The 274696-nt window shown below is 47.6% G+C and overlaps 2 protein-coding genes across 2 annotated transcripts; both read left to right on the plus strand.

The window, feature by feature from the left end:
• Positions 1-45735: 45735 nt before the first annotated feature.
• On the plus strand, positions 45736-185119 carry LOC147701465 (tetraspanin-4-like). Its single transcript, XM_086930142.1, has 8 exons — positions 45736-45876; positions 105210-105288; positions 108684-108875; positions 112869-112931; positions 114572-114673; positions 163077-163205; positions 169612-169695; positions 184364-185119. The coding sequence occupies exons 2-8, from the start codon at positions 105220-105222 to the stop codon at positions 184430-184432; spliced, it is 708 nt and encodes a 235-aa protein (XP_086786268.1). The 5' UTR covers positions 45736-45876; positions 105210-105219; the 3' UTR covers positions 184433-185119.
• A 68092-nt stretch (positions 185120-253211) lies between these two features.
• LOC147701466 (galactoside alpha-(1,2)-fucosyltransferase 2-like) lies at positions 253212-268847 on the plus strand. The gene is made up of 2 exons (XM_086928658.1): positions 253212-253229; positions 267272-268847. The coding sequence occupies exon 2, from the start codon at positions 267281-267283 to the stop codon at positions 268379-268381; it is 1101 nt and encodes a 366-aa protein (XP_086784784.1). The 5' UTR covers positions 253212-253229; positions 267272-267280; the 3' UTR covers positions 268382-268847.
• Positions 268848-274696: the final 5849 nt, after the last annotated feature.

Raw genomic sequence — 274696 nt, forward strand, 5'->3', positions numbered from 1 at the left:
ATGATGGTTGGAAATGTGGGATTGGACAGATTAAATACATTCAGTGAAGATGAATTGTTGTTCATATGCAAAAGTATTACTAGAAATACAAGAGTGTTTCAATAAAAGTTAATGGATATGGCAGCTAATATGGGAATTGACATTGGCAAATCTAAAGTATTACAGAAACCATATCGAGCTGAATTTTCTGACAAATATTTGGAAAATATGAATGTGCCAGGTAGAAAGGTACAGATCAGGGAGCTTATGACATTATTGCAATAATGGGGTGACATAGAAAAATGGAAAACTAGGTGGGCAAAGAAAAAAGAAGAGGCCCGATCAAAACAAACTGCATCCGAATATGTGTTAAAAGAAGCAGACAAGGTGGAAAGATTATGCCCCATGAAAGAGGTACCAGGTGGAGGTTATGTACATGTCCCATTGTCCCGACAAGATATTTTGTCATTTACAAATGACTTCCCTAAACTTCGCGAGAAACCTGTAGAGTGGTACATACAAGTTGAGAGGTTTGTGAAGGTTTCAAAATGTCTTTGGAAAGATTTAGATGGATTATTTGACATTGTTGTTCCTGTGGATTTGTGGACAGAATGTAAAATTGCTATTGATTAGCCTAGTGATGAGTAACCTAGAAATCCAAAGACAGGAGCACCTTTGGATGAAGTTATGAAGAAATACAACCAGGTAATACTCTACCTCAAAGGGAAGGTGCCTGCAAAAGAAACTGATTGAACTAGAATAGATAGAACCACTCAGAATAAAGATGAATCTGTGCAAGCATATTATGAATGCCTGTTACAAGTATTCAAACAGTATAGTGGATTGGATAGTATCGATATGAAAGACATGCCTCATTTCATCTATCTGTTTGTGTCAGGATGAAGGCCTGAAATTTCACAATGGTTTAAAGAGCATAAAATCTGCTGGCAGTCCAAGTCAATTGATGAAATTCTTAAATATGCAAAGTATTGTGAAGACGAACTTGACAATAAACGAAAAGAATGAAAGGAAAAGGTAATGTGGGCACAAGTAAAATTAGCAGAGCAACAGGAACTTCAATTGAGCCAAATGAACAATAACCAGACTCAAGGTGATGGTAATGGGAGTAAGCCAAGGGGAAAATTCAATAAAGAAGAAGCCAAAAAGAAGTTTCCTTGTCACGGGTGCGGCAAATTGGGGCACTGGAAGAACGAGTGTAAGGCTGTGCAAACTAATGATTTGAATCCACAGACGTAGAATGAGATGCCACGGAAACAACAGCAGCAGGTAATAAAAAAACAGTTACCCCTTGCACCTATGCCAAATTTTAGAAGCAAAGCACACAAGAGTGTGGATACCACAAATTGGGAGGGAAGTTAGAGGAGAGACACAGCAACATCACAATTTCTTTTGAGTGATACGTTTTTCAGTGAGGACACCTACTGACGGTGACTGAGAGGGTAGGACGAGGAGTGCGTACTTGGCGCCTCCTTGCCGGTAGATCAGTAAGGTCCATACATTGTAGGAAAAGTTGAAGGAAATAATGTCCCTTTCTATTGGACACTGGTGCTACCCGTTCTACTGTGAGAACAGTAGACGTTCCAAACCTACCACTCTCGGGAGAAGCGATCCAAGTAGTGGGCGTTTCTAATAAACAAATTAGTACCCCAGTTACAGAACCAATGGAAGTTAGAATAGGCAATTTTAAAGAAACGCCAGATTTGTTGTGTGTGATTCAAGTCCAGTGAACTTGTTAGGCAGAGACTTGTTGTGCAAAATGAATTGCACCATCTTTTGCACCCCAAGTGGTGTTGAAATTCAGACCCCAGATGAAGACGGAATCTATAAATTAATGTTAGCAAAACAAGAAATAGAGAATAAAAAGTTAACTGTAGAAGACCTACCAGAAGAATTACAACATACTGTAAATCCTAATGTATGGGATTTCACAGGAAAAGATATAGGAATAATGGCAAATGTCGATCCGATAAAAGTGACAGTAAAAGAAGGTGCAGTTTACCCAAATATTCGACAGTACAAAATGAGCCCAGAAATAAAAGCAGGTGTTGCAGCAGAAATAAAGCGTTTGGTTGAAACAGGCATTTTATAAGAAATAATGAGCAGTCCATGTAATTCGCCCATTATTGGCATAAAGAAACCAAGTGGGAAGCATAGGGTCGTACAGGACCTCCGAAAAATCAATACAATTGTTGTCCCATGCTGTCCAGTTGTGCCAAATCCTACAGTAATTCTGTATCAGATACCGTGGGAAGCTGGATGGTTCACCGTAATAGATTTGTGTCATGCGTTTTTCTCGATTCCATTGCACCCAGATAGCAAATTTCTTTTTTCTTTTGAATTCGACAGTCATGTGTACGTCTGGAACCGCGTTCCTTAGGGGTATACAGAGAGCCCATCGATTTTTAATCAGATTTTGAAAAAGTGCCTTGAGTCTTTGGTGCTGCCCGGACAGTCAGTTCTGGTCCATTATATAGACGACCTATTGGTGGCGTCTAAAACTCAAAATGACTGTGTTGTTGATACCATTGCTTTACTGAATCATTTAGGTAAAGGAGGACATAAAGTGTCACCTGAAAAGTTGCAATTTTGCACAACATCAGTGAAATATCTTGGGCACCAGATAGAAAGAGGTGTCAGAAGGGTTACCTCAGAAAGAATCAGAATAATCAAAAACATTAATCTACTTCAAACTCAGAAAGAAATCAGAATGTTTCTCGGAGTTGTAGGTTACTGCAGGCAATGGATTGTGGGATTTGCAGTCCTAGCAAAACCATTGATACAAATTACATAGAAAAGAGTAAAAGACCCAGTAGAATGGGATGATGAAAGCATGACTGCTTTCTTGAAATTACGTGAATGTCTGTGTACAGCTCCAGCATTAGGGATGCCTGACTATTCAAAAGATTTTGCACTATTCTGCGATACACAAGATAATTGTGCACTTTCAGTTCTGACCCAAACTCACGGTCTGATGAGACGTTCTATGGCATATTTTTCTTCCACATTAGACCCAGTGGCTTCTGCATTGCCAGGATGCCTGAAAGCAGTAGCTGCAATCTGCATGAGCCTTGAGCAAAGTGAGTCCATTATTATGGGACATCCAGTGACAGTGTATGTTCCACACGCAGTTGTGATTTTGTTAACAAGGACCAAGACTCAGTACCTAACTCTTAGTCGGCTTTCTAAGTATGAGCGAATCATTGTAGGTGCAGGAAACGTCACCATTGCCAGGTGTAATATTCTGAACCCAGCAACACTGCTACCTGATTCACACTTTGCAGAAGTGAAGGGAGAAGTTGAACATGATTGTATCGACTTGACTGAATACAGTACAAAACCACGTCCAGACATAAGAAAAGAGTCATTAATTGATTCTGAATATGAACTATTTGTAGATGGTTCATGCATGAGACATGAGGAAGGAGGTTTAAGTGCTTCCTAAGCAGTATGTACTTTGGGGGGTCCTGTTGAAGCATCCTATTTACCTGCAGTCAAGTCTGCACAAGTAGCTGAATTGGTTGCATTAACAAAAGCCTGCAAATTTGAGAAAAATTGGAAAGTAATCATATACACTGATAGCCAATATGGTTACGGGGTTGTGCACGATTTTGACCAGCTCTGGATGCAAAGGGAGTTTCTGACTTCTTCAGGTACTCCTATTAAAAATGGTCATTATGTAAAAGATTTGATTGAAGCAATCCAATTGCCAAAAGAAGTGGCTGTGGTCAAGTGTGCTGCTCACCAATCTGGAAATGACAAAGTGAAAGCTGGTAACCGATATGCTGACCAGTTAGCCCAACATTGCGCAAAATTTAATATGGCTATAAACAAGAAAATCGAAGTGGGTGGAAACAGCTGCCAACTTATGTTGCTTGAAGGTGTGAGAACGTGGGAAGAAGTGAAAGACTTGCAAAATGAAGCAGAACCAAAAGAAAAGGAAGAGTGGAGGAAGATAGGTTGTCAGAGAAGGGTTGAAGATGGTGTCATTGTTTACCCTGATGGTAGGCCTGCGTTACCAGACTGTTTGCTTTCTCCTATGGCTAGGATGTTCCACGGAGATTCCCATTTGGGGCGAGATGCCATGATACGTTTGTTCAGACAGTCATGGTTCAATGCGAAATTCAGGAACATAGCAGAAGCACTTTGCCATAAGTGTTTAATTTGTCAACAAATGAATCCTGGAAAGAAAACTGTAGTGTTACCAGGAAAGATTGGGAAGGCAGAGGGTCCTTTCATACGATTGCAAATTGATTTCATTCAGTTACCCCTTTGTCGAGGAATAAAATACATTCTTGTCATTGTCTGCCTATTTTCAAAATGGGTGGAAGTTTACCCCACATGTAGGAATGATAGCATCACTGTAGCCAAACTCCTACTCAGAGATCTCATGCCTAGGTTTGGTTTTCCAGTAACAATTGAATCAGACCGACACTGTCATTTTAATAATGAAATAATTGGCCTAATCTGTGAAGCATTCAACGTTAAGCAAAAGCTGCACTCTGCATACCGCCCAGAGGCTTCTGGAGTGGTAGAACAACTGAATGGCACAATCAAGTCAAGAATGGGAAAGATGTATGAATCTACCCGATTAGAGTGGCCAGATGCTTTACCTCTTGTTCTGATGGGACTCAGAAGTATTTCAGACCGGAACACAGGCTTGAGTCCTCATGAAATACTAATGGGAAGAGCAATGAGGCAAGCATGGGTGCCAGGACACAAGCTGATAAATATATCTGATGATTTAGTACTGGAGTAATGCAAAGAACTGGCTGACCAAGTGCGTTCTATCTCTCACCAGGTTGGGGAAGACGCTGTCGCCAGACAAGCAACTCCAGCACATGACCTGAACCCAGGTGATTGGGTAGTGTTAAAGAAACACATTCAAAAATCTTGCCTTGCGCCAAGGTGGGGAAAACCACGTCAAGTAATTCTGGTTACACCCACAGCTGTAAAGTGCGAATGAGTTCCACACTGGATCCATGCAAGTCACACAAAAAGAGTGACTGAACCTGATGAAACTGAAGCTGAAGGTTGTACAGCTGAGGGGTCTCAAGATATCGATCCTGAAGTAGCTGAAGAGGAACAACCAAGCACCAGTCAAGATGATTGGATTCCAGTAGTTACGATACCTGCAGAATACGTGAGAACCAGAAGTCAGACTTACCTAGACAGTCAGAGTGATAGTGAGGACGAGATAGGTCTAGAAGAACGTGCTCAGATTACAGAAATCCAAGCCAGTAGTAATTCTGAGGAGGAACAGATAAGGAAAGGTCAGAATACTCAGACAAAGGACACTCCACCAAGAACTCTTGAGCCTGAGGAGGGACAGATAGGTAATAGGGCGAGAGCTCAGGTAGAAGAAAATCAAGGGTTCGAAGAGCTTGAGCAGGGCCAGATAGGAGTAGAAAAATGTGTTCAGGAAGAAGAAGGTGAATTAGATCAAATTCAAATTCAGCAGATACCTGAACAAGGCCAGATTAGTAACCAGGCAGAAAAAACAGAAATAAGACCTGGACCTAGTCAGATAGAGAGGGAAAGAGAAGACAGCATTGAAATATATCTGCAACAACTGAATGAAAATAAGAGAGCACTGGAAGAACGCCAGAGCACAGAGCCAGCTAAAAGGCTCAGAAAAGGAGACAAGTGGCCTAAGTTTGTCAAAAGACTGAGATTTCGACTAAAAACAATAAATGAAGAACCAGAACAAGTACATGAAATAACAAGTCAAACTGAACAATCTTCAGTACAACCAAGAAGGAGAAGTCCACGACTGAAAAGGCTGAATACCAAATTCAGAGGCCCTGAATGGACTTACATTGTCCTTGAAGATTTCAAAAACTTAGAAATAAGTGCTGAAAGTGATGACGAATTGATTGTTGATCAGACTGACGGAGAAATGAGATCCACTTGAAAGATTTCACAGGTTAAAAGACTGTGTAAAAGCTACAAAGAGGGGTTAAGTCTCCTTGGTCAGAAATGGCTGATCATACTGTTAATGGAAGACCAAAAAGAAACTGTTTAAAAACATGCTGTAGAATATGCACGTGTGGTATAGTGATAGTACTCATAGTATGGTTAGGACTGACAATAGCTATTCCTTACATAATGAGTAGGGACATGAAGAATAACACTAGTGAGCCTGAAACTATAGATACACCTAGAAGAATAGATACACAAGAGAAAGCACTTAGCATTAAACAACAGAAGGTAGATTTAGAAGCATCAGATGAGGAAGGACTACATTATACTAGAATTAAGAACAGAACTCACTTAAATGTATTTGCAAACCTATTAGTACACTATGTAGAAGCTATGGAAATAGAAGATTGCTATGTTTGTATGAAGTTTCCTACTTCGGTAGCAGAAGGTGTGACTTGCCACCATTTACCACTAACATATGGTATTTCATGTAGCATTTTAGCTAGTTTATTCTATAAGAAAGGACCTTTGCAGTATTATTATTCTAATTCAGATGTGATATTTTCTGAACTTCCTATACGTAGTAACCTGAATCCTGTACATACTAAGAGTGATGTAACACGTTATATGGAGGAATTTTTTCTGATTGTAGGTACAATAGATATATCTGAAGCACACAAGAATAATTTAACATGCTTATTACAAGAAAAAGAGAAAATATTTTTGAATATCGTTGAGAAAAGGAGAGAGAATTTCCAAAGAAAGGCGAATGATAAGAATCATAAAATTCCTAAATGGGCTGAAAACAAAGGGTTCACCCCAAATGGCAAGACTCATGCTGCTATGCTGCTGGATTTCAAAAAGAAGGGGAAACTTGGTCTCCACAGAGAAAGAACAAGTTATTATAGCAATATTTTCATTGGTTCCAGTGAATGTGAACACTATTATAAGGTAATTGGGGGTTGGGGTTTCAGAGATGGAACTGAACCTGTGTTTCCTGGAATTTATTATTATTATTTTTTTTAATTTTTGGAAAACCTTTATTGCACTGTATCAAAAAACAAGTACGGGCCTACAACCATCCGGCCGGCCTCGACATCTGTTGAAGCACATTAGCAAGCAATATGGCAACTCGGTAGCATCTCAAGTTAGAATACAAGCAGCCTGGGTTACACTGGAAATACGTGGACTACCGAGAAGAAGGAGAATTTAAGGTTTAATTTTGCAGTTTTTGTAAAGCATATCAGAGTATTAAACGGTAGAAAGGATCAAAGTTCACACAATCCGTCCAAAACAGAAGTGGGCGACGTCCAACAAAGAAAGAGCAAGCAATAAAACAGAATCAAAATGGCGGCACAATAATATCATATAAGGATTAATAATCGCATAGCATGTTGCGTGCCAGACACCACCCACCCCACTTCGACTCATTCCATTGACCCAAGGAAAAAAGGAAAAGGAAAGGAATTGGAGAAAAAGAGAGAAAAAAATAAGGCCCATAGAAACTGAAACGGACAAAAAGAAAATCCCCTCCCCCAAGCCCCCACCCTACACGCATGCAGAGGCTACGGCCTACCCCCAACCCCCTCCCCCCCCCCCTAGCAGTGCGCCTGTCGCCCAAAAAAGAGTACCCGAAATAAAGAAAGAAGAGAAAGGAAGAAAAAGGTATACCTGTAAAACCGGAAGAGGGCCAAACTTATGTGTCCGAAAACAACCCAAACTGTATATCCTCGGCCACCCCACCCCCAACCCCGAGTGGAAACATAACCAACGTCTGGCTCCCCGTCTACCCATCACAATCCCAGCAAAGCAGTCCACAAGAAGTAAAAAGGAAAAACATCTTCAACCTTGTCCCTTTCGGTCCAATGTGCCGATGAGGTGCAATAGCAAAACAGCCTTCCAGAGTAGGGTAGACAGTCGCAGGGACCACAACAGGACAAGGCGCTGTCCACCAATATCCGACCAATTCAATGCCATGTGGTCCAAGAGAGTACAAAGAGGGGCAGTGCACCGCAACAAACCTCCAAAGTCAAACCGCCGAAGCGTCAGCAGCATGCCCAGGTCACAATAGCAAGAATCGCCAGCAGATCCCGAAGAAGGTGCAAAACATGGCACCCAGAGGCGAGTCCCCAGCCGTTGTATCAGTCCAGGAGTCTCGCACCTCTCCACAGCTGTAGCAGACAGGGTCGCGGCAGTGACCAGTTCTCGCACCTCAAGCGCCTCCATGTACCTCTGGATAGGCAGCTCTCCATAATCGGGCCCAGGGTGTGGCGAAGCGCTCCGCAGACGGACGCTAGCTCGACCAGTAGAGGATAGCGTGGGCACAATGGCATCTAATCGGCTCCCCAGGTCCCGGGCGTTGTCACTCAAATCAGGTCGCAAGGTAGCCAGGGCGCTGAGAATATCTCTGATTTTTAAGGGCAGCTCAGGAGAGGAGGATGCTGTATCTCCATGCATACGGGGCTCGAAGACGTGTGGCAAACCTCGAGCCCATCCACCGACATCTTCTTCCAGCAGCCCGTCATCCCATCGGCGCCCCGACAAGCACAGCCAGGTCTTGGGGACAGGGGCAGCACACTCCATACTGACGCTACACACGGTTGTAGTGCGGCGTCGACTGTTGTAAGCGCCCTCAGCAGCAGGTCGGGCCGTCAGTTGCAAGCATAAAGCACTCGGCTCAAAATGGCCCCCTGCACAACACCGGAGAATGAAAGCGTGCAGAGTCATCCAGGGGGAAGGATACAAAAGTATCACTGGTAGCCGCGATATCAAGCCAGCGCGGAGATGAAAAGGATTGAATGTCACACTGTTGCGGAGAACTCGGTGCAGCAGCCGCTCTCTGCCGGCCGACTCCGCCCTGCCTTCAGTGGCCGCTGTTATCGTAGCCGGGGCCGGCCGCCCCTGAGAACAAAGACCCGGTCGCCGCCATTAAGCACCAGAAAGGAGACAAGGACGTTTTGCCACTACTGTCGCAGGGAGCACGCCGGGGAGCACACCGTTGGATGCAGCATCGCTTCCCAAGTCCGATACTACGACGAGAGTACAGGATAGGTTGCAGGATAAGTGGCGGTACGGAAGGAAATCAAGCGGACCGGCGGAGCCGAGGGTTTAGGCGGCCATCATGGTTGCAGGCTAGGCTCCTCCTCCCTGGAATTTATTTTTAATGCGGAAACAAAGTTTATTACAAATTGCCTGATCATTGGTAGGGGAGCTGTTATTTTGGAATAGAATTCCCAAAGATATATCATGTAAGCAAAATCACTGGAAACAATGAAGAAACTAATGGATTAATATGTAGCAAAAGAGCTAGTTTTGGATAAATAGTAGGTGATATATTTAGTGCATTGATACGTACAGAGTGAGGGGCTCTGAATACGTAAAGAATTTGCAAATTGTCAACAGTAGTGGATCGGTTATCAACTGATACTGCTGGAGGGTTTTTAATGGTCAATACCGAATTAGTTGCAATCAGATCAATGGTTTTACAAAATCGACTTGCTATTGATACATTATTAGCAAAAGAGGGCGGAGTCTGTAGAATGTTGAAAGCGCAACATTGTTGCACTTACATACCTGACAGAAGTGTTGAAATTAAAAGGTATGTGAGAAATATTACTAATTTGGAAAAATAGTTTAAACCACTGGAGGTTGAAAGTGCATGGAAGAGACTTACCAATTGCCTCTCCTCTATAGGTAGTTGGCTTTCTAATGTAGGAAATAGTTTTGTAGGTAGAATACTGATGCCAATGGTGGGAATAGGCCTACTGATTTTAGGGATAATATTTTGTTGCAAATGTCGTAAGCAAAAAAAGACATATACAGTAAATAAGGGAAAAAGAGAAATATTGATGAACTTGAATTAGAAGAGTTGAATGGAAATATATACAAGAAAATGAAAAACTTCCACACAAATAATGAAAAGAAACAAAATAGAAAGTTGGAAGAGATTGAGTTTGGAGAAATGTGAAAAGTTGGCATCTGTTTCATTAATTGGTGATGATATAAAATATCATCAAAGAGGGGATTGATGGAGCAAGGATTCGCACGTAATACGACTTGCTTCTCTCGACATAACGTTAATATACTAATCAACATGTTTTGTCCTATTAATATTGCATTACATGACATCTAAGTGAAGCTTGCATATGTGCTTTTACTAACGATAATCCGCTTGCATTATTATGGCCCTGCTACGCGGGATTTCTTACTGCGCATGCGTCTGTCACACTCCTGTGACATGACGTACTTTCTGCTTTGGAGGGAATCTTTTGCTTCTGCGCACTAGAACTAAGATGGCTGCCTGTGTCCTAATAAATAGTAGAGGCCCAGCCCCACATGGGCGACACATAAGTTGTTTCTGGCAATAAACTGTTCAATTCATTTTCTCATTTGCATATTCAAATAAACTTTTATATTTCCACAAAATTATTGAAGGAATTTTACATCCAAAATACTTTTCAGTTACATGTAAACAATTCCATATATTACGTACAGTATCACAATGTACACTATAACTTCACATCCAATGCATTTCGAGACCTTAGTCTCTTCTTCAGGAGTATAGCTGCAAAAGAAAATATATCATGAGACCAAATCATTCACAAAAAACTTCATTCAAAAGATTCTGCTCTATTCAAATCAGTTAATCATGCCCAATCACCAACACCTGTGTATCACGCCAAATCAAGCCAAAACTTACTTGAAGTCCTTAATGCTTTCCTACAAGAAACAACTGCAAAATAAACAACAAAATAAACCAAAGTCCAAAAAACGACTTCTAGCTCAACTTAAATTCATGTTAAACCAGATTCTATGTACCTTTGTTTCTCTGAGTGAATTCTAGTCAAGATGGGACGATCGCTGACTTCCTCTGTGTTACTGACGCTGTAATATTATATAAACCCTTGTCAAAATCACACAACCCGGCGAACACAGGAGCAAGATAAATGTTAAACATGCTCTTACCTAGAATGATGCTCGGATAGTTTTTAAGCCAAAGTGACGGTTCTAGGATAGTCTACGAGTAAAGGTAAAAGAACGGTCTGTTATCAACCCGATATCTTGAGGTTCAAAGCATCAGATATTTCAACCTTCTGGGTAGCTTTCTTACCTATAAGTTAGTGTTCAGCTACCGTAATCATCCGTTCCTGACGCTATCGACAGACGCCATTCCGAGCTTCAGGTATTGAAATAATCCTTCTGCATCACATGATCCGGGGTCTTAGGATCATAAAGCTGAAAAGCGGACTGGGTGTAAGTACGGAGCTCAGTATAAAGCACAAAGTGCTTCGATATGTATATTTGATATTTTAAATCGAAGGAATCAAGAAAACGGGTCTAATTCGTGTAATAATATGCATGAAGCAAGATGTAGATATAATTACTATTTTCGCGAGTGTGTGGTAAATATTTGATTTACCGTCTTAATTTCTATGCAGGTAAGTATTTAAACAAAAATAACTCAATCGGAAAGAAAGACGCAGAGTCCGTGGTGTTAGAGTTCTTAGGGGTTTTATTCCTTAAAAAGGAATGGTTCTGGTACCGGATATCGGGTTCCTGACACCACTGGGGTGCAGGAAGGGATAGAGCATACTTTATTGACAAGACATAACTTTTATACTTAAACCATATAATGAATACCAATACAGTAGGCGTAACAGCTGAGAGAAACAAGATAAAAACACACACGTGTTAGCAATACGTAATCAAAAAGGCGTGAACTAGGCGTGAACATAGAGGTGTGTGCAAGAAACGTCACATGTAAGTGTCACAAGTAGGTGGGTACAAAGCAGAATTTTGCAATGTCAGCAGAAACCTGAGGCCTGGATGCGCACGCAGCTGCATGACGTGTGATTGACGTGGAGCTGGAGGGTGCAGGGGACTTGACATTTACACTAACGGAAAGAGACAGAAGTCTGGCATGTCAGATCAACTCGTACCTATATCATATCTAATATCTGATGTTTGGGAACCATATTATCTAGAGGGAAAGGTCTCTTGGGCAGAGGCTATTCTATACTGACTGTGAGTGCGTGTATAAGCGTCTACGTGTCTGCATGAGATGCGAGGGGGCATGGGCCTACCATGGTAACAGAAGCTATGAATTACTTGCACGGAGACAGTGAGGCCGGGCCCTTTGCTCTGCAGCTAGAAGGATGTTTACTTAAACTAGTAGGCAGGAATGTATGTTTGAGGAGCGGAGCAGATAATTCGAAGGTTGAATACAGTCTTGGCAGGCAGCAGGCTAAGCTAAGCGCCGTTAGCCGCGCAGGGAGTAAGGCAGAGGTCACGGGTACAGAGGCAGCCCAGGCTGAGGCGTTCAGAGTCAGAAGGCAGGAAAAGGCTCGATGGCAGAATTCAGAGGCCTACTTCGCCAGAGCTGAAAAACGTGTAAAGTACACCACAAAAAGACGTTGGCATGGCATACCTAGGAACGGAATATTCAATCCGTTCAGGGTGGATCTGAAAGAGGACATGTTAACGTTGGACGCAAATGTATTTGCGTCTTCATAGCTGGCACAGGAGGGAAGTTACATGCACTTTAAGCTCGTACATGGAGACGGTGGGGTACACGTTAGGGAACATTTCTTGACCATAAAATTTATATTTCCTCATTCCCTCCTTGTTCCCTACGGACCCTTCATGATATATCGATCCTCATGAACCGATCAGTCTGTTCTTGTAACATCATTTGCTCTTCTTTCTTCTTTTCGCGTTTTGAGTGAAAACTGGAATGTGGAATACAAGATGTGGCGCACAGACCACAAATCGCTGGCCCACACTGTAGGCACAGGCAGCAACTGAATACTATAACAAGGGCAATGCCTAGGAAGGATAGGATCTTCCATCCCCAAGCGGTCAACGTTGTCCAGAACCAACCGGACCAAGTCCAGGTGCCTGGATTCTGATGTATCAAACTTGCAATTTTATGAAGACGTGTAATAGCTTTATATACCGTTGGCACGTTTTCTGGAATGAAAACACAGCAACTTGACCCGATGACCTTACAAGCTCCACCCCTATCTGCTAGGATGACGTCAATAACAAGACGATTTTGGAGAACAACAACCCGCATGGCAGATTGCTCCTCTGTTAAGTTACCTAGGGCGGAGGTAGTTTCATTCACTACTGCTTCGAGGGTTCTAGTTAATCTTCGTATCAGTTTACTATTAAAAACGGTACCTAAGTAGGGGAAGAAACCTTTATTGAAGTCTGTGTATTGCTCCCATGCCGTTTCAGTATAGTCGACAATCGGGAGATCTCTTCGGAGTCTATTCTTTACTAGATTTGTATTTCTGTGATAATCAGGAGGGGCTAGAAAAACAGGTGGCAGAAGGAATGCAATGTAACAGGTACCATCCCAATCTGGAGGTAAGCGTATGTATGCGGTATGGCCACAAACAAAGTAGGAATGACGAGTAGCTCTAAAGGAAGACTTGCCTTGGTCACTGAATTCGACCACAGTAGTACATTTACTATGACCTAAGTGTACTGAACCCTTCTTTCTGACACATAAGTCGCCTGTGACTGGTAATACTGACATAGCAGGGAGAACTGGTGCAGCTTCGGATTCAACAGTAAGAATCATAAGGTTAATTGTATAATTACCTAATCCATATACTTCATTTTCTAGATCAGTTCCTATTCTAGTGGGAAGTCCCTTTTTGTCGGGATAACAGGCGTTAAGCAGAACTAAGTTCAAGTTTCCCCAAACCCAATTTCCTTCGAAGACAGCAATATCAGAATCTAAGGAATTAATTATTCTAAACCATGCTCCACATGAGCCATTGTGTGTGAACGGATACGGAAAGAGGGGCAGAACTCCCTTGTATTTCTGATAGGGAGGGAGTCGGCCACATATCCAACAGTTTGTAGCATTATTAGTCTGATGGGAGTGATGTAACATACTAATGAATGTGTTGTTGCGCAGCGCAAGTCTGTAAGATAATTCATGAGGGTGTAATTCGCTAAAAGAATGTTCGGCAGTGACATTGTAAGCAGAGTGTTCACGCTTGAAGATAGGGTAGTATATAGGCAGCAGTATACTGGCAACAATAATCAAAAGACTTAGAAAAAACATAACCAATAATGTCACTATACAGTGACTACGGAGTGATTTACAATATGCATGTTTCTTGAATTTTCTCTCTCTCTCTCTATCTCGATCTAGGGGATACATGTCAGAAACTAATTTAACCGATTCACCTAGGGGAGGACTTAAACAATTAAACTGTCTGACTTGCTAGACCGTAGTTTCTTTTTGTACTCCTCTTGGGGAGTGCTCTCTCTCTTGGGAACTTTAAAGTCACTAGTATCGAGGCAGTCCTTTGAGGGGGTGGAAGAGTCAGTCTTTGGCAACAGTTCATTAAACTTCTTAATGTGACTTGTATGGATCCATCCTTTTCGGCCTTCCACTTTAATTGCGGTTCTCGTGGTCAGAAGGACGATCTTCGGCTCCTTCCAGCGGGGCTCCAGCGGGCTTTTCCTGTCGAAGTTACGAATCAACACAGTGTCTCCTGGACGGACATCGTGTGGCTTTACATCAGTGTTGTCAGGAAAGGCTGCGGCAACCTGTGAACGACATGATTGGAGTGCAGACATCAAGGAGGCAAGGTAATCTGTCAGCATATTACAATCAACATCGGTTATTTTCTTAGGCATGGGCGTCCCCCACATATTTGGCGGTCGGCCAAAGACCACTTCATACGGGGATAGTCCTGATCTCGAATGGGGGACCATTCTCATATAGAACAGTGCAACTGGCAGGGCGACTATCCAGTCGACCCCTTTCTCTTTGCATATTTTAGCTAGACGTGTTTTCAGTGTCTGGTTATGCCTTTCTACAAGGCCAGCTGCCTCGGGATGTCTGACGCAATGGAATTTCCACTGGTATCCTAGCAGGAGTGAAACTTGCTTCATGAGCTCGGACGAGAATGGCTGTCCGTTTTCTGAGTACCCGATACGAGGCAAGCCGTACCGTGGGAAGAATTCACGAACCAGCTGCCTGGCAGTGGTCGGGGCAGTGTAATCTGGGACTGGATATGCTTCGGTCCAACGGGAAAGTGCACAAACAACTACGAGGACATACTTGAATCCTCGACAACGGTCCATCTGGATATAATCCATCTGGAGGACTTCAAAAGGGTGATCGGGAGGATGAAATCCACCTTGCTCTACAGGGACGCTTTTACCTGGATTGAACTGACAACAGATCATGCAAGTACGCACTTTCTGTTTTGCTGCTGCTCGTAAATGTTTGTTGTACCAGAGGTTCTGTAAACTGTCTAACATAGCTTTTTCTCCTAGGTGTGCTGGACTATGTGCTGTATTTATTATGACTTGAACCATAGAGTCGGGGAGAAACCATGTAGATTTTCCCTTCGTCATCCATCCCTGATCTGTCTGGATCCCTCCTAGTTCAGTCCATTTCTTGATTTCATCTGGAGTAGCATGTGTCTGAATATCGATTACATCTAGTGTGGGATCCCTAACTGTCATACACTGTGTTGGCACTATTGTCTTTGTCACATCAGTTGTCTGGGTGTGAGTCAATGCTGTATGTTTTGCTGTTTGGTCTGCCAGGTCGTTACCCTGGGAAATGGAGTCTGTAACTTTAGTATGTGCTTTACACTTCATGATGGATATGCCTGAAGGCAGATGTATTGCTTCTAATAGTGCTTGAATGAGGGGACCGTGTTGGATCTTGGCACCGTGAGAGGTCAAGAAACCTCGTTCTTGCCATAACACTCCGAAGTCGTGTACGACTCCGAAAGCATAACGTGAATCTGTGTATATGTTAACATTTCTATTTTTGGCTAGTATACAGGCTCGGGTCAGAGCAATAAGCTCTGCTGCTTGAGCGGACAGTGTGTCTATACGATGTGTTTCTTTAACTTCAGTTTCAGTGGTCACTGCATACGCGGCCACTAATTCTCCTGTGTTTGTTCTCATACATGAACCATCCACGTAAAGTGTCAGGTCTGGATTTGTCAGTGGAACATCTGTTAAGTCTCGTCGGGGCTTTGTTACTACATTAATGATCTCTATACAATCATGCGGGGCTGAATTTGTCATACTCGAAGGTAACAATGTTGCAGGATTCAGAATGCTGCAGCGTCTGATTTCTATGTGTGGCTGGAATAGCGTCAATTCATAGCCTGTCAGTCGTGCTATAGTCAAGTGTTGAGTCTGGGTTCGGTTTAGAAGAACCTCTACAGAATGTGGAACTTGTACTGTTAATGGATGTCCTAAGACAATTGAGTCGCTCTGTCTGATTGCTAGGGCTGTCGCTGCAACTGACTTTAAGCACGCAGGGAGCGCCTGGGCTACTGAATCCAATGTACTTGAAAAATAAGCACAAGGCTTATGTGAACCTGCTTGATCTTGAGTGAGGACAGACAACGCTGTACCATCACGTTCTGTGACAAAAAGTGTAAAAGGTTTGCTGTAACATGGTGTCGCTAAAACTGGTGCTTGACATAAAGCTTTCTTTTTCCATAGCGCTTCTTCTACCTTCACGATGCACTCGGCATCCCATGTTCCTGTAACGGGCCATCTGTGTCTCTCGTCTAGATGTTTAGTATAATCGGCCCATAAATCTAGATACAATATGGCATCTAAGCCATGCTTATGGTACATAAAATTTCCAGGAGTGTCCCTAGGGGGGATAGGAATTTCTTCCTCTAGTATCCCTTTCCTAGTTCCTATCTGTCTTAGTTTATTAAAAAACGGCATCTTGTTGCTTAGTACTGGATACTCGATACTTGTTTCTTACTCTAAACACAGCTAATTACACAAAACACAATAATGTACATCAAACAGTCACTCATACCACGACATTAATCACATGAAAACATTTTGAACATATATCACTACCCTTGATATTAGATGTACTGCTAAACAGCACAGATACACTGTCGAAAACAGTGCAAGAACTTGAATAACTGATATACTGCTAAACAGTACAGATACACTGTCTAAAACAGTGCAGACCGCGTTTGTGTACCCAAACACGTCTTTACCGGATACATAATAATGCACCCGTCTAGATACGTCCCAGCAATGGTACTCACCGGGAAGCACGGAAACAGAAGGCCTCGGAAAACTCGACTGGACTGGACTCGACTCGACTCGACTCGACTCGACACGTGGATACTTCGGAAACTGGTGGGCCTCTTGACACCTCGGACCTTGCTTCTTTCGGCTAGGCTCTGGTCGGGATCCTCCGCACTCCTCACCGCCTCGTCTGGGTGCTGATCGCAGTCTCTGTCACCTCCGTGGGCCAGAGGGAGATACAGGAAATCCTGCGGTTACGTGTAATTGTCCGTCTTGACTTATGGCAGGGGGCAAAGGTTGCAACGCACCAACCGGCGCGTAAGGTGGGGGAGGGGTCCCTGTTCGGGCACCAAAATAATGTGGTAAATATTTGATTTACCGTCTTAATTTCTATGCAGGTAAGTATTTAAACAAAAATAACTCAATCGGAAAGAAAGACGCAGAGTCCGTGGTGTTAGAGTTCTTAGGGGTTTTATTCCTTAAAAAGGAATGGTTCTGGTACCGGATATCGGGTTCCTGACACCACTGGGGTGCAGGAAGGGATAGAGCATACTTTATTGACAAGACATAACTTTTATACTTAAACCATATAATGAATACCAATACAGTAGGCGTAACAGCTGAGAGAAACAAGATAAAAACACACACGTGTTAGCAATACGTAATCAAAAAGGCGTGAACTAGGCGTGAACATAGAGGTGTGTGCAATAAACGTCACATGTAAGTGTCACAAGTAGGTGGGTACAAAGCAGAATTTTGCAATGTCAGCAGAAACCTGAGGCCTGGATGCGCACGCAGCTGCATGACGTGTGATTGACGTGGAGCTGGAGGGTGCAGGGGACTTGACATTTACACTAACGGAAAGAGACAGAAGTCTGGCATGTCAGATCAACTCGTACCTATATCATATCTAATATCTGATGTTTGGGAACCATATTATCTAGAGGGAAAGGTCTCTTGGGCAGAGGCTATTCTATACTGACTGTGAGTGCGTGTATAAGCGTCTACGTGTCTGCATGAGATGCGAGGGGGCATGGGCCTACCATGGTAACAGAAGCTATGAATTACTTGCACGGAGACAGTGAGGCCGGGCCCTTTGCTCTGCAGCTAGAAGGATGTTTACTTAAACTAGTAGGCAGGAATGTATGTTTGAGGAGCGGAGCAGATAATTCGAAGGTTGAATACAGTCTTGGCAGGCAGCAGGCTAAGCTAAGCGCCGTTAGCCGCGCAGGGAGTAAGGCAGAGGTCACGGGTACAGAGGCAGCCCAGGCTGAGGCGTTCAGAGTCAGAAGGCAGGAAAAGGCTCGATGGCAGAATTCAGAGGCCTACTTCGCCAGAGCTGAAAAACGTGTAAAGTACACCACAAAAAGACGTTGGCATGGCATACCTAGGAACGGAATATTCAATCCGTTCAGGGTGGATCTGAAAGAGGACATGTTAACGTTGGACGCAAATGTATTTGCGTCTTCATAGCTGGCACAGGAGGGAAGTTACATGCACTTTAAGCTCGTACATGGAGACGGTGGGGTACACGTTAGGGAACATTTCTTGACCATAAAATGTATATTTCCTCAAGTGAAACATCCGCGAGACAATTTTAACTCGAATCATACTAAGAAAGACATGAAGATATCCTAAGCAAACAGAAGAATATAAAAGAACTCTTAAAGTCCTATTGTAATTGCAAAGGTATTCAAATCTATGAATAAAAATCTACCGAAATAAAAGAAGGGCTCATTTCTATCATCATCTATAATGCTCATTCATAAAAATAATTGAAGGACTAGCTCTAACTCTAGTTCTGATTCTCAATTCACAACTCAAAGATACATAAATACATAATTCCAAATAAAATAAATGCAATATGATTCATGTAAAATACATCAAGAAATATATGTAGCGGGGCGAGCACCCCAAGGGCCACAGGGCCCGACCAACTGACTCCCCCAACTCTCATTGGAAGAGTAACCCCCTGGCAACCGCGCAGCATCGTTCTTGTCGCCTGTAATATGGAAAGTAAACACGAGAGGGTGGGGCTTCAAATAATCTTCAAATTTAAAAAGAAGTTAAAATAACAGATTAAATATATTTAAAGCTGCTAATGTAGTAAAATTGTTGCAGGCATAAAAACCTAAATATAACTAATCACACTTGTACTTTGTTGTTAATATTGTTGACAACTCTGCCCCGACCTGGAGGGCTTCCATTTGAGACCGCGAAGTGCATAATGGCGCACAACCTTGAGGAGCTGGGGCCATGGAGTGGTCACGGACGTGTGGTGCAAGGGGACATGAGTGGCAGGGAGCGTGGATGTGATCAGGGCTACGGCGATTTATTGGTGGCTATCGTCTCCCTTCACCACGAAATGGTTTACTCTGCGCAAACCCTGATCAGCAAGGTTGACGAAATAATGTTTGCACAGGGGTGCTCGAAAATGGCGGACTTGCCGGACCACAGTGCTACTTCTTGCCCCGCGTCTGTCTCGTACAAGATGGCGGCCTCGCGCAATAGTGATGGCTTTGGGACTCCAGGCTTCGAGGCTGTTTTTGCAGCGGACGATGTCTGCCCGGACCGAAGTACGACCCATGGATTGCGATCACGACGGGAGTCTTTTCCCCACGTCTTGCCCCCTGATACCCGGGATCGCTCCAGAAGGGGCTGGACATCAAGACTTTTCCCCTTGGCTCGGATTCGCTTTATGCTACGAGGGTTGTGTATTCCTGGCTCAGCATGGGAACGTTGGACTCCAGTGTTCTTGATCTGGTTGTGTGTTTGAAGCAAAGTGCCCCTTCCGGACTACTGTTCGCGCCTTTTTGGGTTATTTCTGTTAGGGGGGAGAGTGAAGACGGGACAGGGATGAACGCTTCTTATCGCTGTCTGATGGTTTCCTCGTTGCAGACCGACTTGGATGTGGGGCGTGTTGATTTCTTGGATAACGCAATGTGCCGACTCTGTGCCTTTTATATTGTATGCTAGTAATGCTGTTTTTCACCGGACAATACATCCTGAGCTAATATTGAACTATGGGAGGGGGGATGCCGGGGGACTGGTGGCGGGCTCCTCCTCCGCTTCTCTTCATTTATTATAGTTATAGGTTAGAACCCTTTTCTTACTTCCTATATTTCGGGACTCCTTTTTTAGTGGGCGACAGGCACACTGCTAGGGGGGGGTAGGCCGTAGCCAACTGCAGGGGTGCAGGGTGGGGGGTGGGAGGTGGGGGTTTTTGTTTACTTCCTTTTTGTTCTATGGGCCTTCTATTCTTTTTCCTTTTTTCTTCTGGGTTTAAATGTTTTTCTTCAATGGGAAAGTGCTGGTTCTGGTATTTTTAGCGCATTGTATGTATGTCTCTCCTGATCCTTCATGCCGGAACCATTGTGCTGCTTTATGACATCCTGCCACCGTTTATCCTTCAGAACTTATCTTTGAAAATTAGACCTCAGTATCTTTGTACTAGATCCTTCGAGCATTGCCTTATTGCTATGTGATAACTTTGGGAGCCTTCGGGCGTTTGTTTTGGCTATGTGTACGATGCATTATCAGTAAAGGTCTTCCAAAAATATTTTTGAAAAAAAAGAAATATATGTAGCAATGCTTTCAATATACTGTTTTTGACAGGTGATCATCAAGTATAGCAGAAAGTGAGTGTCATGTTGAAGTATGAATGTTTATGCAGTTAGGAAGTGAAAAGAACGTGTTAGAGGACACACGACATCTCTAATTTGTCATTGAGTCCCATAGGATTTAAGGTTTTAAGACGTTTGATCCAGTATACTTCCTGTTGAAGAAGCTTCTTTGAGTAGTCAGATTCAGGTTGTTTCTCCACCTGCTCAATAATTTGGAATTTGAGTTGTGCTATCGTGTGCCTATTGTCTTTCCAGTGAGTGGCCAGTGGAGATGTTAAATTGCCTGTTCTTATTCGACTTTTATGTTCTGAAAGTCTTGTTTTCATTTTCCCTTCGGTCTTTCCGACATACAATAGCCCACAGGGGCATTTGATGATGTATATTATGTTTTCGGAATCGCAAGTACTCTGGTTCTGTAAAGTAATCTTTTCTCTTGACTGTGGGTGTAAAAGTGTGTCTCCCAGTATGGCATTATTACAGTGGATACAGTTCTAGCATTTAAATGTTCCCGTTTTTTGCAATTTCTCTTTTTTCTTTTTTTTCAATAGTTCTTTCAAATTGTTTGACCTGGTGTAGGCGAACAGAGGTTTGCTTTCGAATAATTTGTGGAAATCTTCTTCTGTCTTTAGTATTTCCCAATGTTTGAGTACACTTCTTTTGATATCCCAAGATGCTGTCGAGTATTTTGAAACAAAAACAGTTCTATCTGTGGTAGGTCTTAATGTTTTTTGCAAAAGTTTTTGTCTGGGAATCTTACGTGCCTTCTGAATTTGTTTTTCAATTAAATTCTCAGGATAACCTCTGGTAAGGTAATTGTTTTTTTGGTGCAAACAAGACTATTCACATATTTTGTCATCTGAGGAGATACGACAAATCTGTAAGAATTGTGAGAATGGTAGATTATTCACTAATGTCGGTGGATGAAAACTGCTGTAAAGTAATGCGCTTTTTTTATCTATCGCTTTTCTGAATACACTTGTGTGTAAGATTCCATCTTTCAATTCAATCTGCATATCTAGGAATGGAACTTTGTTCTTATCCATCTGAAAGGTAAACTGAATCCTTGGATCTGCTAGATTCAATGTTTGAATGTTATTTTTTAAATTATCTTCTGTACCCTTCCATATTATGAATATATCGTCGATGAATCGACGAAAACATATTAAACCTTGTGTCCATGATTCATCCTGTAGAATGTAGTCGTTTTCAAACCTTGCCATAAAGGTATTTGCGTATACCGGCGCTCCCGGAAAGCCCATGCTAGTTCCACTTAACTGAATGAAAAATTGTCATCCCACATGAAATAGCTGTTTTGCAGGCAAAATTCGAAAATTTCTAAAATGAAGCTTTTAGGTGCATCTGAATTTTCTTGACTCAATAGGGCCCACTCTACTGCCTCTATTCCGCTTGCATGTGGTATTGAAATGTATAATGACACTACGTCGATGGTACATAAGATCCAATCGTCTGTAACTTCGTCCTTAATGTTTTGTAGACATCTCAAAAAATCAGAAGTATCCTCTATGTATGTTTCCCACTGTTGGACAAATGGCTGTAAATAATAATCAATGTATTTTCCTAGGTTTTAAAATAAAGAACCACATCCTGCCACGATGGGTCTGAATGGTGGATCTGTTCTGTTTTTATGAATTTTAGGTAAAAAATAAATCCTGGGTCGTTTTGGATACATGTTCATCAGATATTTTTTTGTTGTGGTGTTAATCCAGCATAGTTCTTCTGCTTTGTCCAAAATTTTATTCAAGTTCTCCATAATTTCAAAGGTTGGATCAGTATCCAATTTTCCATATGTTGTTATGTCAGTTACATGTTCTAATGCTTTCTTGTTGTAAAAATCTTTATCCATAATTACCAAGCCTCCTCCCTTGTCTGCTTTTTGAATTTGGCTATCCGTTCTGTTTGCCAATTCATTCAATGCACTGTATTCTGCTCGGCTCAATTTTTTTTTTCTCTTGGGGTTTATTTTTTTCAAATCTTGTTTTACAAGTATTTCAAATGTGTCAGGGGATTTATGAGAACTAGGTGCCATAAAGGTACTCTTGGCTTTGAAAACTGGAGTCTCTTTTGTCGAATCCTGCGGGCAAATGTTCACGAAAATGTTTTTTAATCTAAGAGTTCTCATGAATCTGAATATAGCAATATCAGTTTCCAATTCAGAAGAGTTGTACGTGCTCACGAAAGATGTTCCTTTGTTCAAAACTTGGCTTTGGAATTTTGTCAACTTTAGTTGTGATATGTTTATCACTAAATTAATTTCTGAGTTTGACTACGTAATCCTGTTTTGGATTTTTCTTTCTCTTTCTCTTTTTCCTTTTCCTTTGCTTCTCCTTGTTTTCTGTTTACAGATTTGCTTATCTGTGTTGTTGTTTCCTCTGGTGGACGCCCTGTTAGGGTTGCCCCTCTAAAAAAGACACACTAGCTGTTGATTCTGAAGGTCCAGAGGTTGATGCTTTAGTTTGATCAGTAGTTATTGTGGATCGACCTGTGGGTTTTCTTGCATTGTCTATATCTCCATCAGAGACAACACTTTCTTCTGATGACATTTGGGTGGTATGCTTCGTGAATCTGCGTTGGGCATATACTTCTGCCCAAGTATATGCCTCATTCAGTTTATAATCTATTGTATCTCTTTTTAACTTTCGTAGTTTGGTCTCTTGTAATTCTTTCCCATATTTCTCCAGTTTAACGTTAAGTTCCTCAATGAATTTTTCCCATGGTTCTGCTTCCATCCTTTTAGTAAGGTCATTTTTTAAGTTAAATATTTCTTCCTCCAAATCATGTATAGCTCTGGAGAGTTCTTCCACTAATAATAAAATCAAAAGAGCATTTATTTAGGATGCTGTACCATTTGTCCATGAATTGTTGGTTGTTCTGTAGTCTGTATAACAGGTTTAATAGATAATCGTAATCCTCTTGGTATTCTTTTAACTCGATGATACTGGATCAAAGTTGAGGCATGCAGTCGCTGATTTAATTCTCTCTTCATTAAATATTCTAATTGCCATAGTTGTTGAGCAATTGTGCCACTTTGTGCGTCAAATGATTTGGTCTCCTTTATAAGATTGTAAATTTCATCTACCTCTTCAGTTGTGTAAACTTTAATTGATGCTCTATTTTCAGTGATGCCTGAAATGCTATCAAAAGATATTTTTGATGTGGGCGGTGCTGCTCTGGTACGGGTCAGTAGAGAAATTCAAGAAATAGTATTGTACCTAGCGCACTCAGAATCAATTTACTCTAATGTTTCGATAAGTGTGCAACATTGTATTAAATGCCTACTGAGCATAAGTAACAATAAATAGTAGAGGCCCAGCCCCACATGGGCGACTGGGGCTACAACATGCACCAACACATAAGTTGTTTCTGGCAATAAACTGTTCAATTCATTTTCTCATTTGCGTATTCAAATAAACTTTTATTTTTCCACAAAATTATTGAAGGAACTTTACATCCAAAATACTTTTCAGTTACATATAAACAATTCCATATATTACATACAGTATCTCAATGTACATTATAACTTCACACCCAATGCATTTCGAGACCGTAGTCTCTTCTTCAGGGGTATAGCTGCAAAAGAAAATATATCATGAGACCAAATCATTCACAAAAAAGTTCATTCAAAAGATTCTGCTCTATTCGAATCAGTTAATCATGCCCAATCACCAACAGCTGTGTGTCACGCCAAATCAAGCCAAAACTTACTTGAAGTCCTTAATGCTTTCCTACAAGAAACAACTGCAAAATAAACAACAAAATAAACCAAAGTCCAAAAACGACTTCTAGCTCAACTTAAATTCGTGTTAAACCAGATTCTATGTACCTTTGTTTCTCTGAGTGAATTCTAGTCAAAGTGGGACGATCTCTGACTTCCTCTGTGTTACTGACCCTGTAAAATTATATAAACTCTTGTCAAAATCACACAATCCGGCGAATACAGGAGCAAGATAAATGTTAACCATGCTCTTACCTAGAATGATGCTCGGATAGTTTTTAAGCCAAAGTGACGGTTCTAGGATAGTCTACGAGTAAAGGTAAAAGAACGGTCTGTTATCAACCCTATCTCTTGAGGTTCAAAGCATCAGATATTTCAACCTTCTGGGTAGCTTTCTTACCTATAAGTTAGTGTTCAGCTACCGTAATCATCCAATCCTGACGCAATCGACAGATGCCATGAAGCTCTTCCGAGCTTCAGGTATTGAAATAATCCTTCTGAATCACATGATCTGGGATCTTAGGATCATAAAGCTAAAAAGCTGACTGGGTGTAAGTACGGAGCTCCGTATAAAGCACAAAGTGCTTCGATATGTATATTTGATATTTTAAATCGAAGGAATCAAGAAAACGGGTCTAATTCGTGTAATAATATGCATGAAGCAAGATGTAGATATAATTACTATTTTCGCAAGTGAAATATCCGCGAGACAATCTTAACTCGAATCATACTAAGAAAGACATGAAGATATCCTAAGCAAACAGAAGAATACACTGCTGCTTATGCTAAGCTGTTTGTTCTGCCTAATTTCTAATGCAATAGTTAAAATATAGCAATGGGAATAGAGTAGAGATAAGTGGTATACAGTACATTCATTTATTCTGTGTTCTAAAACTGTTTCTTTTCTATTTTTTTTCATGTATTGTAATCTTGGGCCTGGGAGGTGCTATTACTCCATCTTGAAAGCCCATACTGCGCATGTCAAACTCCAGAAGGAGCTTAAGTCATTTGTTATTGAACCAAAGCCAAGCTATCATCACACTAGAAGATGCACCTCGGAACCTGACTTGATGACCCCAAGCGGAAGACAAACTGTTAACATTGTATTACTATAAGAACATCCATTGTTGGGTGGAATAAAAAGGGCATGGGAAAAAAAAGTTATGGGCGGGAACGTTAATTTTAATCTTATCAAGAAAAGTTTAATTTTGGTATGGTGTGATGACCTCTCCTCATCCTTTTGTCAATCGAAATTGGGTATCCTTACACTTGCAACATTGGGGGGTGGTACACTGACCTGGAAAATTGTATAACTAGGGTAGGCTTAGCTCCGACTTGTCCGAATAGCTGACCTGTCACTGACCCAATGGACTCAATAGGTGATCGGGAGCAAAGATGCTGGAGGAGCCCTCTGTCAGAAGGTTGGAAACCCAGATCGGGGTTTGAGAGCTGAAGTGCTAGCAAAGCACTTTGTCGGAGAAATCAATAACTCTTACCGGGTTCTGGTTGTTAGCTGCAGAGAGGGAGTAACACAGGCGTTGCAACTTTAACTGTGGGTGCTGGTCTTAGCCCTTGGTGGTCCTGTCCTGATCCAATTTGGCTTTACCTGTTCTGATTCTGATCTGCACCTGCTTGCCTTTATGGTGCCTGCACTTTTGGGGTTCTGTCCTTTAAACTGACCCGTGGCCAGGGTTCGTTCTTCACACCATTCTAGGTAAATATTCAATGTGGGTATGTCATTGTATTTTTTTCCTTCTCTCTTCCCCCCCTTAATGTCAAATGCGTAAAGACTCTGTAGAGCCCGATAATGGAGGGGACCTGGGAATATAGCTTGAATTGTGGAGGAAAGAAGGCCCAGGATTTTGGCTAGGTATCTCAGGGGAAAGACTTTCATAAGAAGTGTTTTCCTCAGTTCTTTCCTGACTTTCCTCACTTTGTCGCTGGGGAGACGGAGTTCTGTCTTTAGAGTATCTACCAAGAACCCTAGGAATTGGGTCTGTTGAGAAGGAATTATACAAGACTTTTTTAGGTTTATGATAAAACCTAGGTGTTGTAGAAGACGTATCGTGAGATCTGTGTGAGAGGAGACAGTCTTTCTTGACTGCGCCATTATAAGGATATCGTCGAGATAAATGATCATCCTGATTCCCCTTTGTCTCAACCAGGATGCGATGGGTCGGAGTACCTTGGTGAAGCACCAGGGGGAGGACGAGAGGCCGAAAGGTAGGCTGCAAAATTGATATAGGTGGCCTTGCCATGTGAATTGTAGAAACCTTTGATGAGGTTCCCAAATAGGTATCGTTAGGTAGGCGTCTTTTAGGTCGAGTCTCGTCAACCAGTCTCCTTTTCTTAACACGTCTCTTAGGAGGTGAATTCCCTCCATTTTGAAGTGTTGATAAATCACCCACTGATTTAGTTCCTTCAGATTTATCACTGGTCTTTGTTCTTTGTTTTTCTTTTCTACCAGAAATATATTGCTGAGGAATCCTGGGGAAAAGGATTCGACTATTGCGCCTTTTTTTAGGAGTTCTTGGACTTCCTGAGAGACTAGCGTTTTGTCTTTGCCCGAGAATGTTATTTCTCTTGGGGCTTTTCTCTGAAAAGGGGTCGCTATAAAATCTATTTTGTAGCCCTTTACTGTATTGAGTACCCACGGGTCTTTTGTCACCAGTTTCCAGTTTCCAGCAAATTGGAGTAGTCTCCCTCCCACCTTTGGAGGGGTATCTGAAGGGTCTGGTAAGATTCTTACCTGTGGAAAAGGAGCGTTGTCTCCTCTCGCCTCTGAAGTTTCTTCCCTGGGGTCTTTGTCTTTGGGGATAAAATTGTCCAAAGTTGTTGGAGTTGTTAAAGTTGAATCTGCCACCACCACGAGACATGAAGGGTCTTGAGTTTGAGTTTCCTCGGCCGGGAAAACGACCCCGCATTCTCCCGGCCCGAGTAAAAACACGATCTTGGAATACTCTCTTTATATCTTTTTGAGATTTTTGAATGGAGTTAAAGGCTCCTACGTATCTAGCCATATCTCTGATGAATTCCTCCCCAAAGAGGAAACCTTGGGTAGTTTGACCGCCATCGTTCTTAGCTAATTCGATTAATTTAGGGTCGATTTTGAAGAGGACTCCCTTTTTTCTCTCGATAGATAAGGCGGTATTGGCATTTCCAATTAAACATATAGCCCTTTGGACCCATTCCCTCAGTTCTTTAGGGTCGACCTGTCGGTCCTCGAGATAAGCTGTTTCTGCCATCTCAAAATTTTTTGTTATAGGACCAATAGAATCTAGTAGGCGATCCTGGCAAGATCTAAGGCCCTTATCTAGTCCTTTTCTAGGGTCTCGAGAGGTTTTAGAGATAAAAGCCACCACTTTGGGGTCAAGTTCGGGGGTTGTGGTTATCTTATTAGGTAGGGAGGGTCTAGGGCATTCAGATCGAAGTCTTGCCCTGACTTCTTGTGGAATCTCCCTGCGAAGCCAGAAGGTTAAGTAATCAGCGACGTGTTGGGAGGGGGTCCACTCGGGGGACAAGGGGTGTTTAATTAGGAGTGGGTCGAACATAGGATCTCCAAAGGGGTCTAGTAGGGCTATGTTTTTCTCTGGGACCTTAGGTGTCCCTTCTGAGCTCCCTGTTCCTCTTTTTTGGTATTCATCTTCATCGGTGTCGAATTCGGATGAATAGGACAGGTCTATTTCAGGTTCTGAGATATCCTCGATATCCATAGTAGTAGGGGGCTCTGGGCCTTTATTTTGCCCATATGGGGTGCCCGAGGCACCATTTTTGTCACCACCCCGAGGGTGTGAAGGGGCGGAGGTTGCTTTATGCCTCTTTGGGTCTTTGTGGTCTATACCTCCTAATGCCCTTTTTTTGGGAGCCTTACCTTTTGCTCCGGATTGAGTACCACTGGTAGATGGGAGGGGGGAATGTAAGGCCTCAAGCCTTTTATTAATGTTATCGTCGATTGAGTCAAGGACCTTTTCAAAGGCCTTGTTAACCAATTTTTCTAAGTGACTCTCGATATTAGGGATAGGTTCTGACATGTTTAGTCGAGAAAAAGGGGTAGTAATGGTAATTATGGTCGAATAAGGGTTAAATATTAGTAATAGTAATTATGGTCGAATAAGGGTTAATTATTAGGCAGATCGGTAGAGGAATCTCTCATAGTTGAAGCGCTGTGAAAAACCGCTGTTGATTTGTGAAAGGGCACGTTGTGTGTGTTAGTAAACTGTCATTTCGTTGACAGTAAAGTAAACCATCGTTTTAAAATGGAGGTTTAATGTAAAAGAATAGGACTTGCCCAAGGTCCTAAAATGGCCGCCACGCACGTTTTACGCGTGCGTCTGCCGTTTCTAGTTGTAATTCCTCTAATCCGGCCCCTCTCGAGTAACGTTAACGAGGGGGCCGGAGAAGTCCGTGAAAAGGTGCAGAGCGGCTTGCGAGCGGAAGCGGAGAGGTGTCTACGCTTGGAGAGGGAGTTGGGGGAATCACGGAGGTGAGCCCATGTAGTTCAGGATACAATTTATGGGCGGCGCGCGCGTGTGTATTCAAACGACAACAGAGCTTGCGAAGTGATAAAAGGCATGAAACCGGTCCGAAATAGAACCGGAGGGGGACATAGTGAAAGAGTGAAGAAGGTACAAGTTCCCAGATAAAGCGTAATATTAATATGTAAGCATATTAAAAGTTAGTGTTTTACAACGAGATAAAAGCAAAGTATATAAGAGAAACAATAGAAAAAACATGTAGTAAACATCTACAGTGATATTACCAGTAAAGGTACAATTACTAATTAGAATCTAGTTAATAAAATCACCAAGTAAGTGAGAGGGTATAGGAAGAGCTACTTATCTTTCTGAGCAGCAGCAACAAAGAAGGCTGAGAGATGGTTTCTAAGAGACTTTATTCTTACTCAGAATGTTCATTGAAGTTCTATATTCTTCAATTGTTGCTACTGAGCTGTGGTAATAAAGGAGATTTGCATAATATGGCCTCCGTGTCGTGCCATAAAATTGTATAACTAGGGTAGGCTTAGCTCCGACTTGTCCGAATAGCTGACCTGTCACTGACCCAATGGACTCAATAGGTGATCGGGAGCAAAGATGCTGGAGGAGCCCTCTGTCAGAAGGTTGGAAACCCAGATCGGGGTTTGAGAGCTGAAGTGCTAGCAAAGCACTTTGTCGGAGAAATCAATAACTCTTATCGGGTTCTGGTTGTTAGCTGCAGAGAGGGAGTAACACAGGCATTGCAACTTTAACTGTGGGTGCTGGTCTTAGCCCTTGGTGGTCCTGTCCTGATCCAATTTGGCTTTACCTGTTCTGATTCTGATCTGCACCTGCTTGCCTTTATGGTGCCTGCACTTTTGGGGTTCTGTCCTTTAAACTGACCCGTGGCCAGGGTTCGTTCTTCACACCATTCTAGGTAAATATTCAATGTGGGTATGTCATTGTATTTTTTTCCTTCTCTCTTCCCCCCCTTAATGTCAAATGCGTAAAGACTGCTTTATAAAAACTCTGCATGTTTTCATCCTAGTCGTTATTTTCCTAATTGAGAATTTTCTATTGTTCAATGCTTGGATTAAGACATTTTAAAGATTTTAGATAAAGAGTTTAAACCTTTCCCAAGTTGTGCAAATGTTCTTATTCTACCTATTATTCTAACACCTTTGATCCCTTTGGACTTTAGGTACCGATGACGAAGATTGCTAAGACAATGGTATAGGTCCTAAATGAAGTTTATAAATCACTGATTAGAGTAAATGCACGGGTTACCTGATTAAATCTCATCATATGTTGTTTATGGGCCCAGGTGAGTATGGTAATCTGAGTCGGGTGACCTGCGCGCTCTATCAGTATTATACATTGTACATCCAGTTAACTGTTGATATTAGCTCTTCCGATCAAACACCATTACCCCTGATTTTTTTCCCAAGATAAAGCCCATTTGTACTTTCGGATATGAACCTGGATCATTTTATAACAGCCAAGCCTCTATGTTAGCTCGTTTTTTGCCCTTAGGCCTACATAGGCATGCCTACTGGTCGACAGGTGCCCCTGAGGGGTCTGCTATCTCCTGTTGACGTGAGGGTGCCCACTCCAAAAAAGGTCCCCATATGTACCTTGGCCTGGATGCCGATGGCATCAGCTCCCAAAAAGTGGTCAATTGTGTGTGGCTGAATGTTACATCCTGAATCCGTTCTTTCATGGAGGGGGCACCCCTTCTCCCCCAGTGCATAGCCACCCGCCGCTTAGCAAACAGCAAAAACATGGCATGTAACTTTCGGGTCCCAATTGTCGTGTCTTTGACGTATCCTAAAATTCCCAATAAGAGATCCAGGTCGCCAGAAGTGCCAATTATCTTTAATATAGTAGTGAAGATTGTAGACCAAAAAGTGGCTAACCTAGGACAACCCCATGTCATGTGTAGGAATGTAGCTGTGGCGGATCTGCATTTCCAGCAGCCATCATCTGTCTTGATCCCTAATACGGTGAAGCTGAGAAGAGGTCCTGTAGAATCTATGGGGAAATTTTAAATGTATCAGGTGTAGCTTGAAATTGGGGGACAGAGCCGTTAATTGATTGCAGCAAAATGCCCACTGTTCCTCAGTTAGCAGAGTTGGCAATTCAGCACTCCACCCTTGGAAGGTCTTGGACGTCAACAGAGGGGCGGAATTCTGCATAATATTATAGATCCTCGTGATGAGTCTACAACGGGAGTCAGTCTTTAGCACGTACTCAAGGGCAAGCAATGTAGGGGGAGGGTTGGAGAATGTGTTGTGCAGTGCCCTACACGTGGGCCTAATTTTTATGTTAGAAAAATAACTTGGAGAAGGATATAGCACGCTCTTCCACAGGTTTGGGGGGGAGGAGCTCTGAACACCTCCCCCGGGTGGAGGTCTGTATGGGTTCGTATTCCTACCTTCTGTGCCAGTGCTCTGCTTGCACCATACCCCATTGTGTGCAGCATAGGGTTGTGTGTTAGGGGAATGGATGGGGCATATAGAATTTTGAGATGTGCTCTATCCCGTAGTTTATCCCATGCCCTCCTCAATGTTTCCACTGTTTCAATGTCTCTGCGAGGTCGTTTGCAGGTCTGATATAGGGCCACCTGGAGAGGAAATGGCGCAGCGACATCCATCTCCACAGCCGTGTGCAGCTGAACAGGGGTTGGATGTGCCCAAAAATGTAAAAATTGTGCCTGTACACTGAGAGCGTACAGCTGGATGTCCGGGGCACCCATACCACCCTGGGACAAAGGTAAGGTCAAAAGTTGCCATGAGGTCCGTGCCTGACGGCCCGCCCAGACCAAGGAGATTAATAATGATCGAATGGAATTAAAAAAAAGTTTGCGTGAGGGGAATTGGGATATTGACAAATAGATACCGCAGCTTTGGCAGTACCACCATTTTAGCAATGGCTATTTTCCCAGCTAGAGACAGGGGAAGCCCAGCCCATGCAGTGAACTTATCTTCCAGCCACGACACTGTACACCCTTAATTCATGTCCCAAATTTCCTGCATGTTTTTGCTCAGCCAAACTCTGAGATATTTTACCGGGCCAGTGGCCTATTTTAATGGGTAGTCGAGAGGAAAGGGCGAGGTAGAATCAGTCAGGGGGAATAAGGTGGACTTCGTCCAGTTTATAGAGACTCCAGAGAGATCACTAAATGTAATCAATTCATTGAGTATGGGAGCCGTATTCGTCTTCGGATCGCAAATGTATAAGGTGACATCATCTGCATATAATGAAATCAAGAGGCTCTGCGAGCTAAATCCCAAGTCTCTAGCGGTGTGATGTTGCCTGATTCGAGCCGCTAATGGCTCCATTGCGATCGCGAATAGTAAGGGAGACAATGGGAATCCCTGCCTTGTGCCCCGCGAGATAGTGAACGGGTCCGATAGCATTCATTTCACTCTGATCCTAGCATAAGGCCTCGCAGAAAGCAGTCGCACAAGATAAAAAGGGGACTGATCCCCATCCTCTACAGGACCGCATAGAGATATGTCCACTCAAGCGTGTCAAATGCTTTTTGTAGTGTCCAGAAAAACCGTGATGGCCTTCGAGTCCAGATGTAGATAATGCACAACAGAAAAAAAGGTCCGAATGTTGTGAGATGTGGAACCCCCGGGGATAAAACCTGATTGGTCTAGGTGGGCAATCAGCTGGAGAAGAGGCTGCAGTCGATTGGCGACCAGTTTAGCCAGAATTTTAACATCCACATTTATCAGCGAAAGTGGATGGTAAGAGTCGAGTTCGTCTTCGGGTTTCCCCGTCTTAGGCAGGGTGATTATAATGGCCTCGTAAAGCATTATAAGATGTGGGGCCAGTTCCTCTGCATACTCTTTATAAAAAGCTGTGGTCAACCCGTCTGACCCCGGAGCCTTGTCCCAGGGAATAATCCTAATCACGTAGATCACACCCTCCACTGCAAAGGGGACGTCCAAGTACTCCCTATATCCCCGTCCCAGCCAAAGCAGCTCGAGAGAGTCCAAGAATGGCTTGAGATTGTCCTGCACCAAGTCATGGGTTGTTGTGCATAGTGTGGCATAAAACTGTGTAAACTTATTCAATATTTCCTGCGGGCCTCTGGTCACTTGAGGGGGGTCACCCCTGACCTCCGTAATGTAAGCAGTCGTACGTGGGGCACAAAGCAGAGTCGCCAGGGTTCTCCCAGGCTGGTCACCCTCTCCGTACCTCCTGACTTGTGTATATTTGCCAAGAAACCTTACTTTGCGCTGAACCTCCTCTTAAACTCCAACAACTTCTTCTTCAATTTCGCGACAAAAGTGGGATCATCAGTGATGTAAAATTGTGTTTCAGTCTCCTTAATCTGTTTCTCCAAAGATGCCAGAGCACCCCAGCCTGACCAGCTATACATTGACCCCTAATTAGCACCGTAAATGCCTCCCATAGGGAGGCCTGGGTTGAGACCGAGCCAGCATTAAGTGCGAAGTAGTCAACTGTGTCCCCTCTTATCTCCTCCTGAAAGGCCTCGTCAAGTAGTGCATTAGGGGGAAGCTGCCAACTGACCATTTTGGTGGGGGAATATGGCAGCACAAGGCGTAGTAGACTTGGTGCGTGGTCCGACAAGGACCTTCGGAGGTGAAACACTGCACATGTCCATGTCGCGACGTCCCTCGACACCAACCAATAGTCCAGCCTAGACCAGGCCTTTTGGAATTCTGATATGCAGGTACATTCCCTAACTAGGTGGTGGTGATGACGTCATATGTCTACTAGATTACCATCAGATATGATGGCATTTAGTGCAGCACTTCCATTAGGATGTAGGGTTCGGGACTGTCCATTCCTGTCTAATGCATCATCTAGTATCGCATTAACCCCCCCCCCCCCCAAGATGAGGGTGTCGCACTCTGTCGCCAGCACCTTGGCCCATATACCCTGGAAGAAAGCTGGGGTATCCACATTGGGCCCATAGACTGCCACAATAGCCACCTGGATCCCGCCCAAGGTCGCCCAGTAATATGATGTACCTGATCATTTAAACCCCAAATGTTCCAGGTTAGAAAACTTAGACTCATCATGTCAACATCCTTTTGGTCCAATGAAGTTCCATGACATGGGCCTCATAAGCATCAATCCCCCTAGGGGCAGTACGGTGCAATGATATATTGCCCCTGATCGGATGCCAACCCTCTGCATATATTGGGTACTAGAGGAATATAGACCTTGATGCACAAGCAAGGTATTCTAGACTGTGAAGCATTAAGCTGGCCAACAACATAACATTAACCTCCCCCCTCCACCCACCACTTACTCCAACCCCCCAAACAGGTTGTGTGAACCACTTTAACATTTACAAATATAAGTTCCACCCCAATTAGGGCAAACCAACAAATGGGAAATCTCACTCAGGGAGCGGTGTCGCCGGCTTACACCCAGCCGAGAGCAGGGTGGGCAAGAATAAAGCAGAGGGTCAAATCAATGTAACATAGCAAAGCGCACAGTTCTTCTAACAACTCGCCGCAGACATTGCACAAACTAAATGTCCAACCTCAACAGTAAGAACAGTGCTGTATCTGGCTGGACGTTGACAGGAATAAACACCTTTAAAGACTTAGATAGACCCTGCCCAAACTAATAATTGTCACTCAGCCTGTCATCAGATGCCTCCTCGGCACACTGACCTTGCACCTCCTTTTCCTACCCCCAACATGTTTAGCAGATTTTAGTGCGGATTTGACGTCCGTAAAAAACGGTGCTGTGCCCTCATAGGACACCTTGAGCTTGGCTGGATACAGCAGCGAGTAAGGGATATTTGCCTGTAGCAGAATACAGCTTAAACATTTAACAGCAGATTACTGCAGTCTCAAAGCACACTCTGCTCTGTCTCAGAAGTATAGGATGATTGTTTCTTGGGTGGTGTAGTGTTTAAACTGGTTTCACTCACTTGCTAATACAAAACAGGAGCTGGGGTGGATTGCTTAACACACAGGTCTGAGCACAGATTAAAGGAGAAACTAGGAAGTAAAATCAGGTTGTCACGGGCAATTGCAAAACAACAGATTTTGGACTATAAAACCCACAATGTAACCGGTAAAATGAAATAGTCACAGGCAGGTAAAAACTTCAACAATCAAACAATCACAAACAAAATAGGTGAAAATGATGCAGTCACAGTTAGAGATATGGCATCTTTGGTGGTTGACATAGAATGAAAAGTTTCCTACAAATCGTAATGGAACTTTCAATTCTATTAAGGACAAGGAGGCAAGGATTATTCCCACCCAGGTTTCTGTAAACTTCCAACCCGGAATGGTTCACTCATGGAAATATGGTCAAGAAGGTTTGGATTGTGGCTCACTTGGTCGTAAGGTCTATGTATAGGCTTTCCTGTTTTCAGTTTCTATTTTTGGTAAATTCTAGTGAGTTTTTGTCAGTGTTTTCAAGTGATTTCAATACCTTAAAAAAACAGTTGTTATCAGTGGTTACACATTTTCGCGTCACTAAAAACAACAGAAAACGTTTTTTTCTGGTGTTTATGGAACATTTTGCTTTTATTATTGCTTAATTTCTGCACTCATATACCATGATATATAGACAGTGTATGTATAGTGTACATGAGGTCCAATAGATTTTTGCAAATTAAGCTAATTGTAGTACACCGTACAATATTTCTTCAGTGAGTCTTTAGTGATGTGCGCTCGCTCTTTCCTTCCCATGTAAACTTCTGTGAAAAGGCCCTCTCAGCATTGGCAGTTGAAAAGAGCAACGCCAAAACAGCCAGTACACAATTTGTTAACTCTGGCCACTGACAGAGCCTTACTTGCCAATACCGGTGCACTTAAAGATTGCGATTCTCAGGGCAGGTTCTGCAACATATGCATTGAACTGGGCGCTTATGCCCTCTGTGTTCTTGAAGCAGTCAAAAATTAAGCAGCACTTTTGAAACCACAGAGGTAATTGTCCTTCACTGAAGGGATCTAGACCTTTTACAAATTAACATAGTGAGGTTTTGTTAATTTGTTTACTTGAAAGGCCATTGGTGGTGAAGGGACCTTCCTATGCATAATTGCAAGCCATTTCTCATACATTGTAAAATAAACGTTCCTGAATTGCTCTCCAACTTTGCTTTGCTTAACAAGTGGCAAGCACTGTAACATGGAACATGTTGCAGTGCCAAAGTCACTCAAGGTGTTGCCCAGCCTACTCTCAAGGAGATGTTTCACATCTACACCAATTATGCTGAACACTTGGCAGACAAGGATTTTTCCAGACTCTAGTTTTTTTTTATGTCCACTACAGAAGTTATGTTTTCCTGTAAAAATAGTAGAGTGCACTTTTTTCACTTCACCATCTTTATGCGATCAAAGTTCCTCACATTTCTTGCCTTTGGCATCATCACTCAGTACAAATTCTGTAAATGGTTGCCACATGGATAATATAGCATTCATAGCCCCTTGGTTTGAGAACCATCAGCTACGGGACACAATTGGGATGACTCTTTCTTTGATGCCACACAAAACACGAAATTATAAATATTCTCGTTTTAGTTCCTATGCATATGAAAACAGTGTACCAGAATGGACTAAAAAGTCAAGAGGATCCCTCATTAACTCTGAAGATTGTAAAGATGCTTTCAGCAAATCATCTAACAAGTGGCAAGGATCTCCTACAGGGAATCACTTCAGCTCGGGTATCAATTTTGACAGGTCATCACACAACTTTTTCAAATACGTAGCTGAATCACTGCAAATACAAACAATATCACTCCAATCTTTGTTGAACTTGGAAAGAACCTTTTTTGCAGAGCATTCCAAGTGACACTGCATTTCATGTTTTCCAAAAGTCTGGTGTCATATTTTCCCCACTATCCCAAATGCTTAGTGATAGCTCTCTATACATATACTTGCCACTATACCTTGCATTGAATGTTTAAAGCCTCAGGTGTTGGCAATTCACCTACTATCAATTCTGACCCACTAAAAACTGTGGGCTGATGTATTAAGGGTTTTTACCCTTTCTATTTATTTTATTTTATTTAAAGGGTTTTATATAGCGCTGGCTGGACCCAAGAGTATCAGAGCGCTTTACAACATATTGGAAACAACAGAGTTACAAATAGAGTAATAATACAATTAGGTAACGAGGCAGGGCACTTTGGAAAGTTTGGGAAAGAGTACTAAAATAGGTAGACCAGAGAAAAAAATAACAGATTAAGGTAAGGGGAACTGGATGGGAGAAGTGATTGCAGAGTAAGAGCGGAGAGGGGCGAGCGGGAAAGAGATGTAATAAAGAGGTAAGTGGTCAAAACTGGGGAGAGGGGGAAAGGCGGTAGCTGGGAATAGAGAAACAAAGGAAGAGCAAGGGAGTAGATAATGACCATGAGGGAGAAAGAAAAATTACTAAACAGCGGGATGACACGTATAAGGAAATGTTCTTATGAAACCAGCCATTTCACCTATCAGTGAAAGAATCAAACGCAGCCAAAATATCAAATATGATTTTGATATTTCCTGATTGTCTACAGTTTATAAAGTAATTAAGCGAGACCTAAACCATGCTTCTAAACCCTGCATCTTTAGACCAAAAGACCACAAAACTGAAAAAATCAAAAGAAAAATGAAACAATATTTTAGTGACATTCCTAAACCAGAAAGCTCAAGCAGAATAATGTGATATGTGTGATATGGCATTTTTATAGCGCACTACCACTCCAGGGAGCATCTTGGCGCTGAAACTCCTAAATACCAGCAGATAGCCACAGCTGGACTGCCCATGTTGTAAAAGAGGGAATGTTATCCCAGTCTTTCTTACTGCTAGCCTGTATAACAAAGTTACATTGTATTGTCCCCTTCAGGGAAAAAAATTACTCTTTCACTCTCCTTTTCCTTTCTTTGAATGGCATTTAGTTTGTGGTTGTGCAGGTGTTTTTTCAGTGTTTATATGTTTTCACTGGTGAGGGCTATTTCTCTTTCAGTGGGGTTTTATCGGTTATTATAGGTTTAAACCTAAAACCCCACAGCCTATCTATGTACAATTGTTCTTCCTTACCTGAAAGTTCTGTGTGTGTTGCATGCTTTCTTGAAATTGATTGTTCATCGTTTGCATTGCGACTTTCATTTGGTCCTGATGTATGAGGGATGGCTCTTATTTCTTCCCAGGTTCCAAATCAACCAAAGTGGAGTAAAGATTGGTACTGGATAGTTTTGGTCGCACTCAAGAAAGAGGAGGTTGAGTAGGACACAGTCGGTGCCATGGACGTGACTCCGGTTCTGATAGGCTGAACCTCTGCTGCAGATCTCCCCGGGGTTTGATGGGAAAGGTGGTCCCCAAAGTTGACCACTCCTTGAACGAACAATAATCTTCACAGATATTTTCTGCTATGTACCTTTTGTGTTAGTAGCCGATATTTGTAACCTGTTGGTGGTGCAAAGATCTTGTCTAGACAATATTTGTATTCTCTGCTTGTTTTATTGTTTGTATAAGGGTCACCATTTTTTCTGTTGGAGGTTTATGCAGGGGAAGTGTACTTTGTTCTGTTGTGTGAGTGAAATGTACAGGAGCTCGCAGGAAGAATTGTGGTAGGATTGTGGTAGGAAGGTAAGAGGTCTTATAGTCTGGTTGGTTGTGTGGTAGTTTTTAAGCCCATTACAAGAGAATTACATTACACAAAGGGGGTTATTTCTACAATGTATTTAATCATAGGGATGTAACTACTTCGTTCTTCTAGCGCTAGTATGTCACTCGGAGTGTCACACATGAGGCACTGAAATACACCCCCACCCGCCAACTACGATCGTCCAATCAATTCCTCGCCGCAATTCCAAGCATCCTTAGATCCACCATGGGGAAGATCCTTCTCCTACTTAGCGGCCAAAACCTGGAATTCTCTCCCCACCCACCTCCGCCTTACACAGAACCACCTCTCCTTCAGAAAACAACTAAAAACTTGGATATTCGATAAGTAAAGTACCCCCCTCCCTCAAGCGCCTTGAGACCCTCTGGGTGAGTAGTGCGCTGTACAAATGCCAAACTTGAACTATACTAAGCACCCTGAGCATATGGAAATGTTACACATATGCAAAGCAAAAACCTGGCAGCTATGTACACGCCAACATTTTGGAACAAGAATTTGGGAGATTCTTAAAATAAAATCTAGAGAATACATTTTCCCCATCGACTTCTACTGAAGCAGAGGCAATTTTAGGCGGGAGACAGCTAAAATATAGACATTTTTGGCTTCAAAAGTCGAGAGTCTCCTGTCTTCTGAATTGGGTATGTTGACATGTATGCCTATAGGACCTGTGCATTTATTGTATACCACCCTCAGAAGAATGTGTGCATAGGAATGCAGAGCGTGCGCATGCAAAGCATAATACTCCTGTAGCACAGCCTGGGCACGTGCAGGTTAAAGTTCGTGCACAAAGTGTGCAGAGAGCCAACACAACACAATGTACAGGGTTTAGGCATCCGATTCCAGGACAGTTTACAGTAAGAAGCCCCCGCCCGCGCCACCCCCTCCCCGGACATCACACCCCCGCAGTCCTGTCCTAGACTCCAGCCTGTAATGTTGCGACCGCACAGTTGCGGTCTAGTTGATCAGCGCACGTAGACGTGCGCATACGCGGTGGCGCACAGCGCCGCGTACGTTATATAAAATAAAGGTGGGCGTGTCCCCGGGTTAGTCGGGACCACGCGACGAACCAAACAAGGTGTCCGTGTGAGTCCCTCATTGCGCGCCCGCAACCTGCGCGCGCCCCAGGTTCTACAAACCTGACAATGGCGACGAGGGGTGTCTGACCCCACGCTGTGCCCCCTGCACGGCCCGGACTGCGTAAAGGGTCCGGCCCAGGCCCCATGAGCTGCCCCGCCTGGACCGGCGAGGCCCCGGCCGAGACCCGGATGATGGCATAAGACTGCGGCCGCCTCATGGTCGCACTGCCACGCACACACGCGGCGCCTCCTGGTCACAGCGCCTGCATAGGATGGCACGTGGTAGCGTTGCACACTCACGCTAAGCCGCGACACGTGCCCAGCAGCGACTGACCTGCCGGTGGCGCCCATCCCCACGTGGTGGAACCTCGTCTTACGACCCGGAGCGCAGCGCCCCTAGTGGAGCCAACGGTGCCCGCGCCACGATGACGGCCATCCCCCCAATCGAGCCCTTTGTGGTCGACGGCGCACCTGCCTCTTTGGCGCCGAGATGGAAGGACTGGACAGAGCGCCTCAACTTCTACTTTGAAGGTGCGGGGACGGCGAGGGAACGCCGCCGAGCACTCCTCCTGCACCTAGGGGGTAAGGACATCCACCGCATCTACAAGACTCTGACAGAGGCCACGCCACACACGTACATCACGCTCCTGCAAGCGCTTAATGCCTACTTTGAGCCCATGGTCAGCAAAGACTATGAGCGGTTTCTTTTCCGCCAAGCCCGGCAGGAGGCTGATGAGTCTCTAGATGCTTTCCATGGGAGGCTGAGGGAGCTCGCTAGCACTTGTGGATTCAGGGATGAGCAAGAAGAGATACGTGGTCAGATAATTCAGAACTGTTATTCATCCGATCTCAGGGTCAAGATTCTCCAGGAAGATGGGAAGCCCCTCGCTGAGATCCTGAAACTAGGCCGCTCCAAGGAACTATCGAGAGCGAGAGCGTCCCACATGGAGGCAGCGTTGCACAGGCCAGCAAAAGGTGAACAAGTCAACGTCGCAGAACAAGTAAATGTCGTCCGCCCTAAACAACGGTCACTCGGAGGGAAGAAACCACAGGAAAGGCGGAAGGAATGTGGATACTGTGGAGGCACACCTCACAGAGCAAAAGACTGCCCAGCGAATGGCAAGAAATGCAGCGCGTGTGGGCGTTGGAATCACTTCGCCTCGGTATGCAGGTCCTCGAAACAGAAGACGGAGGCAGCGCATGCCATCAGAGACAGCCCAGATAGCGAAGATATGGACGACGATGTCCATGACTACCCCATACACTATGTGTTTGCCATCGATCAGCCGGCCAGAAAAAAAAAGCGCCTCCCGAAGTGTCGCATAAGAGTGAACCAGCAAGAGGTGAGAGCCACTATAGATACAGGGGCCTCTATCGAGTTAATGGCAGCGGACGTATACAACCAACTGCGTGACAAGCCAACCCTAAGCAAAGCGAAGATCCGAGTGTTCGCCTATGGACAGAAAACCCCAATACCACTCATTGGGTGTTTCAAGACTAATATCTGTCATCAGGACAGGACAGTCCCCTCCACCATATATGTGACAAAAGAGGGGAGCGGCATGCGGCTCAGCGGAAAAGCCGCCGAAGAACTCCAACTCATCTTCTATGCCATGGCCGTCCTAGAGGATGAACTCGATGCAATCATCGAAGAATTTGAGGACACGTTCAGGGGCATCGGGTGCCTAAAAGGGAAAGAGGTATCGCTACACATTGATCCATCCATACAACCCGTGGCACTCCGGCACCGGAGAATTGCTTTCCACCTCCGAAAAAAAGTCGAAGAAGAACTCGAGAGTCTCGAGAGACAAGGAATAATCGAGAAAGTGGATGGGCCCACGCCTTGGGTGTCACCGATCGTAGTAGCAAGGAAGCCTAAACAGCCAGGGCAGGTTCGCATATGCGTGGACATGCGCCTGCCCAACGCCGCAGTCAAGCGAGAGCGTCACCTGACGCCCACTGTTGACGACATATTGAGCGAACTCAATGGAGCCAAATGGTTTTCCAAGGTAGATCTTCGCTCAGGCTACCACCAGCTACCACTCCACCCCGACTCCAGGTACATCACTACCTTTTCCACCCATGTGGGCCTACGCCGATATCGCCGCCTCAACTTCGGCATTTCGAGTGCAGCAGAAGTTTTCCAAAATACCATCCGTGAAGTGCTCAGCGGACTCCCAGGCGTACTCAACGTAAGTGACGACCTGCTGATATATGCCCAATCTGTGGAAGAGCATCACCAGCGGCTGAGGGGAGTTCTACAAAGACTCAAGGATTCTGGCCTCACCCTGCATCGCGAAAAATGCCAATTCCTCCGCAACACCATCAGTTTCTTCGGATACACATTCTCAGACAAGGGCATCGCCCCCGATCCAGAGAAGGTCAAGGATGTACAGACGGCTCCCGCCCCGACAAACATCTCTGAGGTGCGGAGCTTTCTAGGAATGGTAAATTTCTGTGGTCGCTTTATCCCGGACCTCTCCAACATCACCCGACCTCTCCGCGAGCTCACGAAGACATCCACCCCCTGGCAGTGGGGCAAGGAGCAGGAGGACGCATTCCAAAACACGAAAGCAGCCCTATCGGCGGAGAAGACACTCTCCTACTTTGACCCCTCCAAAAAGACCAACATCGCCGTCGACGCCAGCCCTTTCGGTCTGGGTGCCGTCCTCACACAACGTCAAGGAGAAGATGACTGGGCACCGATTGCATACGCCAGCAGATCGCTGACAGAGACGGAACAGAGGTACTCTCAGATAGAACGTGAAGCCATAGCTATCCACTGGGCGTGCAGACACTTCCACATGTACGTGTATGGGCACCCGTTCACCGTCTCAACAGACCACAAACCCCTAATTCCACTATTCAGGGGGACGGTATCGAAACCACCGCCCAGGATTGAGAAATGGATTCTGCAGCTGCAAGAATATGACTACCTGCTAGAGTTCAAACCGGGAGCCACCAACCCAGCGGACTTTCTATCACGCCACCCGAGGGCAGCCACCCCGGGAGAGAGGGAGGATGCTGAAGACACTGAGTCATACGTGAATGCAGTGGTTGAAAGGTCCAGACCACTCCCCATGAGCTTGGACATGATCATCGAAGCCACCCAAAATGACGAGATCTGCCAGATTGTCTCGAATGCCATACGCACGAACGAGTGGAAGACGCTCCAAGCGTCATTAGGCCAGAGAACACCGCAAGCGAAAACAGCCCTGGAAGCGTTCTTGAGGGTCAAAGAGGAGCTGTCAGTTGATAGCCAGGGTTGCGTGCTAAGAGGGCCCAGAATCGTGATGCCGGCTACTCTCACACAGCAAGCCATTGCCCTTGCTCACCGAGGACACCAGGGAGTGGTGAAGACAAAAAGCAGACTTCGTGCCAAACTATGGTTTCCAGACATGGACGCACAAGTGGAACGGGCCGTCAAAGAGTGCCAGTGGTGCCAAGCAGCGGGGCTCCCAGAAAACCCGCCACCGGTCATCACAGAAGTTGGCCCGGAAAAACCATGGGAGCACGTCAGCGCCGACTTCGGTCACCTGCCAGACGGAAGACACATGCTTGTCATCATGGATGACTACACGAAATATCCGGAAGTGGAAATTGTTACATCCCTCACTGCAAAAGAGGTGATCGCCAAATTTGAGAAGACTATCGCAACCCATGGCATCTTTGTGAGAGTCAAGACCGACAACGGTCCCCCCTTTCAGAGCCAAGAATTTGCTGAGTATCTAGCGGAGTGGGGGATCCTACACCGGAAAATAACACCCAGATGGCCACAAGCAAACGGAGAAGTAGAAAGGTTTATGCGCACGTTGAACAAAACCATCCGGATTGCCCATGCTGAGGGAACATCGGTGGAGAGAGGAATCTACTCCTTCCTCCGAGAGTACAGGCTTACTCCACACCGCACCACTGAGGCCGCCCCAGGTCCATCCACGATGGGACGCATAATCCGAGACACCCTCCCAAATCACCCCACCTGGAACCCCGCCAGTGCAGAATCATGGAGGACTGTGTCCAACAGGAAAAAGTCTAATGACTATGCAAGTTTCCGGCGAAAGTCCAAAGAGTCATCCATTGCCGAAAATGACCGGGTCTACGTCCGAGACAGGTATCCAGGGAGCAAGTTCAGGCTCCCGTTCGAGCCACAACCATGGACTGTCACTGCCCGGAACGGGACCATGGTCACCGCCCAGCGAGAAGGAGAAACAGTCACCAGGAATGTCTCATTCTTCAAAAAGGCTGCCAGCCCCCGGAATAACCCAACCAGCTCGGAGAGGGATGAGGGATCAACAGCATCGCCAACCCGGCCAGGAAGCAACCAAAGCACTCCCGAAGCCGCCGTCCAGGAGGGGGACGTGGACTCTGCAGATGAACCGCGAGCCTCCAGCACCCCCAGTGCCGTTCTCCCCAGGAGCCCCCAGAGCCCTCTGGGCACAAGCACTCCCTACAGTGAACCACCCCGGAGAGTGCTGTTCCGTGGTGAAGCAACAGGCTATGGACTGAGAAGGAACCCAGCGCCCTCCTCCCGGATGGCCGACTACGCAGTGGGCTGAGAGACCGTGAAGAGACTAGAGACTGGTAACAGGCCGGATGGCCACGTCTTATTACTTGTTTGGACACTCAGAGCAATGCCATTTTGTTGAGGGGGGGGGGTCTTTGTTCATACCAAAGGTGAAAAGGAATGTAATGTTGCGACCGCACAGTTGCGGTCTAGTTGATCAGCGCACGTAGACGTGCGCATACGCGGTGGCGCACAGCGCCGCGTACGTTATATAAAATAAAGGTGGGCGTGTCCCCGGGTTAGTCGGGACCACGCGACGAACCAAACAAGGTGTCCGTGTGAGTCCCTCATTGCGCGCCCGCAACCTGCGCGCGCCCCAGGTTCTACAAACCTGACACAGCCCTCGCATGTACCGCTGTAAAACTCCCCCACACCGCGCCCCTCCCCCGCACAGCCAGCAGAGGGATGCACACATTTTTCACATTATTCCAGCGCCGCCCATTTCCTCCCTCCGAGTCACATGAGCCCCGGACCCCCGAGTGGAACAACTTCAGGAGAACGGAGCAGAGGAGAGGGACGGGCAGCGAGACAGACCATACTGGCTGAGGCACGGGGGCTGAGAGGGACATCCGCGGAGACTCGAGAGCTGCTGAGGCACGCGGTGGAGTGGCGGAGTCTCGTGAGTCGACGGACAGTGATTGAGGGGTGCAAACTCGGGGCAAAAACTCTGTTTTGGAGCGCAGGGCCTGTTGTACAGGAGCACGGTGGGACAGTGGTCATTTCCCAGAAGCCCTTGGGCTCTGAAGAACAGAGACAGCTCATAGAGACCGTGGCACTGGGGCTGATACACAGGGCCATTGATACAGGGCTCACAGGCTGATAACCAGGAGTCCTGAAGTACTCTGTTGATACCCTGGTGCCTTAAAGCAAAGAACGCATAGCGGGGGAGACCTGAAACGAGCACGAGACAGGGGAGCTGAATATCTCTGGCCTCAAAGGTACAGGGGCTTATAGGTACAACTGCCGAGGGTCACTCTGTAGGGAGGAGACTGGAGTCAAATCAGTGACCCTTCAGAGCACCTACACATCACATGCGAAGGAAGTGAAGCCCCCGCAGCTCTGGTCACGGAGGAGAGTGGGAGTGTGAGCTGAAGACGCCTCCCTGGCAGAGCTCAAAACAGGACAGACAACCTGTGACCCCCCATGAGCTCCTCAGGTCTGTAGCACGGACGGGAGGTTCACTGACCACAAACCTGGACCTGGAAACGTGAGACGCCCTGGAGCTGGTCGTGCCAGAAAGGACAGAGGAGTCTGAGAATCTACAGCAGAGCTGAGCAGAGTGCAAAAGGATCTTTGAGACTCTATGTACAGCTGGACTGAGCAGAGGTCAACATCATCTTTGAGACTGCAGCTGGGCGGATCTGGGGTTCTTCAGATCGTCTGAGCAGAGGGGAGGAAAATCTCTGAGAATCTACAGCTGGTCTGCCAGAGAGGACTAGAGAATCCCAGATCACCAGCTGGTCTGAGAAGAAGAAACTCTATTGTATTCTGGACCCTGACGGACTGGAGAACTTAAGGGATTCTGTAAAACTTTATCCCGGCTCAGACCAAAGAGCAGAGTCTGTGAGACTCTACCGCCGGTCAGACCCAAAAGGACAGAGGAGTCTGCGAGACACTAGGTCTGATCTGACCCTGGACTCCAAGAGAATCAGAGATTTCAGCTGATCCGCCAAGAGGGCAGGAGAACCTCAGATTTCGGAACTGAACTGAGGGGAGGCAAGTGGGTGCTTTTTGTGCAGGTTATACCCAAGGCTCATCTGACCAGCAAGAAGGATCCACGCGGAGCCCACTTCAGTGTTCGCGGGACAGCCCAGAAAGGTGAGCTATGTTCCTTTATCTTTCTAGAGTCTTTGGGGTGGGTGACTCCTGTGAGTTTGAAATGGAGACCAGAGCTGGGTGGAGTTGGAAAGGTAGAAGGGGTAATCTTGATTTCTTCAATGGAAATGGAGCTGTAGATTTATTAGACATGCACTTATGCAGGATTCTCAGTTATATTAATCTCTTAAGCCACTGACTTAATATTTCTTTGGGTCAAGCAACCCAGAGGCTTAGAATGCGGCAAAAGCCTGGTTACAGGGTAGAGGGTATTACATTTTCACAGGAAAGCAAATGATAATGCAACAGGAATTTTATTATCTGTGGAACTTCTTTAAAGTTAGGAACTTACCAGGAAATATGAGCATCTTGAAAATAACTGGTCTGAGTTACACCTTTTGCTGACTCTGTGTACTTACTGTGTATGCAGGGGCTCGTATCTTGAAACGGGCTGGTTGTGGTGAAATGGTCTTGGGGTTCTGGTAAGTTAGCTGGAAACGGTAAGGCCTACCAAGAAATCTTTAAGCTTAGTATGGCAGTATCCGCTGGTAGCGGTGGAAAGATGCCTTGAATGGTCAACCTTCTATAAGTATTAAGAAACTGGGACTCGCTAGAGAGTGCCTACAAGTAAGATACACTGACAGACCCCCAGGAATAATGGGCTGGTCTTCCTGGCCTTCCTAACCAGTCTTCAGTGGGATAGATGACAGCCAGGAGTGGCAATGGAACAGGATGAGGGCTTTGCCAGGTACTCACAAAAAGAAGAGAGTCCTCTATGGATGGTGCCAGCCTGCCATGCAGCGTCAGTGATAACTGCAGGCCCACTTGCATGCTTGCCATGGTGTCACCGTTCATTGGAGTCCACCCTGGCTTGTTCCCATTGGCACCCCTGATCTACAGAGCGGCACAAGTAGGTGCCCCTTGAATCTTGATGGCTGCCTGTGCCTCTCTGGGCTTCTTTCTCCACCAGGTGGATATTTGGCAGGTTTCAGGCATCCCCAATCTTGGCCATAGCTGGCAAGTGGGACACCAAAGTTCCATCTCTCAAAGAACATCTCAAACTAGCGCTACAGGTCAAATAGGGGCCCTGTCTATATTCTGCTTTTGGAGCTAGACAACCGAGATTTTTTAAGGCATGGGTAAAGTGGGCTCTGGCCCGGGGCCCCAGCCATTCAGGGGGCCCCCAGATAGAGCCAGCTCTGTTCTACAGAGAGTCTTGCCCCAATGACCTTGAATAATTCTTAGACTTTTATAAATACTGTTTCCCTTTAATTTATTTTTAATGTGGGTGATGTATGTGAGTCTATTACAGGCGTTTTGCAGAGAAATGTTGTGTTTGTTTCTTGCAATACCCATAAAAACGTTACTTTAGATCAAAACAGGATCTGACGTACGAGAACTGGGAGGGGTACATAGAGCTTATTTGCAGTAATGTTAGTGAGCTGCTTCTTTGTTACAATATTGAAAACATATCACTATCCCTGAATATTAGATGTAAACACATTTTGTCCCTGTGCACTGTGAGTGACCTGGACAAAGAGGGCTTGAAAGAGCAGAAATTGGATCATAAATTCAAAATTGTCCGGTCCAGGGCCCCCAAAATCCTTAAGATGTGCAGCTTTAAGTCAGTCACTCGTTACAGAGATCCATGTCCTCCGGATACACAGTACTCACAGGATTGGACAGCTGGCAGTACAGATGTTTGTCAGGACGCACAGCTCTCCGAAGCTCCGGCTTCTGACAGCAGAGTGGCCCTTTAGGCTGTATCTATTGCAGACTCGAGCATCTGGCAGCACAACTGTTTCACAGGATACCCAGATGCTTAGGACAGCACAGCTATATCTCGGATGTCAGAGATTTTATAGGCCCAGTTTCCAGCTGTGCTACTAGTCTCCAGTTTACAGAAGCATTTCAGCCTCGGGGTCCTGGCGACAAAGCAGTGCACAGATGTTTGAGGTTGAAACTCTGGACAGCAGCCGTATCCCTCAGCATGTGGAGAGCTTACAGAACAGGGGCTCAGACAGAAGAACTAAGGTACACAGAGACACCTCTTATCAGCCTGTTCTCAGGGTACACAGATTTTACAGACTGTGGGCTTCTGGCCCCACAGCTTCAGGTTACTGATTTGCAAAAATATCTAGAATCCTGGGAGGTATGTAAACTAAGTGGGAGATAGATATTGTAAGTGGGAGGCATGTATTGTAAGTGGGACATGTATTCTAAGTGGTTGAAAGGTAAATGCAGAGCACCATTCAGGGTGGCAGGCTTTTAGAGGCGTCGAATAATGACAAAGTGCAATTATTACACTACCAAAACTCCCTGAGTAATTATAGATGTAAAACAAGAAGTATTCTGGGTCCAACACATCTCACAAATTTGACATAGTGTGTACGTACGACTGATATTGCGAGTCTATAGCAGTAGAGGCAGCCATAGACACTGTTTTGTTTCTATTTTTAAGCAGACACACAAAGAGCAGAGTCGAGTTGTTTTAGTTACTAAAAAGCTGTAGCCTTGGGCTTCACCCCCATTAGCCCGCGCTTAAAATGTCCTTGCGTCTGACTCGGTCTCCGTTCTTGTTTGGTGAAATATGGAACTGATAGTACACTGCTTTTCATTCGAGTTTGACCTTGGTATGTGAATCTTTTTTTTGTGATGCTTAGAGAAGAAAATACATGACTTCAAAATAAAAGTTTCGTTCTACAGTGCTCTCAGCAAAGCCAGATGGCTGCAGTGCACTCAGTAAAGCTCTTAGAAAAGACACGCTGAGCTAAAAGCAGTGTGCAGCAGTGTGTGGTTCTCTCTGGATTGACAACCGCTATCGGGGATGGGGGGCTGGGGGTGATGTGGGAGCTAGTGGCAGATCCAAAGTCTAGGTAAAGACTCTTGGAAGGGGAGTCACTTTATACTCTGATGCTCCGACTCTAAAACATATCAGGCACATATAAAGGGCAAGTTTACCCAAGTGAGGCGGCCCCTGGCAACATTGACGTGTCATAGACCTTTAATGTTACCCAACTTAATGGTACTCGTTTTATTGATCTTGGAAGGATGAAAGGCCGAGTTGATCCAATGTGATTCAGATTTGTTACTCTGTTTACAAACACAGATCCTTGCACCCAGAAGCTCCCCCGTCAACAGTTAAGGGGGCTGATCGGTTGTCGCTCTGGTTAATATAGAAGGCACTGGTTGAAAGTAAGACTGTGTCTGTATCTTGTCTTTCTGATTTAATTGTCTGGAGCGTTTTGAGACTGCACAGATGTTAAAGTGCTACAAGAATTCAAAATAAGCGTGTAAATCAGAAACACGGAATTTTAACTGTCATACAGTGTGACTCACATTTTAGCAGGAAAAGGTCTGTTGGTTTTGTTGATGATCTCGCTCAGACCGCTTTTTGACTGCCCACTCGAGTCCTCACCCCCGCATTCATTTCAACTCGTAACAGTCCAGGGCTTCTGGTGTCGAACGCAGAATCCTTGAGCTATTTGATATTGGAAAGCGAGATGCTAGATATTGGTGATGTCTGTGTCCTTGTATTTCTTGAGCTCAGTGGCTTTTGACACTGTTGACCGTATGGCCCTTCTGTCCACTTTTGCCACCCTCATGGGCTTGAGTTGGGTCATAGATTGGTTTTCTCTTTTTCTCCTTGGATGTGCCCATGAGTTCTTTCAGTCTTCCAGCATATTGCTTCTGATGGTTGCTTTGACGACCTGTACTAATCTGCTCGCTGAAAGACCTGTAGCCAGGAGGATGTAACTATTGCGGGACTCATTTAGAGTTTGGTGGAAATTGATAGATGTCTCTTTACGCCACTCCCTGCCTCATTTTGAGTGGGAGGGACTGCTAAGTTTCTGGTGAAGTGAAGCCTCAATTGGCTATGCCACCAGAAACTCCTATTTGGCGACCTCCCCTCCAATGGGCCACTGGCTTTTCTGCACCCTCCTTAGTGAGGTATTTCTGCTCCTCAGGAGGGTAGAGCTCTCCAGCAGTGGACACATCAGTAAAGAACAGGAAAAAATACAATGTTGCCCACATGCAGGAAGAAAACGCCCTGTGTGTCAGCGCATTACTGTTTTGTGTTATGGAAACAAAGACTTTCCTCAGGAGGATGTTTCCTCAGGGGGATGTTTCCTCAGGGGGATGTTTCCGTACAACACATACAGTTCCAAGCCTCCCGTCATTATAAATGAGCCCATCAAGCATTCATGTTTCTTCAGAGTGGGAGCACTTTCAGAAAAACATCCCGGGATCTCTAGTATTTTGGACCTGCCTTCGCGGTTTGGCAAAACCACCTGCGGTCCTCTAAAGGACACAAGGGCAGAAGTACTTCTAAGAGAAACGCTTTCTTTGGGACGGCAGAGCCCTCTCAATAAAGGCAGGGAGGACAGACATCAATCTATTCAGATGATTTTGGTTCTCTTCAGGAAGAGAGTGGCCTCTGTAAAAAGAGAGGGTCTTTCTATGAAAAAAAGGTTCATTTAAGGGGGCCAGGCTGTCTTTAGGGTGGGAATGACACACTGGAAGAGGGCAGAACTCTCTTCCACTGGACAGGACTTTGTTTACAAAGACACAGGCCTCTTTAGGAGGGCACAAGTTCTTTAGTAGGACAGAGCTCTTCTTTGAAGGACAGCTGCCTGTGGGAGGGCAGTAATAGTTTTAGGAGGACTGGTGGACAGAGCTATCTTTAAGAGGGGTTGGATTCCTTTAGTAGAACAGAACTCTCCTCAGGAGCGCAGGTCCTGCTTTTTGACGGCATCAATACATTTAGAAGGACAGCTGTCTTTGGAAGAACCATAATCCTTTTAGGAGAACAAAGGCCTCGACAGGAGGCAAGAGCATTCGTTGAGAGTACAGAGTTATGTTTAGCAGGGCATGGACCCTCCTAGGAGCATAAAGCCCTCCTTTGGAAGGCATGGATCCCTTTAGGAAGACTGAGCTCTCTATAGGAAGACACATCTCTCTCTAGGAATGCATACATCCATTTCAGAAGCCCGAGTTCTCCTCAGAGGGCAGAGCTCTCTTTAGGAGTGCACGGGTCGATTAAGGAGGAGAGAGCTCTCGTTAGGAAGGTGTGGATCCATTTATGATGGCAGAGCATGCTTTACACGGGCATGGATCCTTTCAGAGGGCATCGCACTCTTCAGGACAACAGATTTCCTTAGTAGGGCAAGGACCTCCTTCGAAGAGGGTGGATTAATTTTGTAGAACAGAGCTGTCTTCGGGAACAGGGCTCTCTTGGGAAGGACAGGGATCTCTTTAATAGGACAGAACTCCCTTAAGGAGGGTATAGGTATCTTTAGGAGGGCATGGATCCTTTTAGGAGAACTGCACCCTCATTAGGAGGGTATGAACCCTTTTAATTGGACAAAGGGCTCCTCAGCAAGACAGCATTCATTTTAAGAAGTCATGCTAATCTTTAGAAGAACAAAGCTTTCTTCAACAGGAAAGGCATAGCTCCCTTTAGGAGAACAGAGTTTTCTTTAGGATTGCAAGGATCGATTTAGAAGGACTGAGCTCTCTTTAAGAAGCTTAGATTAATTTGGGGCAACAGAGCACACTTTTGGGGGGCATGGATGCCTTTAGGGGGACAGAACTGTCTTTAGGTGGACAGCGTTGCTTAGGACGGCAACAATCTTTAGACGGGCATGGATTCCTTCAGAACAATAGAGCTGTCTTCAGCTGAGCAGGGATCGCTTTAGTAGAACATAGATCTCTTTAGGCGGGTATGGATCCCTTTAGGAGGACTGATCTCTCTTTAGGAGACCGTGGATCCCTTGATGAAGACAGAGCTCTCCACAGGAGAACAAAGATCTCTTTAGGAAGACAGAATTCTCGGTAGGAAAGCGAAGATCGCTTTAGGGGACTGCGGTCTTTGCAGGACGGACTGGATTTTTTAGGAAACACAGGGCTTTCCTGTGAACACCATGGCACTTTTTCGAAAGACAGGGCTCTCTTTAGAAGGCAGAAAGTGAAAATTTCTAGCTGGCAAGAATCTTCTCAAGAGCTCTATGCAATTTACAGGAAAGTAAAACTTTCTTCTAAAGAGCACGCGTCTCTCTATTATAGCGGGGTGTTCTTAAACAGGGCCCGGTTTGCTTCAGGAGACAAAGACGGTCTTCAGGCAGGGCTTTCTCGAGGAAACTGGCATTTTTTAAGCCAGGCAGTGCTCTTCGTAGAAGGCTGTTTTCTGTTTTTGTTTTTTTTTAAAACAGATTTTATTGATAGATCACATAGAAAGTCGCAGATCTCTGTATCCCAGAGGTATCTGCCAGACAGTAGCACACACGTGGATCAATGCAATCCATCATGACTTTTACAGGTAGTACAGTAGGGCCAATGCAAATAACTAGCCCACCCCCATTCCCCCCCAACAGTCCCCAACTCCATCCAACCCGGATCCCTCCCCCCCTGCATGGTGTCTGACAAATCCGACTATTCATGTACACACTTCCTACGGCAGAGCGCGCTCAAACCTCCAGTTCCGGGTCTTGTTCTGCCGGCGGCTCCAGCCAGAGACCCCTGTAATCGGCACATCTCTTCCAAATCTTAAAATGTTTACTGGGGCAACCCCGGGCAAGAAATATGGGCTTCTCCATCCCCATACAGAAATCGAGGCCCCTTTTCTACGCCGTGAGTGACGGGGCCTGTGGGTTCTTCCAAGCCCTCGCAATATCTCGCTTGGCCACCGTGAGTCCTAATAGTAACAGATGTCTCTTGTAGATGTTGCCTCCCACGCCCTCCAACACATGCAACAAACACAGTCGCGGTGTGCGTGGGAGCATCCAGCCCAGAGCGTCATCCATTCCATTCCATTCCAGACTCCATTCCAGACTCCACTCCAGAATCTATCCAGTCGTCCGCAGCTCCACACTGTATGGAAGAATGTGCCCTCCTCACATTCACACCTAGTACACTCTGGGGATGCAATGAGGCCCGCCCTCCACAGCCTCCGCCTTGTGAAATACACCCTGTGGAGGTATTTTAATTGAATCAGCCTAAGGCGGACCGAAATGGCCGCTCCTCTGGGACCTGCCAGCGCCTCATTCCAGTCCTCCTCCTCCAGCGGCCCAACATCAGCTTCCCAGGTCTCCTTAAGTGTGTGTAAATCTGAGGAGCAGTGTATGACCAGGGATTGGTAGATGCGTAAAATCTTTTTGGTATCTATTTCCCCCATAAAAACTCAGGCCTCCAATGGGTTAAACTCGGGAAGTGACGTCAAACCCTCCAACTCCGGGGCCAGGGCATGACGAAGTTGAAGGTAGCGGAAGAATTGCATGCGAGGCATGCTATATTTCGCGCTCAATACTTGGAACGACTTGAGCGTCGTTACCGACATAACATCCCCCAATCTAGAAATACCAATGGCGTCCCATCCCACGAATCCCGGAAGGGCCGCCAAGCCTGGTAAGCGGCCATTACGCCAAAGGGGGGTTTCTTCGGTCAGGGTCCGCCACCATCCCATCCTCCGCAACGCTCGCCTCCATACATCAAAGACCACTTGCGTCACCGACGGCAAGGCCTTTCGCCCCCTCATCGCATAAAGCAGCATGTGTAACGTATGGGGCTCCATCAATAGCCTCTTTAGTGCATAGGCCGGGTCCCTCCTGTCCCCATACCACCATTCAACAGATACTAGGAGATGCGACGCTTGATACTAAGAAAGACCATCTGAAGTCGCCAACCCCCCACAGTACGTTGAACGAAAGTGCGCAACGCCAACCTAACTGGGCCGCCCACCCAAAGGAACTGCCCCAAGACCGAGTCCACCTGCTTGAACCAGGAGGGCTGGATGGGATACTGATAGTTTTGCAACTGATACAACAGGCGAGGCAGGGCCACCATTTTAAATATGGCTGATCGACCATAAATGGTCAGCGGCATGCAAGACCATATTTTAATATCAGCCTGGGTCCGTTCCCAGACCGGCACCACGTTTCGCTCCCATGCGACTGCAGGGATCTCGGCCAGGAACACCCCTAGATACTTGATGCCCCCAATTGCAGTCTGGAGCTCCGATGCCCAATCTCCAATCGCCGGACCACTCCCCAGCACCCATAACGTAGATTTGCGGGGATTCATGTAGAGGCCCGAGGTCTCACCAAAGATCTGCAGGATGCGCAGAAGGCGGGACCTGACCTATTGAGATCCGTTAAGAAAAACAGGACGTCGTCCGCATATAATGCAATTCGGTCCGACAAGTCTCGCGTCCACTCGAATCCCTTCAGCTGTGCGTCAATTCGGACCCAGGCTGCCAGGGGCTCCATGGCCAAGGCGAACAAATAGGGCGAAAGGGGACCTCCCTGTCTGGTGCCCCTTCGGATGGCAAATCTCGAGGACTCCGCCCCCGCCACCCTGACAGAAGCCGTTAGATCAGTATACAGCAACTTCACGTAGGACAAGAACACCGGCCCTAGATTCACTTGTGGCAGGAGCGAGAACAGATATGTCCAACTAAGCGAATCAAACGCCCTGTCCATGTCAGCCAAGAATAGCGCCGCTTGCGCCCCTGATGACCGAATTGCCGCAACTGCGACGTGAGCCCACCTGATATTATGCCGTGCCGCCCACTGGGGCATAAAGCCGGCCTGGTCCGGATGTATAAGTTCAGTGATATAGGGTAATAACCTATTGGCCAGTGCTTTGGCCAAGACCTTGGCCTCTACGTTTAACAGGGAAATCGGACGGTACGAAGCGTACTGCTCGGGGGGCCGACCAGGTTTGTGAAACACCACCACCTCCGCATGTCTCCAGTCCGGGGGCAGACAACCCTGGTCTCTCGCTTCTTCTACCACTGCTCTATAATGAGCTCCCAGTTGTAGGTGGAATTTCTTAAAGAATTCGCTGGGGAAGCCATTAGGACCCGAAGCCTTCCCAGTGTTCAATTCCCCCAGAGCTACACCCAGCTTGTCTTCAGTCAGTGGCCTATCCAGGCGATCGCTGGCTTAATCTGTAACCGCTCGTGGCAGCAAGTCAGTAATAAATTTAGCGACTAGGGCCGCGTCGATGTATTCGTGAGGGAATATAGGTCAGCATAGTAAGCCGCAAAACCCTCCGCAATCACGTTGGGATCAGTCATCAGGGAACCGGAATCATCTACAATCCTCGGGGGGGTCTGAGTTTGGAACTGACCCTGACACAATCTATGAAGCATCGTCCCAGATCTATCCCCTCATTGATACACCCTGCTACGGGTCGCCAGCCACATCTGCCGCGCCTCATCTAGTAACAGAGAAGCATAAGACTGCTGTGCCAGCAGCAACTGCTCTAGCGTCCGACCCTCCCCCTCCTGGCCACTGCGGTGCTCCAACTCCCGTATTTCTGCCTCGGCCCGATCCAGAGCCTCCCTACGCCTCCTCTTAGCCGCCGCACACCATGCAATATCTATGCCCCGCAGTGCGGGCTTCATAGCCTCCCAGAGCGTCGCCTTAGTCGCCACTGTACCGCTATTTTCAGCGAGGTACCGCGCTATAGCTGTCCTCATATGTGCTTGGTAGTCCCCCAATTGCAGGTGCCAGACCGAGAGGTGCCAGCGAAACGGTCGCCGCCGCCGATCCAAACTAATCGTAACCGCCATAGGGGAGTGGTCCGTCAACCCACGCAGCAATATGTCCGCAGCCTCCACTCTATCTTGAGCCGCAAGGGGAACAAATATATAATCCAGTCTGGAGAAGGATTTGTGGACAGCTGAGAGAAAGGTGTATGCTTGCTGCGTGCCATGTATGTGCCTCCAAGTATCCACCCATCCCAAAGTCCTAATCATATCATGCAATTTAGTATGACCAGCTGCCCCCGTCCCCCCTCCAGGCCTGTACCTATCCCGTACTTGATCCACCACATCATTCCAATCCCCACCGATAACTGCCAGTGCATTTGGAATATCAGCCCATACCGTCAACACCTTTTCTACTAGTGACCACTGCAACGGGGGCGGGGCATACACGCAGCCGAATACAACCGATTCCTCTCCCAATGTACCCCGAACGAAGATGTAGCGGCCCTGCGTATCCAACCAGTGGGTGGCGTGTACATATGGGACCCTGCGATGTACCAGAATGGCCACCCCTCTGGAACCCCTGGCAAAACCGGCATGGAAAACCTGAGTGTAACCATATCGCTGAAGGCATAGTGTTTTAGTCCCCAGTAGGTGTGTCTCTTGCAGCATTACGATATCCGCCCCCACCCTTTTGGCCTGTTTCAGGACCGCCCCCGCTTGATCTTGTCCAGTATTCCCCTTACATTCCAATTAAGAACTCAAAGTGAGCCCCCGGGCCCATTGGCCCCATCATCCGGGCTAGACATCAAGGACCCTCCGTATCCAGTGAGCAACACGCTCGCCATTCGTGTGCACCCTTAACCACCACAGCAACATTGCCAGAACCGTGCCTTCCCCCGGCCATTCAACAACCAACACCACCCCGGACCCCCACCCCCTACCCCATACCTCAAGAAACGATGAAGTACCTGTCGCGGTGTAGTAGGGCCTCCACCCCCAACTGGAGGCCGACGAGCCTCCCCACCAATGGATCCCCATAACCCTATTCAACTCCCCCAACACCTACGCCGACCAACCCACAACAAGGGGGACCCCTTCCTGCCCATGTAACCCCCCCATCCCCAGTCACCCCCCCAATCGCTCCCTAGAACCATCATCTATTGCAGTCACTCTCCACTCCCCGCAAGTACAGGGCCTATCTGCGCCCCAGGGCGGGGACCCGAAGCACCAAGGGCTATAACCATATATCAACAATATGTCTCTGAGCGCATTCACGTGCCCTTCTTCTGCTTCTCGGCAGCCCCCATCGCTTTCTCAGAAGCCGTACCCGACACAGACCGCTGCCGTGATCTGGATCTCTAATTGTCTTTGCGTTGTTCACCACGAGAGAACCTCGCCTGTGCCTCATCATGCGAGGGGTCTGAGTCTCACACTGGGGGTATGTGCGCCTTCACTGGCCTGATTTCGTCCGTCCACTGAAACACCTCCTCCGTGGAGTCAAAAAAGTGAGTGCGGGATTGAAACACAACTCGCAGTCGGGCTGGATATAAAAGAGCGCACTGTATTTTCAAATCTCGCAGCCGGGCCTTGGCTGCTGTAAAAGACTGGCGTGATTATAACAGGGGAAACCCAATAAACCCTTGTAGGCTTGGGCGTTAGATCATTAAGGTCAGTGGATGCTACAAGGGAATTGATTTCTAGGAAGATAATTGCTAAGTTGGAAGTTGTATTGTATATATCACACTCCGGTGTACCACCAGGATATCACATGTAAAGAGAGCTCAAGAAAAAACAGAAATCAATCTATTGGAAGGAGAAAGATACACGGAGAGGGCTAAAAATGTATTCAAATTTTTTTTATGTAAGTTCAATAATGTAAATTGCAATTAAATATATGGGGAGACAAATAAAGAGCAAAAAAGTGATGAACAGAGGTAAAGGTAACATCAACACATCAGTTCAAAACTTAAACATCAACTCCAATTAGTTATGGCAAACAATCCGAGAAATTAATTAGCAATGGTTGTATGCTTGTGCCTATGCAGCGAAGATGGAGATGATGAGGATGTCGACGTTTCGGTCTATAGTGCTTCCGTCATGAAGACCAACATCAGGACCAAACCATTTATTGCAGGTAAAAACCCCCTGAAAAAGCACGTTTGGGACTCTCTTTTAGAGTGTGAGAGGTGATGGGCAGTGGATCTCGAATAAGGATCTAGACTGCAGCGTGTGTATGCCGCTGGTGATGAATCACGATGGTATGCAACCAAAGGAAATTTAAATTCCTGAATAAACAGCAGAACGAAACACGCCCAGCGGAGACGGGTAGAGTCTGTGATACATGTGATATCCTGGTGGTACACCGGAGTGTGATATATACAATACAACTCCCAACTTAGCAAGTGAAAGACTGGCGTCGCTGTTGCACCATGCGGGTATAGTCTTTCTGTTTGTTTTTTAAATCTTTTTTATCTTCCAATAGTCAATACATTCGATAAACAATATTACAATCATTGGTCGCATAGAAACCCTGCCATTTTCAATAGAAACCCCTCCCATCCCCATGCTGTATGCTAAGTTTGTTCATTACTATTGCTCATCTCGTATCCGTTACACTCCCCTGTGGACCCAGAAATAAGGACTGACTCTCGTGCTATCTGTTGACTCTGCCCTGACGAAGCTCCCAAGGTGGGGAGTGAAACGCGTTGGCTGTCCTGTGCACTACTTAAAAAAGATCAATAAAAAGAAGAATATTTTTTCAAAATACTCTGCCTCTGCGACTTACTTTATACCTGGTGCTGCCTCTACGTCCTTTGCAGCTGTATTTATGCTCCGCTTATGTACAAATCTTCACCACTAGGGCCTATCTTCATTGTTTACCCTATGTTTCCTTTGTGTATTTTGTTACATGGAATGTTGCATATCATCCCACGGGTTAAGCCCAAAGTGTCGTCTCCACAGACCTCATATTTTGTGAATTTGTTTTGGGCAGCCCCTACTTTGGTATGTGGTGCGTTCAGTGTCCGTATAGAGGTCGATCCCATTTGTCCATTCCCGGACCGCAGGGTTCTCCGCCACTCCCCACCGTCTAGCCACAAGTCTCTCTTAGCCACAACTAATCCTAGTAAGGCGGAGGTCAGTTGTGAAGACTGTGGTTTTGATCACCGGGGCATGTCACGGCGTTCACTGGAAGGGCATCTCTGTTTTCTCATTGGCATGAGTATCTTTAGAAGGCCATGAGTCTTGCAAAGGGCATGGAATACTTCAGGAGAACAGTCTATTTTGAGTTCTTCTTGAGTGAACTATCCGAAGTATTATCTGAGTGCGTGATGCCTCCAGTAGACCGTGTCCATATTCTCATGCCAGCTCCATCTGGTTCCCTGGCCCACGTGCGCCCGGATTCCTCCAGCCCTCATCCTTGACTGTGCATTGTCTCCTGTTGTATCTGTTGATCCCTCCTCCTTCACAGCCTTGTGCTTCACTGCTGCTGATGCTGTCTCTAGCCAGCACATCTGGGATGATGGTTAATGCAGACTAATATTGATTTTCCAGCTGCCGCAGGGTCCTGGACGCCGCTAGCCCCTTGGCCAGTCTCCCTGGAGCCAGAGCTAGCTGGGCTGCATAGGTCTGTGCCAGGGGGCTGCAGTGAATGGAAAACGCGGGGCTCGTCATATATCTTCTGTATCTGCTTTTTGAGTTAAGATGCTGGTAAAAAGTTTCTATTTTTTTGTACTAGTTTCAATCGTCGTAACCCATAATGTGATATGTACATGTGGAAATTGTATTCCAATTTTTTGGGGGAATGTAAGTCTCTCTTTGACCTGCCTCCATTTTCCTTTAGTAACACAAGCTTGACTGATTTTGGATCAATCTACCTCCATTTGTAACATTGGGCTTCATCCAATATTTGTTTCAACAGGGCCCACCAGGAGATCCCACCTCATCCTTCTATGTTATGCTTAAGTTGGGGTGTGTAGAGAGGTGCATACTCCAGTGCACTAGAGCCAGCACACACAGAGGTCACGAGACCAGCATTCCAGCGCAGAACCTTCCCTCCTGGCCCACGCCCACTCTCAGAATTGCGGGTGTGGGGGTCTGCGTTTATGCATCAGGTTTGCTAAATGTGGCCACATGTATTTATTCGGTGTGGTCTCATATTATCGTAACCAAAATATCATCTGACAGAACTATTGTGTCCTTGGTATCATTACGTCATTGCAGATCTAAAAACCAGGCCTCCGCTGTACGCTGAGAACTGAGGGTGTCTGACACGAGAACAGGCACGTGAAGTGCAGAATAGTTCGCTTTTAATTCCCTCAGACGCCCTGTGTGTGATGACGGGCGCTATGCCCTCATTGTGCTGATGAGCAATGACACACAGGACACAGTGGTAGTGGGTTAGATAATGGGCCCTGAGCACGTGCACTCAGTCCCTTTTATTGGCCAGGGTCATCTGACCAATGACGCCTGGTGGTGGGTGGGTGTTTAGTGTGCTTACATCACAGTGAGACACTAGACCGTGTCTACGGTAGTACATCCCTCCCAACCTTAGTTAAGAAAATTAAACTAACTAAAGTCCAACCTGTGGGAAAGAATATACTTCACACAAAACCCGTAACTCAATCACGGCGACTCCCACATAGTCTTCTCCACTGCTGGTCACGTCAAATACTGGAAATGGTGCCTCTTCTTGCCTTGGCAGACTTGCAACTTGTAGGTGGGCTGTACAGTCTGTTTCACATCCTGGGAACGTGTAGAGGTAAGAATAGCAGGTCCCAAGTGTGTTGTTGGTACTGGTTCTGTCGTGTGTGACCTTCGGTCCTCCAGGATTTTCAGCGTGAGCTTCAACAGTCCGTCTCTCGTCGTGGGATCCGCTGCCACCGGTGTCCCTAAGGCCTCTGCCCCTGGATTTCCGCGGCCCTGTGTCTGTTCCATCCCAGAGGTGGTTGTTGTCAACAGACCGGCCTGCTTGATTCTGTCATTCCTGGATGACTGTCGGGTTCGCACGTGGATGCTTACTTCCAGTGATGTTACATGTGTCCCGGTCGTGCGTGTGGACTGTCGTGCACCTCTCACATTCTCCTCTGTGTTTCTCCTTCTGGTGTGTTGTAGTGTCTTGGTCCACACTCCTCTTTGCTCTGCTCCTTTCTCTTGTCTTCCTGTCGTCGTGCTGCTCGGACCTCTTCTGCTTTCTTTTCTTCAGTGGTGGCAAATGTGCCACTCAGACATCTTCTCCTTTTCCTTTGTGGCGTCGTGCCACTCCTTCTCCACCTCCCTTTTCGCAACGCGGTCTGGTCATCTTGCTGTCTTCATCTTCCTGATCAGACTTCTCCAGGCAGCGTGCACTCCACCTCTTTCCCCCTGGTCTTGTCCTGGTTCTCGGACACTGTCTCCTTCTAGTCTGTGACTGGACCGGTCGCTGCGATTTTCTCTCTTGATTCTGACCATTAAACTTGGTTGTCGAAGTTCGTTGGTCCATGTTCGTGGACTGTGTCTTGGTGGTCGAACTTCTTGGACCTCTTGCCAGTCCACTCTGCTGCCAAAGCTGGCAGGCCATCTTCGGTTCTCCTGCTGGAACTCTTGCTATGTCACTGTTTGTTGACCCTTGCTTCGGTCACCTCCTTTCGCGACCTCGGTGGGTCGGCTTTTGGTACGGCCATCTGGCTGGTCGGCTTCTCCCTTCTTCTTTGCGACCAACCTGAGTGGTCGGCTTCACCTTCTGCGTTAGTCCTCACGCTTTGCCGTCTTCCGTTTGCTTTAGCGTTGGCGCGCTTTTGCCCGCGCTCTTCCTGTGTTTCGTTGGGTGCGGAGGGTTATGTCACCACTCCTTCTTGCTTCGTGTTCAGGTCGCTCCCCGTTACTTCACGGGGTGTGCTTGATTTCTTTCTGGAACCCTGAAGCAGTGTCGGCGGTTGTCGCGCTTCCTCACTGTGTCGCACTTGCCTGGTGCCAAGTCCAGAACCACCATGCCTCCTTGTTGTGGTGCTGCTGTTTCTTTTCCCGCGGTGCAACGACAACCTGTGGCCATCAGGTGCCGCTCCACCTTTGGTAGGTCTCCGTATGGCTCAGTGCGTCCGGTGGTCTGTGCCACTGCTCCGTCGTCCTCCTTGTGCGTGGAGTTCCTTCACTCCTTGTGCTTTCATGCGCATTGCAGTGCTGTGCTGTCCTGGTGTGTGTGTGGAGTCCTTGCGCTCCTGGCGCACTCCTGCACTCTCCTCAGACCATTGCCTTCTTGTTGCAGTCTTTGGCGTGTGGTGTCACCTGGTCGCAGGCCTTTGTGCAATCATTCTTGCATGTTTGTCCGTTTTCCTTGTGTGACTGTCAAGTAGGTCCTTTCTTTCTTACGCGTCATGCTGGGGGCGGCAGTCGCAGACTCCTTGCTGTGGTAGTTATCGACTGTCCTGTGCTGCTGCACACGCTCTTCCTGCGCATGACGGTCCCCGTTGTGCTTTTGCTGTGATCCCTTGCTTTGTCCAATGCTTGTTGCAGATTCTGTTGTGGCTTGTCAGTGTAGTTCCGTGATTAGCCACTAGATGGCAGTGTTGTCTTGCTTGGATTTCAATTTCTTCTGGAACCTCGCTGGGTTCCGTAGTGCTCCAGGCCTCGTGGATGCCTCTGGGGTCTCTCCTGACTGCCCGGTAAGTTCCTATAGTTTCCTGTTGGGGCTTGATTGGGGGGGGGAGAACAGTCTCTCCGTGTTCCCTTTGTGGTGGGTGCTTGCTCAGCTTGGTGGCACCTGACTTTAGGCTCCCGCGGCCTGCATGTGCTGTGGGGTAAAAGGTGTTGGCGCTGTCCTCGGTGGCGCTACTTTCCTGCCGCCATGTCCTCACTCTGTCCCCTTCCTAGTTGGGTACCTGCGCGGGTGGGTTCCGCTTGGCGTATTCGTGCCCAGCAGCACTCTGCACTCTGCGGGCGCTTCTTAGTCTCCTTCGCCATGCCGCCGCAGCTTCACAGCTCACACGCTGCGCGGCGGGGGAATCAGTGTGGCTCAGACCGGGTGCAGCGAGGTGGGCTCTCGCTGGCCTGGGAGCCCATTGGGGCTATAGCTTGTTGTCGGCCATAGAGGCGGGGTGGGTTCCCGCTCTCATGTGTGTTCCTAGCGGCGCAGGCTGGCAGCCGCCATAACTTCTCTTCCGGCCACAGCGGGTGGGCTCGGCTTTCAATGCACTCCCGCCCGGCAGCTCTCCACACGCTGCGGGCGCTTCGCTCCAAAGTTCATTCACCCCGCTGCCGCAGCCTCACATCCCACACGCTGCGCGGCGGGGGACAGTGGACGCTGCAGGCAGGCCGCGGGTGAGCTCCGCTGGCCCTGATTCACTACGGGGGAGTATTGGCCAGCTCCAGTGTCAGTGTTGCGCTGGTGGGGCCGCGTTTGTCGCTTGCAGCGGGTGGGCTCTGCTTCTCACTCGGCTTTCCTGTTGCCTGGGGGGGGGGGCGGTCGCTCCAGTCACGCGCTGCCCCTCAGACCTCTCCAGTGCCCAGGCTTACCTCCGGGCGACAGGCCTTCCTGCCTCGTGGGTGAGCACCGCGTCAGTCTCCATGCGGCCGACGCAGGTGGGCTCTGGTCGGTCCGCATTCCCCCTGGGGCACACCTCATGCCCGGCGGGCCTCTTCATCCACGCGGGTGGGATCCGCGTGGATTTCCTCATAAGCCAGCGCTCATTCTATCGCGGCCGACGCGGGTGGGCTCCGGTCGGTCCGCTCTTCGTCCGGCAGGCTTGACAGGTGCGGGGTGGGCTCCGGTCACTCTCTCATTGGCATCCAGGCCCAGGGCACAGCACACGCCCCGCAGCTTTCACCGATCATGGGGGAGAGAGTGGGACGCGACGTCGCCCTGCAGCTCTCTCCCCTTTCCCCACGAATTTGCAGCGGTGGCACGCTGGGCACAGCTCTGACCTCGTCGCCAATGTGATGACGGGCGCTAGGCCCTCATTGTGCTGATGAGCAATGACACACAGGACACGGTGGTAGTGGGTTAGATAATGGGCCCTGAGCACGTGCATCTGACCAATGACGCCTGGTGGTGGGTGGGTGTTTAGTGTGCTTACATCACAGTGAGACACCAGACCTTGTCTACGGTAGTACACTGTGCATTCAGCATGCAGGAAAAGCCTGCAGCAGTCTGACTTGTAGGGTGCACAAGTTGACTCTGAGGCCTCCTGCACCGCTGAGCCTTAGACTGTGCATGAGATGAGTGCTGCTGTGCATTGGGCATGATTGAGTACCATGGGTCTCTGCAGGTGTGTAGGGTCTTACTTGAGCCTAAAGGCCTCTAGTGTGTGCAGCAGGCCTCTCGTATGTGCAGCAGGCCTCTCGTGTGTGCAGCAGGCCTATCGTGTGTGCAACAGGCCTCTCCTGTGTACAGCAGGCCTCTCCTGTGTACAGCCTGCCTCTCCTTTGAACAGCAGACCTCTCCTGTGTACAGCCTGCCTCTCCTGTGAACAGCAGGCCTCACAGAGACCTCTCCTGTGTGCAGCAGGCCTTCCCTGTGTACAGCAGGCCTCTCCTGTGTACAGCAGGCCTCTCCTATGTACAGCAGGCCTCTCCTGTGTACAGCAGGCCTCTCCTATGTACAGCAGGCCTCTCCTGTGTACAGCAAGCCTCTCCTGTGTACAGCAGGCCTCTCTTGTGAACAGCAGGCCTCACAGAGACCTCTCCTGTGTACAGCTGGCCTCTCCTGTGTACAGCTGGCCTCTCATGTGTACAGCAGGCCTCTCATGTGTACAGCAGGCCTCTCCTGTGTACAGCAGGCCTCTCCTGTGTACAGCAGGCCTCTCCTGTGTACAGCAGGCCTCTCCTATGTACAGCAGGCCTCTCCTGTGTACAGCAGGCCTCTCGTGTGTACATAAGGCCTCTCCTGTGTACAGCAGGCCTCTCCTGTGTACAGCAGGCCCCTCCTATGTACAGCAATTCTCTCCTGTGTACAGCAGGCCTCTCATGTGTACAGCAGGCCTCACAGAGACCTCTCCTGTGTGTAGCAGGCCTCACAGAGGCCTCTCCTGTGTACAGCAGGCCTCTCATGTGTACAGCAGGCCTCTCATGTGTACAGCAGGCCTCTCCTGTGTACAGCAGGCCTCTCCTATGTACAGCAGGCCTCTCGTGTGTGCAGCAGGCCTCTCCTATGTACAGCAGGCCTCTCCTGTGTACAGCAGGCCTCTCCTATGTACAGCAGGCCTCTCGTGTGTACATAAGGCCTCTCCTGTGTACAGCAGGCCTCTCCTGTGTACAGCAGGCCCCTCCTATGTACAGCAGGCCTCTCCTGTGTACAGAAGGCCTCTCCTGTGTACAGCAAGCCTCTCATGGGTACAGCAGGCCTCTCCGGTGTGCAGCAGGCCTCTCCGGTGTGCAGCAGGCCTCTCCTGTGTACAACAGGCCTCTCCTGTGTACAGCAAGCCTCACAGAGGACTCTCCTGTGTATAACAGGCCTCTTCTGTGTACAGGAGGCCTCTCCTGTGTGCAGCAAGCCTCTTCTGTGTGCAGCAGGCCTCTCCTGTGTACAGCAGGCCTCTCTTGTGTACAGCAAGCCTCACAGAGGCCTCTCCTATGTATAACAGGCCTCTTCTGTGTACACGAGGCCTCTCCTGTGTGCAGCAGGCCTCTCCTATGTGCAGCAGGCCTCTCCTGTGTACAGCAGCCCTCTCCTGTGTTAAGCAAGCCTCACAGAGGCCTCTCCTGTGTATAACAGGCCTCTCCTGTGTACAGCTGACCTCTCCTGTGTACAGCAGGCCTCTCCTGTGTACAGCAGGCCTCTCCTGTGTGCAGCAGGCCTCTCCTGTGTACAGCAGGCCTCCCCTGTGTACAGCAGGCCCACCTGTGTACAGCAGCCCCCCCCCTGTGTACAGCAGGCCTCTCTTGTGTACCGCAGGCCTCTCCTGTGTACAGCAGCCCCCCCCCCCTGTGTACAGCAGGCCTCTCTTGTGTACCGCAGGCCTCTCCTGTGTACAGCAGGCCTCTTCCACACTGTTGTGCAGTTGGTGTCTCTGATTAGTACAGTAGACACCTCCTCCATTCTGTACACTGAGGGCGTCTGAGTGCAAAGTCCCCAGCTGTAGACTGTACAGTGAGGGTGTCTGAGCTGGGGATGGTCTAGAATGAGGTCTCTCCTGGAGCCTGTGCACTGAGATGAGTATGGAGCCTGTGCACTGAGAGGAGTATGGAGCCTGTGCACTGAGATGAGTATGGCGCCTGTGCACTGAGATGAGTATGGAGCCTGTGCACTGAGATGAGTATGGAGCATGTGCACTGAGATGAGTACGGAGCATGTGCAGTGAGATGAGTACGGAGCCTGTGCACTGAGATGAGTACGGAGCCTGTGCACTGAGATGAGTACGGAGCCTGTGCACTGAGATGAGTACGGTGCCTGTGCACTGAGATGAGTACGGAGCCTGTGCACTGAGATGAGTACGGAGCCTGTGCACTGAGATGAGTACGGTGCCTGTGCACTGAGATGAGTACGGAGCCTGTGCACTGAGATGAGTACGGAGCCTGTGCACTGAGATGAGTATGGAGCCTGTGCACTGAGATGAGTATGGTGCCTGTGCACTGAGATGAGTACGGAGCCTGTGCACTGAGATGAGTATGGTGCCTGTGCACTGAGATGAGTATGGAGCCTGTGCACTGAGATGCCTCTCTAGTCAGACGTGCTAAGACAACTAGATTTATAACACTGACCCTGTGGCTCTCCCCTGCCTCTTCACAGGTTGTCCTGCCACCACTGCTCTTCCGAGACGCCGCTCCTCATTTGTGTTGTAGTAACCAGAGTGTGGAGCAGGTCTTGGGCCTCAGAGGGTGCCTCTCCAGTCTTGCAGAAGAGTGGCCTGAGAGTGGCAGAGCACCGGACAGCACAGTACACCGAAAAACTAAAGCCGCTGGTATGGAAGATTCCACCCAGACTACACCTCTTTCCTGCCACAAGCATCATATATAGGATAAAGTATCCATGCTCCTACACTATAAGGATATTCCAATTCACCTCAAAGGTCTATGACCATATAGAGGATTAGGCGTGGTGGAACTCCGAAGTTACGTGCTATATCATAAGTTCTTATAGGGTTAGAAACTTAAAAGTGACTTGCAATATCCTTTTAACATACAGCAGAGGGTATTTTATTTCTTATAATACATGGTCACCTATTCACCTTTAAAAAAAATTAAATTCAGTGTTTGCTCTTTTATGTGAAAGAGATAGTTTGGTTTTAGACATGAAGAAACAAGTCCAACTTTGTGATGCAAAATTAGACACAGCAAAAAGCAGTTTAATGTAAATCATATTAAAAATGTTATAGCTCAAAATGTGCCGAAATATATAGAGAAAATCTGTCTTTTTCTGTAATGACCTGTAGCTTGCTAAAACCAAGCACGTTGCAATAAATATCTACTTCCTGCTGATCGCTGCTCATTTTAGAAAAAAAACAGATCCGAAGAATAAAATGCTAGTTCTCCTTGTGTTGCTTCCTTTGCAGCAGTATTGATGCTCCGCTTATGTACGTTCTACAGGTAGGAAACATAAAAACACAAGCAGAGTTGTTTTTGTCGTCCTTGAAGTCTCCATGATACAAACACTGGCAGACGTCTTCCTTCCCTCTTCCCAATCCAACTCGCCTTTCCAAGATGTCGGAATCCGAGTGCTGGGGCTTCATTCGCACCACTTGGGACTACTTGGATTGCCCACCTTTGCCAGCTTCTCACTGCTCAGCAGTGCCTGTTGCTCACTCACCATGGCTGGTTTCCACACTGCTCGTCAGTGCCAGCTCACTAACTCTGCCAGCCAGTGCCCACTGGTGCGTGCTCCTCACACTTCCCACCAGTGCCCACTCTTTGGCTCCAAAGATGCCTGCTTTGGGCGGCAGAGCCTGCCCTCAAACTGCGGTACTGGGGTGCATGATTAGAACAGACAGGACTGTAGAACCAGATTGTGCCCTTGCATCCCAGCAGGCCGCGAGCTTGAGGGTTTATTGGCCTGTGTAGTAAAGAGCCTTTGTTCTGCTTTCCTGTCGGCTCCAGGAATCTCTGCAGCCATTTCCCCTAAGGCCAAGGCCTCGGGCTGGAATGTGAAACTTTGTTCGGCTTTACAAGTCTGCGGCACTGCCGTAGATGGCTTTGTGTGCGCGCATGCGTGCTTTACATCTGAGGGCTGCGAGGCCATCTCCACAGAGAGGAGCCTGCTCTAGCGCCTGAACTGGGAGCATGTAGCGCTTTATGATATATTTTTGACGTTTCTGACAGACGTATAGACATGCTAACCCAGCGTTTTTCAAATGGGTAAAGGTTCATTATTTGAGAGTTTATGGTCATTTTAGAAATAGAGCGAATCCCATATAGCAGTTTTTAAGCCACATACAAGTTGGGCTGCCTACAGTATATTACAATAAGCCGGATCCATTTATTGTGAGAGGCCCAAAAACAGAAACTCTAGACTGAGTGCATTTGAATTCAGCCTATTATGATTTATCCAAGCTTGGCTCTCCCTATGGATTTGGTTTGTGCCAATCTTGGTCTGGCTAATCTGAAAGGTTGGGCACCACCTGAGTGTCCTCAGTGTTATTGTGAAAGCAAACCTGCACGGACATTAGCCGCAGACGCAGGACTGCTCTGAGCTCTCCACTGTTGGACAAAAGTGTTGAAAATGGAATCCTGGGGCGGTTCCTGCATCTCCTAGACAGACATTAGGTTAACTCCTATTCAAATATAGGGCAAACCATTTAAAGATTTCACTAAACAATCACCGCCACTCGAGCCCTAGACCTGCAGGAGTCAAGAATAGTGAAAGCTGCAGTACTGTCTATCAACATTAAAATGAAGGCATCCGAACTGTGGAAGGTTCACCGTGAACAAAATAACAACAATAACATTAGTCTATTATGATTTCAGCTTGACTGTGTTCTGTGGAGCTTTTGGGGAGAGGCTGTGCGCAGTGGGGGTAGCTTAACTTAGCTATTTGCATATGTTGTGGCTAGCACCGTCATTTTCAATGTTATTTTTAAATTATTCCAAAGAAATACCTTGTTCCTGGGCTGGTCTCATGCTAAGTTGCATATCCAACAAGCATTTTTAATGCAATAGGTTTCGCATTTGCGAGCGTTTTAGCTATAGGCATTGTAAATGACAATGCTTTTTATGTATGTTTTTTTAAAGCATCAGATATATAAAAGGCATTATAAGTTTTAATGCCAATAGCTCAAACTCTCGCAAATGCGAGACCACTGTAATGGTGGCCACACCCCTTTCTTTAGACGCTGCTCGCCGTATTCAGATTACAGCGAGCAGTGTCTAAAGAAAGGGTTGCAGCCAACATTAAAGTGAAAGCGCGTGTGAGAAGTTGGCCTGGAATATGATGCTCACTAGTTCTAGTGATCACCTTGTACCATGCCAAGCAACCCTTATGATGATTGGTTGTAAGTCAACCTTATAGACCAGCTATCCTAATGGTAGCATGGACAAAGCAGTCTTAGGCTAAACTCTTTTGGCATGTGAAGCCAGCTGTTTTTCCACATATAACCCCTTGAATACCAAGTGAAAGGACACCACACAGAAATATATTGAAAATATATATATATTTATTTATTACAAATCCCCTATACTCTTTATGAGCACAGAAGCAAGTGCGTTAAAACAAAACACAGTTTAAATACACAAAAGTTGCACAATATGGATGAGCCCTAGGTGCCACCTAAACCATATACTAAAATAGTGGTATAAGAACCACCTAGCTGAAAGGAAGTAGGCCTAGGGCCTTGGGAATCGCTGGAGCTGTTCGGGACTAACAGTGAAGAAGTCGTGAAAGGCCCGCGGGACTCTGGTGCAGCGCTTAAAGTGCACGCATACACCAATGCAATGTCAATGGTGCGTAAAAGTTACAAAGTTAGTGTTTAAGGAACCTTCCGACTGACCTAGAAGGACAAAACTTTAGACCTAGGCACTAGAGGTGTATACCAGTCTAGGAACACCGGCGTTGCTGAGTTACCTCACCCACAGGAAGCGGGTGCATAGGTGCGAAGTAGTGTCGGGTTTCGTCACCCAGGTCGATGGTGCCTGGAGATGAAGATGCTGCAGGCGAGTCGTTGAGAAGAGTTCCGGTGGATCCAAGGGTGGATCTGAAGTGGTGAAGACCTGAAAGCAGAGGGGACAATGTTAAAAGTCACCAGCCACTGACTACCGTGGAACCAGGATGGAACCAGGCGATGTCGGGTGCAAACAGGCGATGAGGTGTAGCTTGTGTCCGCAGCTACGTGGACATGAAGAGGTCGAGGACATCCAGGAGTCGATCACGAGCTGTCCCATGAAGGCTCTAGCTGATGGCGGTGTCGGCAACTTGATTGGAGCAAACAGGCCTTGGCTAATGCAAGCCACGCAGGAAGTGAAGAAAGCTTATCACTCGGACCAGCAAGGTCAGAGCGGGTGCTCCTTTTTACAGGAGCGAGGGCAAGTCTGGAGCAACCAGACCCGCAGTTTTGATTTCGTCGCCAAGATGGCCGCTAGCCACGTGGCAAGTGGCCGGGATGGCGCGTCGAGTGGCAAGATGCAAAAGGGCCCCACGCAGATCGTGGAGATGCTGGGGGGCTGATCCTCGGTGCAAATGCTGCTCGGTGGTGGGGCTTCTCAAACCCCAAAGCACAGCGTCAAGGGTGCCTCGGGTGCTGCGCAGTCAGCTTCTCAGGTTCTCGGGGGTCTTTTGAGATGTCCGGTCCCACGTCTCTTGGTGCCTCCACGGGTGTCTTCTTTTCAGGGACTGTGGATCGGGCTCTGAGATGTCTGGGAGTCTGGGTCTCGTTGGGCTCTGGGCTCCGGCTCCGGCAGGAGGCGGCGGCAAAGCAGACGTCGAGTTGCTGGATGGTGCCTGTGTTCACAGGGTGGCCACTCCTAGGCCACAAGGGAGATGCTCTTCAGTCTTCTGTGCAGCAGAATGTCGAAGTCCAGTCTTCTTCTTTGTTTCAAGTTGATTTCAGGATGATCTGAGGTGCTATGGCACTTCTCCCACTCTTATTCCCAATCTGAGGGGTGGATCACCTGCTAGGTCCCTCCTCTGGGTGGGACCAGGAAGGGGGGCGGTTACACCCCCTTTCCTTTGTCCAGCTCCGCGCCAGGACTGGGGCTGGAAAGCCCCAGCACCGGTTTCGACTGGCTTATGCACTCGGACACCTTGTGTGCCCCGGGCATGTCTGATTCTATTCAGCCCTATCCTACCCAATACACAAAATCCTGTCTGGGGTGGTGCTCGCACCTCCCAAGGCAGGAAACCCTTTGTCCAAGCCTCCCTCGCTGGAAGGACTCCCAGAAGCAGGAGGTCAGACTTGTGTCTGTGGTGGCAGCATCCATTTTGTGATGCTGAGGCTCTGGTTAACTTTAACCAGGGTTCAGGTTATGTACATGTCGTGTCCCTCTAGAAGGGTGGAATGTTATCCCCGTTGACAGGACTGTCGAGGGGATAGTATTCCAAATCGTATGACACCTTACTCGACATGTTTTGATAAAGCCAAACCAAAGTTAGCATATAACCGCGAGGATTATAATGCACTTAAGAGTATATGGTATTCCAATATCTCGGAACAGCTAAGGGAATGGTTCCCGACAGCTGCAGACAGGCTCAGCTCATGCTAGAGCACCATCTCACATGAAACCATGCACACTGCCTCCAGGATTGCAGAGGCCTTCCATAGGAGTGGCTTATAGGTTACCATGTGTCCAGTTAGGTTAGATATAGGTATACTATATCTAAGTAAGAGGTGATTACACCAGCTTACCCCAGCTGAGTGATCAGCCAGTTGTGTCAAATATGGAGGCCAGGCCAGGGGTGGCACAATACATGCTGCAGCCCCTGGTAGGCCTTGGATACACCTATGCCCTGGGTACCTGGAGTACACTGTTACAGGGGCCTATAAGGCGAACCAGTTCCAATTCGTAATGCACCTAGAGTGCTTTGGCATTAATTTAGAGAGAGAACAGCAGGCTGTGGGTCTGATTAGCAGGCCCACAGCCACATTAAGTCATAAACTAGTGAAGCAAAAAGCAAAAATTTGAGGTGACCATAGGATAGCAGACCCTACTCTCCTACAGCGCGTATAGTGCACTTTCACCTTAAGCAAACATTTTATAATTAATTTAAAAGGTTCTGTAGCGTGGACACTAAACTGAAAGAGGGCTACACTATTAAATAAATAAATAAACACGACCGCTAAAGTTGAAAGTGGCAAGCGCTGTAAATGAAATAATTAAATAAGCGTGGTGGCTAAACTGAAAGCGGTCCGGACTGTGAATTAAATAATTAAGTGCGGCCTCCATAGTTAAAGTAGACCACGCTATAATTAAAAAAAATAATAATATAAAAGCAGGCGGCTGCGATGTCATGGGTGGAATAGGCGAAAATCATTAAAGAAAATAGTGCTCACTGACTCATAAAGCAGACCGTGTAACAACACTAGTAAGAAGTTTAGTCTTTATGGGAGGTTACAAATGCAGACAAGGCGGTACCAAGAAGGGACTACTAAGCCTATTCACAAATGAAAGGCAACTATTTCGTAAGGACAGAAACAGGAGCCAATTGAAAAGATGGGCGGAAAATTGGCGGAGCTTCTACGCCATCCCTCAATACAGCATGCCTCGCAGAGCAGCGCATGTGCTGCCCAGGCTCGACCTAAAAAGGCATAGGTGCAACATGGCATCCTCTTCTTTAATATTCCCATGCAATGCCATTTTTATCCCTGTACTAAAAACGTCGCATTGCCCTATTCAGTTTTTGTCTTGCTGTGTCCACGGCATTGTGTTTCAAGGCCCCCCAAAACATCCTTCTCTGAACAGACCCAGTCCATTGGATGCATTTTTCCACCAACAGTTAATTCAACATTACCAAGTCCTCTTTAACTTCTCCCATGCTCATGACGAGCCCAGCTCGTCATAAGTCACAGTGGAGCTGTGCTCATGACGAGCTGGTTGGTCTCGTCATAACGGCCGTAGCCCTCCCATGCGCAATTGATTCTCCGCCTGTGCGGGAGAATTATTCAGTGGGCGGGGTTGTGACGAGCCCAGCTCGTCATGAGCACAGCTCCACTGTGACTCATGACGAGCTGGGCCGGTCGTGTGGACATCATCCCCTGCAACCACAATTATGAATAAATCCCTCCCCCCTTAGGGCTTCTCTGCAATGATGCACAAATGGGCTCTGAATTCCTCATTGTATCTATACCGTGCTAAGACCCCAAAATCCAGCTGCGCTTTCCGAATAATGTACATTAACACACTGACGTCCATGGATCAATATTTCCAAGGACTCTGGATGGATAGCCAGCTCCCATTCTTCTTCCTGTGATCGTCTTTCACTTGTTTCTCCAGCCCTTGAAAATCATAACATTTTTACTAGTCCTGCAGGTCTAGTGACTTAAATAATCTTAATAATATGATGTGATCCTGGGCACATATTTTAATTCACGGAGCCGCCATTTTCATTTTATCACATATGAGTGCACCTGAATATATGAAAAGTTCAGCATGTCTGCTGTACAAAAAACTCTTTTGTTTGATTTAATAGACAAAACTTTTTGTTCCATATATAATACAAATCTAGCGACATGTAGGATATGCCTCTTAGTTCATTAACAACATTGTCATCAGAGCAGGGGCAAGCATGTTTCTCAAATCATGTTTAAAACCTATCACTTTTAATAGATACATAACTGAAGCATGAAGTGGTAGCACTCTGTCATTTGCAATCAACAGATTTTACATTGAAATGGCCACAACATTTCCCACTGATATGCATTTTTACTGATAAAACTATATAGTGAACTAAGAATAATATTTGGAATTGGAGTTTTTGTATAGATTTGTCATTAGCACATCACCAAGCAAAGTGTTCAGATTTGTTTTGCTCCTATTTAAATTTTTGTTTGCATCACAGTTCTCAATTACAAAAAATGTGCTTTCGTAAATCCTGATATATTGTACAATATTTGTACTATTCATTTACAAGCTATTTAAATGTAATGTGTTAGAAAAGAACTGACATCTTACAGCTTTTTGTTTCACATTGATTGTCAGACAGCTCACTTAGCAAAAACCTCTAACTGTAGTAAGAGAAAGAAAAAAAATAAACTGTTTTCTATGTAGCAATTAGTAAAAGGACAAACTGACATTTTACCTCTTTCCTTGAACAGACAGGAAATGTGTCAAGATAAAAACAAGATTTAAAGGCATCTTTATTGCTCATCCACTTTCTGGATGAACAGAACACCCGTTTCATTCCAGATAATGATTATTTGCCAGAATGGACCAAAAGGTGCTAAAAATAGCTCTCCTAGTAAAATCTGACTCACCATTGCAAGTAGATTTTCCGGGCAGTGGGCGAGTAGATTTTTCGAGGCCCGATTTCCCAGAGTAATAATTTGTATAATCCACAAATTGTCCCCACCATACCTTCTCCTTCGTATTATTATATAAATGCACTCCTAACGAAATTGTTCTTCCCGTGTTAGGCAACCTATTTTCTTTCACATTCTTCAGTACAGTATCTCCGGTATCCCCTTTCTTTTCTACCTTCCTATTGTGCTCCCTAAACCAACCTCACCTTTAAACCTCATCAGTGACTTTTTCAGTCTTATCTCCCGATACTGCATTTGAAACCATTGACTTCTCCTGGCTCCCTCAATTGTTTATCTTTTCCACTTTCCTGGTTTTGATAATACCAACATTAACTCCAACCAATTTTAATTTCACACCGTCTCTACCTTGACACCCCAACATCCCATACCGACCACAATTTCCCCCTACCTTGCTTCAAAGGTATTTTCACGATTGATCCTGTAAGCCAAATTCTAAACGTATTTGATCCTGTGCTGTTGATTGAGAGAGAGTGAAAGTGTGTACATTATATGAGAGATACCAAGCGTTTACATATCCCTGAGGACAAAGAAGTCGTAGTAAAATGGTCCCTCTTGTGATTCATAGTGATGTTTTGAGCCACCTTGTGTTACCAAGCATCTTTATGGTGGCTCTCTGATCTGGTACAATCTCTAAGTTATACCTGACAGATTGTCTTTCTTGTGATAACAAATCTTTAATTAAAAGGTGATGACACTTATCAGTTATGGCCATTGCAGTTCTGTAAATGATGACTGGCAGTAATTTCCTATTTCCAGAGAAGGTAATTGGTAGGAGGATAGAGCCTCCCTTAGATGATGCAATTGCACTAAATACATTCTTTGCCATCTCGGCCTGTCGCTTAGTCGCTTTGATAGAGCCTCAACACTTTATGTAACGTTCTGAGCTCTAGCAACAACTTTCAGATTTCCTTTAAAGTCTTGGTTTCCCATTTCGATTATTGACTAGATATTGTGTGGTCTCAATTTTACTGACTTCAGTTGTGTAATAACAGACAGAATTCTGTAACATTGAGCCACCGATTTTACCTCCAGTGTGAGATCTTTCCTTCAGATCATGGCAAAATCAGTAATTTCTCACCAGTCTTCGTATGAGGAACAGTCAAAATGAGATTGCCCTAGCATTTTTTCGCGTTGAGATAGGACCTCAAATATTATTGAATGGTGTCACCATCAAATACTACCGACTGTTTGAACTAAAGTCTTTACATGTCCCAAAACCAATCCTACAGGACTTCTCAGTAAGAAACTGGAAAGTGCATTGGGTACAACAAACATCCTCGATGGAATTTTGTCCCGGCTTTTATTGCTGGGAGAGTCTGCTCAGTGACACGAGAAGACAGGACCAAACTATGCTCAGTGATTCAAGTGTCCTGTTGTGGCTTTCAGCTGTGTTTATTAGCAGCCCATCTCCAGCAAAAGCAACACAGGGATAACAATACAGGGCCTGTTTGGTGCAGTGTGCCTGGACACCCATAGATAGGCTTCTTAGACAGGAGCACAGGGGAAAAGACTGATAAGCTTCTACAAATCATCGGTTTCTGCACATCACTGTCAGCTACTTTATATAGCTATGGGGCTGTATAATGAACGGAGTGAAAATAACACTTATGGTATTGTGCAAAAAAATGAGGAGTTGCCAAATGGCCTTATTCAGAATTATTGACATATTTTTAGTCAATAGAAAATGTAAAGTGTTTTTGTGAGCTAGGAGATTTGATGTGAAAAGAGATCCACCATACCTTTGTTTTTTTTCTGAAAGGCAAAGTTGCCCTCCATTATATTGCGAGCTTCCGTCTAAAATATTACGATACCAGTTTCATGTAGATTTTTCCCCTGGCAGGGGAAAAATGATGCGCATTGTTTATCATGTTTACCTGGGGGCGTAGAATGTGTAGCAGAGAGTGAGTTGGATGAGCAGTCTTTAGTTGTACAGGTACATCTGAGAGTTGAAGACTGTTTCTGAGCTTGATTGGTTTTCACCTATCAAAAAGGAAAGTTTATTGAACAATGTATTCAACTCCTTGTAAACATTAACGAAGAGTAGTCGATTGAAATTAACATAGCCTTGCCTAAATTACAAGTTTGTGTTGCCAGTGACTTTGAGAGGTAAAATTGTTGATCTTGATCACAAGGTGCTGGGTAGTAGCAGTGTATTGGTGGTCCCCAAATGGCCAAAGTATTTCAGGAATGTGTTAAAAATGTGTGAGTTGTTGAACTAGGGATATAGATGTATGACTGTGGCACCTTTACAACCGCTTGAGTAACCAGAAAATAAATGGAATAAAAAAGCACTTGATTTCTTAGTTCCTTTTAGTGTATTGCCTTATCATCAAATACATGCATGGGTCTTAGCATATTATCTCACCAAATGGTGCTGGATCATGTTTGTGTCAAAGCCTAATTGTGTGCATGTGTTTTTGCTGATGTATTTAGATACCTGTTTACTGTTTTTATCCTGAGCAATACAAGGTTTCGTGGAAGAATGTAGCGTTTGACATCGATGCTTGGCATTGTACCACTTTCAAACTAATGGGTGAATGGAGAAGTTGAACAGCATTCTGGTTTATTAAGTGTGGATGGCAAGAAGACTGGTTTGGTGTTTTAGGAACATATTCAAAGTTTGTAATAAGCCCATAGAATAACTCTGACCCACTCAAACCGCTAAAAGGGATGCAGAATTGTTTCACTATGAATGAATGAATGAATGAATGAAGGGAGATTTATGTCTGCACAACTTAGCCCAATGGGCGTCAAGGCGCCTAACTCAATATCTAGCTGAAAACACCAGGTGGCAGGAGCTTACTGATAGGCTTTAATGAAACACCAGGTTTTGAGAGCTTTCCTAAAGAGATCCAATGAGGGCTGTGATTTGATCTCCATGGGAAGTGTGTTCCATAATTGGGTGCCAAGATGGAGAAAGCCTTACTCCCCCATCTAACCTTCCTAGAGCGCGGGACTACCAGTTGGTTTAGCTCTAGAGAGCGTAGACATCTGCTCGGGACATACCGAGTGAGCAGAGATCCAAGAGCGTCGGCAGGGCCAGCCATAAGGGCACTATAAGTAAGGCAGAGGAGTTTAAAAGACACTCTGGAGGTAATAGGGAGCCAGTGGAGACTCTTCCTTGCCATGGTAGCGGAAGACAGCCATGGCAGGGCCAACACAAATTGCGCCGCCGCATTCTGCACAACCTGTAAACGCTGCAGAAGGCCCTTGTTGGCCCCGGCATAAAGTGAGTTACAGTAATCAAGCCTTGAGCCAACAAGATCGATCACAGTCTGCTTACGTGCCTGTGGGGAAAGATAGTGAAGGATTCTTTTAAGGGTCCGGATGACACCCCAACAGGTGGCCACAGTCCTGTTAACCTGAAGCTCCATAGAGAGCAAGGTGTCGAAGATGACGCCTAGATTCCTGGCAGATTGTGTGGGAGTGGGGCAGATGCCTAAAGATGGAGGCCGCCACTCACCTGACCACATGTCCTGGTCTTTGCCAAAGACCAGGACCTCTGTTTTGTCACCGTTCAACTTTAGGGAGTTAAGAATCATCCACTCTGCAACAAGTTGCATGCAGGACCTAAAGTTGAACGCGGTAGTACTCACAGAGTGGGTCAGGGACACCATAATCTGCGTGTCGTCGGCGTACGACACTACCTCCATCCCCTGAGATCTTACTAGTCTCGCAAGGGGGGCCACGTAGATATTAAACAGGGTCGGACTCAATGCCGACCCCTGTGGCACCCCACATTGCATAGACTTAGCAGGGGAGAGGAAATCTCCAAGCATCACACGCTGCTCTCTCTGCTGTAGAAAAGAGTTCAGGAGACTAAGAGCCGACCCTGTTACCCCTGCCTCCCTTAACCTAGATGTTAAAGTAGAGGGAGACAGGGTGTCAAATGCCGCTGTGAGGTCCAACAGTACTAGCACGGTGGTTTGGCCCAGATCTACTTTCCGGCGAATGTTATCTGCAACCTTAGTCAAAGCAGACTCCGTGCTGTGGAGCTTTCTAAAGCCGTGTTGAGACCCATCCAGGAACCCCGAGGAATCCAGGAAGTTGGATAGATGACAGTTCAAGTGAGCTTCCAACATCTTAGCGGGGGCCGGCAGAAGAGATATTGGTCTGAAGTTCTTCAGGAGACCAGGATCCAGGGTAGGCTTTTTAAGAAGAGGTTTCACAATAGCCTTCTTCCATGCCATAGGGAAGGTACCCTGTTCCATAGCTCCATTCATTATTTCCAACATAGGAGGAAGAATGATGTCCCTACAGTCCTTTAGTACTTTCAAAGGAACAGGGTCCAGGGGAGAGGCTGATTTCGTTCTGTCTAAAAGAAGATTAAGTCCGTCCACAGAGAGCGCGGGGAAGTGGGTAAGGATATGGGGAGAATCACCAGTCCAAGATTCAAAATGCTTGACTCGAGAGGAATCCTCATCACTCAGGGAATTCCTCTGAGATTGTAGAGCCAGATAGATATCATCTATTTTTTTATAGAAGAAATCCGAGATGTTATTACATAGCTCCTGTGAGGTTACCACGGAGTCAGGTGCCTGAAGAGAGCAGAGGGAGTCCACGATCTTAAAGAGCTCTTTAGATGAAGTAAGAAAACTGGTCAGGTTGGTGAAATAATCCTGTTTCTCCTTGATAACTCTGCTTTTATATTCTCGCAACAGGCACCTGTAAACTTCCCGATCCATCGGATCCCAAGATTTGCGCCAGCCTCTTTCCTTCCTTCTACATTTTTGTCTGAGGAGCCTCAGTGTTTCTGTAAACCAAGGGGCTGTCGGTTTTTGTCGCGCCACATATCTGAGTGAAGTAGGGGCCAACTCATCCACTGCTTTAGTGATAGAGTCGGAAAGTTCCTGTGCCGCCTCATCCACCGACCACTGAGATGAGATGCTAATGTTTTGAATAAAAGGGGCCAGAGCCTCAATGGTGAAATTTCTGAAGCTTCTTTTGAGACATTTATTGGTAGTAACCAAGTTACCCTCAGTAGGGGGAGTGTTTAAGAACAGCGGTACTGCTAAATGATCTGACCATACTATCGGCAAAGGCGCGCCGACTGTTAGCCTAGGATCATTGGAGAACACTCCATCAAGGGTATGGCCAGCCCTATGAGTCGGGCAGAGCACCCTTTGGACAAAGTCACAGGCCTCCAAAGCATTAACCAGGGAGGATGTATCTTTAGCTGCCAGATCATCTAATCAGAGGTCTTCAAACTTTTCCAGGTTGAGCCCCCCCAGCTGAATTCCCCCAGATGTTGGGCCCCCCCACCACCCGACAGAAACCTCGGGAATCCGGCACACCACATGATCGACTGCCACGCGCACACCACGGGTCATATCCGGCAAACAATGCTCAACACAACAAGAGTGCCTAGCAAACTGCAGGCCTGTGAGTGGGTGTGACGAAACGACAGGCGTACCAGACAGCTCAAAACACAATCCTCCAAGACAAAATGTGCGCAAATTCTCCCCACTAGGATGCCCTGCCTTACACAGGACACAGATCAACAACAACACCACCAACATGAATGTGACGGGTGTGCCGGTGCCCAGCCACACCTAGACTCTCAATCTGTGGGTGAATCCCTGCCACCGCCATCCTCAGGCTGTGCTCCACATCCAGTTCTAAACGGTACTTAGTCTTCAACACCGCAAGTGCTGAGAACCCAATCTCACAAACTCCCCAACAAATAAACAAATGCATTGTAGGATGTAAAGCACCATGCACAAGTGAACCAAAGGGAGGACCGCAGTGATGAACCCACTATAGGGAACACACCATGGGTGCTTCACCAAACGGAACCCAAAACATGGAACCCGACCTTGCCCATGGGGGCCCCGCATTCAAGTAGCAGCTGGACGTCACGCAAAATGTCACACGCATGATGCATAGATCCCACACTTGAGCACACATAGAATACAGAACAGTAACACATAGGCAAGGGAGCAGCCAAACAATTCAAATACCTTCCACTCTGAACCACAGCTCTCATGGCACCAAGAAAGCAAAGGAAGTCATCACAACCCTCCCGATCCATCATGTACACCTTGTCATCCACCAACTCCCCCACCATTCATTCCGTCCCTCCATCTGAGCCCCATCCACATCCAAACCCCTTCAACCACTTGCAAACCCATCCACTTTCCATCCCTCCATCCATCATCTCACCTCTTCATCCCTCCATCCACCCCATCACCCATCCATCCATCATCCATCCATCCCTTCACCCAATCTATCCCCTCACCAATCCATCCACTCTTCCACCCATCCATCCACCCACTCATCCATCCAACCATTCACCCAAGCTATCCTCCCACTCATCCATCCACTCTTCCACCCATCCATCCACTCCTCCACCCATCCATCCATCCACTCCTCCACCCATCCATCCATCCACTCATCCAACCACCCACCCTCTCACCCATCCAGCCATCCCCCCACCCACTCATCCATCCACCCAGTCACTCATCCGTCCACCCACTCAACCCCCACTCATCCATCCACCCATCCATCCCGCTCTCCACCCTCCCCCCCACTCATGCATGCACTCTCTGACCCATCCATCTCCATGCTCCTCTCCTCACCCATCCATGCACACACCTGCCCATCCACTCTGCCAATTATTCATCCATGTCATCACTCATCCATCCATCCTCCCCCTCTCTCTCCATTCCCCCCTCACCCAGCCACCCATCCCTCCATCCACCCTTCACCCATCCACCCACTCATCCATCCATTCATCCACTCATGAATCCATCCATTGACCACTCATCCACCCCTTCACTCCTCCATCCATCCCCCGTCCATCCACCCTCCTCAATCACCCATCCATACCCACATCCACCTCTTCACTCATCTATCCATCCATTCATTCATCCCTTCACCCATCAATACATCAATCCATCCATCACCTCTCTCATCCATCCACCCACCGACTCGTCCACCATCCACCCCCCATCGATCCATCCACCATTTCACTGATCCATCCACCCCTCCACCCATCCATCTGCCCTTCCAACCATACACACATCATCCACTCCCATCCATTCCTCCACTCATGCATCCATCCTCTCCCACCATCCATTCACCCCTTCACTCACCATCCATCCCCTCACTCATCCATCCACCCCCCACCCATACATCCACCACTCCACCCTCACACCTTTTATGATTTAAATTCGAATCTGCAGACCAACATCCCTGAACACCGGGTGCCCACACAAAGATCCTCATGAGTTGAGGACCGCAGACCAGAGCCCACTGTCCCGATTCATGGCCAAACCCGGATTGCAACCTCTCCCTCCCTTCCCAAAATAACTGAAGGACTCCGGCCCCCCCCCTCCAACTCCCCCTCACTCCCACCCCCCTTGAAAGGCTGGGGCCCTGGACCAGAGCCCACCCTGCCCGTGCCTCAAAACCTCTGCGAAACCTTCTCTCCCTTCTGGGAAGAGCTAACTCTCCCAGGAGGGGGTTAATTCACAGAGCTGACAGCTTCAGCTGCAGTGGGAGGCAAGGGGTCTCCTCTGCTAAAACTGAAAGCTTGTCTGTTTGTTTGCTTTCGTTTTTAGCAGAGGAGACCCCTGCCTCGCACGCAGCCGAAGGTGTCGACTCCGGGAATTGGCCCCCTCCTGGGAAAATCACCCAGACAAAGAAACGGGCACAAAGGGAAGATCGAAGTGGAGCCCGCGCCCCCCCTGGGATGGCGCCGAGCCCCTCCAGGGGGGCGCGCCCCACAGATTGAAGAACCCTGATTTAAACTAATGAGAAAGTCCAGATATCCCTTTTTAGGTCTCAGCCTGCGGAAGACTGCGCACCTGCGTAGTCGAGCTGGCGAGATTTAATGATTTTCAGTAAGTTTCACTAGCAAGGTTAAGCCCCACCGCGTCCCTCTTTTCCATTGGCTGGCGTCATCGTTCATGCTAAACGGTGGCCAGCCATTGGAGAAGAGATCCTAGTGACGTTCTTCTTTCTCTTTAAGCCACGTCCTTTTCAGACAGGCTTACTTGACTTACTGCAAGTGTAAAAGGTTTCTTATCTTCTTTATGGGTCCAGGAGACCCCCATAAAGAAGATAAGGAACCTTTTACTCCAGCAGGAAGTCGGGCTCTTAAAGAGAAAGCAGCATGTCGTGGCGAGCTAGTTTGGCTATAATCGCCGCACCTGCGCTTTTACATTTAATGTTACAAGTAAAGCGCGGGTGCCACTATTATACCAAAAGTAAAGAAATAGATATTTTTTCTATTTCATTACTTTTCGTATAATCGCGGCACCTGCGCTTTACTTTTAACATTAAAAGTAAAAACACAGGTGCCGCGATTATACCAAAAGTAAAGAAATAGAAAAAACATCTATTTCTTTACTTTTCGTATAACGCGGCACCCACGCTATACTTGTAACATTTTAAAAGTAAAGCGCGGGTGCCGTGGCTGCCTGGCGAGAGCTTGTTCAGATGTGTATTGATATAACAAATCTCACAAATAGCAGTTACTGCAGTTAAACTATATGTCCCTATTGAAGATGGCCTCCTAGAAAAGGTTTATTCCCGATAGTCTTTCTTTCTTTTCTTCACCTGTGAGTGCGCTACCCTTTTTTTTCCTTCTCTTTACCAAATGGCATGCGTGCGCTCTCTCCCTCTCCACCCCAACGCCCCCCCTCCCTGCCCGGGTTTCTCGCCCGTGCCCACTCCCCATTTTCAGAGAAGGCGGAGGCATACCATTTTTGGCACGCTGGGTCAGTCACGTGATGGCGAGTGATGTCACCGAATGTTGTTGCCGCTACGGGGTGCGGTGGAGGGTACAGTGGGAGTTGTAGGGATGGAGGAGGAGCGGATGCGGCCCAGGAGGAAGCGGCGCTGAGAGCAGGGAGGCACGGCCAGGAGAACGGCCCCCGGAGAAGGTAAACAAGCATTGGAAATGCAATAGGTCTCGCATTAGAAAAGTTGTAGCTATTGGTCTTGTAAATGACAAATATTTTATTTATTTGTTGGTTTTTAAAATAGCTAAATTGATAGCTTTGTCATTTACAACGCCAATAGTTATAACTTTCGCGAATGTGACACCTATAGCATTTGGAATGCAACATGTTTTGTATTTACGTGACATAGATGGCAGCTCTGGTCGTTAGGCCACATCTCTAGAGAGCAGGAGAGTGCAGCAGGGGAGAGAAGCACAGCAATGCAATAGGTCTCGCATTAGGAAAGTTTGAGCTATTGGTATTGTAAAGGACACATTTTTCATTTATGTGCTTGTTTTGAAAATTGCGAAATTAATAGCTTTGTTATTTACAATGCCAATAGTTTTATCTTTCGCAAATGTGACACCTATTGCAACACAATATGTGTTGTAGCACTGAGTGGTGTGAGGGTGAGTGGGTGTGTGAGGGTGTGAGGGTGAGTGAGGGTGAGGGTGAGGGTGTGTGAGGTGAGTGAGTGTGTTTGAGGGTGTGTGAGGGTGAGTGAGGGTGAGTGAGGTGGTGAGGGTGAGGGTGATGGTTAGGGGGTGTGCGGGTGAGAGGGTGACTGAGTGTGTGTGAGGGTGAGGGGATGAGGGTAAGGGTGTGTGAGGGAGAGGGGGTGATGGTGAGAGGGTGCGAGGGTGGGTGAGGGTGTGTGAGGGTGTGTGAGGGTGGGGGGGTGTGAGGCTGAGTGAGGGTGATAGGGTTGTGAGGGGGTGTGAGGGTGAGTGAGGGTGTGTGAGGATGAGGGGGTGAGGATGAGTGAGGGTGTGTGAGTGTGGGTGAGGGTGGGTGGGATTGAGGGGGATGAGGGTGAGGAGGTGTGAGGGTGAGGAGGTGTGAGGGTGATGGGGTGAGGGTGTGAGAGGGTGTGAGGGTGAGTGAGGGTGAGATGGTGTGAGGGTGAGGGTGTGTGTGAGGGTGAGGGGCTGTAGAAGCAAACATGCAATAATCAACTATGGCTAGAAAGATATAAGGCCTCCTTGCATGGCATATTTTATTTTTCCCCTTTACATAAGTTGGTTTGACACAAGGTAACAAATTTGTTTAAATGTAGCTCATGTTCCATCTTCAGGACGGTATACTGATGGGGATTTTCTCTCTCTCCCTTTTGGTAAACATATATAGTGCCCTCTAGCACTTTATGATACTAGAATAGTGTGCCCCCTTTTTGACTTGCAACTGTTTTTTATTTATATAGTGTGAGAGTACCTCTAAAAGTTAAGTCTCCTGTGATCATACCGTGGAATGGTCATTAGCATATTGTGTTTAGCTGTAAGAGGCAAGGGTTAGGTACAGACAAACACTCAGGATGGCTCCCCGAACCCATGGGTCCCTTACCTGCTCTGGACACGGCGCTTTGGGTGACTGCTCTGATCATCAATGGCAGTTGCTACATATAACAGCTCCGTCCAAGCCTTCTGCTTCTGCTTTCGGGTGACTGCTGTGCCCTTTGATGGAGAGGGCAGAGGAGAGCAGCTCCGCCCGAGCCTCCCACTTCTATTGCTGCTTTCAGGTCCAAAGCATCATCACCGAAAGGAGCACATTAACAGCGTGCAGAAGCTATGGGCTACGCTGGGCCCCTGATATATGTCGCGCTGCAGCACCGGGCCTGAGTAAAACGGGTGTTGTGGTTATATCAAACAAATGTATGTTGACAAAAGCAGGGTCAAGCCTTCTGCTTATGCTGCTGCTTTCGGGTGACTGTTGTGCCCGTTGATGGTAGTAGCCGAGGAGAGCAGCTCTGCCCGAGCCTCATGCTTCCGTTGCTACATTCAGGGCCAAAGCACCATCGCAGAACGGAGCAGATGAACGGCGAGTAGCAGCTATTTGGGCTACACTGGGCCCCTGATGCATGTCACACTGCGTGACCTACCAGGCGGCAATGGGTGCCATGGCTGTAAATTCTTTTTAAATGATGAACGCAGGGGGCGCACTAAAATGGTGCCCCTGTATGTTTCACTTATGTGCATGGCGGCCGTGAAGCGGGCGGCCATGGTAAACAAGACGGAGGGGGAAGGCAGAGAAGGGGAAGGGGGAGGAGAAATGCGGCACGGCGGGCAGGGGAGGGGGCGGAGCGGGGAGAGGAGTGCTACAGAGAGGGAAGTACTGGCTTTCGTACACTAGTGATCGAGACCCATTGCAGGGAGAATAGAGGTAGATTGAGCCCTTGCTGTGGGATTGTGTCATTGGAAGTCCCCCAGACTGGTCCGACGATGTGCTTTGTTGACAGCTGCCTTAGGCCAACACATTTATTCTCTACCAGATGGTCCCTCACTCCGCCAGATATGCGCCGCACTCCCGGGTTGCCTCGCTTTTGTACAGCACAATTAAAATTAACCGCACTACAGAAAATTGAAACATAGAGACCGTGTAGTGAGTGTGAAAGTGAAAAACTGAATTTAATAACAAGTTTAAACGAGACCCAGAGGAGGCTATCTTAAAACAAGGTTGTGCTGGGAGAGAGAGAGTGGGGAGGAGAGTAGGAGGAGGAGGGGGAGGAGAGTAGAAGGAGGAGGGGGGAGGAGAGTAGGGGAGGCACGGCCTAGCGGCCGTGCAACCAAGAAGTGAGGAGACAAGACGGAGGGAAGGCAGAGAAGGGGAGGGGGGAGGAGAAATGCGACACGGCGGGCAGGGGAGGGGGCGGAGCGGGGGTGTGGGAGGAGTGCTCCTGAGGGAATGCAAGGCAGGCGGCTGGGGGCATGTGCACGCGCTTTCAAGCTCGATGCGCATGCGCATTGAGCTTGAATTTCACGGGCACTGCAAGGAATCGCCACGATTCCTTGCAAGTTGGTTAAAGAGTGTTTAAGCCCCCATAGTCTCGCAAGCTCGATGCGCATGCGCATCGACAGGCGAGACCTAAAAAGGGATGACAACCCGCCTTGGGAGGATGTGGGAAGGTTAGGGCAGAGTACAGAAAGAATCTAAAGATTGGAAGGTGCAAAGGAACAGGGTTTATATGGGGAAGGACAATGGTTCTCCTCTGGGGTAGAGGAGGAAGGTAGTGGGAATGGCTGTAGGAGGAGAGGGGCTGGTCGGAGTGGCTGGGAGAGGACAGGTAGTGGGGAGGAAAGCTGAAGTAGAAGTGAGGGCTGTCAGGACATAGGCATGGACCAGGTGGGACGATGGAGATCTGGTGTCAGGGTGTGTGTACAGCTTTAGAGGTGGGGATAGGAAGCTTATGAGGAGAGTGGTAATGGACCAATGATACCCTGAGTCGGGCAGAGAGTGGTGGGATTACTTATGACAGTGAATATGAAGAGGATAGTGTGAGGAGGAGTGCGAGAGTTACTTGGGAAGGGCAGAGAGCAATATGTGTGCAAGAGGAGTGCAAGAGTTACTTGGAAAGGGCAGAGAGCAATATGGGTGCAAGTCGAGTGTCTGACAAACAATAAGGCAGGTATATGGGAAAGAGGCAGTGACTGATAAGGACCGTGACTTGGACCAGAGAGAAAGCAACAAGGTAACAGTGATGATAGGAACAGACTGGGGCAAGACCTAGAAGGATGGCGTCTGAATAGAGTGACGGGACAAATGACGAGAGAGGGCCAAACGTGTTGCGGGGGCTGTGAATGGTGAGGAAAGTATTGAAGGCCAGAGGGTGAACGAGGAACCATGTTACGTGAGATGGGCAAATGATGGGACATAATACTTACGAAGGAGCATAGCACTTACGAAGGGACATGCAAGACATTGATCGGGAGAGTCAGGTCAGCCAGAGACTGAGGAAAGAATGGGAAAGTGACGGACAATAGAAATGACAGGTAGGAACCACGGAGGAGAACCTAGATGAGAGGAGTGGCTCAGTAATTGTCAGGCCATGGAAGGATCAGCGGAGTTAGGGGGATGGAGAGTAACCAATATAATAACATTGCAAATAAATAGCCTACACCACAAATAGAATTGTCTCTAGGTACCTAAATGATACATGTAAATGGACAGTGGAGTGCAAGGAAGGAAATACTAGCGTGGCATGCAATGAAAAGAGAGTTAAAGGTGCCACTCGGAGACTGATCAGTGCAAGAGCATGAAGTAGAACAAGGCGTTGGTGCTTGCTTTGTCGGGAATTGCAGAGACCTGGGGGGCAAATTACCAAGGGCAAGTATCGCCGCTTTTTCGGCGAATTGTGCCGAGAAAGTGGCGATACTGCTAGAGCCCTATTAACAAGGGCATTTTAAAGCCTGGCCCAAGCCCACTTTGCATGTCAGCGATAAACATCGCTAATGACATGCAAAGTGGGCGTTCCCATGTCCAACCACATGAAAAATGTGGTTGGAGGTGGGAACACCCTATTACCAAGGCAGGCATTGGGAGGAAAAGACCTGCGATAAACTCGTTTATCGCAGGTGTCCCAACGCCTGCTCTGACCAGGCGTAAGGCATTGATAACATGAGGGTGTGGATCATAAAGCTGAATCCACCCCCCATATTATCAAGGCCCACATTAGCGCGTGAAAACAACGTTTGTTTTCACGCGCTAATGTGCCATATTGCCGACTATCGGCGGTTTTCAATTTGCCTACCTGATGCGCATTGATAATTGCGTGCTAAAACAGCGATGAAATCCGGCGATAGCCGACGATACGGGAATGTGCGTTGTGGGTTTTCCAACGCACTCCTAGGCAATATGCCCCATGATGAGGACAAATAAATGTAGGACTACTGCTGAGTTTATGTTCGACAGACGCATCTCTCCTAAATATTTTCATCAATAGCTAATCACTGTATCATTTTACTTAATCACTGAAACACATCTTCTTTGTAAAGAATTATTATGTCTTTTACTTTATTGACCTATCAATACGCCTTTAGTTTTAAAGCATATGCAGTTTCAAAATAAATATATTTTATTTCGTTTTACACAGCTTTATCAGAGGAGCATGTACTACAAATAAACATGTTGCCTCATTTTAGGTTTTGCCTAGCAAATGCGTACGAAGTACGAAGTACGAAGTACGCATGCGCTAGGAAAACCTTATGTTTTCTCTGTGGGGTCGGGTATCCGCCCCGTCCTCCCATTGGCTAGCTCCATAAATGGAGGCTAGCCATTGGGAGAGGGCTCTGTCCTTCAATGCCGGACCAGATTCGGGGGCGTTCCCGAGAATTTTTCTCTTTTGGCGACGTCACGCTACGTCAGCCAAACGCCCTCGGGAACGCCCCCCGAATCTGGTCCGGCATTGACGGCACCCGGAAGAAGTCCAGGTGAGTGCTTGTTTTTTTTTTTGCTTGCTTTTTTTTTTTGCCCGTTCCCACCCCCTCTCCCGCTCTCCGTGTCTCCGGAGCCCGTTCCCGCCCCCCTACCGCTGCCTCGCTCTCCGTGTCTCTGGCCCCGTTCCCGCCCCCCTACCGCTGCCTCGCTCTCCGTGTCTCTGGCCCCGTTCCCGCCCCCCTCCCGCTAGTGCCCGTGCGGTTTTTTATGCATGTTCGGCTCGTCTTCCGGCCCCGTTCCCGTTCCCGGGGGCATTAATGCAATAGAAATGCAACTTGTTTGTTTAGCCTTGTAAACTTCCTCTGACCCAATTAAACTAACATACCTAGGGCAAGGATTGTAGGTGAAACGCTCACTAGAGGAAACCGTGTCCATAACGACAAGGAGTAATGTGATTACCCTCTTGGCGCAAAGCAAAGGGACAGGCCACAAGCACATGTGCAAAGAGCGTCCATATTTTCAGGTTAAGTGAAGAGGTGAAAAAGGCGGCAGGAAGAGAAGGCGAATTGAGAGGCGGCGAAAGGAGGGCAAAGGCATGACATAGATGGACAAGAAGTAAAAAGAGATGATCTCTCATTCGGTCAATGGCCCTGTGAACAGGGTTTCTGCAGCGGAAGCGCCATGCCTTACAAAGCTATGTGATCCGATTATGAACTGGTTCTGTGAAATCTCAAGGCCCTGCCTCCCCAGCCGTGCGGCCTTCCCCTTTCACCAGCCACTGAACCGAGTAGGATCCCCTCGAGACAAAACATGAAGTCAAGCAGATGTCAGGGCACAGATGGAACATAAGCTCTTCTTTGGCTCAGCCCGATAAGCTCTATTTTTAGAACGCAAAAAGAAAATGTAAAAAAATAAATGAAAAAAGTGTGAGGTGCCGACCTTAAAATATGACTTAAAGAATCTGCCCGTCCTACACTGCACGGGGCAAGGGTTCTGGCAGGAGGAGTTGCACAATTTCAGAGGAAGCAGCAACTTGTGGTCAAACATGGATGAGCAGAAGCTTCAAACACCAATGACGGACCTGTGTGCGACAAGTGAGCAGGAAGGGCTCATGAACAATGTTCTGCACAACATACTCCTTATACAAGACCAACCGCGGAATACACAAACACCATATCTAGCGCCAGACACAACCCTGACGTGGACACTTCTGATCACCATTTGTGAAATAGTAGACCATGGGTACCCAATGTAAGTTCGGGGGGGGCTGCTTCAAGCCACATTTTTGGAAATAAACAATGACTTAGTACACAAGTCACAACTTGTGTTGTGGCATGTGCAGTGCCTCCAATGGCTGTAATTTGAGACACAAATGAAGTAGCTATTAGAACTGGTTTGCATGGAATACTCCAATAGAAGCCAAAGATAAGGAACTCTTAAGGTGCACCTACTAAATGCTCTCAGATTTGGAAACATAAATATTAATATTGGAAACCAACCACTACTCTAGCCTCAAAATAAGTATCAGAGCCTGCGACCACGAAACCTTCTGTCTTCAAAGTAGTAAAGTGATAGATCTGAACAGGCTAGAGGCAGCAGCCAGCCAGCAAGAAGTCCAGAAAAGAACGGTGAGAGGCACTATACCATGCAGACATCTTCCCAGATGCCAAAAGGTTACAGGGATTACTTTAAATATGGTTGATGGTTGTCCCCGTGTATAAAGATATGGCAAAGGCTAAAGTATAACAAGCATTTACAATGTAACGGTTTTGCCTTTGGAAAAGTTAGAGCTATTAGCATTGTAAATGACAATTTTTTATTTATGTCTTCGTTTTGAAAACCGATAAATAAATGGCATTGTCATTTACAATGCCAATAGCTTAATCTCTCGCAAATGGTACACAAACCCACCCACAGAGAGCACCCCCACACAGAGCCCCCACGCACACACACCCACACAGAGCCCCCCCACACACACCCACAGAGCCCCCCACACACACCCACACAGAGCCCCCACACACACTGCGAGCCCCCCACACACCCACACAGAGCCTCCCCTCAAACTCAGAGCACCCACACAGAGCTCACCCACACAGAGCTCACCCACACAGAGCCCCCCACACACCCACACAGAGCCCCCCCACACAGAGCCCCCCACACACCCACACACCCAACACAGAGCCCCCCACACACCCTCACAGAGCCCCCCACACACCCTCACAGAGCCCCCCAAACACCCTCACAGAGCCCCCCACACACCCACACAGAGCCCTCCACTTACCCACACAGAGCCCCCCACACAACCACACAGAGCCCCCCACACAACCACACAGAGCCCTCACACACCCACACAGAGCCCCCCCACGCACCCACACAGATCCCCCCACACACTGCGAGCCCCTCACACACACACACACAGAGCCCTCCACACACCCACACAGAGCCCCCCCACACACCCACACAGAGCCCCCCCACACACCCACACAGAGCCCCCCACACACTGCGAGCCCCTCACACACACACACACACACAGCCCTCCACACACCCACACAGAGCCCCCCCACACACCCACACAGAGCCCCCCACACACCCACACAAAGCCCCCCACACACCCACACAGAGCCCCCCACACACCCACACAGAGCCCCCCACACACTGCGAGCCCCACACACACACACACACACACACAGAGCCCTCCACACACCCACACAGAGCCCCCCCCACACACCCACACAGAGCCCCCCACACACCCACACAAAGCCCCCCACACACCCACACAGAGCCCCCCACACACTGCGAGCCCCCTGTGCAAGTTATACACTGTTGTTAGAGATGAACCGCATAGGTAACCAACAGGTGTAAAAAGGACTTCAAAGGTGACAGACTGGGGAGAGAGATGATGATGTAGGAGTGAGAGAGAGAGGGATTGTGATTTCCTAACGTATGTATGTTGCTTTTTATTAATGTTAATCGGAGGAACCTGAGTAAGTAATGTAGATGCTGCAGAAATCATTGTGCACCCCAGGATCGAAAGCTGATAATATTTAAATACTCTAATTCTGACATCTCCGCTGAAGATTTGAGAATGATGGCCTTCGGGATGCTTTGAATGGCATGAAGGAAATGAAGCAAGTGGGGATCCATGTCACCTCATACTGTGTTGATGCCACTAAGAGCTTTTGAGGGACTACTTTCAGATACCCAATCTAGTCCCTTTTTATGTATTTAAATATAATGTTCCTTACTTGTGTGGTATATTCAAAATATGTCCAGTGAATTTTCATCCAACTAATTTGTATGTCCAGATGCTCTTCTGTCGCTTCTTTGATCACCTTGTCCCGCCTGCATGCCCAGTCTAAACATCAGATTGCCAAAATTCTACAATAACTTCCACGTCACATTCTGCATTTGTCAATTGAAAGGTCTTTAAGGCGTTCAGAGATTACAGATTTGCTAGTCCACCTCAATCAAATTTGAATCCAATAGTTGACTTTCCATTTTTTTATTTATTTTTATTTATTTATTGCAAGCAGGTCAGGATAGGTTTGTGCCGACCACCCCTCCAACGACCTACGAATGCACCGTGGATAATGGTGTTTGTGTATACACTTTTGAGCGTACGAATACATGTGTGTACATACTTATGTGTGTATGTACTATGTGTATGCGCCTGTGTGTTTGTGCGCGTGTCTGTGCGGGTTTCTTCATGTGTGTACGTCTGTCTGCGCATTGTGTGGCTGAGTGAGTGTGCCTGTGCGTGTCAGCTCGTCCGTCTGCATGTCTCTCAGTCTCTGCATATGTGTCTACGTGTTGAGTATCAGTGTGAGAGTGTGTATTGTGTGTGTGTCCGCCTGAGTGTGAAAAAATGTGCGTGCAGTGGGGCGGGCACACATTGCACAAGGGCTGTCGTGACGCCGTCGTGCCCCGAGAGGAGTGCACTATCCGAGGACACATTCTGTGTGTGTGGGGCTCGCAGTGTGTGGGGGAGGCTCGCAGTGTGTGGGGGGCTCTGTGTGGGTGTGTGGGGGGGCTCTGTGTGGGGGGGGCTCTGTGTGGCTGTGTGTGTGGGGGGCTCTGTGTGGGTGTGTCTGTGGAGGGCTCTGTGTTTGTGTGGGGGGGGCTCTCTGTGGGTGTTTGTGTGTGGCATTTGCGAGAGATTAAGCTATTGACATTGTAAATGACAATGCCATTTATTTATGTTAAAAAAAAACATAAATAAAAATAATGTCAAGAGCAATGCCAATAGCTCTAACTTTAACAAAGGCAAAACCATTGCATTGTAAATGCTTGTTTTCCATACTTGTCGATCGTAAAACAGTTCTTAAAGATTCTCCCAAATTCTTTGGGCTAGTATAACCCTTTTCACTCTGTTCCTTGACTTACTGGCACTATATCACCATTACAGTTTTCAGGTGGCTTCTCCTGTTTATTTCTGTTTGTAGGTGCTCTGGGGGATTCACATTCTTTTATATGGTGCAACACTGCAAACTTAATTTGAGTACAGGTAAGGCCCCCCCCCCATTAAAAAAGAGAACTTTTAAGTAACATGGCAGTTGGTGAAAAAGAGATGGCAATTGATGAGAAACGGCCAATGAGATAAAAATGCCTGGTTGATGACGAGAAGAATAGCATATAAGGGAGTGAAGGAACCATTGACCTAGGAGAAATAGGACAGAGCCTGGAAAGTTACGTTGGAAGTGGAGATGGATGGAAGGTTATATAAAATGGAAAAATGAGCTTATGTCTGTTTTTTTTGTCTCTGGGATCATTCTTTGTGTCTTGTTAAATTCAAATCGGGAAGAAATGGTATTTGTCACTTTTCAGATTTGGTCCCAAATTGCGCGGGATCCTGGGGATTGTCCCTGCCCGAAGTCCTTCACGCATTAAACTTTGTATGGCAATTGCTAACACAAATTCCTCCAGGCACTACCTTAAAGAGTGTGTGTGTGTGTGTGTGTGTGTGTTTGTGTCTATGTAAGAGGGAGCTTGCAACGGGCGGCATTTCAGAACGAGGGAAATTGTGGGAATTAGGATGTGGTACCTCAATTTCTACATTCGGAATGTGAAGTCAATTTGTCCTGGATAGTAAGTGCAACATACAGTAATGGAATTACCCTGTGGCAGATTCACCGCTCAGTTAGTTGAAATTAAGGCATTTGTCTCTCCATTGGGGAGGAGGGTATTTAAGGTGAGAAAATCCTAAGTTTATCATGCTTTGGAAGTCTGGGTTAAATACGGTTGGGAGAAGCATGGCAGTGGAGTGGCTGGGTACACTCAGTGGTTGAGAATCATGAATGCATGTAAGCGGCATCCATTCACATTTCATGATGCGTTATCTTTTATTGTACACAACACTCTTCCCCAAAATAAAGAGTACAGCATACCAGAGGCAAAAAACGCTGTTTCAAAAGATCGTTGGCTGCTGATATTTTGGTTTAGTTTAACCCCTTCGATGCTGAGCTCGTCATGTAACGCGGTTTTGAGAAAACAGCCGCACAGCGCAAAAATGACCGCAGCAGCGATGCGGTTAAAGGTTATGAAATAAACAGTGTATTGGACTAAGATCAGACTCTTTTGGAGACCAGATGAATCACACAGTGTTGGACCTGTTGAGCAAGAGCAGACCTAGGAGGCAAACAAGTGTGTAGCACTGAGAATGGCCAGGGGCAAGAGATGAAAGTGTCACTGGAGGATTCTGTGTGGACATACTGTAGTGCAAACAGTGGATGGAGGGGTAGATAAGTCTTCAACTAAAGCCAAGGGAACTTATGACGAGCAACAGGAAAGGTATAAGTGAGAAGACTGAATAAATACGTATTGGTAGATCTCATAGGTCTGGCCACAAGATGGTGAGAAGGTTAATTTAAAAAAACATTTTTTACTGCAATAAAAATGAAAAGATCCTAGTAAATGGCAATGGAGAAACAGGAATGGGTGCATGATATTGAGCAGAAGAGCTGCAGTAGACTAGATCGCAAGTCAAAGACCGCGGGATAGGGATAGAAAAGATGGACAGTGAAATTTGAGTGGTGGAGCCGTAAGCAAAGACACCAGCTGGGGGAGGATCTTATAGGAGATGTGTAAATAAAGGGACTAAATCATAAGACAATTGCGTTTACGAGACATGAGGGCACAAGGTCATGAAGAGGGGTCGGGGCTTTGGGCTGAGATCTGACCCCCAACAACCCTTCCCCCAAAACAAAAGCTTCTGAAGCTAACCCTAATGCCCTGGGGAGTATGTAAAAAAAAATACCTATGAAACGCAGCAACGCCCACCCTCCAGATATGAGCTGTAAACCCACAACCCACAACCCACACCTGCAGTGTGAGAGACAGCAGTGTGTATGAGAGACAGCAGTGTGAGAGACAGCATTGTATGTAAGAAAGACAGCAGTGTGAAAAACAGCAGTGTGTGTGAGAGAGACAGCAGTGTGAGAGACAGCATATTTGTGTTCTAGGGAGAGACAGTAGTGTGAGAGAGACAGCAGTGTGAGAAAGACAGCAGTGTGAGAGACAGCAGTGTGAGAGACAGCATTGTGTGTAAGAAAGACAGCAGGGTGAAAAACAGCACTGTGTGTGAGAGAGACAGCAGTGTGAGAGACAGCATATTTGTGTTCTACGGAGAGACAGCAGTGTGAGAGAGACAGCAGTGTGAGAAAGACATCAGTGTGAGAGACATTTTAATTATGCTTTGGTTTTTGAAAAATAAATAAAACGCATTGTTATTTGCAATGTCGATAGCTCAAACTGGCGTAAATACGCGACCTATTTCATTGCAAATGCAATAGGTCTCGCATTTGCGAGAGATGAAGCTATTGGCATTGTAAATGACAATGCCATTTATATAATTCTTTTTTCAAAACGAATACATAAATAAAAATGTTGTCATTTACAATGCCAATAGCTCTAACCTTTGCAAAGGCAATACCGTTGCATTGTAAATGCTTGTTAATATATATAAGTCATTTCTAAGGTAGGCCTATCACGGCAAGGTGCTGTTTATGGATAAAAAGTAAGACGTATATTTTCATATGTCCTAACAATAAAAATAACAAATTGTCGTTTTTACGGACAGTACAGGGTAACACACTGACAACTCAGCTGTGCTAACTGCTAAATGGGACTACTCAAGTTAGTGTTTCAAGGTATCAAAAGAATTTTTACATTAAACCTGGCTTGAAAACCAAATCAAATATAATATATATAATGTTTGAGTTAAAGGAAACTTAAGAAAGTTGACACTCTGTTGCCCTAGTTTTCCAGTGTCCATTTGCAGATGCTGGCCACATGATAGTTATATGCCCTCCTGGGGAAAGGTGTGAACGACTCTCAGGAAAGGACACAATAGAGGCCTGTGATTGGAAAAGGTTTACCTCTCCCTGGCAGGAAGCGACACAGGGTGTGAGTCCAAAAAGGCGAGCTTCAAAGAGGAAGCCTCCTTTGAAAAGGGCAAATGGTGGACATACACGAGAGGGGATGCTCTTTTGTTCTGGTAGACAGTTTGGCGTTGAGGACAAAGGGGGGTAAACAGTTGTCAAACCGCTTTATTCCTGGGTGTGTAGCCCAGGGACAGAAATGGGTAAACAGTTGCCAAACCATTTATACATGGGTGTGTAGCCCTCAGGTAGCCACACCTCTTGGGTTGGCTACCAAGCTTCCCAACCCGAGCAAAGGGTTTTGCCATCTTATGAATGGGCAGAATATTGCACTCTGGGATAGTTAGATACCAGTGGTTAATCAAAGAGAACTAGCTATGTTTGTATGCTATGTGTCTGCATGAGAAACTATTTGGTTTAGTATGAAGGCCCTCACCCACCAACCTAGTTGGTGGCATGCTTCATCATCGGGCCCGTTAGTTAGATACCATACATTGCAGGAAGTCGTCATAAGACCAGAGTGGACCTGGTAGTTAATTGGCTAGTAGTCACTGCGTTCCCCGAGTGCAAGTTGTGGGTATAAACGTGGCACCTCTGGTACCCAGACTTCATTTCACATCTGTACTGGAGAGAGGACTGTAGAATAGCTGCCCTGCTGTTCCCTGAACCTGGCAAAGAGAGGCTGTACCAAAGACTGGACTGCACCTGATGCAAAGACGTGGGTCCCTTGCTCACTGTGCACTGGATTGAAGCTAGCCTGGCTGATGAAGGGTAACATACCCTGAAACCGGTCCCAGGATGCTTGTTTCCGGTCCAGGGAGGACCTGGCCTGGCCGTTTGGTCTGGACTATTCCCATGGGGCACAGGGTCAAGACTGATTTGCGTATGGCTGGGTCCAAACTGGGGTGGCGTAGTGGGCAAAAGCACAATGGATTTAACCCAGATCTTTTGACTGGGAAGAATGTTTGCATTGTCAGCATTCCGTCCATCATTTGTTTGCTGTAACGCCTTTCCATGTGGGGCAGTCCATCACACGCTCCACTTTTTTCTCTCCCCCACTACCCTCTAAGAAGAAGGATAGGCTAGGTTTTTACCTCAAGAGAGCCCTTAGTTTCTATATCAATCAAACTAAGGAGCTCAAGGTCGACAACCAACTCTTTGTTAAATACACTGATGCAAAGAAGGGAAGGGCAGTTCAGAAACAGACCCTAAAAGATCTATTGTTCTCTCCAACAAGGCATGCTGTGCCTTGGCCAAACAAGAGCCACCTCAAGGGCCTTTGGGTTTGTTCAGCCAGAGCCAAAGCTGCCACTAACGTTTTAGCTAAAGGTGCTACAGAGCTGGAGGTTTTCCAGACTGCTACATGGGCATACATCTACATCTTCACCAGCCACCATTGTATTATCTCTCAGGTCTACAGTGAGGGCCGTTATTGCCCGATCGGTCCTGCCAGACCTGCTTGTGTTAAGTGTACTCCCCAGCTCCACCACCTTTGAGGAGGACATACCTGCTTTGGTATCTATGAAAAAGGTGAGGAATCTGTGGGTTGGAGTATCCATCGGAAAAGCAAGTTATTTACCTTCATTGACCCTTGTTCTGTTGGATGCCCTATGCCACTGCAGAGAGTGCTGTTGTGTGCCACAATATTTTCTGATCTGATGTGTTCCTTTGGTTGTTGTTGTAAAGTCTGTAATGAAGCACGTTTGGTCTGTGACTAATAGATTTTTGTATACTTGATATATGTGTTCCGTGTTGGATATATGCAAAGGGTTCTATCTAATGTGTTTTGTATGTGCATGTTTCTTTGATGTTTGTTTGTGTTTTCTTTGAGGCTGGTGCTGTTGAGAGCCATGACGTAGCCCCCTATACGAAATACTTGTGGCATGTCGGGTGTATGTATGATGTTCTATCTGAAGCATTCTGTATTATACTAATACTGATGCAAGTTGGTGCGTGTTGTTTTTTACTAATGTATTACTGTTGTGAGTCACATCTTAGCACCTTTATTTAGCAATTTAGGAAAGAGTTGAAGACTCACCTCTTTAAGGAACACTACATCACAATGCATTAACTGTTGACAAACTAGCTACCTCTCCTGTCAATCATTGACTTTAAGCTTGTCTTTTAGCCAGTGCGGCGCTCTGCTGACTTTTGGCTAGGTTTGCCCTATACATAATCCATATACATACATACCCTTTTGTCTAATGTGTTCTGTTAGATGTTGTTGCATCCTGTGGGTCAGTGCAGAGAGTACAAAATATTTTGCAACTTACCCGGATGGATATCCTCATGTTGCTTATGATACTAGCATTTTCTCATGATGGGAGGAATCGAAATTTGCCTAGCTTACGTAACGGTAAGTTTCAATTCTATTAAGGACACGGAGGCGAGGATTATGCTATATCTTCCTTCGCTTTATTAACATAAAGAAACCACAGCAGCTTAGGAAAAGATATAATAAGAACAAAAAATGCTTTAAACATAAAGCATTAACGTAATGTTCAACAAAAAATCAACAACAACTCCCAAGAGTCTCTTTGTTATAATCATAGTCCACAGTCCTTTGTCACTGTTCATCATCCCTATATAACCGGACTTCCCATCATCTTCCTCCTCTTTCTTCGCGCAGATCACGCTTAAGCCTCATTGGTCCTGTTTAGCACCGTCGTTGCCTGTCAAAAAAGGAACAGCGTCAGCGAGGTGGCCCAGGAAAAAGCGACAACAAGGCGAGGAGCATTCAGTGAACAACACAGTACTGACAACGTAAAGGAAAACGCTTTACTTACTGCCATACGGGTGGGTAGAGACACCACCGTAGTCCGGGTGGGATAATCCTCGCCTCCGTGTCCTTAATAGAATTGAAACTTACCGTTACGTAAGCTAGGCAAATTTCGATTCTATGTCAGGACCGGAGGCTTCAGATTATGCTAGTTTAAAGCTTACTTACCACCAACTGAGCTAAATCCACCACTGGCTTAAAATAAAACCTCTTGAAGGTGGAATCCGAGGACCAGTCCGCCGCTCGCATAAGGTCCTCCAGACGAGCACCCACCGAGAATGCCTTAGAGGCCATGGCCCCCCTGGCGGAGTGTGCTCCAAAGAGAGAAGTATTGATGCCCGCTTCTTGCATGACCCAACGCACCCACCTAGCGATAGTGGGGGAGGAGACAGCTTCGTGTGGCTTCCGCAGGGCAATCAACAACTGACGCTCGCCCGGAGGGCGAAGATCCAATGTCAGGTCCTCATATGCTTTGAGGCATTGCACAACACACAACTTAGGAGTGTCAGTAAAGGCTGGATAAGAGATGGAACGCGACGACGTCTTAGTACGTCGACCCACCGTAAAAGTAACCCCCTCCGGGGAAAAAATGCGTGCAGAAACATCCAGCGCGCGCACGTCCGAGACGCGCCTACAAGAGACCAGACATAACAACATGGCTAATTTCGCCGAAAGCTCCTTCAGAGACAGATAAGAATTCGCTGGCCACGATAGGAACAGGTTCAGAACCAAATTGACGTCCCAAGGACGGAGTACCTGGGCTCAGGCGGCAGTGCGAGGCGAACCGCACGCAGGAGCCGGCACACAAAAGGGTGTTCCCCTACCGGGTGGCCATCGATGTTATCATGGCCCTCAGAAATCGCCGACCGGATAGCATTGGTCGTTCTATACGCCAAGCCCTTGTCGGCCAAATGAGCCAGGAAATTCAGCACGGGAACAAGGCCGGCGACCATGGGATCCAAATCCCTTCGTAAACACCAACGCATCCACTTAAGCCAAGCGGATCTGTAACGCTTCATCGTACTATCGGCCCATGCTTTGGAGAGCAAGTGCTCAGCTGACCCCGAAAGGCCCGGGAGCGTCCAGCGTCTCCTGAGAGCCTCCACGCCACGAGGCGGAGAGTGTTCTGCATGACGAGAGGGTGAGGTTCCCGATCCGGGCTCGTCAGGAGCAGAGGAAACAGGGGGAGTAGGATTGGAAAATCCCAGGAAAGTTCCAGAAGAACCGGAAACCAAACTTGAGACCTCCACAGCGGTGTAACCAACACCAGGTCCGCACCCTGGCGGCGTATTTGAGCCGCCGTTCGCATGATCATGGAGAACGGGGGAAACGCAAACGGCTGTTCCCGACTCCAATCCTGCAAGAACGCGTCCGTGGCCTCCGCCAGAGGGTCCGGCCTCCAGCTGTAAAACCGCGGCAGCTGGTGGTCGAGACGGGACGCGAAGAGGTCCACCGAGAAGGGGCCCCAAAGGGAGTGTAGCCACCGGAAGACTCCCGGATCCAGTTTCCACTGGCTGGCATCCCTGAGATGTCGAGAGTGCCAATCCGCCACCTGATTGGACTGGCCTGGTAGATACTCCGCCGTCACCGCAATGTGACGAGACAGGCAATAATCCCAGAAGTCCTTCGCTAAATCCGCCAATGCGCGGGACCGAGGACCTCCCAGGTGGTTCACATATCGGACCGCCGAGACATTGTCCATCCGTAGCAGGACACAAGCCTTGACCGAATCTTTGGTCCAGCAGCGAACCGCGAAGGAGCCCGCAAGGAGCTCCAAACAATTGATATGCAATTGTTGTTCTTCTGACGACCAGGCGCCGCCGGTGGAAAAATCCCCGCACCGGGCGCCCCAGCCCGACCTGCTGGCGTCGGACTCTATTATTAAGTCCGGGGCCGACCCGAAGATCGCTCGCCCATTCCATGCCTCCATGTGAGACAGCCACCATGACATCTCCTCCTTCACTTCGTCCGTGAGGGGAACCCACTGATCGTAACACATCCCACGGCGCAAATGCTGCGCTTTCAGGCGCTGAAGAGCCCTGTAGTGCAGTGGGCCTGGGAAAATCGCCTGGATGGAGGATGACAGAAGACCCACCACCTTGGCGACATGGCGCAGTGACGTACGATCCCTCGCGATCGTCTGCCGAAGCAGGTGTCGTATCTTTGCGACCTTCCGGCTCGGCAGGCTCAAAACCGCCTGCACCGAGTCCACCACGAAACCTAAAAAGGTGATCTGCTGAGTGGGAACCAAGACTGACTTGGAGCCGTTGACGACGAACCCCAGTCTCTGAAGCAGGCCGACCGCTTGACGCAGCTGTCCTGCCAGCACCTCCGGGCACTGCCCCATGAGGAGGATGTCGTCCAAGTATACTATCATACGGACCCCTTGGCTTCTGAGAAACTCCACTACCGGGTGAAGGACCTTCGTGAAGCACCACGGGGCCGAAGAAAGGCCGAACGGCAGGGCGGTGAATTCGAACACCTGGCCGTCCCACAGGAATTGTAGGAAACGACGATGAGGGGGGTGGATGGGAACGACCAAGTAGGCATCTTTGAGATCCAGTCGCACCATCCAATCCCGAGGGAGGAGCACGTCCCGAAGGAGGTGGATCCCCTCCATCTTGAAGTGACGGTAGACCAACCACCCATTGAATTCCTTGAGATTGATCACAGGCCTCTTGCCCCCATCCGTCTTGTCTACCAAGAAGACGTTGCTGAGGAACCCATGCGGGTGGCGTGTTGATAGGCGGATGGCTCCCTTGCGCAGCAAGTCCGAGACCTCCCCGTCTATCAATCGCGCGTCGGAATCTGAGAAAACCATCGGGCGCGGGGGCCTCACCTGAGTTGGCTGGTCGTGAAACTCTATATGGAAACCTCTCACAGTTTGCAAAACCCAAGCATCGGCAGTGAGCAACTCCCACTCCCCGTAAAAGCTTGCCAGCCGCCCCCCAATCGGAACTTGATCCAAGCAAAGTACACTTACCGGGGGCATTTCCTTGTCCGGACCTCTTTTGGAATCCTCTTCCACCATAGCGTTGTCCCCTGGTGGGGTAGAAATTGGTGTAGTTGGCCGAGGTCTGGTACTGACCTCTTCCGGAGCCTTGTCCACGGTTGTTGGTCTGCTGACCACGGCCGATCGCGCGGCCCCTGCCGCGACCGGCCCCTCCAGAAAAACGCTGGTGGAACACCCTCTTGATGCTGGACTGTGCCTTGTCCAGCGACGTGAACGTGTTCACGAACTTCCCAAGCTCGCGGATGAAAGGTTCACCGAAGAGGCCGCCCTGGGCCACGGCACCTGCCTCCGACGAGGCCAGGTCCCCCAGCTTCGGGTCCAGCTTAATAAGGAGCGACCGCCGCCGCTCCGTGGACAGGGCACAGTTGGCGTTGCCCAAGAAGACGATCACCCTCTGGGCCCAGTTGGAGAGCACCTCCGGTGAAATGGCGGTGCCATTCGCTCGAGCCTCCTCCGCCATATCGAGGATCTTCGTGGCGGGCCCGACCGCATCCAACAGCTTGTCCTGGCAGGCCCGCCAGGACCGATCGATCCCCTTCCTGGGGTCCTTCATGAATTTCGCCAGGAAGGTGGCCATCTTGGGGTCCAATTCTGGTGTCATGGCCACCTTCCCCTCCAAAGTAGGCCGAGGGTATTCCCCGCGCAGGCAACCCCTCGCCTCCTTCTCCAGGGGCTTGCGCAGCCGGCCCGCGACAAACTTCGCCACCGTCTCCCCCGGGGCCCAGGCCACGGAACGGGGATGGACGATCTCGTCCGGGTCCAGCATGCCCGACTCATCTCGGGGCATCTCCTTTCCCGAAGGCGCCGGGAGCCAAGACCGGGTCGACTCCCCGTCGTCATCAGTGTCCGGAGAGTCGTAGATCGGGGAGGCGGGCGCCGTCGACAGGCCGCCCGAAGTGCCAGGGTCCACCAAGGGTGTCGGAGGCACCGCCGTCGCCTTGGCCAGGAAGGCGTCACGAAGACGCTCGAAGGCGCCCTTATCCACGCCTTGGGCCTCCGATGAGGGCCCCTCACCCCGGGGTCTCTTCGGAGCGGGCGGCAACTCGTCGGACGTCCCCGGGAGCACGGGGGACGGCGGCACCTGCGCCGCTGCCAGCTTGGCACACTCCTCCACGATGCGGGCCGAAAGGCGGTCCTCCATGGGCCCTACCACCTCCGTCACACAACGATAGATGGAGTTGTCCACCGCCTGATAAAACTCATCATCCTGCAGATAGGGGCAGGCCTCCTCCTCATACTCCCCTTCCATCTCGGAACCAAGGGCAAATGCGGGGCACCCAGGAGGGCGGCAACCGAGAAAGTTCTCGAATGTGGGCAGGCCCAGCGGCTGCGATCACGTTTTGGGCCAGCTGACGTGGCAGGTGGGCTGCACCAACCCCCAAGCGCGCAGACCCTCCTCGCCGGGACCGGGTCTACGTACCCCTCAAGCGCGCTAGGCCACACACGAATAAAGAGGTGCACAGATCTCGCCCGAAGGCGATTCACGCGGTCACAACCGCCATACAGACCCCAAAGGGCGTCAAGTTTGTGAAAGTACAGACCCGGATCACCAGGTGTCAGAGGGGTACGAGAGGGTCGGCCCCTGCGCAAGCAGACCCCACGGCGCGGCTCCTCGTACCGCGGAGGCGCGCCGGAGGGTCGGCGAGGCGACAGGCCGCCCCCTTGCGGTCTATGTACACACCGCACACAAGTGGGAAAAAAGTCGCGTAGGAACGGAAGAACGTTCCCGCAACTAGGGGACTCTGAAAGGAAATAAACCATGCAAGGAGTCCCCAAAGACCGCAAGACAATCAATCACAATAAAAGAAGACAAATAGAAAAGCACTTATCTGGCTGCGGGAGCAGCGAAGAAAGAGGCGGAAGATGATGGGAAGTCCGGTTATATAGGGATGATGAACAGTGACAAAGGACTGTGGACTATGATTATAACAAAGAGACTCTTGGGAGTTGTTGTTGATTTTTTGTTGAACATTACGTTAATGCTTTATGTTTAAAGCATTTTTTGTTCTTATTATATCTTTTCCTAAGCTGCTGTGGTTTCTTTATGTTAATAAAGCGAAGGAAGATATAGCATAATCTGAAGCCTCCGGTCCTGACATAGAATTATTTCAGATTTTAGGCGTATTTAGTTTTAATTCAACAACCATAACATACCACAGTGTATTGCGATATTTTACGACATTTGTTTATTTTTTTGCTAATTTGTTTTATAATGAGACTTCTCATTTTTTGTGATGTAGCATCTCACAGAGTAAATAATGTCCTAATTTTACAATATTCTAGCCAAAATGCGCCATTTTGTTTCTTGAACCCACTAACGATTGTAGAATTCTAAGTAGTTATGAGTCAATAAAAGGTAGAATGGATAAAAAGATGATGCTTGGGAATTTAGAAGTTGGCAACCCTTTGATAGACAGGCAGTAACAACGATTGTAAGTAGTACAGAGAGTTACTCAGTTCCACCGTATGATATTTGTGATGTTCACCATCATGAGGAGTGAAGACAACCAGGCGCAATGGGAGTGAGAAATCACTGGAAATGGCCAGGGCCTGGGTGGCACTAGTGGTATTGGTCAAAGACCCAGCCGAAAATGAAGGGAGAGGGCCAGGTGGAGGGTATGATGAACGAGCTGATGGAAGCAATTGAGGCCTGACGGGGTTAGAAGAAGACGGAACTGGAGGGGGCCGAACACGGATTCGCTTGTGGTTACCGGACTGCATAAGGTTGAGTGCTGTGCAGCATGTATGTTACAAATGCAAGTGTGTTAGGAGGCAGCTGCATGCCTGGGAAGGGAGGGGTAGGGGGGAACTACTAGTTGGGGGGATGGGTACTGGAGGGGAGGGAGGGATGTTGGGGACTTTCTTTTGAACCTTGTTTTTGGACCACACTCAATGCGAAGAGGAACCGAGCCATATGCTGCTCTGTCTACAAGGGGAGGGAGGGAAGGTTAAGCAGGGTGCCAGTTCAGATTGGAGCATATACCGGCAGCTAGCTCTGGGAAGGGCCTCAGGTTGTTACTGACTGTAATTATAAGGTATATTGCCTTCATCCTGTTTTCCCTACATTGCCCATGGGGATACGCCTATGATGTATTGTTTGCTTTTTCCTTTGAAAACTAATAAACATCTTTTTTTGTTTTTAAATGAGTGAAGACATTCAGAGAGGTTCTCAGTTACAGGGATTTATTTGCAAGAACCAATCACGTGAAGTATGGGAACCTCAGAGGGTTACTTTGTTCCCCTGAAGATGGATGTGAGGTCTACTTTGATGACTAGCAAGAGGAGTGAACAGAGAGATACTTAGGAGCTCCACCCAACTGAGGAGCAAAGGAAGTCAGAGAATTGCTCTTTTTTCCAGGAAGGTATCTGTGAGGTTTACCAATATGTGATTTAAGAACAAAACCTAAAAGGACATTAAATTAATTGTTATCTTTGTCAGAAAAGCCTGGTTGTGTTTTAGATAAATCTCTTCATGTTAAAGAGAAATAGATTAGTGGGGTGAATGCCCCGGTTCTGGGCATTGGTAGGTAAGTAAAGAATGATAGAAAGTAACCTGGATGTCTTCTCTGCAAAGAGATAATAAACTCTCAGGTGTGATGGGGAAATGTGAATCTGGCACTTATGTCCCATAAGACACCGTTAATACCCCTATCCGAAGATATTTAGTCAAATGAGCGGCAGATGTAGAAAGGTTTTAGGCAATTTGCATTGCTACCTTGTTCCCCCGCCTTCCCGCTTGGTGGGTGTGAGGTTGGTCATTAGGAGGCTGGGTTCTAGCAAGGGTTCCTCCAGGGCCAAAGAGGGAAGTTTCCAGAGAGTCATTCTTTACATCTACCACCCTATTATCTGGAAAACACTCAGGCAGATAACTCCAAACAAAGGTCACTGCTTGACTCTCAAAACAGAGAGCCCTCTGAGAGCTTCAAACCTACTCCACTACATATGTAGGTGTGGCATTCTGGTCACTCTACCATGTAAATAGAATACTCGGGTGTACCACCCCTTAAATCCCTTCACATGCTTTCCTGCACCTTCCCGCCCCTGTCGCCTGCCAGCCTCTTCGTGGTGGCAGGATCAGTGATCACATAGCAGAACAGGAACATTCTGGATAACTAGGGGCCCTAGAGGCCTGCTTGAGGTCACATAGGTGGTGATGTGCATTGGAATGCTGAAATATCTCCGTCTGTACCATGCTTGTGTTTCTCTTTCAGAGCTGCGAAGATGGGGCTGTCCAGGGGATGTCTTCTCTGTATCAAGGTCCAGATGTTCATCTTCAACCTCATCTTTTGGGTGAGGAACTATAGTGTATATGTGTATCTGTGTTGTTTTGCTCATACACCATCTACCTCTTTGTGTAACCGCATATGTGTTTTTTTTACCCAATATATACATTCTATCCACAGAGTGCATGGGTATGGTATGCGTATTTCTGCATCTGTCTACCCTATATATCTCTACCTACATGTGTGTACTCTTTATTTCTGAGCAGATTTGTATTTGTGCACAGCTGTATTTATTTACACTTTATATCTGTGTATATTCACAAGTGTGTACCATATATATATATTATATATATACATATATATATATATATATATTTACATTTATATATATATATATATTTATATATATATATATATATATATATATACACACACACACACACACTTAATAACTGAGTATGTGTGCATATGTGTAACCTGTATATCTGCATATACCAGCCCCATATCTGAATCGTATACATTGTACATCTGTATAGCTCTGTGTTTACAGCACATATCTGTATGTATCTGCAGGTATGTATCAAGTTTATCTTTATATTGTCTTGAGTGTCGAGCATGCACTTGTGTTTATCTACATATATGTACCTTGTAAAACATGTGTAGCTGAATCTATTCTCAAGTATTCTAGAGCCGCAAGTGTGTAGGGTGTGTGTGTGTATGCCAGTGCATATCTGTGTCTGGCTACCCTGTGTATCTATGCAGAAGTGCATATGTATACCCTGTATGTCATACATCTGTGTGTCTGCACGTTGACGCTGCATGTGTGTATCTGCTCCCATGTGTGTGTGTATCCTACATAAGTGCAGGTGTGCATCCCATATATCTGCATGTGTGTACTCTTTATCCGGGTATATCTAAATGCACTTACTGCCTATAAGTGTATAAATCTATTTCTTAGTGTATTCCTTAAGTGTACATATTTGCTTAGAGTTTTAATAGAGAACTATGTGGCTGCTCCTGGTTACACTTCTGAATTGGTGTGCTATTCAAATGCAGTGAAGTGAATTTATGGTATGATACGTTATGTGTATTGTAAAGTGCACCATCACCCACAAGGTATCCTGGTGCTGAACAAGTGTGTGTGTGCAGGATGCATAGCTTGATTAATTGAAAAGCCAGGTTTCCAACTTCTTTCGGAATTCAAAAAGAGAAAAGGCGTTGATGTGGAGTGGAAAGTCATTCCATGATTTAAGAATGATGTAAGAGAATACCTGTCCTCCTCATCTGGCTCTGTCTATGCTTGGAATGTGTGTGCAAGTATTAGTCCTGCAGAGCAGATGTGTGTGGGTGGTTGGCAAAAGGAGTTGCAACTGTTCAGGTAGAAGGGGCCTAAGTTGTGTAGTGCTTGGATGTGTGCGTGAGAAGTTTGAGATGAGTGTGTTTGTGTATCGAGAGCCAGAGGAGCTCCCTGAGATGTGGTGTGAGTTCTGTGTGGGAGGTTGAAGTTGAGCCTAGTAGGCAAGTTATGGGTGATAATCTAGTGAATTGCTTTGTGATTCCGGCATAGAGAGTGTTTCCATAGTCCAACTTGTTGGTGACTAGAGCATGAGTGACAGTTTTCTTAGTTCTCCTTGGGAGCCATTTGAAGATCTTCCTCAGCATCCTCACAACATGGAATTAGCTGTCGCGACCCGCATGACTTGTTGGTGGAGGGGTGGGTGGTGGGGGGAGCGCGGGGCTTGGCGCGGGCTGTTAAAAAACCATTTTTTTTAAACTTACCTTACAGGGTCTCGCACCGCCTCCGTTCCGGGCCGGGTCCTGCTGCTAGAACAGCCAGGAAGCATGCATCCTCCCTCTAGTAAGCCAATCACAACACTGCAATGGCGGCATTGTGATTGGTGCGGGCAGCACCCAGCCGGGCTCCTGTAGGGAGGCCATTTTCTTTATGTAGGCTGCATGCAGCCTACCAGAGAAAATGTAGAGTGTGCATGACTGGTTTGGTCGGCCCCAGAGGACTAACCAAACAGTCAGGGCCCATAACAGTGGGCAAGCCACTACTCCCCAACCTGTCCACTCACCCGCCCCCAATCAGGCATACCCTCCCGCCCACCCCAACCAGGCATACCCTGCCTTCTGCACTCTCGCAGCGCGAGAAGCAGAAACTTAAAATGGTATTTAAAATACCATTTTATGTTTTTGCTTCTCACACTGCATGAAAGCAGTGGGGCAATGCTCCTCCGCCCTAATAGTGGAGCCGCCCCTGGGAATCAGGATATAGTGATGGCATTGACTTATATAGGTCATGTCCAATTTTCTGTCAGTAACCACCAATAATACAGTTTTCTTTCTTGGCACAATTCTGTTAAAGTAAATGCATGATTACCACATGGACCAAGCAGCTGTGTCTGTTTTAAAGATGAGAGTGGACTTGAGTGCCTCCAGGGTACATTTGGAGGAGACCCTGCTGCTGCTGTAGTAGCAGTTCCACCGGGCACAACACATAGATTTTGAGAACCAGGCATGAAAGGGATGATGTGGGTATGTGTGTGTAAGTAAACTCTGTGTCTGTAAATAATGCACTTAGGATTGAGACATGAATATGCATTTGATCGAGGCCATGGTATGCCTTCCAGTCTCGTTAAGGCACATGATAACACTTGAGGTACATGATTTTTTAACACGTCCACCTAAAATTGTATTGAGTGCTGTAATGAAACTGGGTGTCGCATTGTGGGCTTCAACTGATGGAAAATCTGAGTTTTAGATGAGAAGTCACTAATAAACCACTTATAATTCACCTATGCTTGAAATAATTGAGGGACCAAAACCTGAAACATACAGTTTAGGACACAAGTGTTACTAGTAACAATTAAGCTTTGAGAAAGTGGTACTTAAACCTCAAAATCAGTTGACTGTCACTGTGTTGAATGATTGATTGACACCATGGCGCTGGCAAGATAACTGCTGCATTGTTGGGTTCACTGCCCGGTGGGCCTGCATCTCCTGTTCCTTACCTTAAGTCTCCTATTACGTTGTGTCTCTATTTTAGGCACACATATGGTTTTATCTGCATATGTTTAAGTGTGACCATGTAGTCCATTTGTGATCCTATATTTGTTTGGTTGTGTCCATGTCCTTGTTAGTTTGTATTTCAGTAGTCTTTCTTCCTGCTCATGTCTGTGCCATTTGCTGTTTGGGTGTGAATGGCATCCCATGTATGAGTGCATAGTATCAGATGCAGACAGACCATATTTCAACTTTGCTTCCAGAGTTACAGCAGCCCCCATCATTGTAAGCCTCTTTTAAGCATGCTCCTTTAATGATGTGCTCTCCTGACAGTACAAGCTTTCTAGGAAAGTGCTGTATTTGTTGTTGGCCCATAGCTGGCTCATGTGTGAGTTGTGGACTCCCAGCTATTACTGTTATGGTGAACATGCTAACTCTCTTCTTGCCTTCCTCTAGCTGAGTGGTTGTGGCATTTTAGGTGTCGGCGTGTGGCTGGCTGTTACACAAGGGAAATTTGCAACACTGTCCTACACCTTCCCGTCTTTGTCGGCTGCCAGCCTCTTCATGGTGACAGGATCGGTGATCATGGTGGTGGGCTTTATCGGGTGTCTGGGTGCAGTGACGGAGCGTCGGTGTCTGCTGCTCTCGGTAAGACATTTATTTAATATCTTGTGCTGGGATGGAAGTGGGTTGGAGGGGTGCTTAGCTTCCAATACCTCAGGATCCAGTGTGCCATTGTGATAACCACCATGTACTGTTGAAAAATGAAGGTTAGACCTTCCTAACCTTGGCCGTGGAGCATTCTCCTGGCTCCCCTCCTACCCTTTGGACGAATCCCACACAATCCAACATTCGCCTGGCTATCAGCGGGTGCCCTTAAGTCTCACCACTTGTGATCTCTTCATCTACCTAAACTCAACCTTCCCTATGAAGTCATCACCATATCTGACTTTTTTCTAGATATTTGTATATGACACAAGAATTTCATCTTCCCCTCACTAATTGCCTCACTCCAATTGCACATTAACAGGCATCCTCTCCAAATCTTGCCTCCAGAGGACCTCAGTTGACCAATGCTTTCGCCCACCAAGACTGCAGTCATCTCTCTCCCACATCCAGAGCTCCCAAAACTGTTCCATCGCCGATCTTCTTCCCCTTTTTCCAGTTATTTCTGCTCTCTGCCCTCAGACGTGTAGTGCAGTAGGACAATAAACTGTCCCTGTCTGCTTTTGTCACCTGGGTCACACCATCTGCTCAACATTTACAGAACCAGTCAATACCTCACCCTATACTCTGCCGCAGGCCTCTTTAATGTTGTAAACCTCAACAAACTGGACATGTAGATATTCTACTTCCTGCCTCCCCCTTTTACCCCCATTAATTCTGAACCCTTGGAAATGTCATAAACTCTGCCTTGCCAACCTTTCCCGATCACAACACCACAGACTCCTGGCAGCGCAAGGTGATTCAGTGGGTATAACAGATACCAATACTGGTGCCTCCTGCCCATTTTCAGAGCAGTCCAAGTCATCTGTCCCTTAATATACGTCAGCCTGCCCCATACTCACCCAAGCTCAACATTACCCTAATAACTTAAATGCACATTGCCACTTTGCCATTCTACTTTGTCTCTTCTTAGCAACTTAACACCGGCACAGACTCTCTCCAGAACACACTTAACTTGTCACTCCACAATGGCATCCCCCAACACTTGGGCACCCAACTCCACATCACATCTGTCCTTCCGACTAATACTGATCTGACAAGGAACCCCATTGTAACTGCTAGGATTAATGTATGTTGCACTCTGTATCTTGTGTAGTCCTTGGAGTGATACTGGTGTCGCTGTACACAGCAATGAAAGTTCCATGCACCATTTTTGAGAAAACATCTGTACAACATTTCGGTTTGAGATTCTGAGCAGATAAATACATAAAGAAAAGAAAAGGGTCTAAGGTTTCCATGGTCACTAGAAGAAATGTGCTGTCAAAAGAAAAGCTAGAGGCACTGAGTAAAAGGAACTCATTGTTAATACTAACTTAACTGAGCATTGGTGGAAAGTGTGCTTGTTGATGTGCTGCTGTGTTTAAAGTACGGCGGTGCGCAGTTGTTTCCTCCAACTTCATGGTTTTGTTTTAAAACTTCATCATCATCAATTTATTAAGATGGAGGTGTTTTAAAAAACGTTTGGTGGAAATTTCTGGAAAAAGAAACCTGTGCTTGGGCTGCAATATTTTCCAATCAAAAAAGGTTTTGGGGGATAAATCTCAGTCGACTTGTTTCAACAGATGTGAAACTTGGAAAGTAGCAAAGATTGCCTCCATCACAAACCTGTGGAACTTGTCTTATGGTTTGCGGACTCCTAGCTCACAGACGAATGCTACTGAAATAATAAAGAGAGCAGAATATGAGAGTATCGTACTCCTGGCACCGACATGTGATTATGACCCTGCATCAGGATTCCTTCAGATATGGTGATTATCACACCAAGAGTTTTTTCCCACTCCATTAGGCCAGGTCGAACGAGCAGTTTATTGATATCAGAACAGAATTAAACGTGTTATTACTGTCTTGTTATGCTACCATTCCAAGGTACCATCGTAAACATGGTATGACAATATCAAATCCTGTACTATCTATAATTGCATGCAGTATTATTGCCCCGAGTACCATGGGAGTTGTAATAAGGCCCTAACTTTTCTGTTCCTCCATACAGCACTGATTACTTAGAAAGGAATGTGTCTAGATTTCTGGAAAACAGCACTGTCCTTGAAAAATGCAAGCATATTCTATTTTCTTCTTGGTTGAACATGAGCAGTTTCTTTTTTACTACGCCTCATTTATGCAGGTCCAGATCTCTCTCAGTGCTTCTCAGACGGATTCCTCAGTATTTTAAAACTGACTCAGTCAAATGACTCCTAATATTTCAGTGGTTAAACCCTGGCACAGATGCCACAGGAAAACGTTTTTATCAGACCAACATGACATCTGCATGTGGTGTTTGTGTTCAGAACATGAAGCTATTGCTTGCAAATTTCATTTTTCGGTGCATCCAAAAGCCATATGGGGCGGGACTCCAGGCAGTTTTTTTGTCAAAATCACAGACGTATGCCGAAATGTTTTATTTTGCCTTCAGGTAAGTCTCCTAACAAGGAACTAATACAAAAGGTCAGAAAAAACGCCAAAAGTATCATAGGAAGGAGAAACCCCTTTCTCAAATAAATGGTCCTGGTTCTGAGACTGTTGATCTTCCCAGTGCTGTCCTCTGATACTGGACTCTGCCTGATCGATTGAGAAAATACTGATGCTGCAAAGTTAAAGTCACGGTTCTCTGCAATATTGGCCAACCCTTCACAGGATGAGGCCTCTGGGTTACATCCTTAGGTTGAGCTGGCTCCAACAGGACTGGCAACTCTGGCGACCTTGTCTCTGGCAAGGCGCACTTTCTCCATGCCACCACAGACTCAGGAGGTTAAGAATTTTAGCTGACTATGGCGCCAACGTTGACACCATCGAAGTCAGCTGAAAGCATTTAATTGGCAAAAGAAAACGTCAAAGCTTGATATGATAACATGCAACTGACAGAGCATCTTCCTACTGCCTGAAGATTGAGGATTATGCCCGCTCAAAACATGATGACTTGGAGGATGATAACCTTCTTACCATCATAATACTGATACTGGATTCTTCACAAGAGTCCACGCTCCTTCCTTGAAACTCAGATGCCTTTCCCACTGACCCTTCAGATAGATTGCAAAAAAACCTGGACTCAATAGGTTGTCTTCGCGTCTGGCAGCTTTGCCTCTCGAACTATGGACCCCGCCTGCTTCATGGGTTGCCACGTCAACATTGTGGGAGTGGCAAAACCTATAGTCAACCACTTTCCAATTTGGTCAGTGGTTTGGATGCCTTCAAACAGATCCTGGAGTGTGGCCTGGACTCTGGAGGTTGTTGCTCAATCCATGGGCACGACATGCTGGGCTGCCACACTTGGATGCATTTCACTGTCTTCTCAGATGTTGTCCAGTCAACACTATTGAACATGTTGTTAGGAGAACTCTTAAAAAATAGCCGCCTTGCTGGTCAGTGGTATATATTTGAAGTATATATACTTTGGGAGAGAGGGGCTGCTGCAGAATATTGTTTTCAGGCCAATAAAGGCTGGATTTCTCTCTGCTGAGGAAGGTCCATTGTTCCAAACTAAAATCATCAGGGAAGCAGCCTGACAACTGGGCATTTCCTGTTTTCTGATAGGCCTGGAAAACTGAAGAAGCATCAAGTTAACTCACGCCTCATGCGACTGACTCTGCCCAAACCCTGTCAGTCGTTTAGTGGTACTATCCCATAGGGGAATCACCTGATTAGGACAGTCTCACAGCATTTTTCCGTGTGCTTAATGTTACTTTTCATTTGTTATTGTAAAACTGATTCTTCTGGTGAGATTGCTCAGTAGGTTAAGATCTTAACTGCTGAGAGTTGTTTGATCTCTTGGTTGCATGTTTCTGTCCTGGAAGGACAACTGTGCCTTTTTTTCTAAAATAAGTAGCACATTTGTTTGAGTAATTGTCATTATATATCACATGTTCTTTATAAATCATATATCGTTACCTCGATTTCTCTCTTATTTCCTTGTCTTCACAGTTCTTCATCATTCTTCTGGTTATCTTCCTGTTTGAAGTCCTCTTCATCACATCGCGGGACCAGGTACAGGACACTTTCCCCAGTTTACCCACTGCCACCCCCCTGGAGCAGGAAGAACATTTAATGAAAATATTATATAAATGCAGTTTATCTGATCCAATGGGAAAATTATCATAGTCTGTGTCCTGAGATGTAAAGGTTTTGTGATGGGACAGTTTATTTCCTAACTACAGACCCCGCTAATGATGATACGGTACCCAAGAACTCCTCATACATAATAGAGAAACACGTAATCCTTTAACCGTTCTTCTCCCCCGCCCAGACTGATGTCAGGCCTCCCTCTATGAACCTTTGCGGTTTAAAATGGGCTTTGTAGTCTGGTAGGAGCAGGACTGAGGTTTTTTTCCTAGGGAACGCACGAAAGTAGCTCAAATTAAAGAAAATTAGGTAACTGATAACTTTTTGTGGAAATTATAAATTTAGAACCAGACGAGCCAGAAAAACAGGGTTATTCAATTTAAGCACAAATGATTTCTACAGCTCGATCAAACAAAGTATATGCATATGATGATAAAGTAGAGGGAACACCGCTAGAACGTCACATGCACATAAAACACTGATATTCACTCACTTACTTTCACAATTACAAACAAACACTATTGCAATATGGATACAGGTTATGCACAAGCACTTCTACTATTACTAATGGCAACACAATAGAGGCAAAGGAAGGTAGATGGTAACGAAAAATAGAATGTAAAAGACATAAACATTTAAGGGTAGATTTAGAATGCTCATTCAAAGTGGATTAGGACCCTCTGCAAAGGAAGGGATCCTATGGCAGACCCCTTTATAGGACTGGGGGTGTCAGTTATTGAATGGCGGGGTGTAAGGTCAGGTTTAAGGGGCATCGGGGCAGTTTTCACATTAGGCACAATCTGTGTGGGCCTAGATGTGCCAGCATGCAGAGGCTTTTGTTCTCACATATTTTCGGATGTCAGAGCATCCGAGTCGCAGTGATGACTCTGTTGAGAGGAAAGACAAAGCAACAGGGGTATGAGAGTTTACATTTCAACTAATGTGGCAGAAGGATCTCTTCCAAGTTCCTAAAACACAAGTAGAAGGCCAAAGGCGATGGGTCTGCAGGGACTTGAAGGTAATGTCTGAATCTCAGTACTGTAAAAGTACGGGTGGCAGGGCAGGGTTGAGCTGCACTGCCAGAGGTGTGAGTGGTCTCCCATGCTGTAAATGGCAGGGCTGCTTTATAGCAGCACAAAGGTGCATTAACAGAGCTGTGTGTAGATCTCACTACAGGATTTCTTTTTACAGGGAAGCTGAAGTCCAAGATTGAGGGGTGTTAGTAAATCGACGTGTCTGTGTCCCAACACAGGGATATCCATCAGGGCTAGCCACCGGCATCTGAATTGCAGGGACAGCTGATGCACAGAAAATAGTTCAATATAGTTGAGTTATAGTTCAATATAGTTTAGTAATACCTACTCTGGATACATTAGTAAGAGCCCCCATTTCTCCAGTATTGAATCTTTCATGGATTCACACGCTTGAATCGTTCCCTGTTGTTGAGGTGGAACCTTTGACTCCCGTCTTGTAGATGGGGAATGATTCAAGCGTGTAAATCCATGAAACATACCAATGCACGAGGACTGTAGTTGAAGGTAAGTGATTTATTTCTTTTCTCACAGTTTAACAGGTATGCAGAAGACGATCTGAAGAAATCGCTAGCTCTGTATGGTACAGAAGGGAACCTGGGACTCACCAACGCCTGGGATATGGTGCAGATTAAGGTGAGCGGAGATGCCTTTTGTTAGCCCTTTCTTTCTTCCCTTCAATGTTCCCTTTGATTCTGTGCACCATCCCCTTGCAATCCTGCCCACCCCGAATGAGTTCTTGTTCTAATTTGTGGCTCATGGTTTTGGAAGCGTATTGGTATATAAAACTGACCAAGACCCGGTGTGATTTCACAAACCCTTTACAGAGGTATTAGGGGCCTCCGTCTAGGATAGTTGCAGAAAATTCCGTTTTAGCCCGTTAGAGCCTGGAAGAGGACGGGACGGGGCCTCACTCTAACATCTGCAGATCTAAGGTTACTGCATCTAAATTACCACGCTGCATTTCGGTAGACCGGTATCCTTAGTGTCACCCATCCAGAGAGTTACCTGCTCTGTAGTCTCTGTTAGGGCTACCAATGCTAAACTGAAGGGGAGGAAGTCTAACATTGGTGGCTCCCTTGTGGGCACCTTGGATCGTTTTATTACCAGGGCATCATCTGTCCTCTCTCGTGAAATTGAACTGACTGAAAAAAGACTGTCACTGGACCCAACCTTTGATAAACGTTCATATCTGGGCCCATTATTGTATGTAGTGTCCTCAAATCACCAACCTGGGACTGGTACTGGCCTAATAAGAGCGAGCAGTGAGGTGGGAAATCCACAACTACAAGGTACTGAAGATCTGGGCACCTCACTAGACAGCATGAACACTGCACCAGCCAGTACAGGTACACTTGACCTCAATCATGAAGAATCAGGTCCACCAACCTTAGACCTAAAACGAGATCTTTACAGAATTCCAAAACTGAGGCTACAAAGGTGGTAGCAGATCTGGTTGTGAAAAGGAAGCGTGGCGGTGCCCCTCTAACAAATAAAAAAGCGAAGATTTAAAAAAGGAATGACAAGAGTGAGGGACCAAGTACAAGACCTTAAAATACCCCAGCCACAAGCCCATAGCCTATTCAAATGGCTACTGCTACTACGAACTTCAGAGATGTGGACCCGGCAGACCTGGGAACTGCATTCTGGGCAAAATTGGAAATTATCTGTTCGAGGCATATGGGCTGCAGATGGTACATTATGAATAGATCGCCATCTGGTGTTGGGCTCGGATGATTGCACTTTGTTTTTCTCTTGGAGAGTCTTTTGTATCTTGGTGACTCCTCCCTTGGTTGGTAGTGCGCATGGGCATCGGCTCTATCCTTAGATTATTTTTTTCCGCCATCGGGTTCGGATGAGGATCGAGACGCTCCAGATCAACTTCAGAGAAAAGTGATTTATCGGCGCGTATTCCCTTTCCAATTCGACGGTATTGTTATCGAACGCGTTTCATTTCCATTCCGACGCGTTGCGAATTCAAAATCGAAGAAAAAACTTTGATCTACGTCGACGAACAGGAGGCCTTTCTCGACGCAGTCAAGCCCGGAGTCCATGGAAAGGACTCCATTCAAAAAATGTCCAACGTGTGGTGCTAAGTTCCCACATAAGGACCTACACGAGGTGTGCAACCTCTGTCTATCGCCTGAACACGAATCCAGGGACTGCGAAGCCTGCGCAGCATTCTCCTCCAAGCTTAGAAATCGTCGAGCTAGAAGACACGAGGTTTCCAGAATGCAGTCGGAGGCGATCCCGGAGCTGTTCGGAGACGAGCAAATTGAGGAAGAAAAGGATCAGTCGGGGTCGGAAGGGGACCAGTCGGATGTTGAAGAACTCGACGTGCAACAAACCGTGAGTGACGACGTCCCCTTACCGAAAAACCGACCCCGTGCGGTAACGACCCCGCCTTCGAGCCCGGTCAAACCGCAGAAAAAAGTTTCCGACGCCCCGCCCTCGGGCCCGGCAACGAAACCGAAACTGAAACCGAAACACTCGGCCTCCCACCATGTCGGATCCGAGAAAAGGTCGACATCGACTTCGACACCGAAGCTCCATACAAGGGAAAGCTCGGTATCGAAACATTCCATGTCGAAACAGAAACATGATTCGTCGTCCAAGACTCACTCGATACCCAGGAAGTCGGAATCGAGTAGACACTCGGTGCCGAAAACACCGAACACTGACGATCGAAAACATAAGCACCTTTCGGAACCAGGGCCTTCGGTACCGATTCAGGAGCAACAGACAGATCCCAAACAAAAGATTTTGTTTATCGATCCGCAAACTGGCAAAGTAGTGACGAAGAAGAGAAAGAATGAACAGATAGAAGATAAATCTCTTCCTTCAAAAAAGAGAACACTGGGGACAAATACAACTCCTCCTGCTTCTCCTCGACCTAAAGTCACACCCTCTTCTCCTATTCCTCACACTATGCCAAATATTCCTACACCTTCCACACCAAGACCATCTACACCTCAGTCTGATGTAGACAGTGATCCAGGGGAGGGAGAACCTCAAGGGGATGATGAAACCATCCCAGATGAGGATGACCCATGAGAAAATTATGACGTAGGGTCAGATGAGGACAACGACCCAGAGTTATATCCCTCAAAGCCTTCACCACCTGATGATAACACAGGGTTTGTACAGCTCATTAATAGGGCAGCAAAATATCATAAAGTAGATATACATACAGAACCTCAAATAGAGGATTTCCTGTTAGAGACGCTACCTAATGCACAAAGAACATCAGGTACTCTTCCTATGTTGAAGGGTCTTCTCAGTCACACAGAAGAAATATTCAAAGACCCAGTGAGGGCTAGGGTGTTAAACCCAAGAATTGATAAAAAATGTAAAGCGGCTCCAAAGGATCCAATATTTATCAAAGGGCATGTACCTCTGGACTCGCTTGTAGTCTCAAACGCTCGTAAAAGAGCAAACTCATTATCTACAGGAGAGGCTCCTCCACCTGATAAAGAGTCAAAATTAATAGATGCATCAGGCAAGAGAGTAGCATCACAAGCGGCAAATAGCTGGCGTATAGCCAATACACAGGCACTACTTGCACGTTATGACAGGGCACATTATGATGAATTAGAAAAACTCATCACACATCTCCCCAAAGAACATCAGAAAAAGGCAGATCAGTTAATACAGGAAGGTAAAATAATAACTAATACTTCCATTAAGTGCGCCCTAGACGCAGCAGACACTGCAGCAAGATCCATCAACACCAGTGTCATGTTAAGGAGACATGCATGGCTTAGAATCTCAGGGTTCAAACAGGAAGTACAAACGTCCTTACTGAACCAACCATTTGATCAAAAGACACTTTTTGGTTCAAGCACAGATGAGACCTTAGGAAAAATGAAAAAAGATACAGAAACTGCGAAGTCAATGGGAGCATTGCAACAGCCAACACAAAGAGGTTCCTTTCGTAGATCCACCTATAGAGGGGGCTCAAAAAATACAGGAACACATCAGCAATCCACCTCTTTCACACCTACATCACCCAAAGGCAATTCAAGAGGAAATTACAGGGGTAACAACAACAAAGGTAGAGGCCGCGGAAATAATAACAACAGCAACGCCTCAACCCCAAAACAGTGACTTCATAGAACTCCCCCCAGACTACCTAACACCGGTCGGGGGACATCTATCACAGTTCCTACCTGTTTGGGAAAACATCACATCAGACAAGTGGGTGAGACAGATTATCCAACATGGTTATTGCCTGGAACTCACAGCTACCCCACCAAACATCCCCCCCAAACAGCGTCCAATGAGTCAGGATCATCTGACATTGTTAAAAGAAGAAGTACTAGCACTTCTACAAAAGCATGCAATAGAGAAGGTCCCAAAAAATCAACAAGGGACAGGAGTATACTCTCTATACTTCCTAATCCCCAAAAAAAGACGGGTCCCTAAGACCAATATTGGACCTCAGACCTCTCAATGCTTACATAAATTCGGAGCATTTCCACATGGTCACGCTCCAACAAGTACTCCCTTTACTGAAGAAAGGGGACTTTCTTTCTACACTGGATCTAAAAGACGCTTACTTTCATATCCCAATTCACAAAGCCCACAGAAAATACCTAAGGTTTGTAGTAGAAGGACAACACTATCAGTTCAAAGTCCTTCCGTTCGGTGTCACAACAGCACCGAGAGTTTTCACAAAATGCCTAGCTGTGGTGGCAGCACACCTAAGAAGACAACAAATACATGTCTTCCCCTACTTGGACGATTGGCTAATAAAGGCCAAGTCACAAGAAGAATGTCTTCACAACACACAGAAGACAATTCAATTGCTGCACCACCTAGGGTTTACGGTGAACTACAAAAAGTCACACCTGCAACCAAACTAGATTCAGCAATACCTGGGGGCTACGATAGACACAGAAAAGGCAATAGCATACCCCAACCCAATCAGGATACAGACAATGGTCGGGTTAATACAAAGATTTCAACCACAACACTCACTACCAGCACGAGTGTTTATGCAACTGTTAGGCATGATGTCCTCCTGCATACTGCTAATACCACATGCCAGGCTACAAATGCGTCCACTACAGGAGTGTCTAGCGACACAGTGGAATCAGGCTCAAGGTCATATTACAGATCTGGTGTTGGTAAACGACCGGACGTATCGCTCTCTGAAGTGGTGGAACACAGAAAACATTTCCAAGGGACATTCGTTCCTAGAGCCAATTCCACAAGTGATAATAACAGCTGACGCATCGCTCTCCGGATGGGGAGCGCATATGGACAAATACACAGTGCAGGGGAAGTGGAGTGTGCAGCAAAAGAAACTGCACATCAACTACCTGGAACTATTAGCAGTATTTCTAGCACTAAAGGCTTTCCAAATGCAAATAACAAGCAAGGCAGCCCTGATCAGAACAGACAACATGACTGCAATGTATTATATTCAAAAACAGGGGGGGACACACTCTCTCCAACTATCCAAACTAGCACAGGACATTTGGAGATGGGCCATTCCTCAAAAGATCTATCTGTTAGCCGAACACCTACCAGGAGTTCAAAATCAGATAGCAGACATCCTAAGCAGAGAGTCAGAACAAATACACGAATGGGAACTGCACGACCAAATACTGCAGCCATTCTTCCAGAGATGGGGGCAACCAGAGATAGATCTGTTTGCCAATCATCAGAACGCAAAATGCAAAAACTTCGCATCCAGGTACCCACACCAACGGTCCCAGGGCAATGCACTATGGATAAATTGGTCCAACAAATTTGCTTACGCGTTCCCTCCTCTCCCACTAATTCCGTTACTGGTTCGGAAACTGCAGCAACACTCAATGACAATGATACTAGTGGCACCCACGTGGGCAAGACAGCCGTGGTTCACCACGCTACTACAGCTCTCACAAGTGCCACATCAAAAACTAAGATTATTACCCATGCATCTTACACAGAACCATGGAGAAATAATGCACCCAGATCCCAAACAACTGAACCTAGCGATCTGGCTCCTGAGGTCATAGAGTTTGGATATTTAGATTTACCACCAGAATGCATGGAAATCATTAAACAAGCAAGACGTCCTACCACCAGAGCATGCTATGCAGCAAAATGGAAGAGGCTTGCTATACACTGTAACAGTAAGCACATCAACCCTCTGGACGCATCCACTAAACAAATCATTTGCTATTTACTACACTTGCAGCAATGTAATTTAGCATATACCTCTATCAGAGTTCATCTCGCAGCCATAGCGGCGTACCTACAAAACAGGCAACATCTTTCCCTGTTTAAAGTACCAGCAATTAAAGCTTTCATGGAGGGACTCAAAAGAGTCATTCCACCAAGACGACCACCTTCCCCAGTCTGGAATCTCAACATAGTACTTACCAGACTAATGGGGCCACCCTTTGAACCTATGCATAGGTGTGAAATACAATTCCTCACATGGAAGGTGGCCTTCCTCATAGCTATCACGTCACTTAGAAGAGTAAGTGAGTTGCAGGATTTTACGATTCAAGAACCATTCATGCAGTTACACCAAAATAAAGTGGTTCTTAGAACAAACCCAAAATTCTTACCAAAGGTAATTTCGGCATTCCACATCAATCAGTCAGTGGAATTACTGGTTTTCTTTCCAAAACCACAATATTTGCAGAAAGAGCCCTACATACATTGGATGTTAGAAGGGCAATATTGTACTATATAGAAAGAACACAAACTTTCAGAAAGACAAAACAGCTATTTGTTGCGTTTTCTCCTACACATAAAGGCAATCCCATCTCTAAAGCGGGCATTGCCAGATGGATTGTAAAATGCATTCAAATATGCTACTTAAAAGCAAAGAGAACATTAACTGTTCCTCCTAGAGCTCACTCTACACGTAAACTAGGAGCATCTATGGCATTTTTGAGAACATTCCACTAGATGACATATGCAAAGCAGCTACCTGGGTTACACCGCACACCTTCACAAAACACTATTGTGTAGATGTGCACACAACACAACAAGCTAGAGTGGGACAAGCAGTATTAAAAACTTTATTTCAGACAGTTGCAACAGACACGGGCAACCACCGTTAGGGAGAGAACTGCTGTATTGTCTATTCATAATGTACCATCTGCAGCCCATATGCCTCGAACGGAATATGCTACTTACCAGTATGCATCTGTTCTTGGCATAGAGGGCTGCAGAGTGGTACATGCCCTCCCAGCCTCCCCGGAAACCTGTGTCTGTTCCAACATTATCTTATTTAGATACACTTACATGGGCATTCTTATCTGTATTCTATCATACTACTCCATCTAACCCTACTATGGCAAAACAATCTAAGGATGGAGCCGATGCCCATGCGCACTACCAACCAAGGGAGGAGTCACCAAGATACAAAAGACTCTCCAAGAGAAAAACAAAGTGCAATCATCCGAGCCCAACACCAGATGGCGATCTATTCATAATGTACCACTCTGCAGCCCTCTATGCCAAGAACAGATGCATACTGGTAAGTAGCATATTCCTTACAAGGACTTGTCTCCCCATATATGATAGACTCGCCCAGATTGAAAACAGGCTCCTGCATTTAGTCATGGCCTGATCATGTCCAGGTACAGGTAGATCCGCAAGTTATAGGGGGTGATGGTGCCTGTGATAGAGAGCAGCAATTCGGAAATGATGAAGCCAATTCCAATAATTTGCCCACTAGTAATAATACACCTGCTGCACCACCACTGGTGGTAAATTATAATCCCCCCACTAATGTTGTCCGTCCACCAGTAAGGGAAAGAAATGTAGTTAACAGCAACGCTCTACCTAGAAGAGTGGCATCTGTCGGGGTGTCAGGGCACGCGGATCAACAACTTCAAACCAGTAGAAATATTGCTGAGAATGAGCACGTAAAAGCCCTACCATGTATCGATCTCCCCCCAGCGTCACTACCATATGTGGTGGTGCTTGCAGGGGTTCCAGCTTTAGGCAAGGGGAAAAATGAGGAGTACACCGAACTTAAAAATAAATGTATACATTGGCTTAACTTGAACAAGCCTCTTCCCCCACAGGTCTCGGCTGAAATAATCTTTGCTAGACGGGTTGACTAGGTAGGGACAAGGCCAAAAACTATTGCAGGAAATTGTGTAATAATTAACTTCAGGAACATCCGTGCTGTGGAGTATATCTGCAATGGGGTCCCAGTCTGATCTAAAACACAAATCTTACCCCTACATCTATCCTATTTCTATCCTGCTCCTCAGAGGGGTCTCAAACGAGTTAGAGGCGGGCAGCAGTGGGGGGCTCAGAACATACCACTACCCAGAGATCAAGAGGGGGCAATACATTGGAAGGGCCCACAATCAACTACCCCTTTACTTTCATTGTTTCCCCAAAGTAACAGGTTTAGTATTTTAGACCTAGTGGATTGACGCCTTGAGAGCCACTGGCCCCTACCCTTAACAGTTAGTGAATTAGGCCCCCAAGCAGAGAGAGCGGGGAGTAATGATGATGCTAACACTCTCTGTGCCCCGAATATTAGCCAACTAGAGGGTGCTGGGTGCTAACTGGAGTTAATGTGGAACAGAATATGGGGAGGGACCACGGGCCTGTAGATTCTGATGTGTTATCGCCCGAGACGCAGGCGAATGCATCTGGCCCTGTTGTTGAGCAGCCAATGGGTGAAGAAATAGATCAAAGGCAAGTGATTGAGAGGCCAATGTGCCCTAGTGGGGTATTAACCGGTGATCACGGCCAAGTTGAAGATCTAGGCACAGCCAGTATCGGGCAATTGATGGTAGTATCAAAGTCCTGTCCTGGAATTTGGCAGGGATGAGAAATAAATTATCTTTGCCTGAGTGGGGCCTTTTTATAGAAAATCATGATATCTGCTTGATGCAGGAGACGTGGGCGTTGGAAGAGATTGTGAGGGCTGGTTTCGCAACTTTTGATATCCTGGCTACAACCCGGGGTAGGGGAGACCCTCGGGTGGGCTGTCAATTTTGGTGGGTACGCACTTGGGTGCTAAAGCAGTACATATTCCAACTAACTCTCACAATGTTCAATATGTCCTTTTAATAGTCCCTGATTCCACCCAGGTTGCCTTACTCAACATCTACTCTAGCCCTATGCAGGGTGGGCAAGAATCTGGTACCATTGACACATTAAGGCAGTTTATTCCTTCCCTTGACCCAGCAGTGGCCCTATTAGTTGGAGGTGATTTTAATTGCCAGTTTGAACCTCTTGCCAGCTCAGAAATGGGTGAATTAGATGATGAGGATCCGTACTGGCGAATCCCTGAGCCGCGGATAGCCCCCGTTAGAGCTTGGACCCCGCTGGTTCTCCAAATTAAATCATTTTCCCTTACAGCGTCTCTGCGGGGGTGTAATGGGAGGGTGGAACCAGATAAACCGGGCTCATCTACCTTCAACAGATTAGGGCAAAACTCCATTATTGATTATATAATGGTTGAAACTAGACACTGGGACAGGGTTTTGGATTTTAGAGTCTGCCCGAGCAACAATAGTGACCACAATGCCCTGGTCCTGACATTGAAACCCGGGAGCTTCGGGCTGTCTAACCCCGCCCCTGAGCCTAATGTTGGTCAACCGCCTTTCTTATTATCTACCAATAGGCGGCAAATTAAATGGTCCAAATTTCAGAGTTCCTCGACCAAACTTGAAGGAATATATCAGCTGGCATTACCGCAGCTAATAGAAATGGCTGAGATGGAAGAAAAGGATTTTGACAGAGAGTCCCAGACTAGGACTTTAGACATCCACAAGCAGTTGATTGCTAAACTATCCGATGTGTTCTACCCTTGTGGTAGAATGAAGGTTACCCCAGTCCAAACTCATCCCTGGTATGACGCATCCTGTCGGAAAGCAAAAAAAGACCTGCTAGCCGCAATAAAAGATAAGGATAGAACTAGTATAAAGCAGTCTTGGCTCAGGTATAAACAGGTTATTATCAGGAAAAAGAAAGTCTGGGAGGAGAACAGATGGGAAGAATGAAGACTAGCACTTTTATGCAAGGATTCCAAGTCATTTTGGGCCATTGTTAACACTGGGACGCGGGGTGGTGGACCACCACCCATAGCAAATTCAGCACCTGTAGTTTGGGAAGCCCATTTTGGGGCACTATATGCTAATCCCGCTGAAGAGACATCTTTACTCCCTACCCTCGGACCCCTCCACGAGTATAGATTGGAGGGGCCGACTGTTCCTGTGATGAGAGATGCAGAAGAGACCCCCCTGCTCCTTACTCCAGGACCCCTCCATGAGCATCGATTGGTGGGGCCCTTGGATACTGAGCGGGCCAGGTGTTAGTTGCCCCCCTGTGTGAGTATCGATTGGGTGGGCTCCTGGACATCACGCTTATTGAGGTTGAGACCGCAATAGCTAAACTCCTACCTAACAAGGGCCCTGGCTTGGATAAGCTGCCTGGGGACTTATTTTGATCACAACCTAAAATTTGGGCACCTTATTTGGTTGTTTTATTTAACGCAATACTTAAGGGGAAGGAACCGCCAGATAACTGGCTCGGAGCAGAGATTGTCCCTATCCACAAAAAAGGTTGTCCGCTAACCCCGTCTAATTATAGGCCCATCAGCTTGATAGATACTACACAAAAACTGATGGGCAGGATTAATTTAGACAGAGTCCAGGGGTGGATAGAGGAAAACAAGATCTTGACCATACTCCTGGCCGGGTTTAAAACGGGCATTTCCACAGTAGACCAAATTTTTAGGCTCCAGGTACTATTTTGGAAAACGGTGAGAGTGGAGGGTGGCAGCCTCTACCTCATCTTTGTGGACCTTCGGGCTGCATTTGACTTAGTGCCGAGGGAAAAGCTGTGGGGAGTATTGAGAGATTTGGGCCTGCCCACTTATATGTTGGATATCCTGAATAGACTCCACAAGAACAACTATGCTCAAGTTAGGTGTGGGAGGCATGGGGAATTGCTGGCTCGCTTCCCTGTGAAGAAGGGTGTACGCCAGGGGTGCGTCCTGGCCCCAACCTTATTTTATCTCTATGTAAATGGGCTAGTAGACCATCTGCTTAGGGTAAAAGATAATGATGCCCCAAGGTTGGTGACTGGGCAGGTGCCCGCTCTGATGTTTGCAGACGACACTTTGTTGTTGTCCAAAAAATCAACGGGCATCCAGCTCACCCTGGACGGTTTCGCATCATTCTGCGCACTGCGTGGGCTAGAGATAAACCTGGATAAGACCAAGTTTATGATTTTTAATCCCCCTAAACAGACTCGCCCTAACCCCCTTCTTAATGGTACTCATCTGGAAAGAGTTAAGACTTTTGAGTACCTGGGTATTACCTTAACGGAAAACTTTGATTGGGGATCTCAGATAGCAAAGGCGTCTCTTAGGCTATCCCAAGTGGTGGGAGGAATCAGTAAACTCCATAGAATTTCGGACTTTAAGCCTGCGGCCCCAATCGTAGACATTTATAGACTTCAGGCCAGAACGGCTTCAATGTACGGAGCAGAACTATGGGGATACAAACGCATAACCAACCTCATGAGGGTAGAACATGCCTTTATGCGGAATCTATTTGGCCTACCAGCAAGTACACTGCTTATCCCCCTGTGTATGGACTTGGGCCTAGAACCTATAGCGGAGACAGCAGCAGCACGGCCGATGATGTATTGGAAGAGGCACTGGTCCGTGCCTGAATTAGCTTCCTATAAAGAAGAATTTATAGAGGTGTGGGCTACTCTAAAAAGTAAGAACATTCCTTGGCTCTTGCACATTAGGGCACTCTGTGAGCGTGTTGGTTTATCTGAGTTGTGGGAGAATCCTGAAGAAAGCTGCCTAGGGATAACTAAATCTGAGCTGCGGTGTCATCTAAGGTATCTGAACTTAAGATCTTTGCAGAGATGTATGACCGTGGAAAGATTGACGGTGGAGTTCCTCCAAATAAAAACTGAATCTAGAATGGAGGATTTTCTGGACTTAATCTATCCTTCTCTTGGGAGGATACTCTACATACAGTTTAGGATTGGCAGCCTTCCACTTAGGGCATTAACCTGCAAATGGGCTAACACAAAAAATATCGCAGGCAGGGCATGTACTTATAAGGAAGAAGATGTATGCCATGTTTTGTTCTTCTGCCCTGCCTATCAGGCAATAAGGAAATGTTGGTTGATCCCACTTTGTAGGAATCTAGGTTTTCGTCAATGGGCCCAAGCCTGCAGGGTTCTAAGATATGATACCTATCCCCCTATCGTCTTTGCTGTATCACGGTTCTTATTTGGTATGTGGCGTAGGCGGAGAAGTTTTTTATAATATCTGTGTCCACTTATTCATTGTATTGTACAGTCTGATAACAATCAAGTTTAATTCAATTTTAGGTCTAATTTTTTACTGGATCTGTCATTTATTGTTTTATTACTCTTGTGCTTTTATGTATGTACTAGCAGCCAGCCCCGGCGCTGCCCGGGGCAGAAGGGGGCTGGGGGCAGCATTTTGTGCTTTTGTTTAGTCCTGGCCGGGCCCCGCCCGCCCGCCCCGACATTGCCTATACCGGCCCCCGCACACCCGCCCCGACATTGCCTATACCGGCCCCCGCCCGCCCCGACATTGCCTATACCACCCCCCGCCCGCCTGCCTCCCGCCTCAGCCGCGCTCACCGCCACTCCCGGGCCCCCGCCCGCCCCGACATTGCCAGGACCGCCTCCCGCCTCGCCTTACCTGAGCCGCCGCGCCACTCCTCGCCACTCCTCGCCGCTCGTCACCGTTCCTCCCCGCCTGTCGTCATCACGCAGGTGTAGGTCGCGGTCAGCGCTACGTCGCGGCCAGCGCTAGTTTTGGGGACTACTTTGTTTTTAAAGTTTAATTTTTTAATTTACGTTTCTTTTTTTATTTTATGCAGCCTATGTCCATCTACACACCCTGAGGATTACAACAATGTATTGGGTGTGTGGATTGGGGCTGTGGTTCCCAAGTTTACCTTGCCAAAAGTTTTCTGTTCTCTCTTTATAATAGTAGTATAGATTTTACCCGCACTTTTATGGTCTGTGGCGACCGAAATAAAGTTATCAATGATGATGATGATTGTAATGAAGGGGGATGTACTGAGATAATTGAGTGTTGTCCACATTATCAAGTAACGTGGGTGTTTAAGTGTCTGGTAACAGGTTGTTATAGTTTCTACATATCCAGTAAGATGTATTGCTCGTTTCAACATGCCCTGCTGTTGGTATTTCCAATTAACTTTTAGCTAGTATTGCTAGTAAGTATAGAGTAAAATATATTGAAAATTATTGTGCTTCGTATAAGGAATTGTCAGTTGGTAGGAGAAGATATTTGGACTAGAAGAGACCTTGGCATGTTAGTTTGGTTTCTTTGCTGTCTCTGCAATTGTAATCCACCACAAATATGGGCTTAAGTCTGGTCTAAAACTCAAAGAAACTTGACCGAGTCTTCAATGCCTGCTGGTTTACTCGTGAACATGTGGTCTATTTGTGATCCTACATTATAAGTATTTGAAAAAACCTTAACATTCTCTTTTCTGTGAGGTTCACTCTTTAACTGTTAGGTCTTGGGACCAATCCAAGATTGCATTTGGTGTATGCAGCTCTGAGAAATGGTTCACAGGTATTGCTACATTCAAATGGACAGGGCAAGACCAGAGTCAGTGGCTTATACTTGGGGCAGTGTCAGCAGGCCTAGCACTGTGTCATCTGAAGACTGCGCCTCGACTTTGCAGCTCAGTTCCACGCTGTAGCTTAAGTTACGACTGGACCTTCTAGATTAGGGTTTATTCTGCACCATGTCTTAAGCCATGGTAGGCCAGCTGGATGTTGCGTAAACATATGCGGACCTGATGGTGGTACTGCGTGGCCAATTGATAAATTCCTCCTCCTCATCTGAAGCAGAAATTGACTAAAGCATCCACATAATAAAGATAACAGCCACGTGACGTGGTCGACCAGTGTTTGGTGAAACGATTATACTTCTTAAGGCATGGCTCCTGTCAAGCGTTGAGAAGCTTTAGTGTTGCTTAACTTTCTTGTGTGCATGTACTATGTTCAAGCTGACTAGAGTGTGAACATATTCTTACAGAGTATTAAAAAAGAACTTGTGTTAGCCCTGATGCCATCCCACCCCTGCCTCACCACCTTTACCAACCGGATAAAGCAGACGCTGGGCTATGGACTCTCTTCATTTTGGACTCAGCCTGCTTTTAGATTCATCCTCTGACAAAGTGAAACTAGGTTCAATCCAAGCGAGTCGCATGTGCTGGCTGGTAGGTAAACATTGGAGAATCTGGCCTCTTAGTGGAAGGAGGTTAGCCTCACCGTAGGACTGGTTCCACTCAGGTTGCTGCGCAGTGGCCAGTGAGAGTCATGTGACCCACCGTATCCAGAAGGGGCCCACCCGTGAATGGGAGTTTAATCTGCCAGGCTGTACCCACCCAAGTAGTAACTGCGTTCAGCACAACTTCTCATTTTGTTTTGTTCAGTATAGTGTTCACAGTGGAGACATACAAAGGTCTTCCAACAAGTGCACCACTTCTAGATGGCTATCTTGTGCAAGGCACCCTATGGGGCATATTACCAACAACTAGCGATAATTATCGCTATGTTGGCTTAGCCGCAATATTTATATCGCTCTGCTGCGGCGATTTTTATCGCTTAGGAACCTTGCTATTATCAAGGTTTATCTCCTAAGCGATAAAAATCGGCCGAAATGCATGAATATCGCTGAAAAGTCTGCGATATTCATGCATTAACGAGCTAATGCTCTTAGCCATGTTATCCACCTACCATTGGATAACATGGCTAAGAACTGCTCAGGGGCAGGTGTTAGCTTTCGGAGAAATTCGCGCTCAGCGCGAATATCTCCAAAAGTTGGTAATAGGAGATAGTGATGTTAGCGACTGTTTCCAGTCGCTAACATCTTGGCACGCCCACTTTGCATGTCATTAGTGATAAATTTCACTGACATGCAAAGCGGGGCCCAAGATGGTCGCTATCTCCTACTAGCTGTCGCTAACTGGTGTTAGCGACAACTAGGTAATAGGGAGATAATTTTATCTCCGCGTTCTTGGCTTTTAAAGCCAAAGAAGCGGAGATAAACCCCCTTGATAATATGCCCCCTAGTTCCTGCATTTCTTCCCCCTGCGCTCTTCTGCCTTCCCCTTCTGCACCCTCTCACCTGCACTTCCACTGTTCCCCTGCATAATCCCTCCTGCTTTAATTCACCTTCCCGTTCAGGTCTCCTTCATTTGCTATCCTGCCCAATTTTACTCACTTTCCACATACAACTGCTAAGTCTTCCCTGCACTCTCCCTTCTCTTGCTTGCTGCATCCCCCCTCTTACTGTATTGTATTCTTGCAATTATGGATATAAATTCCAATCCAATCTAAAACCTACTATGAGAACTAAATGTCATCACATACAAATGTACCATTATCCATCGCCCCATGGCTAATTTAATTTAATACATTAAAACGTACCCTTCTTTACATATGTGGAAAAATGGATTAGTGCTACACAGACCTTGAAATATTCTATTTATTCAAATGCATTCCTCCTTGTTAGTGTTTTTTACTTTTCAAGTATGGGCGTTTGCAGGTGGTGTGCCGGCTTTCGATGGGAGATGTGCATTTACATGTTCCTTATTGATTCATTTGGTTTGACGTTTTATAAAGCGCTGTGCATCCCCTTTTGTTGACTTCAGAGCATTGACTTTGTTTTAGAAAGGGTTTTCCAATCAGTGGCAAACAAAGATGTTATAGGCCCTAATGCAAGCTGCCCCTGTTTCGGTAGTGAAATACAGTCATAATTGGGGTGCATAGCACTCCTCTTGTCACTGGGCCCCACTGCCTTTACTTTTCGGGAAAAGCCAGGATTGGCTCACAAGGCATAGAACTACATGCCAGCAATGGGACTTTATAATTTCTCCAAAAGAGTTTACAAACATGTTACTGGTAAACATATGAACACCAATAAGGCCCACCCAATTTCATATACAACAGTATTGGTAAGAATTCAGTCTTCGTTGATTTTTTTTAGTCTTGCTCTTTACGAGTGCTTTATTTCATTCCATAATATTCTTCACAATAGCCTCCACAATAGCCAACACGTGTTTTGTAGTAATCGCAACTTCCTCAGGGCTCTATGTCCATGTTCTCTTCACAAAAATGTCGATGCTCCAGGTTTGACATAAATCACAATAACACCCTATCAAAGTATAAAATAACTCAATGTTGTATAGTTGTAAGTCTCGATTATGGATCTAGACAGTTCCAGACACTTTGACTTTACATGCGTAGCATGTACTCAGCGGGTTACGACCCAGGTATTGGATTCCTGAATCCGGGTCCAAGTTTACCCAAACTCTCTAGCTTCTCCCCGTAGCATGTGCGTGGCGGGTTCATGGAGTTCCTGTTAAACATATTTTATCATAGACAGACACTGATGTAGTTATATAAACTACGCTTGACTGGTTGGAAACTAAATCACAGAGGTTCAAAGCAGTGTTGAGGTTTTACGAGGGGACAAGCAGGCAGCCTCTGTAATTTAACCAATTTGTTATCACTCTTTAAACAAAATTTGTCTTTAGCTTGTGCTTGTTATCACTCCCAGTGTTTAAATACTCTGCATCCTTAAGGTGTGACTATCCATTGGCTTCTCTGTAACCACATAGCCACCTGTGTCAGCACTTCTGGTGATTTCACTTCCGTCAGGTGTTACGTGGTTGAAAGTCATGCCTTATTCCTCATTTCCCTAGGAAAAACTGGAAGTTGGTTCTTTGACCATGAGTCTAAATTTGAGGTGTTGATAGTGCTGTGAGGATCAGTGCACCACAAAGGTATTCCACTGAGAGGTGAAGTAGTGCTACAGAAGTAATACTTCACATCAAATGTCTATGTGACTCTGAAATGTCCACTTCCCTAGTAGTAAAAGTACAAAGAGGGCATTATTCTTTCTAATTGTGCTAATTGTATTGAATATTCTCACAATATTCCCATTTTAGAAGTTTTAGGCCCAATTCATTAAGGCATTTAAGAGTACTAGAAGTAGTACTTCCAGAGTACTACTTCACATAGTCATAAATGACTTTGGGACCCATGGAAACTGCAGTGATTGATTTATTCATACAAAAGAGGTAATGTAAAGGATTTTGAAATCCTATGGAGTTATATTCACTCTTTGACAACATTGGCAAAATATTTGCTAAACTGGCGATGCTATGACTTGAAAACTGAGTAGTTGCCAGCAAAATAATACCATAGGAGCACATGGGATTTTGCACATAGAACGATGGATCATTGTGTCTCACTTTGATATCTGCAAAAAGAACAAAACATTCACCCCAATCACAGATCTGGTTGAAATCTGGGTTAAATCCAAACTGTGGTGGCATGGTGGGCAAAAAAACGATGTAGTGGGATGCGGCCCGAGCAATTGCCAGTGGCTGTGATTAATTCCAGCATTCCATGCATCACTTTGTTGTTTTTGCATTTGCTGCCCTAAGTGCGCTGGGCATGCCCAGATGTGGGTCCCTTGCTCACTGTGCCACTGGATTCAAGTTAGCCTGACTGATGAGGGGTGATACCTCAAAAAAGTTCCCAGGATGCTTGTTCCAGTCCAGGTAGGACCTGGCCTGGCAGTTCAGACTGGACTGATCTCATGGGGAGCAGAGTCAAGACTGATTTGCATATGGCTGGGTCCAAATTGTGTTGGCATGATGGCTAAAAAACGATGGATTGGGATGTGGCCCAAGCGATTGCCAGTGGCTGAGATTAATTTGAGCATTCCATCCATCACCTTGTTTTTTCACTTTGATATCTAACTCAGAAGACCACTCCTACAGCTGGGAACAGAATCAAGACCTCTCCTGTATCTTGTCCTGCCTGGTTCTGATCATCTAAATGGAAACAGGCTACTAACATAGGCTTGCACCTTTCTTGTTCGGTGTGTCTTCCAGAAGTGCATATGAGTTATCACAGGCAGGTAGAGGATTGTGTTGTAACTAGATTTATCTCCTTTTAGGTTGCTCAGCCAGTATGAGTGAGATGTCTGCGTGGAATGTTGGTGTGCGTGATGTCAGACTGAATAGAATGTGTGTGTGCCTGGTGTGTGTGGAGAATGTCAGTTGGTGAGTGAAGGCTGAGCAACATCCATCAAGCTCCTGGTGGGACCTAATACTTATCATATTGAAACCAACTAATAAACACCTGACTTGGATCAATTACCTGGCTACCTCTACATTTTATCTTCTTTTATTACAACATTTTGGCGACGTTGATGACCACTGATTAATATGCTTCCATACTTAGCAATCTAGGCCAGTAAGAAGACACCAAAGAGTGGATGGTTACATTTTCCTGAGGAAAAACAGTCTTGCAGAGAGAGGATGTGCAGTTTGCTTCAGGTCAACAAACACCAACAGTTTTGTGGCAAGGACCCCGGAACAGAGAACGTGAGGATTATTACATTACAAGGCAACCAGCATAGGAGCCCCCATTTCATACATATTTATTCACTGTATCATGGTCTTTCACACAGCAAGGTTACAACATATCGCATTTCGCCCCACTTACTACACATACCAAGGAAAGACAGGAACACAAGCTATGAGGGACTGGTTGGATATGACTAATACCATACCCTACCAACTGGCAGTAACCCTATAACCTGGTTTGAGGGGGTAGTACCCACCCACCTACAGGTAATTGTATTGCACCTTCTTACAGCGGAGCCTACATTAGCACACGCAGAGGAACATCCGCAAGCGCCAACACTTTTGCTAATCCAAATCTCCATGTTGTAGTTTATTTGTTGTTGGTGATTAACATTGTGTCACTTCTTTTAGTTTTATACTTGCCTTTTTCATAGTCAGATAGTTGTTCCTCTCTCGGGGTATTGAGAAACCAGCTGCATCGTCTCAAAACCCCTTAGCCGTAACCCTTGCCCCCGAATTAGACCAGCACTAGTAATTCTCTTCTCTGCTGTGTAACAAAGTAATCGTACACCTGCGACATTTTCTCTGACTCAGACTCACTAACGTTGATTTATAATTTGTTTGTACTTGTGTTTGTGTTTTGTATTTATATTATTTCCGTTCAAAAGCAGTTTTCTGCATTGATAACCTCTCATGCAGTGTAAAGCGAGCACAAACAGAGCATAAAGCAGGGATACGGCAACTCCTCGCTAATGCCTAAACTTAAATGTAGGACAACGTTGGCAGCAAGCCGCGAATATGAACATGTCATCAATTAAACATGTTGCTTTACCACTAATAAATGTGACCATTGCCTGTTGATTCTGACTAAATCCCCATATAAGGAAGTACCTTTTAATATAGCAAGCATTTTAATGACTTACAGCTTTTTTGCGTTCATCATTAACTCAGCAGACACTGCTATAAGAATGTTAAGTTCTTCGATTCTTCAGGGTCAGTTGTAGTGTTCACTTTACCTCCCACTATTACTATAGAATCAAGAATTGCAGTCTTAATCCAGAGGAGATCCCATTCTAGCATTTCTATTGCTTTAAAGGGTTCTTTATCTTTAGCTGATTTTAGTTGTATGCTGATAAAAAAACAATGTAATTACTACTATTGCCCCTGAATTGGACTGCATTAGCACAGCTAAATTGCAGGACAGGTTTCTTGGTTTCCCAATCAAATTTCCTTGATGTCAACCTGAGGATGCACCAGACGGCCACCCTCTTTTGCTATTAGCTGCTCAAGACTTACAGACCAGAAACCCGCCTAGGTGTGCATATGGGAAAACAGGTATTTTAAAGCAAAACAATTGCAAATTGTATAAGATAATGTGCTTCATCAACCTATAGAAACCTTCTATGTTCAAAAGAACACTGGATAGCTAGACCCATCTGTAACTTATGGTCTGTTAACCCCAGTATGGATAGAAGCGCATATCTAGTGTGTATGTGGAAGTGGAGTCACTTCTACACATTTATTGCTGTTCCTCCAATTCCCTCTTCATAGCTTACCTTTATCTGTAATTATGATTATTCACATATTCTCCTTCGTGGTTCTCTTTTCCAACTTTTGCTTCTCTGGCTCACGTGTGTAGGGCAATACATGATCATTGTTTTCCAGTTATGTGCTAAGCCTGCTACAGAACTGGCCTTGAGTTGCCCTTGAGAGCCAGCCCAGGTCTCCCTTTCACCCTCTCCGCGTCTGGCAGATCCTCTGTTAAAATACCCACCGTAGTGTACAGTTTATGTTTGGCTTGGATACTTTTCTGTGTAAAAATCATCTCCCATAAGTGCATCCTCAACCAGTTTTCTTATTGGGTGCTTTTAAATGACAATTCTAGACTTTTATGATTAGACATCAATCCTTTATGTATATCCAGTGGCTTTATTTCTTAATATAATCAGAGCACAAGGGGCATGGCTTACCGGGCAGACATGGCGGACGCGAGTTAGAGAGCTCCATCCAGCCCGATGAATATCCTGCGATGATCCTGGCTCCCTTGGACGTGTAACTGGTCCCTGCCGAACTTGGATGCGGATCTTGAGAGGAACTATGAGCCTCCGATCACGCACGTATCAACCACAACTTGAGATACGACGGGCCATTGCGCCACAAAGAATCAGACTGAGGGTCCCCTGTCTGAACACTTGAACTGTCATCCCTTTCTTGTCTTGAGAAAGACCCGCCGCGACCATCCACACGGGCGCATGAGGGTCGAAACGTCGACGCATTCATAGGTCCAGATTCACCAGGATCCACACAGAAATCTTAGGAATCCTTGGTTGAAATTCAACATCTGGCCATTTGAGATCAATCCTGTATATATGTGAGCAGCATGGCCGGCTAAGACATGTCTGGCCGGAGCTCCGGCTGGGCTGCCAACTAATCCGACGTTTCTACCCTACCCCGGACGGAGGCTCGCTCATCAGGCAGTGTATGCATGAGCGCTGCATCAGGGGCATGCTTAGTGGCACCGACGGTGCTGTGGATCTCCCCTTAATCCGCAGTAATCGGCATCAGGTCGGCTCGACCACGCAAGATGGCGGCGGCATAGTAGTCCGCCGCGGTCGAGAAAGGCAGGCTGCGGAACCCTAACAAGGTGCGGGAGGAGAGCCGGCGGCGGAGCGGAAGGGCTGGGACGGGACCCGCGCCCTGGGGCGAACAAAAGGAGACAGCGAAGTACCGGGATCCCGGGGTCGAGCCCCGACCGCCTTCACCAAGATGGCGGCCGCCAGTGGACGGAGCCGGTAAGCGACCTCGGAGGAGCGGGGCGGACCGAGCCGGCGAACACCAGCGAGGTGCAGTGGCCTGGGCTGTGAGCGGGAGGCGTCCGGACCTGCTTTTCCCCTCCCTCCCCCACTGCCTGAGGGTGTGGAGCACGGACTACCGGCGCGGGGAAGCGCCCTCACCCCCGTGAGGTGGAGCGGAGTGCGGCCTGAGACGGAGGGGAGCTCGGGGTGCGACGAACTGAAGGTGAGGACACCCGGGCTGTGACCTGGCGGTGGGGGCCGGAGATTTAATCAGGCACGAGACCCTGCCGTCTACGCTGCGAGCAGCACCCTCCCCCCCCCCGCCTGCACCCGACCCACCAGGCACACAGAGGAGCTCCTGGGACCGGCGGCGGACGGCGGCAACGGACAGCAACCACCGGCGGCCACTGCCTGCGGGAGGGGACTGCGTCTGACAAGGTGCGGTCCAGCCCCTCAGCACACGTTCGAGGGGGAGGCGGAGAAGCCGGGCCTGGGGGTGACCTGTGAATATCGAGGGCTGCTCAGTCACACGGGCCAGACGCAAGGCACTACACAGCGGGAGGTGCGAGGAGGGATAAGCTCTCTCCAGAGGGCGGCAAGAGGCGCGACTCCCCAGCAGGCACCCCACAGAGGTCCTCCACGGGCTCGAGAGTGCGACTCGGCCGCTCCAGACACCATAGAGTGCACGCCACCCAGAACACTGGGGGGTCCGAACCTGATATAGAAGCTTTCCTGGCGGCTGGGAGGAGACGGATCGAGGACCCTCAACGGGAAACGTGTGGGGCAAATCAGCGGCCAAACGACACTCACCCCCCTCCCACCCCACACCTCGGAGTTGCACACGGACTAGCGACTCCACCTGAGAAACGAAGGTATCAATGTCCTGGAGACAGCGTCAGGGATACTGGCGCACATCTACAACGAGTCGACAACAGAGACCGCGCCAGAACCAGTCGGTCCCACAGAGAGGGCAGTCATGGGGAAGCGAGACCAGATCCCCAAACCAACTAAGCAAGGCCCCATGGACAACTTTGCTACATCCAGACAAAACGGAGATCAGCGGCCGGACACGCCGGGACCGCTCACCGAAACGGCAATGCTCCTGGCGGCCATCCAGGCATCTAGAAGTGACATCCAGGAATCGCGGGCTGCATTGGAGGTAAAGATCGGAGAAGTAGGCTCAGAGATCACCCTGCTACGCCAAGACTTCCGCAATTTATCAGAGAGAGTAACAATGGCCGAGAACAGAGTCACAGATAATGAGTCCTCGATCACAGCATTAAAGAAAGACATGGCAGAGCTGCAGGCCTCGCATCGCCACCTGCAATGGAAGGTGGACGATGCTGAAAATAAATCCCGCCGCAACAACCTCCGTTTTGTGGGTTTTAGAGAAGGACTTGAGGGGAGTGATATGGCCTCCTTCCTCCATGCATGGCTGAAGACTACCTTCCCCGCGGCTCAGTTCTCTGCCTGTTTCGTTATTGAGAGGGCCCACAGGGCGCTGCTGGCCAAGCCGCCGGAGGGCGCGAGACCGAGACCGGTCATTGCGAGATTTCTAAACTATGCCGACAGAGACTTGATCCTTAGAGAAGCCAGGAAGCTGGGGGAGATCCGATTCGAAAATGCCACGATTATGATCTTCCCAGACTATAGCCAGGAGGTGTCAAAACAGCGCCGCTCCTTCGACTCGGTGAAGATGAAATTATGTGCCTTGAAACTGGACTACATGCTCCTTTTCCCGGCGAAACTTAAAGTTATCTATAAGGACAAAACCATTTTCTTCACGTGCCCGGAGAACGCCTGGCACTGGCTTGAGGAACGCCCCATTTTGAAAAGTAGGGAAACAGCGGGACGAGACGCCATAGACAGATCGCTGAGGGAAAGGACGCGTTGGGAACAGCCGAAGCCACAGAGAAGAAGATCCGGAAAGATCAAAGGGCGTAAACCAGCGACACCCTATCAGACCCGCGGTACCGGCGGGAGGAGAGGGGGCAGGTCGACGTCCCCGACCAACAACACTTCTATGTCGGGCTCCAGGTTCAGCAGTCTACGAAATGGTATCAGATCAGAGGGCGACAAAGAGGAGGACTCGGAGGGGCGTGAATCCGGGGGTGACGGAGAGAACAGTCGTGCCGAATCAGTCCACCCCCTGGTCGCCGAGATACAGCTAATGGAACAGGACTCATCGGGTCTGGGTCCCGCTGCGGACACCCAAGACTCGCACTCATGACCATGGACATCCGGGGGACAATGAGATAGCAGCCCGGTACCGGGAACACGCAAGTTGGCACGCCTTTATATGTTGTTTTTCTTGTTCTTTCAGTTGTTTGGTGTATGATGGGAGGGAAAGGTGGGAGGGCGACATGCCTTCTCCCGCGGATGGTTAGGTCCCTGGAAGGGGAGCGACTGGAAGGGGAGGGAGGTGGGGTGGGGGAGGTTGGGAAGACAGGGTTTTCTTACAATTGGGAGTTGGGGGAACAGGGGACTTGGGGAGGGAGGGGGACACAAGTTGAGAAACAGCGACCACATGCCACTACGCACCTCACACCACATCACCTCGGGAGCCCTACCTGGAAATTTGAAGGGAACACACAATGGCAGATCCACTAGATCACACTCCCACGGGTGACTCAGGCATCACAATATTATCTTGGAATGTGAATGGCCTTGGGTCTAAGATCAAACGGGGCCTAGTAAATGCATATCTGAAAAGGCTAGCGCCGGACATTTTATTACTCCAGGAAACCCTCCTAAGAGGCACTCATTGCGCTTTTATAGCAAGAGGCAGGCACGTGGTGCTTGTGCACTCCGGTTACACGGCGGACTCCAGGGGGGCTGCAATACTCATTAAAAAATCCACACCGTTCACCGTCACTCGTACATGGTTGGACCCTCAGGGGACGTATGCAGGGGTACAGGGCACATGGAGGAGGCGCAGGTACACACTCATCTCAGTTTATGCCCCCCCCCAAAGCTCCAGGCGCGCACCCTCACGGCAGTCACTGCTATCCTTCTAGACACAAACAAAACAAGTGATGGACAGAATGTGGATCAATGTTACACATTCACCCCAGTCCAAAGATCTGGGCCCAAATCCATCGTTTTTTTGCACCCCACACCACCCTGGGTTAGACAATGGCGATATGCAAATCAGCTCTGACCCTGTGCCCCATGGGAACAGTCCAGTCCGAACTACAAAAGCCATGTCCTTCCCAGAACGGAATCAAGCATCCGAGGACTGGAACGGTTTTGAGGTAACACCTCTCATCAGCCCGGCTAGCTTGACTCCAGTGGTGTGGAGTGCCTGGGACCCACGTCTGAGCATCCCCAGCGCACTTATGGCGGTAATTGCAAACAAAACAAGTGATGGACAGAATGTGGATCAATGTCACACATTCACCCCAGTCCAAAGATCTGGGCCCAAATCCATCGTTTTTTTGCACCCCACACCACCCTGGGTTAGACAATGGCAATATGCAAATCAGCTCTGACCCTGTGCCCCATGGGAACAGTCCAGTCCGAACTACAAAAGCCATGTCCTTCCCAGAACGGAATCAAGCATCCGAGGACCGGACCGGTTTCGAGGTAACACCTCTCATCAGCCCGGCTAGCTTGACTCCAGTGGTGTGGAGTGCCTGGGACCCACGTCTGAGCATCCCCAGCGCACTTATGGCGGTAATTGCAAACAAAACAAGTGATGGACAGAATGTGGATCAATGTCACACATTCACCCCAGTCCAAAGATCTGGGCCCAAATCCATCGTTTTTTTGCACCCCACACCACCCTGGGTTAGACAATGGCGATATGCAAATCAGCTCTGACCCTGTGCCCCATGGGAACAGTCCAGTCCGAACTACAAAAGCCATGTCCTTCCCAGAACGGAATCAAGCATCCGAGGACTGGACCGGTTTTGAGGTAACACCTCTCATCAGCCCGGCTAGCTTGACTCCAGTGGTGTGGAGTGCCTGGGACCCACGTCTGAGCATCCCCAGCGCACTTATGGCGGTAATTGCAAACAAAACAAGTGATGGACAGAATGTGGATCAATGTCACACATTCACCCCAGTCCAAAGATCTGGGCCCAAATCCATCGTTTTTTTGCACCCCACACCACCCTGGGTTAGACAATGGCGATATGCAAATCAGCTCTGACCCTGTGCCCCATGGGAACAGTCCAGTCCGAACTACAAAAGCCATGTCCTTCCCAGAAAGGAATCAAGCATCCGAGGACCGGACCGGTTTCGAGGTAACACCTCTCATCAGCCCGGCTAGCTTGACTCCAGTGGTGTGGAGTGCCTGGGACCCACGTCTGAGCATCCCCAGCGCACTTATGGCGGTAATTGCAAACAAAACAAGTGATGGACAGAATGTGGATCAATGTCACACATTCACCCCAGTCCAAAGATCTGGGCCCAAATCCATCGTTTTTTTGCACCCCACACCACCCTGGGTTAGACAATGGCGATATGCAAATCAGCTCTGACCCTGTGCCCCATGGGAACAGTCCAGTCCGAACTACAAAAGCCATGTCCTTCCCAGAACGGAATCAAGCATCCGAGGACCGGACCGGTTTCGAGGTAACACCTCTCATCAGCCCGGCTAGCTTGACTCCAGTGGTGTGGAGTGCCTGAGACCCACGTCTGAGCATCCCCAGCGCACTTATGGCGGTAATTGCAAACAAAACAAGTGATGGACAGAATGTGGATCAATGTCACACATTCACCCCAGTCCAAAGATCTGGGCCCAAATCCATCGTTTTTTTGCACCCCACACCACCCTGGGTTAGACAATGGCGATATGCAAATCAGCTCTGACCCTGTGCCCCATGGGAACAGTCCAGTCCGAACTACAAAAGCCATGTCCTTCCCAGAACGGAATCAAGCATCCGAGGACCGGACCGGTTTCGAGGTAACACCTCTCATCAGCCCGGCTAGCTTGACTCCAGTGGTGTGGAGTGCCTGGGACCCACGTCTGAGCATCCCCAGCGCACTTATGGCGGTAATTGCAAACAAAACAAGTGATGGACAGAATGTGGATCAATGTCACACTGTTCCCATGGGGCACAGGGTCAGAGCTGATTTGCATATCGCCATTGTCTAACCCAGGGTGGTGTGGAGTGCAAAAAAACGATGGATTTGGGCCCAGATCTTTGGACTGGGGTGAATGTGTGACATTGATCCACATTCTGTCCATCACCTGTTTTGTTTGCAATACCGCCATAAGTGCGCTGGGGATGCTCAGACGTGGGTCCCAGGCACTCCACACCACTGGAGTCAAGCTAGCCGGGCTGATGAGAGGTGTTACCTCAAAACCGGTCCGGTCCTCGGATGCTTGATTCTGTTCTGGGAAGGACATGGCTTTTGTAGTTCGGACTGGACTGTTCCCATGGGGCACAGGGTCAGAGCTGATTTGCATATCGCCATTGTCTAACCCAGGGTGGTGTGGAGTGCAAAAAAACAATGGATTTGGGCCCAGATCTTTGGACTGGGGTGAATGTGTGACATTGATCCACATTCTGTCCATCACCTGTTTTGTTTGCAATACCGCCATAAGTGTGCTGGGGATGCTCAGACGTGGGTCCCAGGCACTCCACACCATTGGAGTCAAGCTAGCCGGGCTGATGAGAGGTGTTACCTCGAAACCGGTCCGGTCCTCGGATGCTTGATTCTGTTCTGGGAAGGACATGGCTTTTGTAGTTCGGACTGGACTGTTCCCATGGGGCACAGGGTCAGAGCTGATTTGCATATCGCCATTGTCTAACCCAGGGTGGTGTGGAGTGCAAAAAAACGATGGATTTGGGCCCAGATCTTTGGAATGGGGTGAATGTGTGACATTGATCCACATACATTCTGTCCATCACCTGTTTTGTTTGCAATACAGCCATAAGTGCGCTGGGGATGCTCAGACGTGGGTCCCAGGCACTCCACACCACTGGAGTCAAGCTAGCCGGGCTGATGAGAGGTGTTACCTCGAAACCGGTCCGGTCCTCGGATGCTTGATTCCGTTCTGGGAAGTACATGGCTTTTGTAGTTCGAGGTGGACTGTTCCCATGGGGCACAGGGTCAGAGCTGATTTGCATATCGCCATTGTCTAACCCAGGGTGGTGTGGAGTGCAAAAAAACGATGGATTTGGGCCCAGATCTTTGGACTGGGGTGAATGTGTGACATTGATCCACATTCTGTCCATCACCTGTTTTGTTTGCAATCCTTCTAGACACGACAGATACGATCCAGATAGTGGGGGGGGGACTTCAATGATGTAATGTGTGCCACAAGGGACATATCGGGGACCCCACGTACAGCAGGACACGACACGGCACTGGCTCGACAAATGCACACTCTGGGCCTCACAGATGTCTGGAGATGGCTCTACCCCACACAGGAGGCCTACTCCTACTACTCCGGGGCACACAAGGTCTTTTCCATGCTGGATTATATATTTACCTCCAGGCAAGAAATTACGGTCAATGACTTAGCGGAATATAAAGCACGGGGAATCTCGGACCACTCCCCCCTGTCTGTACACTTGGGGCGGGGGAGGAGGGGAAAGACTATGGAATGGCACCTGGCGGCGTGGGACCTGCAAACACCGGATCTATTGAAGGGAATTAGAGCAGACATAAAGGTGTATGTGGCTGAGAATGAGGGATCTGTCGAATCAGGGATCACACTCTGGGAAGCACTTAAGCCAGTCCTTAGAGATCGTATAAACAGCAGACGGAGGGCGGCCAGAAGGGAGCTACAACAGGCGGTCACAACCGAGGAGGTCTCGATCTTAGCCCTCGAAGCAGAATATCACCATGGAAAGGAAGAAAAGATACTTAGAAAATTGCTTGACACACAAAGACACTATAGAGAACTTGTCACGGGGGAGGCACGCACACAGGCACTGGCGACACTCCACCGCCTATACGACGTGGGTGATAAATCTGGTAAACTTCTGGCATGGCTGAGCAAGAGAGAGAGGGCGGCACGATGGGTAGACAGGATTGAAGTGCCTGGGAAAGGATCGGCCTGTACGGACGAGGCTATAGCAGAGGCCTTTGCTGCGTACTATGAGGACTTTTACAGAGCTAGAGATTTGGGGGGCGAGGTTGAAGCCAACCGCTATCTGTGCGACATGGAGGTCCCAACGCTGTCCCTGGAGGACGCCACGGACCTGGAGACAGACATTACACTAGAAGAAATAGCAGAGGCAATAACGTCCCTAAAGCCGGGGAAGACGCCGGGACCCAACGGCTTCCCGGTGGAGTTCTTCAAACGTACGGCGGACCTGCTGCAACGCCATATTAAAAACCTCTTTGTTGAGGCACTCCAAACGGCGAGCCTGCCACCTGATCTGGCGACGGCCACAATTGTCCCTATACACAAGGAGGGTAAATCCAAAGACATATGTGCCTCCTACCGCCCGATATCTCTCCTCAATATGGAGACGAAGATTCTGGTCACTGTCCTTGCTAGGCGCCTGCGGAGGGTAATTTCTGAGTTAGTGCATGCGGACCAGTCTGGCTTCCTTCCAGACAGGGCAACCAAATTAAACCTCCGCCGCACACATAACTGGCTACAGGAAGTCCGAGGAAGGAGCGAGCCCCATTGGTTCCTCTCATTAGATGCAGAAAAGGCCTTCGATGCAGTTCACTGGCCCTTCTTGTTTGAGACGCTACGGGGGTTCGGCTTTGGCCCTAAGTTCTTACAATGGATAAGACTCTTATACTCTGCCCCAAAGGCACGAGTGAGGGTCAATGGAAGACTATCACGCGAATTCCACATTAACAGAGGAACACGCCAGGGGTGCCCTCTGTCCCCCCTTCTATTCACATTGACGATAGAAATACTAGCAATCCGGGTCCGACAGAATCAGGGTATTAGGGGGTTCACCTGGGGAGACTCGGAAGCTACCCAGGAAAAAATTTCATTATATGCAGACGACGTCCTGCTGTTTGTGACGGAACCGGATGCCACTATCCCGGTCCTGTTCAAAGAGTTGGATGACTTCGGAGCTAGAGCTGGCTATACCATTAATTGGCATAAATCGATTCTATATGACCCACAGGGCCGAGACCGGAGGGATTGCCTACCGGAACTCCTCATTCACACCACAGAGGGATTCCGGTACTTGGGGGTATTCATAAGGCTAGACCAGTCACTTTCCCTTACTACCAACGTGGCCCGCATCATGACCAGTGCGAAATTAGAAATGGACCGGTGGAGGCAGCTCCCGCTCACCCTACTGGGGCGCGCAGCTCTATATAAAATGGTTTTGCTGCAAAAATTCCTCTATGCACTGCAAAATGAATATTACCCGCTCCCTCCTACAACCTTGCCTAAAATCCACGCGGACCTGCAAGCTTTCCTATGGTTGGGGAAACACCCGAGAGTAGCCTTAGCCACACTACAACGCCACCAGTATAGTGGTGGGATCTCCCTTCCCAACCTAGAGGCATACTATTGGGCAGAGCACCTTACCCCGATAAATGAATGGTTGCATGCACCCATAGATCACCCTACTTATGCGCTAGAACGATCAAAATAGTCTCATACACATGTTCTGTACTACCTATACGGAGGTCCACGAGGGAAACACCTCCTTCCGGCCACTAGGATCACGTTGACTGCATGGAACAGGGCGACCAAACGCATGGGCTGGGACAAACGGCCCACCCGACAGACGCCACTATGGCACTGTAAGTGGCTGGGTGAACTTAACAAACTGACAGGCTTCAGGCAGTGGGATAACATCGGCATTTCGACCATAGGGGACGTAATTGCTAGGGGAGACCTGAAAACATTCCACGTCTTACAGGGGGACTTTGGCCTACACAACACTCAGTATTACAGATACACACGGCTACGGCACGCCTGGAGGGCTCAGAACATCATTGTGGCAGACATCCCAGAATACGCCCCGTTGGAAGGTAGGTTGCTGCAGGAGCAAATAGGGAGGGGTGCGGTCTTCCTCACGTACAGAACACTGACCAACAATACATTGGGAACCCTACAAGACCTGAGAAACAAATGGGAGGCAGACACGGGAGAGATGGAAGACCTGGACTGGGAGATGGTTCTTATGCACCCTCGTGAGGTTGCGATTAAGTCCAGACTCCGCCTCATACAGCTGAAGGTGTTGCACAGGGCCTACTACGACAGGGTGCGCCTATACAAAATGGGGAAGGTCATGGACACTGCATGCCTTAGGTGCCGCCAACCAGAGGGGAATTTCTACCACATAATCTGGGGCTGTGAAATTATACAGGAATACTGGGAGAACATATTTGGGGAATTGGAGGAGGTCCTGGGAACTACTCTACCATGTGACCCAAAATTAGCTCTGTTGGGGTTAACGACCGAAGTTGACTTGGCCCCCCCCCCCTTGATCATATTCCTAGTGCTGGCACTGGTGGTGGCCAAGAGAGACATTGCCCGGCACTGGGGAGCGGCCGAACCGCCGGACTTGGAGGAATGGAGAAGAGGGCTTGACCTCTATATGGCAGCTGAGAGAGTGACATATAAAGCCAGGGGTTGCCCAAAAAAGTTCCGGAGAGTATGGACTAAGTGGAGGCAATACCACGGACTAGAGTGACCTCACAGGGGATCTGAAGGGGAACTTTGTCACACTTGATGTTTGGTGCACACCTAAAGGTGGTGACGGAGACTGGACCTGTTCAATGTCTCACCGTAGAACCATGTTCTCATCCGGTGGATGTGACTGTATCAGCAAAGGGTAGACGGACTTCGGGGTGGGGGGAGGTGGGCGGGCATGGTAGGAGCTGTTTTTAGGGGTTGTTTTCTCTTGTTTATTTGCATCAGTAACTAGCCTTGGTTAAACTGTACTGTCGTTTTTGATATGTGAGTAATCCTACTGAGCAAAAGAAAAGTTGCGGAACCGACGGATACTGGCTGAATGTTGAAGCCAGCCCGTGTCCTCATATATTTTTCGGATGATACGCCTAGAGTGACAATAAAAATTTATTTGAAAAAAAAAATCCTGTATATATGTATATATAATAATTCCCTTACACTATATATTATCACATTCATTGAGCACTTATTCACAAAAAGTCACAAATTTGCACAATTTTTATGATGGTCTTGCTATGTTTTGTAACTCTATCCTTGAATGAAGAAGTAATTCGGATATATATGAAAGTAAACCTTGTTATAATTTACATAGTATAATGCTTTGATCTTATGACTTTGTTTTTGAGCATTTATTTCTCAAACTTACGTTGTGTATCAGAGAGCTGTTTGTGTTTGTTTGCATTTATAAGCATCCTTTAAATAATCTGCCTTACCCGACAGAACCATTTTTTGTTTAATTATGGTCCTGGAGGGGGCGCGTGGTATCGATCCAGTGCGACGATCTTGATGGCTGGCGGGTCAGCGGGCCTGCACATCTGATCCTGAAGGCCGCGGCCTAGTGGCCACATTTGAAGCCGAGGACTGCCGTAGAAGAGGCCCGGGAGGCCGCGGCGGGCGGCGCCAGACAGATGGCGGCTGGTTGCAGGTGGCAGCTGACTTCAGCGAGGGGCGGGCTGGCCCCAGACCGATACGGGAGATGTTCCCCCGGTGAGTAGCCGGTGGGGGAGCGCTCCGCCCTTAGCCTTTGACCCTGCATAGCCGGAGAGCCGGCGATACGACAGTGCTGGGGGCCACGGCCGCCATCTTGGCTCTTCGTGACTGTGGGCCCGCTCTGCTGGGGGCATAGAGTGGGGGCCCCCTCCCTCCTGGTCACCCTATTTCCTGGCTGATGATGCGATCGGCGGTCTGATAAGGCCGCATTGGTGATTGGTGGTGAGCTGGGAGCAGCCTGGTCAGCCGAGGCAGCTCACGACCAGGAGGCGCGGCCCAGGGGTAGCGCTGGTGGCCCAGAGCGGCGGGGTCCGACCTCTCCTGGGGCCATTGGCGGCGGCGAGTGGAGAGGTGGCCTGAGACAGCAGATCCTGCGGGGCACACGCGGCGGAGCAGTGGTGAGCGGGACCCGGAGGGGATGCCATATCGTTGATGCCGGCGACTGCGGTGAGGGGCCCAACATAACAGAGGTATTGGCGGCGCAGATCCCCCCATCTTCCCTGCCGGACGACGGTGTCATCTCCCTGGAGGTGGCCCTGCTTGGGATCAGTCCGGGTGCCAGGTCCGGGGGTGCCAGCCTCTGTTGCCAGGGTTGCTGGTGCCTGCGGCGGCCGGTCTATTCCCGGGGGGCCCGGCGGGGTGCCAGTGGGCACTCGCCATGACGAGGGGCGAGGGAGGCAGCGCCCCGGCTGCACAGGGACCCATCGATAAATTCACCGGCCTCTGGAGGGCGGGCTGCGCAGCAGGCCAGGCACAGGAGGCCCGCCGGACAATGCGGCGCTGCTGGCAGCGATCACCCAATCGAGAGATATGCTGGACGCCAAGATTGGTGCGGTTGGGTCGGATGTAATGCTGCTGCGGCAGGATTTGCGCAACGCAGTGTCCTGCATAACGGAGGCGGAGGAGCGTGTGCCGGGAGTGGAGGACGATGTCACTTTCCTTAAGCAGAAGGTGGCGAAGTTGGAGAGTACGCAGAGGGGCCTGACGCTGCATGTTGAGGAATATTTGTTGCCAATCCTCCGAGAGGCAGGATTTTTACAAGTTAGACCGGATTAGTGTACCTAAAACAACTTGGTTCACCAAAAATAATGTTTCATGTTGCCTGTTTTTTTAATTGCAGCAAATCGAATAAGGAGGAGAAATGTCACACTTCCACCACTCTTAAATATCTGTGACAAATAGTTGTCTTGATATGTATACTTTACTTTATTTTATATGTCATGAAATGAGTTTTAAGTTAAACATTGCTCTATTTCTATGAAATTCTTAATCTTAATGAGTTTTATTGTAACTGTAACTGACTACATTTTTAATTCAATTTCGCCGTAATTGTTTGTATATATGACTGTGCTATTTTGTCTTTATATGATATTAATTTATCGAGAATAAAGGAATTGACTGACTGACTGACTGGCATGTTGAGGATGCCGAAGGAAGGGCCAGACTCAACAACCTGCGCTTTGTGGGGTTTCCGGAGGAATGCGAATCTGGCAACATGGAGCGCTTCCTCACGCAGTGGTTGGAGAGCTGGCTCCCTCCGGATACCTTATCGCGCTGCTTTGTGGTCGAGCGGGCGCACAGAGCGCTCGCTCAGAAGCCGCCGGTGGGAGCTCGGTCCCGCCCAGTCATAGCGCGGCTCCTGAACTATTTTGATCGGGACACGATTCTGAAGCAGGCTCGTGCCAAGGAGCCCCTGCTTTATGACAATCAGCGGATCATGGTGTTCCCCGACTACCCGCGTCTGGTGCTGCAGCAGCAGCGCCAATCCTTCCTGGCGGCCAAGGCCCGGCTGCGGGAGCTCAAGTTGCCGTATGCCCTGCTGTTCCTGGCGCGCCTCCGTGTGGTTTTTCAGTCCCGTACCTTGTTCTTTGACACCCCGGAGGACGTTTTTAAGTGGACGAATGAAACTGTGCGGGTGAGGGCCCATACGCCGCCCGGACGGCATTCTGACTCTTCCATGAGCGAGGGGTTGCAGCAGGGCTCGCAGAGACATCGCAGACGGGTAGCAGGAAATCTAGATCTCAGAGGCGGTCGCTGTTCTGCAGTCCGGCGTTGGTGGACGAAGCGGCGACACAGTTGCCGAGCGATGGATCGTCGGTCCCGGCAAGCGGACATCAAGTTGAGGAGTCCTCATAACAGGACCATGTGTACCATCTTGCAGGTTTCTTGAGGGAGCCCATATGAGGGCTTGGACCCTATTGACTCAACACCCGTAGGCAGCAGGTTGGACTGTCATGGGTGGTAAGTTAGGGATCCATTGGTGGGATGGGCCAGGGTCCCCCCGTTGGGGTGGTTTGGGTTTGGGGTTGCAATGCGCTTGTGAGCTGGGTTGCGCACAGAGGCTCCACTCTCCATCTGGTCTACAGGATAGGGCCAAGGGATTGCATGCACTCAGATGGCTAGCGAGCTGATAACTGTTCCGGGGTCACAGGCGCACTCCGCATTGTCAGTTGGAATGTCCGCGGGCTCCTTGCCAAAATTAAGCGGGGTGCGGTGCTGCGCCATGCCAAGAGGGTCGGGCGGATGTTCTCCTCTTGCAAGAAACCCATTTGATGGGCTCTAAGGGTCTCTGTTTACAGCGCTATGGCTACCAACAGGTCTTTCACGCAGGCTTTACACAAGGGTCCAGGGGGACTGGTCCCCTATATGCCTGCATAGCAGTGGTTGGATGGGCAGGGGCACTTTATCTTTGTCCGGGGAACCATTGGAGATGTCCCGATTGTGCTAGGCTGCGTTTACGCCCCGCCCCCCTTGCAGTGCTATCTAGTGGAGCGATTGTTGACGTTATGGTCCGACATGCCTGAAGTAGTGTCAGTTATAGGGGGGGACTGGAACGACGTTATGGACCTATCTCAGGACAGACATAGGTCTGGTGAAGGTAGGGGGGGCACACAACCCACGAGATTAAACGCGCTGGTCTCCAGCCTTGACTGGGTGGACACATGGAGGCTCTGTCATGGCACTGAGAGGGGGTTCACTTACCTGTCGTCAGTCTATGAGTCATTCTCCAGATTGGACTACCTCTTTGTCCCTAGAGGGGTGGCTTTACGGGTGGTGTCTGCAGGCATTCTTCCGAGGGGGGCTGTCCGACCATTCCCCGATCTATGTGGTGCTGCAACTGGATGGGAGGCGGTCGCCATTCCGTTGGCGCCTCTCGGTGTGGCACCTATCGAATTAAGGATATGATAATAGCATGCGGGTTGCGATTGTGGACTTCCTAGCCACGAACGTGGGCTCTGTGTCTGGTGCGGCAACGGTTTGGGAAACGATGAAGCCCACCCTCCGGGGTGTTGATATAGCCTGGTTTGATGCAGCTTGCCGGCAGAGTAGAGAGGAACTGGTCCATGCAGAAGCGGAGATTAAAAGACTGGATCGCCAGAGTAGGGAGGCAGATGGGGGTGGGGGGTGCGACGCCTGCTTCAAACGCAGCAGTCCTACGCCACCATCCTCTTGGAAGAAGCGAAGCAAGCTTGGCTGGCCACATGCAGCAGAATCTGCCAATGGGGAGATAAATCTGGTAAAATGCTACATAGGCTATGTCAGGGTACTCTTAGCCCCCAGGCCCTCCCGGGAGTGCATGATGTGAGTGGAGCGCCGCTAGTGCACCCTCAGGCTATAGCAGACAGCTTCGCCGATTATTATGCGGCCCTCTATGCCCTTCAGGAATGCCTTGCGAGGAATGGGTTGAGAGGTTCATTGCGGACCTTCCGCCAAAGGCGGTTTCTGACGAGACGCATCGGCAACTGGACCTCCCCCTTTCGGAAGAGGAACTGGGCGGTGCTCTGGGGGAGCTCAATACAGGTAGGGCACCTTGCCCCAACGGCTTCCCCTGCAAATTTTTTAGGAGATATTTTCTTCAGCTAGCCCCCCACTACCGAGTGGTGGTGGAAGAATCCAGGGAGGTGGGCCGGCTTCCCCCAGATTGGAGGCATGCGGAGGTGGTTGTGTTTCAGAAGCCGGGCAGGCCTCCGGAGCAAGACGATTCGTACCGCTCAATCTCCCTTTTGAATGTGGAGGCCAAAGTGCTGGCCAAGGCCCTGGCAAATCGCCTCTTGCCTCATATATCGGCCTTAGTACACACGGATCAGGCGGGCTTTATGCCCCAGCGGGGGACAGGGCATAATAATTGGAGGGCTCACGTGGCGTTGGCGGCGGCCCGGAGATTTGGGGTCCCAGCTGCCTTCCTATTGGCGGACATGGATCGGGCATTCGACTCCCTCAGCTCGGTCTACTTATTCGCCCTGCTGCGTAGACTTAATTTCGGCCCCCGATTTTTGTCCTATATCTTCCTTCTGTATACTGACCTGACTGCATCGGTAAGAGTGGCTGGGGCCGTGTCATCTACTTTTTCGGTGCGGCGCGGAACTAGGCAGGGCTGCCCCCTGTCGCCATACTTATTCGCCCTAGCGATGGAGCCATTGGCGGCCTGGGTGCGTATAGACGCGCAACTAAAGGGGCTGGACTGGGCACCCGGTGTCTCAGACAGGATTGTGTTGTACGCCGACGATGTCCTCTTCTTCTTGACCGAGCTGGTCAGATCGGGACCTAGGATCCTGGAGATCATGCGTATCTTCGGGAAGTCCTCTGGGCTTTACATGAACCCCTGGAAGTCTGCTCTGTGGGTCCTGGGGGACTCTGGGATGGTGGGATCCTGGGCCTCTGCGTTGCAGTTGGCCGACGGAGGCCTTAAGTATTTGGGTGTGTTCCTGACGGACAGGCCGGAGGTGGCATGGGAGAGGAACCTGGCACCGGTTTGGGACCGCGCTCGTGTGGACATGAAGCTCTGGTCGCGCATGCACCTCACAATCTATGGCCGGTCGGCAATTTTTAAAATGGTCACGCTCCCCCGGTTGTTATACCAGCTGCAGAACCACACATTTCCGATAGCGCCCAAATGGTTTCAGCAGGTGAACTTGGCACTGGGGCAGTTCCTTTGGGGGGGGTGGAGTGGTGCGAGTGGCAATACGCAAATGCTTTCTCTCTACCTATTGTGGAGGGCTGGCGAGCTCCGATGTCCTTTCTTACTATCATGCCTCCCACCTTCTTGTGCTGAATGAATGGTGGTATGGGGACAGAGGGGACCCGGTATACGCGCTGGAGCGCTACCTGATGGATCCACATGCACTACACACCGCTCTCTACTCGGCACCGCTGCAGAAGGCTCTGCCGCCAGCTACGCGGCTGGTCTTTCGCATCTGGAGACAGTCTCTGAAGCGCATAGGGTGGTGGAATACTCTGACGGGGGAGACCCCGCTGTGGCACAATAGGCACCTCCCAGGGCTAGCGACCCTGCAGGGCTTTAGGGGATGAGATGCCATTGGGGTTTCGACCCTGGGAGATGTGGTGAGGCATGGGTCCCTTAAGTACTTTATGGAGCTTCAGAGGGAGTTTGGCATGCCTAGAACTCAGTTCTTTTGCTAGTTACAGCTCCGACATGCGTTGACCCCCAGTCTGGAGGGTATTGCCACACTGCCGGAGTTTAGCCGTTAGACACCAAGGTCTTTATGGGAGATCTGGAGACCAAAAAGATTTCAAAGATCTATCAATCACTAGTTACACACAGTGCTCCGACCTTAGAGGGGTTGCGAGGGACGTGGGAGGAGGATGTGGGTACATTGGAGGAGGACTGGAGGGAGGCCCTGGCTGCTCCGCAGGGGGCGGCAATAGCCATGCGTCTCCGGCTCATCCAGTTTAAATATCTACATCGGGTCTACTTCACGAGGGTCCGGCTGTGGCGGGCGGGGATGGTGGCCTCCCCGGAATGCCTACGGTGTGGTCGGCAGGAATGCACGTTCCTGCACACGGTGTGGTCATGCTCCACCTTAGACCGTTTTTGACGGGGGTGTTCTCGTGCCTATCGGGGTTCCTTGGGTGGCCGCTCTGGCGTACTCCACAGCATGCTCTCTTACATGTCATGGTGGGGGTCGGGGGCAATGCATATAAACGTCACTTGTTGCTCCTGGGGCTTACCTTGGCAAAGCGCGATATTGCTAGGAGATGGAGGGATGCCCAGCCTCCGCCGCTCTCGGTCTGGAAAAAAGGCTTTGACTTTAATATGGGGCTGGAACAACCCATTTTCCTGGCCCGTGGCTGCCCACGCAAACACTATAAGATATGGAAGAGGTGGGCTGATTATAGAGGATTGTGGTTGGATTCCCCGGCTGCGCATGCTGACCTCCTTGGGGGTTGATTTGGGGGTCCTGGGTATGGGGGTATGGAAAGGACGGGTGTGGAAGGAGGGGGGTGGATGGGGTCCATGGTGGGGGGCGGTTTCGTGGACCGACTTCTGTGCACATTTATTACATTTGCCTTCTGATCCTAAGGGCCATATGTATGAACACATATTCCCATAGACACAGAATGGATAAAACCCTTTGATACATCTGGCCCTTAGTGATTCTGTGACTCGAACTCAGTGAACTGTTGCGCATTCTGGGGTGGGGGGGGGGGGGGAGGATTTATGTTTGTTAAGGGCTCATTAGATTCAGCTCCCTGGTAATCTGGACTATGTCTTCCAATGCTCGGTGCCCTTCTGTGCTCTTTAAAGGGCTGCGGCAGGGGTCTCTGGGACTGGGACGCAGAGCCATGCCACTATGGAGTGCTCCCCTACAGGAGTTCCGTTTGAGGGATGTTTGTTTTATTGAGGAGCAAATACGACGGGCAATACGGGAGGGTTACGGTTTTGACCACGGATGTGGTGCAATGCTGTAGATGATACCAGAGGGGTCAGGCTGAGGCCAATGATGTACTATGCTGTACTTTCTGTGTTACCGAGCCTTAGGGGGGGGGGGGGTTCTTGGTTTTCTATGCATTTTGTATGTTTTGTATTCTCTGAAAATGATAGCATGACCACCTATGGGTACAGTACTCTTCGTATGGACAAAGGTTTTACATGCGCCACAAGCTATTCTACTGGCGGTCATGGGCAGTTATATCCTTGTAATGTTTCCCTACAGGGGCGCGATTCGGTAAGATGTGGAAATGTGTGGCGCGCTGCCCATTATTGTACTGTTTTATGCTTATTCAATAAAATATGTTTTAAATAATCAGAGCACAAAGTGTGCATGAAAACGTCCGCATTCGTCCTAATAACACGATTATCGGAGCTCTGTCTTTCAAGATTTTCTTTTTATCATTCCCTCCACTGTTGCAACCACAGCTTGGCTGTCTGTGCAAGGAATTTATTTTAATCCACTCCAGAATATCACGCTTAACCACAAGTCGCTTTCAACCCTTGGCCTAGTTCTGAATTAAATCACTGGATTTTATAGTTGATTCAAAACAACTCTTGTCTCTGGTTTGTTTTCTCGCCTTAACTAGACTTTGCAAAATTAGCTTTTTTGCCACGCATCTTTCACACTTATCCTCATTGAAATAGTCAACGACTCTGAATTGTCCAGTATCTTTTATATAATGGTGTCTTATTTACCACTGAAGAACGGTGAGGACTGCGCACATTTTGTAGAGTAGTGTATATATTAACCAACATGGCCCTTCAGTCATATCCTCTGAAAGAGAACACGCTCAGAGAAGCCCATGAAAGTCTCATACGTGTTTAATCGCAAAATGTATTGCAAGCAGTAAAATTGTCTACATGCGAATTTGAAATGCAACAGGCCGACGCCTCTTTGTCTAAACCCCTAGAGCGCAGAATGGTAAATTTGCTTTATTTTTTCACTTTTTTAATACTTTGCTCATGGGAAGATAGTGGAAGTCTTTAAAAAGAAGAGACAGTGGTGTACATACATTACAAAGCTGACTTCACTGAATCCGAGGGTTCTCGCTTGTCTATGCCACATTTAAACGACGCTGCTTTTACTTGAACAGCAGGCTAAATGTGCCATTTACGATCCTGAAATATAAAATGGCAGTATGTTTAAAATGTGTGTTAATGCACTGTAATGTAAAGGTTTCGGTAGTACTTTAGGCAGGTATAAAAATAAACATATGGTATTACAAGCAGATATAAATGCGTTTTCAAATCTCACCCTAAACATACAATTTCTATGGTCGGATTATGGGTAACATCTTTGACTTCAAGTTGTGTATGTTCCACAAACATGAATTCAGATAAAGAGAGAGTCCTCATCCTTACGTCACTGGTTAAGGATGTGCTTGCAGTGACATTTTATTTCGGCAGTTTTCATCCCAGCGAGCTCTCACTCCTGGTCTAAAATGTTCATAGTAGCTCTAACCGTCCACTGACGATGCATCTGTGCTGTCGCAGTGTATAAATAAATACAATTGTAAATCACTTCAGTGCAACTTTGGTCTCTTGTAACCATGCATAGGGATTTCAGAGTACCCAATAGCAAATTTTGCATAAATATTAGTTGCCTCCATTACTGCTGTATGGGGCCAGACATGTCCCAAAAACAATATGGCAGTCATACATCTTAGAATGAATTAAGTTACTCTGATTTTTTCTGTGGTGATGTAGACCCTAAACGTCTCATGATCTGTAGGGCTTCTGTGGTACAGGGCTATAAAAAGCATGTGTATAGTCAAATGCTGGTACAGAGAAGAAGCTAGCACACCCTCACTTTGTTCTGTTAGTGGTTTTGGTGCCTAATATTGGAGCAGTAATCTTACTGCCTGAACCAGCATCCCCCCTGGCCCCAAACCTAAGCAGGAACTTGTCTCTCAGAACTGCTGGGAGAGGGCAGTTGAACAGGTACCTAGTTTCATACAAACTTTGTATGCCATTTTAAATTGTTTTTGCTGTAAAATTCCATTCATGATTTAGTACGCTAATGACCTCCTTCATTCCTTTTGGAAGTTTCTCCATTTGTGTTCTGGGTTGCACAAGGTTTATGTTTGTAATTCAGCTAGTGTTTATTCCCTCTCACCCATTTCACCAGCAGAGTAGGTATTCTTTATTTTCCCAGTCGTAGGGAATGGACTCTCTCTGGCCTCCAGGGACTACATACATTCTTTTGAACATTGCTATAAACAAAAGGGCACCATATGAAATAAATGGAGAAACCCACACCCTCATTCTTCAGTGTGTTGCCAACATGCTTTATGCTCCTGTCATGCTGGTGTGTCACTAATATGTTGCATCATTGTGCTTACTTGAAATACAGGAAGTAGGAATCATGGTGACACATGACCAGTCATGGCAGTGGGAGCCAATCCCTTCAAGTGTCTCTTTTCCCTGCTGCCCACAGATATTGTTCACTCAGTGGTTGCGGCATTCATGAAGATATGCCATTGGTGGGTCAGATTCTGCTCTAGTCTGACAAGGAGGGTCTGTGCAGTCGAGGCCACCCTGAAGTGCAGTCTGATGTTGACCTGGCCTTGATGCATGCGCGGGCATAGAGTGGGGTGGCAGGAAGGAGCATGGAGGAAGGTGCAATGATACATAGGGGAATTGGGCAAAGAAGAGAGGGGGATCGTGCGAACGAGTAAAAGGGGGCCGGAGCAGGGAGGAAAAGGAGGTGCACCAAGGCAACATCATCATGCAACTAAGATTAATGCAGCTGAACATTTGCTTCAGAACTAGTGAGCAAAAGGCCAAGTTGATAACACACCATAGTGATAGGACGCGGGGTGTTTTGGTGAAAAGAGAAGTACAGACACATGCTGATGAGAAGGGTGACGATTTCTGGGGTGGCATTTTAATGCAGATTCAAGCTGTGACTTGTATGTGTGGTGGAAAGGACTAAATGTTGGTTTTGTGTTGGTCCTCGAGAGGCAGAATAGAATGGAAGATTACTGTATGTAGCACATTATTAATGTGAGCTTGTGGGTGAAGTATCATTTCTGTAGATAGTTAATAGGATTGGTGTCAGGTCCTGTGGCTGTGCTTACCTGTAAAGTGATAAATGTCCTGACAGCCTTTTCTTTGCCTCTGTGGGTGTCCATATCCTTACATCAATCCCTTGCGAACTTTACAAACGTTTTAGGCACTTATAGCCCTTAGTTGTGGCTCTAGTGCTCCTGTGATACTGTATGAAACATATTAAATCAATAATGTAAAATATGATGTGGTAGAAAAATATCTGCTACTTACCTGTAAAATGTATTTCCAGCGTTCACCATAGCGTGGCAAGGAACTCTCCAGTTCTTGATTGATTCTAATAAATTGTTGGACCTTTCATGTGACTCAGGTGTGCACGTGCCATGAAAGAACAAAAACGTGGGCCCTGATCCACTATTTCCAATTGCAAACCAGCCAGATTGTAGACCGACTGGTTGGCGAATGGGAACGCAATCTGCAATATGACTTCTCTAGTAGTAGTTGGCATTCCAAAGTGCCTATTCGCAGGGCAAACAACGTGGCCACCCCGCCCACTATGACAAACCATTATGGAGAACCAGTTACTGCTCTCTTCTCAGAGGCCCTTAGACAATTTAATACCAGATTAATTTGTTATCAATAATGAAACACAGTGTGGCTCACTGGTTAGAGGCGGCAGACCCGAGAGCAGAGGACGGCCCGGGACCAGGGTTCGAATCCCGGCGCGGCAGGTTTCTGGACCAGGGTCAGCGGACTCGATAATTCTCTTGCCTCGGTGCCCACTCTGATCAGCGATCACACTCGGCAACTCTGGGCATTAGCTTGCCTCATCTTCACTAACGGCCCCACCAGACCGCTGGGGATGCCTGGTCTCACCCTGGAGATACCCATTAAGGGACCATCTCTCAGGGAAGCCAGGAAGGGTTTTGCAGCGGTCGAAGCGCCTTGGGACCCTCCGGGTAAGTAGTGCGCTATATAAATGTCTATACATTTACATATGCCCAAATTTTAAGTGACTACTTTATCGAATGTATGAAGGAGATCAGAGCTCGGGGTCCTCAGCGGTCTGATTGTTATGTTACCTTACACTACATTACGTTATGTGTATTTGTATAGTGCACAATTCGCCCCGAAGGGTATCCTGGCGCTGCTTGTAATCCTCCTCCTCCTATAGATGCCATTGATAATGTCATCCACCTTTTACCTCCCAGATCTTCAGTTTCTTTTAGTAGTTGGCGTGCTAGCCTTTGCATATAAACTATTTATTTATTATTTTAATAATTTATAAAGCACTGCCTACTGAAGAGACAATGGAGCCACGTACGAACAATTGTAAAATGCTACAAACCAGAAGAAATAGAAGTGCAACGCAAAAAATCATAGCTGTCTGCAGGAATGGAAGTAAACAACATTTTTTCAGACATTTAAAACCATGCAGGAATCAGAAAAATAACTTGCAATGTATTCAATAGATTTTAGAGATACTGTCTTGTTGTGCAAAGGTAACGAGCTAAGAGAAAAGCGAATAGGTGTGATGTAATCGAATTTGGAGATGATAGGAATTGGGCGCTTTTAAATGCGACAGATGATGTAGAAACGTTCGAAAGGATGACATTAGCCACACCCAGTCTTGCAAAAAGAAATGTCTGGATGGTGGAGTGAAAAGTCAGAGGGAGGTAGCAAACGCTTGATTTGCTCTAGAAGTGAGAGCTGAAATGGAAATGCAGAACCAGTGTGATGATCTGTAGTGTAAGGGTCAGAGGAAAGTCAAGAGTGAAATCCAGAGACTTAACAGAAGAATATGGAGTTATAGTGATTTATTTTATTTATTTGCTTGTATAGAGCAGGACTCGACCCCCTTAGGGGTATCTCCGCGCTTGGTTCGCCATGTGCGTCTAAAACAGAGCTTTAGGGGTGTGGTAAAGGTTTATGCTGTCAGAAACAGATGTGTTTTTAATGTCTTCCTGAAGATAAGATGATCCGAGTTTTGTCTCAGATTGAGGGGAAGTTTGTTCCAGAGGTTAGGGCCTATGTACGAAAGTGCTCGGCCACCTTGCCTTGCTCTTCTGATAGATGGAATTTTTAACAGAAATTGATTGCTAGAGCACAGAGAGCGCTCAGGTTTGTATAGCTTAAATTCTTCAGTCAGGTATTGGGGCCCTAAGCCAAAAAGGCTTTTGTGTATAGTGCAACAAATCTTGAACTTTATCCGCTGACGAATAGGCAGCCAGTGAAGTTTCTCCAGAAGAGGACGGGAGGGTGTTCTGGGCGGGACATTTAGGACCAGTGTAGCTGCAGTGTTTTGAGCCACTTGTAGTCTGCTAAGCACGTCTTCATTAGCAGATATAAAAAGACTGTTACAGTAATCCAGCCTGCTGACTACAAGGGCCTGGACAAGGGTCTTTCTATGGACGTCCGGCAGGAATGGAAACACACGTCTCAGAAGTCCGAGTATCCGAAAGCAAGAACCAGTCACCAGGTTCGCATGTTCTTTTAGTAGCAATCCCTGGTCCATTCGTACGCCCAAGTTCTTCATTGTCTGTTTGGGAATAGGGACGGGTCCCAAATCCAAAGGCCACCAGTCCGGTGACCATAGGAGGGGGGCCTCTCCAAAAAGCATGACCTCGGTATTGCCCACATTGCAATGTAGGCAGTTGGAGGCCATCCAGCTGGATACCGCTCTCATACCCTCAGCAAAAGAATGTTTAGTTGCTGGAGTGAGAGTCTGGAGTGGAAACAGGAGCTGAGTGTCGTCGGCTTACGACACTGGCGTAAATCCATATGTTCTCACAATGTCGGCAAGGGGGCCACATACACATTAAATAATGTGGGGCTTAGACATGAGCCCTGTGGAACCCCCTTAGTGAGCTCCCTAGATGTAGAACGATAAGAGCCCAAACTGACGCTTTGTGAGCGGCCAGAGAGAAAACTCTCAAGCCAGGACAGCGCCAATCCTCCTATCCCCACCTTCTGGTGATACTAAAGGTAACAAGGGACAAGAACCATAAAGAAACTAAAGAGGCCTCAGTGGAGGAGGAGAAAGGAGGAAAGTCATCTGTAGAGGACTTGAACTTCCAAAGGTGAGCAAACACCCACCCGATTACTACCAGCGAGGGAATAAAAACTCTAAAATGGGAAACCTTCTGGTGAGGATGGACTAAAAAGTGAGTAAATGGGAGGGAAACATCCTTTTCCAGTGTGAGGTTGGAGGTTTCTTCCTTTCATCTTGTGGTCCATATAGTCCAACATGGCTAGCGAGCTAGATAGATTTCAAGGTCATATCAAGAGATATTAGGTCCAGGAAGGTATATAAAAGTAAACTGCCACTTCCCCTGACCTTTGGGGTCTGGCGTTGGTGACACATATGACGAATAATCGTTTGGGGTTGTGGTTGTGAATGCATAACACTGCGCCTACGACCAAGTTAAATCTGCTTGTTATTTTGGGCAGATGTCTGCAGTGTTATATAATAACGGATTGGATGTCTGGACATACAGAAAACTTGATGCATACTTTCGAGACCCAATGAGTAAAATTCGAAAAATCTTTGTGACCATGTTGAGCCCAGTTATATAAGAATGTTCAATAAAGAACTATTGGGGGAAATGTCAAAGAAAACTGGTAGAAAACAAGCTAAAAAAATAAGTTTTTTTGTAATGAAACCATAAATAGAAGTGTTCTTAAACAAAACTGAAATTGGGACTTCCATCAGAGGAATGTTCATAATACATGGCCCAACAACAAGCCCTGACAGCTCCACTGTGGGACATTAAGTTCACTAGGGCGCCTCCATGATCACATACGCAGCTTCATGTTGCGGTGACAATAAAGGCTCGCTGGTTTTTAAAAGATTAGGGTCAGTTGCTGCTTCCATGTCCAGTCTCAATGCATTTTGTCTACTGCAGTTATCTATTTACGAACTCTAAAGCCCGTGCCTAGACATACGTGTGGCCAGCATAAGTGTGGCTATGACATGGATTTGGTCGAAGGGCCTTCGTGGTTCCATTTTTTGTCATTCATCAGGCATTTGTCATCACAAGATTCCTAACACCGTTCCACATAGACCATGGATTATCGGCCATGCACGCAATTTCAGATTTATTGCGTTCCAAGTTCATCTCAGGACTGATCATATATAGGGGAATATCTTATTTCTAGATTGTTGGTTCTTTGATGTTTCCTGGCTTCTTTTGTATGATTTTACTATACAGATATATCAGCAGGCATGGAGATGCCTTCTGGTGGTTGATGCTTGATGCAAGGTTGTCAGATTGCTGCAGTATTCCTTAGATTGTATAGATGCGGAGCTAGGACAATAGCACATTTGTTCGGGCAGAATTTGTTTGTCATGCTTTTGCATTTCAAATGTTAATTCCTGCTTAATGGAATCCTTCCAACCTTGTCTGGATAGGGTACCTGAAGAAAAAGTTCAGCATCCACCTTTTGCGTCCCCATTCAAGAGGAAATGCCAATTTAGCCCATGTTAGTACCAGAAATATGACGTATAGGCTCTGTGGGAGCTCATCTGCTTGGCATGTATCTGGTTCTTTAGTCTCCTTCTGTTCAGGGCTGGGCTGGACATGTCAGACATGGTTCAATCCGCTAAGAAGCTGGAGGTATGGAAGCTGCTTTCTTAAGTCCTGTGGCGGCTGCTATGGAACCTGACTGACAGTTCAGGCACTGCTGTCCAGGGACTAGTTAAGGCGTACAGTGGTTCAGTTCTTACTATATGTCCACCGTAGACATTCTGGTACCTCTATCTTGAAATCTATTGGTCACTACAGAGACTTTACACCCACGGAAGTCCAAGGTGACACCAGTAGCTGCTGGCAACTGGTCTGGATAAAGATACGTTAGACTTCAACTATAAACGGCAATTGCTACGGACCTGTTAGGGCTAGAACTGTGATTCATAAGAATCCAGAATCAGGGCGCCCTTCTTCTGCCAGTAGTTTCAAACCCAATGCCAGGGGTTCGGATCCTGGTTGTCTCCTAGTTCCACGCTTCTCGATTTGTGGATGTGATGGAACACCTCCCCGACCCAGAGGCCTTTTTTGTGCTGCCCCGGGCAGCGGCACTGGCATGAAAACGATGTTCTTCTGCAGTCCCTTTCCATTAACCTGTCCTAAAATTGGGCCTTTTTGATCTTCCTGGCAATCAGGCCACTCCTGGCAGAAGGTGCCCAGGTCTTAGTGGGACGAGCATATTGCCAAAAAAGCTACGGACGTCTGGATACTGGAATAGGCTGAATTGAAGGACTGGGAGGAAGAGAGCGTGTTGTATGTGTCCGAAGAGTAGTTATTGTGAAGACAAGAAAGATATGCTGTTGTAATGCACTATGCCATTCCATCTGTGATATAACTACATGCCTGTCACATTCCCATATCATGCTATCATTCAAGTCAATTATTCTGTGTTTATCCAAACCTGATGAATAAAGGTTTAAAAAAAAAGCCTTAGGCACAGTCAGGAGGGAGACTGGCAGCCTATCAGGGGGTCCATTCCTGGACTAGTGTCTTCTTTTGTTCACTGCTGTGCAAGCTTCGTTGGCATCAGGATGACAGCAGTGTCCAAACCACTGACTTAGGGGCCCAGCACTTGTGACCTTCTGGTGGTTTAGGTGGGCGACCAGATTTATCTTCCAGATAATGGTGTCCCTGCTGGTACTGTTCTCCTCATGGAACCCATCTAACCTGCATATAGTGCAGTGATACTCAAAGTATGGCCCGGGGAAGCTTGAGCCCTTCTGGCCTTCACATACAGCCCCCCTGGTCAACATCAGCCCTCGGCCGCTGTTTGCTTCACTCAGCAGTAACATTCAGAAAGATGTTAGATAAAGGGGCAATTATTTATTTACAGATGAACTGAAGTTAACTCCTTTGCTGCGGCGGCTATTCCGCCGCAGCGCTAGTGGGGAGGGGGGCCGCGCGGCGCTCCCATACTCGTGACGGGATCGCTCCGTCACGAGCTTCGGGCGCGCTGTGCTTGTGACGGAGCGGTTCCGTCACGGCCCCGCCCGCTCAACAGAACGCGCAGGCACTAAATTAGCGCTGCGCAGGCGCGCCGAGCAGGCCGTGACGGAACCGCTCCGTCACCAGCACAGCGCGACCGAGGCTAGTGACGGAGCGGTTCCGTCACCAGCGTGGAAGGGGTTGAAGAAAGGAAGTAACTAAGGTGTCCTGCACCACTCAACTCTAGGAACACCTTAATTTCTAAAGACTTCTTGCAACAAACGTGTAAATATGAAAGTTTATTCAAAAAGTTTATTTCATTAACATGCAAACGCATTTTACTTTAGTACATCAGATCACACCAGTGCATTGAGAAATATTGTTTTAAAGTGATAGTTTTCTAACATGAAATTAGCAACTTTCATACCCCCAAACCCAACACAACGGCAGTAGTGAACTAAGCCAATTTAGTTGTCATGCGCACCCTCTGGGTGGCCTGGGTTGATATTATACATGGACAACACTATAGTTTATTAAATGGAACACAAGAAGGTTTTGTGCGGCGCACATCCTGAACGAATGTATTTCCAGGTCCTCTTATATGTGATAATGAAGAAAAAGGAGTTAAAGTAAAAAATAAAAATAAAAAAAATGCCTAGGATCACACAATTTGGTGAAGTGGGAAAGCTGGAATTGAGCCCAGATTTTCTGGCTTCACCATGTGCTGTTCAGCCACTAGAAGTACATGCTTCGCTTCCCCTACCGCCCACCTTACAGCTGGTCCTTAACCCCAGACCATCATCCTGCTGCCATCAGTGTGGCCTTCGATCACACCACGGACCATCATTTTTAGCCCCTTGGAAAATGTTAGCGAGTCCTCTTGATGAAGTGCATGTTTTAATCAATCACAGAAAGCGGGTGCCACTGTTGACAAAAAATGATGAAATCCGGTACAGAGCTCTTCGCATAGATGCCAGTGCTCTCGAGCACAGTGTACACATGAAAGCCACCATCTGTGCTCCAGAAGGAAACCCAGTAACCACATTTAGAGACAGACACGGTACAAGCACAGGTTTCGTACACAAGAAAACGACCAGTGAAAGAATGCAATTACACAACCGTGGTCAGACATCCATTTGTAGGTCAGGCGGAGTAGGGGGTGCCTGGAGGACAAGGGTGAATAGAGAAGAACTTTGTATGTCGTGTGTATTCACCGGTATGTATCCGTAGCGCGTGCTGCGGACAGGTGAGATATCTTTACTCTGCAGGTGATAACTATCTCCAGTCTCTCCTTTAAGAGATGCCGCTACATCAGGGGCGTAGTCACGACTGGTGCAGCAGGTGCAGTGCACCGGGGCCCAGAGCCCTGAGGGGCACACGGAATCATGATACCTGCTGTATTTTACTACCCCCACAGCAGTCAAAGGGGACATTGTGTTTGCTTGCACCAGGGCCCATGGCATCTGTGCTATGTTACTGAGCTGCATGTGGCCCATGAAAGCGTGTGAAATGGTTTAATGCTTCATGCTCTCTGTTTTGGTTCATGTCTCTCACTGTCCTGATGTCTCTTGTTTATCTAGTTCCACTGCTGCGGGGTCAGGGGTTACGCAGATTGGGGAGATGACACTGGTAAAACCACCGTGCCCAAGTCGTGCTGCATGGAACTCACCGAAACGTGCACGACAGACACTGAAGCCTGGTGGAAGAGAGTGAGTATGACGGGTTGCACCCTGGCAGTCACTGAGTACACTGTTACGAACTGCACTACTCACTGTAACACAGCATCGACTGCCCCAAGCAGCACTGGATTTGAGGTCATTCTAACCATCACCCACAGTAGTGACTGGGGGTTACAGCACTGAAAGTTATATATAAAGCTGGCAGTCACTCACTGCACTTACCGTCACTCTTCACTGCACTGACTGCTGCACCTAGTGCTGAAAGGTATCCATAACGAAGACGGCCATGCCCTGCACTTACCGTCACTCTTCACTGCACTGACCACTGCACCTAGTGCTGAAAGGTATACATAATGAAGACAGGCATGCACTGCACTTACCGTCACTCTTCACTGCACTGACTGCTGCACCTAGTGCTGAAAGGTATACGTAACGAAGACAGTCGTGCACTGCACTTACAGTCACTCTTCACTGCACTGACTGCTGCACCTAGTGCTGAAAGGTATACATAACGAAGACGGCCATGCACTGCACTTACCGTCACTCTTCACTGCACTGACTGCTGCACCTAGTGCTGAAAGGTATACATAATGGAGACAGGCATGCACTGCACTTACCGTCACTCTTCACTGCACTAACTGCTGCACCTAGTGCTGAAAGGTATACATAACGAAGACAGTCATGCACTGCACTTACCGTCACTCTTCACTGCACTGACTGCTGCACCTAGTGCTGAAAGGTATACATAACGAAGACGGCCATGCACTGCACTTACCGTCACTCTTCACTGCACTGACTGCTTCACTAGTGCTGAAAGGTATACATAACGAAGACAGTGATGCACTGCACTTACCGTCACTCTTCACTGCACTGACTGCTGCACCTAGTGCTGAAAGGTATACATAACGAAGACGGCCATGCACTGCACTTACCGTCACTCTTCACTGCACTGACTGCTGCACCTAGTGCTGAAAGGTATACATAACGAAGACAGCCATGCACTGCACTTACCGTCACTCTTCACTGCACTGACTGCTGCACCTAGTGCTGAAAGGTATACATAACGAAGACGGCCATGCACTGCACCTGCCGTCACTCTTCACTGCACTGACTGCTGCACCTAGTGCTGAAAGGTATACATAAAGAAGACGGTCATGCACTGCACTTACCGTCACTCTTCACTGCACTGACTGCTGCACCTAGTGCTGAAAGGTATACATAATGAAGACAGGCATGCACTGCACTTACCGTCACTCTTCACTGCACTAACTGCTGCACCTAGTGCTGAAAGGTATACATAACGAAGACAGTCATGCACAGCACTTACCGTCACTCTTCACTGCACTGACTGCTGCACCTAGTGCTGAAAGGTATACATAACGAAGACGGCCATGCACTGCACTTACCGTCACTCTTCACTGCACTGACTGCTTCACCTAGTGCTGAAAGGTATACATAACGAAGACAGTGATGCACTGCACTTACCGTCACTCTTCACTGCACTAACTGCTGCACCTAGTGCTGAAAGGTATACATAACGAAGACGGCCATGCACTGCACTTACCGTCACTCTTCACTGCACTGACTGTTGCACCTAGTGCTGAAAGGTATACATAACGAAGACAGCCATGCACTGCACTTACCGTCACTCTTCACTGCACTGACTGCTGCACCTAGTGCTGAAAGGTATACATAACGAAGACGGCCATGCACTGCACCTGCCGTCACTCTTCACTGCACTGACTGCTGCACCTAGTGCTGAAAGGTATACATAAAGAAGACGGTCATGCACTGCACTTACCGTCACTCTTCACTGCACTGACTGCTGCACCTAGTGCTGAAAGGTATACATAACAAAGGCAGTCATGCACTGCACTTACCATCACTCTACACTGCACTGACTGCTGCACCTAGTGCTGAAAGGTATACATAACGAAGACAGTCATGCACTGCACTTACCGTCACTCTACACTGCACTGACTGTTGCACCTAGTGCTGAAAGGTATACATAACGTAGACAGTCATGCACTGCACTTACCGTCACTCTTCACTGCACTGACTGCTGCAGCTAGTGCTGAAAGGTATACATAGCGAAGGCAGTCATGCACTGCACTTACCATCACTCTACACTGCACTGACTGCTGCAGCTAGTGCTGAAAGGTATACATAGCGAAGGCAGTCATGCACTGCACTTACCATCAATCTACACTGCACTGACTGCTGCAGCTAGTGCTGAAAGGTATACATAACGAAGGCAGTCATGCACTGCACTTACCATCTCTCTACACTGCACTGACTGTTGCCTACTGAAAGATATGCACAAAGCTGACAGTCACTCACTGCACTTACCATCCCTCTTCACTGCACTGACTGCTGCACCTAGAACTGAAATAAACAAATAAAGAGTACTGAAAGATGTACACAAAGCTGATGCACTTAGCGTCACCCATCACTGTGCTGACTGTTGTGCACATCACTGGCCATTATCTTATATTGAGCTGACACATATTGCACTGGCTGTTACACACTGAACTCGTTTTTGCACACTGAACTTACTCATGCACTGAACTGATTTACACACAGCTGTATGACTTGCGTTGTTCTGACAGTTGCAACCTGCACTGAAAGACACACTTATTACTGTCACCCCTACCACGGGCTGTCACACACTGCAGTGATTGTCACTACACTGTGACATACTCTGACTGACAAACACTGCACTGCCGTTAATTTACATCCTGTGCCATACTGTGCACTGACCTTTGCACATTTGAGTGTTGCATGTGGCACACACAGGTGTGACTCTTGCACACTGCTGTAACTGCTGCATACTTCTTACATCGCACACTGCCCTGTCAACCATTTTACTAACTTTTGCGTGTGAGTGTGACCCACAGAGTTTTGCCTCTTGCCCACTGCTGGAAATGCACACTAAAACATCAATTGCTGCCCTGACTCTGACCTCATTTACTGACTGTTACATATGGCTCACACAGGTGTGATTCTTGCACACTGCTGTAATTGCTGTGTACTGCAAACATCACGTACTGCAATGACTTACCTACTTGACTGACTGTTGCATATGGGTATCAAACAGGGGGAATAGGGGTGGACGATTTTTAATGGGGTCCAATGTACTCGTCCTAGGAAGCAGCAAACAATGAGTATTGTACAGAGTTCCCCAATTGGAGCTAGAAAATTAGCTCAGCCTATCTTCTCTCTCACTCAGTTAAAACGTGGGGGTTAAGTGCATGGTGTAGACCCTTTTCAGAATGTAAGGATACCTCACACAGGCTACCGGCAGGACCACAACTGTTGTCCCAGCCGATGACCGTCCAGCGTCATCATCGGTATCCTGCTCCTACGGCAGGCTGGCGGTGCAATGCCCGTCGGGCAGCAAGGGAAGCTCCTTGATAATGGAGCACAATAGTAACATTCGATGTCACAAGACACACACTAAGCTCTATAAACATTGCAAGGACAACAATCACTCTCCAGAAAACATCCGATGGACTGTCATTGAGTCTTTACCAAATCTCAACCAACAAGCCCTCTTCAGACATGAACAGAGATGGATACATCGACTACAGTGCGATGAATTGGGATTAAACGATGGGGTGCCCTGGACGACACTCGCCAGATAGTTATTATTCTGGACTTGTTGTCCACTCCCAAGTGCTTTTACATGCCTCACTAGACATCTCAGCACCATTCCAAGATGGCCCCCGCATTATAGTGCTCGGGCCGCGCTGTCTCTAGCTAACCCCTCTTTGCTTTCTACCCCCGCGTGCCGTAACCTAGCAACTTGAGGGACACACCCCTCGGTGCGCGCTCAACTCTTCCTTATCTAGACCGGACAGTGCCTAACTACCGTGCCGGCTGTCCAGTCATCTAAGTTCCTGTGGGAGGGGTAGGTGCAGAGATGCCTGCCACCAGCGACTTTTGAGGTAAGGTGTTGAGCTGAGCCCTGATACACCGCTTGCAATCTGCCTATACACGCAGCAAGCCTACTCCCTGACGCGAGCTACCGGATGGCTTGTTTTTCCCTAATGATTTCGCGGGATGCCTTACTCTCCCCGTAGGAACTCCTCACTCGCTGCTGGCCCCACCTGGACAGCTCGTGAGGCCTTCAGGAGGAATTACAACGGGTAAGTGCACCATTGATCTGTAGATTGTCCTTGCTCACGCGCACCCGTTGAGCAGGGCACGTTTACTTGTTTCCTCGCTGGTATACACGATCACCCCGCCAGCGCTGAATTAACTTTGAAACAGAGTGTCAAATCACATCTAATGGTTTTACCTGTGCGGCTTTTCATCATTTGTGGCTTAAAACTTTAGTCTACAATTGTATACATAATATTTTAAATACTGGCGCCACACGCCGCTTGACTATGCTAGGGTGTATCACTACCACTGGTCTTGAAGTGTGATGACCCACCCCACCAAGCATGTTGCATAGCCGAGAGAACGGCGCCTTCACTTAGATGCATGCTATAGCGAATCAGCATGGCAGCACAATGCAGTGCGGGTCGCTCACGCGCACTGTATTCGTTGAATTTTTAATCCCTTCTCTCTCACAGTACCACTTGACTCTGTCATTATTTAGACAGATTGTTACCCACTGGGCACGTGTTTTCTGACACTTTGAACATAGGCACGAATATGATGTATTCCGGTCACAATAACTTTGACATCATTTTTGTCTGCTTATTTCTCTTCAGTTCCCAGGAGGTCCCTCGTAAGGAACCATTTCTGAGCGACACTATACAGGTCGTATACCGGTGTCCTCTTAATTTGGAGGATCCAAGCAATTATATGAGCACGAAGGTCCTGACGAATCGCCCTTAGGGCGAGAAACATGTCGACCGCTTTCACAACAAGGGTTGAATAAGGGTTGGTTTCATTGTTCACCACTCCTTAATACCCCTTTATTTTTTAACAAAGCAGTGAGCCTGACTATTAAAATAATCTCCAATAGGACTCTACTGACTTTTTTTAAACACACCACCACGCTCACTATTGCACTCTTTTAGGCCCCTCACACACACACACCCGTTGGCTCGGAATAGAAGATCTCCGCCAAAGTGCAGCTTCCCTTGCTGCCCGACGGGCATTGCACCGCCAGCCTGCCGTAGGAGCAGGATACCGATGATGACGCTGGACGGTCATCGGCTGGGACAACAGTTGTGGTCCTGCCGGTAGCCTGTGTGAGGTATCCTTACATTCTGAAAAGGCTCTACACCATGCACTTAACCCCCACGTTTTAACTGAGTGAGAGAGAAGATAGGCTGAGCTAATTTTCTAGCTCCCATTGGGGAACTCGGTACAATACTCATTGTTTGCTGACTGTTGCATATGACACACAGTTGTGACCCTTGCACTCTGCTGTAACTGCTGTGTACTGCAAACATAACACTGCCCTGACTATCACCTATGTCACTGACTGTTGCATGTGACACAGTGTTGGGAGCCTTGCATACTGCTGTAACTGCTGTGTACTGCAAACATCACATGCTGCCCTGTCACCCACTTCACGGACTGTTTCATGTGACACACAGAGTTGTGACTATTACACACTGCTGTGTACTGCAAACAGCATACACTGCCCTGACTGTCACCCACTTCACTGTCTGTTGCATGTGGCACACACAGTTGTGACTCTTGCACACTGCTGTAACTGCTGTGTACTGCAAACATAACACACTGCCCTGACTATCACCTATGCCACTGACTGTTGCATGTGACACAGAGTTGGGAGCCTTGCACACTGCTGTAACTGCTGTGTACTGCAAACATCACATGCTGCCCTGTCACCCACTTCACGGACTGTTTCATGTGACACACAGAGTTCTGACTATTACACACTGCTGTGTACTGCAAACATCACACACTGCCCTCATTATCACCCACATTACTGATTGTTGCATGTGGCACACACAGTTGTGACTCTTGCACACTGCTGTAAGTGTTGTGTACTACAAACATCTCACACTGCCCTGACTATCACCTATGTCACTGAACGTTGCATGTGACACACAGAGTTGTGACTCTAGCACACTGCTGTATGCTGCAAATAGCACACGCTGCTCTGACTTGCAAACTGCTCTGACTGTCATGTGCACCACCGTAGGACACTGGCTGTGCACACTGCTGGGGTTGTTACTTCACAGGGTGAGGTATGGCTATGGGGAATGTTTCCTCACATACACCGCAGTGGATGAGGTGGTTGGATATGGCCTCCTCACAGGAGTAGGAGGGGTTGGGGTGATTAGATAGGTGGGGGGGGTTCTTTAGAAATGAGGAGCTGTGGTGGTTGCCTCCTCATAGGGATAAGGGGGGTGGGGTGGTTGGAGATGAGGGTCCTGGGGGGTTGCCTCATTGCAGGGCTAATGGGGGCAGGGGGTCCTATGAGTAACACTTCTCATTTCCTCCCCAGGGATGTTACGCAACTGTGCAGGAGTACGTCAACGAGAACATCTCCTTCGTTTGGATCTTTGCTGTCTGCATCATTATCATACAGGTTAGACCCCCACAACCACAGTTTAGGGGGCAGACGGGCTGAGGAGGCTATGGTGGCTAGGAGGACCATGTTCTCCAGAACCTAAATCTTCCCTGTAAGATTCTGCCCAGTGATAACAGGGGTGTGTGGGTGTTTGATTCTATCCTCTTTTGACAGGTGAGCTGCTCATCTAGTGGTCCATGTGCGATGTTTGTATGGAAGTGTTTGTGTGATTTTCCCTCGCACTGATAGGCATGTGTGATGTGTCTTTAGTGTGGCAGGTGTGTCTGTTGGTGATTCTGACTGAAGATTTTTTTTTACATAAAACACAAAAGGTGATGGGGGATTTTGCAGGAAGTCACTGTCTAAACATTGCCAATCACTCAGGATAGCATTCCAACCCATCATTCTTTTGCCCATCATGCCACCTCAGTTTGGATCCAGCCATATGCAAATTAGTTTTGACCCTGCTCCAAGAGGAACAGTTTAGCTCAGGTCCTCTCTGAACTGGTACACAAGCAACCTAAGGCCGGATTTACCCTCATTGGAACTCATCAGTCAAGGGTAGGTTGGTTTCAGTGGCACAGTGAGCACAGGACCTGCGTCTAGGCATACCCTTGGTTCTCACCGAGGTACATCAAACAAAATTGCACTGGCCTTGGGTTGCTTGTGTTTCGATTCAGAGAGGACCTGACATGGCATTGTGGGCAAAAGAACGATCAGTTGGAATGCTACCTGAGCAATTGCCATGGTTTAGACAAACTGCAAGCATCGTCCCATTAACCTTTGTGTGTTTGATGTGAAGGCTTTTACTTCATGTCCCTGTGCAGTATCCTCTGCGGCTGTAGTTTTCCACTAGTGTGGTGTTGGGGGCCTCCAGTACTGTTGCACAGCAATGTTAAGAAATCAAAATCATTCCCTTTGGTGACTTGAATCTCTACTTGCAGCAAAGTATAGAAGTGAAAAGACAATGTTGAGCTAGTCTCATAACTTCATAGATCAGGGCTTTCAATTATCGGTAGGTAAAAAAAGAACAGAAAAAAACAGTTGGTGCTAACACCTTCCTTGGTTATGAGAAGACCCCAAAGGCAGTACACTGTAATATTTTTATTGTTTAGCTCTATCCAAGCATTAATACTTAATAAGTGCAGAACCCGCCTTTAAGAGCTCACACTTACCCAGGTTGATTAGTTACCAAAGCTTCTTCATCGAGTAGTTTGCAAGCTACTGGTAGTTTCCCATAAGTAGCTTTCTTATGTGCAGCCCAGCCTACTAGATCAGAAGATTATGCTGGGTTGAATTAATATATGTGTAGCATATTTTAAAATTGTCTACTTGAGACATAAATGTGTATGGTATGTATGACGGTACGACGAGTACCGTCACAACGCGCGCTTTTACAACGCGTCTTTACCAACGCAAGTCGTTACAACAACTTGCGTTGGGGGGCGCTGATAGTGAATAGTATAATTTACTTTTCTAACACCAGTCCCCGTGGATACTAGGGAAGGTGTTGGAATAGTAAATATACTATTCTTTATCCTCTAGCGCCCTCCAGCGCAAGTCGTGGTTACGACTTGCGTTGTAACGGACGCGTTGTAAAAGTACTGCGGAGTAAAATCCGCGTCGAAAAGGATGTTCCCCGCGCGTATGTGTTCATAATTCATAAGCTGATGCTTGGAGAAAAATTGTTGAATTTCCAAATTATATTTAAAACTAAAAGTTCGGTGTATCGGGGGGAGGAGCCAAGATGGCGATCGGAGCAGACCTGTAGGCTCCCGGCTCCGCCAGCCTTTCTCCGCCGCACCGATATCCTGGCATATATCCTGGTGAAATTTATTACCGGATTGCGTGCGGCGCGGCGCTGATTTCAGCGGTGTTTTCCCGGACTCTCTACCTGCCCGGCGGCTGGAGATAGCTGCGATACTACTTTCAGCCCCGGACCCCGCCTGCACACTCGCTCTTTGCCGTGCCCCGGGGAACTGATGGCGCCCAGACTACCCTATCGGCGCTGAAGACCCGAGCACTGGTGGGAACCTCGTGAGGCACTGTCCGTGCGGCGCCGCTGGTGATAACTTGAAGTAGGCGGTGAGAAGTGAGCGCTTGCTACGCTGCGGCACTCTTCCGAAACGGATCCTTTGTTTGGGACGGATGTTATGCGGAGAGGGTCGCTCGGCCATGTTTGCTTGCCTACGGTTGCCTGACCCCACGCCTCACTACCCTGCTCCGGTATGGGGCGCCTCTCCGCGATGTGACACTCACTGACACTGTCTTTGGTGCTATTGAAGCCCTGCACGGACGCTCGCCTGTGCCACACTTATCCTGGCGATTACCCCGGAATTGCGCCATGATGGCTTTGTTTGGTGCTCCGTGGTGTGGGGGAGAGCGCCCGTCCCTGCCAGTGGCCTGTGCTGCCCCGCCTGATACGGGGTCCGATTTTCAGGTACCTTCCTTGGAAAGTGAGAGGCAGGGGCTTCAGCCTACACTTTCTTTCGGTACCATCCTGAATGCCCTGCGTGACTTCCGTGCCGATATGCACCAAGGCTACCAGGTACTGGGAGGGAAGCTGAACGATATGGCGTCGGCGCTGCGGCAGGGATGCAACGTTCTGATCCAGCAAACCCTCCATTCGGCTCTGCCTGCGTTCCATGGAGATACAGTGCTACCTTCTGCCCGCCGGACAGATGTGCCCGCCTCCAATTTTATGGGCGCCCGAGATCGTCCGCCTGAAAACTCTGTCTGGGATACTTTGTTTCCCCTTTCACCGGAGAGTGCTACATTGTTGGATTTTTCATCGCGAGTGTCTTGGGACCTATCCACAACATTGCTGACTCTATCGACGGCTCCTGGGTTATATCCTCCGACTTTGTTATCGAAGAACTCACACATTCTGCAAGTCTCTGAGGAACTCCCTATTACAGTCGGTGGATTTTCTGGTGACTTTCGACGGCCATTTTATGCTTCCAAGACACTTTCATTCTCTCTGTGGCCATATTGTCTCTTTGTTCTACAGTGGGCGGGCCTTTCCCGGGGAGCGTATTTGGGGATGTATCCACGATCGGGCCAGGGCTAGGCTGCTTCTTTGTTATCAGCTTCTTGGCTGGTTGAGCCGGGGTTGGGACGTTTTTTGCATCCAGTTTACTCTAACGCTGCTTTCCTCTTTGTTCTCACTGGGGCGGGCTGTTTCCTTTTCTCTGACGGTTGTGGCTCCTCACGGGGGGTGGATGAGTGGGGCCACCTAAGATCGGGCCAGGGCTAGGAGATTTCTTTAGTGTGCTGTACGCATTGACGGGCGGGGACTAGGATGGGACTGCTTATTGTCTGATTTATTCGCACATTTGGAATTGACTCTCCCCACCTGCAGCTTTGCTTGCTACTTTTGTTGTGCTGCTGATACTTGGGGTGGGGGATGCTTACGGGGCTGGTGGTGACCGGGAGTCTGTCGAACTTACCTCCTCCTACCTTTTCTGAGAGTCGGAGATTGGGATGGTCTTTCTCACTCTCTATACTCTCTTTCCCACTTGGGGTTCTTTTGGGGCGACAGGCATGCCTATTGGGGGGGGGTGGGCCGTGGCCTTCCGCTGGTATGCAGGGTGTGGGGATGGGATGTGTTTTATGTTTTTCTCTTTGTCTCTATGGCCCTCTTTCTTTTTCTTCTCTTCTTCTGTTTCTTTCTTTTCTATATTTCTTTGTTTCCTTTGGGGTCGGGGTTCAGTGTTCTTAGGGAGTTTATCGTGTTGTATCATTCTGTGGCATAGCGTTTGGTCTTAGTTCCTTGATGGTGGCCACCTGTTTCCTGACAAATGCCTTCCTCTATTATGCCTCCTTCCGGGTGCTCCTTGAACGATGATGGCTATCCTGGTCAGTGATTAGCTTCGACTCTCCTCGTAGTTTTCTAAATTGTACTCGACAAAATCATAAAATTAAACCTTTTCCTATCCTCATATTATGGTTCTATGTTCTACACGATACTCTTCGCTCAGAGACTGCTTTAACGGCGTTCTGTCCGATTGGTCCTTTTCTATCCTTTTCCCATATGTCATAGCGGCCGGCCCGAGGAGTTGTAGGCAGACCCTGTGTATTGTGCATTTTACAAATAAAGGTTTTCAAAAAAAAAAAAAAAAAAAACCTAAAAGTTCAGTGATAATTGATGCAGCCTTAGGGGAATTTTTTACTAATATTATTACCTTGCTGCCAGGAGCATTTCAGCTATGGCTGTTGCGATTACCCATGTAGAGGCATTCCCTTGGGTGAAGCGTGGGTTTTCCACGCATCCACTTATGGATTTATTGCGCATTCCCAGATTTCCCATTAGTGGTAGACCTGGGAATGTGTCAAAATGCTTATGCCTTCCCAGGCGGGACACAACGAGGAGAAATATTGTTATTTCTCCTAATTTTTCCTCTTTCTATGTCTGCTGCACTGTGAAGCACACATAGAAAGGGGGAAATGCCTCAGGATTGTTTTTGTGCAGGAAGGTGTCGCTCGTGGGAGTAGAACCTGACAGGACTACCGAAAAGCGGACTTCCTCGAGGGAGTTAGGTTCATTACCTCTACGCGCATTTGAGAGAGAAGAGTCGAGAGGAGTGTGATAATTTGTCATCTAGACTTTTTTGGTTGGGTTTAAATGTTTTAGCAGTTTGAGGGTCTCTCCTTTTGTATTAAAGTTGGTGGGGGAACAGATTTCAGTTGAAGAGATATCTGTGGTTGAAGGAGGGAAATGGGAAGACAGATTATGAATGGTTAGATGGACAGCACATTTTAGGTAGGAAGATGAATATGCTTGAACGGGGTAGGTGTCCAGTGGGCTGAAGCGGACAGGAAATTTAAAGTGGGAAAGGGTAGTTTAAGTTCTGTATTAGTGAGGCGTGTGTTTAGGTTGTAAGTTGATAGGCTAGGTCTGCATTTTTGTAAGAGCAAGCTTTTCATATTAAAGTTGGCTTTTACACACTAATTTCCTGTCCCACCCTATTCAGTGCAACTTTGAGTAGTGTATACATCAGGGGTTGTGTGTGACTAGCCATTAGGTAAGTGGTGGGTTGGGTGATAATTGCTCTAGAATTTATAGCAGCAAAAGGTTTGTTTAGTTAATCACATTGTTCAGTTAGAAAGTAGTTGGTTGACCCAGTCACTGTCAGACCCAATTTGGTAGGCCCTCCAAGCAGGAGCTGCTGGGCCTCATCTATGAAGTTTGCAATCATTTGCAGCTGATGTCTCTGTGTCCATCCTAGCTTTTGATATGCAGGTAAGCTAAAAAGGGGTGACCTGTAGTTCACCGTGGCATTATAGAGTTATGGTTTTGCATATATAAAAGTAATAGCCCACAAAAATACTTACACCATAATATGCACTAGTTAGTAGAAGATTGTGACTTACACCTCTTAGATTCACATAAGACATATATGATATTAGGGTTTTCCTTCACCAGCACTGTACAGCTAAAAAACCAAACCTCACCAACTGAGCAGGTATGGAATGACTGAAGAGCCCTGTCACACTTTGCTGGACAATATAGTCCACCACAGCGTCCCTTAACATGATAACCGCACCTCGGTGGCCATCTTGCACTGCATGGAAACATTTTGCAACATAGGATCAAAACAAAGACTACTTGCATCCATCCATGCAACCTACACTGTGAAGCATGCTACCCATGTAGGCAAACTCTTCTGCGCCTCACATAGGAGTAGGAAGCGCTGTATAAAGGCAGCGATACAGTAGAGTAACATTGCTTTGTAAAATCGGCCAAGCAGAACCCCTTCATCACTTGACTGCCAGTGGTAACGATTACAGTCAGTCAGGGCTTTTCAGGAGGTAGTGTGGAGGTGCGTAAACACAGCCCAACAATCACCCAGCAGCGCAGTAACTGAATGTATAACTCAGTGCTTTAATTTGCTGAAAGAAAAGTCCTTCAATCTACCCACTTAAAATGTAATACTTCACAGCATATAAAACAGTAACTATTCTTGCGCTACTGTTCATTATATTTGCCCCCGGCTCGCCCCGCTCTCATGTGTCACCCGATTTATTTGGTAGGTCTCCCATGGGGCTTAAGTGTCTCAAGTCTTAGGTGCATATTACCTAAGAATCCAGTTCTAGTGCTCAGTCCTCAATCAAGTCTATGCTATTGTATTCTTACCATAGCGCTTGCATCAGAGCCACTTTTCTGGCATCCGGCAAGGACCTGCAGCATGTGTCTTACTTCACTCCCGCGTCTGGGAGGAGACATGCTGCCCGGGTAGGTTGGCAGCAGGACGACAACAGGAACCTCCATCAGACCTCTACGCAGGTAGGCAGTGACCCTGGCTGGCTGGACATCCTTCTCGGTTATCTTTGGGGTGCAGGAGATGGACTGCCATGGTCAAAGGTCACAGCGGCAGGAGGGTAGCCAAAAAGTGGGTGTCTTGCTTGCAATGGCACGACACACCTTAAGCATAGACTCAGTTGGTGGTGCATGGTCTGCCCAGGCACAACATCTGGATGGCAACGGACTCTGCTGCTGGCACAATCTTTTCAGCAGTTCACTTTGCCTTGGGCAACATTCACTGCCTCAGGCACAAACTTCTTGATGGCAGCAGTAACAGCCTCTGCTTGCACTTTCTTCCTGGAATGCTTTTCTGGGGAGATCGCTGCCCACAAGCCTCTGGTATGCAGATCACTCTCCCAGCCTTCCGTTGGCCGGTGGACACATACGGCACCTGGGGTCAAGCTGCTCTAGCACTTCCGGTAAGTCACACCTTTGCAGGGTTGGCAAGCTCATTCCTTCTCTCAGCACAGCAGCAGATTGAGCTTCAAGCCAAGTAAGACCAGACGTCAGGTGATGATCCCTCAGCTTAGGGAAGCTGACAGCCAGGCAGGCACCAGCTCCGGCTGCAAACAAGGGATGTGGGGGGCATATTACCTAGAAGTGCGTTAGAAAACTCACAACGCACATTCCCATATCACCGGCTATCGCCGGATTTTTTTCGCCGTGATAGCGCGCCATTATCAATGAGCATCACATAGGCGAAATGAAATCCGGCGATAGTCGGCGATATGGCACATTAGCGCATGAAAACATGCGCTAATGTGTGCATTGATAATATGGGGGGGTGGAATCTGCGTTATGATCCACACCCCCATGTTATCAATGCCCTAGCACCTGGTCAGAGCAGGCGTTGGGAGACATGCGATAAACGAGTTTATCGGAGGTCTGCCTCTCCCAACGCCTGCCTTGGTAATAGGGTGTTCCCACCTCCAACCACATTTTACATGTGGTTGGACGTGGGAACGCCCACTTTGCATGTCATTAGCGATGTTTGTCGCCGACATGCAAAGTGGGCTTGAGCCAGGCTTTGAAATGCCCCTGTGGATAGGGCTCTAGGAGTATCGCCTCTTGGCACAATTCGCAGAAAAAGAGGCGATACTTCCCCTTGCTAATAGGCCCCTAAATTCTCTGTCTGCACTTTCCGAACTCGTTTTGGTTGGTTCTCTTTTCATATGCCCTCTCCAGGGAGTTCTCCTGGCACAGCCTGGGTGCACCTGCACCATCTAACAAATACCAGTGCTACAGGAAGACTAATCAGCATCCCCTATTAGCAGAAGGCCTCATTGAATTCCTAAAGGAGTTCTGTCTCCTCTTCCCACTTCAGTGTGTAAGTCTCCTCCCCCCAGCTTCAGTAATATCAGGTATACATCTCCATTGTCTGGGAAAACAACCACACTTTCATCGTCTTCACAGGAACAAGCTTGGGGCTTCCAAAATGGAACTCACAAGCCGCTGCTACTCCGGCTCATTCATTCCAGTGGCTACACCGGCCACATACACGCACATGCGTAACATGCGCTTGGGATGATAGCCTCAGGACCTGGGTTAGTGCATAGATCGGAACTTTACACAACAGACCTTCACTCCAGTGAAACACAAAACAACTACTTATCTTCAAAATATGCTATGTGCCACCACCGATCTACATGGCATGACAGGGACGGGTGTCCACTGTCAGTCAAACATTGGCATACTTGGTGCGCCCCTCCAGGTCACCGAACCTCATTCATGTCAGTGGACAGGCGTAGGCCTTTGTGCATACACTAGGTCAACATGAGGCTGCGGGACACAACCAAAACTGCTACCACAGCCAGATACTCACAGTCTGGCTCTCCAGACGGGGAACACAAATGTACACCATGCAGGGGATGTTCCTGTCCCAAGTCACCATGCGGAGTGAGTGCAGCTGGCTCTTAAGCCATGTGCCTTAAATGGGCCCAAGGGGCAGTCTTTGGATAGGGAGTGTGCATCGCAGGGGTAGCGAAGCAAAATAAGACAGCTGCAGGTGTATCCAGCTCATAGTCTTTGTTCATTTGAAAATAGGATACAAAGTAAGCAGTTCGGAGAACTGCACAGCTCCAGGCTCAAGGACAGAATGCACCTTGATACAAAAGGAAATACATTCTAGAAGGGCATGAGGCAAGGGAGAGAACGCAGGATTAAAGGGGGAGAGACAGAGAAGGGAAACAAAAGGAGGAAGAGATGGCAAAGTCAGGGTATTACAGAGTGTCTTGCTAAGTTGAAGAATTGAGTTCTTTATGTCCCTGGTGAGCCACCCTAGCCAGAAAGTTCCCGTCTTTTCTCGTTCCGACCATTTCTGTGCAGGTGAATCGAAATTTGCCTAGCTTACGTAACGGTAAGTTTCAATTCTATTAAGGACACGGAGGCGAGGATTATGCTATATCTTCCTTCGCTTTATTAACATAAAGAAACCACAGCAGCTTAGGAAAAGATATAATAAGAACAAAAAATGCTTTAAACATAAAGCATTGACGTAATGTTCAACAAAAAAATCAACAACAACTCCCAAGAGTCTCTTTGTTATAATCATAGTCCACAGTCCTTTGTCACTGTTCATCATCCCTATATAACCGGACTTCCCATCATCTTCCTCCTCTTTCTTCGCGCAGATCACGCTAAGCCTCATTGGTCCTGTTTAGCACCGTCGTTGCCTGCCAAAAAAGGAACAGCATCAGCGAGGTGGCCCAGGAAAAAGTTACAACAAGGCGAGGAGCATTCAGTGAACAACACAGTACAGACAACGTAAAGGAAAACGCTTTACTTACTGCCATACGGGTGGGTAGAGACACCACCGTAGTCCGGGTGGGATAATCCTCGCCTCCGTGTCCTTAATAGAATTGAAACTTACCGTTACGTAAGCTAGGCAAATTTCGATTCTATGTCAGGACCGGAGGCTTCAGATTATGCTAGTTTAAAGCTTACTTACCACCAACTGAGCTAAATCCACCACCGGCTTAAAATAAAACCTCTTGAAGGTGGAATCCGAGGACCAGTCCGCCGCTCGCATAAGGTCCTCCAGACGAGCACCCACCGAGAATGCCTTAGAGGCCATGGCCCCCCTGGCGGAGTGTGCTCCAAAGAGAGAAGTATTGATGCCCGCTTCTTGCATGACCCAACGCACCCACCTAGCGATAGTGGGGGAGGAGACAGCTTTGTGTGGCTTCCGCAGGGCAATCAACAACTGACGCTCGCCCGGAGGGCGAAGATCTAATGTCAGGTCCTCATATGCTTTGAGGCATTGCACAACACACAACTTAGGAGTGTCAGTAAAGGCTGGATAAGAAATGGAACGCGACGACGTCTTAGTGCGTCGACCCACCGTAAAAGTAACCCCCTCCGGGGAAAATATGCGTGCAGAAACATCCAGCGCGCGCACGTCCGAGACGCGCCTACAAGAGACCAGACATAACAACATGGCTAATTTCGCCGAAAGCTCCTTCAGAGACAGATAAGAATTCGCTGGCCACGACAGGAACAGGTTCAGGACCAAATTGACGTCCCAAAGGACGGAGTACCTGGGCTCTGGCGGCAGCGCGAGGCGAACCGCTCGCAGAAGCCGGCACACAAAAGGGTGTTCCCCTACCGGATGGCCATCGATGTTATCATGGCCCGCAGAAATCGCCGACCGGATAGCATTGATCGTTCTATACGCCAAACCCTTGTCGGCCAAATGAGCCAGGAAATTCAGCACGGGAACAAGGCCGGCGACCATGGGATCCAAATCCCTTCGTAAACACCAACGCATCCACTTAAGCCAAGCGGATCTGTAACGCTTCGTCGTACTATCGGCCCATGCTTTGGAGAGCAAGTGCTCAGCCGACCCCGAAAGGCCCGGGAGCGTCCAGCGTCTCCTGAGAGCCTCCACGCCACGAGGCGGAGAGTGTTCTGCATGACGAGAGGGTGAGGTTCCCGATCCGGGCTCGTCAGGAGCAGAGGAAACAGGGGGAGTAGGATTGGAAAATCCCAGGAAAGTTCCAGAAGAACCAGAAACCACACTTGAGACCTCCACAGCGGTGTAACCAACACCAGGTCCGCACCCTGGCGGCGTATTTGAGCCGCCGTTCGCATGATCATGGAGAACGGGGGAAACGCAAACGGCTGTTCCCGACTCCAATCCTGCAAGAACGCGTCCGTGGCCTCCGCCAGAGGGTCCGGCCTCCAGCTGTAAACCCGCGGCAGCTGGTGGTCGAGACGGGACGCGAAGAGGTCCACCGAGAAGGGGCCCCAAAGGGAGTGTAGCCACCGGAAGACTCCCGGATCCAGTTTCCACTGACTGGCATCCCTGAGATGTCGAGAGTGCCAATCCGCTACCTGATTGGACTGGCCTGGCAGATACTCCGCCGTCACCGCAATGTGACGAGACAGGCAATAATCCCAGAAGTCCTTCGCTAAATCCGCCAAGGCGCGGGACCGAGGACCTCCCAGGTGGTTCACATATCGGACCGCCGAAACATTGTCCATCCGGAGCAGGACACAAGCCTTGACCGAATCCTTGGTCCAACAGCGAACCGCGAAGGAGCCCGCAAGGAGCTCCAAACAATTGATATGCAATTGTCGTTCTTCTGACGACCAGGCGCCGCCGGTGGAAAAATCCCCGCACCGGGCGCCCCAGCCCGACCCGCTGGCGTCGGACTCTATAATTAAGTCCGGAGCCGACCCGAAGATCGCTCGCCCATTCCATGCCTCCATGTGAGACAGCCACCATGACATCTCCTCCTTCACTTCGTCCGTGAGGGGAACCCACTGGTCGTAACACATCCCACGGCGCAAATGCTGTGCCTTCAGGCGCTGAAGAGCCCTGTAGTGCAGCGGGCCTGGGAAAATCGCCTGGATGGAGGACGATAGAAGGCCCACCACTTTGGCGACATGGCGCAGTGACGTACGATCCCTCGCGATCGTCTGCCGAAGCAGGTGTCGTATCTTTGCGACCTTCCGACCCGGTAGGCTCAAGACCGCCTGTACCGAGTCCACCACGAAACCTAAAAAGGTGATCTGCTGAGTGGGAACCAAGACCGACTTGGAGCCGTTTACAACGAACCCCAGTCTCTGAAGCAGGCCGACAGCTTGACGCAGCTGACCTGCCAGCACCTCTGGGCACTGTCCCATGAGGAGGATGTCGTCTAGGTATACTATCATACGGACCCCCTGGCTTCTGAGAAACTCCACCACCGGGTGAAGGACCTTCGTGAAGCACCACGGGGCCGAAGAAAGACCGAACGGCAGGGCGGTGAATTCGAACACCTTGCCGTCCCACAGGAATTGTAGGAAACGACGATGAGGGGGGTGGATGGGAACGACCAAGTAGGCATCCTTGAGATCCAGTCGCACCATCCAATCCCGAGGGAGGAGCACGTCCCGAAGGAGGTGGATCCCCTCCATCTTGAACTGACGGTAGACCAACCACCCATTGAATTCCTTGAGGTTGATCACAGGCCTCTTGCCCCCATCCGTCTTGTCTACCAAGAAGACGTTGCTGAGGAACCCATGCGGGTGGCGCGTTGATAGGCGGATGGCTCCCTTGCGCAGCAAGTCCGAGACCTCCCCGTCTATCAATCGCGCGTCGGAATCTGAGAAAACCATTGGGCGCGGGGGCCTCACCTGAGTTGGCTGGTCGTGAAACTCTATATGGAAACCTCTCACAGTTTGCAAAACCCAAGCATCGGCAGTGAGCAACTCCCACGCCCCGTAAAAGCTTGCCAGCCGCCCCCCAATCGGAACTTGATCCAAGCAAAGTACACTTACCGGGGGCATGTCCTTGTCCGGACTTCGTTTGGAATCCTCTTCCACCATAGCGTTGTCCCCTCGTGGGGTAGAAATTGGTGTAGTTGGCCGAGGTCTGGTACTGACCTCTTCCGGAGCCTTGTCCACGGTTGTTGGTCTGCTGACCACGGCCGATCGCGCGGCCCCTGCCGCGACCGGCCCCTCCAGAAAAACGCTGGTGAAACACCCTCTTGATGCTGGACTGGGCCTTGTCCAGCGACGTGAACGTGTTCACGAACTTTCCAAGCTCGCGGATGAAAGGTTCACCGAAGAGGCCACCCTGGGCCACTGCACCTGCCTCCGACGAGGCCAGGTCCCCCAGCTTCGGGTCCAGTTTAATAAGGAGCGACCGCCGCCGCTCCGTGGACAGGGCACAGTTGGCGTTGCCCAAGAAGACGATCACCCTCTGGGCCCAGTTGGAGAGCACCTCCGGTGAAATGGCGGTGCCATTCGCTCGAGCCTCCTCCGCCATATCGAGGATCTTCGTGGCGGGCCCGACCGCATCCAACAGCTTGTCCTGGCAGGCCCGCCAGGACCGATCGATCCCCTTCCTGGGGTCCTTCATGAATTTCGCCAGGAAGGTGGCCATCTTGGGGTCCAATTCTGGGGTCATAGCCACCTTCCCCTCCAAAGTAGGCCGAGGGCATTCCCCGCGCAGGCAACCCCTCGCCTCCTTCTCCAGGGGCTTGCGCAGCCGGCCCGCGACAAACTTCGCCACCGTCTCCCCCGGGGCCCAGGCCGCGGATCGGGGGTGGACGATCTCGTCCGGGTCCAGCATGCCCGACTCATCTCGGGGCATCTCCTTTCCCGAAGGCGCCGGGAGCCAAGACCGGGTCGACTCCCCGTCGTCATCCGTGTCCGGAGAGTCGTAGATCGGGGAAGCGGGCGCCGTTGACAGACCGCCCGAAGTGCCAGGGTCCACCAAGGGCGTCGGAGGCACCGCCGTCGCCTTGGCCAGGAAGGCGTCACGAAGACGCTCGAAGGCGTCCTTATCCATGCCTTGGGCCTCCGATGAAGGCCCCTCACCCCGGGGTCTCTTCGGAGCGGGCGGCAACCCGCCGGACGTCCCCGGGAGCTCGGGGGGCGGCGGCACCTGCGCCGCTGCCAGCTTGGCACACTCCTCTACGATGCGGGCCGAAAGGCGGTCCTCCATGGGCCCTACCACCTCCGTCACACAACGATAGATGGAGCTGTCCACCGCCTGATAAAACTCATCATCCTGCAGATAGGGGCAGGCCTCCTCATCATACTCCCCTTCCATGTCGGAACCAAGGGCAAATGCGGGGCACCCAAGAGGGCGGCAACCGAGAAAGTTCTCGAATGTGGGCAGGCCCAGCGGCTGCGATCACGTTTTGGGCCAGCTGACGTGGCAGGTGGGCTGCACCAACCCCCAAGCGCGCAGACCCTCCTCGCCGGGACCGGGTCTACGTACCCCTCAAGCGCGCTAGGCCACACACTGTTAAAGAGGTGCACAGATCTCGCCCGAAGGCGATTCACGCGGTCAAAACCGCTATACAGACCCCAGAGGGCGTCAAAATTGTGAAAGTACAGACCCGGATCACCAGGTGTCAGAGGGGTACGCGAGGGTCGGCCCCTGCGCAAGCAGACCCCACGGCGCGGCTCCTCGTACTGCGGAGGCGCGCCGGAGGGTCGGCGAGGCGACAGGCCGCCCCCTTGCGGTCTATGTACACACCGCACACGAGTGGGAATAAAGTCGCGTAGGAACGATAGAACGTTCCCGCAACCAGGGACTCTGAAAGGGAATAAACCATACAAGGAGTCCCCAAAGACCGCAAGACAATCAAGCACAATAAAAGAAGACAAAATAGAAAAGCACTTATCTGGCTGCGGGAGCAGCGAAGAAAGAGGAGGAAGATGATGGGAAGTCCGGTTATATAGGGATGATGAACAGTGACAAAGGACTGTGGACTATGATTATAACAAAGAGACTCTTGGGAGTTGTTGTTGATTTTTTTTGTTGAACATTACGTCAATGCTTTATGTTTAAAGCATTTTTTGTTCTTATTATATCTTTTCCTAAGCTGCTGTGGTTTCTTTATGTTAATAAAGCGAAGGAAGATATAGCATAATCTGAAGCCTCCGGTCCTGACATAGAATCCTTGAATCGATACTGGAGGGGATTCACAGGAAGCCAGTCCTGTTCTCCTACATATCCTTCTATAATGGTAGTTCCTGGAAGTAAGGTCTCTCATTCTCACAGCAGATCTCTTCCAGCTTTGGAAATCAGAGGTATATGAATTTGCCCTGCAGTGATATGTGTGCATGATTCTGACATCAGCTGGGTGTGTGACTGTGACCTGCCTCGAGGGAGGTGATGAGGGGAGAGAGAGATGGATGGGTTAGGATGCATTTGCCATCTGAGTTGATGTAATGAATGCATAACACTTATCTAGGGGGATAACTATGCATTGTCATGGGATAAAGGAGGTGTGCGATTTTGACTACACTTGCGGGTGGTATATTCATGGGTCATACACGTTATGATTATGACGTGGTTTTAAATGTATGATTCTGATCAGAAATTACATGTACATCATATGTGCTGCTTGCCCTCTAACCTCTCCTATTTGACCTTTGCAGGTCCTGGGACTTGTATTTTCCATGCTCATGTACTGCCAGGTGCTGAAAGCTGAGAAGAATTATGATTGAAATTACCAGATGTCCCATCCATTTTCAGTGGAGCCAAGGCAAGGCACTGGCGGGGCGACCCCTCCCCCTGACCTGAACTCAGGCCCCAGCCGTTTGCCCAATTTTAACTGGGCTCAGGCACCCATCTTCTGTCCACCACCTGAGGTTAGGCACCAACTGCTCGCCTACCCCGGCTGAGCTCATGTGACATCTGTCCATCAATCATGTGAATTCCAGCTACAGTCAGTCCATTAGAAACTCACCTGTTCTCAAATCACCTCAGGTGCTACGTGGCTACCCATTTGTAGAATGACTGAGGCAACTGCGGGCCCACTGTGATCATCTGAGCTCAAGTGCCCGCCGGCTACCTATCTTCAGCAAGCTTAGGCACCATCTGGCTTGCATCCTGAACCACTTTCAGGTTCAGGTACCAATCTACTGCCCGTTTTCATCGGAGAACTGGAACCAGTTACCCCCATTTGAGTTACCAAGGATACCCAAGTCCATTCCTTCAGTCAATTATCTCTTGTGTACCAGGATTGATCTATAACCCTAGTCCTCACTCTCATACAAGTACTAACCTCCGATTCACCACTGCACTAACCTCCCTCTCACCATAATCTGACCTATAACCAACCAAAGGACTGACCTGTTCATACAGGACCCACCTCTGACAAAGTAGGGCTCAAACTGCCTCCCATGCACAGCAAAACATATCTCACATGAGCAAAAGAAATGACTTCCTGCCACATCACTAGCCATTCACCCAGTAGAAATGACCTCCACAGAGCGCGGCTTGCCTCGAATCCACTTAAACCAGAGAAGTCACCTCTCACTCGTGAGTGACCTTTTACACAGTACAAAACTGGCTTCTTGTCCATCCTAAGACTGACCTTGAACTCACACAAGGTCTGATTGTAACTGCAGAGACTGACTGCTCGCAGAGAACACAGCAGGGTGCTCACCTGCTCTCTTTCACAACTTAGCTCTGTTTACTTCCCCTCTCAAACCACAGTTGTCTATCTCTCCCTAACTTTTTATTCACCAATCTTCCTTTCTTTTTTCCTAACGTCCCTCCTCTCCTCTTTCTTTTATCCCTCCATATTCTCCTCTTCCCCTGACCTCATTTGTTATTAATCTTTTTTCTCCACTCCATTTCCACTTCTGTCAATTTTCTCTCTCTGGAGGGGGATATTTTCATTGTTGCTGTGCTCGAGGTCATGTACCGGCTGCCTGCATGTTTCGTTCTCTTTCACAGCTTATCTGGGCTGGGCTGCGCTGCGTCCCTTGGCCCTGAAGGACGCCCTTTGTTGGGCTTTGGCGTTTCCTTGCATTGCGTGTTGTTTCCTGGTATTGTTCTGAAGCTCTCTGGGTCTGTCATCACACCTTCCTGCTTGTCTGATGCCCAAAGTGCTTGGTTTATTTCGGTTTCTCATGCTTTATTCCTCACTGCATCCATTCTAGAGACCTTGTGCTGTGATTATGAGTCAGACGGAACACAATTCCCATGTGGAATTCTAATGCATCCGATGACGACTGCCCAGTATTACCTTACCAGGGGGCATATATACAAGCCCTTAGCGCCACCGGAGCATCTCTTTTATTGACGCTTCAGTGGCGCTCTATGCTAGCCCATATTTACAAGGCTGCTCTAGTGACTTGCCGTGGTTAAACACAGCCTTGTCGATATGGCCCTCTCCAATGCAGTTTTTTGTCGCATAGGGGTATGCAATGCGGGTTTCTGTGGGAGTTCCCAGCAACACCCAAAGCTTTTTGACACTGCGTCAGATTTACAAGGCTCTGTAAATTTGAGGCAGCGCCAAGAACGTAAGCCTTTCAAAAGAAGGCGTTAATGTGGCGCAACAAGGAGAAATTCTTTTTCTTCTATTTTTTTGTTCTCATTATGTGTGCAGCATTCTCCAGCATACACAGAAGGAGCAAAACACCATTAATGCTTGTTTTTGTGCAGGAAAGTGTTGCTTCCTGCACAAACACAATCATCCCTGCAATGTAGGCACCATTGCACCACGGTGCAAGGGTGCCTGCATTGGCGCTAGGCAGCTTTTTCAGCGCTGGGGTGAGCACAAGGATGCACCCTATTCTTGTGTATATGACACATCTCTGCATTTGAAAATGATGCAGCTCGGCACAGTAAAATTGCTTGCGACACAGTGCTGCGCCATTTTCATGTAAATATGCCCCCTGGTTTTTCCCGGATGTGGGAACAACCCGATTTTGTCTGCCGTAAGGCTTGATGGTTCAACTGCAACAGTCAGGCCTCGGAAACCAGCCCGCCTGACACTTTTTCGTCTGTAAAGGGATCATGGGAAGTGGGAAGCATGCAATGCTCCCCCTGCCAGAACTGTTTTTCTCCTTTCTTCTCCAACCCTTGCTACTCCACTCTACTCCTCTCCTCAGCCCCACAGACAAGCCCGAACAAACTATTACTATTTGCCAGAGCAGGTGATAAATGTGTTGGAATAAAGTTCGAAATACCACATTGCAGTAACTGCACAGTTATTCCCAATTCAGAGGGGGTTAGCTTGTGAGTGCATGGAACAGGCAGTATGTTACCACACAATAACAGTAAATGTATATTCTTAGTTTGCACCCTGTCAGTACCTTCCAAGTTGCAATTGGGCCCATGGTGTGCAGAGTGCTGCAGAAACAGTTTTTTTAAACTTGGACTAATGTGCAGTATCAATAATAAATGTAATAATTCAGGTCATTTTCTGGCCCCCAATCTTTATTTTTTTAGATGTGTTGCTTCATTTTATCAATAATGTACCTCAACTCTCTTTTATTTTCATTTAAATACTTAGGGGGCATATTATCAAGGACGGCGGTAAAATTATCACCGGTTTGCAGCAGAAAACTGCAGCTGAAGCGGCGATAATAGGCTTGATAATATGCCCTGGAGAATTCGAATAGAAGCCCATGTTCACACCAGAACATGGACTTCTATTGGAATTCTCAAGGGAATATTATCAAGCCTATTTTCACCGCTTTGGCAGCAGTTTTCTGCCACTAACCCAGTGATAATTTTTAACGCCGTCCTTGATAATATGCCCCTAAATTGTGCCAGAAAAAGGGATTAGTTGTACCATGAAAAGCCTAAGCCAGGAGCGCCACTTTCTGCAATACAATTTTCAGCCACATTGTGTTGCACCCATTGCCGTAGTACCAGCATCAGCCACGAGGGTGTAAAGCTGTCAACAACCAATAGAATAGAAGCACCACCTGCTGAAGTGTGAAACTCGCGCCACTTCATGCATACCAACAACATCTACTGGTTGCTGCATTAATTGCCACCATACCTGCATCAACAACAGAATGGAAGTGCCAAATCTAAAACAGACCTAATATGTAAGGACCCATCTTTTGCAGTAGCAGCAACAAACAACCACCCACAGCTTGAGCCGATGAAGCTATCAATGCAGAATCCACAATCCCCTACACATATAGCATGTATATTTTTCATCTCTCCACACGTTTTAGATACAGCCAATGTGTACATGGCTGAACACTTGTCAGAGGCTCAAACACATCACATGTGGCCCAGTTAAGCCACTCTTTTACTACACTATACTAAACTTATAGACAGTACGCTAAATGCCACCCCACCCTTGAGGCTTGTTTTAACTACAAGATAGCACTATTACACACTAGAGAAAATAACAACAGCCTAATATTAAATGTTGGCATCACAGCAGCAACATCCATAGAAGGGTAGTGGCAACTGTTGTAGTGTGAACAGCTGCAGTCAAAGAATAGAGTCTCAGAAGCATATTTATATCATCAAATCATGTCTAAATACTCACTGTCTTCCACAAAACGTCAAGACGATATGCTGACTCTTGACTAGGCGATTATTGCTGTAACCTCATTGTTCATCAAGTTCTTTCCAAAGAGATGCTGATGGTTGAGAGCAAGTATACGGCATAAATTCAAAAATCTTTATAGAACCAATAAACTTATGGTTCTACATTGATTTACTTCCCAAAGGGTCTTTTATTCTACATAAAAACTTTCTGTCCTGAAGATGGTCTTATAGATGGATTCATAACAAGACCGAAACGTAGACCAACATACCCAATTTCACTGTTTAAATAACTTTTTTGTATGATAAGTCTTTTGTTCAATGTTTAGCAAACTTTGTTTGGAAGTAGTGATTAGAAATAGGCATTTTACGTGAGTGGAAAGTAGATAGTGGATTGAAGTATTGTTAATCTCTGTCATTCTTGTTTATGAGAATACCTTTGTACCTTTGAATCAGATTTATTTGAATATAATTTTTACCAAAAAAGAATACACCTGTGTTTTTGTTTTGATCTATTTTCTTTATTGGATTGTATAATTTTCTGAATCTATATGTTTGAGGCCACTGTTTGGGTACTCTTAAAAGCCAGTGTGAAGCAATGTTTTTGTATGTTTAAATAAATTCCCTTGTAGGCACCTTTACCTGACAAAATAATATGAGATGTTGGCATCACAGTAGCAACAGCCACAGAAGGGTAGTGCCTACTGCTGCAGTGTGAACAGATGCAGTCACAGAATATAGGCTCATGAGGATGTTTATAATGCCCCTGCAGCACTTTTATGCCGCCAGAGCGTCACTTTTGTGACACTCGGGAGGCACAGTGTGCCAGCCCATATTTAAGAGGCCACGCAACACCAGAATATGGAGTAAGGCAATGCCTTACTCAGTGTGCAAGGGGTGTTAATGGTTGTTCCCTCAGAGCATTTCTAATAAAAGAGAGAGGGACCCCAGCACCAAAGGGATAGGGTACCAAAATGACTAAATGTCAAACAAAAGATTCCCCTTGGGTTGTTCAAATGAGAAGGCAACAATTCTTACAGGCTACCACACAAACATCAAACATGCATCAAGATTCAAAAATTGGAGCAATGTGAAATAGAACAAAACAATTCTGTCAAGATTAATAAAATTAGTGTGCACAATTTATTCAAATATATAAAAACACCAAATTAAAAACAAGCAGATGTTAAAAAAGCAGTTTAAAATAAATTTTGGGAACACAGACACTAAATGGAACAAATCAAATGCAACATATAAACCTAAACAGTTCCTAATGTAGAAAAAGGGGAGGTGCAAAATAAAGGTAAAGATTCCACCACAATTGGAATAGTCCTTTGTAGATATATATATTGCACTCCTCCCTATTACTCTCAACGCGTTTCGACGGACAATAACGATATAGCCGCCTTCATCAGGAATATTTTATATCTGTAATCCCAAAATAAGTATCTGAAATTTAAAAAAAATGTATTTTGGATTTACAATAGAAATTATATAAAGGAACAAACATTGTACATCACATCAAATATACAATAAAAACAGAGAAAGTGATGTTTCGCCTACACAAAGCTCCAGACAACATACACATTCTAACATTGAGCCACTAGCACAGTTTGAAGCAAATATACTGATCACAATTCCAAGCAAATATACCAGATATAGGATTGTATACAAAGAGAACATGATATAACTCACGGTATATATCCCATTTCATTTTAAAACATAATACAATGTCATAAATCATACAACAGTACATATACATATACATTCTATACACCTTCTGAATAAACTGTCAGAAAAATTTATTTATTATGAACTTATATTGTAAAGGATCTCTTTATCCTGACAAACCACTTAACTGCTCCTTAGCTTTTTGTGTACTTTTAATTCTTGTAGTATTTCAGACTGGTTTATACTAGATGTTATCAAAACCCAAAAGGGTATGCAAGCAAAAATGATATATTCCTACGTTTCTTAGAGACCGGTTAGGAAAGTATATATCATACCAGGAGGATCGTCCTTGTAAGTAGAATGAATATCAGCTACAAATATGTAGTCCGCACAAGTAGCAATCTGAGGTTAGAATAAGAAAATGACATGAATACGCTGATTCAGTAGGACTCTCAAGGTTTACTTATCAAAAGGCAGAACTACTTACACGATAGGTTCTCAAACTTTCAGTGAGACCGTTTATCTTTTAGTGAGAACAGCAGCCATAAGAGGTCAGCCTTGGATCAAGTAATGAAGGGATCTAGAATTGCAATAGAAAGCGGTATTTATTGTATGCTCAAGTGCGAATATGAAAGAATCTCACATTTCGCCTATATGCTTACGTCTTAGTCCCCTTTGCTCAGAGAACGATGTCACCAGAGAAGTCAGTATTTGATACTTGACAATGCTAAAAGGCCCTATAAGAAAAGATAATAATATATATATGTGTAGGCCTTATAACAATGATATAGATTCGAGCCCCATATGACGTTTGGGAGCTAGAGAGAAGTTGTACTTACTATAAGAAAAGCCACGCTTTTAATGGAGATATTTCGGCACGCGGTAAATATCGAAGCCGCCTTTCATGTCCTGAAATTGACAGAAAGGGATGGGATTAATATATAGAGTTACATTTTGTTGGTTACGTAAGGGTTCCTCCTAAGAAATGGTAGATATACTCACGTTTAGAGAAACATGCTTCTTTAACACCTTCCGTGCGGCCCCGATTTCCTCAGTGTGCTGGACATTCCTTAACTGGGTGTGGTCGTGACGGAACCATTCCGTCATCAGCACAGCTCAACCGTGACTGATGACGGAATGGTTCCGTCACCAGCATCGAAGGGGTTAAAGGACATCTACTACCGGTTCCCTGTATTGATGTAGGTTTTAGTTTCAATGCCACCGCCTCTGCAATAAGTATATATACACATGCTAAAGATTATTATGCTTAGAAGGTAGATAGCATAGCCCGAGTCGGGCAGCAAAGATAGTGCAGCCGAGTGCTCAAGTATCGCCGCATATTGCGCATACCTTGTAGTTCGAGGCTTCAAACGTCCCGCGTGCCACTCCAAAATTATTCGAAGTAAAGACGCGATACAAAGTAACTGCTCAGTTTAAATAGACCCGGAAATAGTTACCGCCCACACGTTTCCACGTATCTCGTTCGTGGTTGCCACAACATTAAAGACGGACTTCGAATGAAAATTTCATAGACGCTTCGAGGACGGACTCACATAGCAATACACGTGAGACTGTCACTAGAGATTAAAGACGGACTCACAGCAATGAGCGTGAAACTGTCTAAGTTTCCTTTTTAGGTTGTTGTGTGAATCTAATAGATATCGAAGACATACTCTCTGAATACCCGTGCTAGAAGACGGGTAGTGTATGTATATATAGAAATATACCAATCGCCTAAGGGTCTCTGATTGCAGGCATACAGGGACAGAGAACCAATATTTTCATGTATATTTTTCATCATCTAATGATGGATATATTATCATCCGTTTATAAATAACGGAGACAGTTTTTCTTAGAAACAAGCTAGAGTCATACAGCTGGGATTGGATGATTCAGCTATAAGGTTTAGACAGATAAGAGCGATCTGACAGGCATTATTCTAACAGTATTGTAACAATATACTAACAGTATTGTAACAATATTAGTGACACTGAAATACATGGTCACTAGAATCCTAGGTTTTACGAAAATCGGCAATGAAAAACGCATACATATTTGCTAACGCATTATTAGATGGTACAGAGACAGGGCTCCCTAAGAATTAAACAAAAATAGAGGTAGTCCCAGCTGTCTAAGTTCTACTGATAATTCTTTCCCATTCTTCACGTGAATTTAACCCGTGTCTAACGGTGTCTAAGAAAGAAATATACCATTGTTCCCTAAGTTTACGGACATTGGCAATATTGCCACCTCTTTTTCCAATCTTTACCTTCTCCAGTATAAACCATCTGCAATCTTTTTCCTCGTGTTTCATTTCGAGAAAGTGTGTTACAATTGGGGCAGTTATCTTTTTTGTTTTTATAGCGGATCTGTGTTCTTGTAGTCTAACTTGCACTTCTCTTCCAGATTCACCTACATAATAGAGCCCACAGGGACATTCCAGGAGATAAATAATATTTTTTGCTCCTGCATTTATTATGTGTCTTGCATTTAATCACTTTTTTGTTGCAGGTAATTTCTGTAGCCACAATACATTGATCGCACATATTGCACATGCCACATCTTGTAGTCCCTACTATTCTACAGTTGTCAAGTGTTCTCTGATGGTCAGATGTTTCCTCTTTATATGTGTGTACAAGTAAATCGCGCAGATTCTTGTTCTTTTTGAACGCAAATAGAGGTTTTTCCAGGGATGTCTCCTCATCATGGTTCAAAATGTGCCAATGTTTATTGACCACATTTTTGATTTGGTTGCTAATGTGGGAGAATTTACTAACAAATACCACTTTGTTCAGTGGTTCTTTCACTTTCTTGGTATTTTGAATCAAGGCTTCACGGTCGTAAAACCTTGCCCTTTTTAGTGAATGTGATAGTAACTTGCTAGGATAGCCTCTGTCTCGAAATTTCTTCTTAAGGTTTTGAGCATGTTTATAATAATCCTTAATGTCAGAACAGTTTCTCCTTAGTCGGAGAAACTGACTAAAGGGGATGCTTTCTTTTTGTGACTTTGGGTGAAAGCTAGAATAATGGAGAAGGGTATTCTTTGCCATGGGTTTTTGTAAAAAGTTCAACCGACAAAACCCCTTCCGAACTCTTGATGGAGATATCCAGAAAATCCACCTTGGTGGTACTATAAGAGGAAGTGAACTTAAGATTTGGGTCTCCTAAATTAATCCAACTTAAAAATTGTTCCAGAAGTTCAATGGTACCTTCCCAAATAAAGAAGATATCGTCAATGTAGCGGTACCAGCCCGCTACATTTTCGAAGAATGGTGCCAGTTCATTGTCAATATGTTTGGCTTCAAAATTGCCTACATACAAGCAGTCCAGACTGGGGGCACATGTGGCCCCCATGCTGGTCCCCTTGAGTTGTTTGAAATATTGATTCTTAAAAAGAAATTATTGGTGAGGATAAGTTGTACACAGTCAACAATGAAGTCCTTATTTGCACCACCAAGATCTTGGTTGGTAAGCAAATCATCAATGACCTTCACTGTGTCAGCCTGAGGGATATTCGTGTAGAGAGACTCAATGTCTAGAGTCACTAGACACTGAGTCTCCTCACAAAATGGCAATCCCTCAATCAGTGATATGATGTGTGCAGAGTCTCTGACATATGACTTCAAGCTGCACACCAAAGGCCTTAGGAAATGGTCAACATACTTGCTCAATGGTTCCAGCAGAGAGTCGATACTGCTCACAATGGGTCTCATAGGGGGGTCTGATTTATTCTTATGAACCTTTGGTAGGCCATATATTGCTGGAGTTTTGGGTTCTAGGTTGTTTAAAAATTTAAACTCATCTTCACATATGTATCCCTCATCTTTAGCATTATTGAGAAGAGTGAGGCATTCTTGCGACATCCTTATTAGGCTGCTGGTATTAGTGCGAACATAATGTTCGCTAACATTTAACAGCTTAAGCATTCTTTCATCATAGTTAGCCGTGTCAAAAATGACAACTCCTCCGCCTTTGTCAGCAGGCTTAATTGTCAGGGAGTTGTCATTTCTCAGTTTATCTAGTGCCTCTCTCTCAATTTTTGAGATATTGAAAGTATGTGGCTTCTTGTTGTTGTCAAGGAGGTTATGTATACCACTTTCTACTGCCAGCTCAAAAGCTTCGATGTTTTTGCCCACCATACCTATGGTCGGTGTAAAAGTAGATTTTGGTTTAAAGCCAGATATATTCTCATAGGTCCTACTCTCCCTGTTTTCAAAAAAGCGTTTTAATCTTATTTTCCTAAAGAATGATTTAAGGTCTTTTTCTAGCTGAAATTTATCTAAAGATGTGGAAGGAACAAAGCTAAAGCCTCTACTTAAGATTTCTATTTCAGTGTCGCTGAGGTTTTTACTAGATAAGTTTATTACAGGTAGTTTGCTGGTCTCCAGTATTGTTTGCTCCTGGTGTTCATATACTCCTGTTGAGGAGGTGCTCGGTTGAACTGTTGTTGGCGGCCTCGATTGAATTGGCCCCGCCCCTGGTTCCCATTGTATCTTTGTGCTCTCTTGGGGCGTGATTCTAAAAAAAAACCTTGATCACGTGTATTTCTACCAGGTTCATTATTATGGCACTCTTCCTCTTCACTACTGGAGCCTGATGTTTCTGAGAAAGTTACCTTTTTGTTACCCCCTCTCGAGTAGATCTGTCTATTTTGGGGTCTTTCCCAATTTCCATCATTTTTCGTCTGATAGTAATTCTCTCTCAGAAAGGGATATGCATTCTCCTCAGAGTAACGTTCAATGTCCCTCTTTAGTTTGTTTGTCTTCTTATTAAGGAGATAATCACTGTATCCTTCAACATCTTTATTTATGTCAGCTAATTTCTTTTTTGCCTCCTCTAACGCTGGACAGTTCTTAAGCTCTGTTTCCAATTTGTCGATCTCTTCTTGTTCAAATATTATCAGACCTTGAGCAGTCTCGATAATAAGCAGCATCCAATCTCTGCTACACCTGTTAGAGATCAGTGTCCAGGTCTCTAAAAACGTCCTATTTTCTGTAAATAGGCCAGGTTCATTGCGGACCTGTAGGCCTATCGGGATAGTGCCAGATTTGACATATTCTACCAGAAAATCAGCATGGACTTCTGTTCTTATGAGCTTCTTTTTTAGGTTTAATAATTTTCCCCAATGCTCTCCCTTATTGGAAGCGATACTAATTTTATTTCCATTTTTAGTACTTATAATACGTTGTAATTGGTCATCACTAAACCCAAAGGTTTTAATTTGATCCATACTTGAAAAGATTGAAAAGCAACTCTCCAGCCACAAAGGACCGTACACAGATTCTCTAATAAAAGAGAGAGGGACCCCAGCACCAAAGGGATAGGGTACCAAAATGACTAAATGTCAAACAAAAGATTCCCCTTGGGTTGTTCAAATGAGAAGGAAACAATTCTTACAGGCTACCACCCAAACATCAAACATGCATCAAGATTCAAAAATTGGAGCAATGTGAAATAGAACAAAACAATTCTGTCAAGATTAATAAAATTAGTGTGCACAATTTATTCAAATATATAAAAACACCAAATTAAAAACAAGCAGATGTTAAAAAAGCAGTTTAAAATAAATTTTGGGAACACAGACACTAAATGGAACAAATCAAATGCAACATATAAACCTAAACAGTTCCTAATGTAGAAAAAGGGGAGGTGCAAAATAAAGGTAAAGATTCCACCACAATTTGAATAGTCCTTTGTAGATATATATATTGCACTCCTCCCTATTACTCTCAACGCGTTTCGACGGACAATAACGATATAGCCGCCTTCATCAGGAATATTTTAAATCTGTAATCCCAAAATAAGTATCTGAAATTTAAAAAAAATGTATTTTAGATTTACAATAGAAATTATATAAAGGAACAAACATTGTACATCACATCAAATATACAATAAAAACAGAGAAAGTGATGTTTCGCCTACACAAAGCTCCAGACAACATACACATTCTAACATAGAGTCACTAGCACAGTTTGAAGCAAATATACTGATCACAATTCCAAGCAAATATACCAGATATAGGATTGTATACAAAGAGAACATGATATAACTCACTGTATATATCCCATTTCATTTTAAAACATAATACAATGTCATAAATCATACAACAGTACATATACATATACCTTCTATACACCTTCTGAATAAACTGTCAGAAAAATTTATTTATTATGAACTTATATTGTAAAGGATCTCTTTATCCTGACAAACCACTTAACTGCTCCTTAGCTTTTTGTGTACTTTTAATTCTTGTAGTATTTCAGACTGGTTTATACTAGATGTTATCAAAACCCAAAAGGGTATGCAAGCAAAAATGATATATTCCTACGTTTCTTAGAGACAGGTTAGGAAAGTATATATCATACCAGGAGGATCGTCCTTGTAAGTAGAATGAATATCAGCTACAAATATGTAGTCCGCACAAGTAGCAATCTGAGGTTAGAATAAGAAAATGACATGAATACGCTGATTCAGTAGGACTCTCAAGGTTTACTTATCAAAAGGCAGAACTACTTACACAATAGGTTCTCAAACTTTCAGTGAGACCGTTTATCTTTTAGTGAGAACAGCAGCCATAAGAGGTCAGCCTTGGATCAAGTAATGAAGGTATCTAGAATTGCAATAGAAAGCGGTATTTATTGTATGCTCAAGTGCGAATATGAAAGAATCTCACATTTCGCCTATATGCTTACGTCTTAGTCCCCTCAGAGAACGATGTCACCAGAGAAGTCAGTATTTGATACTTGACAATGCTACACGGAAACGTGTGGGCGGTAACTATTTCCGGGTCTATTTAAACTGAGCAGTTACTTTGTATCGGGTCTTTACTTCGAATAATTTTGGAGTGGCACGCGGGACGTTTGAAGCCTCGAACTACAAGGTATGCGCAATATGCGGCGATACTTGAGCACTCGGCTGCACTATCTTTGCTGCCCGACTCGGGCTATGCTATCTACCCTCTAAGCATAATAATCTTTAGCATGTGTATATATACTCATTGCAGAGGCGGTGGCATTGAAACTAAAACCTACATCAATACGGGAAACCGGTAGTAGATGTCCTTTAAAGAAGCACGTTTCTCTAAACGTGAGTATATCTACCATTTCTTAGGAGGAACCCTTACGTAACCAACAAAATGTAACTCTATATATTAATCCCATCCCTTTCTGTCAATTTCAGTACATGAAAGGCGGCTTCGATATTTACCGCGTGCCGAAATATCTCCATTAAAAGCGTGGCTTTTCTTATAGTAAGTACCACTTCTCTCTAGCTCCCAAACGTCATATGGGGCTCGAATCTATATCATTGTTATAAGGCCTACACATATTTATATATTATTATCTTTTCTTATAGGGCCTTTTAGCATTGTCAAGTATCAAATACTGACTTCTCTGGTGACATCGTTCTCTGAGCAAAGGGGACTAAGACGTAAGTATATAGGCGAAATGTGAGATTCTTTCATATTCGCACTTGAGCATACAATAAATACCGCTTTCTATTGCAATTCTAGATCCCTTCATTACTTGATCCAAGGCTGACTTCTTATGGCTTCTGTTCTCACTAAAAGATAAACGGTCTCACTGAAAGTTTGAGAACCTATCGTGTAAGTAGTTCTGCCTTTTGATAAGTAAACCTTGAGAGTCCTACTGAATCAGCGTATTCATGTCATTTTCTTATTCTAACCTCAGATTGCTACTTGTGCGGACTACATATTTGTAGCTGATATTCATTCTACTTACAAGGACGATTCTCCTGGTATGATATATATTTTCCTAACCTGTCTCTAAGAAACGTAGGAATATATAATTTTTGCTTGCATACCCTTTTGGGTTTTGATAACATCTAGTATAAACCAGTCTGAAATACTACAAGAATTAAAAGTACACAAAAAGCTATGGAGCAGTTAAGTGGTTTGTCAGGATAAAGAGATCCTTTACAATATAAGTTCATAATAAATACATTTTTCTGACAGTTTATTCAGAAGGTGTATAGAATGTATATGTATATGTACTGTTGTATGATTTATGACATTGTATTATGTTTTAAAATGAAATGGGGTATATACCGTGAGTTATATCATGTTCTCTTTGTATACAATCCTATATCTGGTATATTTGCTTGGAATTGTGATCAGTATATTTGCTTCAAACTGTGCTAGTGGCTCTATGTTAGAATGTGTATGTTGTCTGAAGCTTTGTGTAGGCGAAACATCACTTTCTCTGTTTTTATTGTATATTTGATGTGATGTACAATGTTTGTTCCTTTATATAATTTCTATTGTAAATCTAAAATACATTATTTTTAAATTTCAGATACTTATTTTGGGATTACAGATATAAAATATTCCTGATGAAGGCGGCTATATCGTTATTGTCCGTCGAAACGCGTTGAGAGTAATAGGGAGGAGTGCAATATATATATCTACAAAGGACTATTCCAATTGTGGTGGAATCTTTACCTTTATTTTGCACCTCCCCTTTTTCTACATTAGGAACTGTTTAGGTTTATATGTTGCATTTGATTTGTTCCATTTAGTGTCTGTGTTCCCAAAATTTATTTTAAACTGCTTTTTTAACATCTGCTTGTTTTTAATTTGGTGTTTTTATATATTTGAATAAATTGTGCGCACTAATTTTATTAATCTTGACAGAATTGTTTTGTTCTATTTCACATTGCTCCAATTTTTGAATCTTGATGTATGTTTGATGTTTGTGTGGTAGCTGTAGGAGAGTAGGGTCTGCAATCCTATGATCACCCAGATTTTTTGCTTTTGTTTCACTGGTTTACGACTTTCTCTGGCTGTGGGCCTGCTAATCAGACCCACAGCCTGGCTGTTCTCTTTCTAAATTACGATATGTACCCTAGGTGCATTTACCAATTGGTACTGGGCCACCTTATCAGACCCCGTAACGCAGGGCATAGGTGTACCCAGGGCCGCCAGGGGCTGAAGCATGTATTATGCCACCCCTGGCTGGCCTCCTAAATTTGACACAACTGGCTGCACGACAGCTGGGGCGAAGCCGTGTAACCACCCTTCGCTTTAGGTATAGTAGCTCTATATCTAACCATACAATGGACACCCCAGTTCCTATCAGTCACTCCTATGGCAGGCCTTAACAATCCTGAAGGCAGAGTGCGTGGGCTCGTGTGAGCTAGGTTCAGGCCCGAGCCGAGCCCGGTTGCAGCTTGCGGAATCAAGACCCAATGGCTGTTCCATGATAACGCGTACCATAACGGTAACTCCGGTGTCGCGTTAACCAGGCATGTCGAGTAAGGTGTCATACGAATCGGGGTGCTGCCCTCTCACCAATTCTGGCGATGAGGTTAGCATCCCACCCTTCTAGAGGGACACGACATGTACGTAACTGTGAACCCCGGTTAAAGTTAACTGAAGCCTCAGCTCCACAAAATGGATGCTGCCACCACAGACACGAGTCTGACCTCCTGCTGCTGGGAGTCCTTCCAGCGAGGAGCACTTGGACAAAGGGTTTCCCGTCGAGGGCGGTGTTCGCACCGTCCCAGACAGGGTTTGTGTATTCTGGGTAGGTAGGGCTTTGGCGAGAAGGTGACTGCGGAGTGGCACCCCGGTGCTCACTACGCATCTGCCGGTTAGAACCAGTTCCAGGGGCGACGGCCCTGGCCTGGGGAAAGACCGGCAGGGGAGAGGGGTGTAACTACCCCCCTTCCTGGTCCCACCCTTAGGGCAGGACCTAGTCATGTACCCACCCCTTTCTTTAGAATAAAGACCGGAGCGGGGACCCTTCCAAATTAGATCATCTTTGATTCAAGAACTACTTTCTACGAAAGGACATTCAAGACTCTTCTCAAGATTTCTCCCTTGTGACTAAGGAGTAGTCACCCTGCATCAGCGGGCACCAACTAAGAACTCTGCGGTTTGCTGTAAGTTCTTCCTCAAGGAATCCGACGGCCCAGCTCGACGAGAACCGGCTTCCCTGGCACCTCTGACCTCTACCCACGTCATCAGCTCAGCTGTGATCTGTGGGTGCGACGAGACCTCGAGGGACCGGCCATCATCAGAACCTGCACGCTCTTAACGCCAGCACGACCATCGAGGTAACTCTCTGGTGAGTGCTCTGGGGTCCGAGAAGCCCCGACCCTGAGCCGCTCCAGCACCGAAGTGCAGTCTCCCAGCATCTCCACGATCTGCGTGGGGCCCTTCTGCTCGCTGCTCAGCACGTTGTCTGGTCACTAGCCGCTGGCTTGTGCCCTTCTGTGACGACATCCGAGAATCATCACTGCTGGTCTGGTTGCTCCAGACTGGCCCTTGCTTCCATCTTTGCGAGAAGCACCCCGGACCCTCCTGGTCCACTCAAGACGCCATCTTAGGCCCACCACGTGGCCCTGAGAACTGCCAAGGCTTGTCGCCCCATCCTGGGCCCAGCGACGCCGACAGCATCATCCTTCGTGGGACAGCTCGCACCTCCGCCGTGGTCGCCGACAACGCCTCCTGGTCCGTGAGACTGCAGAGCCTAGCGTCGCCCACTCACCTGGTCGAGGTGACGGCCAACCGGTGCCTTCCTGGTACCCTCTGACTACTGGCTCGTAGTACGAACTTGGTCCCCTCTGCTTTCAGGTTTCATCAATCTCCGATCCAGGCTTGGATCTCTACGAACTATTCAGCACTGGTCGCCGGCCAGCAACTCCTTTTCTTCCGGCTCCTGGCTCGTCAGCGAAGACCCCGACGCCTGTAAGACTTGTGCAGCCGCAGCCCTCGTGGCTAGGTAACTCGGCATTTTGGTGCCTGCATAGCCTCCTTACTCTAGGGTCCCGAGTCCCTCGCTTCCGACTTGCCTTATCGGGTCCGCCCGAGACCTTAATCTTTCCGTGTCCTCGGACACTTGTTTTAATTGTGCACTTGAAGTATTTGCTAAAGAGATTTGGTTTGTGCTTAGTACCCTGTCCTCATAAAGAGTACAGGGCTGTTGTGATTCTTAATAAATATACCGTTTATTTTCATAACACTTGTGTGGTGTCCTTTCACTGGGTGTTCAAGGGGTACATGTGTGGTAAACAGCTGGCTTAACACGCCCTCTCGAGTCTTTAGCCTTAGACTACTCGTATCCACGCTACTAGGATAGCTGGTCTATAGGTTGACTTACAACCAAACACCATAAGGGTCGTTGGAACGATACATAGCGGTCGCTAGAATAGCGAACGTTGCATATCGGGCCAACTTCTCACATTGGTGAGCAGCGGTTGGGATTTGAGCTTGCTGTTGTTTTACCACACGTATCCTAAGAATATCTTGTTGAAAGATCGCACAAGTACTGTTAGTACATATAACTAAAAGCTTAGAATACTCTGAGTTCTACTGAACCAGCTGTTGTAGCTCCTCAAGGCTTTGCACACCTTGGCTACAACTCTTAGCGAGGGTACAGTAGGTAAACACGTAGTGTAGGTAGGTGCATCACTTACACCACACTAGAACCAGTATGTCGGACAAAGGAGGAAACTCTGGGTCTCCCCTTGTGTCAGTTGACCCTCCACAGGTCATCCCTTCAGGATATACTGTGCTGAGCTTCAAGGAGTTAAGACGACTGTGTCACTCCAGGAAGATTCAGCAGGGGTCTAACCCCACAACGTCCTTTCTGATTGGTCTCTTGGAGACTTATGATGCCAGGAGAGCTGAGAAACTTCGTAGCTCTTCTAATCCAGAAGGAGACATGCCTCCCCTCGAGGGAACCCGAGACGATCCTGACCTCATCCACCTCGCAACTGAGAACGAAGATGTGGAGGAGGATGAGGATGAGGATCTCTCTGGGGATGAGGCAGATAAGGGACAGGTAGAAGTCGTCAGACTAAGCAGGTCCAACTTAAGCAAACATGATAGCGGTACTGGGGGACCCCTGGGGCCACTATCAGGTCAGCTTAACATTGGGAATGGACGAGCCCGATCTCTGTCAAGAGACTCTGGCGGATCCCTTCGAACCAATGGCTCTCACAACTCTTCTCAGAGAGGGATGACGTCCCCTCAGAGGAGAGTGTACGAAGCTAAGGAAAGGGCAGCTAATCTGAGGATCGAAAGGGAAGAACTTGCCCTGGCCAAAGAAAGGCTTGCCTTTGCTAGAGAGCAACAGTTAAGTGGGGCAGTCCCCACTGGTGGCAGCAATGTACCTAGTAATAGGGAAAAGAGTTTCGATACGAAACACCTTGGTAAGATAGTGCCCCCCTTTAAACAAGGGGACGACATCCACAAATGGATTACTGCTTTGGAGAGGGCCTGCACTGTGCAGGGTGTTCCCCAGAGTCAGTGGGCAGCTATCTTGTGGCTCTCCTTTGAAGGAAAAGGAAGAGACAAGCTCCTCACCACAAGGGTGGAGGATGCTAACAATTACCAAATCTTGAAAAATACACTCGTTGAAGGGTTCGGCCTAACCACTGAGCAGTACAGGGTGCTGTTCAGGGATACCCAGAAAACACAGTCTCAAGATTGGTCTGATTTTGTCGATTGTGCCACTAAGGCTTTTGAGGGCTGGTTGCTGGGCAGTAAGGTTACTGATTATCAAGGATTGTATAATTTGATGATGAGAGAACAAATTTTAAACAATTGTCAGAACCAGTTGTTGCATCAGCATCTTGTTGACTCGGATCTGACCTCTCCCCAAGAATTGGGAAAGAAGGCAGACAGATGGGTTCGTACAAGAGTTAAACAGAACCAGGGCCAGAATCAAGGTGGTCAGAAGAAAGCAGACCAGAAGGGTAAAGATTCTAAAGGGGAACAAAATGACCAGAAGTCTTCGACAGGTCCCCAACAACCCAAAGAGGGTGGGGGTCAGGCTCCCCAAAAGAAGAAAGAAGGCCAATCCAAAAGATGGTGCCAGTACTGTAAAAGTAAGTCTCACTGGTTTAGTGAGTGCACCAAGAAAGGAGGAGGGCAGACTCCTGCCACTGCAGCCCCTAAGGCACCTGTGCCCCCTAGTACAGTCAGCAGTGGTAGTGCGCCTCCCAAGGGTTTAGTAGGGTTAACCCTGGGTTCTGAGGGGCGTGACAACTTAGTTGGCACACTCACTCAGGCTGTCCTTGTCAGTACAGGGGACGCAGACGTATCCCCTGACGTAAGCCCCAATACTTTGGGCAAATACCGACAGACGCCTTTCATAAATGGAAAGATGGCTCAGGCCTATAGGGACACTTGTGCCAGCGTCACCATGGTGACGCCTAACTTTGTGGACCCTGGACAGATCATGCCAGGTACAGAATTCCTGGTGACCAATGCAAGCAATGTCACTACCAATCACAGTATGGCAATTGTAGCTTTCTCCTGGGGAGGGGTAACTGGCCACAAGAAGGTTGTAGTTAGTCCAGACCTCCCAGTGGATTGTTTGTTGGGCAATGATTTGGAGTCGTCACAATGGTCCGAAGTGGAGCACCGGACTCACATGGAAATGTTAGGTTTGCCAGCACATGTGTTCGCTGTGACTAGGTCACAGGTCAGGAAATGCCCCACTGAACAGGTGCTGGATCCTGGAACAACGGACCAGACACCTCCCAAGAAAAAGAGCAGTAGGGTTAAGGCTGCGCCTTCCCCCTTGCCCCAGGTCGAGGATCAAGTCTCAGAGGAGGCTGACCTACAGGAATTGAGGGAAACTGAGCCTAAGGAATTCGAACTTGATCAAGTTGAATTCTTGGGTTCAGGGGGACCCTCAAGGGAAGACCTGGGGAAGGACCAATTAGACTGCCCTTCTCTTGAACCCCTCAGACAGCAGGCTGCTGCTGAGGCTGCTGGGAACGCCACAGGTACCCACAAGGTATACTGGGAAGATGGACTCCTGTACACTGAGTCAAGAGACCCCAAGCCTGGCATGACCAGGAGGCTGGTTGTACCCTTGTCTCAGCGTGGTTTCCTACTTACCTTGGCCCACGAGATTCCCTTAGCAGGTCACTTAGGCCAGACGAAAACGTGGGACAGGCTTGTCTCACACTTTCACTGGCCTCACATGAACGAAGATACCAAGGAGTTTTGCCGCTCCTGTGTCACTTGCCAAGCCAGTGGTAAGTCAGGTGGCACGACAAAGGCCCCCCTTATACCAATGCCTGTGGTGGGGGTGCCCTTTGAACGGGTGGGGATCGACATCGTCGGTCCCATGGAACCACCTACAGCATCAGGGCACAAGTTTATACTGGTGGTAGTGGATCATGCCACCAGGTATCCTGAAGCTATTCCCCTTAGGACCACTACAGCACCTGTTGTGGCAAGAGCCCTAGTTGGAGTGTTCTCCAGAGTGGGCTTCCCTAAGGAGGTCGTCTCCGACAGAGGTACAAACTTCATGTCGAGCTACTTAACTGCTATGTGGAAGGAATGTGGTGTTAACTACAAGTTCACTACACCCTATCATCCACAATGCAATGGGCTTGTTGAGAGATTCAACAGGACCCTAAAAGGGATGATTCATGGACTACCGGAAAAGCTTCGGCGTAGATGGGACGTCCTGATCCCCTGCCTCTTGTTCGCCTACAGAGAAGTCCCACAGAAGGGGGTTGGCTACAGCCCTTTTGAACTTCTGTACGGGCATCCTGTAAGGGGACCCCTGTGTTTGGTGAAGGAAGGATGGGAGAGACCTCTCAAAAAGCCTGCAGCCAACATAGTGGACTATGTGCTTGGCCTCCGCTCGCGGATGGCTGAATACATGGAAAAGGCATCTGAAAACCTTAAGGCCAGCCAAGAACTCCAAAAAGCTTGGCATGACCAAAAGGCTGTCTTGACTGTTTATCAGCCCGGACAGAAGGTGTGGGTGTTGGAGCCAGTGGCCCCAGCAGCACTCAAGGACAAATGGTCCGGGCCCTACACCATCCTGGAGAAAAAGGGAGAGGTCACCTACCTGGTCGACCTGGGAACTCCCCGGAGCCCCCACAGGGTGCTTCATGTCAACAGGCTAAAAGCATATGTCGACAGGAAGGACATGAGTTTGCTCATGGCCCTAGATGAGGGACAGGAAGAGGAGAGTGACCCTCTCCCCGACCTGCTCACTCAGAATCCTGATGATGGCTCGGTAGATGGTGTTGTCTTTTGTGGCAGCCTCTCCGAACATCAACAGAGCGACTGTAAACAGGTTCTTCAGTCGTTCAGACATATGTTTTCTCTAACACCCAGTCAGACCGATTGGTGCACCCATGAGGTTGACACTGGTGACAGCTTGCCCGTCAAGAGTAAAATCTACAGGCAGCCTGATCACGTTAGAGACTGCATCAAAAGTGAAGTGCAGAAAATGTTGGAGCTGGGAGTCATTGAACCCTCGGATAGCCCTTGGGCTAGTCCCGTAGTTCTAGTGCCGAAACCTCACACCCAGGGTGGTAAGAGAGAGATGAGGTTTTGCGTAGACTACAGGGGTCTCAATGCAGTCACTAAGACTGACGCCCACCCAATACCAAGGGCAGACGAGCTTATCGATAAATTGGCTTCGGCCAACTACTTAAGTACGTTTGACCTGACAGCTGGGTATTGGCAAATCAGGTTAGCTGAGGACGCCAAGCCTAAAACCGCATTTTCAACCCCTGGTGGGCATTATCAGTTCGTGGTGATGCCCTTTGGTCTGAAAAATGCACCTGCCACCTTCCAACGGTTGGTGAATCAAGTCCTTACTGGGCTGGATGACTTCTGTGCGGCGTATCTTGACGATATCGCTGTCTTTAGCTCCACCTGGGAGGATCACCTGGTCCACCTGCGGAAGACGTTAGAGGCACTGCAAGCAGCAGGTCTCACTATCAAGGCCACCAAGTGCCAGATAGGGCAGACACAGGTTGTGTACCTGGGCCACCTTGTAGGTGGAGGTCAGGTTCAGCCACTGGAGAGCAAGATACAGTCAATCAGGGACTGGGCTCCTCCAACCACCCAGACTCAGGTTCGAGCTTTCTTGGGCCTGACTGGTTACTATAGGAAGTTTGTCAGGAACTATGGTTCCATTGTGACACCATTAAACGAACTGACAAGTAAGAAAATGCCAAAAAAGGTTCAGTGGACAGCGAGCTGTCAAAAAGCATTCGATGACCTAAAGCAGGCCATGTGCACAGCGCCTATCCTCAAGAGTCCGGACTACTCCAAACCATTCATTGTCCAAACAGATGCTTCTGAGTTGGGTGTGGGAGCTGTTCTTTCTCAACTGAATTTTGATGGTCAAGACCAGCCCATTGCTTTTATAAGCAGAAGGCTGACCCCTAGAGAGAAGAATTGGTCAGCTATTGAGAGGGAGGCCTTTGCTGTGGTTTGGGCCCTGAAGAAGCTGAGGCCATACTTGTTTGGCACTCACTTCAAGATTCAGACCGACCATAAGCCCCTCTTGTGGCTAAATCAGATGAAGGGTGAAAACCCCAAACTGCTTAGGTGGTCCATTTCCCTACAGGGGATGGACTTTACAGTGGAACATAGACCTGGTACTGATCATGGCAATGCCGATGGGCTCTCCAGATATTTCCACTTAGAACAAGAAGACTCACCTGGTCAAGGTTAGCTTATTGTTCCGACGTTTGGGGGGGGGTCATGTAGGAGAGTAGGGTCTGCAATCCTATGATCACCCAGATTTTTTGCTTTTGTTTCACTGGTTTACGACTTTCTCTGGCTGTGGGCCTGCTAATCAGACCCACAGCCTGGCTGTTCTCTTTCTAAATTACGATATGTACCCTAGGTGCATTTACCAATTGGTACTGGGCCACCTTATCAGACCCCGTAACGCAGGGCATAGGTGTACCCAGGGCCGCCAGGGGCTGAAGCATGTATTATGCCACCCCTGGCTGGCCTCCTAAATTTGACACAACTGGCTGCACGACAGCTGGGGCGAAGCCGTGTAACCACCCTTCGCTTTAGGTATAGTAGCTCTATATCTAACCATACAATGGACACCCGAGTTCCTATCAGTCACTCCTATGGCAGGCCTTAACAATCCTGAAGGCAGAGTGCGTGGGCTCGTGTGAGCTAGGTTCAGGCCCGAGCCGAGCCCGGTTGCAGCTTGCGGAATCAAGACCCAATGGCTGTTCCATGATAACGCGTACCATAACGGTAACTCCGGTGTCGCGTTAACCAGGCATGTCGAGTAAGGTGTCATACGAATCGGGGTGCTGCCCTCTCACCAATTCTGGCGATGAGGTTAGCATCCCACCCTTCTAGAGGGACACGACATGTACGTAACTGTGAACCCCGGTTAAAGTTAACTGAAGCCTCAGCTCCACAAAATGGATGCTGCCACCACAGACACGAGTCTGACCTCCTGCTGCTGGGAGTCCTTCCAGCGAGGAGCACTTGGACAAAGGGTTTCCCGTCGAGGGCGGTGTTCGCACCGTCCCAGACAGGGTTTGTGTATTCTGGGTAGGTAGGGCTTTGGCGAGAAGGTGACTGCGGAGTGGCACCCCGGTGCTCACTACGCATCTGCCGGTTAGAACCAGTTCCAGGGGCGACGGCCCTGGCCTGGGGAAAGACCGGCAGGGGAGAGGGGTGTAACTACCCCCCTTCCTGGTCCCACCCTTAGGGCAGGACCTAGTCATGTACCCACCCCTTTCTTTAGAATAAAGACCGGAGCGGGGACCCTTCCAAATTAGATCATCTTTGATTCAAGAACTACTTTCTACGAAAGGACATTCAAGACTCTTCTCAAGATTTCTCCCTTGTGACTAAGGAGTAGTCACCCTGCATCAGCGGGCACCAACTAAGAACTCTGCGGTTTGCTGTAAGTCCTTCCTCAAGGAATCCGACGGCCCAGCTCGACGAGAACCGGCTTCCCTGGCACCTCTGACCTCTACCCACGTCATCAGCTCAGCTGTGATCTGTGGGTGCGACGAGACCTCGAGGGACCGGCCATCATCAGAACCTGCACGCTCTTAACGCCAGCACGACCATCGAGGTAACTCTCTGGTGAGTGCTCTGGGGTCCGAGAAACCCCGACCCTGAGCCGCTCCAGCACCGAAGTGCAGTCTCCCAGCATCTCCACGATCTGCGTGGGGCCCTTCTGCTCGCTGCTCAGCACGTTGTCTGGTCACTAGCCGCTGGCTTGTGCCCTTCTGTGACGACATCCGAGAATCATCACTGCTGGTCTGGTTGCTCCAGACTGGCCCTTGCTTCCATCTTTGCGAGAAGCACCCCGGACCCTCCTGGTCCACTCAAGACGCCATCTTAGGCCCACCACGTGGCCCTGAGAACTGCCAAGGCTTGTCGCCCCATCCTGGGCCCAGCGACGCCGACAGCATCATCCTTCGTGGGACAGCTCGCACCTCCGCCGTGGTCGCCGACAACGCCTCCTGGTCCGTGAGACTGCAGAGCCTAGCGTCGCCCACTCACCTGGTCGAGGTGACGGCCAACCGGTGCCTTCCTGGTACCCTCTGACTACTGGCTAGTAGTACGAACTTGGTCCCCTCTGCTTTCAGGTTTCATCAATCTCCGATCCAGGCTTGGATCTCTACGAACTATTCAGCACTGGTCGCCGGCCAGCAACTCCTTTTCTTCCGGCTCCTGGCTCGTCAGCGAAGACCCCGACGCCTGTAAGACTTGTGCAGCCGCAGCCCTCGTGGCTAGGTAACTCGGCATTTCGGTGCCTGCATAGCCTCCTTACTCTAGGGTCCCGAGTCCCTCGCTTCCGACTTGCCTTATCGGGTCCGCCCGAGACCTTAATCTTTCCGTGTCCTCGGACACTTGTTTTAATTGTGCACTTGAAGTATTTGCTAAAGAGATTTGGTTTGTGCTTAGTACCCTGTCCTCATAAAGAGTACAGGGCTGTTGTGATTCTTAATAAATATACCGTTTATTTTCATAACACTTGTGTGGTGTCCTTTCACTGGGTGTTCAAGGGGTACATGTGTGGTAAACAGCTGGCTTAACACGCCCTCTCGAGTCTTTAGCCTTAGACTGCTCGTATCCACGCTACTAGGATAGCTGGTCTATAGGTTGACTTACAACCAAACACCATAAGGGTCGTTGGAACGATACATAGCGGTCGCTAGAATAGCGAACGTTGCATATCGGGCCAACTTCTCACAGTAGCCTGTAAGAATTGTTGCCTTCTCATTTGAACAACCCAAGGGGAATCTTTTGTTTGACATTTGTTCCCTCACAGCACCCATGGTTTTTGACACTGTCCCAGATTTACAACGTGGTGTAAATCAGAGGCAGCACCAAAACCAACGCCTTCCCATAGCAGGCATAACAAGGAGAAATGTTTAAATTTCTCCTTTTTTTAGGTTTCGCGACCTGCGTTGCACTGCGCGAGACCTCTAGTAGGTGAAAAATTGGGTTTTAAGCTGACCTGGAATCGCACACGCTCGTGCGTGTGCAGTTCCTTTTCAGCTACCCCATTGGCCTTAGCGTGCGTCTTTTAATGAAAGACTGCACGCTATTGGCTAAAGGCGGGCGCATTGCTCCATCCACGGCTTATTGGTGTCTATTACGCGCACCAAGCATGTAATAGACACCAATAGGCCATCACGTGGTTTCAAGTATCTGTGCCCAGACACGGGCGCGATAATTGAAAGCACGTCTCGCTGTGGCGCACGCACCACTCGCGAGCTTCTGTTTGGATCCATTTCACCATGAGCTCAGCTAACCTGTGCCTGACAGCTGATGTGCGGATACTGTGGAGTGCTCTGTTGTGATAAGAGGACTGTTGTCAAAGTCTCAGAGTGACGCCATGCCGGTGCACAGTGAACTCTGATGCACTGTTGTAATATCGTGCAGTTAGTTGTGCAATGTTGTGACGTCATGCTCATACAGTAAGCTTGTTGCACACTGCTTCATATTACTACATGCACAAACATAAAATAATTGAATCTGCAATGCCATGTCCATGTAAGGCGACTTTATTTGTGTACTGTTGTGATGTCATGCCACCACCGCTGCACGAGGAGTTTGGTTGCACACTTTTTGACATCGTAGCCTTGCATAAAGTTTGGTTGAGCACTTCTGTGAGCCTGTGACGTGTTCCAAATGTATAATAAGTTTGGCTTATTGCAGCTGTGCATCCTCTCTGGGACCACTACATCGTCGGGCAGGGTTGCTCTCTTGTGTTCTATTCATATATTATTGCAGCTGTGACGTCATGCTATTGTACAATAATGTTTGCTGCGCATTGCGGCAAAGTCATGCCACTAAATAAAGAGTTAAGCTGGTCAGGCCAGTGTACACTAAGAACATGCCCTGCCATGCCAGTGTACTGAGAGTGTAGCAGCTCACTGCTGTGATGTCACACCAGCGTACAACAGTCTGGCTCGTCACTGCTCAGTCATGCCAGTGAACACTCAGCTAGGCAACGCACTCGCCGGTGTCTCGTCATGCTAGTCTACGGCACATCGAGTCTGCTCATTGGTGTGATGTCATGTCACTTTACAACGAGTTCTGGTGCCTCCTACCTTAGTACATTGAGTTAGGTCACCTGCGGTGTGACGTAGTGCCAGTGTACCGAGAGTCTGGCTGCTCACTGCTGTGACGTCACGCAATGTAAAAGGAGCCTGCCTGCTCACTGCTGTGACGTCACGCAATATAGAAGTACCCTATCTGCTCTGTGCTGTGACATCACGCAATGTACGACGAGCCTGCTGCGGACAGCTGTGACGTCACGCAACATAAAAGGAGTCTGTCTGCTCATTGTTGTGACGTCACGCAATGTACAAGGGCCCTGGCTTCTCACTACTGTGATGTCACTCAGTGTACAAGGAGCGTGTCAGCTCACTGTTGTGAGGAGCCTATCTGTTTACTACTGTGACGTCACAACGGGGCTCGGCTTCCACATTTCTCCGCCGTGAGATAACGGGCTGGGCAGTGTCTGGCAACCAAAAAATGCCCTAAAGTGGATTCCGGACTACGCAGATTGGTATTCCTCACTGTGGCATTTTATAGCGCCGGCCACAGATGTGTGAGCCACGCTTTGGGCACGAGCAGTTATTATTTTACAAAGAAAGCACTGTAAATGGGAACCCTTTGGATCGATCATATGTGGCCCAACGGCTAGAGAGGCAGGAAACCAGGTTCGAGTCTCGGCAAGGACGCTTAATGTCTTGTGATTCTGGGCAAATCACGTAATTTCCCCGCACCTAAAAGGAGCGTGTCCACCTGTAACGCAACTGGTGCTCATGTAAAGCGCTCTGATACCCTTGGGTCGTGTTCGTGCTAATTAAAACTCAAAAAAGAACCTAAACTTAGATCAAGTATATGACATTTAATTGAAACAGTCAGAGGTGGATGTGACAAACATCTGCCGAATTTTATGCAAATTCATTGTGGAGAAGTGTGGCTCACTGGTTAGAGCAGGCAGACCCTGAAGCAGAGGTCAGACCCGGGACCAGGGTTCAATTCCTGACGCGGCAGGGTCTTGAGCTCAAATGTCCATGGACTTGATAATTCTCGCTTTGGTGCCTGACCTAATCATGGGTTCATACTCTGTAACTCTGGGCATTAAGCTTGCTTAATCTCCACAACGGCCCCCCGCGGCGGGATGCCTGGCTATCACCTTGGGGATGCCCTGTAGGGGCTATCTCACAGGGAAAAGCCAGAACGGGTTCCCAAGGCAAGCGCGGAGATACCCCTTCGGGGGTCAATTCAGGCGCTATATAAGAAACATAATAATAATAATAATAATTGTATGCAGGCCTATTAACAAAACAAAAAGCGCTTTCTGTGTAAATAGTCACTGAACCAAAATCATAGAGCTACGTCCGAAAAATGTACTTGTACGACTTTTATTTTCAAACAGATCTTCTGTAGCTCGAACAAGTTCAAAGGTCAAGTTTTTTTTTTAAATGAATTAACACTTTCAATACTCTGGACTACAGAGTGAGTTGTATCAAGAGTTCTCCTTTCTTCCACCCTGAAAGTATTATCATATGAGTTGACACTGAAACCTGTGACCTTCGAGTTTGGAACCACTTCTCTGCAGCGGCGGCTGAACCCACTAAGCTTTCCTACATACACCACTTGCATCTTTCTTCTCCCATTGCTGCTCTCACTTTTCTGTTTTGATGGGTTCAAGACACAGATGAAAAAGCACATGAACGTTAAGAAATTGTTTTAAGATAAATGAAACCAGCTAGCCAATTATTGTATGAAAAATAAAGATATACACACCCACACATTTCGAGCGTGCCTGTGTAAGGAACCTTGCGCAACTCACCAGTCATTTTTGGAAATAAATATGTTCTAAAGAGCAGAAGTTACCAAGGAGAAGGTGTCTCAAGGTGTGTCTCTGTCATGATTCGCCCGGATCCGCGGACATCGACTGAAGGAAAGAGGGTCTCGCGGAGCGGCACCAAAGGAACTACAATGACCAGAAAGCTTAGAGGAGAAGCAGAGCGAAAAGACACGCCTACTTAAGCAAGCCGCCTCGAGGACGCCGCGTCGATTATTCGAACCGTTGGGGGTGATGCATGAATCTCTCCCTTGTGCTCCGTAGAGGATTTTGACCTAAGAAGCCGAAGTCTGATTAGAGCGACCGCTCTCAGACTCTTTTGGTATCGGCATTGAGCTGTGTCTGTGACGCGTACCGCGGAGGTGCTTGCTGCGTCTGATACACGGAAACTGAGAAGCACGGCTGTGCTTTGATTTGGACGGCAGTACGCTGTGGCAGAAAAGGGAGTTCACGGCTCCCACCGCATATCTGCTCACACCGCCGCTGAGACGCACACCACGGAGGTGTTTTGCCGCGTCTCAGCGTTTCTGAGTTAACATCATAATCTACACCAGGGTGAGAAGAGCGGCTGCTCTCTCTCCAAGCCCGTACTGTTTGGTTCCTGAGACGGGAAAGAGAAGGGGTCAAGAAGTATTGCAGGTCGAGCGGCTGTTCCCTGCCACACGCAAACGGAAGGTAGAGTGCCCGGCTGGGCATTCCCTCGTTTGATACTGAGACCGTGCCCCTTATCACTATCAGGAACAGGGCCCCGCTTATCCTCCCCATCACAGCTGTTGAACGGCATTGTCGGCCGTTACTTAGCATGGTGTCCTTCGTCGGTCGAACACCAGGACGGGTGTTCATGCGAAGGACGGTGGGACCATAGAGGAGCTTTGATTGGGTATTGTTATATATATACTTTGATACATGTGAACATTATAATAACTGTATTACGCAACAGTCTTTACCCTTGCTACATTAAATCGGTAAAGCCCTTAACTGTTGTCGGTGGTTGTGAGTAATTACGGGTTGCCCATGATCCCGGGACATCAGGTTGTTACAGTCTCTGAACACCAGTGCAGCCGACGTTTTATATCATTTCAGGGCAGTGGCTTTCGGTTTTATTTCTCTGTAAATTGTAGAGTCTAAAAAAACAAGCATTTGCAATGCAATAGGTCTCGCATTACTGAAAGTTTGAGCTATTGGCTTTGCAAATAATAAAGCAGCACCAATAACTCGAACTTTTAGTAATGCGAGACCTAATGCATTGCAAATGCTTGTTTCCTCTTTCTACGAGTGCTGCATTCTGAGGCACACATAGAACGCGGAAAACACCTCCTTTAATTGTTTTTGAAAAAGAAGTTGTCTCTTCCTACACAAAGACAATCATGCCAACAACACAGACACCCTAGCACCACAGTGGTTATTTACCAAATAATGGGGGTCATTAGGATGGAGGATTTTCCGCATCCTCCGGGCCGGCGGAAGCCACCGCCGGCCCGGAGGATGCGGAAAATCCTCTGCGGACCCACCAGGACCCACCGCCACATTAGGATGGCTGGTGGGTCATGGTTTAGGTCCGCAGCTTTTCCGCCGCGGCTGGCTTACAACCGCGGCGGAAAAGCACTAAAATGGTGAAGGTGTCTCTTAGACACCTTCAGCCAGATTAGGATGTGCATGGAAACATGCTTTTCCGCGGCGGCTTTTCCGCCGTGGAAAAGCATGTGTAACTGCACTGCAGGGGCCCATTGCGGGCCCCCTAGGTGTAGTGGGGGGTGGGGGATGCACATGGGGGGTACCTATGGTACCCCCCTGCATTTGCGTGCACAATGCAGCAGGCACCGCGCGGTGCCTGCCGCTTTGTGCACGCAAATGCTGTGCATGCATTTTTAACATTGCTGCGGGTGCAGCTTGAAGCTCCACCCGCAGCAATGTTAAAAATAGAGGATGTGACCGCCACCCTGGCGGTCACATCCTAATCTGCACAGAGGGAACGCCGCAGCCCATGCGGACGTTCCCTCATGCTCTGGGGTCGCGGACGGACTCAAGTCCGTCCGCGATCCTAATGACCCCCAATGTGTTTTCTCTCACTTAGTACCCCTACCAATCTGCATTTGTCTCCCTTTCCATTGCCCCTTTCACTCCTATCATGCGCTGTGCTTATCGTGTAATGTATTTTAATATTGTGTGCCAGCGCCATTGTTGAAAAATCTGAAGCTCGCCACTCCCTCGTCCTCCCCAATCTTACTGACCCAGCTACACCCCTGGCAGGGTCCCCTCTGTTAATACCAGCAGCAGCCACAATGTGTCACCTGTGCAATTTCAGCAAAATAGCAGCACCTTCCTATACAATACAGTCAGAAACCACTGGAAGGCAGAGCTAACTGCTTCAATACCTGCAACAAACAGTGTAAAGCACTGCGGCCTATGTGCCAGCATTATCAATGGCAAGTTGGCATCAGTGCTGGTAATGTGGCAAAAGGAATACAGCACCACGATCTTCAGGACCAGCGACAGTCAGCACAGTTGTCTGAAAAATCCGCTATGTCAATGCTGCAATAGCAATAGAAGCCATACACAAAGGTGCCACCTTCTGCAGCCCAAGCTGCAGCCAGTCCCTGCACCAACCAAATCCTGCTGTGGCACCAACAAATACATAGGATGGTAACGCTGCCAGCTGCAGTCTGACCCACAGCCACAAAGTAACACTAATAACATTTTGTAATGGACATTTCAAACTGCAGATTCCTCACTTTGTGAATCGCCTCAGTTGTCAGACTGGCTCCGAGAACATCTAATAGCCCCATCATGCTGGCAGGTGTTATCTTTTTAAAAAAAAATCTTTTTATTGCGCAGCAGAACAAGTTAGTGATACATTTACAATGATTATATCAAACGTTTCTGCAATTGTCTACATTGGTTATGATACCCATCTTTTCAATTTGTTTATCATTAGTTCCTTCAGTATGGCTGCCGGGCGCCTTGGGCGAGGATCCTACATCGCTGTTAGCGCCGGGCCTTGAGAAGTCGGAGTGGGTAGCCCTCCCCTATGGGCATTCCATCCTCCCCACACCTGGTCCAATTCCTTAGGGCATCCCCTGCTTATATAGACTGCTTTCTTCGCTACCATGGCCCAATCCATGTCATTGCACCATTCAGCGTGTGTTGGTGCAAGCTGAACTCTCCAGTACTTGGCAGTGTTCATCATCATCATCAGTGTTGCCCAGTTCTGATTTTTACAATTTAGGTCTGTCGCCTCCCAATTGTTAAGAAGGCATCCTTTGTTTCTGGTTGAACTGGGACCCCGCATACCTGTGTAATTGTGTGCATGATTGTTTCCCGGTAGTTCCTAATCTTTGGCCAATCCCATATACTATGGTAGAACGTACCTGTCCTCCCAGAGTGGCGAGTCAGCTCTTCCCATTCTAACTAGGGTTTCTCTGGGTCGGTAGGTCCTGTGAAGCCCTTTAAGTTATATTAATCTCAATTTGGAGGGTATTGCCACTTCGTGCGGGGGCAGATGTTGTCTTTGAACCGCATTTAGGTACCATCCCCGTTTGTTAACATCAGTTCTGCTTTTTCTGGCCCCTTGTGAACTGGATCCCGATGTCTACTCCTACCAGTTTCAGTAGTTACTGAAGTCTTTTTGAACTTCTAAATTTCTTGGCCTTTTGCTAATATTTTTCTCCTGAAGATGGCAAGTTTCAATCCATGTCCCATGTACCTTCCTTGGCACCAAACAATGACCCAGGTCCTGAGACAAATCCTCCAAGATTCCCCCCATCGACTATCAGGGAGTGGGAAGTCAAACTCTGTCGCAGAGCAAAAAGAGAGGTTGATCCTGATGTAGATGACGATGGCGCTCAGCAGGTAAGTCAAAGTCGATGGAAATTAAAAAAGGAAGCTTAGGTAAAGTGAGTAAGTTTCAATGTCCATATGCTCCTGATTTCAGGAGAGATCTTGGTCAGTATTCCAGGAACCCGACACCAGCTTTGCCTTACTTTTTGAACCCCATGTCGAACCATAAGCTAACTTTGAGTTTCCCAAGCCATCATGGACTCCGCAGCAAGTTTAAGCCTTCCGAGAGATTATACTGCAGATATTCGAAGAGCTACGGTGCCAACAAAGTCCACTCCACTCGAGCTCTGTCCTGTGTGAAGCCTCATCACTTGTTTCTCCAGCACAGAGGCAGTGCTAGTGCTGGATTCTGCATGGGCTCCAGATTTGTATCTTTCTTCATCCAGGGTTCCACCTATTTTGCACTGTATAATCACAAACGTGCAACCAGATGTGGGAAGCACCTCTCCAGCTCTTCTACCTCGGCACCACTACTTCAGAAGGCTTCTTCGAGGCTATTTTGGTTCTCAGTGATACTATGGGGCATATTACCAACAACTAGCGATAATTATCGCTATGTTGGTTTAGCGGCGATATTTTTATCGCCAAGCTGCGGCGATTTTTATCGCTTAGGAACCTTGCTATTATCAAGGTATATCTCCTAAGCAATAAAAATCGGCCGAAATGCATGACTATCGCTGAAAAGTCAGCGATATTCATGCATTATCGAGCTAATGCTCTTAGCCATGTTATCCACCTACCATTGGATAACATGGCTAAGAACTGCTCAGGGGCAGGTGTTAGCTTTTGGAGATATTCGCGCTGAGCGCGAATATCTCCAAAAGTTGGTAATAGGAGATAAAGATCTTGGCACGCCCACTTTGCATGTCATTAGTGATAAAATATCACTGACCTGTAAAGCGGGGTCCAAGATGGTCGCTATCTCCTACTAGCTGTCGCTAACTAGTGTTCGCGACAGCTAGGTAATAGGGAGATCATTTTATCTCCGCTTTCTTGGCTTTTAAAGCCAAAAAAGCGGAGATAAACGCCCTTGATAACATGCCCCTATATGTGGTCTTCAACCTGCACAACATGATGAAAAAGCTGAGGCAGATAACTTCTCACCCCCTCATTAATCTGATTCTGGCTTATATCTCGATTTGTAGAATGCCACAAGCATATATACCTCTCCATAATCTGCCCTTTAGAGCCTCTGACCAAAGAGAGTGCCTTCTTTGCGGTTGAGGTTAAGAGGGCGGCAGAAGTGGTAGAACTGACCCTTCTCCCTCTGGAGACTAAGATACATCTTCATGAAGTTTTGCAGCCTGGACTTTCTGTGCTGGGACCTCTGTTCATCTTCCGTGAGGCTCTAGTTGACCCACTTGTGTTGACCTGGTCAAAACCATTTTCTGTGCAAGCAGTGAATCGCCTCATTGCCAGGCCCCAAGGACCAGCGTCTGATGATCCTTAGTTTTTGACATAGAATTCCACTCTAGAGGGCCTTGTGGTAAAGGTCTCTCCTTCCAAGGTGAACCCTAACTCCTTTCCTGCGGCTGCTCCTGACAGGGAGTTCAAAAGAACTGATGATATGGAAAGGAAAGGGGCCATCTAGCTGAAGCTGAGTGTTCTCTGTTTTTGGATATAGCACGGGGCATCTTCGCATGGTGGTGTGGACCCTTGGCAGACATTTTTAACACTTCCAAAAACATTAAAGGGTTCTTCTAAGAGATACTTTCAGCTTTTGGTTAGACTTTAGCCTTCTGTATTCCTTTCCACCCCTGCCTCGGATACGGCGGTGCTGAAATAAATCAGGACTGAGCACAGCTCATTGTGACAGCTCTGGATTAGGACTGGAGAGTCTGGTACTCGGATCCTGCCTCTGAGCATATGCCCTCTACCTCCATTGCCTCTTCAGGGGGATCTGTTGTCTTAACTGAAGGGCAGAGGTTTACACCCAGACTTCCACAATCTACATGTCCTTGCGGGGAGACAGAGCAGACTCAACTAAGAGGTTTCAATCGTCCTAAAAAGGGGTGGATTTCATTTTAGCCCTCCCAACAAGACTATATATCCAAGCTTGTCACTTGGTGTGAGGAGAAGCAAGTCGACCCCTGACAGGTAAAACTGCCTGATGTTCTGTTGTTTATTGTGTCTAAAGGGTTTTCACAGATGTTTCCGTGCTCCCTTCATTGTGTTGCAGTTGGACCAAAATTGGGTTCTCTTTTTTCTAATATATACTCTCTTTGAGCCTCTCTACAGCTCTCCTCCGAGATCTTTGACCCTGAAAACAGTATTACTTATTGCCATTTCTTCTGTTTCATGTCTGCGACCTGTAGCCCTTTTTGGTTCAATCTCCGAATACTGCTTTATTCCCTGATAAGCTTGTGCTTAGAACAAGTGCATCCTTCTAAAAGTGGTGTCTTCTTTCCACAAGGGGCAGTCGATCATATTTCTGGTGTTCTTTCCTTCACCACATCCATCTAAAGTGAAGAGACTACTCCGACTAGGCTCGCTGTGTGCGCTTAGTTTATACTTTGATAGGACTAAGGTTTACTGTGTTGTACTCAACTGTTTGTTGGGTTCCCTAATGTGAAGAAGAGAATGACGGTCCGGAAACTGACCACTAAGTATAATGGGGTTGCCCTATGTCCCTCAGAACGTGGGTATATAATTAAAACTACAAGTGGTTCGGCCGGATGTCACAGTTCTGGTGGGAATTGTGAGAAATGCTATTTCCTAAGCATGGCTATAAACTGTCCAATAATGATCGCTATCAGGCAGAGTGTACGAGTTTCTATTAGTGACTCCTTTCAAGCCTCTGCACATTGAAATTCCTACCGTCCACAAACCACGACACAAAGAGTAATTCATCAATAACGTATTATTCAGCTGTCCATAACACATTGATTACATATAATACAATAGATTAAACTGACATAACATGGAGAATCAAGAGTTTACAGTGTTCACATATACAGACATGAAAGCATAAAGGATCCATGTAGTCAAATGTCCACACTTATGAAGCTCAAGGTATCCTTGATATGTTGCGGTCCTATTGATCAGTTGGACAAAACCTACATTATCGTCTGGTGGGGATGGCTTTGAGGGATAAAGATCTGGGTTTGTTAAGTCAGGATCTGTGTTATAGTCCATCCATGGATCTGGGTCCTGTGGGGGGTCATCATTGTCATTATTATGTTGTGGGATTATGTTATCATCCCCTTGTCCGTCCCTATCTCCATTATCACTAACCTCTGATTGTGATAGCGGAAAAGTGTGTTCTGGAGAGTGTACAGGAGAGATAAGTAAATTGGGATTAAGAGGTGGAGGAGGAGGTGGAGGGGGTGGAGAGGTGCTAGTGCCCATGTCCATACTTTTCGCCGGAACCGATGAATCTTGCAAATGGTCTGGTTTCTTTTTTGCAGGTTCTTTGGAGAGAATATGACCAGTTTTTAGATGGACATAAATTGTTTTCTGGTTTGGATTCAAGACAAAAAGTTCTTCGGAGCAGGTGTTCTTTTTCGGTGACAAAGATTTCTCCCGGTGAAGAGTCTTAGACTGTTTAGGGATAGTATCCGGTTTAGCAGCGTTTTGTGGTTCCGAAGATTTCAGTGCCGATTGTTTCGGCTCCGGAGTAGTTTGCTTCGAGGGTTTAGGCGTCAAAAGGTTTTTCCTTGGATAGTCTTGGTTCCGACGTCTTCAGTGTTGAAGGTTTTTCCTTTTGCTTCGGCTCCGAAGGTTTGTCCTTCAGTTGTTTCGGTGCCAGAGGGATTTCCAGTGCCAATGGAGGAGGGCGTGGCATATCGGCGGCCTTGGACTTCGGGCCGAAGGTGGTTTTTCGGTACTGGGGTGTGGTTAGCTCGAGCCCGAAGGCTTATCTTTGGTTTTCATAGCCGGGCCCGGGGGCGAGGCATCTGAAATGTTCGAGCAGTGTGGACCTAGGCCTTGTGACTAAGGTGTTACCAGAGCCTTTGGTATGGGCTTTGGTGGGGCAGAGGTCTCTGTACTCACGGTCCGCTGAACTGAGGTGACTTCGTCTTCAGAGTCATCTGTGGAGACTTAGACCGGTTCCTCCTGGGCTTGTTCCGGAAGGCTGTTTGGACCTGGATGGAAGATGTCTGGAATGGAGCCGCTTCCTCAGGACATTTTGTGGTGTCCAGCCCGGCGATCAGGAATGGTCTTCTTAGACTTGAAAGAAAAACAACCCTCACAGATATCCTCTCAATGCTCCGGGGACAGGCAGAGATTGCACACCTGGTGTAAGTCCGAGTGTGGGAATTTAGTACCACACTGAGGACATTACTTGAAGGGAGTCCGTTCCATCAACTTCCTTCAGTATTGGTGCGGGTAGGCCCAGCAGCCCTCATCGAAGTTTATTGAAGTTTTTTTCGATTGTAGAAGATGTGCATCGAGAAAGGGAAACGCGATCGAGACAATACCATCAAGTAATAGTGATTGCGCGTCGAAGGGGGTTTCGATAACGACATTGACCCGGAGCGCAGTAAGTCACATCTGAACCCGATGGCGGAAAAAACTATCTGGGGATGGAGTCAACGCCCATGCGCACGTTCACCATAACGAGGAGTCACCTATCTCATGACTAACAAAGACTTCTTCGACAAAAACAAACTGCAAACATCCGAGCCCAACAACAGGTGGCAATCTATGTTAACGTATACAATCTACAGCTCATATGCCTCGAACATAGCATTTCTCACAATTTCTGCTAGAATTGTGACAACTGATAGAACAACTTGACAACTTGTAGTTTATAATCAGAAACTGACCACAGCGAAATGGATTATACTTTGCCTCTAAGTGTGTTTAATGCCTTGGCCTTCAAGGACCCCTTTAGGCCTTTTTGGCTCATTGTACCAAGTTAAAAGGGCCTTCCCGCTTTGGACATTTGCTAGGCAGCCCAATTGATTTCTGTCCATAATTTCACCAGGCTTTAGTGCACTGACTGTCAAGTACACTCATTTGGACCACTCTGTCCTTCAGCATTTCTTGGTGCAAGGCCATTCCTCAGACCCACCTTCTGGGCGGAAGTATTGATTTGGTACTGATTCATAAGGTGAAGTCTCAATCCGAAGAATCAATTACTTACCTTCAGTTATGCTCTTCTGGTGAATACCTCATCTAACGGAACATTCCTCACCACCCACCCACCTTCCACCAGTTTCTTGAAATTGTCCTTCGCGTATAATTAGGTTCCAAGTTGTTTTTTAGGTTCCGCTGGGGGGCGGAGCCGTTAGGCTCCTCCTCCAGAGAAATCTATTGAGTATAGTAAGCACTATGGAACACGCCCCCCCGTCCCATTGGCTAGCTCCATAAATGGAGCCTAGCCATTGGACGAGGGGCCTGTCCATCAATGCCGGACCAGACACGGGGGCGTTCCCGAGATTCTTTGGCTTTGGCGACGTCACGCGACGCCGGGAACGCCCCCGAGTCTGGTCCGGCCGGGCCGTGCTTGCTGCTGTCCTGGCTTGTGTCCCTCCTCCCGCCGTCCCCACGTTTCCCGCCTCCCTCCCAACGTCCGTGTCCTCTCCCGCCCCCCTCGTCCTCTCCCGCCCCCCTCGTCCTCTCCGAGGTTTCTTCAGCCGGCCGGCCGGCCAATCCTAGCGCGGCCGGCCGGAAGTGCCCGCCCCCCCGCCGCCCAGGGGAAGAAGGAAGACGGCGGCCCACAAGAAGTATGGCGGCCCACGCGGGGCTCCCGTGGCCTGCCTGGAGGGAGCCCCGGAAGAAGCGGAGGACGTTGCCGGGCAAGTGTTGCCGAGTAGGACAGCTGCAGCCCCGCGCCTCCGCCCACGGTGAGTGCTGTGTTGCTCGGGTGTTGCGTGGCTCCGCACGCAGGGTGCACACGGCTGCTGCAGCGGCACGGATCCCCTGAACGGTGTGAGGCTCTCTCTACCACAGGAACTGCTCTCTGCATTGTCCACCCGGCGCTCTAAGTGGGTCTCTCTGTCTATTTTAAGCCTGAGTCCCCCAGGTGTAGGTAACATAACATTGTTTGGTATTGACGGTGCATGCAAAATACCCATGTGAAGTTCGACGCAGTGTTTACGAGAGCATTTATACCGAGTCGTTCAACTGGGAGGGGAGAGAGCTACGCCACTTTTTTAACATTTGAGCAAAACAGTTCAATATCTTGTACCAGAATGTATTGCATTTTAACATTTTTGTACACCGTAACAATGTTGGGTGTGGACTCACAGGAAAAGTGAGTTTAAATGTACACATACCTCAGTTTAGGAGCCGATGTCTTTTAACACCATCATCCATCGACACAAACATTCAATTTTTCATTTTTGCAAGGCGCAGCATTAATATACTCAGTGTGAGTTTTGGGGACGATGGTTTGCACTGGGCCAAGCTCCTTCACACGATTCCGAATGATGATTGACACATTACTGATGATTTTAAATCATACATTGATATTTAGCATTTCCGGCCTGTGGGTTCCAGTGGCCGCCCTATCTCGCATAAACGTATGAGATATAGCACTTTTTGTTTACATATGCTGGAAAGCCGCATTAGCTGTGCCAAAGAGCAGAGACCGAACTTGTGATGGCTGTTATAGAAACAAAAACATTATCTAGTGTTTCTTTGGTTAAAAAAGAAAAACACGGATCAAAAACCTCGGCTCTGTAATTCCTGCAGCTTGACAAGGCACAAATACATCTTTTTGGGATTATGTGACTCCACAGCGGCCTGCAAGGGGCAGGGAGCAGACACTATGCATACTGCACAACTATACAGTATACTGGCAGAAGGTATACTTCACGGCTTCCTGCAGGTGGCAGGGAGCAGACACTATCCATACTGCACAACTATACAGTATACTGGCGGAAGGTATACTCCACGGCTGCCTGCAAGTGGCAGGGAGCAGACACTATCCATACTGCACAACTATACAGTATACTGGCGGAAGGTATACTCCACGGCTGCCTGCAGGTGGCGGGGAGCTGGTGCTGTGTATGCTGCACAAATGTACAATATACTGGTGGGCGGTATACTCCTCGACTGCATGCAAGTGGCGGGAAGGTGATGCTGTGTATGCTGTGCAACTATCCAGGATACTGGTGTGTGGTACACCGCACGGCTACCTGAGCTGGCATTGGGCATACTGCACAACTATGCAGTACACTGATGGGTGGTATACCCAGGGCTGCCTGCACACGACATGGAGCTGACGCTGTGTATACAACACAACTTCACAGTGTGCTGGTGGAAGGGTGTACCCCGCGACCGCCTGTAAGACACAGGGATCTGAAGCTATGGATATTGCAGATCTATACGGTATACTGGCAGAATGTAGACTCCACGGCTGCCTGCATAGTACACAGGTGGAATTCTGTGTGCAAGCTACAGCTAGCCAGTTTTATTCCTGTGAAGAGCAAACCTAATCTATCACAGATCCAAGAGGATTGCTGTAAGTAGGTGTATAACTTAATTAACTATTAATATCTGATATTTACAGCATTGTGAAACTACAAGTCAGTAAGGAGGACCTTATAAAACAAGACCTGCCTGTTGCCGCTGTATTATTGAAATCAACCTTAATGCATGAGTCTCCACTGCCCAGCGTGCTGTGCCTTAGTGCGCATTGAGGCGCTGTGTGCAGGCACTCTCTGCAGCAACTTCTGCAATTAAAGAGTTGGGAGTCACACAGCCTCCCGTGCTCTCAGAATTCCAGGCTCCTTGGCCCGGAGATGGGTTTTTTAGTGGTGCTGCTGTTTTATTTGTGCTTTCAATGCCCAAACGTTTGCTTATGTGTCCCCAGAGGTTCTGGACACCACGAGCAGGAGGGATATTTTGGACTGGTTGCAAATATCTAGAGGGATTTGCACCTTATGTGTACACCGAGCCCACCAGACAGTACAAGCCGCCTAATTGAACAAGCATTTACAATGCAACGGTTTCGCCTTTGGAAAAGTTTGACCTATTGGCATTGTAAATGACAAAATTTGTATTTATGTGTTGGTTTTGAAAACAGATAAATAAATGGCATTGTCATTTACATTGCCAATAGCTCTAATTTTTCCAAAGGCGAAACCGTTGCATTGTAAATGCTTGTTGTACATTGCCAGTTGAATTGAATATTGTCAGCCATGCTCCGTGTCTGAGGGCATGAAAACCTTTGGAAATAATTGACGTCAGCTTGCAGGGGTGTTGCCTAAATGTTGCTCCGTGTCGTCAAGTCCAAAGGCTGGAATGGAGTCATAACGTGGTCGAAGGCACCATCTGTCGGCACACAGAAACAACTGCAGACGTTTTTCAGATACAGTATGGTGTCTGGGGAGATTCACTAGTGAGGAATCTGTGTTTAGATAGAGTATCCACCAGAAAGAGCATTACTGAAGGTGAGTAAGTAACTTAGGGGCAGATTTATGTTAACTGGCGCATCCCGAGGGATGCGCCAGTTAACATGCGCCACAGTGCGCCACAGCTACGCCCCCCATGGTGCGCCGCATTTATGATGCGGCGCACCATGGGGCAAAAACGGCACAGATGCGTCACGCATCTGTGCCGTAAAAGTGACGCATTGCTGGAGTTGCGTCGCAAGCGCGACGCAGCTCCAGCAATGCTCTGGGGGGGCCTATTCTTTCAATGCTGCCTCAAGCCTTACGCCTGCTTCAAGCAGGCGCAGGGTTTTGACGCAGCATTGCCCTGAAAGTGACTGAGTGAAATCTCATAGATTTCACTCAGCCACTTTCAGGAGGCGTTCCTGCGCAGGAACGCCTCCCCTGCGCAGGAACGCCTCCTCATGGCGCAGTGCTGTACAACGTGACGCATCTCCTAGATGCGTCACGTTGTAAATAGGGCGCAGGGATGCGCCACGTTTCCGCGCCGTTGCGTCACGCAACGGCGGCGTAAACGTGGCGCAAGCCCTTCATAAATCTGCCCCTTATTCTTTAGTACCACAATCTGCGTTATCCGTGACCATATTGGCATTGACACCTGCTGTAATACCAGAAACCACCAGTGGTTAGCAGGGTGACGCAATAGAACAATTGCAAATTAAAAATGTTTGCTGCATAATGACATTCAAAAAACATATTTGTGGGAAAATATTATTAAACTCTGGTTGACTTCTAATGACATGAGCTCTAGTATCCTAGTTCGATTGGAAAATGATGGGCTTTACTTTTTTATTGAAGCAAAACTAGTTATAAGGCGGGACTCGTCAATACCCGTTGGCTATACAGTATACAAAATGAGGTATTTGCAAGTGTCAAAGGGACAAAAGTCAGTTGTTCAGAAACCTAACTACGTGCAAAATGGAGAAAGTGTGATAACAGCTCATGGATAACAACCGCAACATTTGCACCCTTCATTCCACGCATTTAAAGCAATAATACCTTTGATGCGACAACATGGAGGACACCTATCAAGAATGTAATTTGCGTGAGGGAATATTTGTGCTCCTATTTAGCTATGCCTTATCAAGGATGCCCTTACAGTAGCAGGAACATCACTTTTAATAGAGGGTTGTAAAATACTTGATGACGTATACTGATAAGGTTTTTATATTTTACTCATGTCAAAAGTTGTTTACTAGAATGACTTTTTTTTATTCAAGTGCCAAATTCAGGATTAGAACCGAGACTTCATCCATATAAAGGACCACATCTGCTTCTAGCCACAAGCACAGTCTTGTTGAAAAAAAGTTTGAACGTCTGTCTGCATCAGTTTTCAGTCAAATGAATTATGTGTGTAAATGTGCAAACGGAGGCAAGCAGCAATGGTGCACTGCACGTGGTCTAAGACAAAGACAGCCAATGTGTGATTAGAGGGAAAGATGGTATTTAAGAGAGAACGTGGACTGTTACTGCATCATGATGTAGTGTTGTCTAAAGGTGTGTCTTACGCTCTTACCTAAATTGGAACAGGGTTGGGGCAATCCTGTTGGATACAGAGATGTCTCAGGTCTTGGGTGAACAGACGAGAACGGCCTGTTGGCTTGTTTGTTTTAGTTGTGCACTACTTTGTCGGCAGTCTGATGGTGTCCTGGCTGCAGGTGTGCCTGGAGTCACTGGCAATGATGAGCCCGTCTGTCAGAAATACTGTTAGTTTATAGATAGCGCTGGCTCGAAAGGTCAGCCAGGGGATTTCCGTCAGAATGGAGGCCGTGTGGATACTATTATTATTATTATTTTGAAGCTTATAAAGCGCGCGGCTACCCCCAACGGAGATGTCCAGGCGCTGCAGACAACCGTCACCAGAAGGATACAGTGTGATCTAGATCATGGAAAACAGCCAGGTCTTGAGTTTCCTCTGGAACAAAGATTCTGATGTAATGAGTCCGAGATCCAGAGGTAGGCGATTGCAGAACTTAGCAGTGGCAACAGCAAAGGCACGGCCCCCCATTCTCGCCCGGCGAAAATGAGGGGCGTACAGTAGGCAGAGATGGTTCGATATGAGATCACGAACCGAATGGACAGGTTTGAGTCAATGTCTCAGATAGGCAGGACCTAGACCGTTAAGGGCCCTAAAGGCGATGACTAGAGCCTTAAATTGTATGCAGCAGCGCACCGGCAGCCAGTGCAGCTTAGCTAAATACGGAGTGATGGAGTGGCGATAGGGGATGTTACAAATCAGCCTAGCCGCAGCATTCTGCACAATCTGCAGTCGTTTAATCAAATAGGCCGGGGCTCCCACATACAAGCTGTTTGCATAGTCCAAATGGGACGTAATTAGGGCATGAACCACCGTCCTCCGAGAATCAGGCGGAAGGAAGGGGACAATTTTCTTAATCATGCGAAGTTTACCAAAACAGGCTGCCGAGACTCTATTAATTTGGGTTTTACAGGACAGAGCGGTATCAAATTGAAAACCCAGATTGCAGGCCGTTTGAACTGGAACAGGGGGAGGATTTAATTCCATCGGCCACCACACATTAGCTGGGAGGGGGGATTTTTGATTAAAGAATAAGACCTCAGTCTTATCCGTATTAAGTTTCAGATTATTGGTGGTCATCCAGGAGGAGATATTAACAAGGCACTGTCGGAAACTAGACATGTTACCGTCCGAGTGATCTCTGAATGAATATTCAAGCTGGGTATCATCAGCATAAAAGATCACTCTGACCCCCCCAGGATTCCACCACTTCCACCAGAGGAGCAAGGTAGACATTAAAAAAAAAGCGGGCTAAGTGTGGAGCCATGCGGGACTCCACATCCCAGTGGTTTCTCAGCCGAGACATACGGCCTAACGAAGACCTGCTGCGATCTATCCTGCAGAAAAGATTTCACCCATGTCAATGGTGTCCCCCCAATGCCAATGTCTCGAAGACGGTCCAAAAGAATGTCATGCGAGACAGTATCGAAAGCTGCAGATAGGTCGAGGAGGACCAACATGGCCTCCTCGCCCACATCCACACACTCACGGATTGACTCTGACACCTCCAGTAGTGCAGACTCAGTGCTGAAACCCGGCCTAAAACCCGACTGGGAATCATGTAGCAGTTGTTGCAATTCCAGGTATTCCGACAGTTGCTTCTGCACCACTTTCTCCAAGATTTTCGCTGGCTTTGGGAGAAGTGAAATAGGTCGATAGTTACTGAAGCATGACGGGTCAGCATCTGCCTTCTTATGAATAGCAATCAACATCGCCTGTTTCCATAAAGAGGGGAACAGGCCAGAGAGTAAGGAAGAATTCCAAATCTCAAGAAGTGGCTTGATCAATAACGGGGCAAGATTACTCAATACCTGTGCGGGAGCCGGGTCAAGAGGAGACCCTGATTTGCACCTATGAAGCAAAGTTAATGCATAATCCGTGGTTAGGGGTTTAAATGAAACAACATTTTCATCATGGGAGATTTTAATGTCAGGCATTGACATAAGTCAAAAAAGGGGAATCTCTGGAGTCAACTTGTTTACCACACCCCCTGTCTCGTCAGGGAAAAGGACCTATAGTCCACTATGTATCAGGGAATGTTTAAGGATTTCCACAAAGAAATAAAATCGTTAACAATCTAATTTTATTAAAAACCAATATCTGAGCAATAAAATACAAGGCAAATTCATACAAGACAATACAATTTAAAATCCAAGGAATGTACCTTGAAATGATCATACACAAATGAAAACAATATTATACAAACACAATTATAAAATACACAGCTCATAGAGACATATATATAACATTTCAGCAGTTGATAGACATAAGACAAAACAACATATCATGACAAACCCCTCGTATCACTGTGGCTCACAAATCTCTCTGCCACTTTGTGTTGCTAGATCCAAGGGCCTAAACCACTTTGACTCATGTAAACTCTAGTGATAATGTTGGGTATCCATCTACAGTTTACCAGGCCCTGATTGGATTCTTTCTGTCAGAAAGAATCCAATCAGGGCCTGGTAAACTGTAGATGATTGGACCTACAGTGTAGTACCTGTAAAAGGATGACCAACCCAAATTGGGTCTGTAATTTACTGCATTGACACCAGGCAGGTAGGACACTTGGAATTTCCTAGTGTCGTTTACTTAGTAGCAACACAGTCAGAGGACCTACCCACTCTCTGCTGGGGACCGGGAGGTGTTGATGCTGTAAATTACCGACCCAATTAGGGTTGGTCATCCTTTTACAGGTACTACACAGTAGGTTTGTTTAGGTTGGTTTATCAGGAACATTCACCAGCCAACCACCTTCATGTAGATAGATTTGTGTATATTGGTCCTGATGAATCGCCGCTGGATTGTATGACTATTAGGTGAGAAACATGTTGACCATCTGACACAGCGCAAATCAGTCTTGACCCTGTGCCTCATGGGAACAGTCCAACCCGAACTGCCAGGCCAGGTCCTCTCTGGACCGTATACAAGCATCCTGGGGCCGGTTTTGGGGTGACACCCATCATCAGCCAGGCTAACTTGAATCCAGAGGCAAAGTGAGCAAGGGACCCATGTCTGGGATACTCTGCCAACTTAGGGCAAACACAAGGAGATGACAGTCGTAGTGTTGAAACTTTTCAGATACTCACCCCCAGTCACAGATTTGGGTTGAATATATCATTGTTCTTTAGCTCACTTTGTCACCCCAATTTGGACCCAGCAATATGCAAATCAGGCTTGACCCTGTGCCTCAGTAGAACAGTCCAGCCTGAACTGCCATGCCAGGTCCTCCCTGACCGGCAACAAGCATCCTGGGACAGGTTTCAGGGTAACACCCCTCATCAGCCAGGCTAGCTTGAATCAAGTGGCAAAGTGATTAGGGGACCCACGTCTGGACATACCCTGCCAACTTAGGGCAAACAAAACAAACACAAGGAGATGCTGGATGGAGTGCTGAAACTTTTCAGCACTCACCTCATGTCACAGATCTGGGTTGAATCCATCATCGTTCTTTAGCTCACTTCACCCCACCCCCCAAGTTTGGACCCAGCCATATGCAAATCATTCTTGACCCTGTGCCTCATGGGAACAGTCCATCCTGAACTGCGAGGCAAGGTCCTCCCTGGACTGGAAACAAGCATCCTGGGACCGGTTTCGGGGTAACACCCCTCATCAGCCAAGCTAGCTTGAATTCAGTGGCACAGTGAGGAAGGGACCCACGTCTGGGTTGCTTGTTTCCGGTGCAGGGAGGGCCTGGCATGGCCGTTCGGACTGAACTATGTCCATGAGGCAAAGGGCCAAGACTGATTTGCATATGGCTGGTTCTAAACTGGGTTGGCATGGTGTGCAAAAGAATGATGGATCTAACCCAAATCTCTTGACTGGGGGGAATGTTTTAATTTGTTGTGCATTCCATCCATCATTTGTGTGTCATTTACAAAGCCATCACGACCAGCACCCCACTTGTTGTGCAGACAGGCTCACCATCGCTAGTAGCTCCCGGCTTATCGGAAGCCAAGACAACATCAGACTTCAAACTAAGAAGTGTTAAAAAGACAAAACCAAGGCAAAAGGCATTTCCATCTATGCACCTAGGATCTGGAACAGCATTCCGCTATCCCTCATGACCACCCCAACGTTGCTCCAGTTTAGGAAAGAGTTAAAGACTCACCTCTTTAAAGAACACCACATCAGTGCTTCTCAAAGTTTTAAAATAACAACCCAGTTTTTAGAACTATCGGGACCCACCTAGCTTTAATGGACATGAGTTGGGCATTTTTGTAATGTAACTAAAGCATCGTGGGTTAGCGCATTGTTGTTTACTGACAGCACATTTTCCATTGAGAGGGCCGCTAAATGTACACTGTTTTACTGATAAAACTATATTGCACACTAATGAATATGTGCAGAAATCGGGTTTCAGTCAATATTTATCATTTGTGCATTACCAAGTATAGAGACTTGATTATTTTGATTCTTTGTTTCCATCACCTTAGATTTAGAAACAAATGTGCTAAGTGTTTGCTTTCCTAACTGCTGCATGTGTATAGACCATTTACAAGTATTTGTTGTGTTTTGCAAACCAAATGACACCCTGTAGCCCTTCCTTTCACACTTTCTGTACCCTAGCAAGACGGTCACATTCTTTCTCTGACTGCAAAGTGAGAGGAACTTGTAAACACCAAACCCCATGTTAAAAAATGTAAGCAGCAATTTGTCAGAAAACATAACCTGATATTTGACTTTTGTCTTTAAAGCGCAGCAAATGCCACAAGATAAATGCAGAATTTAAAGGCATCTTTGTTGTTTGAACTTTTGCAACCAACCAAAAATTGGCAAGCAACCCATCAGTGGGTCGCAACCATAGTTCACAGTGCGTGAAACCGTCCACAACCCAGTTACCTCTCCTATCACTCGTTGACTTGATGTTCGTCTTTGACTCTATACTGCCCTCCGCTTGCTGTGGGATTAGGTCTGCACTATAAAAATACCATATACATACAACATGGTGCACCAGCTGCTATCTGTCCATTCCCAGCTCCGAAGCGAGTCTGTTCTGCAGTTTGGGTTATTTCAAGCAAGTATCAGTCTGTTTCCAGGCTCCTACTACACTGATAATTTTATGTTATGTTATAACTATTTTTATAGCGCACTAATACCCTTAGATGTCTAGGCGCTTATGGGCCGATGCTGTAAGAGGGAAGCTATGCCACTTAACTGACAAGTGCAATGCCATCAATCAATCCTTTGCTCAACAAATAGGAAAAAAATAAGTGCCTGATCGATTGTACCATATACTGAGGTAGACTTCCATATTCTATTCTATTGTGGAGAGCTCCGACTGCCGGAAATCCTTACAGGAGGCGGGGAAGACAGGCGGACACTCCACGCTGCAAAGAAAACAAAGGAGACCCGCGCCCGCCAAAGCAGGGCGCCAAGGGACAAACATGAGGCCAACGGCTGCTAAAGCACACCGCAACGCACGCGTGAGTATTAAAAAAAGGCACAGACGGCTGCTAAAGCGGGCCGTGAAAACATGCACCACGCAGCATAAACAAAGAAAAAGGCAGCAGCTAAAGGAGGCCGCCGGCAAACAATAAAAAACACACAGTAAAAGGAACAATACACTCACCGAACCCACGTCCTGCTAGGCAACGAGTCTGTTAAGGCCGAAAAAAATGAACAGGAAGTGTTGTAACACACTTCCCCCTATATGCTCACCTGATTGGTTGCGCCATATTGGGGGCAGTGCTAAAAAAAGTTCTGCTAGGTATAGGGTTCTGGGGAGCAGACTAGCTGCTCACTGATAAGGAATGGGATGAGAAGACTGGACGAGGAGGTAAGGAGCATAGCTACACGACGGGCCTTCCAGACCTAGAGACAAAAACATCTGCCACAAGAATCATTGCACATCTATGAGACTACCTAAAAAAGGAAAGTCTTCAAGTGTTTCCTAAAACTAAATTCCGACTGGATCATTCTGAGCTCCACTGGGAGGTCATTCCACAGTTTGCAGGCTAAGTGGGAAAAGGTGTGTTTATCGGTCCTGGCGTTCTTAATCCTTGGGACCAAGAGTAGCCTTTGTTCTGTGAGCTCAAGGATCCCCTGGGATTGTAAGGACAACAATTGCTGTATAAGCTGTGGGTTCTTCATATGCATATCTCAATGAGCTAAACACAGGGTCTTGAGTTGGATTCTCTTATGCACCAGTAACCAGTGCAGAGATGCTAAGGCCAGTGTGAACGACTAATACTTTTGAATTTTGAAAGGAATCCTGGCTGGCTCACTTGAAGCCTCTTCACCACAGACTTGGCACTCCCCAGGTTCCCATAGTGCAAGTGTGAAATCATCGGCTCTTGCACTACAGCTTTCCGAGAGGAGCCCAGCAGCCAACTTAGCAGCTTTCTTTGTGTCCTTAGAAGTCGAGAGCAGCTTCATGTAAGTTTCCTAGCCTGGACCTCCAAGGAGAGTTTATCAATGGCGGACATCCAGTCTGTTACTTGTTTTAGGCAGGCATTTAGTTTAGAAACTCTTCCTATAGGCAGGCTAAGAGAGATGATAATCTGTGTGTCGTCTGTGTAAGACACCAGTGAAAAAAGACTGGGCCTTATTTATGAAGGCATAACGCCACCAGTGCATCAATTTTCAGAGACCCTGCAGCGGTGTAATCAATGCACCATACTGCGCCCTATTTACAAATTGACCCATCTAGGCAGGTGCTTCACTTTGTAAATGCCAGCGCTACATTATACCTGCATCAGGTATGATGTATGCAGGGTGGGTTTTCCCACATAAAAAAGGCTTGCAGAAGTAGTGCAGTGAACTCTATCAGATTTCACTGTGCCACTTCTTCGACTTGACTGCAGGCGTGAGAGTGACACAGGGACTTTCACATGGGACTCGCCCATGTGAAATGACACCATTGCTGGAGTTGTGTCCGTTGACAGACACACTCCAGCAATGCGTCATTACTGCGCCATCAGATACGCCAGGATGTATCTGGTCAATCCTTGCGACATGGAGTTCTGTAGTGTAAATACGGCGCATCCATAGTGTCGCATGGAGGGCGCAATGAAAACTATTGTATCACTGTTGTTCCCCAGCGATGTGACACTTTTCATAAATGAGGCCCTGTGAGCCTGCACTATCTCCGCCAGAGAGAGCTCTTATAGATTAAATAACGTGGGGCGTAAAGAAAAAACCCATGGGACCCCGACTTTAAGGGATGGGTCACAGAAAACAGGCACTTTCCAAATACTTGGAAACTTCTGTTTTCAAGAAAGGCGGCAAACCTTTTAAGCACCATCCCAGAAATTCCGGCTTCCTTTAAATAAGCATGGGATAGACATAAGACATTAAACTAGGCATACCCTTAAATATGCTCGGACATTCAGACCTTGCTGACCTCTTCATCACCCCAAAAGCTAACACACTCGAAAACAACACACTGCCATCCAACATCATTGTAAAATCACTCTTCAGGATGCTAAAATCCAGGCACAACTTTCAGATGCATACAGAGGAATTCTGAACAACTGACTTACCCAGTGTGGTGCAAGTTTGCGCCACCATGTAGTGCAGGAATACATTTGTTCAGTTTATTTGCAGCAATAGCTTGCTGACACCCAGAGTAAATGGAAATTGCAAGTCTCAATACAAAGAAGGTATCAGACCCATAGAGTGGGTTCTTTGATTACTGTCCTTCGGAAATGTAATGTAGGTCCTAGTATGATGTGCTGGTCCCTACTGTTTTACATGAGATTTGTTGCAGTTGATGAATTTTCTAAAACTAAGATACAGTGGAAGCTCCCTCTTACTGCTATTCTTTACACTGTGCTGGAAATGCTGACAGATATGCCTTGTGCTCAGTGTGGGAAGGACAGCATGAATTTGGTAGGATAGACTCAGGTTGTCGCACAGGAAAAGCGGCAACCAGGAAACTGTCTGTGACCCTGAGCTACATTTTCTGAAGTTTCTTGCCACAAATGAGAGACAAAGCACATTGTCCGGAGGACTTAGGGCCAGATGTTTTCAATGTTCATGCAGCGCAGCACGCCAACTTGCTGCACTGCATTGAAGGGAGAGGGCATGAATGTACCATGTCTTTCAAGATGTAGCACATTCCTGTCCTTTGCCTGCACTTGGTCTGCAATCTGCAGCCTAGCGTCAACTCAGTCTCAGGGACAACAGACTTCAAACCCCAGCTCCCCAGAGTTCTTTGGAAGTGCATGCTGCTGTTTTGGGCCTTCTGAGGGACTGTGGGTCGCAAGGAGCTGGAAGCGCGACTCAAGCAGAACAAGATTATCGCAGTCGCTGCTGCTGCCATCGCAACTCCGAAGGAGGATGTCGCCGCTGTAGCAGATGTATTGCACCGCATCGAGAGAAGCGTCTCACAACAAAGAGGAGGCGTGTTACATTCGCTGCTGCCGTCGCACTCCAAAGGAGGGTGTCGCCGATGTAGCTGTCGTATTGCATCGCATCAGGAGAAGAGCAGTGAAGGAGAAGCATGTTGCCGTCGCTGTTGCTGCCGTCGCATCGTGGATGTCACCGCTGTAGCTGTCGTATTGCACCGCATCGAGAAAAGCGTCTCTCATCCCCGGAGAAGCGCGCTGCTGTCAGAGCTGCTGCCGTGGATGTCGGCGCTGTAGTTGTCGCATTGTGCGGAGGCCTCTCGCAACGCCGAAGAAGAGTGCCGCAGCCAAGGCTGTTGCCGTTGCCTCGCTGAACAAGGGTGTCGCAGCTGCAGCCGACGCATCGAACAGAGACTCCTCGCATCCTCAGAGAAGCGTGCTGCATCTGGAAGATCTTCACGTCTTTATTTCTTTGCACCGGTACTTTGCCGCATTTCCATCGCTGCAACATTACTTGTTGTCGAAGCGCAACGCATCGTAAGGTACATTGACGCAAAGTGTTGCGTATTAAGAACTGCACTGAACTAAGCTAAAACTACCATTTTTGAGTATAGTATTGTGGATTTTTGTCGTTTAATGGTCTTGTGTTAAGTCTATATAAGAATACTTATTTTTGATATAAACCTTGTGTAGTGTCCATTTGTAGTGTTGTCACTGGGTTACTGTATGTGGTCACAAATGCTTTACACACTGCCTCTGAGATAAGCCTGCCTGCTCGTGCCCACGCTACCAAGGGCAGGGGTTATTTTGACTAGAGGCAAGGGTCCCTATTTCCCACAAGTACCTACCTGTGCCAACTAGAGACCCCCAAATCTAACATTGGTGGTCAGTGTGAGAATTCTGGACTTGCATTTGTGACTCATCTACAGTGATGTGTGAACACTACTTAGTGAGTGCAGACCATAACGCAACCACATACTTTTTGGTAGATTCCTTTTTGAGGATTTTCTATTTTTGAAAGATGCCAGATTCAGTTGTCATGGAATACCTCCAGAAAGGCCACTCAGGCACCCACTGGGCTTCTGGCGGCATCAAACAATGCAGAAACCGCCCAAATCGGCCTCCCAGCCTGCTCAAAACAGCAGCCCACATCTGGAATTCGGATACCCTTGACCCCACCAGGTAGGTCGCTCCCCCTCCGCACAGCACCAACTGTGTCTCCGTGACACAGCTGCCGCTGCTGAGGAAGTTCGAGGCCCTCCACCACCCGCAGGCTACCACCTGCGCCTCATCCCTGGTGGCCAGTGGTAGGCCGTAGGTAGGTTTGTTCGTCCACCGCTTTATTGCATTGCCTGTATTTTCATTGTTGTGTCTGTAACGGCTGTTGTCTGTCTTCCCCCGCTGCCTGTACGTGGTCCATGCCCCTTTGTCTTCCCTCTGTTCCCCTCGCTGTCCCCGTGCTCTCTCTGCCCGGTCTTTCCTTCTGTACCCCTCGCTGCCTCCGTGTCTCTGCCCGGTTTTCCCGTCTGTTCCCCTCGCTCCCCCCGTGCCTCTCTGCCCTCTGTTCCACTTGTTTTCCCCTAGTTTTTTTGTGCTTCTCTGCCCTCTGTTCCACTCGTTTTTGTGCCTTTCTGCCCTCTGTGGCACTCGTTTTTCCCTTTATTTGTGACTTTCTGCCCTCTGTTCCACTTGTTTTTCCCTCGTTTTTTTTGTCTTTCTACCCCTGCTCACTCCCTTGGTAGCGTGGCACGAGCAGGCAGGCTTATCTCAGAGGCAGTGTGTAAAGCATTTGTGACCACATACAGTAACCCAGTGACAACACTACAAATGGACACTACACAAGGTTTATATCAAAAATAAGTATTCTTTATATAGATTTAACACAAGAACATTAAACAACAAAAATCCACAATACTATACTTAAAAATTGTAGTTTTAGTTTAGTTCAGTGCAGTTCTTAATACGCAACACATTGCGTCAATGTACCTTACGATGCGTTGCGCTTCGACAACAAGTAATGTTGCAGCGATGGAAATGCGGCAAAGTACCGGTGCAAAGAAATAAAGACGTGAAGATCTTCCAGATGCGGCACGCTTCTCTGAGGATGCGAGGAGTCTCGGTTCGATGCGTCGGCTGCAGCTGCGACACCCTTGTTCAGCGAGGCAACGGCAACAGCCTTGGCTGCGGCACTCTTCTTCGGCGTTGCGAGAGGCCTACGCACAATGCGACAACTACAGCGCCGACATCTACGGCAGCAGCTCTGACAGCAGCGCGCTTCTCCGGGGATGCGAGACGCTTTTCTCGATGCGGTGCAATACGACAGCTGCAGCGGCGACGTCCACGATGCAACAGCAGCAACAGCGACATGCTTCTCCTTCATTGCTCTTCTCCTGATGCGATGCAATACGACAGCTACAGCGGCGACACCCACCTTTAGAGTGCGACGGCAGTAGCGAATGCGACACGCTTTCTCTTTGTCGTGAGACACTTCTCTCGATGCGGTGCAATACGACTACGGTGATGGATTAAACCCAGATCTTTTGACTGGGTATGTGGTTTATTGGTTCAGATGCTCCGTCCGTTACCACCCCCTTTTGTACCGCTTTTGGCCGCCGTAAGTGTGGCAGGGTATGCTCAGACGTGAGTCCCTTGCTCACTTTGCCACTGGATTCAAGCAAGCCGGGTTGAAGACGGCTGGAATGCCAGAAACCGGTCCACTGAAGCTTGTTTCCGGTCCAGGGAAGGCATGGCTTGGCAGTTCGGGCTGGACTGGTACCATGAGGCACAGGGTCAGACTGATTTGCATATAGCCATGTCTGAACTGGGGTGGCAGAGTGGGCTAAAGAACGGTGATGGATTAAACTCGGATCTTTTGACTGGGTGTGAGTGTTTGATTGGTTCAGATGCTCCGTTCATTACCACCCCCTTTTGTACCGCTTTTGGCTGCCATAAGTGTGGCAGGGTATGCACAGACGTGAGTCCCTTGCTCACTTTGCCACTGGATTCAAGCAACCCGGGCTGAAGACGGCTGGAATGCCAGAAACTAGTCCTCGGAAGCTTGTTTCCGGTCCAGGGAAGGCATGGCCTGGCAGTTCGGGCTGGACTGTTCCCATGAGGCACAGGGTCAGACTGATTTGCATATAGCCATGTCTGAACTGGGGTGGCAGAGTGGGCTAAAGAACGGTGATGGATTAAGCCCAGATCTTTTGACTGGGTGTGAGTATTTGATTGGTTCAGATGCTCCGTCCATTACCACCCCCTTTAGTACCGCTTCTGCCCTGTTCCACTCGTTTTTCCCTCGTTTTTTGTGCCTTTCTGCCCTCTGTCCCATTTGTTTTCCCCTCGTTTTTTGGGCTTTTCTGCCCTCTGTTCCACTTGTTTTTCCCTTGTTTTTTGTGACTTTCTGCCCTCTGTTCCACTTGTTTTTCCCTCGTTTTTTGTGCCCTTCTGCCCTACATTCCACTCGTTTTTTGTGCTGAATAACCGGATTAACCCACTTACTGGGTCTCGGCGGCGGGCGAACCGCCCAAGCCTTCCATACCCTTCATACATAGTAAAATGAGACACAGGAGCCTTCATCTGCAGGAGGAACCCAGATTTATTCAAATAGCCCGAGCTATGTAAGAGTCCCAAGCTCGTCAGAAACAAGACAGAGGAGGCTGCTGCTTTACTCCGCAGCTTACAAGCCTTTTACCCTTTTTCCTCTCAGTATTTTGGCTGTTAATTCATTGTTCAATCAGGGCAGTGTTTGTGGTTGATAACCAGATCCAGACGACGTTTGTAGATGGTTACCTGGTCAAGGCTTAGTACACAAATCATTGTTCACTCGGCTTGATCAAGGCTCAGTCTTTCATGTCATGGTTTAATCACCATGATCAAAGCCCGGTCTTTCGGGTCATTGTTTAATCACCCTGATCAAGGCCCAGCAGTCAGACCATTATCCAGATAACCCGATCATGGTGTCAAGGATGTTTACCAGGCTGGGAGCACGAAATGGAAAACAAATCATTTATACAGGGTGTGAGTGTCTCATGGCTTTCTGTTGAACTGCAAGAACTGGGTGTGCGACAGTTCCTGGGCAGAAATGCAGAAATGCAGGCTACAAGATGGCTGTTGTTGTGTTAGTTAGATTTTCCTCAAGCATCAGCAGAAACGACCAGGTGGGTCGTGTGGAAGTGTTTGACATGAGATGGCAATGAAATATCAATGGAGTCTCTGTACAAATGATGCCGATCAGAAGAACAATTTTCCTCAGACCCTCCTTTTGCCATTGAGTGGCAAATACTTTAAGAAATGTCAATGTTCATAAGGCCATCGGTTTCTGGTAGACAAACAGCGTCACCACGGTGGCCATGAAGCATTTACTATGTCGGAGACTGACATCTTGTTTCTGGATTCGGGTGTTTTGGACAGCTGCCATTGTGCTAAGCCAGGGACCTCTAGTGGCTGTCTGTGATTGGTGGTTGCATCACTGGGAGCAGGTGCCAAGGGCCCTATGGCGTACCTTAGTCTGACACACCAGCACTACTCTCAGCCGGGGAAGATCCCAGCCCTACAGCCTGTAGGTACTTGGCGAAGTCAAGGGCAAGCCTTCCTTTGGGGGCGCAAGTTGTATCGGTCGGAAGTAGGGACAGTATGGTCGGGAAACCATTGTTCTTGGTGTTGAGCCGAGTTAAGGGAGGGTTCCACCCTACCTTTCAGTATGCTGTCACTCTCTGCTTCTGTGGATGTAGAATGCAGTCTGGCATCGCTGAATGGGACAAACGTCTGGACTGTTTCGGTTTCTGAGTCTCCTTGTCCTTCCCTCACCCACTGATCATAGGGGAGGGGCAGAGGCACATGCCTGCAGTGCGACGAATGCACCCAATTGTTCCGACCTTCTACTTTCACTGCAGTGCGGGTGGCCAGTAACACCTGACGAGGCTGTGTCCAGCCGGGGTCGAGGCTCTTAGTCAGTTGAATATTTTTCACCAAGACCAAATCCCCAGGTTGGATGACGCGTCCTGGGCCCTCGCTCTTGTCAGGTATGGCCTCATGCACCTGGTGATAAAAAGTACGAAAGGTATTAGTCAGACTGTACAAATAATCAGTTAATACAGAGTATTCAACGTCAGACAGATTCTTAGGCCGCGGGACACCCCATACATTGGCAGGCCTCCCGAACACAATCTCATGGGGAGATAGCCCTATGCTGGTGTGGGCCGTTGTTCTTGTGGACAGGAGGGCTAAGGGCAGAGCATCAACCCTAGTGACACCTGTTTCGGTTACTATTTTGCCCATTTTCGTTTTTAGGATGCCATTGTACACCTACACTAGACCTGCTGACTGAGGGTGGTTAGCTGCATGAAATTTTTGTTTTATACCCAATGCTGTACAGACATATTCCATAATTTGAGCAATAAAGTGGGTCTCGTTGTCTCTTCAGACCATGCGGGGCAAACCGAATTGTGGGAGGTACTCTTTTAATAGTACTTTGGCTGTGGTGATAGCGGTGCAGTCTTTGACGGGGTAGGCCTCCACCCATCGGCTGAAGGTACAGACCACTACCAGGAAATATTTCAAATTGTTACGTTTGTCCATCTGGATGTAATCCATTTGGAGGACTTCAAAAGGGAAGGTAGGAGGAAAGAATCCTCCCTTAGGAGTAACTGTGCCTTTTCCTGTGTTATATATTAGGCAAATCATGCATGTTTTGACCAGTTTGTCAGCATATGCTGGTTTCTTAGAGTTGTACCATGTAGGTTCCAACTATTTACATATCCCTTTTGCACTGATGTGAGCAGGACCATGGGCCATCGTAACCACTGGTAGCATGTGACTGTCAAGTAACATCCATTGTATTTCCATAGTCGTACAGACCAAGCAACCTACAATTCCCTCTTTTGGTAATTGCTCCTTCCACATCCGTAGTTCCTCAGGAGTGGTATGGGATTGAATATCAAACACACTCTGTACTGTGTTTTCAAACATGCCCTCGTCTGCCACCCACCTAGCCGGACCTCCTACATACATTTCTTCCCTTTTCCTAAGAGCTGTTTGTCTGGCCGTCTGGTCAGCCAGGGCTTTGCCTTTCCCAACATCATCTGTCACTTTCTTGTGGGCCTTACATTTTATAATGGCCACCTTTCTGGAGAGTGTCAGGGAGTCTAACAATCGGTGAATTAGGGGGCCATATTGAATCTTGGCCCATGGGAAGTAAGGAAATTCCCTTCTTTCCATAACCTCCCGAAGTTGTGGGCCACCCCGAAGGAATATTGGCTGTCAGTATAAATATTTACCGTCATCCCTTTGCTTAACTCACAGGCTCTAGTGAGGGCCACTAATTCTGCTGCTTGAGCAGAGCACTGCGGAATCTGAGATGTTTCTACTACTCGCCCTAATGTCGTGAGGGTGTAGGTGGCTGAGGTGTTACCATCTGACCCTCTGAGACATGATCCTTCCACATACAATGTATCTTCTGGTACTGCTATTGGGGTATCCTGTAAGTCAACCCGTCCCTTCGTCTCCTCCTCTGTCCTTAATATGCAGTCATGTGGGTCTAAACTGGCTTCCTGAGTATCCAGTGGGAGTAATGTGGTGGGGTTTAGTATCTTTTGATGTTAATGTGGCTGGAAAAGAGTGTCAGTTCATATCCTGTGAGTCGTGCGCTAGTGAGGTACTGTGTCTTGGTGTTATTAAGGAGGGTATCTACAGAATGGGGACAATCAGAGTTAGGGGGGAGTTCATGACGATTCCCGCACTCTGACGGACGATGAAGGCAGCTGCAGCAGTCGCCCGTAGGCATCCTGGGAGAGCCCTTGCCACAGGATCTAAGGTGGCTGAAAAATAGGCACATGGCCGATGGTGACCTCCGAACATCTGGGTCAAGACAGCGCATGCACAGCCATCTGTCTCATGTACAAAAAGAAAAAACTGTTTGTTATAATCAGGAGTACTGAGGACTGGAGCAGTACACAGAGCCTTTTTTTAAATCTTAGAAGGCCTGTTCATGCTCTCTAGTCCATGGAAAGGAACTGTCTGATATGTCTTTAGTGGTGAGGGCAAGAAGAGGTTTGTCTTTTCTTTTTAAAAAGAGAGAGTTTCCCTTGTACCAGAAAGGACTGGGAAGTACAAGAAGAGGTTTGACCATGGCCAAATAATTGGAAATCCACTGTCTACTACAGTATGAGGTTAGGCCTATGAAGGCTCGCACCTGCTTTTGTGTTCATGGGGCCGCCATAGCATTGATAATGGCTACACGATCAGCGGTGAGCTGCCTTCGAGAGGAGATGACCTAAATAGGTCGCCTTCTCTTGACAAAACTGAAGCTTTTTTAAAGAGACTTTGTGATTATGGAGGGCAAGGTGGAGTAACAAACAGAGAGTAGCTTCTTTACATGCTGGGGCAGAATTTGCAGCAATGAGGAGGTCATCTACATATTGTAATAGTGTGGAATTATCAAGAAATCTAGTTGACTTTTTAGGGCTTGACTATAGATAGTGGGGCTCTCTGTGAAACCTTGAGGGGCGCGGCAGAATCTAAAGCTCTGCCCACCAAGGGAGAAACCAAAAAAAGTCTGCTATCAGGATGTATAGGAATGCTGAAAAAAGCATTCTTCAGGTCTATGACAGAAAAGTGCGTGGCGTCAGAAGGGACCATCGTTAAGAGGGCTGTAATGTCGGGGACAACAGGATATTGGGAGATTGTTATTTTGTTAAGGGCTCTCGGGTCAATCACAAATCTGTATATTTTAGGGGAGAGAGCATCTCCATTGGTCTTTTTAAGTACGGAAATAATGGGACTGTTACAGAAATTGCCACATGTCTCCTCCACTACGCCCTTGTCCATTAATTCAGATATTAATGTTAAAAGGGTCATTTCTCCTTCCGGGGGCAGTCGATACTGCCGGAGGCGGGGGAGAAGTGCACCTGGCTGGATGCATACCACATGAGGGGATATGTTGAGACACCCTACATCAGTGTCTGATGATGCCCAGAGGGAGGAAGGTAAAGACTGCAACTCTGGTGGGTGGGGACCTGATTGATACATATAGGAAGCTGCGGTTGTGGAAATTTTTAGGGATACACCTTGGGGACTACATGATATGGTCGCATATATAGCTTTCAGTAAATCCATGCCTAACAAGTTTTCACTGCAACCTGTATTAAGGACCAAGGGAGCGTCAACATGTGCAGGGCCAATATCGAGAGAAAGGGATTCAGAGACAGGGCTGGTCACAGGTGTTCCTGCAAAACCCACCGAGACATTCATATTGCCAGAAAGGGGTGCCTCCGGGACTGATAGACGTGCAATAAAAGACCTGGTGGCCCCAGTATCCAAAAGAAAATTCTGATCGTTCCCCACAACTGACATTTGAACATAAGGGCCCCTTTGATCCACTGGAATTTGCACTCTGTTAATACCCCTTTCCTGGCTGTCCTATGCTTGGTAGGACCCTGTTTCATCAACTTCATCATAATCATCATTGTAATAAGTGCGTGTTGCTTCGTACCCATCAAACCTATTGGCCGAGTGCTGCTGGATGGGAGCGTCATCCCTGGGCCTGCATTCTTTATCCTGTGGATGGGGCGGGCTATGGTCCCTAGTCGGCCTCCCCTCCCTGAGAGCACGAGGCCGAGTCTTCCCTGATTGGATGTTTTCAGCTAACTCAGGACACTCATCTATCCAATGGCCGTACCCCTTACAATAAGCACACTGATCTGCTTGGAGGGCTCCCGTACGTTGAGGGCTGGAGGGGGTAGACTGGCGAGCCCTCGAAGGGGGTTGGGGAGGAGGTCTGAAATTCCCAGGGCATCTGGACCTCAGGGAGGGTAAGCCTGCTGCAGAAGTGCCTTAGTCTTAAGATCCCTAACCTTCTTACTTTCCTTGTCTCTATCTTCATTCTCCCTATTCTCGTGATATTGTGCCATAGCCAAGATACCAGTCATAGTTTGGGCAGACCACGTGCTTTCAACTTTCTTAAGCCTGGCAGAGATCTCAGGAAGCAAGTTGCTGACAAACTTATCGACAAATGCTGGGCCAGAACCTGGGGTCCGGGGATCCAAACCACTATGTCCCTTGTATTCTGTCACAAAAAGGGTAAAGAAGTCAGCCACATTCTCATCTTTTCGCTGCCTTCAGGTGTTTATTTTACCCCAGCTAATGACAGTTTCCGGCGAAAGTGTTTTCATCAACGTCATTATTTTACCGGGCAAAGTCAGGGTGGCAGCTTCTGGTTTACTCCCTCCTACCCTTGCTTCTTCCATAGCCTCTAGGTCAGCCCATTTACCTCCCAGCGCTACTTCATGGTCAGTATGTCAACTTTTGTCCCAAATTTCAGTGGGGACAACTAATTCTCTGTAAAAGGCAGCCGGATTCTTCCGGGGATCTGGCAATTGTTCTTTTAACTGCATTACTTCTGACCTTTTCCAAGGAACATGAACCCAAAGCCTGCGCCAGTGTGCCTCAACAGCCCCTCGGCCATTATTTTGGGCATCGGTAAGTGCGTTATCAAAGACAGGGGCCGCCTCTCTCATTGACATAGCTGTTTCTAGAGGGGTGTTGGGAAAAGCGGTCATATCATGGTAAGCCATTAAAGCAGACATAGTGCCAAACATCCCTTCTCCCTGAACATCGCCTCTTTTTATTTGCGATCTAAGGTCTATTAATCCGGTGGGTATCTGCATAAGTGCATTCTCAAATCTTTGCATGACCAGGGTATACATGTATTCAGCCCAGGTGGTCTGTTCCATAATCGTCCACTGGGAAAAGGTGGACCATATTTCTTTAATGGCATAAATATTCCCGTTATTTATCCAACATTCACACTGTTACCTCTGTAGGTCATTTTCTCGAAGGGACGAAAAGCTGACTGCAGAGCGCAAGGAGGCCAGTCGGGGGGAATTTAACAATTTATATAAATCCTGCTTAACTGTAGACCACGGGGAAGCAGGAAAAGGGCATGTAGGGGTAAAGTCGCAGGGGTTGGGCAGATGGAGACTTGTTGTCATTCCCGAAGCGAGGACAGGGTTAGCGGGCGTGGTCGGTGTCATAGGAAAAATCGGGAGGGATGGTGTGACAGGGAGAACACTAAGAGGGGCAGTGGGGGCAGGAGTGGGCTGTGGCGGGGGGGCATGCAGGTTGTGAGGAGTCATGGCAGGGTACATTGGGGCATATGCAGGAGGGCTTTCTAGCATGGTATCAAGCAAGGAATCACCTACTTCTCCCCCTTCCATATGGCCCTTTCCTTTCTCCTCATGAGCTGGATAACATTTTTGTACCCGGGCCCCATGCTCCCTATCGGCTATTTCTACTGATTTTGTCATTTGATTTTGTAAATTTTATCTGGCGTGGTCGGCCATTGACATACGTTCTTGTTTTCTTTCTTGAGCCTTCTGCTTTCTAGCTCTCTGCTCTATCTCTTTCCTCTGAAATCGGACAGATTGAAACATAAACGGGCGCATTTTTCTTTTCATTAATTGTTCCTCTAGGTTGGTGAAAACTTGGGAATTAAAGGAGCCATAAAGTGGCCACTGTAATTCCGCATTACTATGTTTTGTATATTTTACCCAGAATGAGGAAAACATAATGGCAGAAGGGCCATGTTTAACATACATCGTATGGCCAGGGGTCCCTTCTGGAGGAAGCGGACAATATAATCTCTTGAACTTACTACTGACTTGCATGCTTGAAAACAGATAACAGACACCAGCGGGTTTTAAAACTCACCTCGCTTGCTTGGCTTTTGCAAAAGTCAATAACAGCAGTATCATACAGAACAGACACCAGCGGGTTTTAAAAACTCACCTCGCTTGCTTGGCTTTGGCAAAAGTCGATAACAGCTTGGCTTTCGTGAAAAGTCAATAACAGAATTATACAGACTTGGTGGGTGATCAGTCCACCCTTACCTTACAGGGGTAGTTCTCTTCTGCAGACGTAGGGCTGTGTCCTGCTCCAGAAATTATTTGCTAGGGGACTCCAGCAAGAACGCGGTCATGTGGCCCAGACCGGGTGGGGAGGAACAGCGGGCGACCTCAGTGCCCTTCTTGCCTTCTGTGCCACTCGTTTTACCCTCAATTTTTGTGCCCCTTTATCCTCCTGTTACCTTCGTTGTCCCTCACCACCCTCGCCGCTGCATCCCCTGCGGCCCCGCCCCCCTGACTGCCCACTCGCTGCCCCCGCCTCCCAGCTGCTCCTCCCTCCCACCTCCTCATATATGCCAGCCGCTGCGCGGCCGTGCTGCTGGCACGCAGAAGGCGTGCCTAAGGCGAGCAAGTCTGCGCCCGCCCACGACTGGACCGCGCCCAGCACCAGAACCACAGGGCCCCGCACCCGCCACAACGACCGCCGCCACTACGACACCGTACCGAAGGGGAGTGGTGGTGGACGGAGCATCTGAACCAATCAAACACTCACACCCAGTCAACAGATCTGGGTTTAATCCATCACCGTTCTTTAGCCCACTCTGCCACCCCAGTTCAGACATGGCCATATGCAAATCAGTCTGACCCAGTGCCTCATGGGAACAGTCCAGCCCGAACTGCCAAGCCATGCCTTCCCTGGAAACAAGCTTCATAAGACCGGTTTCTGGCATTACAGCCGTCTTCAGCCAGGCTTCCTTGAATCCAGTGGCAAAGTGAGCAAGGGACTCACGTCTGAGCATACCCTGCCAACTTATGGCGAACAAAGCGGTACAAAAGGGGGTGGTGATGGACGGAGCATCTGAACCAATCAAACACTCACACCCAGTCAACAGATCTGGGTTTAATCCATCACCGTTCTTTAGCCCAATCTGCCACCCCAGTTCAGACATGGCCCTATGCAAATCAGTCTGACCCAGTGCCTCATGGGAACAGTCCGCCCGAACTGCCAAGCCATGCCTTCCCTGGACCAGAAACAAGCTTCCTAGGACCGGTTTCTGGCATTACAGCCGTCTTCAGCCAGGCTTGCTTGAATCCAGTGGCAACGTGAGCAAGGGACTCACGTCTGAGCATACCCTGCCAACTTATGGCGAACAAAGCAGTACAAAAGGGGGTGGTGATGGACGGAGCATCTGAACCAATCAAACACTCACACCCAGTCAAAAGATCTGGGTTTAATCCATCACTGTTCTTTAGCCCACTCTGCCACCCCAGTTCAACTTAAGGCGAACAAAGCGCTCTCAACTCCGGACGGAGCCACACTTGCTTCAAGGCCGCCCCGAAACGCACACACAGCCCCTTCACCTGCCGGAACTGCACCTACACCAGCCTCAGAGCCGACGAACCACCCGCCAAGAAAGACCCCAACCACCTCCGATGCATACTACTGAACACCCGCTCCGCACGCAAGCATGCCGTCGAGCTCTGGGACCTGCTCGACACAACATCCCCGGACATCGTCTTCCTGACAGAGACCTGGTTTAACACTCCTCCGCACCCGACATCGCCATAGCCATCCCAGACGGCTACAAGATCACCCGCAGAGACCGCAACAACGGAGTCGGAGGAGGAATCGCCATCGTCCGCAAGAACAGCATCAGGTCTCGACTAGCACCGACGACGTGCTCAGCACCGCCGAACACATGCATTTCGAAATCCACAGAGACCCTAATTCCACCCTCAGAGGCAACCTCGTCTACCGACCCCCCAGTTCAGCGACTCCATCACCGACTTGATCAACACGCACGCCTTGACCTCCACCGACTACTTCCTCCTCGGAGACCTGAACTTTCACCTTGAGAACAACAACGCCCACCCACTCCGTCCGCCACACCCTCGACCCAGTCTTCTCCTCAAGCCTGTACGTCTCCATCAGCCACACCACCGAACACCTCTGGACTGACTACCGCTGCATCCAGTTCGCCTTCCAGAAACCCACCACACACCACTGCACCCAACAGATCCCCCGCCGCTGCTGGAGCAAAATCATCGAAGACCAACTACATGCAAACCTCGCTCTCAGCCCACCCACCGAACCCTCCAACACTGACAATGCTGCCCATAGCCTCAGACGCTGGATCGAGGACTGCGCCAACACCCTTGCCCTGCTTAAAAAACCCTCCCACAGAGACACCAGCAAGAGGGCCAGCTGGTTCACCCCAGAACTCCTAGCCTCCAAGCAAGCCTGCTGGAAACTAGAGAAGAAATCACACAGTGAACAAACTACGGACTGCACGCAGCACACAAGGGTGCCATCCGCAATCACCACCACCTCATCACGGCGGCCAAGAGGACTTCCTTCAAAGACCGCCTTGACAACAACGCACACAATGGCAAGGAGCTCTTCAACATTGTGAAGGAACTCTCCAACCCCCAGCTCTAACACCAACGACATACCGCCGTCGCAAGCCCTGTGCGACTCCCTTGCCACCTTCTTCCACCGCAAGATAGCAGACATCCACGACAGCTTCAACACCCACATAGCCCCAACAGACAGCAACACAACAGACCATCCGTACACCATCGACTACGACCCCCTGCTAGCCTGGGCCAGCGTGAGCATCGATGACACCACCATGACCATGCGCTCCATCCACTCCGGTTCTCCGTGGGACCCATTCCCGCACCACGTCTTCAACAGAGCAAGCAGCACCATCGCACCCCACATGCGCAACGCCATCAATCTCTTCCTGGAGACCGCAACCTTCCCAGAGATCTGGAAACACGCCGAGATCAACGCCCAACTCAAAAAACCAAAGGCAGACCCAAGGGACCTCAAGAACTTTCGGCCCATCTCTTTGTTCCCCTTCCTGGCTAAGGTCATCGAGAAAACCGTCAACAGACAGCTAATCCGATACCACGAAGAAAAAAGAATCCTGGACCCTTCCCAGTCAGGGTTCCGCAGCAACCACAGCACCGAGAGTGCCCTCATTGCCGCCACCGACATCATGCCACATCATGATAATGACGGAGATGTAGATTGCATGAACTCCACCCTCACTGCAGCCATTCTCAAAGCTGCTGACATGCATGCACCCGCTGTGACCTTTTCCCGCTCCCGGCACAGTGAGGCTCACAAATGGTTCACCCCCGAACTAAAACAACTTAAACTAGAAGTCCGCCAGAGTGAAAGGAAATGGCGATCTCATTATTATATATCAGATAAGGAGACTTATCTACAAACCAGGAAAAAATATAAGAAAATCTTACTTGAGAAGAAAACATCTTATTTCTCGGAGAAAGTTCTGAAATCCCAAAATCAAACTAAAGAAATTTTTCAAATTGTCCACGATTTGTGCAATGATGAACGCTCAGTCCTCCCGACAGTCCCTTCACGCAATCTCTGTGACGCCTTAAATGACTACTTCCTAAATAAAATACTCTCCATAAAACAAAGCATTGCACCCTCTTGTAACTTAGTTTACAATGGCAAAGACAATCCGAACCTAAATACTCTCGAAATGTTACCCAAGATTGACCATAAATCTTTCCTTGAACTGCTTACTCGGGTTAAATCAGGTTCACCCAATGACATATGTCCACCACACATTATCAAGGAAATTGGCATCGCATTTCCACAAGCTATTCTCCCGATTCTTAATGAATCTCTTTCACAGGGCAAGGTTCCTACAGATTTTAAAAATGCCCTCCTTATTCCATTGACAAAGAAACCTGGAAAAGATCCTGCCGACATGTCTAACTATAGACCCATTTCCCTCCTGCCTTTCCTCTCCAAGATCCTGGAGGCTCATGTTTCCAGCTGTATCTCTAATTTTATGGAGACATCGAACTATCTGGAACCTAATCAAGCAGGTTTCCGCCCGGGCCACTCAACTGAGGCGGTGATTTTGGCGGTGCAGGACACACTCAGGGCCAATGCAGACGCAGACGTACAGCAGGCTCTGATACTGCTCGACTTGTCGGCCGCGTTCGACACGGTTGACTATAACATCTTACTCAACCGTGTCGAACAGGCCGGCCTTAGGGGTTCTGCTCTGAGGTGGATCGCATCCTTTATTGATGGCCGAACCCAAGCAGTACAACTGGGAACATTCACGGCTACCAGACATCACTCCATTTGTGGGGTCCCGCAGGGCTCGTCACTTTCCCCCCTGCTATTTAATTTGTATCTCCGTCCCCTTTTATTCTCTCTCAAAAAATTCAAAGTCACAGCGTACAATTACGCTGATGACTTACAATTGGTATTCACTCTCAATACACCTGATGCAGTGACTGAATTTCAGAAGACCATGAGGCATATCCAAGGTTGGATGAATGATAACCACCTTAAGCTGAACCCTGGCAAGACGGAACTACTCTTGCCCGGGAAAAGCGAACCCAGCTGGGGCCCCCATTTTTGGCCCACCGATATGGGAACTCCTCCTGTTAGCTCCGCCTCAGTAAAAAGCTTGGGGGTCACTTTAAGATCAGATCTGTCGCTGCACTCTCAAGTAGGTGCAGTGGTGTCAGCAAGTTTTTTTCAGCTCTGCAAAATAAAAAAAATTGCTCAGTTCCTTACACACTCTACCCTCATTCAAGTCACTATAGCCCTGGTGCTGTCCCGTCTAGACTTTTCAAACAGCATTTATTTAGGCTTACCATTGGGACTCTTGAAAAGACTCCAATTGGTCCAGAACCAAGCAGCCAGACTCATAACTAAAACACCCAAGAGGCACTCAATCAAATTAGGCATGAAGGAGCTACACTGGTTACCTGTGGCCCAGAGAATAGCTTTTAAAACCTGCTGTATAACCTTCAGAGCCTTAAATAATTGTGGACCAATTTTTATTAAAAACCTAGTGACAAAATATGTCCCCACACGACACCTCCGATCTGCCCAGAAAACACTAGTGGTGGTGTCTCGATTCAAAAGGAAACGACAAGGGGGCAGCTGCTTTCACCACCTCGCTGCCACCCTTTGGAATTCGTTACCTCTGCCACTCAGACATAGTAAAGATCTGCTCACGTTTAGACATGCCTTGAAGACCTGGCTGTTTGAGCAAGCCTATTTATAGTAGTCTTCACAGCAACATGTATTATTTCCTCCTTCCGACAGCGCCATGAAGCCCACGGGCGTACGAGCGCTTTAAAAATGGCATATAACATAACATAACCGACGACATCAGGACCCTGCTGGACTCATCCTCCTAGACCTCTCTGCCGCCTTCAACACCGTCTGCCACCACACACTACGCACACGCCTCCACGCCGCAGGGATCCGAGACAAGGCTCTGGATTGGACCATCTCCTTCCTCTCTGGCAGCACCCAGAGCGTCCGCCTCCCCCCCATTCCGTTCGAAAGCCTCCGAGATCATCTGCAGCGTACCCCAGGGATCCTCCCTCAGCCCAACGCTGTTCAACATTTACATGGCGCCGCTCACACACGTAGCCCGACTTCACGACCTCAACATAATCTCCTACGCAGACAACACTCAGCTGATCCTCTCCCTCAACAAGGACCCCTTCACAGCCAAAGTCAACCCCCACGAAGGAATGAAGGCCGTCGCCGACTGGATGAAGACCAGCCGATTGAAGCTGAACTCTGACAAGACGGTGGTCCTCATCCTCGGCTCCAACCCTTCAGCCTGGGACGACTCCTGGTGGCCGACGGCACTAGGGGCGGCCCCGACACCCACCGACCATGCACGCAACCTGGGAATCATCCTCGACTCAACGCTCTCAATGACCAAGCAAGTCAACGCCGTTTCCTCCTCCTGCTTCAACACCCTCTGCATGCTCCGCAAGATCCACCGATGGATCCCGACGATACAAGAAAGACAGTCACCCAGGCCCTCGTCAGCAGCAGACTCGACTACGGAAACGCCCTCTATGCGGGAGACCCGACCAAGCTCATCAAACGACTACAACGCATCCAAAACGCCTCGGCACGACTGATCCTCGACGTTCCATGCCACAGCCACATCACCCCCTACCTGAGAAACCTGCACTGGCTCCTCGTAAACAAGAGGATATCCTTCAAGCTCCTCACCCACGCACACAAGGCACTCCACAAGACTGGCCCAGCCTACCTCAACAGACGGTTCTCCCTCTACATCCCCAACCACCAGCTACGCTCCGCCGACCTCTCACTCGCCAACGTGTCGCGCATCCGAAGAACAAACACCGGTGGGAGATCCTTCTCTCACCTCGCCGCCAAGACATGGAACACCCTCCCACTGAGCCTACGACAGACCCAAGACCTGCTGACATTCAGGAGGATACTCAAGACCTGGTTGGCTGTTCGATCAGTAGCACCCCCTCCCCCCCCCAGCACCTTGAGACCCTCGCGGGTATGTAGTGCGCTTTACAAATTATTTATTGATTGATACCAGCCCCTCGTTCATTGCCCAAGTTACCAATACGATGCTGGGTCACTGAGAAGAACTTTTTGTCTTGTTAAGGACCTAACTGCATTGAAAATCCCTGAGTGACCAGAGTCTAGAAACAAAGACTGGCCGACACAGAGCAAATCAAAAATCCACACAGGACAGAGCCTGCTAACTGCAACTAGCGAGAAGTTGAGGCTTGAAGAATCTTTCTCAAATATTGATCCACCTACCTGCGCACATTCTTCAAATAAAAGCTCATCTTTGATTGTAAAACTGAAGAAAAACTTTAAATCTTACCAGGACATCTGGAAAAGTCTGTGGAAAAGGCAACAAATTGTCTAATGTCTGAGCGTGCAACCAAAAAAGGACACAGTGCTCAAAACATGTACTTTAAAAACAGCTTGAAAACTGAATAGACCACTACTGGATAGACAACCGTATTAAGTTAATTGTATGTGTTTACTTTGGCTTCAGAGTCCGATGACAGTTTCTTCAAGTTTTATTGGAAGCAGGCTCCAGACGCTTCCCAGACGGATTTCAACTAACTCCAGGAACCACAAACATTCATGTCATAACAGTGTACCAGATGACATTCTAAGGAATCTGCGAGCTAGAACACAACACTTGAAATACAAATAATGTACTTTTTATTAGGTCTCACCTACACGGCGAATGTGCTGTGCTACGATCAATCAATCAATCAATCAATCACAGACATTTATAGAGCGCGCTACTTACCCGGAGGGTCTCAAGGCGCTTGGGGGGGGGGGGGGAGTGCTGCTACTGCTCGAATAGCCAGGTCTTGAGCTTCTTCCTGAAGGAGAGGTGGTCTTGGGTCAGGCGCAGGTCGGTCGGGAGGGAGTTCCAGGTCTTGGCGGCCAGGTAGGAGAAGGACCTTCCTCCTGTTGTCGTTCTTCGGATGCGGGGGACGGCGGCGAGGGCGTGGCTGGCTGATCGGAGATGTCGTTTGGGAGCGTAGAAGTTGATGCGGTTGTTGAGGTAGCTCGGGCCTTGATCGTGTAGGGCTTTGTGTGCGTGGGTGAGGAGGCGGAAGGTGATTCTTTTGTTGACGGGGAGCCAATGCAGGTCTCTCAGATGTCCGGAGATGTGGCTGTGTCGTGGGATGTCGAGGATGAGTCTGGCTGAGGCGTTCTGGATCCGCTGGAGTCTCTTCTGGAGCTTGGCGGTGGTTCCGGCGTAGAGGGCGTTGCCGTAGTCCAGTCGGCTGGTAACGAGGGCCTGGGTGACCGTCTTCCTGGTCTCGGTGGGGATCCACCGGAAGATCTTCCGTAGCATGCACAGGATGTTGAAGCATGACGAGGAGGCATTGTTTACTATTCAGTGAGCTTACAACCCATCCCCAGCTTACCATTTGTTGTTTTTGTGGTCACTCATTTGCAAAATGTCGTTTGCTAAGCTCCTGTAGGCTTCCCTTCCTTTCTTGTGTTAGCTCCTCCCTGGAGCATGGCCCAAGTACGTTTTCTTCCTAATCTTTTTTCAACACACTACTTTTTGAATGATTTATGAGCATTTCCGTATTATTCCTGGACGTGCAATGTGCTTTTCCTAATTTTAACACATAGAAACTGGGGGAGGCAGGAGGTATTTACAGATGAGGGCTCACACCCCTTATTTGAAAGTACACTAAAAATAAGAGCTCTGGTCAGATATGTGGGCTAATCCTCGTTGACAAGGCTTTTTGTTGTAGGACCCTCACCCCACAGGGTTACCCCTATGGAGAAAATAACCAAATAAGAAAGAACTTTGTGGAATGTGTGTGTGGAAAGAGAGAGCGGCTGAGCGGCCGTCTCGCTTCCATCACACGTTCGTCACGCTCTGGAATGTGGAATTCCCGGGTGGAATGTCATGATTTGAGTTTTGGAATGTCTTGATTAAAGTGTGGAATGTCATGATTTGAATGCTGGATTGTGACGATCTCTCGGGCGCAGCGGTGATCAGAAGGGGGCTCAGTGATGTAAGTCCTTCCCGTATAAAGTTTGAGGGCGCGGGAGTGAGAAGGGGGCGGAGCAGGGGCCCCGCCTAAGGGTCACCGAGGAGATACACGGGGCTACAGAATATGCTAATGAGGCGAGTACCAATCTCTCGAACAGGACCCTGTGCGGCCACTGACGCTGCCGCGACAGCCCGGCTGCTCTCACTTGGACCCCACCCTCAGTGGCGTAACGCAAAATGACCCCCCCCCCAGAATATGACGAGGGGTCCCTTAGAGAGAGAGTAATTAGCTGAAGGGGGGGGGCATGGGAAGGCGCAGACGTATGCTCTTTCATCACAGCTCTCTTTAGATGTCTACGACACACTGATCCCCGCTGCACCCACTGGCTGTCACACTGCCGCTTACTCCCCACTGCACTCTTCCAGCTGCCAAACAGCACCTGGCCACCACACTGCCCTCGCCAGCTTGCCTTAATGTTCTCCCTGGCTGTCACACTGTACTCCCCGCCATACACCCCACCCTTACTCTCCCCCGCTCCTACTCCCCCTCTGTGCTTCCGATCTCCCATAGTGCACCGCCGGAATTCACACTGCACTCCCACATACTCCCTTCCGGCTACACTGCACTCTGGGGGGCTCCGTAGTCTGTTCCCACTACTCTCCGGGGACATTAGCTGTTACTCCTTAACTCTACTGTACTGCTCTCCCTCGCCACCCCATCGCCGACTCCGGTACCCGTGGCTGCCATCCAGTGTACACCCTGTGAAGTCCCTGATGGAGTATTACACCCCAGATCCACTGGCCTGATGCCCTGTTTTACTTCCGGGTACCATACTGGCGCTATCCACACAAGATGTCACACTGCACCCCTCATTGACACCGCACTGCATTCCTGTGCTGCTACCCTGCACACCCTCGAATGCCATGGTGCCAGGGTCGTTGTTATTAAAAGTGCAACAGGTGCAGTGCTACCGTGGTCCAACGGTGGGGCACACAATTACGTTTTTTAAAAACTAAAAACCCATGGGATGGGGTCTATTTCCCTTGCATGCATTGGGTCTTCTGATGCACTTGCTACGCCACTGTCCATTACACACCTTGCTGTAGGACTGCACTCCAGCAGCCTATACTGCACTCCTTTCGATGTTGTACTGCACTACTCATCACCTACACTACTCTGGCTGGCAGTCAAACTCCATTTCTGGCTGTGTACTGCTCTCTTCAACTACTAGTTTGCGCTTAGTTGCAGGACTGCACCTCCTGGTTGCCAAAGCTCGCCTGACGAAAACATTGCACTGCACACCATCTGACTGCCAGTCTGAAGTCTGGGCAACACTTCACTCCTCTAGCTGTTGTACAACACTGCTCAGGCTGCTAAACTGCACTTACAGGCTGCCACCCAGTATGCGACTGCCCTACTGCACTTTGGGACACATGTACGGGGTCGAAAACGGATATGCGACCTTTTGCAGGGGCGGCTCCTCCTGCACTATAGCGGAGTTGCATCGCCCCACTGCTTTTAAGCAGTGCGAGGAAGAAGAAACATAAAATTATATTACCTTAGAGTTATTATCATTTTATGTTTCCTGCCTCTTTGGGGTTGATGGGGCGCCCAAACCAGTCATGCACACTTTCCCCCTTCTCCATGCAGACTGCATTACTGCCTGCAATGAGAACAAGCTCTGGCCCCCATTTCCTGGTTGAGCGTCGAACCTAGACGCTCAAAACCAATCACAACGCTGCATTGCAGTGTTGTGATTGGTCGGGGGTGGCTGGGTTCTTACCAAGCACAATGCTGCATTGCAGCGTTGTGGTTTGTCAGGGGAGCCTGGCTTAACTTATTGTGTCAGTCTGACAAGGAGAGCAGAGACGCGAGACCCGTTGCGGCAAGGGTTTTTTACATTGCACATCGTTCCCCCTATCATCCCCCCTGTGAACCCGCACCTGCAACCCGCAAACCATGCCGGCTGCAACTTGGCCTTTGATATGCACCAACCCTATTTTTACGAGTTAGTAACCTATTACAGACTCGCAAAACAGGGTTAGCGAGTCCCTATTAGGAAAGGGTGTGCCAGGGCTTCCCTTTCTAATAGCGATTTGCAGGGGGATGTAAGATTGCTTTGCAACTAGAATTCATCTACTTCAAATACGTGGTAAGCCAGCCGCAAATGGGAAGGGGTCCGCATGTGACCCCTTCGCGTTTGTGAATGGTTGCAAAAACTTTATGTTAAGAGCAGGCAGTGGTGCTCTTAAATAAATGAAACTGAAACATTTTATTTTTGAAATGCATTAAAAAAACTGCTTAATTTAAAAGGCAATCACAGACATGGTGGTCTGCTGACCGCAGCAGGCTAAAGACACACAATTGATGGACGGAATGCAGAACAAATCAAAACATTCACCCCAAGTCAAAAGATCTGGGTTAAATCAATCATTCTGCTCACCATGCCACCCCAGTTTAGACCTGGCCATATGCAAATCAGTCTTGACCCTGTGCCTCATGGGAACAGTCCAGCCCGAACTGCTAAGCAAGGTCCTCCCTGGACTGGAAACAAGCATCCTAGAGCCGGTTTCGGGGTTTCACCCCTCTTCAGCCAGGATAGCTTGAATCCAGTGGCACAGTGAGCCCGGGACCCACGCCTGGGCATACCTGGCACACTTAGGGCGAGGAAGCAAAAGACACACAATTGATGGACGGAATGCAGAACAAATCAAAACATTCACCCCCAGTCAAGATATCTGGGTTAAATCCATCATTCTTTTGCTCACCATGCGACCTCGCTTGGCAGTTCGGTCTGGACTGTTCCCATGAGGCACAGGGTCAAGACTGATTTGCATATGGCTGGGTCTAAACTGGGGTGGCATGGTGAGCAAAAGAACAATGGATTTAACCTAGATCTCTTGACTGGGGGTGAATGTATGATTTATTCAGCATTCCGTTCATCATTTGTTGGTGAACCACAGCAGGCCACCATCCCTACGAGTGCTGCATTCCGCAGGCCATAGTACACTCCCACAGGCTATACGTCCCTCCCAGACTATACTGCAATCTCTAAAAATATACAGCACTCTCTAAAGCAAAACTGCACTCCCTCTTGCCAACCTACTGCAGATTAGAAAGCTCTCCCCCAGATAGCACAGCATTACCACACATTCTGAACCATGTCCAATCATGAGGGAGGGAGTCAAAGACTTCATCAGAAAAGTGAAAGGTTAAACCCGCCCACTGTGGATGGAACACAGAGCCTGGGAGGTGCCTTTCTACTGAGGGCAGTGACTGGTGCACCACAATCAGGTCAGAAATAAGGCATCTTTGTGAAAGCAGCATTCCTGTGTGCCTAAAGAAAGCCATTTCTCCAGGCCGATGCCTCACACACAGCCAGGCCCAGGGCCAAATATTGTGCCATGCTCAAAATCCGTTTGCCGGGGACCTTTTCCCAATATTCCAACAGAGGCGGTATCAAGAAGATCCTGGGGTCCATATTTATGAAGCCTTTACGTTTTCCTTGCGTGACGTCAGGCAATGCAAGGACAACGCAAAGGCTTTAGTAATACTTACAAAGCCACTCAAGGCCTGATTTGCATGACCTTATGCAGCTTTGTAAAGAAATGTAAAATAAGGCAGCTGCTTGTGCTACATTACATTTTTTTTCAAAGTGTCTTTATTAGTTTTTCAAATATAACAGACGGACAACAGTAACAAGCGTTTAGAATTACATTACCATACATGTCATAAGATCCAAGTAAAAGGGAAAAAAGTAATATGAGAGCATCATGAACACTACACCATTATTACAAGATTTCAAAGGTGCATAGTGTGTGCAAATGAAACATAGGTGGTGGCCTATCAATAATAATAGAAACAGGGTGTGGGGCTGAATTCTAAGTAGAAGAGCCCTGTTCAAGGGTAGGAAGATATTTACGGAAGGGCTGAGAGATATCCTTAAGCGGATGCGAGTGGTTGACGAAGAGTGTAGTCTTCACTAATGTGGTCACAATATCTCATGCTTTTAAACCAGTCTAAAGGGGTAGGTGGTCTGTTACTTCCCCCAATGAAGCGTAATTGACCTTTTAGCTAATAAAAAAGCCAATGAAGTGAGTTGGCGCATAGATCGTGATATGTCCCTAATGTATCCTAACCGAGCAATCAGAGGATCGTCTGTGATCTCAGTCATTTATGGCGGAATCGTGTGTGAAGACAAAGACCCAATATATAGAGATCACTAGGCACGCCCAAGTGAGGTGTGAGAACTCCGCTCTCGGAGAGTGGCATTTTGGGCAGCAGTCAGATCCATTTGGGTCAAATTTTGTAATGTCCAGCGGAGAGAGGTAGACACGATGGAGGAATTTAAAATGCAGGAGTTTATGCCTGTGATTAATCGAAATGCGTTTAATCTGAGAACAGCAGTAAGACCACATCTTGTCCGTGAGATGGTCGCCCAAGTCTCCGGCTCACACCTCCCTTACAAGTGTTGTAGTATCCTGCTTCATGGTAAGACACAGAAGGTATAATCTAGAGATCATTCGGTCACCATCCGATACAACAAGCATAATAAGGGAGAGAAATTAACAGGAGGTAATGGATATGAGGGAAGGAGGGACCTTAAAGCATTTTCTAGCTTGCAAAACACAAAGGGCTCCATAGGTGACACAGGTCAGACGGTTACACAACATGGCTATCAAGGAAAAGATCCCTCATGGTGAATAAATGATGGTGTTGATGCGTGCACTGCACTATTTTTTCCCACTAAAGTGGGAGCCACGGATTATCATGAAGTGGGAGGGCTGAGGAATAAAGAGGGCCATGGCCCAAAGTCCTTCGTAATCTGCGCCATGCCCAGCAGGTTGTGGTGACGGTTCCAGTGGGACGCCCTTTGGCAGGATATTAGAGTGCAAGTGGCCTTCCAGTTGATGCCGCTCAGGCCTCAAATTGGGAATTCCGTTATCATGGTGATACCAATGGCATGTGTATTGACACTGAGCAGCAAGATAGCAAAGATGAAGGTCTGGTACACCGAGACCCCCATGGTTGTAAAGGAGGGTGAGAGTATCCCAGTGGACACCTAGTTAGCCCCTAGCCAGATCAAGCGTAAAAGTAGGCTATGTGTTGAGTTGAAGAAAGCCAATGGTAGTGGGATAGAGATGTTTAAGAAAAAAACTTACAGAAAACAGGAAGCATGATCATCTTAATAATAGCCACATGTCCAGCTATTGAGAGATGTAGTTTAACCCAATGTTCTACCTGGGTGGCTAGATCAGCAAGTGCCGGGCCGTAGTTAAGTTATATCATTTGGTCCTGGTCTCTGTGGATCCTTATGCCGAAATATTTGGTACCATCCACACAGCCCATTTGAAAGGGTATTCTGCAGGAGGCGACTGTGCAGTCTGTTAACGGAAAGAATTCCGATTTGTCCCAATAGATCTAAAAACCAGAAATATTACCATAACGGATAATTTCCTGCATGGGGGGAGGAGGCATGGGAAGGGGGAGGTTATCTAAAGGGTGGCAAATAAATAACATATCATCATCTGCATATATAAAGAAAGCAATAAAGGACTATCGGTGACATGCATCAACAAAACGTTTTGCGATTCCTTATTAGCGATTTTTAAGGAATCGCAAATAAGGAATCGCAAAACGGGATGCATGATTGAAAGTGCATAACATTTGCGATTCGGTAAAAATCGCAATTTTTACCGAATCGCAAATATTATGCGAATTCCAATTTGCGATTTCGCAATTCCCATTGATTCCTATGGGCCAAAAGGCCCATAGGTATCAATGGGAATTGCGAATTCGCAAATTAGAATTCGCAAAATGTTGGTGCATTCCCATGGGTGCAGGGGGGGGTCCAAAGGACCCCCCCCCCCCTGCACCCCTGAAATGTATTTTTAAGTGCATGTTTCAAACACACATGTCCTACGGACATGTGTGTCTGTAACATGACAGTGTTTTGAAATGCAAAATAGAGCATTTTAACACATTTTCGCAAATTACCACGAGGTTCAACCTCGTGGTATTTTGCACCCCCTAATTGCGAATTCACAATTTTAAAATTAATCATGCATTGCTTTTAAGGAATCGCAAATTTGCGATTCCTTAAAAGCAATCGCATTTTTGGAAATCGTTAAAAATAGAGATTTTACCAAAAATGCTTGATGCATCCCAAAAACCTATTAGGAATCGCAAACGGACGAATTTTGCAATTCGCACCGTTTGCACTTCCTAAATAGGTTGATGCATGTCCCTGTATGAGTAAGCTGTAGACCACGATGTGCATGGTGGTCTAGCAAATATCGAACTGGGGGTACATGGTTATAATGAAAAGGAGGGGTGACAGAGTGCAGCCCTGTCTGGTCTCTCACATAATTGGAAATTGGTTCAGTAAGCGAACCATTGAGTTGTATCCGGCCACAGGGTCGGAGTATAAGAGCTTGAATAGACACATGAAAAGGTGAGGAATACCTAGCGTACCCAGAACGGCATGAAAAAAGGACCACTCCAAAGAGTTGAATGCTTTTTCAGAGTCCAACAAGACCACGACTGCAGGGATAGTTGGTGAGACTTTATTAGGAACAGCAAAAGTGGTGCATAGATTGAAGGAAGTTTATCGGGGGGAACGAAACCGGATTGGACAGGCGAAATGATCTGCTCCATCAGCAATGACAGTCTGGTAGTGAGGACTTTCGTCAAGATGAAATTATCTCAATTCAAGAGAGAGAGGGGGCGGTAAGAAGCACACAGGTCCGGGTCTTTAACTGGTTTTAACATTAGTGTTAGAAACACTCGTGGAGTGCGAGGTGCAATGTGCTGGTAGTGAGAGACTTATTATTTAATGCCAAGAGATTGGGAGCCAGCTGCTTTATAAAAGGCCCCGGTAAGACAATCAAGGCCTGGGGTCTTAGAACCATTAAGGGCATTTATTAATAGCCTGAGTCACCTCCTCCAAGGCGATTGACGATGAAACTGGCGCTGGCCATCCGTGAGCCAGACCATCGCATTTCCGTCTAGGTAAGAGCAAATCTCAGAAGGACGTCTGGTACTCAGGAGGCATAGAGACATTGGTAATACTGTTAAAACTCTACCATAATTTCCTCTCCGCTCACACTTCACGTGCCAGAGTTTGTCTGTAGTTCAGTAATGTAATTATGCAGTCTGTTTGGATGCAACAGGCAAGCTAGGGTGCGACCATGACGATCCCGCTCCCCGTAGCAACGGGCTCTGGCGTGTTTTCCCAGATGAGCGACCCCCCTGTCTGCGAGATCACGGAACTCCATCAACAATACAGAACTTTGATGTAGTTGAGAGTCCCCAACAGTCGTGACAGCAACGTATCGAGACATCGCAATTCTGTCTCGATACGTTGTAGTTGGGTAGGGATGTCGGAAGGAAACGAGTAGGCTTGGAAATGCACACTTCACGAATGTAGGCCTTAGAGGCCTCCCAAAGGGTGGCCTGGGTCGAAACCGTTCCTACATCCCACAAAAAATAATCAGTAATAGACTCAAGAAGTTCGCTACCAAAAAACCAGACTATAAAGGGCTTCACTATGGAACCGCAAGGTGTGTTCCACACCACAACCAGACAGTAGCTAGGGCAGGACGGGACAGTGGTCAGAAAGCGTCCGAAGGAGGACATATATCACCGAAACCTAGAAGTTAACATTAGCTGCGAGAAACCAGTAGTCTAGTATTGTCCAGACTGAATGGGGAGCAGGGTAAAAAGTAAATCCGGAAGCAGAGATATATTCTGTGTGCTGAGCGTCACGCAGCGCATGTGTGTCAATTATGTGTCTAAATACATCTGGGGCCCGGGGTTTATCAGTAGGGAGTATGCTAGTGGAATCAGAATGTAGACATTGCGGCATATTGAGGTCCCTGCCCAATATCACCTGTTTGGCGTCTACTTGCCCCAACAGAGTTTTTGAAAGAAATCCGGGTCATCTACATTTGGTGCATAGATGTTCAACAATACTACGCATTTTCCGAGATGGCACCCTGAAGGAGAACATAATAGCCGTTGGGGCCAGAAAGACATGTGAAAGGCGAAGGGAACACTTTTATGAATGAGAATGCATGTGCCACGAATATTCAAACTATAACAGGAGAAATAACTGTGGGTTACCCAGGTTTTGGCATACATGTGGTTGTCTCTAGGAGGGAGATGCGTTTCCTGGAGGTAGGGGTTTTCTTAATTATGTTCCACGCACAGTCTGGCCGGGTAAAGCATTGTGTACCAGAGATCATGTGTATTCTTAACATCACCAAACTTTCGGTGGGTCTCCTGCACAGTGAGGGTAAAGTCCGGGTAGAGTGAGATACTGGTGCCCTGGTAGTGGAGTGGACCACACTCCGGGGCAAGGTGGAGGGCACTGTCCCTGTCCTTATATGGATGTTGAGATAACAGGCTATGAGATAGCGAGATGGAGAGCCTTCAGGGGGCCGAGGACCAAGGGAGCAATGGGCACACTTCATTCCTTTTAGACAGAGCTTCAAGGTCCTTGTTCCTAGTCGAAACTTGCTTCAGGATGCGTTCCCTATTGTCCAGTTTTTTCTGCATGGTAGCAGCGCCGTACTCCAGCCTAAACAGACTCTCCTCTGCCCGTCAAATCTTGTTTCCTGATGATCCAACCGCTCTCCCTTCTTGTCTATGCAGCCTGCCAGTGTGTCCAAACGCGCATCCATTGCGCGAAAGTTGACTTTGAGCTCAGCCATACTGGTGGACATGTTGTTGGGGGTAGCTGCATCTGGGTCATGGCCCGCAACGTCATCTATGTTAGAATAGCAGCCATGGCCCCTTGTGTGTCTGGGCTGGTCAACGGTTAGCCTGCGCTGTTTAGGGTCCATGTGGCCCATTATGGCAGAGGGGTGGACCACACTGGCAACAGCTCTGCACCACCTGCAGCAACAGCTGTACCGGATGCCGCTGGGAGGAGATACGCAGTCAATGTAGAAGCAGTAAGATAGTAACAGTACCAATGGGAGGATCCAAGGTCCGGAGTGCCAGGATGACCTCCAGGGAGGCCCACAGAGTGTCCAACAGACGCAGCAATGGGTTGGGGATTTCCTGGACAAAAGTTCGAAAAGCAGATGTTGAGGCAGGATGCAGGAGAGATATATTAGACATGTCCCTTAAGTAAATGTGCAGTTGTATAAGGGGCCAGACTATCAGGGCACAAGATCAAGCATACTCTGTCTATACACCAAGCCCCAGCCAGATCCCACGTTGATAGACTTGGGAGACAGCCCAATTACACAGCTGGAGGCAAGAGGTTCAAAAAGGGAGCCCCCAGCGGCATGGTTCAGGAATGCCCGGGGGACCCGGATCCACAGCAACCTAAGGAAGGCACCAGGTATGGCAAGCCGGTGGTCCCGACCTGTAAGCCGGCCAAGATATGGCCTGTAGATAAGAGGCGGGCCTGGTAAGGGTGAGGGAACACCTGCTGCATCAGTGGGCGAATGCAGCAGGGCCGTCGCCTATAGGAGAAGCGTGGCTCAATGGTTAGAGTGGCAGACCCTGATGCAGAGGTCTAGCCCGGGACCAGGGTTCAATTCCTGTCTCGGCGGCTCTTGGACTCAGTCTCCCCGGACCTGATAATTCTCGCCTCGGTGCCTACTCTAATCATGGGTCCCACTCTGTGACTCTGGGCAATAGCTTGCTTAATCTCCACAACGGCCCCAGCAGCGCTTGGATGCCTGGCTTCACCTTGGGGGTGCCCAGGAGTGGACATCTTACAGGAAAGCCAGGAAGGGTTCCACAGCGGTATGAATACAGCGCTACCAGACCTCAGGGTAGAAGTGCGTTATATAAATACAAACACATTTACATATAGAACAGCAAGTCAAGGGCCATGTTTATACAGGGAGTGGCAGCGGCAGTATCCGGCGAAGCAAGAGGCCGTCATCCTAGCAGCCGGCAACAGCAGCAGGTGTCCGCAACCAAACAGGAGCCTCCAACAGTGGCTGTAGAGCATGTCACACAGTGCCGGGACTGCTGAGCGGGATCACCAGCAAGAAGTGATAGGAGCCGCCAGTACCGTTATGGCCCGGGGTCCCAGCACAAGTTAGAAGCCGCAAGCATCCACCACATAGAGGGTTAAGCACACTGCGAGCTCCCGGCAAGGTCGAACCTCAGGCTCACCCACAGCCCCAGTCGCCATGGGGCCTCCGAGGCTGTGCTATACCGCACTGGTATTTAATGGTAGAACTGGCAGTCAAGACTCCCAGGCTGTGCCGGGCCACATTGGCATTCGATGGTAGAACTGGCAGTCAGTGGGCACAAATCTCGCTCGGAGGCCGTCCCTCCCCCTTACAGATCAGGCCCTTGAGTGCAGTACAGGGCCGGACTGGCTACCGACCGTTTTGGAGTGCTGCGGGCTGATGTCACTGCGGTGGGTGCTAATTTAGTTGATGGAGACCTGCTTGTGCTTTGAAATAAACAAAGCAAAACAAATTTCGTTCAGCACACGCAGGTCCCCATCAACGAAATCAGCCCCCAGCTCAGCAGCTTGCCAAAACGCCAGGTAGCCAGTCCGGCCCTCTTGCAGTATCGGATGGTGTTTCTGGGCAGGAAGCGATGATAGCAGTGATTTAGACATTTTTTGTAGAGGCTGCCACTACCGGAACCTCACAAGATAACTACCACCTAGCCGGCAGTCGTAGCCACGCCCCTTGTGCTACATTTCAACTTCAGTGGCGTTCCATTGGAGGAGCATGGACGTTCCCACTCATCCATCCATGGACTGTGGGCGCATTCCCAGATTTACAAAGACTTGTAAAACTGGAAATGTGTCAAAATCCTACGCCTTCTCAAGTGAGGCTTAACAAGGAGATCTTATTTTTCTTCTCGTTACTTCGTCTTGCCAGGTGTGCTGCACTCTGAAGTACTCTTAGAAATAGGAAGATGCTTCTAAGGATTGTTTTTGAGCAGAAAAGTGTCCCTTCCTCAACAAAGACAATCCTGCCCGTAACTCATGCACCCAGGGCCCGTCTGTGCTTAAGTCACATCCTGGTCAAAACCAATTTTGGCACCTCTCCTAATTCACCATCCCATAGTCCCCCCATCACTCAGCCACACAACTTGATACTGCTGCTTCTGTGCTGTGCTTTCTGTTGGCATGAGATAAGCTTGCAGTGCTGTCAGACACGGTTTTGTGCTTGTAAACATTATATTTCCCTAGAGCCATGACACCCTCCTGAGGGTAACTTTGAGCTTTTACAAATATCACTCATTCACAAGTAAAATATGAATTGCTGCTGTTCTAGTTCGGACCACAAACTTTATTTGAAGATCCTTAGCAGAGGATGTTGTGAAGCAACAGGGGCAATTTTGAAAAGGGGAAATTTTGGTACTGACTTTTTCTTCGAATCTTCCTCTTTGGCTGCTGATGATGATGACGTGGGGTGGGTGGGTGGGGCTTCTCATCTTTACAGGTCAGGTCCTTGCTGATTACCTCAGCAGTGACTAGCCGTGAACACAAATTCCCCTCCCCCTTCACCTGAAACACCTATTCGGATGGTAAATTGGAGTGAGAGGTGGGAAGGGCGAGGAGGGGAGTGGGAAAAAAGAGAACTCTAGTAGAGTAGCAAAGAGAATTAGGATATATAGAGAAAATGAACATGCACTGTCGGGATGAAATAAAAAAAAGTTACCTAGGCCCCCTCTAAATCTAGGCACGCTTGCACTAGGGCAAATAGAAAGTAGAAATGCTTCATACCTTTTTAACCCCTTCGATGCTATTGACGGAACGGTTCCATCATGAGCGTCGGTTGGCCTGTGCTCATGACGGAACCGTTCAGTCATGAGCCCGTTGGCTCATTAGAACGTTCAGCACAGCGCATGAATCTGCGCCGCGCTGAAGGTGTTAAAAGTGGACCATTTCTGCTCTCTCCCTTTCACGCAACACAACTGTACTTGCTGTACTGTGTGAAAGTTCAGTAAATGAGCCCCCCCCCCCCCAGTTTAATCTGATCTCCCTTGTTCACCAGCTTAAAAATGTCAGCAGCTTGTCCTGCCCATAGCTTCAGCTTTGAGTCCACATGATCAAATGTTCCTGGCTCACGGAACCAGCTTATGTCCTCATACTGTGGCACTTAGAGGATCCTCGCCAGCCACTCTATCATAGCAGGTCAGTATTTGGAGGAGCAAATGATGCTCAACATCCAATAATGTTCTTAGAGGTCTGACCTCACAGTCTCATTCCATAATATCTCAGGGTTTTGAGCATCCAGTTCAGATTTCCTTTCAGCTAACCAAGAACTTGTTGCTGGGCGTCAGTCCTCATTCCTCATTCACAAGCCCCGGCCACAGGGGGTTGGGATGAGTGCTAAGCACATTTCATTTGTTTCTGGGACTGCAGTGACATAATTCTTGGGACACACTTGATAAAGGTGATGCTTCCTTACAGGAAATTCAGGCCTTTTACACCCAACTGAAGAGTCCCAATCAGGGTGAAACTGGTCTTGGGTTGCTTGTGTTCCAGTTCAGGGAGGTCCTGGCCTGGCCGTTCGGGCTGGACTGTTCCTATTTGAGCAGGACCAAGACTGATTTGCATATGGCTGGGTCCAAACTAAAGTGGCTTAGTAGACAAAAAGAACGAGTTGAAAATCTGCCCAGAGTGGTTGCAGAAAGCAATTCCTCCAAGCAACTTCTGTGTGTCTGATGTACCACCCTCAGTGGCAAGGGTAGGGCCATACATGGGTCCCACGATCACTGTGCCACTGGAACTAAGCTACAACCGACTGAAGAGCCCCATTCAGGATGAAACCAGGCTTAGGTTGACTGTGTTGTGATTTGGGGAGGACAAGGCTTGGCAGGTCAGGCTAGATGTTCCTATCATAGCAAGGCCAAGACTGATGTGCATATGGCTAAGTCCAAACTTGGGTGGCACGGTGGGTAAAAGAGATGGGTTGGAATGCTACCCCAAGCGATTCCCAATGGTTACACTAATTGCAAGCATTTCTCCTTACAATTTTTTTTGTGTGTTTGATGTACGCCCTAAGTGGCAAGGGTATGCCCAGAGGTGGGTCCCGTGCTCACTGTGCCACAAGAACCAGCAATATCCCAATCAGGGCAAAACCGATCTTGGGTTCCTTGTGTTTGAAAAAGAACGATGGGTTGTGAGAGGTAAAACGTATTGCAAGCATTCCTCACATCACCTTCTTTGTCCTTTTAGGCCACATGCAGACCTGCGAAAAGGGCCTCAATCACTGGGAAATACACTCAGGAACTCTTGCTCTTACATTGAGACTTTTGTGGATTAGAGCCAGACGCACAACAATCTGATTTCAGAGGCTGGAAAAGAGTAGTAGGGCTACGCTATGATGGCATATGTAGTGGGACAGAGTTATCACAAGACCTACACTGTCTACACTGGCAACTCACCTTCATGGGCTTACACATATACTGGTGGATCACATTCCCAGGGTATCCCACTGCTCATGTACACCTCATCCATGCTATACATACACCCAGCACATCACAGTACAATGCATACCATACAGAATTACTAAAGGTCAGTGGGCCCACGCTAGAGGTGTAGGCAGAGTGGCATATACTCCTTACTATACCCTTACATAATCAGCTACAACCAACCTTTAGTTGGGCACGCTCTCAAGGTTGGTCCGGGAATCGCCCATGTTTAAAGCACACCACTCTGGGTGGGCTCCATCTCCAGCGGAAGAAAGTCCTCTAACGGCGAACCCATCACAAAATCATGCAGAGCACCTGCCAGGGAACTCAGGATGTGAGTCACCTGCTACATGAGTAGAAATGAATTCAGGAGCAGTGTGCAGAGCACGACTGCACCAGAGACGTTTACCCCAATGCCTCTATCCGTGGTGAAAGACAAGTATACAATGGAGAAGTGAAGGACTTATTATCTTGGTTTCAACATACGTATAAGTCAGTCCTGAGAACTACAAGCTATCTGTTTTATAATAATGGATCCCTAGTTATGTGCCATAGTAGTACTCACATCATTGGGTGTAATCTAACGAAGTCTCATAGACTGTAGGCGAGCACATGTTCTCAACCTTTTTCATGTTTTATCTTTCCACACTCAGGGACAGAGCATGGGGAGCAGGTTCAAACCCTGCGTTAAGCTTGGTTTCCATATTTCCAAGACTGCAGGACTCGTCCTCTTTGGTGCAGCTCTGCTGCTCTCCATCTTCTTCCACATCGTGCCAATGATCATCATAACCCAGCCTTCCATACGGCATCCAAACATCTACTGGAGGAAAGAGAAGGCCGCCACGAAATGGATTCCAGTCAGCATGGAGTTGGATTCAATGAGTGTGTCTGGAGGGGTGTGGACTGTGCAGCCCATCGGAAGGTTTGGGAACTTGATGGGCCAGTACGCCACACTATATGCCCTAGCAAAGCGTAACAGGAAGCAGGCCTACATTCTTCCGAGGATGCACTGGGAACTGTCCAAAGTGTTCAAGCTCACACTGCCCGTTCTCCACGAGGAGGTGGACAGCCGCATACCGTGGAAGCTGTATAAATTGCATGACTGGATGTCGTCAGAGTACCTACACATACCACTAGAACATGTCAAGTTTGTGGGCTACCCCTGCTCCTGGACCTTCTATCACCATGTGCAAGAGGAGATCTTACGTGAATTCTCTTTCCATGACTTCATCAAGGAGGAGGCGAACACCTATCTGTCAATGATTCGAGGGAACAGGCAAAATGTCACCTTTATAGGGGTGCATGTCCGCCGAGGAGACTATGTTCACATCATGCCCAAGGTCTGGAAAGGGGTGCTAGCAGACAAGGCTTACCTTAGGAAAGCCATGGACTATTTCCGAAACAGATACACAAGACCATTATTTGTGGTCACCAGCAATGACATGGACTGGTGTCGACAGAACATCGATAACACTCTGGGGGAAGTTCATTTTGCAGGAAATGGGGTTGAAGATTCGCCTGGGCGGGACTTTGCCCTGCTCACCCACTGTAACCACACTATCATGACTATTGGCACCTTTGGGTTCTGGGTGGGGTACCTGGTGGGTGGTGAGACTGTGTATCTCAACAACTTTACACTGCCAGAGTCAGATTTCCTTCAAGTCTTCCGGTACGAAGCTGCCTACCTGCCTCAGTGGATAGGTATCCAAGCCGACCTTTCTCCGCTCTTGAGAAATAAGACAGAACTCCAAGAGGTGACTTGAAGGCACTAAGTGCCCATTTTGCAAACCAATTTATGAAGTTCAGGAAATTGTAGAATGCTGGAGGGCAGATACGAACGACCTCAGGTCTGATATCGAACAAGGAGGATCAGACTGGGAGAGTTCATGAGATGTGAGAAATATTGGCAAAGAGTTGGGTAGAAAGTAACAGTATGGGTATTATAGCAAGATATACAGAGTAAAAAAAAGTGTAAATGTGTGGGGGAGCTGAACACATCCTGGTAAGGTGACATAGTGGGTTTGGGTAATGGAAAATGTGAGTATGCCAACAACCTAGAAAAAACCCCAATGTTGGCATTAGGGGGCTCCTGCATGGGCAATCATATTTGTGCGAGGACTAAGTGACCTACTGGGAATTATCACTAAATGTGCAGAGGGCCCGAGAAATGGCATCCGGCATGAAAAACACAGATGAAAGAAGAACACGTGTGCTGAGCGCAAGTGCCAAAGGAACTCTCAAGCCAATTTGTAAACCCAAATAAATACTATCTGCTCCACCAAATCTATTGGTCATGTTTTGTACATATTCTACTTTGGCTTGGACACTCCTATGAAGTTCAGGGATATCTTCCAGTTCCAGGTCCAAAGGACTGGAGTGTCTGTGATGCGAAAACCCCATAGCTAGGGGTACCGTGGTCACCCACAGTAGCACTAAACCTCCCACAGGGCATAAATGTCCTGAGCTCCACCACCAGGGCCTACACGGACAGCAGCACCATACGCCATCTCCGGTACTCCACTGTGATTGTACACTTCCCTTCGCGTGCCTAACATCAGAATGGGGGTACTGCCAGTGCCTATACCATCCTTTGGAATCCCCCTAGCATACAGAGAAACCACACCCTCAAAATACTGCCCCTCAAGCACAGAGCCTGCATGATGTTACAGCAGAAAGTTTGAGACTGTTCCCCAGATTCAAGGTTACTACAAAGACAAGAATTCAACAAGCCTGGTCTCTTCATGGGATTCCCAGCTGAGATCCAGGATAGACCATTAGCAGTTGCTTCTGTCCTCAGCTATGGTCCCAATATAGCACTTCTAGTGCTGCAGCATACTTAGCCTCTTCAAGGGCCTGCAACCAGCACTCCCCGTAGCCGAGTCAGAGGACGGGATCCAGCCTGGGTTGTCGTAGGTTGAAGTGTCTGCCCTGAACATGGAGTGGAGTTTTCTCTAAACCAACCAGCCCTTTGGCCCTCCAGGCAGAATATTGTAAAATAGCTAAACATGAAAAAAGCACTTAAATATTGTTTCAATGAAAAACATTTTAAGCTGAAGAGACAGGGCTTGTTCTAGGCATCGGTCCATAGGTCATAATCCACCATATCATTGGTCAGAAGCATAGGCTACAAAGCACTTGAACAGGGTGTAGCTACAATGACACCAGAAAAAGTAGGGTTGAGCCAAATACTTGAAATAAACCTGCATATGCCTCCCTATACAGCTCCCAAAGACTAAGGGGCACTTAAAACATCTTTCAGGAGTGTGCTGAAGTTGTGGTTCGACTAATTAACACGCTCTAAGACCTCACAAAAATTGATGGTACTCAAAGATGCATACTATATCTATTATATCCTTGTCATTAACGGAATGGATAGATTTTGAAGTCTTTGACAGTGGAATAGAAACTTAATGTCTAATCCTCATGATGTGAATATGGTTAAATCTGTCATATACTGTTACATCACCCTTAGTGGTAACATTCAGTACCAGAGTCCATGGACCCATCAGCCTTGGAGACCAAGATGAAGGTCTTTCACAGTCAATGCAGAACATTTGATGACTTATTTGCTGACCACTCCTGATGTATGTCCTTCAGCAGTACATTAGCAATGCTGACATCAGCCTTCATGCCTTTTACTATGGCAGGCTTGGTAGAAGGCAATATCTGTGAAACATGAAAACAGACCAGCACGTCTGCAACGTTGCCATCTGAGTGACTGTGTCTGAGACAGCTACAAAGAGGTAAAGTTAGCAGCCTTTTTGCAGCTCTTGATGAGTTCATAGATTTTTTTCTCTTTTCTGGTAGCACTATTTTTGGCCAGAGCCCAGCATGGTACGCTTGTACACTAGGAAATCTCATCCTGGCAAACAACCACGCAGAGTCGATAATAGGTAACATAACCTTGACAACAGATAGAGAGGTTAGCTCACCCTATTAAAGACCGCTAATAAGCAATTCATAAAAATTACAAATTATGAGGTTTTCTGGAATAATATGGTCAAATATTGACCAATGTTATTAACAGTTAATATACGAATAATGATTGTTTTATTATAATGAAAACTAAGATTGACATGATTAAATAGTTAAAATACAGTCTTTACTATTCTAGCATTATCAGTATCAAGAACCAGGGGCGTCTGTGACCCGAGCACCCATCTTCGTTGGTTCGGTCATCGTGCCACTACATGCACACGTACTAGGCCTCTACGCCACACATCCGTGTCTGCATGTTTGGCACTATACGATACTTGCAGGGCCCTTCATAGGTATTGGGCCATCCAACTTGCAGGAGGGAGTTTACCAGGAATGTACTGAGGCTTCCTAACAGTCAGGCACTCAGCCCATGAGTGTCATCATTTTTATTAATATGACGCTTAGTCCCGGGCTGTACGACCATGTGCTCACTGTGGGGAGACTCAGCCCTTGGGTGCTTGATCAGTAGAGTCTCAGTAATGTGATTCTTATTGCTGGGTTGTCCAACCATGTATATGCTGTGATGACACACGGCCTTGGGTGCTTGATCACTACACTCTCAGTGATGTGAAGCTTAGTCCCTGAGTGTTCAATCATGCACTCACCGTGAGGACACTCAGCCCTTGGGTGCTGGATTGCTACACCCTCAGTAACGTGAGTGTTCGACCTCCTTAACAACACAGTCACTACAACAACTGCGACTTAACCACAATTTTTTTTTACACATGTTTGTGGTAAAGGCATAAATGGTAAACAGCCATCTGTGGATACCTCGCACCCCTTAAAACTACTCCAAACTCCCCACTCCCTAAAACTATCCAATAGCCCTCCCACCCCCTAGAAAATAACACAAAACCCCCTACCCCCTAAAACCTAACACCTCACAACCTCCTAGAAACTACCCAAATCCCTCCCACCCCTGAAACCTAACGCAAACCGACCCAACCTCCTAAAAACTACCCAAAACCCATCCCACCCCCTAGAAAACTAACACAAACCCTTCCACCCCTAAAAACGAACACGAACCCCCACCCCATAACAAGCATTGGAAATGCAATAGGTCTCGCAGCATTAGAGTTAGTGCTTTTAGAATTGTTTATGGGTTTTTTTGTAAATCTTTAGCATTTTTGTTTCCTGTAGCCAATGCTAAAGAATTAAAAAAAAAAGCCATAAACATTTCTAAAAGCTCTAACTCAAATGCTCCGAGACCTATTGCACTGTGTGAGGGTGAGGGGTTGAGGGTGAGTGAGGGTGAGTGAGGGTGAGGGTGTGTGAGGGTGAGTGAGGGGTTGAGGGTGAGTGAGGGTGAGGGGTTGAGGGTGAGGGTGAGTGAGGGTGAGTGAGGGTGAGTGAGAGTGAGGGTGAGTGAGGGTGAGAGTGAGTGAGGGTGAGTGAGGGTGAGTGAGGGTGGGTGAGGGTGAGTGAGGGTGAGTGAGGGTGAGTGAGGGTGGGTGAGGGTGAGGGTGAGTGAGGGTGAGGGGTTGATGTTGAGGGGTTGAGGGTGAGAGGGTGAGTGAGGGGTTGAGGGTGAGTGAGGGTGAGTTAGGGTGAGGGGTTGAGGGTGAGTGAGGGTGAGGGGTTGAGGGTGAGTGAGGATGAGTGAGAGTGAGGGTGAGTGAGGGGGTGAGGGTGAGTGAGGGTGAGTGAGGGTGAGTGAGGGTGAGTGAGGGTGAGGGTGAGGGGTTGAGGGTGAGTGAGGGTGGGTGAGGGTGAGTGAGGGTGAGTGAGAGTGAGAGTGAGGGTGAGGGTGAGGGGTTGAGGGTGAGTGAGGGTGGGTGAGGGTGAGTGAGGGTGAGTGAGGGTGAGTGAGGGTGAGGGGTTGAGGGTGAGTGAGGGTGAGGGTGAGTGAGGGTGATGGGTTGAGGGTGAGGGGTTGAGGGTGAGTGAGGGTGAGGGGTTGAGGGTGAGTGAGGGTGAGGGGTTGAGGGTGAGTGAGGGGGAGTGAGGAGTGAGAGTGAGGGTGAGTGAGGGGTTGAGGGTGAGTGAGGGTGAGGGGTTGAGGGTGAGTGAGGAGTTGAGGGTGAGTGAGGGTGAGTGAGGGTGAGTGAGGGTGAGTGAGTGTGAGGGTGAGTGAGGGGTTGAGGGTGAGTGAGGGGTTGAGGGTGAGTGAGGGTGAGGGGTTGAGGGTGATTGAGGGTGAGTGAGGGGTTGAGGGTGAGTGAGGGTGAGTTAGGGTGAGGGGTTGAGGGTGAGTTAGGGTGAGGGGTTGAGGGTGAGTGAGGGTGAGGGGTTGAGGTTGAGTGAGGGTGAGGGGTTGAGGGTGAGTGAGGATGAGTGAGAGTGCAAGAAAGTTGCAGTTTGGCTTTGAAACGGATCTGAGAGGTGTCTGCGTGATAAATGAATGATGCATAGGAATGGACAGAATGGAAATGTGTTTCGAGGACGTGCTCGGGGTGTGCATACTGGAAGCAGGGTGATGGATTCGAGGCTATGAGCGAGGGTGATGCCGAGCTCACCTCAAGGAGAGGGGGAGGGGCCAGGGCAGAAAGTAGGGAGGGGCCTTGCATCTTCATAGCTGCTAAGGAGCTGCTCCTACTAGTACCAGCAGGAGGCAGTAGAGGGCGTGCTTCCACTACTTGCACCCAAAGGAGAAAAAAATCATATATCCCTGCGGCCGCTCCCTCAAACTGTTAAAACAAATTAGGATTTCATGCACCAGCACGCTGAATGTAAATGCGGACAAGCATGAGTGCCTATACTGTCTGTAACGGCACAATGAGCAAAAAACGATGGAATGGAATGATAGCTAAGCCAATGCCGGTGGTCATCATGATTAATTCATTTCACCCTCCATGTGTTTTCAGTTTTAAGTTATTCGCTCCAAGTAATACGGACGAACAGAAGAGGTCTTGTGCTCACCGTGGAATTAAAATTCGAGCCGCACCCGCCAGTGAGGCCCATGGAGATGAAATTGGTCTGAGTTTGCTTCTGTTCCTATGCGACTCCCCGCGTCATTTATGGCTGGACTGTGGGGCCGTATTTATATACGTTTGGTGCCTTTATCCAATCACGCGATCAGAAAAAAATAACAATGGGCCGCCGGAGAGCTACCCAGCGCAGTAGCAGCGGCCCTGATTCATTTAAGCTTTCTGTCATCACGTTCTTGTCCGAAGCGCCTGATACCAGCAGGGGGCAGTAGAGGCCGAGCTTCAGCCGTTGGCGGCCCAGAAGGAACAGGATGTTCTGCGCACTCGCCAAACAAGTGGAGGTTTAATGCAACTCTCAGACTGTCTCTGAAGGCAGTATCGGGACAACAACAGTGCACGTACCCTCTATGTGCAGCGTTTTTTTTACACAAGCTTCTATTTTATAAAAAAAAATACAATTTCAGGAAAGATAACAATGTTGTGGAATACCGCGTTCTGTTTAAAATATATATGTCACTGAAATATCTTCAACCTAATAACATCAGGAGTGAGACATATAGTGAAGAGAGTGAGGCGGGGGAAAGGAGGAAACACGGGGAATCGAGAGGGAAAGAAGAGATGGCGAGGCAGAGGGAAGGGGAGAGAATGAGGTGAAGTAAGAGGGATAGGGAGAGACAAAAGGAAGACAGACTGCAACAAACAAGACGGAGGGCATTGCTGTGGGGAGGGGGGGGAGGAGAAGTGCGACACGGCCGCAGCAGGGGGCGGAGCGGGGAGAGAAATGTAATTGACACGGCCGGCCGGTCGTGAAACTGAAAGCATGGCCGGCCGGCCGTGAAAGCCTTTGATGCGGCAGGGGGAAATGCGAGACGGCGGGAAGGGGGCGGAGCGGGTAAACAAAGACGGACATGCACGCGCCCGTGACTTTTAAGGTCAATGCGCATGCGCATAAGCTTAATGCGCATGCGCATTGACCTTAAAAGTCACGGGCACTGCAAGGAATCGCCACGATTCCTTGCAGTGCAGATAAAGAGTGGATAACTCGCAATACTCTCGCCTTGCTCGATGCGTATGCGCATCGACAGGTGAGACCTAAAAACGAACACAAACCCAAACCCCCCCCAAAAAAATAACCCCTAAAAACTACCCCAAACCCCTCCCACCCCCTACAAACTAACACAAATCCCCCCACCGAGCCCCTCTTATCTGTCCTGTTCGACCCTCCTCTCAACT

The sequence above is a fragment of the Lissotriton vulgaris genome, chromosome 7 (assembly GCF_964263255.1).
Source record: "Lissotriton vulgaris chromosome 7, aLisVul1.2, whole genome shotgun sequence".
Classification (NCBI taxonomy): Eukaryota; Metazoa; Chordata; class Amphibia; order Caudata; family Salamandridae; genus Lissotriton; species Lissotriton vulgaris.

Bases quoted from the DNA above. Each gene is read 5' to 3' on its own strand.
- LOC147701465 (XM_086930142.1), top strand. From the start codon at position 105,220: ATGGGGCTGTCCAGGGGATGTCTTCTCTGTATCAAGGTCCAGATGTTC. The intron at 114,674-163,076 runs GTGAGCGGAGAT...TTGTTTATCTAG, and splicing joins GGGATATGGTGCAGATTAAG to TTCCACTGCTGCGGGGTCAG. The intron at 169,696-184,363 runs GTTAGACCCCCA...TGACCTTTGCAG, and splicing joins TCTGCATCATTATCATACAG to GTCCTGGGACTTGTATTTTC.
- LOC147701466 (XM_086928658.1), top strand. From the start codon at position 267,281: ATGGGGAGCAGGTTCAAACCCTGCGTTAAGCTTGGTTTCCATATTTCC.